This window comes from Capricornis sumatraensis, chromosome 18 (genome assembly GCF_032405125.1).
Source record: "Capricornis sumatraensis isolate serow.1 chromosome 18, serow.2, whole genome shotgun sequence".
Taxonomy (NCBI): Eukaryota; Metazoa; Chordata; class Mammalia; order Artiodactyla; family Bovidae; genus Capricornis; species Capricornis sumatraensis.
The window spans coordinates 44984121-45272478 of NC_091086.1; the positions used below are offsets into that span (position 1 = coordinate 44984121).

Sequence of the window (288358 nt, forward strand, 5' to 3'; positions counted from 1 at the left end):
GCGTGTGCTGAGTCAGGACCCAGGCTTCTAAGGGGGAGTCCCAGCACCGTGAAGTTTCATTTCCAGGAGCACAATATTTTCCTTGTTGTGGCTCTTCTTTCATTTCCCTTTCCTCCTTACCCCATGTCTTCAGCCTCATGCCTTGCTGTCATTTGTGTTCTTTCTGGGCAGAGATGACATACCAGAGCTGTTGTATCTTTACAAGATTTTAGTCTTTGTCTTTGGAAGCAACAAAAAGGAAATATTGGAGTGCCAGTTGGTCACCCTTTGCTAAAGATGTTTCTGTCAGAAGTAGTGTCTGATAGCAGGAGGTGCCCAAATTTCAATAAAAGTGCTAACAAGAGTGTTGAGCCTTTAGGAAAGTGGGACGCTGTCTGGCTATGGCTATAGGCTCCAGAGCTTCAGTGGGCAGCTGCCAAGTTGTGGGTCTACCTACAGCCTCTGGTCTCTCCCAGGCCCTTCCTGAGATGGTTCATGGCATGCTCCTACTCACAACTGTCAGGCACAGCAGCTCTGCTGTGTTTTGGAGAAAAATCTGGATTGACACTATCCTAGGCTGTGACTCGTGAACTTGCACAGATTTCTTTGCCTTGGGGTTAGCTCCTACCACCCCACAGAATACTTTTGGAAGGACTGTTGTGCTGATGGGCATACCTGCCTCTAGACTCAGGCAACCAGCAGAATTAGCAAGAGCCCTCAATTCTACATCCCATGCTCCACCTATTCTTTTAGATCCCAGCACCTCCAAGAACTGCCAGCAGAACAGGCAAAGTCCACATGAAAAGTGACCCTGACTGATACTATTCATGGAATTGCCACAGAGAGGCAAAACAGTTTCCACATGATATGACCCTGAGCCAAGTTTTTAAGGGGTATTCCTGGTGGCTTAATGGTAAAAAATCTTCCTACAATACAAGAGCTATAGGAGACCTGGGTTTGATCCTTGGGTTGGGAAGATTCCCTGGAGGAAGGCATGGCAACCCACTCCAGTACTCTTGTCTGGAGAATCCCATGGATAAAGGAGCCCGGTGGGCTATAGTCCATGGGGTCGCAAAGAATCAGACACAACTGAGTGGCTAACACACTTTTATCTTTAGCTTCAAGAGAAAAGGGAAAATGTAGCCTGCAAAGGGGTAACTATGTCCTCGAGTAAAACGAGATTATATTAGTAAAATGAAGAGGAAGAGAATGACTGTTGGGGAGAACAAGTAGCCTGTGCAAGAGCTATACACTTAGTAGTTTTGCAAAATTGTGCTCGAGGAAGAACACATGTAGTAGTATCTTTCTCCACTTGTGGGATATGGGGTAGGTATCCCATCTTGGGATGAAAGGATTCTAAATGCCTTATCAGATGAGTGGACTTAGATCTGGGCAGGGCAGAACTTGCACTTGGTCCTTAGGGAAATAAAACTTTTAAGGCTTATATCAGGGCCATTTTCTCTAATTTCCAATTTCTGATCCTGAGAGACTTCAAAGAGAATCAGAAGTCTAAAGCCAGGGTTCCAAATCTGCGTACTCCACGAATCTCCTAAAACTTGAAGTGGTCAAAGGTCGTTTCTTTTGTTAGAATCTCAGTGTGAGTGATTCAAAACTTTAAATTCCCCCACATTGACCCAGAAGGGAATTCCATACTGAAGCAGTTGACCTGTTATCACAGGGACCCTGGACTATGAGCAGCCATGTCTGAGACTCTTGATTTGGATTTCTGTGTACTGAGATCCTGCAGGATCCTGGCTGGTTCTTTCCCCTCCATCTTGGCAGGTGAGGAGAGTGCAAGGGACAAGAGTGCAACTCATGCATTGAGCGCATGTGCTGGTCCTACCTTCCCTGCTCAGGAGAAGATGGCAGAAGACAGCCCTTTCTTATTCCAGCCCCATGACTGGAGGGAGGCTGGCCTTGCTCCTGGGGAAGCTTCCCACCATTTCTCCTTTGTAAATGCTGCCTATGCCTTTTCCAAAGCAACTGTCTTCCTGCCGGAAGCAGAAGGGAGGAGATTCCTTTCTGTTAAATGTAAAATAATAAAGGATCAGGGGCAGACAGGGAACCAGTTTATATCAATGCACGTCTTGTACTTGCTTTTTCACTCAAAGGACTCTTAGCTTTGCCAGTTCCTTATGGGAATCTGAATTTTGCCTACACTGATCATTTTAGAGAGCCTCCCCCAAAAGAAAAGAATCTATTTTAAGTAACATGCCCGGTCATTGTGAGCAGTGTTTTGTGCCCACGTTTGCAGCATGTCCTTCATAAAGGACTTAGGAACCACAAGAGTTTGTGGGAGGGAAGGGGAGGAGGCTGAGCCAGTATGTTGTGGGTCTAGCTCCAGTCTGCTGGTGTTTTGTAACTATTAATTACTGTCCCTCCCTACCCCTACCTATGGGTTTTACTTCCTTTTTTTCTCATTGCATCCTCTATTTCTCGTGCAAGAGCCAGGCATTTTGAACACTTAACTTGAGGAAGAAAGATGCCAGTTGAAACCACTGATGAGAAAAATCTCTTTCAGGCATTTGAATTTCGAAAACCTGGAGACTTGGAGGTAATTAAAGAGAAGAGTGGCATAAGTAGGGTGACAAAAGAAAGGATTATTAACTCCTCTGCCCTCTAAAATACCATTCCATCCATCTCTCAGACTAGTAAAGGATTCATGTTGGAGAGAAGTGAATGGAGAGAGGATGGGAAAGAGGGCAGATTTCTAGGCCAAGAGGGAGAATCTAGAGGAGATCAGATGGCAAGTGATGGAACCCAGGGCTGCAAAGTGTCCACCTTTATCCAGGGCCTCCTTACCAGGAGCGCCAGACCTCCATCTCTCCACTCTGGTGTCTCTGCATACCTCATAACTCAGAGCTCTGCCATGTATTGTTCCCATGGGCCAATGAAGAGTTTACTTCAACACAGCAGGTGGTCTGATTTTTCTCCCAAAAATGTTTCAGGTAATTGCATAGTCCCAAGAAGAAGAAAAGTACAGCCTTGGATATTGAAAAGAGACTAGAAATAGGGAAAAGAGAATCCCCCTCTAGAAAAGGGAACCCTCTTACGGTATTGGCTGGAATATAAATGGATACAGCCACTATGGAGAACAGTATGAAGGTTCCATAAAAAACTAACAAGAGAGCAACCATATGATCCAGCAATTCTACTTCTGGGCATATAGCAGAGAAAACCATAATTCAATAAATACATGTACCCCAATGTTCATTGCAGCACTATTTACAATAGACAGGACATGGAAGCAACCTAAATGTCCATCAACAGAGGAATGGACAAAGAAGATAATGTATGTGTACAATGGAATATTACTGAGCCACAAAAAGGAATGAAATTGTGTCATTTGCAGAGATGTGGATGGACCTAGAGACTCTCATACAGAGTGAGGTAAGTCAGAAAGAGAAAACAAATATCATAAGTTAACACATTTATGTGGAATCTAGAAAACTGGTGTAGATGAACTTACTTTCAAAGCAAAAATAGAGACAGACATAGAGAACAAACGTATGGATACCAAGGAGGGAAGAAAGGTGGGATGAACTGGGAGACTAGGATTGATATATATACATTCAGTTCAGTTCAGTTTGGCTGCTCAGTCACGTCCGACTCTCTGAAATCCTATGAATCGCAGCACAGCAGGCCTCCCTGTCCATCGTCAACTCCTGGAGTTCACTCAGACTCATGTCCATCGAGTCGGTGATGTCATCCAGCCATCTCATCCTCTATGGTCCCTCTATATACACTACTATCTATAAAATAGATAACTAATGAGAACCTTGTGTATAGCATAGGAAACTCGATTCAATGCTCTGTGGTGACCTAAATGGGAAAGAAATTAAAAAAAAACAAACAAACAGTGAATGTATGTATCAGTTCAGTTCAGTTCAGTTCAGTTGCTCAGTTGTGTCTGACTCTTTGCAACCCCATGAATCACAGCACCCCAGGCCTCCCTGTCCATCACCAACTCCAGGAGTTCTCTCAGACTCATGTCCATCGAGTCCGTGATGCCATCCAGCCATCTCATCCTCTGTCGGCCCCTTCTCCTCCTGCCCCCAATCCCTCCCAGCATCAGAGTCTTTCCAATGAGTCAACTCTTCTCATGAGGTGGCCAAAGTACTGGAGTTTCAGCTTCAGCATCATTCCCTCCAAAGAAATCCCAGGGCTGATCTCCTTCAGAATGGACTGGTTGCATCTCCTTGCAGTCCAAGGAACTCTCAAGAGTCTTCTCCAACACCACAGTTCAAAAGCATCAATTCTTTGGCGCTCAGCCTTCTTCACAGTCCAACTCTCACATCCATACATGACCACTGGAAAAACCATTTATAGCTGATTCTCTTTGCTGTAAGCGGAAACAAACACAGCATTGTAATGTAACTATTCTACAATACAAGAAAAAAAGAAAGTCTCTCTCTTTTATCCTCACCATGAACCTATCTATACTTGAAGAATGGACAAAAACAATGTCAGAGTGCTCTGAGACAGAATGGTAACCTTCCTCTTGCACAAAAGACTGTTTCATAGTATAGTTCTCTGTGTAGGATATAAAGGAGCTCTACTGCTTAAAATTTAAAAATCTTTGAATTCTAGTAAATAGTGCATGTGCTTGGAATCATACTTGGTTTCTGATTCTGTCCCTGGCAGTCCTGTCCACCTGCACTTGCCTAACCTGCAAAATGGGACAATAGTATCTGATTCTGAGGGTTGCTCTCTTGTTGAAGTACATGGTTCCCTGCCTGTCACACAAGTATTCCATGCATGTAAGTTTTTTCCACCATTTGCTTTAGTCAAGAAGGTAACAAATGTGGCAAATGATACTGTAAAATGTTAAACCATGTGTCTTCCCCCATTCACTTTAAAAAGAAGCTTTTTAGTTTGTATTTGAGTATAAGTGATTAACAATGTTGTGATAGTTTCAGGTGGACAGCAAAGGGACTCAGTCATACATATACACGTATACATTCTCCCCCAGTCCAGGCTGCCACATGACCTTGAGCAGAGTTCCCTGTGCCATACAGTAGGACCTTTTTGGTTATCCATTTTAAATATATCAAAGTGTACATGTTGATCCCTAACTCCCTGACTGTCTCATCCCCCTATTCTTCCCCTGACAACCATAAAGTTGTTCTCTAAGCCTGTGAATCTGTTTCTGTTTTGCAGATAATTTCATTTGCGTCATTTTTTTTTTTTAGATTCTGTGTATAAGGGATGTCATACAATATTTCTTCCTCTCTGTCTGACTTTACTCAGTATGACAATCTCTAGGTCCACCCATGTTGCAGCAAATGGCGTCATTTCATTCTTTTTAATGTTTGATTAATATTCCATGGTACCACAAGTTCTTTATCCATTCATCTGTTGATGGATATTTAGGTTGCTTTCATGTCTTGGTTATTGTAAATAGTGCTGCAATGAACATTTTCCCCATTAACTTCTAGCCCTTCCTCCCACAGTTCTCCAAGTGGAAATTGTGATACTAGAAAACAGAGACTTTAAATTCTTGGTTTTCCATTTCATAAGCCACATTCCAAAGACAGGAAAGATTTGCAACAATTGTTAGGCAAGACACTTCTCCCTTCCCTCCCTCATCCTAAGCCAATCCACTTCTCTCTCTCAACTAAATAAAGGGAATCGAACTGGAAAGGGGGAGGAAAAAAGACTGGAATATAGAGAGTTGCATGCTGATGAACACTTTAGGAGAAAAAGCCTAGAATCCCAACACCTCCCTGCACTGGGCTATAAGTCCAAGGAGAAGGAGAAGCAGGCTTGGGGGATGTAAGAGTAGAGGGAAACTCTGCTCCAATTCTCACTTGCATGCTGGAATTTGGACCACCCCATAGGTTTCCCTAAACCATCAGGGTGTTGGGGAAGAGAGTAGAGATGGGTGCCAAGGGTGCCAATGCAGAGAGACTTGAGCTTGTCTCAGAGTCTCTGTGTGTCCCAAAGTCCCAGGAAAGAGCCTGAGATTTCTCTCAGCATTTCTGACAGCTATGTGGATATGCCACTCAGATGCTCTGGGGTGAGGGACTACTGTCAACAGATTTCATAAGCATGGAAATGTTGGGGGCCAGGTAGGATCTCAGACACCTCTGCAGATGCCACTGGGAGAGATAACCTGCATGATATCTGGGTAAAATAACACATTCTATAATATGCCAGAAAGGGGAAAGACACTTTTGGAGGACCATGGGCTCAAGGGCTACTCCTCTGATGACATGAAAATCCAAAACTATCAATGTCAACCCCCAGACAAAAATAAAAGTCAGCCATAGAAGAAGAGCAGGGAAAAGAGAAAATCCTAAGTGAATCATTGTAGCTGAATGGTAGAATTTCAAAACTGGAAGTGGGACACGATGTGTTTAGGAGACTATTTACATGGATCCTTTCTTTCTAGAGAGAAATAAAATAAAGGAGGTCTATTTTAAGTTTAAATTCTTGTCTAAAGAATTGGCTTCAGCAAATCAAGGGGCAGTTTTATAGGTGGAGCTCTTTTAACTGCTGCAAGAAGACGATTTTGGATGTTACCTAAAATTGTTTTGGTTCAGTGAGACCTTCTGGCAAGCAAGAGATTCCTGATGAGCTCCACTGAGCATTATATGCTGTGCTGATTCTACTGCAACTTGTCTTTGTTTCTGTCCATGTGGAGTCACAAAGAATGCCTTGATATTCATGAGACGTTTATTTTTGTAACTCAATTTTATTTTTTTTTCTTACTTTTCTTTGTAGTTTTCAGTTTAAAAGTCTCACACTCTTTCTTTGTTGTTGTTGTTCTTATTTTTATTCCAAAGTATTTTAATGTCTTTAATGATCTTGTACATCAAAGGCTTGTCTTCTTAATTTCCTTTTCATATTGTTAATTGCTTAATTGTAAAAATACAATTGCTTTCAGAATATTGATTGAATATCCTGCAATCCCTCCCTTTGAACTCATTAGCTATTATAGTTAATTTTTTCTTGTGGATTTCTAAAGATTTGATACCCACAAAATCATATCATTGATGAGTGAGTGAAGTCGCTCAGTTGTGTCCGACTCTTTGCGACCCCATGGACTGTAGCCTACCAGGCTCCTCTGTCCATGGGATTTTCCAGACATTAGTACTGGAGTGGATTGCCATTTCCTTCTCCAGGGTATCTTCCCGACCCAGGGATCGAACCCAGGTCTCCAGCATTGTAGACAGATGCTTTACCATCTGAGCCACCAGGGAAGTCCATATCATTGATATATAGATGATTTTACTTTTCTCTTTCTAGTCTGAAATACTTTTATTTCTTTTATTTTACTAATTGCCTCAATACTGAATAGAACTGAAGAGAGTGGACATGCTTGTTTCATTCCCAACTATAGACAGAAAAAGAAATAAAAGGAATCCAAATAGGAAAAGAAGAAGTAAAACTCTCACTCTTTGCAGATGACATGATCCTCTACATAGAAAACCCTAAAGACTCCACCAGAAAATTACTAGAGCTAATCAATGAATCTAGTAAAGTTGCAGAATGTAAAATCAACACACAGAAATCCCTTGTGTTCCTATACACTAATAATGGAAAGTAGAAAAAGAAATTAAGGAAACAATTCCATTCACCATTGCAATGAAAAGAATAAAATACTTAGGAATATATCTACCTAAAGAAACTAAAGACCTATATATAGAAAACTATAAAACACTGGTGAAAGATATCAAAGAGGACACTAATAGATGGAGAAATATACCATGTTCATGGATCATAAGAATCAATATAGTGAAAATGAGTATACTACCCAAAGTAATCTACAGATTCAATGCACTCCCTATCAAACTACCAGTGGTATTTTTCACAGAGCTAGAACAAATAATTTCACAATTTGTATGGAAATACAAAAAACCTCGAATAGCCAAAGCAACCTTGAGAAAGAAGAATGGAACTGGATGAATCAACCTGCCTGACTTCAGGCTCTATTACAAAGCTACAGTCATCAAGACAGTATGGTACTGGCGCAAAAACAGAAATATAGATCAATGGAACAAAATACAAAGCCCAGAGATAAATCCACACACCTATGGACACCTTATCTTTGACAAAGGAGGCAAGAATATACAATGGATTAAAGACAATCTCTTTAACAAGTGGCGCTGGGAAAACTGGTCAACCAATTGTAAAAGAATGAAACTAGATCACTTTCTAACACCATACACAAAAATAAACTCAAAACAGATTAAAGATCTAAACATAAGACCAGAAACTATAAAACTCCTAGAGGAGAACATAGGCAAAACACTCTCTGACATAAATCACAGCAGGATCCTCTATGACCCACCTCCCAGAATACTGGAAATAAAACTATCTATAGATAGAAAGCATTCAGTCTTACATCATTACATGACCTTAATTATGGCTTTTTTATAAATAATCTTTATCAGGTTGAGTAATTTTCTTCTGATTGCTACTTTGTTGAGTATTTTAATCATGAAAGCAAGTTGTGCTTTGTCAAATGCTTTTTTTTTTTTTTTACAAAAATTATTGAGGTGATTATGTGTATTTTGTCTTTTATTTTACTAACATAATATATTATTTTTATTAATTTTCAGATGTTAAACCAAACTTACATTCCTTGATCATGGCTTAATTATGGGGCTGGATTCAAGTTTGTAAGTATTTTGCTAAGAAATTTTGTGTACATATTCATACAAAACATTGCCTGTAGTTTTCTTGCAATGTATTTGTTTGGTTTTGGTGTAGGGTAATACTGGCATCATAGAATAAATTGAAAAATCTTCCATTCTCTTCTGTTTGGGGGGAGTAGTTTGTGAGGAGTTAGCATTAAATCTTTAAATATTTGGTGGGATTTATCAGTGAAGACTTAAATTTACTATTTAAGACTAGGCTTTTCATTGTGGGAAGTTACAAAATTACTAATTCAATCTCTTGTTTAGGGTTATTTAGATTTTCTATTTCTTCTTGAGTCAGTTTTGGTATTTTGCATCTTTTTAAGAATTTGTCCACCATCTACATTACCTAACTTATTGGCATACAGTTGTTTATAGCATTCCCCTTATGATTCTTTTCGTTGTTGTAAGATCAATAGTGATGTCTCTGATTTAATTCCTGATTTTAGTAATTTGAATTTTTCCTGGTCTATTTAAAAGTCTGTGTAAATTTTGTTGATCTTATCAAGTGTTTTTCTAATTTACCATATATATATATATTTTAAGAGAATAGTTGAGAGGAGAAAAGAGGAGAGGATATTCAGTAAATTTCCATTCTCATATTGACTAGGTAAAATATTACTAACAAGAAAGTCATAGTTTAATATTCTACTCTGATTAGCTAGAATCACAGCACAAATATAGGAAGAGATGAGTCATAGTTAAGATGATGTGATTTGAAGAATTATATATTGTTCATGGGACTCCAGTGAGATTGATTGAAAATCTCTCTTTCATATTAAGTGATAAAGCTCACAGAGGTTCATGGAGAATGGGGGTCTCTCTTTCAAACTGCACTTTATTTCATGGTGGCCACAGTGTGCTGGAAAGCATACTGGAATAATAGGCCCCTGATGTGTTCTCTTTGGGCCTGAGAAATTGGACAGGATTAGTGTGTGGCTGAGAGAATGGTGGCTTGCTCTCCAGGGGCTTGGTCACAGGCATGGTGATCCCATGTGGCTGAGAACCAGGTATTAGTATTGATGGACAGCTGAATTGCTCTGTTTTCCTTTAAAAAATAAATGGCTGCTGTGTGTATAGGAGAAAACATGGGCATGGATATGGAGAACTTATGTAGCTAGAGAAGAGAAGGGGATGAGTGATGGACAGACAGAGACACACTGAGCTGATGTGACAACCACCATATGGCAGAGACCTTTGGATTAATTGAGAGTCTTAGGCTATGCCGTGGCATTTTGTAGCATATAATAGCTCTGCTCCAAATTCCTAATAAATCTGCAGTAAAATTTATTTTTTCTATTCTTTTTCAAATTATTTTGCCATTTAGATTATTACAGAATATTGAGCAAAGTTTCCTGTGCTCTACAGTGGATCCTTGTTGGTTATCTATTTTAAATATAGCAATGTGTACATGTCAATCTCAAACTCCCAGTCTATCCCTCCCCACACCTTCCCCCACTGATAAACCATAAGTTCATTCTCGAAGTCTGTCTTTTTCTCTTTTGTAGATGAATTCATTTGCATCATGGATATTAAAAAAAAATATTCTGCATATAAATGATACCATATGACATCTTTCATATGATTTGTCTTTCTCTGTCTCACTTACTTCACTTTTACTGTGGTGTGTGAGTGTGTGTGTATGTAATACTGCTAGGTTTAGACTGGCCGGCAGGAACAAAGTTATGAAAGTATTTGATGGCTTTCACAGAGCTCTACGCCTCTGTGGAGATCCTCAGCAGACCTGGGAAGAGTGTAGCACCAGCACCACCTGCTTCCTCTATAATTAGTACAGGTCCCCTGTTAGTTTTTTGATACACTGGAACTCCTTTTACAATGTGAAGAGAAAATTTCACTCTTAAGAGCTTTTGACTGAAAACAAGGAAGTAGATGATCTCCAAAGTCATTGCCGTAGAGTTACAGAAAAAATGTGAACACATTAAAGAAAGAAATCAGAAGACATATCTGAGCTTTTGAGTTTTCTAGCACTTTTGTTATTAGCAATAGTAAGGGAGAAACAGAGGGGGGCAGTGAACACTCAAGAGAGACAATCTAAAGTCTTAAAGAGGTGAAATTTATTTCTGCAATTTATTTATCCTGTGACTCCATTCTTTGGACTCCTTTCTTGTCTAGTTGAAGCTTTGGCACTGCCTACATCTTTCCATCTGCCTTCCTTTGCATCTTGTTATTCAACATGAAACTCAGGAGGCACAGCAGTATCAATAATCTGATAAATTGATCCAAGAAGGTAAGACTAAGCTGTCTGCTCTTCTTTTGACTGGAGTGTTTAATACGTTCTGTCCTAGGCTGTGTGCAAAGAGAGGGAACTGACTGTAATAACCTTATATAACAGATGCTTCCCATAACTGACTTGAGATTAACCAATGGTCTTTGCACACACATACTGTAAATACATACACTCCTCTATAAACACATACTTGGGGCACACTGACCACTCCAGAAACTCTGCTTTGATCAGCAGAGCTGTTTATTTACTGAAGGTAAATTGTATTTGTCTGCCACCTTGTTTGTGTCAGATGTACTTGTTGTAATTACACAGATTGGTTAGAATGCTACATAAACTGATAAACTATTAATGTAATATACAAATAGTTATTTCTAGGAAGACACATTTGGATTATTTGAAAAAGAACTTTATTCATCCTTTGCATTGAAATATTTGGGTCAAATTAGGCGTGAGACAACTAATAATGACTGTAAGGAAAATTCATAAACATTTAATCATATTCTTCACTCAGTTTCACAAGTAACATTAGTGTATTAGTCCATTTAAAAGAAATATAAACTCTTAACTATTGGATGAAGCCTTGGGTGTGTATGTGGAAAACAACACTGAACTCCAATAGTGAAACTGCACAATTCAAATTGGGTCTTGAACCCACTGTCTTTTAATTGAAGTCACACACTGGTCTCAGGACTTAAGGAAGCTCAAGTTCCTTATGTCTCATCACAGAAAGAATTCAGTGAGAGATAAAGTGATAGAAGTGATTTATTTAGAGAGGTACACATTCCATAGACAGAATGTGGTCTGTCTCAAAAGGCAAGACAGTCTTGGAAGAAACACACTCTGTAGACAAAGTGTGGGCCAGCTCAGAAGGTGAGAGGCCCCCAAATATGGGTGATTACTTTTAATGGGCTGGATAATTTCATAGGCTAATGAGTGGGAGAATTATCCCAATTATTTTGGAGAAGAGGTAGGGATTTTCAGGAATTGGGCCACCACCCACTTCTTGGTCTTTCATAGTTAGCCTTGGAATTTTCATGGTGATGGGGTGTGTGTGTCATTTAGCATAGTATAGTATTACAATGAGTGTGTAACGCATCTCAGGGGTCCACTGGAAGTAGAATCTCCTGCAATCTTGAACCTGGTTGGTTCTAACCAGTTTATATTGTATCCTCAATGGGTGTGTCAAACTTTTAAAAGCTGTGCTCTGTCCTCTTCTTTCCTGTTTCAGTAAGAGGACATATACAAAACAACAACAAAAAAAGGCCTTAGTCTTATATCAAGATATTGGTAAATGGATACATATTACTTTAAGTAAAAAAAAAGTTTAGATTATGGGTTTTAAGTGATTCTACTCTCTATTATTTTTGAAACTGAACAGGACACTAGGGGTACCTCTTGGGTACAAATCCTTTCCTTGCCTCATTTCTTGTTTGTAGGAAATAGTCTCTTTAAGCCTCTGAGAATTTTGCTGAGTTCTAAAGGGCAGATTCAAACAGCTTCTAATTAGGATAGTGAGGGGGTGCAAAATGAAGGAGGAGCAGTCAAGGAAAAAAAAAGAGCAGAGTCCTGATTCCTTTTCAAGGAATATGTATAACACTATATCCTTGAATGTACCCAAAGTATATTTATAGGAACAGTATATCTTTGAATATGTCCAAAGTATATCTATAGGAACTAAGGTCTTTACCTGGGTGGAGGATAGTAATTACATGCTGAGACCCTAGACTGGTTGGAACCAGAAAGTTGATGATTGAGATTTTTGGAACACCTCCCTGTTATTTCACCACCAACCAATCAGAAGAAAGTCATGTCCCATGCAGCTCTCACCTCAAATTTTTCCTATACAAATTCTTCCCCTAAAACCATCAGAGTTCAGGTTTTTTGAACACAAGCCACCCATTCTCCTTGCTTGACCCTGCAATAAACCTTTGTCTGCTCTAACCCCTGACATTTAAGTTTGTTTAGCCTCTCTGTGTGTAACGTACACAAATTTGCCTTTGATAATAGATGCAACATTTGAGCATCGTCTCCTAGTGAACCTGACCCCACAATGTTGGAGGAGACGGGTAGCTGGGGAAGAAGGAACAAAGTTGCTCAGTGTCTGGAATGATTTTAGAAAGTCATCTTTGACAGAAGGAGGGTATCAATTAAGCAGTCTTCATGACGGTCTGCATTTATTTCAACACTTCATGGTAGACAAATATTTCCTACGTTTATCTTTTCTTCTTATATGAGTTTTTATTTGCCTCTTACTTGGCTAAATAAAGATATTTTTGAATTGTCATACTGTTGGTTTTTATGAATGTAAATAGAGTTTTTTCCCCTTTAGTGTTCCCATCAATTTTGGTTCACAGTTGCGCAGAACTGTTTTGGTCATTGAGGTGATAATTCATCACTGTGTTTCACATTCACAAATGAACAGAGAAATGGGATCCAGAAGTTTATTTCACTATACTCAAAGTTATAGTTATTTGGAAATTTTAAATTTCTTCACCTGGAAAATTTAATAAAAATTTAATTAGTGAAAAAGAATGTAGGAAGTATGTACTTAATGCTAGCCACCAACTCCATTCAACTTGAATAGTCTCATTTCTTCAAAAGTTTAGTCATAAGGCGTCACTTTCAGTCTTTCTCTGATTAACACTGAAAAAAGAAACTGGTGCCACTACTCCTTTCCCTCAACTTTCTAGGTAGATGTTTTGCAATTACAAGAAGTGTTTGTTTATGAAGTATTTAAGGGGTTGACTGTGATGCAAAGTAAGAATCCTTTATGAATGCTAGCAGACAGGAATCACTAAGACAATAATTGAGGGTGGAGAATCATGAGGGACTTTTATCAAAAGAAAAGTCTGAAAGTTCTGAAAAGTGAGTGGAAAGAACTCCAGGCAGGAGAGAGAAATATAGCTCATAGTAGGAAAACTACCAGTGAAAAAGCAATTCCCTGATCGGTGACATTGCAGTGAGGGAAGGGCAACTCTTAGCAGGCTTGCAAATAGCAATGAGAGCCAAATTAGCATGTGCCTATGCACCAGGCTCACTTTCCTATATCATCTTCATTGTCATCAGCATGATCATTGCTAGTATGTGCTAAGCACCTTACTTGATCTCATTTAATTTTTGCAGCCTTATTTAGCAGGGGACTGGAACTTTGAGATGTTAAATAACCTCCTAGGACCACACTGCTATTTTTAGGAGAATGCAAATCTGTATGATTTCAAACCCATTCTCTTCAGTGCTATACTAATATGTCCCAAAGTACACAATTTAGAGATACGGTATACCTTGGAATAAGCCAAACTCTAAAAGTTGGTATAGACCTAGGAAGATTCTGAAAACCATTCCAGTAAGAGAAAACTGAATTCTGTCTCAGAGAAATAGACTCATAAGCTTCTTTGACTCCAATGCTAGACAGTCCTTTTGTACTGGGCAGAAACACTCTTCAATTGTTCCTCTGTTGCATTCCCATTGCCTCCTAAATGCTCATGGTAATGGGGAGTAATGACCTGTTTATTGGTCAGTGTCCTTTAGTAAGTGGGAAGTTTCTGAAAAACAAAAAAACAAAAACAACTTGATGCCATGTCCATTTCCATAGCACCATCACAGTATCTGGTACACGACTGCTACTCAATAAATACTGACAAAACAAATGAATTGGTGAATATTTGTAGTTTTTGTTGTGGAGCAGGAGTTCCAGAATTGTATCCATATGGAACTTCATTAGAAATCTTCTAGTTTAATTTCTTATGAAAAGTTCCCTGAGTAACGAAAGCTCTTGAACGTTAAGCTCATTCCTTCATGCAGTAGTTTAGGCTCATTTTCTTTTGTTGAAGTCAGTAAACATCAAGAATTGCTACTCATTGCTTTTCAGAGGAGCCTTCACATATATGAAGAAAGGATGCACAAAGCTTAAATCCTTTGTATTTTTATTGCTGTGTCATCTGCATTAGGGCTTCCCTAGTGGCTTAGTGGTTAAAAAACCTACTGTCCAATGCAGGAGCCCCAGGAGACGCAGATTTGATCCCAGGGTCAGGAAGATCTCCTGGAGGAAGAAATGGCAATCCATCCCAGTACTCTTGTCTGGAGAATCCCATGGACAGAGGAGCCTGGCGGGCTACAGTCCGTGGGGTCGCAAACAGTCGGACACAAGTGAGCGACTGAGCAGGCATACATACACATCTCCATTTGCTCTCTCAATGGTTTTTTAATGTCTTTACAAATTCTTCTGCCTGGATTAAGATCACAGAATGGGATCTGGAATGTCAGCAAATGCCCATTAGCACTGAGTCTCTTGAAAGTCCTTCCATATTTGCTATAATCTGAAAAAATACTCCTGTACCTTTCATGAGGGCAAATGCATATGTTGATATTATTTCAATGAAATAAATAGAAAAGAACAATTTTTCAGTTTTTTTTTTTAGGGAAAAAGTGGTTTTTTTATATGAAGACTTTAACATTAAAATAAATGGATTGACTTTGAGTTTAAAAAGAAATTTGTTAAACAACCCAATTCAGTATGCCCTCTCATTAATTCAGTCAATAAAAACAAGTCATAATCTTAAACATGTTTTTCCTCCTCTTTCTCTTTGGTCCCTTTCCTGCTTTTTTTTTTTTTTCAGATAACACAAAATTGACTCATCTGATTGGCTGCAACTATTCCTGCCTTGTTATCTTGCTATGAGTTACTAAGTAAGTTGCTACATTAAAAAAGCAGAATCTCAACCATTGCTGGCAGCATCTTGATTTACCAACACGGTTGCTGAACAACAACAAAAGGTGCTCAGGTAGGAAGTTTTAGAGACTTTAGGTTTTCCTGTTTATGTAGTTTAGACAACAGTTCTATCCTGACACATCGGCTTTTATTTTTGTGATGTACCAGCAGTTGATTTGAAGTAGTGGCATGCTATGAGCCTGAGTTCAAAGATACGGATTTGATCTTGTTTACCAAGCAATGAAAACAGTAAAAATCCTGAGCCAATTTTGAGTTGAAATGAAAATGATTCTCCACACTTCACTTCTGCTTGGTTTTTGAAGCCCAGTTAATCCTAAACCGTTTATCTTGTAGACTCGTTACCTTTTCAGCTGTTAACCAGCATCTCTCTTAAGTCAGCAGCTTGGGCCCGAACCATGTTGATACCAAGTTTTGCTTACGGATACAAATTGTTCTTGAACAAACTGCGGGAACAAAGAGTTTGTTTAATCTGACACTCTGCTTGTGGTTTATAGGTGTTAGAAACATTTTCCCCAATAAGGGAACACCCAAAATAACATGTAAAATAACACTTTGGTAATTATATAATAAAAATGAATGGATGGATGATTTATCTGGGTAATTCTAGAATTTACAAACACTAGACCCTCCAAAAGCTTAATCTAGTACCATTTTGAGTTGTATTTCCATGTGGCCTAAGTAGAGAATATTTTATGTGCTGCAGTGTTCCGGATCAAAATCGTGATATTTAGGCAATATCTGACATGATACTGAAAAAAAAGAAACCCAGAAAACAAAAACACTGCCAGATAATTTGATCAACTCCTGTAAGCAGCTTTTTAATACTTGGATTAAATAAATTTGTTCTGCTATGAGTCATCCTTCCAGCAAGATGAATTAAACTGGTCAGTTAATAGGAGGTAAGAGCTGTCTATAGGAGCAATTTGGTCCCTAAGGCTACTTCTTAATGAATCATTAAGAATACACGAGGAGGAAAAAAAAGAACACAGAAAAGATGTTGACATCTGAATAGCCGAGTAGAAGAGGCTTTGATAGTAGCATTTTCTGTCATTTTGCTTCTGTCTGATTGAAGAGGCAATTCCATAATGATTTTAATCCACATGCCCCATAAGTGTTCTAGAGAAGCCTTATATAATTGGAAAGAGGTCAGCCAGTGATGATAAGTGAAACACACAGGTACAACCCACTCCACTCCCATCAAAGTAGTTCAGGCCAGTGTCCTGCTGAGCACAATGCTACTTGTATAAGCAGGAGCTCAGCTCTCACAACAAAAATCTATGTAATGTTTGAAAACAAGGAGGAATAAAATTAGAGTTATATAGCTCTTCTTCCACAGTGATGCAGCATGAGTTGTAATACAGTCAATGAATTTGGGTAGAATGACCTGGCCAGTAAGGCTTCAAGCCAAGATGGAAAGAGATGACCACAGTAACAGAAAAATTACCTTTAAAGGAAAATATCTTTAGTGTGGCACCAAATACTTCAGAATGTTGGTCAATTACGTAAGCTAGAAGGATGTTTAATGAGGTGCTATCAATAAATAAAATATTTCCTAGGTTAATATTAAAAAAAAATCCTGAGATGGTATAATTAAGAGAACTACTAATTTTACAAATATTTACAATTGCTTTAGAACCAAAAACATTCATATGTGAATTTGGAATTAATTATTGGAATTCACCAAATCTAGATGACATTATTTGGAAGGTTCATGCCAATTTCATAGATGTTAACTTGTGGGAAAAAAGTTAATCTTTTAAAAACTGTCCTTTGATTAGGAAGCAATTTTGTCCCCCCAGTTACTGTAAATGTTTGTCTTTAATATTTGTGAACTATAGAATGGTACTGCTTGGAGAATATCATATTTCTATTCTTGTCCTTAATTCAGAGAGGATGCCATATTAATTCATACAAATTACTATGTACCATGCCATGAAGTTGTAAGATAAGGGGCACTCAAGTTGTAAAAGCACATGACTCATATGCACCAAATGTTATGTCCTATCAGGAGTTGTCCCTCTCAATCCATGGATCACCCTATTGTCCCCTGAAATACTGTTGAGCTGCATTTCCAGGAACTAGCAACAGGTCTAGAACTCCGAATTCCCAATTGACTTTAATGTTCTAAAAGTGATGGGGAAGAGTCAGAGTGGGACTTTGTCTCCCTGGTGCCTTCCTAATCTATCAAGGCTAATGCTCTGTGAGAAGGGGTGGTCCCAGATACTTACCGCATGGGGGTAGTCCAGTATGTGGCTGGAAGGGAAAGTTACAATGAGTCAGAGACTATGGTTCTTCTAGCTGCCTTGCCGCTGGCCCCCATCATCTCATTCAGACAAGCACGGGGACTCTTTGTCTACATGACGTTTCCCATGGATGGAAGGAAGGCCCCAAAGGTATTTGCCAAGGAAGACTAAATGTTTACCGATGGTAGGTATCTGAAGCCCTCAGAACATCAACTTTCGAAGACTTGCCTTAACAATATGTAAGTAAACAGTATGCTACCCATCAGCACTACTGTGAGAACAGTTAATGCAGGTGACAAGAAAAATGAGACGAGGAAGACAATTTTTGTCCTAATCGTTTACTTCATGAAGGAAACTTCTCAGAAAATAAGAAAGCAGACAGCAGATGTTTTAGATGTCTGGATGTCTAGATGTCTTAGTACTTTTCAATTTGCTATAAGAATAAACATTTAGGGTGCTAATAACTGAGTGTATCAGATTACATATTTGTTTAGGTGTAGTGGTTTTTTGGAAATGGCAACCCACTCCAGTGTTCTTGCCTGGAGAATCCCAGGGGCAGCGGAGCTTGGTGGGCTGCCGACTATGGGGTCACACAGACTCGGACATGACTGAAGTGACTTAGCAGCAGCAGCAGCAGCAGTGGTTTTTCATTTAAAAAAAAGCTTTGTTTTATTTTGGCTGGATTGAATCTCTGCTGCAGCACAGTCTCAGTAGTTGCTGCACATGAGCTTAGTTGCCCCAGGGCATGAGTGATCTTAGTTCAGAGACCAGGGATGGAACCCATGTCTCTTGCATTAGAAGGTAGATTCTTAACCACTGGACCACCAGAGAAGTCCAGGTTTAATGGTTTTGCCACTGAAATTAAATTAAAATATGTTCTGCATTTTGGAAGGATGAAGGGACTAGTAATCTATATGTTGCTTCATTTCTGAAACAGTTAAAGCATTGCCCTGGATTCTAAAACCAGGACTGTGGCTTGGAGACAATCTTTGATATTATCTGAAAATCTTCATAACAAAATGCAAGTGTGGCCGTATTTTTTTTTTTTTTTTCTTTTTCTAGCTGATCTGCCATATGCTTGTTTTAGGTGTCTGTCTGATCGCACTCAGATGTGGGTAAGTGGTGGGGAGGAAAAAATAATGTTTCTTAGCTCTGAGGATAAAAAGACTTGAAATTAGATGCACTTCACACACTTTGGTAATCTGCCCCACATTCTGCGCCATGATGTGGGATATATACTGCTAATTCGGTGATTATTTCTTTGGGGGAAAACAAACTTTGCAAAAAAGCAGTTACAGATAAGTGACAACTTCTGTGCTCTATGAAGAGAACCTGATGATACTACTTGGTGAAGACTTCAAGGGGATTTAATCAGTTATGGAGCCTACCCTTCAGAGCTATTGATTTTGGGACTCCCAAATCACATCCTCTCTGGTCATTATTGACATATCAATCATCACTATGATGTTTTCTTTTTTTTTCTGCTGGAAGCAAACAAACTGGAAAGTACCATGTAAACATCAGCGAGCTAAGAAAAGCTTCTTGAACATTCATATGAAATTAATTTTGAAGTAATTAAGAAGGCCAAGTTCTAAGTATATCAGAGACTGCTGTTTTATAATTTATTCCTTCTTGGCTAGAGCCTCAGAATGGCATTGTTGGGTTGAAGACTTCTAATACTCCTAATTTTATTAACTGTTGTCAGATCACTTTACAGAAAGTAATTCATGTTTCTTACTAGGATATATTAGAGTCAATATAATGTTTTAAATACTTGCTATTCAATGTGTGATCAAGGACCAGCAGCCTTGGCATTACCTTAAAACTTGTTAGAAGTGCAGAATCTTAGCCCTATTCAAGTTTGGCTCAGTCAGAATCTGCATTTTACTAAGATCCCTGGGTGACTCATATATACTTGACCATTTGAAAATTTCTGTTTTTAATCAGTTGCAATCTGTGTTAAATTGACAGGGGTTGTATTGATGAAATATCTTCTCTGGAAGGAGAATTAAGAAACTGGTAATGGTAATTGACTCTTGGGTGGAACATTGTGGGACTGGCATAGAGAACTGAGATGGAAACTTGTTTATCACCATATAGTCTCATCAACTTTGAACTTTTCCATGTGCATGTATTATCTAAATGAAGAATATTTAAGAACACCTTCTTACAAATTTAACGACTACTTTCCACCCACAAATCTCCAGGGAGATGGTTGCCCAGTGGTTCCACGTTTATTCCTCACACACTCCTGCTGACTTTGTCATGTTAGTGGCCTTCAGTTTAACAGCATGATGGAAAAGAAAAACTTTCCAAGCCACACGACTTGCTTTTTGAGGATATGAAAATGTAATGATGTCAGTGGGGGTTTATCTGACAAGGGAAACCTCGACAGGGCAGACAGAGTGAGTCAGTGTCATGGGGGTACCTTTGAACTTTTTCTGTAACCTCCCCATAGTCTGAACTGTGATCATCATCCCAGTGTTCTTGTTGCGATAATATACAATTCCCCCACAAGAGAAAATTGCACTTAAAGCTTTGTGACTGATATAACTTCTTGAAATACAAGAATTCTTGGGTTTCTTGTAAATCAGAGAGCTGGCAAGCTGGTTTGGAACATCTCAGTTTCAGAGTTCACACTGGATCTGCTGACACCGGGATGGCTGCAGGTTTCAAGGAGAATGGGAGGCAGCTTCACCTTGGGAGGTTAGAAATGGACCATCCTCACTGCCCTCTTGGTGCTTGGAATCTTCTTGTGACAAGAATCCCCCTTTTCCTCAATGATCCATTATATACAGTGTAATGTGGTTTTGGGAAATGTTTTATACAGGCTACAGTGAAAATATATGGAAGTGTTAAACAGACTCTGAAGGTTAAAATAAATCAATCTTTTATTAGATTAGATTGATTTATTTTAACCTTCAGAGTCTGTTTACATATACACAATGGAGTATTACTCAGCCATTAAAAAGAATACATTTGAATCAGTTCTAATGAGGTGGATGAAACTGGAGCCAATTATACAGAGTTAAGTAAGCCAGAAAGAAAAACACCAATACCGTATACTAACGCATATATATGGAATTTAGAAAGATGGTAATGATAACCCTGTATGTGAGACAGCAAAAGAGACACAGATGTATAGAACAGTCTTTTGGACTCTGTGGGAGAGGGAGAGGGTGGGATGATTTGGGAGAATGGCATTGAAACATGTATAATATCATATAAAAAATGAATCACCAGTCTATGTTCGATACAGGATACAGGATGCTTAGGGCTGGTGTACTGGAATGACCCAGAGAGATCGTATGGGGAGGGAGGTGGGAGGAGGTTTCAGGATGGGGAACACGTGTACACCTGTGGCAGATTCATGTTGATGTATGGCAAAACCAATACAGTACTGTAAAGTAAAATAAAATAAAATAAAATAAAATCAATCAATCTTTTAAATCTAGTTTCTCCAGATGTCGCCACCTTGTGGGTCTAACTGGCTTTATAATAAGCATGGTAATCTAAAGTTCTCTGGCCCTTGAATACACCTACTCTCTTAGGACCACCAGCCTCCTGGAAAATGTTGCCCAGGTATTTTGGAGAACTTTTGGGAGGGTGGTGGTGGTTTTCACATATGCTCACAAGTAAACCAGGTGAGCCACCAAAAGTTTTCCATTTCTTAATTTTCACTGACTTTGGCCCCTTCCTCTGAGCATTACCACTCTTGTCAGGAATTTCTTCCTTTTATTTTTTTCTGCAGACAGTAAGTCCAGAAGGCTTCCCTCATGGCTCAGTTGGTACAGAATCTACCTGCAGTGCAGGAGACACCAATTTGATTGCTGGGTCAGGAAGATCCACTGGAGAAGGGATAGGCTACCTACTCTAGTATTCTGGCCTGGAGAATTCAACGGACTATAGCCCATGGGGTCACAAAGAGTTGGACACGACTGAGCGACTTTCACAGTGAGTCCCCTCCATATGCACAAATTCTGTTCTGAGAGTGCATTCGTAAGTTCAATTTGTTTGTAAGTTTGACAAAGGTAGCCTGGGTACCCAACTAACAGCTATATAATTCTGTACTGTAATAAGTTTATAATACTTTTCACACAAACAATACATACATGGAAAACAAACACAAAAAATAAAGCATATTTAATCTTGGAGTACAGTACCTTTAAAATTACAGTCATATAGTACAACAGCTGGCCTACAGGGGACTGGCACACATGTTCAAATCTTTGAGAAGTTTGCATCCTTGAAAGTTTGCAACTTGATGGTTCGTAGGTAGGGGACTTACTGTATCTCCTTTGTCCTAGGAGGCATCTGTCTCCAGATGTATCTGGGACACTGGAGCCCTGGCAAGTGTGGGGAGTGGAAGGGGTTGAGGCTGCGGGGTTTTCTTCTGGATGGGAGCAAAGAACTTAGTCTTCTTTTGGTGTTATTCTCCCTTGGAGGCCCTGTGTCCCAGGGTTCTTGTGAAACAGCCCTCTTAGCGTGCCCTTACATTTCCCTCTGTCTTGAATTCATGGCCATTTCACTGTTATTGAATCTAGTTTCTCTAGCTCTTTCTATGTTCCAGGTACATTTTTGCCTTAGGATTTTATCTTCTACCAATGGGTTTCTGCCTCCCAGAAACCCAAGTTTATGTTGGGGTTTCTGCTCTATCCTCAGTGGAAACTCTAGGTCCATGAGAAACAATAGTTTATTACCAGGACCTTTCTGGGATTTGGCATCTAAATAAGAGGTTTCCATGGCCAAACAGATGCCACCTACTCAATTCTCTAGGAGCTTCTGGGGTAGGGGGCCATCCAGCTGTTCAGTTATGGGCTCCATGGCAAGGCCAGTTCTTCCTACGCTTCAGCCACTTCTCTTGCCCTCTCTAGCATGGAAGTGGAGATGTTCCATCCTGTGTGGGAGAGAACTGCCTCACTGCCTCACAGAGAAGCTCAGGGAGAAGAGACTGTGCTCCGTCCTCCAGGCCCACGATGCTTCAGAGCTGCTGCTGTGTGTTCAGCTCAGCGGTGGGGATGTTTGGTGTTGGTGGGTGGATGTGTGGGTGCTGGGGTGGAGGTGAGGAACCAGAAGATGGGAGGAGAATAGGGGAGTACCTTTGCCCACAGCACCCCTAAAATTCATAATGAGGTTTTCAAAGGGTGCGTTTCATTTTTATACAGTATTATTTACTTTCCCCAAAGAGTGAAGGTGGTGACAATAAAAGGGGACAGGGTGACTCAGTGGGCATGGAGAATACATCTCCTGACCCTGCTTTTCTGTCTTTGGGAATTTCTGTGAAAAGAAGGGGGTGCCTTACAAAGAGAGTCTGCAGCCAGTTTCAAGAGAGACCCACAAGCTGTGGTTTCCGGAACAACAGTGTGATCACAATTGATACCTGCGTTGTAGTAATCACCACTTCAGTGGCCTTGTCTGTTCCTAGACATAGGGGGAGGGGTGGCGACAGGAAGCGGTGTTGGTTCTTCCATCTAGATTCAGTCTTGCAGGTGAAGTTGAGAGTTAGGTAAGAAGTACATGGCTAAACCACCCCCTAATCAAAGGAACTTGTGGGCAAATGCTGGGGAAGATGGCTGGAGGCTTTGCGTGCTTCTTCTCAGACCTGCCCTAGTTCACCACCTCCAGATCTCTTTAAGGCGCAGTCTCATCTATCTCATGCATGTTTCTCTTCCACCATTCCATGTTTAGCATGGATAGGAGATGCAGGCGACAAGAATATGGGCTGCAGAAAGGGTTGTACCTCTGATCTTGGTCTAGCCATGCATGCCTAGCTTCCCAAAGCGTCAAATGTCTGGTAGCCCAGGACTTGCAGAAGGACCAGCTGGAGAACCTTGGTCACTTACTGTCTTCCTCCTTCAGATTATTTTATCTTTTCATCCACATGGTTGGAGTGTCCACACAAGCTGGGTGGGACTGTGTCAAGGTGGCTGTGTATGGTTGGGCAGTTTGTACACTGTGAAAATGCAACCAGCTGAGAGAGAATGGGGCCTGGGCTCTATTAGCCCTGAACTAGGCCTGCCGTGAAGCTGTATCAGGCCACAGGAAAGAATGTCTCCTGCATAGTGCCTGGTGGAGAGTCAGATGAAGGTGCTGTCATGAGTTAGAGGTGGCCCTGGGTGCAGGGTTTAATGGAAACTCTGAAGCGTTGAATTTGGTAGCAATCTCCATGCTTGCTGCCACAACCAATCCTTTGATGTGCTTGGAGAGACTGCCTCTAGGAAACGTGATGGTGGAGAGCTGAGGCCACAGACCACACACATGGCCCATGAGGGTAATCATTCAGCTTATACAAAGTTGGCCCACATAATGTTTTAAACTATTTGAATTAACTGTCAATATTTACAATGCAAGAGATTTTGCACAAGGATCAGAACTCTTGCCTTCCCATGGCACAGCCAGGTGACATGTGGTTGCAGGCAGTTAGGGTGTGACAGTCCTCAACGTGCTCTGTGGACTCTCCAGCACTGAGGATGAGACTTCACTGATGCTTATCATAGTACTTGTGCTCTGTTTTCTTGTAGTAGAATTAAGAGACAAGTGAAATCCATCCTGGGCTGTCTTTGAAAAGCGGGAACATTAAAGGCAGACTAAGAAGCCACTTAAAAATAATTCTGTTGATGTATTTTTTTAAATATCTGCCAAGTCCTTCGGGCAGTTGTGATTACACCCTGCACTGTCATGTGAAATTATCTCATAAACACATAGTAGAAAAAATTGGAGAAGTTCCTCTAAAGCCCATGCTCCCTCACTGGGCTGTTATATTAAGCGGCTAGGCTGACAGAAGCAGCTTGGCTTATCATGATTCCTCTTCAGGGGAGTTCAGGTTGGGAGGTGTGTTTGGGGGATTTACCTGTCGCTCTGATGGCAGTTGGATAGCATCGCCAACTGCATGGACATGAGTTTGAGCAAGCTCTGGGAGTTGGTGATGGACAGGGAAGCTTGGCATGCTGCAGTCCATGAAGTTGCAAAGAGTCAGACACAACTGAGTGACTGAACTGAACTGACCTGTCCCTCTGCTCTCAGTGTTTGTCAGGATGGAGGGTTTTCGCCCTCTTGCTGAGCTTCAGGGCTAGCTGATGAGTGGAACACACAAGGCCAGGTCAAGTGTCAGATAGAAAGATACTGTGATCAGATATATTGAATCTAAATGGTGGGTTGGGGAAGGACAGAGAAAATTTGAACACAGGTAAGACAAGCCAGATGGCCACAAAAAAATCAGGTATCTAGGTCAATGGTGTCAGATTTCATAAGCCAAATCCCCTGATGGCCAAGTTCTGTTTGTAGGGAGGTGATGCTCAAAGGGCAGAGGGTTGAAGAGACCAGTCCTTAGCTGAGGGGACCACTGGGAATTTGACACCTGTGTTCATACCTTGTGTTGCCTCTACCTGACCCACACATGGCAGAGAAGTGGTGTGGTCCAAGGGTTAAGGGCAAAGACCCGGAAAACTGATTCCTTCCCTCCCAGGTAGGAATCCTAGCCTCTTAGCTATGTGAGTTCGGTGAGCTCCTTACCCTCTTTGCCCCTTATTTCTCCTGTTTTATAATGAGGATAGGTACATATCTATTTTATAAGGTTACCTATAGATGAGAATTGAGTTAATTCTTAGAAAGTGCTTAGAAGAGTGGCTGGCACATGTCAAATACCCAAGAAGCATTTATTACTACCAGCTTGCTGTCTTTCCACCTACCTTAGGAAAATGCAATATTCAGAAACATGGTTATCAGCTTGGAGGAAGTCACCCTCTGAAAGAAATGAGAGCAGCGTATATTTAGAGTCACTCCATTCAGAAAGGAGATGTGAAGTTCTGGAAAGTGAGAAGCTAGGAGATGGCTTCCTGTTCGGAGCACTCTTCCTGCAGACACTTGTGCAAGGAGCCTGGTGGCAAAGCCTCTCCTTGATTTACAGGAGCTTTACCATGAAAGGGGCTCAAACGGTGGTGACATGGGTGGGAGAAGACTCAGCCCTCGCCCGCGGGAGGGCATGGCTTGGTTTGCCCTATGCAGAGCACAAGGATGCTGTGGTTTCAGCCTGGTTTGTGGGGGCACAGCCAGGTGAAGCTGCATCAGACAGAGCTCAGTGTTGCTGTCTCCCTGCGGTTAGCATGAAGTGAGCAAAGACACAACTGCCTGTGCTTGGAGCTCAAGAGCTCGGGGTGCTGCTTTGAGCCCTGTGCGGCCCTTCTGGGGCTTTGAACTGTGGCCACAAGACGCTAGTGGCATCTTTTTCCAGATTTGTTTTGACGCTCACTCAAAAACAAGATTTCACTCTGTCCTTCTGAAGAGAATCTGACAAGGAGTGTGCTTGTAGATTTGTTTAGCCCTGGCGCAACAGACTCTCTGGTGATGCCTTGAGCAATGGAGGATGCTCTACGTCTGTGCGGAGAAAACTTTGGAGGCAGAAGGAGCTGTTACAACAGGCAATGTAAATTTGTTAGTAAGTCCAGTTTGCCAGCAAAGTAGAAGAGGAGACAGAATAAGGTGCAAAAGGTGTTGGAAGCAGATTTATGAAATCTTTTGTTTAGACAAAAAAAGGAGTAGGAATGGGGAGGGACCTGAAAGAGCCCAGATGGCGGGGGTTGCTGGGCTGATGTGCTTGGAGTTAGACTAGGCTCCCAGTGCTGAGAGGAGCTGATTATAATAGAAGTCCTGGTTCTCATTAGTTTGCAGAGTCATTAGGCCTCTAGCAGATGTACCTTGATGTCAGGCAGCCTCCTTTCTCCAGAGCTGCAGGGGGCCACTTGAAGAGGAAAGTGACCCTCCTTTCATACACACAAACACACACACAAATAATACTGACAAGATGAAATTGGTTCTCTCCACAGATCTAGAATATGGAACATATAAGATTATAGGAGGGCTTCCTAGGTGGTGCAATGGTCCAGAATCCACATGCCAATGCAGAAGGTCCAAGAGATGTGAATTCGATCCCTGGGTCCAGAAGATACCCTGGTGGAGGAAATGGCAACCTAGTCAAGTATTTTTGCGTGGAGAATCCAGTGGAGAGAGGAGCCTGGTGGGCTACTGTCCATGGGGTCGCCAAGAGTCAGACACGATGGAGCACGCATCCAAGCAAGATTATGGGAATATCTTTACTGTAAAAAGTTACTCTCCACTTGCTAGAATTTCTGCTAAAGGATACATTCCTCTTCATTCATTAATCCATTTCATATTTATTGAGTATTTAATATTTATTATCTCATATTAGTAAGTATGAGAAATCATGTTGAGGGAAGCTGTGTAAAATTGAGTAGAAAAAGATGCTAAGCATAGAGAGATAGAATCAGACTCTGAATAGCATCCTAAGAAATGTGGAATTTATTTGATAGTAAGGAGTCAGGGTGGAGAAGGTGATGGCACCCCACTCCAGTACGCTTGCCTGGAAAATCCCATTCATGGAGGAGCCTGGTGGGCTGCAGTCCGTGCGGTAGCTAAGAGTCAGACACGACTGAGCAACTTCACTTTCACTTTTCACTTTCATGCATTGGAGAAGGCAATGGCACCCCACTCCAGTACTCTTGCCTGGAGAATCCCAGGGATGGGGGAGCCTGGTGGGCTGCCGTCTATGGGGTTGCACAGAGTCGGACACGACTGAAGCGACTTAGCAAGCAAGCAAGGAGTCAGGGGAAGGTTTTAAAGCAAAAATGAGACATGCTTAAGTGAAGATTCAGAAAGATTATTTTGGGAATAATGTAGAGGCTGGGTTTGGATTGAACGATGGAGGCTTTGGGAGAAGATATGAAAATAGGGGGTCAAATGAGTGCTATTTCCAGAGTCTAGAAGAAGGATTCGGGGGGATTTTGAAATACGGTGGTGAGTGGACATTGAAAGGAAAGGAGAGATGTTTGTAAGAAGCGATAGGTAGGGGGAGGCGAATGAGAAGGGAAGGATGGAGCCCCAGTTCTGAGAATGGGAATCATCCTTCTGGGAGATGGAAGTTGGGGTAGTAGAGCTGAGGACCTGATTCAGTAGAAAGAGAACTGCAGTCAGGGTAGGTCAAAGGGGTCAAATTCTAAGTTCCTGTCATAGCCGCCAACTTCCCTGCTTCTTGGTACCCTTCATCTGTCAACACTTCTTGTAATACAGAGCTTGTAGTTTCTCATGGTCAGCTGAAGTCTGCCACTAGTATTGGTTCATCCTTGGGGACCACAGAAAAGCCACCTCAGCTGGACATCTTTTCAAATAGTTTGGAGATGGCTCCTTTATCCCTTACATTGGAAGCTTTTCTACTTTAGGCTAAAGCTATAGGGCTTTGAATTTCCTCCCTTCTGAGCATATGTATCAGTTCCTCTGCATAAATAAATGGTGAATATATTCAAGTGTGTGGCTACAAACTGCATACAGAATTGCAGGTGAGGTCTAACCAGCTCTGATCAGAGGAAAATCAGCATCTGCCTTCCTACCACTGATGCTCTGTGGACACCAGATTATTCGGGGGACTCATCACACAGCAAATTAGATTCAATTTACTTTGACTAAAAACCTTCTGCTTTTTATTTTTAAACACTGATAAGTCATACTTCCTCTATCTTGGGCTTGTGCAATTGGCTATTTGTACTCCAGTTGAGCAAACTAGGTAAGACAATGGCTTTGGGGGTTCATATTGGGTTTCTAATCTATGTCTATAATTTACAAGCTTGTGACTTTGGGAAAGTTATATGATCTCTCTAGCTGTCATTTTCATTATGTATAAATGTCCATCTTAAAAGAGTACTTACTTCACAGTTATGAGACTAAATGAGATAATGCCTGTAAAGCATTCATTACTGTGCCTGACTCACAGAAAATTTCAATAGTATTAGCTCTTATTATTTATTGTTACCATTATTGATCTTCTAACTTTGTTATTGGCTCCTCTTTTTCTTATTAAGCATGTGTGTATGTGGGTATGCTCAGTCACGTCCTACTCTTTGCAACTCTTTGGACTATAGCCTGCTGGGCTACTCTGTCCGTGGGATTTTTCAGGCAAGAATACCGGAGTGGGTTGCCATTTCCTTCTCCAGGGGAGTTTCCTGACCCAGGGATCAAACTCACATCTCCTGTATTTTAGGCAGATTCTTCACCCACTGAGCCATCAAGGAAGCTTATTAAGCATTATTTAACTCAAATTTCTTCAAACACTGTGTCAACCACAATTATAATTCATATGAATTCTCTCTCTCTTTGGATTTCTTTGTTGATGGTTTGTATCACAGAAGTGAGTAAGACAGACATGGTCAGTTTCTCCTATATCTAACTAGTCCTAGTCCACCGAGGGAGAGGGAAAATGAATAATTCATGTTATGAATTCTGTGTTCATTAAACTCACTCCACCATTGCACATTCACTTGTCATTCAGTCCTTATTTGTTTACCTTGTTCCCAAGGATATCACGAAGATGTCATGGATAACCCTGTAAAATGCCACAATGTTACGCAGAGGAGAGCAACCAGGATAAGATTCAGATTCCTCTCATAGAAGCAAGAGTTAGAGGACAGAGTATTATTTAGTGCCGAAAAAGAGGAGATAGTATAAATGTAGGTACCGAAGAGGGTGACAGTTTGGTGGGTGAGTTGGATGAGGATGGAGAGAAGGTGGGCCTGGGTGGCATGAACATCCAAGGAGGCCAGTCTTATGTTGGCAGGAAATGATCCTGGAAGTAGCTCTTCCAGGCAGCCCATGCCAATACCTCCTTGACCTACAGTTTGTGAGAAATGGTAGCCCCTTTCATGTTTTTCCCATTAATTAATCTAAAATACCAATTTTTGTAAAGAGAAGGAAATGGATCTTTGAAATAAGTGGACATGGACAGCTAGGCAAGAAAGAGGAAGCTATCCAGTCAGGGGAAGAAAGAGAAGAGAAACTATGGTTAAGTAGCGGACTTCCCCAGCTTCTGTCTGCCATCATTCATGTTAAATGTGTGGAAACCAATGGAAGTGGTGAAGGAGGCATTTTATGTTTTTACCATAGGTTAACAGTCATTCTGTTTCCTTTGCCATCTTTTGCCCAGCTGATCTCTTCACTGAGACATCACTAGTGCACTATTTATTTTAGAAGAGAACAGCATCAGCTTCCCTTCCTTTTCATAGGAAATGCTATAACATTATTTTTTTAGACAGTTTTAAAATGGGTGATCCCTGGATTTTGTCATCTAACTTACAGCAAAAGTGCAGTGATGTACATCAGAACCATTGCCTGGTAGAAAGATTGGCTCAGCTGTTCATCATGTGACAGATGGCTTCTTGAATGCTGGCATTTCAAGACTGGTGTTTAGGTTGAATGTCCAGAGTCCTGAAATGGATAGCCTCCTTTGGGAGATTTAAAATCAAATGAACTCTATAGTTTTGAATTAGATGAGGACTTGCAGGGGAGCACAGGTTCATCATGGGAGAGGGCAGACAAAAAACCATGAGTTTCCCAGGAGGGAGAGTGAAGAGCCTTTCTGCCTCAGGGTCCTGAGACCAGGACACGTTCTGTCACCTTTTAAGTGGACAATATCCTTGTACTATATGGTAGGATTACATTGGAAACTGTCTTCTAACACCTTGACAACAGAATACAAGAGCATATGTTAGAGATGAATTTAATAGGGTTATGTGAAAATACCTGTACTTTAGTTTTTGTTTCTGTTTTTTTTTCAATGTGGGCTCTGTTAAGATAGGTGAAAAGGTGGTTAAACTAAAGCACATGAAACGAGGACTTAGAAGTTTTCATTACTTGTAAATTTAATATAAGTCATCAGTTTCTTTTGGTCATCACAGACTCCTGGTGTGTGTGTGTGTGTGTGTGTGTGTGTGTGTGTGTGCACACATCCATACACAACGGCTTTGACCCTCTGGGGTGCATTAAGAGGGATGCCGTGGTGGTGTATCCAGAAGAGAGCAACCCAGATCAGAGACTTCAGAGACATTTCAGGAAAGCAATTCCTGGGGGACATGGTGATGTGGAAGGCAAAAGCGATACCGGCTGGTTTGAAGATGGCTGGGCATTCACTAGAATTATGAGACATGAAAGGCCCTTGGGGAGATGAACTCCTAGAACATTTTTTCTTTCTCTGGCAGAATCCCATGCAGCCTCTGGTTTGAGTGTGAAGTTCCGCCCTTGCCTGCTCTGGAACCTGCACAAGGCAAGAGCTCTGTTTACTTTCATCTCTGGGTCATCTTCCTCCCCCAGGTCTGCCCAATCCTGATGATGATCAGAGTCTCACCTGGTGGCAAATGCCAACCTGAGAGACCTTTGTGGGGGTTGCTCTCCCACTGTTTAGATGAGATAATGGGCCTCAGGAGGGGAATTCTGCCATTTCCTCCTTCACACTGGGCAAGAACACTATTACAGCAAGAAATTATAAGGAAATAAACAAGGAATTCCTACAGAGCCATTGTCTCCGCTTTTCATTTCTTTCCATTGCAATATAATGTTGCCTTGTCTAGTTCAATCTTTAATAAAAGTGGGTTAGTTGACTGCCTGCATCCTTATCACAATATGTTTTTTGTTTGAATCCTATTTGCAGATACTCTTCCATTTCCTTCTCTAGAATAACTGGAACTACATTTGAACCAACTAAATTGAAATTGTGAAATCTTAGCTGGGTTTCCTCTCCACCTCCCAAGCTTCTGTATCACCACCCCACCCCCATAATCCTGAAGGCAAAAGTTCTGGGAATGGAACTGACAAGAAGCAGATTTAGGCAACACATCACTCTCCAGAAATAGAATACCATTCCCACTGATAATTGAAATCATCTTTGGATCACTCATTGTTTTAGTGACCAATCAAGATGTGATCTGCCTACACATTTTGCAAAAGTGTATTCTAATGCAACTTAACGTTGGCTGTGCTTTTAGTCTTAGGTTTGGGAGCATAGCAATAAAGAAAATTCACAACATCCCTGATTTCATGGAACTTAAACCTAGTGGAGTGATAGACAAACGAGAGTAAATGTACAATTTATCAGTTGTTGATAAGTGCAAGGGAAAAAAAAATTAAAGTGGGCTTGAGATGTATGGGGATGGTAGGTTATTTCTATTTTGTATTATGTGTTGAGGGAAGGCCTTACTGACAAAGTGTCATTTGAATAAAGGCCTGAAGGAAACTGGGGACAGGCCATGATGATATTTGGGAGAAAATCACTCCAGGCAGAGAGAAAAGCAAGTGCAAAGGCCCTGAGGCAGGCATGTGTCCTCTGTTCCAAATAACGTATACTTGTTGCTTATGAAGAGTGAGCTGCAGGGAGAACAGTGGGAAATGAGATCAGAGAGGCAGCAAGGGGTAAGATCCAGGTGAGAACCTGGATGAACCTCTGCACAACATGGGACTCTAATAGAAGGCTAGAGCAATGGGGTGACTTGAAGGCTCCCTCTCCTTGGCTTGGATATGTTGAGTCTGTGATGATGATAAACCATCCAGGTGGTAATCAAGTCCACAGCAAGAGAGAAGTTTGGATTTCGGGGAAAGAAGATGGGAATAGAAATTTCAACTTTGGCCTCATAAAGTCTTGGAAAAGTATGAGTCTTCCAGGAATTGACTGTGGATAGAGAAGGCTGAGTGCTGGGCCCTTCAACTCTTAGGGGCTGAATAGAAGAGGTGTGTGTGAGGTCCAGCAAAGATTCTCAGAAGAAGTAGCCAGTGAGGGGACCCAGAAGGGTTTCAAAGAGGCAGAGCCACTGAAAAGAGCATTGTTGTTCACTTTGCAGAAATATGGATGGACCTAGAGTTTGTCATACTGAGTGAAGTAAGTCAGACAGAGGAGGAGAAATACTGTATGACACCCCTTATATGTGCAATCTAACATAAATTATACAAATGAACTTATTCATAAGACAGAAACAGACTCACCGACATAGAGAATGAACTTATGGTTGCCAGAGGGGAAGAGATAGGGAGTTTGGGATGGACATGTACACACTGCTATGCTTAATGGATAACCAACATGGTCCTACTGTATGGCACAGGGAACACTACTTGATGTGGCAGCCTGCATAGGAAGGGACTTTGAGAGATAATAGATACATGTGTGTGTATGGCTGAGTCCCTTTGCTGTCCATCTGAAACTGTCACAACATTGTTAATGGCTATATATTAATAAAATAAAAAGCTAAAAAATACAACAAAACAAAATCACTTTCTTGAGGTAAGTATCACTGAATTAGATTCACTAATTTACACAAGTAAAGAGCTATCATCGTACATCAATCTCGACAAGACACATATTCTATTAATAAAGGACTATGAATAGATAACAAGGTCATGACTATACCAGAAGCTGAGACAACAGCCTTCTCCTTTACTGGTGAGACACACCTTGGGATTTTACAGAGCAAGAACTATTAATACAAACTGTATGAAGCCATGCTGCCCTGATTTGAGCTTTGGGAGAAATTTTAATGTATCTGCCTAATGCAGATACTTCTCACAGGGACACATCATGATGTATGTGCTTGTTTATTTTTGAAAATATTGTTTTGGTGTCTTCTGTTTTCAGAATCACTTCAAAATGCATTCCTTCTTACTTTGGATTTTGGCTCAGAAATTTAAGGTTTATTACAGAATATTCTTTGAATTAAGGAAGGAAGACTCCCTTTACAGTGCCCCTCCTAGGCTGGTAGGGGCCATTTCTTCACTTACAGTGACAATGTATACAACAAACACCATGTTCACATGAGTTGTTTGGAAGATTCATTGCCACTCCCGTGCCTTCATTTCTTTTCCTCTGTAAGTCTTGAAGGAGACCTCTCTTCATCACTTCCTTGTACATGCTCACTCCTTTGGAGAATTATCTTAACATCCTAAGAGAAGAGATTCAAAGAGAAGTTACAACTCTTAATAAATGAATTAGAGTAATGATTATTAATAATATGGGCTTTCAATATGTGGCAGGATTAAACAGTGAGTTTTTATTTTTTCCTTTGAAAAAATTGTTCTCTATTTAGTGTGAATCCTGCCTTGCAACTTATTAATTTTGCCAATGGAAAGATATCAAAGATCTTAGAGACTTCATTTCCCCATATAGTAAGATCTAATAATAGAGCTGTCATATTAGAATAATTAGATAACATTAGTAAAAGCAATTACACAGTTCTTGTTTAGTTGCTAAGTCATGTCTGACTCCTTGTGACCAGGCTCTTCTGTCCATGGAATCCTCCAGGCAAAAATACTGGAATGGGTTGCCATTTCCTTCTCTGGCAATTACAGAGAGTTTGGCACAAAATGGGCAAGACAAAACATTATTTCCCTATTAATCAATAAAAAACAACATTCATCTTATATTAAAGGAAAATTCTAATGCTAAATTAATCATGTTTACAGATTTGTAGAATTTTAGAACAGCAGATTATTTTGAGGTGGGGAATTATCCCCTTTCTGTTTTCCTTTTTAATATTAGGGGTAGAATGATCTGTTTTTTATCCAATTAAAATATCCAACTATGCTGCATTTTAAATCACAGATGTTTATAAAATAAATTTAAGATATTATCACAATGTATTAATAGAAGGGGTTCAGTTCAGTTCCGTTCAGTCACTCAGTCATGTCCTACTCTTTGCAACCCCATGAACTGCAGCACGCCAGGCCTCTCCATCCATTACCAACCGCTGGAGTTCAGTCAAACTCATGTCCATCGAGTCGGTGATGCCATCCAGCCATCTCATCCTCTGTCGTCCCCTTCTCCTTCTGCCCCCAATCCCTCCCAGCATCAGGGTCTTTTCCAATGAGTCAAATCTTCGGATGAGGTGGCCAAAGTATTGGAGTTTCAGCTTTAGCATCATTCCTTCCAATGAACACCCAGGACTGATGGACTGGTTGGATCTCCTTGCAGTCCAAAGGACTCTCAAGAGTCTTCTCCAACATCACAGTTCAAAAGCATCAATTCTTTGGCGCTCAGCTTTCTTCACAGTCCAACTCTCACATCCATACATGACTACTGGAAAAACCATAGCCTTGACTAGATGGACCTTTGTTGCCAAAGCAATGTCTCTGCTTTTGAATATACTATCTAGGTTGGCCATAACTTCTCTTCCAAGGAGTAAGCGTCTTTTAATTTCATGGCTGCAGTCACCATCTGCAGTGATTTTGGAGCCCCCCCAAATAAAGTCTCACACTGTTTCCACTGTTTCCCCATCTATTTCCCATGAAGTGATGGGATCAGATGGCATGGTGTTAGTTTTCTGAATAGAAGCGGTACTAGCTAGCATAAGGGGAAAATGTAAAATTACATTTATTCAGTTTCCAGGTTTTTTTTTTTTTTTAGGGAACTATTTAAGAGTATAAGTTTCTTTACTTCAGAGCTGAGTTCCAAAAGTTTCTATTTAATTGTAGTCATTTTACTCATGAAAACATGAGTTAGTTCAACATCTGAACAGAGCCCTGCTGAGTGACACCCACATGGCTGTATCAGTCACTGCCAGGAAACATAGTGAATCATTTTCTTGAAGGAGCTTGTTCTTTGAAAATATAGATCTCCCACAGCTGAAGGGCAATTTTGGGCAAGTTAAGTGAAAAAGAACAGCTGCTTGCCATTGACCTTTCTGGTCCTACCCTCCACAGTACTTACTGACAGGTCTTTGCAGAGAATATTATTTTTAACAGCTATTGCTGACTAGTGACTATTTACTTGGGGATTAAGGAATGAGTTGACCTGTGATTATTTGACACTCCATAGCATGGGGGAAAATTATAAGCTCTAGATATTTCAATCAGTCTTGGCTAGATTTATGGCTGAAATCAAGGGCCATAATTTTAACTAACAGTAGTGGAGAAAAGGCTGAGAGAGTCTAGAAATGTTTGGCATGGGTGCCTTGAAAACACAAAGCACTGAAGCAGCCATTGTATTTTGTTATAAACATAATAGAGGCCGTTGGAGTGTATCTTAAAGTCAGATACCTTGAAGACTGTGTCCCTTCTAGGTACATTTATATTTATAGGTACTTTGGCCTCATGTAATCAGGTCCTGACTCATTTATTTCTAAGAAATTCTCCTGTGACATTCTGACTTTAATACTGAAAGATTTATTTTTATCTCCTAGTGAATGGAACCCTTAATATTAAGCCTATCTGCTGGATGTACAGGTTTTGTTAAAAGAGACTCATATTTATGCAGCATATGTGTGCATAACAAGAAGCTACATTTGGTGAGTTGGTGCAGAAAATCCAATGCCCACTTACACTTGTAAATCTACTTATTGGAGGAAATTGACTTTCTTCACTAATCACCCAGTGATGGTGTCATCAATGATCTTGTTATATTTAAGCAAAGGATTTTCTTAAGAATTTAGGAAACTTCTTTGAAAATAACCTCTCTATATAAACATCTATGAAAGAAGAAGTTAAATAAATGAGCTTGAATTGAATAACTATAAAATCCAAAACTAAACATGGATCTTCTGAGTTGGAATTGACCACATGTGGATTCCTGGGACTTTGGTTTGGACTCCCTGTCATCATGACACTCTCCAGTGGAAGTCTCCTTTCTTTCCAGAGAGCAGACACTGAATTTGGCAGATGAAATGCCAGCTTTTAGTTCATCTGTGTAAATTTTGCACTGTTCAGAAATATTTCTTATGCACTGCAACCACCCACAGGCCAGCAGTAATAATAATAGTAATAATAATTACTATGTAGTGTTAGTCACTCAGTTGTGTCTGATTCTTAGCGATCCCATGGGCTATAGCCTGCCAGGCTCCTCTGTCCATGGAATTCTCCAGGCAAGAATACTGGAGTGATCCAGGGGATCTTCCTGACCCAGGAATCAAACCAGGTCTCCTGCATTGCAGGCAGATTCTTTACCATCTGAGCCACCACGGAAGCCCCTACTATGTAGTGAGGGCTTTCTATCTGCCAAGCACGGAGCTAAGCACTTTGTATGGCTTAAGTCATTTAATCTGTACAAGGACCTTGAGAGGCATGTTTGAGAATTAACCCTATTTTATAGATGGGGAAACCAAGGCACCATGGGGTCACTTGCCCAAGGTCACACAGTTAGTAGCTATGAACCCAATCAACATGGCTCCTGAGTCTGCTCTCCTAACCACAAAGCCAGGCCACTTCTCCACAGGAGCAAAAAATAACACGTATCAAAATAATTACCCAAACTGGCCTTTTTCATATGTATTTTAAAATGTTTGCTAGTTCCAAACATGAATCTTGTAAACACAGAGCTGTTGGGTGACAACCTTTACTTCCCACTGTTTATAACAGCAAACAACATTTTAACCTGAAAAACCACACTCTAGTTTTTGCTCTACTTATCTTGAAAGATCTTCAAACAACATCACTGTGGTTAAAGTTCATTTTAAAAATGTGATCTATTTACTTGCACATGGATATCTGGAGCAAAAAAATTGATGACAGGATGAGAGTGTTAGTAATACACTCTTCAGAGATTTTTTTCTTTTCCTTTCTTCTTTTTCTTTATTTGCTTAGTAAAAATGAGAGTAGAGCATCTTACTGGAAAGGGAACCTCTTTCCTTTTCAAGCATCACATTTAGGTTTTTCAGGTCAAAGGCTCAACTCTCGTCGGAATGGTGCCCTGACTAGATTCTAGCAGGTGGTTCACTGTCCTCTTGTCAGATTCCAGGGTGAAGTGATGACAGGGAGGACAGATGAAGGACCAGGACAGGGGAGGATTGAAGAAGCTGACTTGGCAGAAGCACCCTGGCAATGAAGGAATGAACCATCGGACAGCTAGACAGACTGACAAGCTCTCTTTCTACTATTAGGGTGTCAGGTGACATTCATACTCTGAAGCTGGAGGTCAGAACAAGCTCCAGGTGTGGGGTGAGGGTGGGGGGAGGGGGGCAGGTGCTCTCAACCCGAGGGGTCTGTGCACCAAGCAGGATTTGGGGAGCATGAAGAGATCTTTTTGGTCATCAATGCATCAAGGTGCTCCCAGAATATAGTGGGCAGCAATTCAGAATGTCAGATGTTCTGCCATGCCAGAGTTGGTCCTGTGGTATTCAAAATGCCAGGAGTATTTCAGCTGGGGTGCTTGCTGATAAAACTCCTTCCTAAATAAAAGAAATGCACAAAGTAATAAGAAGCCTTCTGACACCAGCTTTCCCTGAGGATCAAAATCCATCTTCAGGGGATTGATCTTTGAAGGCAGTCAGCCATCTATTGATGGAGTTTTTTCTTCAGGAACATGCCAGATAGAATCATCTCTGCAAAAGTCAGTAATAGACATTCTGGTCAGAGTAAAAATGTTCCTAAATCATCCTGACTTTGCAGGGAGTTCTTCTCCCATAATAGGAGGAAGTGATGGTGGAATCATTTTAGGGTCCTAGTTGTTGTTGATAAGACAAGGTAAATCCTACTGCAGATTATTCTAGGGAACTGAAAATTATTTTGCTGGTTTAAAATAGGGGGGTTGTTCCCTGAAATGTGAAACAGAATGCGTAGGATGAAATGCACTCTAAAGAGATGGGCTTCTGGAACCCACCTCACACAGAATGATGGTTGCTCAGAGGACAGAAAAGGCAGGGAGATCCCACAAGTGGCAGACTGCCCCCCATCCTGCCTGTGACAACCATGCACCCACCCACCCACCTCTCTCCACCCCTTTGTCTAGTTCTGATGAGTGCTATTCCCACTAAATCCAGGGTGACACTAATTTATCCCATTCTCATCCTAAGTGGGGAAGAAAGCTGGTCTTTATGAGTGAAAGTAGGAGTGTAAGATGCTGAAAAGGGACCTGTGACATATGGGTTTCATTGTGAAGAGTCAATGTTTGTGGGATGTATGAGTACAATTACTTGGAATATTGCCAACCACATATCCAAGTATTCTGGGCCTGTTTAAATAAAGAGACCCAAATAATTTTACAAAGAGGATGGTTAGATGTAGAGATATAATGATGTGATATGGTTAGACGGCTTCCCTGGTGGCTCAGTGGTAAAGAAACCATCTGCCAATGCAGGAGACACACGGGTTCGATCTCTGGGTTGGGAAGATCCTCTGGGGGAACCCACTCCAGTATTCCTGTCTGGGAAATCCCATGGACAGAGGAGCCTGGTGGGCTACAGTCCATGGCGTCACAAAAGAGTAGGGCATGACTGAGCAACTAAGCAACAACAACAACAATGGTTAGAGATAAGGAAACACTTCATTTCAGTTCAGTTGCTCAGTCATGTCCAACTCTTTGTGACTCCATGGACTCCAGTACACCAGGCCTCCCTGTCCATCACCAACTCCCGGAGCTTGCTCAAACTCACGTCCATCAAGTTGGCAATGACATCCAACAATCTCATCGCCTGTCATCCCCTTCTCCTCCTGCCTTCAATTTTTCCCAGCATCAGGATCTTTTCTGATGAGTCAGCTCTTCACATCCGGTGGCCAAAATATCAGGGAATTCAGCTTTAGCATCAGTCCTTCCAATGAATATTCAGGACTGATTTCCTTTAGGATTGACTGGTTTGATCTCCTTGCAGTCCAAGGGACTCTCAAGAGTCTACTCCAATATCACAGTTCAAAAGCATCAATTCTTCAGTGCTCAGCTTTAGATCACTTGCATCTTATCAAAATGAAAGCACTTTTATCAAAAACTCAGCTAACTCTCTGTAGTCCAATAAACCATTAGGAGAAGCCAAATAGGGAGACTGCATGCTGTTAAGTGTGTGAGACTTGTGAGAAGGTTGTAGCAACCTGCCACATTCTGAAAGGTGGTCACCCCCAGCCTTCTGTAGCCCTTGCTGTCAGGGACCCGGCACTTGCCAGGTAGATGCACATTCAGCATGTGTGGTTGATGTGTGAGGTGATGGTGTGTGCTCTGAGCCCCAGCTCTTCCTCTCTTCCTTCCTTTATTCTGCTGACTTGGTCCAGCCTCTCTGGGTTTGGTCCTCAGTGTTCCCACCCTAAACAGTTTCTCTGATGGAACCCTTATCCCTTCTTTCAGAAGTGCGGTCACTGGATGAGTTACAGCAACAATGTGTATGTGATGAGAGTTTGGTGAATAAATCAGCACTTGGCTGGGGATCAGGGTCTCCTTTGTTCTCTTGGGCAGGGGGATTCTATTCCCCATGCTCTTCAATCATAGGCCAGGGTCATTCGATGGCTGGAATAATGCAGAACATGAATATAGCCACCCATCCAGCTTTTACTGCCATTTACCTCCAGCCTTTTGTGGTAGACTCAAGGCCTCAGAGTCCTGGTGGGGCAGCTCTATGGTATTATCCCTAGTATTGGCGGACCTATTGGTGGTACTAATCATATTACGCATATACTGGTAGTGCTAACTATCATGGTACCCGTGTACTGACAGTCACTTCTACTCTGCCTGAACTCACTGCCCTTGCGGTATTGAGGGCTGGCCTTTTGGCTGGATGCTGTTACCAGCTTCGCTTCCTGAGACCCTGGTCTAGCCTAGTCCAGCTTCTTCCCTCCTTCTCTTCCTCCACAATTGTTTTATCCCACCAAGCCCTGAACCTGAATTCAACCACGTTAAGACAATCAAGAAAAACAGTCCTGATGAACCTATTTACAGGGAAGATAGGGAGACACAGACATAGAGAATGGACTTGCAGGCACAGTGGGGGAAGGAGAGGGTGGGATAAATTGAGAGAGTGGCATTGACATATGCATGTGTAGATATGTATATCATGTGTAAAATAGATAGCCAGTGGGAAGCTATTATATAACAGACAGCCCAGCCTGGTGCTGTCTGATGACTTAGAGGGGTGGGATGCGATGGGAGAGGGAGGCTCACAAGGGAAGGGATATATATATATATATATATATATATATATATATATATATATATATATAAAACAATGCAACATTTATAAAGCAATTATTCTCCAATAAAAATAAAATAAAATTATAATGACAATTTTAAAAAAGACTGTATTAGGATCTTTGGGTAATACTCACAGGGATCTTATAGACTGGATAACTTGAAATCAGGTCTTGAATAAAAGGATGCTTCAGAAGAACAGCAACTTCAATTGGCTCGAGGTTCTTGGAACCTAGGTCCTGAAACACTTTTATGAAGTTCTTAAAAAGATACAAAAAATAAGTTAATTAAATCTATGATCCTGATGATATTAAAAATGATTTACTAAAGGAATCATCATGATTTCTATACGTTGAGACATTTCAGGAGAAATTCGATGACCATACACTCAAAATTGATGGAAATTTTCTTGGGTATAGGTTGTCTCTTTAATGAAAGAATCCAACCAACCTCTAAATAAATGTTCTCTATCTTTTGGTGGCTGGCAAATCTGTTAGCGTCCAGTACTTCATTTCCTCCTCGGAACACTTGGAGTAATGTTTGCATGGAAATCATTTCCGTATTCGCATTTTCAGGGATTTCTTCTTCCTTTTCCTCCCCATCCTCTTGTAATTCTCTTTCCTCACTCATAAAGTTGTCCTCGAGTTCAGGATATTCCTCAGTGGGACTCATATCAGTAAAGGAAGAGGTCTGTGCAATTAAATAAAGAGAAGATGAAGTCTTTCCAGTAATAGAGATATTTACTGCTGCTGCTACTGCTAAGTCACTTCAATCATGTCCGACTCTGTGCGATCCCATAGACGACAGCCCACCAGGCTCTGCCGTCCCTGGGATTCTCCAGGCAAGAACACTGGAGTGAGTTGCCATTTCCTTCTCCAATGCATGTAAATGAAAAGTGAAAGTGAGGTCGCTCAGTCGTGTCCAACTCTTCGCGACCCTGTGGACTGTAGCCTACCAGGCTTTTCCGTCCATGGGATTTTCCAGGCAAGAGTACTGTAGTGGGATGCCATTGCCTTCTCCGAATAGAGATATTTAGAAAACACCAATTTTGTCCCAAACTTTTTATGCCTCGCGATGGTAATGCCCACTGGTGTGCTGCAGTCCGTGAGGTTGCAGAGAGCTGAACATGACTTAGCGACTGAGCAACAACCACAGACTAGCTAAACAAAGTCTAAAGATAGAATATGCTAGACAATAAGACAAGTCTTTCTTCCTTCTCCAACTCAGAAACAACAGCAAGAAGAAGCAAAAGTGGTTACCAACTGGGAAGGGTGGGAGAGGGATAAATTAGGAGTTTGTAATTAACATATACACACGAATATATCTATAAAATAGATAACCAATGTCTTACTGCATACTCAATACTTTGTAATAACCTATGAGGGAAATGAATCTGAAATGAATCTGAAAAATATGTATGTATAGCTGAATCACTTTGCTGTACACCTGAAACTAACACAGCACTGTAGATCAATTATACTTCAATAAAAAATAATAAAGTAAAAAGAATAAAAAGAAAAGAAGTAGAATATGCTGGCTGCACTGGAAATCATGTCAAAATTCTAGACCAATTCTGCTGGTACTTGACAGAGGCCTTAGTGTGGGGTGAGTTTTATTTACTTTCACACATGCTTTTGCTTATCACTATTTCAAATATACTGTATGCACTTGTACTAAGTCCCGTCGGTCATGCTCCATTCTTGGTGACCCTATGGACTGCAGCCCACCAGGCTCCCCTGTCCATGGGATTCTCCAGGCAAGAATACTGGGGTGAGCTGCCATTTCCTTCTCTAGGCGATCTTCTCCATCCAGGGGTAGAAACCACCTCTCTCCTACAGGCAGGTTCTTTACCACTAGTGCCCCCTGGGAAGCCCCAGATACACTGTATTACTCAATAAAAAAGGACTGAAATGAATTGTGTGACTTCTGTCAAACTTTTACACATGAATCTAGATTTTTGACAGGATTTGCTTTGGAAACTGCCTGCAGTCTAGAGGTCGTGGCAGGTTAATTTCTCAAGTTTGATAGATTCTGAGAAACTTTGGGGCCTTTGTTTGGATACTGGATGTTAAACTCAATGAAGCACTCAGAAAGTAAAATAGAAAACAGATTGAATACAGACAGATTGGGATTCATATTGCTGCTCTTTGAAACTTGGCCAAGAGAAATGAATTTAGATGCTGTCATTCTGAGCATGGGAAAGAGTAAATTGTTTCTGATGTAGTTTCTTATGTATCAAAAGCCTGAAAAGTATCGCCTACCTTTTGACCCCGTAATTACTGATCTAGGAACTGATTCTAAAGAAATATTCATGTGCACCAAGACTTTTGTATGTGGATGTTCATTTTGTGTTACTTACCCCCAAATAGAAAACCTATGATTCCAACAACAGGGAATGGTGACATCAATGATAGTATCATTGGAATGATGGAATGCTGTGCTGCTGTGTGCATTTTAGCTTAGAATGATAGTGAAAATGACAGTGAAAAAACACTCATGGGATAAGCGCAAAAGGGAACAAAACACAAATAATAAATACTGCCGGGGTCCAGCCCCGGTGGATCCAGGGTAATTCAAAGTGGGGACGGCATGGTGAGGAAAAACATATTGATTTAGAAATATAAAAGAGAGATTAGGAAAGAATAGTGTAGTAGGAAAATTTAGTGGAGAAAAGAGGCTGAATAACTTGGTTTAGGGGAAAGCTAATAAAACCTCAGGATAAGAGATTTGCACCATCTACATTAGGCCACCAGTGCCCGTTTGAATAGAGGAGGGTGCCCCGCCTTGGGCTCCCTCTCTCATGGATCTTAGAAGCCAGGGCAAGTAAGTAGACATGGTGAGCCTCCACGCCCAAGATGGGAATTCAGACTGAAAACAGAGTAAAGAAGACACGGGGGAAACCAGTCCAGTGACTGGCCCATCCTCTATTGTCTGGAAAGGCCTTATATACTTTTGATTTTACATAGAGATCAATGGATAATACAAAATTATGCAGTGTCAACTGCCCTGACTCTTATCGAGACCAGGCTTTCTCTCTGCATACCTAGTTGTATACATAAGTCTTAGGTGATTTACGTCATCTTCTGGCCAGAAGGCCAATTAACATTTTACAGCCCTTTTCTGATAAGGGGAATAGTGTTGTTCTTCCCAAAGTCTGGTGCCACTCTCAGAAAGCACTAAATAAAGTTACATTCTTACATAGCAAGGATACAACAATTTATAACAAGGAAAAAGGAGTACAGTGATGTATAACAAAGAGAAAATTAATTAACTCAAAAGTCTAGTATCGCTAACATCAAAACTACTATATTCCTATTTCTGCATCCTGATTACATTGATTAATATCCTCCCAGGTGCCTAAAAGATAAAGGATATGGAGGCCTGGTGGCAAATATTAACTTAACGATGGAACCCTTCACCAAACTAATTCTTAGCTCTAAAAGGCTCTATATCTTCGAGATGTTTTGAGCTTCGTGCCTCTCACAGTTGGGGGCTGTAAACAATCCACAAGTTGTAAAGTCTGAGCAGACTGGTCAGATAAGTTAGAAAGCCATCAAAGTGGTTTAAACCGAGACATTCTTTTTATATGCAGGAGACTGCTAACTGGAGCCCTAAGTTAATTCCTTTTAGAGGCAGAAGAGTGGAAAGCACAGTACAATAAGGCAGGCAGACTCTGGTTTTTGGGGGTAGATGTTCAGGAAAACCCAGGGGGAACCCCTGAAGCCTGACTCGCCTTGCCCATCAGGCCTCTCCACATGACCTTGTCGGGTGGGATCTCCCGTGCTGGCTCCTAGCAAAATACACCAGGGTCCTCATTTCCTTATATATCTAAAACTTATTAATGAAAAAGAAGAGAAACTGATACATTAAAGAACTGACAGTAGTTACTACCTCTGATTGGTCAAACAGGTGATTTACTTTTTATTTTGTACTTTGCAAGTTCTCTACAGTAGATTTGTATTTATAATATTTACTGCAATAAATGTGTTGTGTGTTTCAGATGATGAGGTGATAGATATTCAATGATTTGCTGTTGGGGTCCAGCCCCAGTGGATCCAGGGAATTTGAAGCAGGGATGGAGTCGGTGAAGAAAGATTAATTAGAAATTTAAAGAGCGATTAGAAGAGAATAATGTAGTGAAAAAATAGAGGATAAAAGAGACTGATATTTCTTGGTTTACATGGAAAGCTAATAAAGTCTCAAGACAAGAAACTTGCACCATCTATGTTAGGCCACAGGCACCCACTTGAATAACGGAGGGTGTCGCGCCTTGGGCTCCCTCTCGTGTGGGTCTTAAAAAGCCCAGGCAAATAAGTAGACACAGTGAGCCTCTGTGTTCCAAGGGATCAGCCTGAAAAAGAGAGGGAGGGAGAGGGAGAAAGAGAGAGAGAGAGTCAATACGGGGGAGGCCAAGCTTGTGCAAAAACCCTGTAACTTTATTTTTAAAAGGTGCTTATATACCCTAAGTTTTACATAATGGAAGATACAGAGTCATGTAGAGGCAGCAGTCCTGACCCTTATCGATACCAGGCTTTCTTTCTGCATATCTTTCCGTATACAAAAGGTCTCAGGTGATTTACATTATCTTCTGGCCAAGAGGCCTGTTAACACTTTATGGCTCTCTTCCCTAATGAATGTTAATCTCATTTCCCCTGAAGTGTTTTTCTTTAATCTGTATCACCCTCAAAGCACTAAAGTTACATTCCTGTAGAACAAAGGTGCAGTGGGTTATAACAAAGAAGGTACTTAACTCAAAGATCTATGTTGCTACTTGTTTTTTTGTATATACCAACTATATCAACAAATAAAAGATATGAAAACTTGGCAGCAAGTATTGGCTCAACAATGAAACCCTTAATCAGTCCTATTCTAATGATTTTGACTCCTCGGAAGCCCCTACATTCCTAGGATGTTTTAAGCTTCCTGTGCCTCTCGCCATCGGGAGGCTGCAAACAATCACATGTGCAGCTGAAGGAGTCCAGACAAACCTGTCAGCCAGGCTAGAAAGCCATCAGAGGGGTTTTTGGATTGAAACACTCTTATTATGCCCAGGAGATTTATTATCTAAAATCTCCAAATTAACTTTTTCCAGAAAAAGGTGGTGGAGGGACAGCCCCCTGTTAATGTCAGAGGAGTTGGTGAAAGGCATAATATAGTAAGGAAGACAGCTTTTGGTTCTGGGGATAGATGCTTGAGAGAATCCAGGGGGGACCCCTGAGGCCTGATCCCACCTTTGCACTTTGTCAGGCCCCCTTCCTCATGACCTTTGCCATGGGTGGGATTCCCCATGCTGGCTCCTGGCATTTTGCCATGAAAAAATGAGTGTTTTCAGAATGTTGACTGGCCCGATGTCATAGAATACCTGAGGGCTGGTTCTCCTTTATTCTGAGGAAGGAAAAATGCTAATTTAGGTTTAAAATTAGAAGAGGGTGCCATTGCCTGCACAAACTCAATTCAGTAGAAGCATTACGTGCATAGATCATACAAGTTCTTTCCAAATAGCCACTGAAGTCCCATGTGTAAAAAGACTATACCAGGGCACAGAATTAAGCCTCTGGTCATCATAAGCCCCTCTGAAGGATGTGTAGAGGCACAGGGTGGTGCAATGGAGATAGGTTGCATTTGGCCTAGTTCTGTGTGGTCACCTTGCTTTAGTTGAGTTTCTGTATCCTTTGCTAAATTGGAAATATAATCTGATCTTGAAGTTCTTGGAACTGAGTATATCTATCTATTTAGTCTTCCTTGTTTATCTATCTGTCTACCTATCCAATTAGCTTCTTCTCCATTTTAAGCAACTGCAATATTGATTTACTTGGCAGAAATGTGAAACTGACTTTTTTGTCTCTACCTAGGAAGCTTTGGCAGAGAAGGCAATGGTACCCCACTCCAGCACTCTAGCCTGGAAAATTCCATAGATGGAGGAGCCTGGTGAGCTGCAGTCCATGGGGTCGCTAGGAGTCAGACACGACTGTGCGACTTGACTTTCACTTTTCACTTTCATGCACTGGAGAAGGAAATGGCAACCACTCCAGTATTCTTGCCTGGAGAATCCCAGGGACGGGGGAGCCTGGTGGGCTGCCGTTTAAGGGGTCACACAGAGTCGGGCACCACTGAAGCAACTTAGCGGTGGCAGCAGCAGCAGCAGGAAGCTTGGGAATCATCACACTGGCTTCCCATCAATAATCCCTTGAAGAGATGGAACATTGAGTGTGGTGAAAAGAATAGTATTGAGACATAGAATGTCTTGCTGCTAGTATGAAGAACGAGTGAATTTCTATTCAGACAGAAACTGTAGGTGAGCACATGATGAACTGGGATGGATGAGCAGGCGATACCAAAATTAAAGAGCCCAAAGTCTCAAAGGCTTGATATTGTCATCATGGGATAAATGGATTTTTAAAAATTTTAGCCCAAAGGTAACAAATTAAACATTTGAATGAACAACGTCTTTCAAATGGCATTATGTAATTAGGTCTTATTAGGTCAGAGGATACTTTATAAGCATTTGCTAGTTTTGCTCTTTAAGGGGTTGGACAGAATAGATTTAGTGGTTCAGTGGGAAGGAAGGGAGTGAAGGGCGGCCAAGATCAGAACCCAAGGAGCCAGCTCAGTCTCCTGGCAGGACTTCAGGGCGTGCACGGGAGGGGGTGCTCTCCAACAGACCACAATTGTGGATATGGATGTATGGACAAAACCAGGCATGCTGGTTTGGAGAAAAGCCAGGGCTTCTGAATGAGCAATTATTAGAGGCATCAAAACACCGTGTGAGTCACATTATCTTCTAATCAGCAGGCAGATTGTGGGCTGGCAAGCACTTTGTCACACTCTCAGAGGTAGCCCTTGAGGACTCCCAGCAACATGTTCTCAGAATGGTGCCTGAGTGTGAACTTCTACCATTCAATCTGTTTAGTTCCCCACATCTCAGAAGCAGAACAGAAGGTCAGTCCTCCGGACTAATGTGAACAAAGCATCAAAGAGCAGAATGGGAGGAACGTTTAAGTTATTTGAACCCCAAGGCCTCAACCCACCTGTCAAGATGCTTTAACAAGACTCTCAATACGTGGGCAGTTCAAGCTCATAATTTACTAAATTCCAATATCATAACCCCGAATCCCACAGGCCAGGATGAACAAACATCAACTTCTTTGATGTTTCACATTGACTAGTGCCTGGTCACGAGTGCTTGGCTCTGGAGCTTCTTTAAACTACCCAAAGAAGCTGTGGATATAAACAGGAGGTCTGTGCCACACTGACTAAACCAGCGTGTAAGGAAGAATACAGTGAGGAAGAATGAAACATCAGGCAGATTTCCAGTTGTTTATTTGGAAAGCAAAAACTGAGATCTGATTAAATGTCTTGGGAGTAAACACAGACCTGTTAACCTGTTAGAGGCTTTGTTTCTGAGCAGGCTCATTTTAACTTCCTGGGATCAGGTTGCCCAGGAAACCAGAACACAGTTGGAAAGGGCACCGAGAGGCAGCAGGATAATTGGAGGCAGGATGGTGAGAGCTAGGAGGAGGCAAGAATGGGGGAGGCGATGGGTCCTGTATGCCAAAGGCTCCTATGCTTCACTCCCAGCCAGGAGCATGCCTGTGTGTGTGGCATGTGACAGACCTGCCCCCACCCTGGTTTCTTTGCTGCTGTGCAGTGGTTGTGGGAGAATTCTTGCACAGTGTCCTTGGACTTTAAAAGAGTTCTTAAGAGAAGTAACCCAGGGAGCTGCTTCCTGGGCAAGCACTAGCTCCGGGGTCAAGGCCAGAAGGGATGCAGCCTCTTACAGTGCTGCTGGTAGCTGGCCTGGGTGCTACCCATCCAGACAGCTGTCTGTTGCTATGGCAACTCTTCTAGCATAGGCTGCCTTTTCCTGGTTTTTCTGGTGACTCAGTGCAGCCTCTGGGAGAAGGAAATGGCAACCCACTCCAGTATTCTTGCCTGGAGAATCCCAGAGATGGAGGAGCCTGGTGGGCTGCCGTCTATGGGGTTGCACAGAGTCGGACACAACTGAAGCGACTTAGCAGCAGCAGTGCAGCCTCCAAATCTGCTATTGCTTCTGCCTCTTGAATGTCTGCTCTCCTCCTCTCTGCTTCAGAGATGGGAGTCCACCCCTTCCTTCTCTCTTCTTCTCTTTCTTCCCTTTTACCAACACACATGGAGAACTTGTTATGTGCATTGCTGAGCACTTGCTACTTTAGAGGACACAAAGAGGGGTAACAAGTTGTCTCCAGTGCACAGTGGAAATAACAGGAATAGGAGTCAATAGATAAACCACCCCCTGCTTGCATTACTAGTCTTGCTTCCCTCCTGTGCTCCCTACAGTCTATTCTATATGGGCATCCACTTCAAATGAAATGACCCTGCTCCAGTGCCTTCTCATCTCATCTCTTGGCACAGCCAAAGCCAAGGTCCTTCCAGGGGCCCTCAGAGTCCTCTCCTCATCACTGTCCTTTCCTGCTGCTCTCCTCCAGCTCAGTGCTCTGCAAGTGCTGACTTGAGGTTCTTTGGGATGCACCAGGCAAGGCCCCACATGAGGTCTTTTGCATCCATTGCAGTCTTCATTTAAATGCTCTTCCTCCAGAGGTCTATCTGCAAGGCTCTCTCGCTCACCTCTCTGGGCCTTTGCCTATATGTCTTTGCACTGAGACACCTTCTGTGAAGACCCTATTTAACACTGCAACTCCTTCCCAGACTCGTGTATTTTTCCCTATCTTCTTTTTCATCTGTGGCATTCATCACCATTTGATTTAGCCTTCACTTTACTTGCCTTATCCCCAGGTCAAGGGTAGTTCCAAAGTCACCAAGGTGCTGGATAAGTAATTGAATAAATGCCTGGGTACGTGGGATGGTTCTCAGTCTTGCCGGAGAGGATCTGGATATAAATGGGGCCCAGGTGAGGGAGTGGTCAGTGTGTCAGGGGGAGCTTCATGAATGAGCTGGTGTAGGAAATAGGCCTTGAATACTGGAGAGGCCTTGAACCTTTTGAGATGAGCTGGCAGGTGCTCCAGGTGGAGGGAGCAGCAAGAGCAAAGACACAGAGGGGGCAAAAAAGAAGGCACAGACCTCTCTTTGGATCAGTAAGGCCTCATGCTAATCTGTCATTTATTCTGTGTTCCCTCCATGTTTGGGCCATCATTCCCTCTTCCTCCCATTCTTTCTTGTATGGTGAAAGTGAAAGTGTCAGTCACTCAGTTGTGTCCTCTGTCCATGAGATCTTCTAGGCAAGAAGAGTGGGTAGCCATTTCCTTCTCCAGGGGACCTTCCTGACCTAGGAATTGAACCTGGGTCTCCTGCATTGCAGGGAAATTCTTTACAGTCTGAGCCACCAGGGAAGCTCTGTATGGGTATGGGCAGCTGGATTTGTAACCCTTGTAGATCACAGGACTACACAAAGGGTATAATTTACAAAGCTAACAGTGAGTTAGCTGATTGTTCCACTCAATGAAATGTGTTTACTGAGCTCTATAGCAGTAATTCAGGTTCAGGAATGCAGGTTTGGGGATGCAGAACAAGACAGATGGCCCTTCCCTGACCACCGGGAGCCCAGAGCCCAGAATGGAAGCTGACCATGTAAAGCAGTTGTCTGTGAGGGTTACTGTGAGGGAAGAAGTGCAGGGAGCTATGGGAACACAGGCAGGGTGCTGCCACCACTGCAGGTCAGGGAAGGTCTCCTAGAGGACAGACATTTCATAGAGACCTCAAGGCAGGTCATGATCCATGCCAGAGATGGGTGAAGGAGGCCCAATCCATACAGAAATGCAGAGACATCCCTGTGTGTGTGCGTGCTAAGTCATTTCAGTCGTGTCCAACTCTTTGTGACCCCATGGACTGTAGCCTGCCAGACTCATCTGTCCATGGGATTTCGCAGACAAAAATACTGGAGTGGCTTGCCATTTCCTCCTCCACGGCATCAACCCAGGGATCAAACCTGCAGCATCTCTGTCTCTTATGTCTCCTACATTGGCAGGCAGGGTCTGTATCACTAGCGTCACCTGGGAAGCCCTGGGAAAGTGGCAAAAGGAGTCTCAAGTGAAGGCAGACTGCATCTGGCTTGTCATTTATTTGGGAAAATGTAAGTGGTCCTCCTATGGTCTAAGAAGACAGCATTCTCGAGTGGGAATAACAATAACTTGTTGCTGAACTTTGTGTTGTTGAGTCAGTGTTAATGCTGCATTGACAGAGCACTGGGGTGAAGAGCCCTGAGCTGTCAGCTTCCTAGACAATAGTCCAGCCTCAGCCTGGTTCTGATAGAAGGGGTAGGAATTCTTCCTGGCCATTTGCCCAGGGATGACATTTGGAGATGAGAGGGTCTATCTATGTCTTTTGGGATGTGAAAGGTATCACAGGAGCTTCACATTTTCACTCAGAGAACCCAGCATATTTTTTTCTATGAAAGGAAAAGAACTGTGGCTGGGATATCTGAGGAGTCTGGACACATAGTAGCCCTCTGTCCTCCGTGTCCACAAAGAAGAACAGAGGAAAGCATTCCACTATGAGGGCCACAGCTCACCTCACAAGGTCTGCTGCAGACTAAAAAGTCAGACCAGTGGGTACCTCATAAGTCAGTACTCTGTTCTGAGACTTTTCTATCTGCCCTGCCCCCCACCAAAGTCAGGGAATGTTAACCCTTGATAAATCTATGGTGGGATGTGAGGTTTTATTGTACATTAAGGTTTTCTGTCCCTGGAAGCAGGTGACACAAAGATTGCCCATGCATCTTAGGTGGCCAAGTTTGGGCCTGAAACTCTATCAAGTGTTACAAATCTGTGGTATATGTTCGAAGGTTGAACTTGTTTTACATAGAATTTCCACACAGTGTGACAAACAGCCTGGATTAATACCCAGTTCATTCTCATTTATCAGGATTAGCACTTCATGCAAAATAAAGACTGTCCCTGACAGAGCAATTTTGGTTCCACCAAGAAACTTTGAGCAAATTTTGGATTTTACTACCAAAGCATTTTTTTTTGAGAGTTGGCCCCAAGTTCTAATCCAACTGAGTACGGCCAAGTCTATCCAAGACCTAGTAAAGCATTGTGTGAGGAAAAGTTCAGAATCTTCTGGGATCCCCTCCAGACTCCAGCGCTAGTCCATTTCTGGAACACAGTTACCTTTGCTGCAACAGGATGAGACATTTCAATTGGCTGGAAGATGTGAGTCCCAATGGCTACGCTGAGGGCCCTGTAGACCCCTTCTGTACTGTCTGGATGGCAAGCAAAATAAAGCAGCATCTGTGTGTAGTCAAGCTGGGGTGGAACCTTCTCACAGTCAGCAAACAACCTAAAGAAAAACTGTCACACAAAAAAGAGTTTCAGCCAGAGGGAAAATGCAAACCATCGGGTAGACAGTGGATGCACAGACAATGAAGAATCTCTCCAGGAATTTTGGAATAAGGTCATTTTCTGAGGACTGAATTATTGAAACTAACATGTAATGAATGGTATTAACTTAAAAGTAAGCTAAATATTAAAAAAAAAAAAAGTAGGGCTCTAAAAATTCTGATGTTCTAATGAGGTGGGTGAACCTAGAGCCTATTAGACAGAATGAAGTAAGTCAGAAAGAGGAAGACAAATATTCGTGTGTGTGTGTGTGTGTGTGTGTATATATATATATATGTATATACAGGAGACACAAGAGATGAAGGTTTGATCCCTGGGTCAGGAAGATCCCCTGGAGTGGGAGATGGCAACCCACTCCACTAGTCTTGCCTGGAGAATCCCATGGATAGAGGAGCCCGGTGAGCTACAGTCCATGGGCTTGAAGAGACAGACAAGAGGCATGTGCTGATTAAAGTGGTGCATATTAGGTAGAAAAAGAAAGCAAGGACCCTTCTGTCCATCCTCAACTCCATCCTGACACACTGGCCCTGACTTCCAATCATGAAGCTTCTGGTACATCCCTCTCTGTGGGAAGTGGGAGAAGGGAGGGCACAATGCCCAGAGCCACTGGGACTCCAGCCATTAGCCTCCTTGTTTCAGCCACTTGACTCTGAACTCCCTAATCTGTTGATGCAATGCGACTCCTTCCAGTGAGGACTCTCACAGAGGAAGAGTGTGCTCATCACTGAATACCAGCTTTTTCAGCAAGTCTCTCCCATATCCTGAATGACTGAGCTTCTAGTCAGTTCTAGACGCATTGTCTCATGCATTTGACAGCAGAGTTGGTGCTTGGGGATCTAATATCATCCTCTGGGGCCCGGCAAAGCCCAGGCCAAACCCTGGGACGCACAGGCCACACTTAAATACCTAGGGACTTCTGTTCTGGGAGGCAGCTGGCTCTTCTCAAACATGTGTGCTTAGTAACCTTTTAAAAATGTAGACTCTAATTAAGTAGATGGTTCTGGATGTTTGTGGGAGACCCCCGTTCGATTCCTGGGTCGGGAAGATACCCTGGAGAAAGGATAGGCTACCTACTCCAGTATTCTTGGGCTTCCCTTGTGGCTCAGCTGGGAAAGAATCTGCCTGTAATGTGGGAGACCTGGGTTTGATCCCTGGGCTGGGAAGATCCCTTGGAGAAGGGAAATGCTACCCACTCCAGTATTCTGGGTCACAAAGAGTTGGACACAATTGAGCGACTTTCACATTTTCTTTCTTTCTTTCCTGGATGTTTAGTAGATGGCCTAAGTTTCTTTATGTTTAGCCAACTCCTAGGTGATTTCAAAACTGCTGGTTCTGACTTACACTTTGAGAAGCAAGTATCTAGATCTAGAGATAGCATGTCATTCTTAAAAAAATTTTTTTAATTGGAGTATAATTACTTTACAACCTTGTGTTGTTTCTTCTGTTCAACAATGTGAGTCAGCTGTATGCCCTCTCTCTTGGGCCTCCCTCCCACCCCTCCATCCCACTCCTCTAGGTCATCACAGAGCACCAAGCTGAGCTCCCTATACTACACAGCAGCTTCCCACTAGCTATCTGTTGTACACATCATGTCATTCTTTATTACTAGCAATCCTTACAACTATTAGCAAATTCAATTATACATCCATGATGAATTGGTAAAATAAATTCCTGATATTTGACAAATCTAATCCAAATTTAAATAAAAATAACTTTAATAGGAAAACACTGAAGTCTGAAGCATAGCACAAACTAAACTTCATAGCATAAACTAAAGTTATGCTATGAAGCAGAAAAGAATTTTTGAGGTCAATGGGCTCTGCAAGCTCAATCATTCAGTCCTATCTTAATCATAAGTTTACTGAGTATTTGCTGTAAGCAGGCACAGAGCCAGGCTCAGATGGTCAGGCAGCCTTAGATTTTTCAAGAGTCATGATCCAGCTTTTGGGTTCCTTCAGGAAGTTGTATTTATTTCCTCTTCCCACTTGTCATTGGAAGTCCTCAGGGATTTCCAGCAGGACATGGGGTAGAAGGGTGTTGACACTGATAGATAACCATGGCATTGTCCTTTCATGCTTACCTTCCATTTCTTTCATAAGAATTCTTGACCTTTAGTATTATTTCCACTGAAATGTTCTTGAAAATGCTATGTAGGTGCAACACATTATTTCTATTAACAAAGAGGCTGAATATGATATATTGAAGGAAGATGTGAAAAAATAAAGTGAACTGATATGTGAACTCCTTCTCTAACTACACAGGCTTGATTTTAAATCAGTGGATGAAACATGTAAAAAAGGTAAGGCCTGCTATATTCTTAAGATCATTTAAAATGTTTTTATGGGAAGAATTCTAAGAAGGCTTTGAAGTTTCCTGCCCCCTGGAGTACCCCCTTGAATAAATACCTTGTATAACCCCTTCCCCTTGAGTGTGAAGGATCTTAAATGTGATGAGAAAGTCATTCCCAGGAGTGAAGGCAAAGAGATTCTGCAGACAATTACGGTACTTAATCAGTGGGTTTTGAGTTAATCAAAAGAGACCCCAAACTTGGGTCCTGATTTAATCATGTGAGGTGTTTTTTAAAAAGCACTCTTTTTAAGGAAGGTCTTAAGGAAGAGATTAGAGATTTGAAGCCAGTGAGATGCTCTCCTGCTGGTGAAGAAGCAAATCTCACACTGTAAAAAGGCCATGTGGCAGGGAACAATAGGCAGCCTCTCGGAGCAGCAGTTCTCAGTCCTACAGGATAATTCTGCCAGCAGCCAGTCCTGGAACCAATCAACCCTGGGTTTTGATGGTAGAACTACCAAGGCTTCCTAAAGGATTGGATGTGAGAGTTTGAAAAGAAAAAAAGGAAAAGAACTGGGGATGACTCTAGGGTTTTGGCCTGACCAATAGAAACGTCAGAATGTCCACTGACCAAGAGGGAGAGGGCTCTGGGTGAGGGCAGGGCAGTAGGGTGGGGAGATGGGGGGTCAGGACTCAGACTCGGATGCAGTAAGTTTGAAATGTCTACTAGAACATCCACGTGGAGAGGTCCAATAAGCAGCTCTGTTTAGGAGTCTCATATTTGGGAGACAGGTTGGGGGTTGAAATAGACTCTTGGGATTTGTTAGCAAATGGGTAGTATTTCAAAACACAAGCTTGGGTTCAACAAATGGTAATAGTCCAAGTTCCACTGTAGGGGGAAATGGAAGACTACTTCAGTATTTCTGAACCCCATAAACAGTAGGAAAAGGCAAAAGAAATGACACCAGAAAATGAAACCAGCCCCTGCACCAGGTCAGTAGGTGTCCAATATGCTCCTGGGGAAGAGAGGAGAAATAGCTTCAGAAAGAATGAAGAGGCTGCACCAAAGTGGAAATGACGCCCAGTTATGGATGTGTTGGGTGGTGAAAAAAAGTGATGCTGTAAACTATGATATTGCATAGGAAACTGGAATGTTAAGTCAATTGTAAATTCCAAGGTAAACTGGAAGTGGTCAAACAGAAATGGCAAGAGTGAACATCAACATTTTAGGAGTCAGTGAACTAAAATGGATGGGAATGGATGAATTTAATTCAGAAGATCATTATATCTACTACTGTAGGTAAGAATCCCTTAGAAGAAATGGAGCTGCACTCATAATCAACAAAAGAGTCCCTAATGCAGTACTTGGGTGCAATCTCAAAAATGACAGAATGATCTCAGTTCATTTCCAAGGCAAACCATTCAACATCACAGTGATCCAAGTCTATGCCCCAATCACTGATGCTGAAGAAGCTGAAGTTAACTGGATTCTATGAAGACCTACAAGACCTTCTAGAACTAACATTTAAAAAAATGTCTTTTTCATCAGAGGGGATTGGAATACAAAAATATAAAGTCAAGAGATATTTGGAGCAACAGGTAAGTTTGGCCTTGGAGTACAAAATGAAGTAGGCCAAAGGCTAACAGAGTTTTGCCAAAAGAATGCACTGGTCATAGCAAACACCCTCTTTCAACAACTCAAGAGACAGCTCTACACATGGACATCATCCGATGTCCAAAAACAGATTGATTACATTCTTTGTAGCTGAAGATGGAGAAGGTGTATACAGTCAGCAAAAACAAGACCTAGAGCTCACTGTGGTGAGCCATCAGCTTCAGTGAGATCATCAGCTTCTCATGAAGGAAGATGTGGAGAAGAGATTATGACCAAAAAATGTGTGAATTCGAGTAGATGAATTAAATTGCCTTTTCTCAGGATATCCCTGTAGATTTGTTAAAACACTTGGTATTGTGTGGCCAGCTAGGGAGCCAGGACGTGGCTGAGCCTCATCAGTTATAAGGAAGTGCACTGTCACTGTCAGGAGACAAGGATGTGACTGCAACACAGACCTGCCTCAAGGATCCTTTCTCGGATGTAAAGAGACCTTTTCCCCAGTGCCTGGGACTCATCCGAACTCATTAACAGTGATAATGACCTATCTCCAGGAGCCCTGTCAGTCCTGGATCATAGAGAATACAGGTGACAAAGCAGGAGAGCTGGGTGTGGCCCTAGACTGTAGGCCAAGCCCTCTTCTTAAGCCCTCTTAAGAGGATGCAGAGGCCTTGGCAGGTGAAAGAACCTACAGTCCAAGGTCCTACAGTGATTCCTGGCAGAACTGGAACAGAGCCCAGGGATCCTGACCCTTAGAATTCCTCTTTATGGTGTTTTCCCCCAATTTGGTCTTTACTATTCTAATAATGGCCAAAAAGTAAACTTATTATTTTGTTTTATGTTTTCCCTTTGTGCAGCTTCTTTGGGATGTTAACCATTAAGCGTTGTTTCACCATGTAGGGTTAGCGTGGTTAGCTTCTGTTTAGTTGACACTTACTTAAGGCTTACTGTGTGCTGATCACTGTTCCGAAAGGACCACACATACGAACTCATGCTGAACAACAACCCCAGCAGTAAAGGATGAAAATAAAACCACGGCACAGAGAGGTTAGGTAACTCCATCAAGACCTCACAGCTTGTCAGCCATGGCATCTGTGCTTTTAGTCCTAGTTGAAGGGTGTTGAGATTTATGTAATGTTGAGCATCCAGTCTGTGGGACAGAGAGGCATGGAAAATTCCACTCCCTTCTGTCCTCTGGACACTACACACACACTCTCATACACATCTGTCAGCCATCCTTTGCCCCATTATTGTTCGGCTGCTAAGTCATGTCCGATTCTTTGTGACCGCATGGGCTACAGCATGCCAGGCTTCCCTGTCCTTCACCAAGTTTGCTCAGACTCACTCTCTATTGAGTAAGTGATGCTCTTTAACCATCTCATCCTCTTTGCCCCTTTTTCCTCCTGCCCACAATCTTTCCCAGCATCAGGGTCTTTTCCAGCGAATCTGCTCCATAGAGCACATCTTTTTCAGACTTTGTGGTCCTGCCTCTACCCTCCCCCACACACTTTGTTCCAGCAGTTTGGGTAGCAGCAGATGGGAGCCATACTCCTCCTTGGCACCCAGAGGCCTCTCTGGCTTCCCTGCCTTGCAGTCCTCGGGGCTGACCAGCATAGGCTGTCTCCTGCTTTCAGCAGCTCTGTGAGCAACTGAAAGGCTCTGCTGTGATGGACATTTCTAACAACTTCTCACAGAAAAGGAAAGTGCTTTGTACTTGACATCCTATTCAGACTACTGGCCTCTTCCCACAGAATGAAGAACCTATTTATATATAGATATGCTTTCCAAAGGTTTACAGGAGAATTGAACTCAGTCCTCGGGTTATAAAACAATCAACAACAACCAAAACAAAAAGCTGCCCCACAACTGCCAGCCTCATGTTTTGAACTTTTTTGGTAACTCCCTGACCCTTTCCTTTCACCTGCTCCCCTGCTAGCATCTAGCAGAGATGCTTGAAATATGCATCCAATGGAAGAGAATTGCTCACTTTCATGTTACAAGTCATGTTCAATTTTGCATTGCAATTTTACACTAATGGCTGGCTGAATTGATTAATCAATACACATAGCTTGCTGTCATGTCTAAACCTACCATTCAATGTTTCTCATATCTTATCGAACTTGATTGTGTTGGATATAGTTTCATATTTTTAACATTTATATTGAAGTCAAAATAGTTTTCAGATTTTAAGATCTTATATACTATTGTGGCCTCAGGTATAAAAGTTAATGATAGAAGTTAACGGCCAAAATGTTCGTTTAGGCTTTACCATAACATGATATGAAAAGCCCAAATGAATTTTTTGGCCAACTCAATAATGATGATGATATTTTTGATGATAATAATAATCTGGTGGGTATGCAAACTCTTGAAATGTTACATGAGTTAGTCAAAATCAAAGAGAAATGAACAAAGGCATATATTAGTAAAAGGCAGTTCTTATCCAAAGCTTTTACAATTGTAAGGACCTTTAGTGAAGAATATGCTCAATAACAGCTGATTTGCTAGATGAGAAAAGTGAAGCCCAGAGAGCTTAAGGATATTGTCCAAGATCACACGGGAGTTAACAGGAGGACTGTTTAAGATTTTGATCCCTGCCTCCTCCTCTCCAGACTCCTCTGTACTGCTGCCTTGGACTCAGTTGCTCGGTCTTGTTTGACTCTTTGTGACCCCATGGACTGTAGCCCACCAGGCTCCTCTGTCCATGGCATTTTCCAGTCAAGAATACTGGAGTGGGTTGGGCATTTCCTTCTACAGGGGATCTTCCCGACCCAGGGATTGAACCTGAGTCTCTTGTGTCTCCTGCATTGGCAGGCAGATTCTTAATCACTAGTACCATGTGGGTGAATATTAAACTCTGCACTTTGGGAATACATTAAAGAAACAGGGGGTGGGGATGGAGTCTAAGACTAATTACACAGTTGATCAATGTTACCGTGATATGGTGCCACATACACTTTTTTAAAAAGACCTCAGTAATTACCTCTATAAGATGCTCCTGCCTATTGAATGGCAGGGGTTCAAGAGGATTTTCTGGAATTTTGATATCTTCATCTCCTGTAAACCACAGGCCAGCCTACACAAAAAAACAAAAATAAGAATCATTAAAGTTATGCTGAGATGTAATTGCTGCCCTCAGAGCCACAGAGGTTGAATTGATCTTTGCAAGATGTCTAGAGCAGAGGTCCACAAAGTAAGCTGCAGAAGCCATGGGGGTGCTGAAGCAAATTCTAGAAATTCCATTCACATGTATGAGATCTCATTCTTTTGTAATAATTGTTTTAAATTGATAATGTATAGAATGCATTAGTGCAGTAGTACACATGAATGACTTGTTAATGAAAACCCACAGACCAGGGAGCCAGGTACACTATGACTATGCTGTAACTGTTGGAGTGTGCAATGAAGCCTGGAGGTCCTCACCCTGGATGTGGATTGCACAGCAATATCATGGCTCAGACAGTAGAGAATTAACCTGCAATGCAGGAGACCTGGGTTCGACCCCTGGGTGAGGAAGATCCCCTGGAGGAGGGCATGGCAACCCACTCCAGTATTCTTGCCTGGAGAATCCTATGAACCGAGGAGCCCGGCAAGCTACAGTCCATGGGGTTGCAAAGAGTTGGACACGACTGAGGGACTAAGCACACTCTGCTGGTGTCTGTGTCCTCCATCACATTGCACGTGTCCTGTCCGTGTTTATATATGTCTTGGAGCCTAGTGTCCTGCTGGGGCATGTTGTTGGTGTTGGAAATCTTGGCTGGAGTGAGTGACTCACTGACTCAAGAGCTCAAGGACCGATTTTGAAAAGACAGCACTTGTCCTCAGCCCATGTCTGACACTAATTACCAAACCCCTTGATTGCCATCTGGGGATGCCTTGCCCCTCTCCCCCTTTTCCCCACCCCACTGCTCCCATGCTGGTGTAGAGCCCTATTGCCTCCATCATGAGCTGCTCCAGCAGCCTTCGAGCTGTCTTCATTTCCAGTCTCCCTCTTGTTTGTTTCAACTCAGACCATTTGACCATATCAATTTTCCCTAAACTTGACTCTTGTCATGTCAGCCTCTACTCAGAACCATTTCCTTTTCTTGCTGTTTTGCTCACATCATTCCTCCTCCAGGTGATTACGTGTCCACCAATGTCAACCTGCTTATCTCTCCAGATCCAGCTTAAATTACACCTCCTCAGAGAGGTCCTCTCATCTTTGTTCTCTCCTCTAAACTCCAATTTGACTTGTTTGTATCACATATTTGGGCATTCAGTACATTTTGGGCTGCCTCATTCATATTTGCTATTAAACAGGTATTAATTTGCTATTAAACAGGTATTAATTCCTTGGGTTCAAAGGATGTGTCTTGCCAAGCTTCCATATGGCAAGTACTTCCTTTTGTTCCTAGGTCTTGCTCCCTTGCTGTCTTCCACACTGACAACCTACCCTTGGCATTGCCTACTGCCAAGAACCACTGGCAGGTCTAAGTTGATTCTGGCCTGTGCTCTGGACCTTCTTTCCTTCTGAGAATTACCTGTGCTGGGAGAGAAAGCTGGAGTGGCACTGGGTAGCTTATTAAGAGGATGCAGCCTCCAGAGGTGGAGACTGAGTTTTCATTTAGAACAGAGGAGTGCTGGGTGGGAGATTCTGGCCATGCATAAGCATGTGAGGGAGAAGATCCAGGAGAAGCGAGGGTCCAGCATGGGCTCAAGTTTTGAATATAAGTGCTTGGCTTTGTCCAGTGACTAAACTGTTGACAGTAAGTATCACTCCATGGGGGCTTCCCTGGTGGCTTGGATGGTAAAGGAACTGCCTGTAATGTGGGAGACCTGAGTTCAATCCCTGGGTCAGGAAGATCCCCTGGAGAAGAGCATGGCAACCCACTTCAGTATTCTTGCTTGGAGAATTCCATGGACAGAGGAGCCTGGTGGGTTACAGTCCATGGAGTCAAAAAGAGTCAGACATGACTGAGTAACTAACACTTTCACCTTCACTTCACCACTCCATGGAGAATAAAGAGATAGGAGCACAGTTAACATTCATGCTTTGGGACATGATGGAGTGACAAAGCTCAGAATTACCCCTCCTGCCTAAAAAAATAAGAAAAATGACATATATATATATATATATATATATACACATATATATATATACACATATATACATATATGTAACACAATTATTTCAGACATTGGACAACAGGCAACACAGGATGGTGATTCCTGCAATAAGGAGAACAATGAGGAGCCCAACTATGGTTCAGGCTACAGAGCCAGGGGCGGCATCTAAATCGAACTGGGATGTCCTGCTGGGCTGAGAAGATAGACTTGAATTTGAGGGAAGCGTAGCTTCACTGGTAGCTCAGTTGGTAAAGAAGCTGCCTGCAGTGTAGGAGACCCGGGTTCCATCCCTAGGTTGGGAAGATCCCCTGGAGAAGGAAATGGCAACTCACTCCAGTATTCTTGCCTGGAGAATCCTATGGACAGAGGAACCTGGTGCACTATAGTCCATGGGGACACAAGAGTCAGACACGATTTAGCAACTGCCACCAAACGACCGCCACCATCATGACTATTGGGCTTCTCTGGTGTCTCAGACAGTAAAGAATCTGCCTGCAATGCAAGAGACCTGGGATCAATTCCTGGGTTGGGAAGACCCCTGGGAAAGGCAATGGCAACCCACTCCAGCATTATTGCCTGGAGAATTCCATGGACAGAGTACCCTGGCAGGCTGCAGTCCATGGGGCTGCAGAGTTGGAGACGACTGAGCCACTGACAACACTAACCACTATGATGACTATTAATAGAATTTCCAGGGCAAAACACTAGAGGTGCAGAAAGAGAAGGTGAGCCCTAGAGTTGTGCAGAAAGATCTTCCAAGTCTCGGCTGAGAGCTGACTTGTGCAGATGTGTATGGAAAATACCAGAAGTGGGAGAAAGAATCACAGGGAGGGAGTAAGCTTAACAATTCCTAAAACTTACATAGGGCTGGGACTATATTACTACCAGGGAAAATGTGGCCACCAGGCAGGGAAGGACCTTCTGATGCACAAGGTATTGGGTAGTGTCCCTAGGAGATATTGCCTGAGTAGTGGGGCCAGAATGTTGTTATTTAGTGGTTCAGTTGTGTCTGACTCTTTTGCGACCCCATGGACTATATAGCCTGCCAGGCTCCTCTGTTGATGGGATTTTCCAGGCAAGAATACTGGAGTGAGTAGCCATATCATCCTCCAGGGGATCTTCCCAACCCAGGGATCAAACCTGTGTCTACTACATTGGCAGGCAGATTCTTTATCGCTGAGCCACCTGGGAAACCAGGGCCCAATTAGCCCTACGATAAAAGGCTGTTTTAGACCCACCCTTACCAATCTTAATGTAACTTTGAAAGGTTAAAACTGATTGGACATAACATTATTGCATGCCCAATAATATTTAAAGGCATATAAAATTGGGCGCTCAGCCATATAAAATTTGTAACATGTGGCATTCCATACAAAGGCATTCAAAAAAGCCAGAAAATATATCCCACAGTCAGAAGAAACATCAATCAATAGGAACAAACACAGCAATACATAGATAATAGAATGAACAGACAAGGATGTTCATTTAGCTCTTCTAAATAAATTTCATTTGTTCAAGGAGACAGAGGGGAAAAATGCATATGATGAAGAGAGAAATGAAGGATATAAGAAAGATCCAACTTAAACTTCAAGAAATAAAAACACACTGGATTGTATTAATCACAGATTTGGTGCTACAAAGGAAACGATCAGTGAATGGGAAAATTGGAGCAGTAGAAATGAATACAAAATAGAATCAGAGAGAAAAAAATTGAAAAAAAAAATGAAACCAGGATCAGCAACTTTGGGACACATGTGATTGGATTTTGAAAATGGTAGTGGGGGAGTATGAAGAAAAAAAAACTTCTGAAAAATTTCCAAATTTGACAAAAACTACAAACCCACAGATTCAAGAAGCTCAGTGAACCCCAAGCAAAACAAATGTGAAGAAAACCACACTGAGGGACACAATAATCAAACTGCTGAAAACCAGCAATAAAGAGGAAATGTTAAAAGAAGGATTCATTTTCATCCCCAATTTCTCTACTGTCAATTCCATATCCAGTTGTTTTAACACATAGGAATTTCCCCTGAGTCTTAAAACCAAGAATACATTCAGTCACGTGAAAAAATATAATAGATGTATTTTAAAAATTAGGAAGCTGTTTCAAAGCATTTCACACAACAAGAGTGCCACAGAAGAAAGAACTTAGAGAAACTTGTACTTTTTAAAAAGTTGTCCAAGAAAACTTTGCTATGTAAAATGGTACACGTGAACTTTAGGGTTGGGTTTAAATTGATCAAGCAGAGTTAAGTCAACCACATCCTGCCCCGCTGGATAATCAGGGGCTTTCTCCTTGAAATGAGGAAATGTCCCTTTGTACTCTCTTGATAAAATATGGCCAAGGAATTTGAGGTTTACTTTTCCTTAGAGAAAAAGTGCTGTGCTGTTTGGATCCTAGAACATCTGACTCATTAAGCCTATGATAACATGCATTTTCACTGACAGAAGGTGAGTCGAGAGAGTTCACCATCAAAGAATTCAGCGTGAGTGTGACTAGACACCCACACATGACAGAGGCCAGCATGTCACAGCTGCCTGAGGGCTGGGGGCAGAGGCAAGGCACTTTCACGCTCGGGTGGCTCAGCCCAGGTACACAGTCAGAGCCGCTTCACAAGCCCTGTGTCTTATTCCATTTTAGAAGCTGGGGAAGTCAACACATTCTCAAGTGGCGGTTGTGGTGAACGCGCAATTAGTCAAGAAAAGAAAAAAAAAAAAAAGCAGAGTAAAGAGCCTCTTCACCCCCCCCCCAACAGAGAACGTCATCTCAGCAATGCAATTGTACTATTTGTCTATTCTAAGGTGACATTTTCCACAAATCATAACATATTGCTGAAGGAGCTGTTTTGACATTCCCATAAAAGAACTCTGTGTGTGGTGTGATCTGGCAAGTGCTGGGAATACGTAAGTCGTGTGAAGTCAAGTAGGGCTCTCCAGTGGCTTCTTTGTCATGGGCTTTCTGAGGAGTGGGCACTGGGTGGGTGAGGGGAGAGGGAAGAGCTCAGAAATCAACTGCTCCCCAAACCCAGGTGGTGTTCTGATATGTATATTTGAGTTTCTGTTTCACGCAGCAGTCAACTTTCTCTAAGAAATTCACACCTTTGGTGAAGGAGCTTTCTGGTTTTGCTCAGTGCTTGCTGGTACAAATTACCAACACTTTATGTTCATCTCATGTTTGTGCAAAAAGATGTTTAACTGGATATCCTGTGTTCATTGGCACATACTGCAAAGAGTGAAGGTTGGTACTTTTGTGACTGCACACTTGTTAAAATCTTAAGCCAACAAGTTTTGCTCTGCTGTTTGTGTTTTTACACAAAATCATTTTTCGAGGTTGTAAGTCCAGGTCCAGGACAGTGAAAGAATTCACAAACTGCTTGGGAAGTAAGTCAGCCCAGTCAGTTACGTGTCTTTCTTCATCGGCCTTGAAGAGCCTCTTCAGTGTGTCAGTGCTGTTTCCTCTGGCTCAGCTGCCTGAGTGTGGGAATGTCAGGGTGGTCTATGAGCACGTCATCCATTAATTGAGGAAGAAAAGAGAAGCAGCAAGAGATGTGGTCTTTCAACGGTGAAATACACGGGGGATACAGGCACTGAGAGATTATCACCTGATTCAAAATCAGCACCTTATGAACCTTTCGTGTCTACCAGCTTTGTGAAGTGGTGGGCACTAAGATAAATTTCTTTGCTGTTGTTCAGTTGCTCAGCCGTGCCTGACTCTTTTGCAATCCCATGAACTGTAACCCACTAGGCTCCTCCATCCATGGGATTTCCAGGCAAGAATACTGGAGTGGGTTGCCATTTCCTTCTCCAGGGGATCTTCCTGATTCAGGGATTGAACCCCGTGTCTCCTGCATTGGTAGGCATATTCTTTGCCACTTTAGAGAAACCTTGAATTCCATTAGCAGACACAAACTAAGTCACTTACACCCTTCTTAGTTATGGTGTTTCATTCTAACTCACTCTCTTCTTACTCAAACTTCTCAAAAGATGAATCGACTGTCTTATCTTCACTTCCTAAAGAACAACTTATTCCATCAGTCCTCTGCAATCTAGATTCTGTGCTCTCTTCAAATTGTTCTGGCGAGGGTCACAGTTACATCCTATCTGCAAATCCATCGGCCAGGTACCATGTTACTGGATTACCCATCACTTTACACACTTCCCTCGGGTGATCTCATCCATTCATAACTTCAACATTTTCCTACATGATAGTGACTGACTTCTGCATCTGCCATATCAGATGGGACATTTCTGCCTGCATTTCCCACAGACATTTCAAAGTCAACTTGTCAAAAACCATCTCATCATTCAGCATGCTCATGATCAAAGGGAAAAAAAAACAAACCTGTCCTTTCCCTGTCTGTGTTTACTGTAACTGTTGTTGTGACTTGCAAAATATTGGGTATTGGGCATTGGGCTGATTAAAATCTCTGCAGGCGAGTCTGATAAAAAGCCAAGGTTAAGAACTTGGGAGGAGCACAATGATGTTTGCTGTGATTTCTTTAAGAGCCCTTAGCTCTGCAAGCAGTTTGGCCTTTTTCAGGCCCTCCTTTTCCCAGGGGGTGAAGTGGGGGTAGGTGGGAGCAGACTTCTGCCTAGGACCTGGGCAGTACCTGTGCTGCCTCTGGGAGCCTAAACATGGGCCATGAGACCTGGCATGGTGAGATCAGGGAGTAATACACTTCTTAGGTCATAAGTACTCTGATAGGATTAGTGCCACCAGGGGCTGGGAGTGACCTGCTTATACTGTTCATAAGTGACGGTGCCCAGCTGCTCCGCATCCAGGGCCTTGAACCTCTGCAGGGTCTCCAGAAGCTCCTCTTCCAGAGGGATGGGCCAAGGCAGCGCTACTACTAACAAGAATTTCCGCCAGTCCACGGACTCCGAGTTTGTTACCAACAAAGATGCTAACTCCTGCAACTAGAAGAAAACAGGAAATGCCATTGGGATATTTGTAGGATTCTCTTGTGACATTCCACCTGCTTGCATTTCATAGTGAGAGGTTCTGGCAAAGGAAGCAAAATTTTTAGCTTGGTTAATATAGTCAGAGCTGACTTGTTCCCTCAGGTTCTACCAAGCAATCCATGCCAGACAGAACCTAGAGAGTGTTTCCATTTTTGCTTCCTTGACATTTGTGAGTTTTGCTTACTGTTATACAAGGAATTGGATTTCCCAGGTGGCACTAGTGGTAAAGAAATCGCCTGCCAATGCAGGAGACACAAGAGATGTAGGTCTGATCCCTGAGTTGGGAAGAACCCTGGAGGAGGGCATGGCAACCCACTCCAGCATTCTTGCCTGGAGAATCCCATGGACAGAGGAGCCTCTCAGGCTGCAGTTCATCGGGTCACAAAGAGTCAGACACGATTGAAGTAACTTAGCACACACGCATGCACACAAGGAATTAACATTTGTGACCACAGAACACTTTGTACCTTTCCAACAGAGGAGGAATAAAGATGATATGAATGTGGGAGGGCTCGACAGCTTGTAGGGAAATATTCTTTAACCATCTTGTTTTCTTAAGGAGCAGAATATGATTAAAGCAAGCCTGAATCATCTACTGTTACTCTTTAGGATCACTCCATCTGGTAATAATAGGTACAAACTCATTGGCTGACCCTCACAGTCTCCGTAAGGTTTCACTGACTGTGAACATCATTACTTGTTTTCAAATACTGTGTATGAACATACTACATGTCTTAACTTGAAGTTCTTTCATTTGTTTATTTATCGGCTGCCTATGATGCAGGAGACCTGGGTTTCATTCCTGGATTGAGAAGATCCCCTGGAGAAGGCAATGGCAACCCACTCCAGTACTCTTGCCTGGAAAATCTCATGGACAGAGAAGCCTGGTAGGGTACAATCCATGGGGTCACAAAGACTTGGACACAACTGAGTGACTTCAGTTTCTGCTAAATGTCAGATGCTGTGAATAGACTGGTTATTTTAAAACTATTGACTTTTCAATCAAAGAAGATAATTCTCAAGGCTTGAAACCCAAACAAAATTGAAGCTTACTTCCGGTTGAGTGAGGTTCATCCAACTAGTAGGAAAGTTGTTTGTTCCAAGGTTCAGAGTTACCAAATCCAGCAGAATGTCAGCAAATGCTTTATTTCCTATTATACCTACAATACAAGGATAAATATTTTTTGGTGTTGTTATATGATCTGTTTATTTTGCTAAAAATGGAATAAATAATGAATATTTGTATAATCATTTTATTTAAAACTTCAACCTATAGAGAAACATTAGACATTTTGAAAATACAAAAATATTAATCAATTTCCTGATTCTCTTTCATGGTTATTTCTCATCTAAGTCAACATATCTTTTTTGGCTTAGTAATAACTCATTCCAGACTGGGTAAAATGCTGAGACTTTATATTTTGATTTGGAGTCTTCTTTGACCTTTTATTCAGAATAGATTGATTGAATTAAAAACAGTTCATTATTCCTATTATTATTTATATTATTAAAATGAATACTATTATTGTTTACAGTAATATTCCTGTTATTCAGTAGGGCACTAGAGTACAACATTTTGGCAAATATGGGATAAAGATGTTTCAAACGCATGCATATCACCACTGTGATCAAAATAACACATTTATCCTCATTTTGCTTTTTTTAGATCAGAATATATTTGTTTGGGTTAGATTTAGGGATATTTGAATTACTAAATTACTGGGTTGGAAGTGCTAATTTAAGTTATCTAATTGGCTCAAACACTCTGATATATTTTATAAAAGGTCACTTTGAAATTTTTGAAGGCTTTTGCTCTTAAACATGAATCTACTTTACTATACTTGTTTAGTCTGTTGCTTATTTCAAATTGCATGCACATGCACTGAAAAAGAAGTAGGAAAGCAAAAATAAGTGTATCTGCTTAAAATATGTCTAACTCCCATAGCAGAGGTAACTTCTAGAGCCAGGAGACACTCCTACATGTATTCAGGTGACTGTCAGGTCCAGAGTATACAGCTATTTTTCTTTGTTTAGGAATAAAAAGAGTGAAATAGGTATAGAGTCTCACATTTTTCTTCCTATATCTAAGTTTTTAGCATTTGTCAAGTCCAACATGAACTTTATTAATAATTTCCTCTAACCTTGGGAAAATGTAGTAATCATTTAAAAATTTCAATGTTTCAAATAAAACACACAAGGTTCAGATCTGGAAGGTAATTTTTTGTGTAGCAAGAGCAGAATATTTCTTTCTTTGATGTGACTGGCCATTCAGCAGGTTGTTTAGAAACAAATTCTCTATCCTTTTTGACCAAACCTGAATATCCAATTTTAAAGAAATGAGAATAACTTCCCCAGGTACTGGAATTTTTGGTAAAATGAGCTTTGTATGATACTACATTGGTTTCCAGATAAGTCAGAAATAAATCATTCATCTTCCTTAAAATGAAACCAGAAATAAACTCAATTGAAACCATGAAGAGGCTCAAAGTATTTAAAATTTCTGGTAGATTTGTGAAATAGTTCCACTGTCTCTAATACCAATGGCACAAGCAAAGTGTTCTAAGAAAATACTTTCAGTTCACATAAGGATTATTTATCTGGGGACTTTAGTGTGAAATGCAAAAACTATTTTGATCTTTGGCCTTGTTTCTTAAATGACCAAGGCATATAATAATGTGACTTTCACATATAATGCAGTAATGGAAATAGATAAGCTTACAAATTTTGTTTACAGATTAAAAAACCAATTGGCCCTAAGTTATTTATCTAATGCAGCCATCCATTATAATTATCCCGGAAAAACAGTTTATGGTAAGCCAGGCCTAAAGGCACTCTTGGTCATAATTATAGTACGGTTACCCTTAGCAATAACTCTCAGAAAGATGACATCAAGATAGTATCATTGCTTAGAAGTATACACTTCACCCAAAGAGTGTGAAAGAATGTGTGAATATAGAACTAGATTTAGAAGGTTATAGGAAAACCAATCTTTAGATTTTTGCTTTGTATGTCTGGATGATGCCAAATGCCTTTTGTGTTTGATGTGAAGACTGGTGACTTTTAAATTTCAGTGTTTTGAAAACAGTTCTTTTTGCTAGGATCAATGATGAGGTCGATATTTATCACATTACTCATCACTTTCACTAAGGCTTTCTGAGTTTGATGAGCAGTCTGAGTTAGGTCTTGTGTCCTCAGTTGAGGATGGTGTTCTTGTATTCCATAAATGAATGGCTTTCCTAGGGTCAAAGTTGTTAATGTCTGGAGAATTCAACTGAATTATCAGGAGATCCGTCATGTTGTCAGCCTTGACCTTGGCATGCATTTGGGACCTGATGCGCTTCATCTGACTAAAGCCACGTCCTGCCTCAGCTGAACTTGCAGGCAGGCTCAGCACGAGGTCAATGAGTGTCAGGATGTTTGGATACTTGTGTAAATAAACAGAATTCACAAAATCCCAGGTCAGTTTTCGAATGTTCTGAAATCTAGGAGAAAAAAAATGAAAAATGTGAAAGATGGAGACTCCTAAGTTTTACCCCAACATTTATAAATCAACTAGGTTACCTATGCTTACCTAGAGTAGATCTCCAATTTCAACATGCTCCATTCTGTGTCTACTTGGTCAGTTTTCACCTTGGCTGCCTCTAATACTGGTTCATAATGTGCAATCAGGATGGCCACCTCTTTTTCTCCAAATTCTGCAATCGATATGCCAAAGAAAAGGTCACATATCTGACAGACACGTGTACAGGCGATCAAAGAACAACAGAAGCAGAGCCAGTGCTCCTGGGTTACCTTGATTTATTTTTGCCGGCCACAGTTTAAAGCTTCCAATCGTGGTTGCCTTCACCACATCTTGGTTGGCATCTCTGAAACAGCCTCGCAGCCTCTTGATAAGATGTGTTAAAACAATGTTTCTCACGTCAGAAATGTTCCCCTTTCCTCCAAGGCAGTTACCATGAAAGTGTGTGACCGAATCCACCTCACGTTCTTTCGGCCCTGGTCTAGGAGGGGAAAAAAAAAATTGCCCCGAGAGACGATTACCTGTAAAAGCCTCTGGTAAATGGTTTCCCAAGTAGCTGTCTGGTTTTGATAGACTCTCAGATCAGCCCGGACTCCTCACCTTGTCTGATAAATTTGGAGCATTTCCAGTGTTGACTCTAAGGTGGCAAATACATCAGCAATTGAGGAATTTCTGTTCTGATTGACGTGGGACAGTATGCTAAGGACATTGACGACATCCACCAAGAAGTGGACAAATTTGACAATGTCTGCCTGGAGGAGAGACTCCAGGAGTTCTTCGGCTTTCTGATGACTGCTGTTGCTTCTGCTTTCTTCTGTCTGCAACACAGGTTGGGAATAAAATAGTGGTTTATCTTTCTCAAAATTATCTCAAATTGCTCAATAAAAGTATTTTTTTTTTAAATTCTGAAAATCTGAAATAGTACCATATTTCAAAATTACTTACTGACTGCAGCTGCTGGACAATTGCTGGATATCCCTTGAGAAAGTTCTGGAGGGCAGCCTGCAATCCCTGAAGCCACCTCCGGCCTCTGACTTGAGAGGGCATCACAGGTTGAAGGTGGAGGCCCTTGAAAGCAGTCACCAGAGCACTCCTGTGAGCAGGAGAATCGTGATAGAAGCGGTACATGCTATGAAGAAGGTCTTTCACACGGCTGTAGAGGGGAGTGCTCCGGAACACCGCCTGGTAAGACAGTTCAAGGTGATGGGCAAAGCAGTAAACAGGCAGCACACCTGGCTGGATTTCCTTTAAAAGCAGGGCCACTGCGCTGCCGTTTTCGCCCTCTGAACCCAGAGCTCCATCACTTCCGAAACCCACCAGTTTCTTTGCCCAGTCTTGGTTCGACAGTCGAAGTTGAAGATTTCTCTCCAGAGTTTTCTCGATGGCACGTTTTATCACCCGGGCCTCCTTCTTCTCCACGGTCTGTACCCCGACGATTTGGCAGTGCACTCTCCCTGCGCGTGCAAACTGCACATATACGAGTTCAGCTTCCTCAGCTGAACTGTCTGCAATCCCATCGCTGAGGACGGAGAAGAACTGACTTTTTTCTAACTTCTCTCTTAGAGTTCTCCGTTCCACTTCAGCAATAAAGTAGGTAAAAGTTCTGGCCGATTTACTGGTTCTGAACACCGGGCCGATATCAACTCCCTTCATATCGTCCAGCGAACACATCCAGAGGAAGTCTTTGAGGGGACGTCCGGTCTTGGCGATGGCGTGGCAGGACCGGAACAAGTTCTCCACCCTGCCGAGGGTCACCTTGCTCATGGTCCTCACCGTCAGCTCCGTGGTAGCTCTGCTCCCTGGAGAACCACTCGTGGCTTCCATGAGGGACGCCTTGGCGTGAGCCTCGCTCAGATGATGCGCGTTGAGAAATTCAGTCCTGAAGTTATCCGTGCCATAAAAAAAACTGACCTGATTTCCCTTTGATGTCACTCCATGTTTACGACACAGGCCGCAGAACATAAGATTTAGTATCTCATCGTACACAAGCCAAGGGTATTTTTTAAGCCAAATTTTCAAAAATTGATTGTTCCTCTTTGGGAGGTAATGGTCAAGCTTCCGAGGACTTTTCTGCTTCTTGGTGAATCCACTCACATTGTCTGGAGGATCTCTGCCTTTAAAATAACTCCATGTTGTTATTTTAAGTAATTTCTGATGCCTACTGGCAATTTTAATTCCCGTCCCCCACTCCGAACTTAATATTTCTAGAACAACCCCTTACTAGGCATTTTGGGAGTGCTCCAAGGACTTTGCATCATTTACTTGTCATCACCCAGTATCCCTGTTTTATATAGTTAAGAAAGTGGGTCAGTTACTAGTACTGATAGCCAGTTTGTGGATTAAAAGACCTAAGGCACTGAAAGGGTAATTAACTTGTCCAGGGTCACAGCGGCCATCCACGGTGGAGTTGGGGTTAGCTAGCAGGTGGTCTTACCTAGCCCCCCACTGTTACACACTTCATATTACAGGTTCCTCCTGTGGGCAAAGGGTGCTATGGTCTCCTTCTCCCTAAAACTGTTTCTCCAGGCAGGAGAGGGGCATGGTCTTTTGCTGTTAATTGCTTTCTCTGGGTGAAAACATAGGAATCACAGGACACGTAGGGCCTTGCCTCTGCAGGGTTTGCTTTGGACACCTCTCCCCTCCCACCTCAGCCCTGCCTTCTCTGGCATTGGTTGGTTGCTACAAATAGGGGGTCCTAGTGGGAAGCTCTTGTAGAGCACAGGGAGCCCAGTTCAGTGCTCTGTGATGACCTGGAGGAGGGTTGAGTGAAGGGAGGGTGGGTGTGGAAGGGAAGCTCAAGAGGGAGGGGATATGTGTATACTTATAGCTGATTCACCTTATTGTACAGCAGAAACCAACACAACACTGTAAAACTATTATCTTCCAATTAAAAATACAATTTAAACATTTACTGGTACTAAAAGAAGTTATATAGTTTAGATTCTACATTTAGATCTATACAAAAAGGGGGAGGGCATCCTTCCTAGATTATTTTGCAAAGGAGCTGTGCCTCATCTTTTTCCTTTCCCTTAAGGTCTAATATCTGACACTCATTTATCTGCCAGAGAGAGGAATATGTATTTATCTGGACAGAAAGACAAAATAATTAAAATCACACAAAACTCCTAAAATACGTTTCTTCCTAAAGGCAGAGAGCCTAGACCAACATCTCTCTCTCCTCCTACAACTTCTGTGAAACTCCTGGTCATGAGATTACATTGTCCTATTTCACAGCACAATGAAACCTGGAACATGTGCTTGTGTGACTTGATACTATAATGACTCATGTTGACACACACACTGAGTGTTTGCTTCAATTTCAGGGTTTAGGGTCCTAGGCTTTCCCTCCTCAACAGACAGAACCACCCTTCTTCTGTGCTTTGTCATGTGCCAGATGACTGCTGAGCACTAGGGAGATGTTTGAGAAAATAAATCTCCTTTCCTAATTGATCTTTTGGATCTCATGTCTCTTAACATCTTTAAATTGAAAACCTTTACACTCGTGTCAGTCTGCTTCTGCCTCTTACTTTATTGGCCTCTAATTTATATTTTGCCTTTTAACCAATCCTTTTGCAGTTGTTGTTGTTAAAACAAATCCTTATTTATTTATTTATTTTTAGATCCTAAATTTTCCTGTTTTCATTTAAACCTAGTCTGCTTATAGCTGGGACCCACTGCCTCCACTATCTTTCGTGCAGATTGGGTAACTTTCAAGCTTCCCACACTAGACCCTCAGCTCCATGCTGGCTGCCTGCTCTACACATGTGAGAGTTGGTGAATACATGAACAGCTGCATGAAAAAAGCAGACTCTGGTTGTTGAATGAAAAGACTTTAACTTTCACTACTAATTTAGCTAGTTTTTATATCTTTAGCTTGCTGGCCAGATTTTCCAGAAATTCTATCTTGAATTCTAAGCACACACTTTATCACTGGCCTCATGTAATTCTCTGGCTTCATGAGACTACATTCCCCATGAAGAGACACCTGGAACTGTGCCCACAGACTATTCTACCAGGTCCAAAGGCTTCTAGATTTACTACTGCATTTCTGTGATGTGACTCGAGCAAGTGGAAGGAGTTTCCAGGCTGAGAGAAACACAGGGCTCCTGAATGCCACACTCCTTCTTGCCCTAATCTCCAGGACTTGCCACCTGCTTAGATATTCCTGTTAATAACATCAATCCTTTTACCTTTTCTAAGAAGCGTGAAAGTGTTAGTCACTCAATTGTCTCTGATTCTTTTGACCCCATGGACTGAAGCCCACTAGGCTCCTCTGTCCGTGGAATTCTTCAGGCAAGAATACTGGAGTGGGTAGCCATTTCCTTCTCCACTTTTCTAAGAAAATTTTCTGTATTTCTTGATTTGAGTAAATGTCAGACTGATTTACTTTTCAGATCAAAATAGGAAGCTTATTTACTTGCAAAGTGTGGTGTCATAGTTCTAGCATTTTCTCAAAGACATTAAGCCTGGGAAAACCCACACAACTGTCTAGTTACTCCTTCCAGGGCATCACCAGGTGCCCTTACTCTTGCCTCTAGGTTAGCTGAGGCTTTCTAGGGAGACAGTAGTGTCTGCTGTTCTCAGACACAGTCTTATCCTCCCTCCAATCCAATCTCCACATCCTTTGGCTCTAAACATTTTTGATAATTCTCTCCATTGTGGCCTTTGGGGGCAGCCTGAGGCGTCACGTGGGCTTCCCAGGTGGTGCAGTGGTGAAAAATCCGCCTGCCAGTGCAGGAAATGAGGGTTGGGAAGATCCCCTGGAGGATAAAATGGCAATCCACTCCAGTATTCTTGCCTGGGAAATCCCTGGTGGGCTATGGCTCATGTGATTGCAAAGAGCCAGACACGCCTGAATGACTGATCACACAATCTTAAGATTTCACAGCTTGACCACAAGCTCTTTGTGGCCCTCATTTCCTGGCTGGTCTGTTGCCCATTCCCTAAATAGGTCATGCAACTTCAAAATCTCAGTGTTAATTCCATTTTCTCCTGTTCCTAGAAGACTCTGCTCCTGCTTCTCTTCCTGGAAGCTTCTGTCCAGAAGTTTCCCATGGACTACACCCTTTGCTGACCCACACAGGAGCAACAACTACTTCCTCCTTGGATTCTTGTAAAAACCACGGAGCTGGGTGATATAGCTTGGCCACTACAGCCTAAACTTCCTGAATTTGTGCCCCGTCTCTGAGTCCAATCATTGACTCCCAGGGTCTCCAAGAGGGTGTTGAGAGGGACACTTGTCATTTTTTAGAACAAAGTTGCAGGCCTTGAAAAACTAAGCACTGCCTCTCTTGAAGAAGGAGTTGAGGGTACAGAATTTGCTGAATAGTGTTTTCTCTGGGTAGCCTCTGAGCAAAAATAAGAATAACTATGAACCGAATCTCTATAAGATATTACATCGAGTACTGATGAGCTTACAAAGAAAAGGAGTCCTTATGGCTTAAGTGGGGACATTGGAACATTCTTAAAGTGTTCTAGCTTCAACAGACTCCAAATTGCTTGCATTGGAGAAAGACTCTCTTTCTGATATGCTTGGCACTTGATGTTTGGACAGGATGTAACTACCCAGAGCTTACTCGGTACATAGCTGAATGTTTTTGGTTTGGAGGCTTACAGTCCCCAGGGAGCTGCATACCTCATGGTTCAGTTCCACCCGGTGTTGTGAATTTTCTTTTTTTTTTTTTCTGGAATCGTTCTAAGATAACCCTGTGTTCCTATGTGTTCTGTCAATTAGTTGTGTCTGATTCTGTGACCCAATGGACTGTAGCCTGCCAGGCTCCTCTGTCCATGAGATTCTCCAGGCAAGAAATCTGGAGTGGGTTGCCATACCCTTCTCCAGGGGATCTGGGGAGTTGAACCTGCATCTCCTGTGTCTCTTGCATTGCATATGTATTCTTTACCCAGTGAACCACCAGGAAAGCTCTGCAGCTACCTCTTAGGGCATGTGCACCTTCAGGATACCGGAGCTCACATTTGCATAATAACAGAGTTTGTATCCATATTGCATAATGTTACATATTACATAAGAATATAACATTACTGCAATTATATAATTAAGAGATAATGGCTTATATCACATCTGAATTACACATTTAGTGTGCCAGACACTTTTAAAGCACTTTACAAACATTAATTACTTTAATGCTCATAACAGTGAAATATCCCATTTTTCAGATGAGGAAAGTATGACAAAAAGAGGTTAAATAATTTGCTCAAGATCATATTACAGTCATTTGACTAGAGGGGGAGTTGGAAAGAGCTGTCTGACTCTTCTTACCCATGGATGGGTCTTCTTCCTCATCCAGCCACGGGTAAGAAGTGAATTAATGTGGAGATGCTCGAGTAGGGGCTGACACATAGGGCTCGACACCATTCCAATATTGACTACTGTCATATTTCAGAAAATACCCACAAAATCCATTCTGTGCTGGGAGTATGCTCATGGGAATGATCCTTGGGACAGGCAGTGGAAAGAAGGTCCTGAAGATTCAGGCTCTCTTACTGACTTAAGCTGCTCCTAAAATTTTAAGTATAGATCTTTGTTGGATCTTTGTTGGGTGGGAATAAAAATACTAGCATGACAAGTCCTTTAATTATATTTTGCATAACTTTGTATGATTATCACATATAAGATCTTTTTTTTTCTGGCATATTTGTGACAATTAACAAATGGTATTTTATGTCTAATTACTGCCTTTATCAAAGTAGATTTAGAAATATGACACAGGCAGAATTTGATGAGGAAAGCAGGGCTGAATAAAAGCATGACAGTATATGACACACTTTCAATTTTCCGTTATCTTCAGTAAGCACTATCTTAATGACTTAATTTTCATGTGGATAACCAGTACTCAGTAAAAACTCTTTAAGCTTTGGTTCTTTCTATTAATATTTTGATACTAGTTATTCACAAGTATTTACTCAGTCACTTGTTTTAATGAAAGATTATCATTTCACTCAATAATTTTATTTATGTAGTATAATTAAAAGTAACAAAGTGTAACTTAATGACATTGATAGCCCTTGTAAATTTGCTAAAATACTCTTACTACGGGCCTAGTAACATAATGATTGTTACATGCAAATATGTATGTTTTTTTCCTAGAAAAAATTCATCTATTCATCATATTTTAATATATTTTAGTGAGATTGATGCATGCATCTTAGATATAATAGGTTGCATTGGACTATATGAGATAGTATAAGAAAATGCTCGCATTTCTTGGCTTAGATATAACAGCAATTTTCAAGTTGAAGCAGGAAGTTTTGTAGGAGTCCACATTTAGAAAGTGACTACTTTTAGCCAGTTGTTCTGTATTTTCAAAATGGTTATCACTTCAATTAAGATGGTCTTTTGAAACTGTAGATTTTTAGGGTAAGTACCATGAGAGGTATCCTAAAAGATTTTCTAATTCTTGAAAGGAATACAACAAAAACTTCACTTAAAAGACAGATCGATGTGTATCTATTAATAATCACAAGAATGAAGAAGAAAGACTTAAGTCAGAGGATGTTTTGGGGGTCAAAGGAACTGGGAGAAAGGGTGAGTGGTAATTAACTTCTAAGATGTCATCAGAGAACCTCTAATTCTGTGACTCTGGGATACAGGAAATAGAATGATTATTATTTTGTCTTACATTTTATACATGAGCTAAATGACAACAATGAATATTATTTCTGTTGTAGACCACCCGACTCTGCTAAGTGTTTCACATGAGCTTAAAAAGTGCCACATGTAACATATATTTTTTCAAATAGTATGACTCAGCTAATAACAAAGAAAGGGTTTAAACTTTTTGCTTATAGACCGTAACTCATTTTGAACCATTGAGATCTCCAAATCCCATGGTATTATATAGCTTTGTCAATTCTGCGTCAATTACAACTGTCATTCTTAAATCTGGATAATTCTCCAGCACAGGTGGTAGAGGTGGTTCCGCAGAAAGAGTTGGTCTCTGTATCTGTTTTCCTGCAGTTCACACAACTGGGGAAGGAGAAGCAGAGAAGTCCCTGACCTTTCCATGAGCATCTGTACTCAAGCCTCATAGCTCCATGGTTCCTGGTGACTGTTCCCCCAACTTTAAATATCCTCTGTATCCTTGCCATCTAGTCACTCTTTACTTCTTTCAGTTCCTCCCTCCAAGCTGTTTTTCTGCAGTTTCCCTGACCAACTTCTTTGCACATTGATTCTCCCTTGTTTGCATTCTTGAGCACTTTTTTTTGTTTTGTTTTGATCAAGTTCAGATTTTGTTTTGGAAAGAACCTAAATAGAAGTTTATATTTTCTTCTTCTTTGGATGCCTTTTCAAATTATGCTCTAAGTCCCTAGGGCAAGTGGTTTTCCTTTTACATCTACATATATATATATGTACATATTATATTGGAGAAGGAAATGGCAACCCACTCCAGTACTCTTGCCTGGAAAATCCCATGGACAGAGAAGCCTGGTAGACTACAGTCCATGGGATTGCAAAGAGCTGGACACAACTGAGCGACATCACTTTCATACATTATATATAACCATCTCCTTCCTCCTCTACCTCCCTTTCTTTCTTCTCCCTTCCTTCCTCTTCCTACCATACTTTGAGAACTGTTGTATCCTACCATACTCTGAAAATAGACAGTGAATCAGTTGATATCCTTTGGTCCAGTTTCTAGAGTTAATCTAAGACATACACAAGTCAAGTTATAACTGATATTTGTAATTTATTCATTTTTTTACTTTTTGGCCACTCCTTGCAGCAGGAGTGGACCAGGGATTGAACCAGTGCCCCCTGTAGTGAAAGTGCAGAGTCTGAGCCACTGGACCACTAGGGAAGTCCCCGTAATTTATTTTTAAACTTTCAGTTGAAATGCAAACTCTTGACTTTGAGGCTGGATGCAAGAATGTTTTATGGCTATCGTCATAAATGTAAAGTCTCTTCTGAAAGGGACTATGAGCGGTTGATAATTTTCCACCTACTCAAATGTCCCCCAAAACTTTAAATTTTGACCTGCTTCCAGTCACCCTCGTTTAGGATTAAAGCAAATTATATTTCATATTTGAATTTTTGTAGCTCTGTCTTATTTTATATATAAACAATTATCTGGATAAAATGAAAAGTGAAAGCAACTTGGAAGAAGGAAATATGTAATAAAAAGACATTGTAAGCCCACACAATGGCAAAGAGGCTGGAATCTGCCTGACTGAAGGACTGAAGGGATTTCATGTGCTGGCTCTATAAAATTGAGATTTTTTTTTTTTTTTCTGTAGCTGCTGATGGCCATATTTTGGGGCCTTCTGCTCCCTGCTCAAATGCTGCCAACCTGAGTTGCTGTCCTCTTATATCCTGGAGGTGTAGACCCACTCAAGCTGATTAGATGAGGTGACACTTCCCAGGGTAGGGGACTACCCAGGGATACAGTGGTTACATCTATTTCACCCACTGGGCTTAGCAAGAAAGTCTGTAGGCTTAAAGTAAAGCCTCTCTTGACTAATGAGATCTAATGTGGTTTTCTGGGGATACTGAAAAAAATAAGTGAAGTACAACCATTATGAAAGTAAAATTGTGTTAGTAATGGACAAAGGTCAGCTGACTATTCTCTAGGGAAAAGCAAATGACTTTCCAGTAAGTAGGAGACAGTAAGTTGGAAGACAAACCTCTTTATGTGAGGCAACTTGGTTCAGCGAGAAGGGACAAGACCTTTGAACCTGAAGTGTCCTTAGGGCTATGTGACCATAGGCAAGTTCTCAACTGCTCTGCCACTCAGTATCCTGACCCATAAAACAGAGATGATGATCCTCCATGTTCTGTCTGAATTACGTGTGCTGTCAGTTGACGGCACTCACTGCTGAATATCTATAAATAGAAACATCCAAAACTTTTTAAAAAAAAAAAGCCTATGTAGGTGTTACAGAGTCATAATAATAAAATGTGAAGGAAATCAAGAATTTGTGTGCAGAAAATAATGTGTCCACTTACATGTGAACAGATTAATTCATCAACTGATTAAGCAAGTATGTGTTCACAAAGGTTCTGCTCTTGGTCTACAGAACATGGAAGGAAAAGGCATGCATAAATGGGAAATTCTCTACTCCCTGGTCTCCCTCTCTAGACTAGTTGGGGAAGATAGAAACATAGCTCATAATCCCAGTAAATTCCCAATGAAACTTAAACTTGAAGGATGCATGAAGGCTGCCTCTCAACTGCCAGATGAAGTAATGCTCAAGTTTGCCAAATGGCTAGCCAGGGGCAGGGAGAGCAGGAGAGAATTACCAGGGATGAGAGTCGCCATACCGCCAAAGTGTTAGACACTGTTTTGCTCTGTTTAATTCAGATCTATGTTGTATGAAGCAAATACTAGATAAATTAGAATGAAGTAAGGGCTCATTTTAGCACCACACGACCCCAGAAGGCTGTTTTACTTGTGGACAGGTGATTGCCTTCCTGGTTAACCTCAAACTTTTTTTTTTTTTTTTGTCCTCTTTTCACAATAATCACTTTTCCTACCTTTGGGCGCTATAGCTAAGAACTGATCCCGGAGGTTGTCAAGCTGCTCGATGGTCAGGGTGCCATTTTCCTCCTTTTCCACAGGTGGAGGGCGTACCGGAGGAGGTGGATCTGGAAAGACTTTGATATCGCCATTAATGAAGAAGTCTTCTTGGTCTAAATAAAGTTCATTCTGAATTTTGGTTGATGTTTCAATGTGATAGCGAGCTACCCCAGTTAGTTTTTCCACACTGAAAATAGAAACATGAATAGGTTTATCCTCATTGAAAATGCTATCAGATTAATAGTGTTTTCTTCCTAGACATACACAAAGAGTTAACACATTAGAAAATATAGCTAAGTTAGAAAATTCAGTCTGCATGTTTAAAAATTCTAATTTATCCTCAAGTCCATTTGTACAAAGGTAGGATAAAAATAAATAAACATAGATTAGAAGTAAAATACATGCTCATTACAGGGCTAATAGTCTCACATTTTATTTTATTTTTTTAGTCCCACATTTTATACAAAACTGAACAAAAAGAGATTCCACTAAAATGATTTTATTAGTATTAGGCAAGATTATGTCAAGAGATATATTTCATTCTAAATATGGACCAGAATAAGGTTATATGACAGAAAAACCTGTAAAATATGACTATTAGTATAACACATTTATTTGAAATGAGGACAAGTTGTATGTAAAGTGAATTAAAGTTGATAATGGATTTCAAGAAAAATGGCTTTTTTCCAACTTTATATCAAGGAGTTTGGTGTTATCTAAGACCCATTTGACAGAATGGACTCTGACAAAGCCCGTTGAAATGGCTTTCCTATGTTTATGGAGAATAATGTTGTTGGTATTGTTTAGTTGTGTCTAACTCTTTTGTGACACAATGAACTGTAGCTCCTCTGTCCATGGGATTCTCCAGGCAAGAATACTGATGTGGGTTGCCACTACCTTCTCCAGGGAATCTTTCTGACCTAGGCACTGAACCCACATCTCCTGCATTGCAGGCGGATTCTTTACCACTGAGTCATCTGGGAAACCTGGTGAATAGTAATTCCCAGCTAAATCACATGGTATAAGCAGCCACAGTTTGGAGTGACTGTGGTGCAGTGGAAAGAACCCTGGAAGCTGAGCTCTCATTATACACCGTCTCCAGCCCTGGGTCCTTGAGTTAGTGACTTAAGCTCTCCAATTTCCTCATTTTTGCAAGGGAGCCCAAAACACATAACTCCATACCTTACGGTTATTAATGCGAAATCACATAGGGCATGGATTTAGGCTTTCTTAGGGATTGTAGTTCGGAGAAGGCAATGGCACCCCACACCAGTACTCTTGCCTGGAAAATCCCATGGATGGAGGAGCCTGGTAGGCTGCAGTCCATGGGGTTGCTAGGAGTCGGACACGACTGAGCGACTTCACTTTCACTTTTCACTTTTATGCATTGGAGAAGGAAATGGCAACCCACTCCAATGTTCTTGCCTGGAGAATCCCAGGGACAGGGAAGCCTAGTGGGCTGCTGTTGCACAGAGTCGGACACGACTGAAGCGACTTAGCAGCAGCAGGAGGGATTATAGTTATGGATCTAACTAAAGGCTACTTTAAAGGCCAGAGAAGTTTTATACAATAACTAAAATATCACTGTAATACAGAAAGAATCTTATATCTTGCAATAAAGATTGAAGATGGCAGAAAAGTGCATATTTAATCTGCTTGTATATAACTCAGGAACACCAAAATAAACAACAACAAAAAAATCATATTAGTCATTTTCTTTCAAAAGACAATATTGAATTTAATTCCAGTACACTGTATTAGTGAGGTATTTGTGAGTGCCCATATAGTAGGTATTATCTAGGTACTTTCTGCTTGATGGTGTTTGTAGGGTGGGGCAGAGAAGGGGCACTGGGTTAGGAGGGACGCCACATGCATGCAGAGACCTAGCCAGAACCAGGTTATCAAAATAAGTGTGCCATCTAGTGGAAGGTTATGAAGAGTACCCTCAAAAGGGTAGAGTGCAAAGAGTCGGACATGACTGAGCCACTGAACTGAATTGAACTGAACTGAAGGAGAAATGCCAGGAGAATGAAAGTGGGATTCGAAGTTGAAAGAGATCCGATAGGTCTCCCTATTCATTTTTTCTTGCCACTGGAGGATTTTTGCAAGAACCAAAACTAACAGCATAGCTGAACAGTACTAGGTTTTCATTTCTTGTGGCCATATTCAGGTATCAGAGAGAGACGCACACATACAACCCATCTGAGAAATATGCATCTGTCAAATAAAAGTCAGCATTTACACTTAGTGACCACAAGGATGGGCACTGTGAACCCTGAGAATGAATAAGTTATGCTTTCATTTGTAAGTGGCAGGCAGAGATCAGGACTGTACATCACTGTTCTATGAGTAACTGTCCAATTATTTTAAGCATTATGGCAATGAGGTGACCAGGCTGAGGGGTATGTGTGTGCATGTGTGTGTGTGTGAGAGAGAGAAACTTAGATACAAACAATGAAGCTGAGGATTTTACAACAGAACTTTCACAATGAGGCAAGAACTGGAGAAAACAAACCATAATAACCATCTTCTAGCTGGCCCATGTTGCTTCTAAGAACACTTGCCGTTTGTATTCTATGTATGCCGTGACTTACAACTTATCAGTAAATGTTTATTGAAAACTGTGGTGTGGCCCAGAATCTAGCAGAAACCTCTAGAAGAGTCTGGTTGAAGTGTTTTCTTTTACAGATGAGGCTTGTGGGGTTGGAAGTGATTAGGCGTGCTGTAATTTGTGGACAAGGAGAGAGTCCCCATCTCTTGGTCTCCTGACTGTTGACGGCATTTCTGCTCTGCTGAGTTGCTTTCTTACACCTTTCAGGGGAGAATTAAGAGAATGAGATGTTCTCTAAGGACCTGTACCTCCCCATAAAGAACAATGATCGGTCACAGGTCTGTTTCTGCTCTAGACTACAGTTCTCTTCTTCACTAGAAATGAGGATCTAAAAAGCCTTTAGAATCTAACAGAAAAGTAAACTGGCTGTCATGAGGGAATCAGCCCAACGGGGAAAGCATTCCTGTAAATGCCTTCTCCATCTCCCGCTCACTGGCCCTGACTAATAAGAAGCCTGGCATTAGAAAGATATGAAATTTTACATCATGTCTAAAGAATAATTTTAAATTGCTTATATGTTTACCTGGTACACTAAGGTCCTCATGGAGCAGTGGGAAAACCAAACTATCATAAATAATGTGCAGTAGTGCCCTTTGATACATGACTTAACTGTGGTTAAAAAGAAGCAACACAAGCGTATAGGTGATTTCCTGCTGCTGCTGCTGCTGCTAAGTCGCTTCAGTCGTGTCCGACTCTGTGCTACCCCGTAGATGGCAGCCCACCAGGCTCTGCTGTCCCTGGGAGGTCAAATTTCTATTTATAAATATAATTCACATTTGTAAACGTCTTAACATTTTTTTGGTCAATTTTGATCTTCAGGCATTAGCAAAGTAAATACTCAAAATACTTAAAATGTCTTGCAGTTCTTTACCTGGCCATTTCATTCAAGTACCTCTCACCGAGCCACTTTTCCATGAGTCTATATACGTCAACCGCCTTTATTACTAACTCTTCCAGGAAAGCCAATGCTTTTACCTTTATCAGTTCAAGTCGGAACTGTGTAGCTATCTCTATTTAAAAAAGAAATAAAAATGTTTTTAATGTATTATATGGCATGAACTTTCTGATGAACCAAATTCAATTTTGAACCAATTATGCTTTAGTTTGTGAAAATTTTGGCACATCTTTGATATACTAACATGGATAATTAATAACCTATCCACCTTGGAAACAAAACAGCATGTGGTAGAGTCCTTTGACAGTTTACTTATTATTATAAGTAAAAAATTATAATTCAATTTTACATATAATTGCACTTTATCATATACCATTTGATAAATTGGAATGGGAAAACAGAAATAGATAATTTCTGAATTTCAAAAAGGGGGAGGCTAAGTAAGTCTCTTGATCTCTCTTCTTAGAACCTTGGGAAGGCGACACCATGTTCTTCAGCACAGATGAGAGGAGGGTGAAGCCCATGGTCCCAGGGCCCGTTGATGTTCTGGCCACATGGTGAGGTCTGTGATTTCCCTCTAAAATATCTGTCCAATCCTTCTTCTTTACTTTTTCTATTGCCACGTTTTGACACTGATTTATGTCTCGCCTCCACTACAGCAACCACCTCCATCCTGCTTTCTCTAAGTTCCCTTTCCCACCTCAAACCCAAATCTACCCGCCCCAGAGTGACCCGTCTCACCTGTCTGCACACATGCTTCTGGGCACTTTCTGCCCAGAATTCTTTACTAGCTCCCAGTTGCCATAAGGGAAACGGAACTTTCTGGACAGGGCCTATGTGACCCTCCATCTCCCAGATCCCTCGTTTCCAGAATGTGCCTCAGACTCCCCAGCTACTCCCCATCGGTGGGTCACCTAGTTCCCCTCCCCAATCTGTGCCCTCATCGTCCCCTGCACACATTTCTCACATTCTTCTTGTTCAGCTCAAGCATGAATTCAACTGCTCGGAAGTCTTTCTTGACTTCCTGCTTTTGCCCTTTGTCCTGTCCACCGAGCTCCAGTATCACAATATATTGTAAGTGATCATTTGCAGTTCTGTTCCTCTCTATTTTTTTTTCCTTTGATGCTTTGTGTTTGTGTATATATGTGTATATTTTTTTCATCTACTGTAGGACTGGCATATAGTAGAAACTCAGAAAACCTTTACTGTGTAAATATGTGAATTCAGCCACACTAGGAACCACGTATGCAATGAACTGATGGATGACGTATACTTAGCTACTGAAAGCAGATGTGGGAACAGGCAATGTGACAGGCATGTGTCTTGACTTCCTGTGTTCAACATCCTTCAGATTTTACTCTTGGAAATAAGAAGACAGGGGGTAGGAGGATGAAGAGAGGGGAGAAAAGGAGAGAATCAAGGGATGGAAAGTATCTTTAGTGGCTAATCATCATTGAGTAGTTAATGGGTCCCAGCATATCCAATGCTGCATTTTTTATGGTTTTGACATCTAGTATATTGACCATGGCTTCTTTCCAATGAGGATACTTTGGTTCAATTTCTTGATCTTTTCAAATTCTGTTTTGAATTGTGTTATAAAACACCTGGAAGAGTCAGGAGGAGATTACGTCGTATAAAATTGTTGCTCTCCTTAGAGAAGGAGGCCCTTGAATGTTATTGATCCGTCACTAACTCTTCCATAGGGTCTACTCCCAAGAGCTCCCTTTCAGGACGGTTAACCTTTAGTCAGAGTTTACTTGCCTAATGAGATGCCTAAATTATTCTTATTATATTATAGAAGCATAACCTTAAGCCTTCTTTCAGCCTGTAAATTCACACCAACTCTAAATATTGCTTCTGTTTTTTGACTTTGAGATTTTAATTACTGCTGATTGCAGCCATGAAATTAAAAGATGCTTACTCCTTGGAAGGAAAGTTATGACCAACATAGATAGTATATTGAAAAGCAGAGATATTACTTTGGCAACAAAGGTCCATCTAGTCAAGGCTATGGTTTTTCCAGTGGTCATGTATGGATGTAAGTGCTGGACTGTGAAGAAAGCTGAGCACTGAAGAATTGATCCTTTTGAACTGTGGTGTTGAAGAAGACTCTTGAGAGTCCCTTGGACTGCAAGGAGATCCAACCAGTCCATTCTGAAGGAGATCAGCCCTGGGATTTCTTTGGAAGGAATGATGCTAAAGCTGAAACTCCAGTACTTTGGCCACCTCATGCGAAAAGTTGACTCATTGGAAAAGACCTTGATGCTGGGAGGGATTTGGGACAGGAGGAAAAGGGGATGACAGAGGATGAGATGGCTGGATGGCATCATCGACTCGATGGACATGAGTCTGAGTGAACTCTGGGAGTTGGTGATGGACAGGAAGGCCTGGCATGCTGTGATTCATGGGGTTGCAGAGAGTCGGACATGAGTGAGCGACTGAACTGAACTGAACTGATGCTCTCCTAACCGCTTCCCAAATTCCCTTTTTGAGATCCCAGCAGACAATCATACAACAGTCAGATCTAGTTTTCATATGGTCACGTGAAAACAGCCAACTGAGTGTTATGCCTTTCAGTCAGTTTGCTTGTGCCTCATAGACACAAAGCCAGCCAAGGGCTGCTTGCCTACTGGTCTATTTTCTACTCAAAATATCATCTTAGTTCTTTCCAATTGCTACCTTCAAATTGCAGGGCAGCAAGATGCTCTTCCTTTATTCTGAGCTTCAGTTCATTTTTTAATTCCACTTCCTCAGTCTCTTCTGCTGGCACTACTACAGGAGCAGCTTCTGCCATAGGTGGGGATTTACCTGAAAGGGTAATGAATCATGCTGAGTTATCTGCTAATGGGCAAGTATACACACAGGGTCTTGGATAAAATGCCTACAAAGTGGAGTGTGTAGAGATATACATGTCTAGTGATTTGGGAAGGAGAGACCCCAGGCCAGACAGTGTGAGTGATGAAGCATTAATAATCCTTCCTTGAGAATTCTCCATGTGGTATCTGGCTGGACACATATAAAAACGCCCCATTCATGTAGCATCACGGAAAGATGAGATATGCGGTTAGTGCAGACATGGTCACAGACTCCAAAGAGGGTTCCATTTAGAGTTTGGGAACAGAAATTAGCAAACCCCAAGATTGTGCTGGCCACCTGGAGAAACAACAGTCTTCAAAGGATACTTGCCCTGGCCAGTGTTCCCCAGGTTCTCATCAAGAAAGACCAGAGAACAGCCTCATGCAGATACAGTGGAAATGTAGCCTATGGTCAAGAATTCATAATTCACTTCATTAAAAAAATTTAATTATTTTAATTGGAAGCTAATTACTTTACAATATTATAGTGGTTTTTGCCATACATTGACATGAATCAGCCATGTACATGTGTACATGTGTTCCCATCCCGCACCCCCTTCCCACCTCCCTCCTCATCCCATCCCTCAGGGTCATCCCAGTGCACCAGCCCTGAGCACCCAGTCTCATGCATCAAACTTGGACTGGCGATCTGTTTCACATATGATAATATACATGTTTCAATGCTATTCTCTCAAATTATCCCACCCTTGCCTTCTCCCATAGAGTCCAAAAGATTGTACTTTACATCCGTGTCTCTTTTGCTGTCTCACATATAGGGTCATCTTTACCATCTTTCTAAATTCCATATATATGTGTTAATATGCTCTATTGGTGTTTTTCTTTCTGACTTACTTCACTCTGTATAGTAGGCTCCAGTTTCATTCACCTCATTGGAACTGATTCAAATGCCTTCTTTTTAATGGCTGAGTAATATTCCATTGTGTATATGTACCACAGCTTTCTTATCCATTCATCTGCTGATAGACTTCTAGGTTGCTTCCATGTCCCGGCTATTACAAACAGTTCTGAGATGAACATTGGGGTACATGTGTCTCTTTCAATTCTAGTTTCCTGGCTGTGCATGCCCAGCAGTAGGATTGCTGGGTCATATGGCATTTCTATTCCCAGTTTTTTAAGGAATCTCCACACTGTTCTCCATAGTGGCTGTACTAGTTTGCATTCCCACCAACAGTATAAGAGGGTTCCTTTTCCCCACACTCTCTCCAGCATTTATTGTTTGTAGACTTTTTGATAGCAGCCATTCTGACCAGCGTGAGATGGTACCTCATTGTGGTTTTGATTTGCATTTCTCTGATAATGAGTGATGTTGAGCATCTTTTCATATGTTTGTTAGCCATCTGTATGTCTTCTTTAGAGAAATGTCTGTTTAGTTCTTTGGCCCATTTTTTGATTGGGTCATTTATTTTTCTGGAATTGAGCTGCAGGAACTGCTTGTATATTTTTGAGGTTAATTCTTTGTCAGTTGCTTTGTTTGCAATTATTTTCTCCCATGCCGAAGGCTGTCTTTTCACCTTGCTTATAGTTTCCCTTGTTGTGCACAAGCTTTTAAGTTTAAATAGCTCCCATTTGTTTATTTTTGCTTTTATTTCCATTATTCTGGGAGGTGGGTCATAGAGGATCCTGCTGTGATTTATGTCAGAAAGTGTTTTTCCTATGTTTTCCTCTAGAGTTTTATAGTTTCTGGTCTTACATTTAGATCTTTAATCCATTTTGAGTTTATTTTTGTGTATGGTGTTAGAAAGTGTTCTAGTTTCATTCTTTTACAAGTGGTTAACCAGTTTTCCCAGCACCACTTGTTAAAGAGACTGTCTTTTCTCCATTGTATATTCTTGCCTCCTTTGTCAAAGATAAGGTGTCCATAGGTGTGTGGATTTATCTCTGGGCTTTCTATTTTGTTCCATTGATCTATATTTCTGTCTTTGTGCCAGTAGCATACTGTCTTGATGACTGTAGCTTTGTAGTATAGTCTGAAGTCAGGCAGGTTGATTCATCCAGTTCCATTCTTCTTTCTCAAGATTGCTTTGGCTATTCGAGGTTTTTTGTATTTCCATAAAAATTGTGACATTATGTGTTCTAGTTTTGTGGAAAATGTCATTGGTAGCTTGATAGGGATTGCATTGAATCTATAGATTGCTTTGGGTAGTATCATCATTTTCACTATATTCATTCTTCCAATCCATGAACATGGTATATTTCTCCATCTATTTGTATCATCTTTGATTTCTTTCATCAGTGTTTTATAGTTTTCTATATATAGGTCGTTTGTTTCTTTAGGTAGATTTATTCCTAAGTATTTTATTATTTTTGTTGCAATGCTGAATGGAATTGTTTCCTTAATTTCTTTCTGTTTTCTCATTGTTAGTGTATAGGAATGAAAGGGATTTCTGTGTGTTAATTTTATATCCTGAAACTTTACTATATTCATTGATTAGCTCTAGTAATTTTCTGGTGGAGTCTTTAGGGTTTTCTATGTAGAGGATCACGTCATCTGCAAACAGTGAGAGTTTTACTTCTTATTTTCCAATCTAGATTCCTTTTATTTCTTTTTCTGCTCTGATTGCTGTGGCTAAAACTTCCAAAACTGTGTTGAATAGTAGTGGTGAGAGTGGGCACCCTTGTCTTGTTCCTGACTTTAGGGGAAATGCTTTCAATTTTTCACCATTGAGGATAATGCTTGCTGTGGGTTTATTATATATGGCTTTTATTTTGTTGAGGTACGTTCCTTCTATTCCTGCTTCTGGAGGGTTTTTATCATAAATGGATGTTGAATTTTGTCAAAGGCTTTCTTTGCATGTATTGAGATAATCATATAGCTTTTATCTTTTAATTTGTTAATGTGGTGTATCACACTGATTGATTTGTGAGTACTGAAGAATCCTTGTATCCCTGGGATAAAGCCCACTTGGTCATGATGTATGATCTTTTTAATATGTTGTTGGATTCTTTTACTAGAAATTTGTTAAGGATTTTTGCATCTATGTTCATCAGTGATATTGGCCTGTAGTTTGCTTTTTGTGTGGCATCTTTGTCTGGGTTTGGTATTAGGGTGATGGTGGCCTCATAGAATGAGTTTGGAAGTTTACATTCCTGTGCAATTTTCTGGAAGAGTTTGAGTAGGATAGGTGTTAGCTCTTCTCTAAATTTTTGGAAGAATTCAGCAGTGAAGCCATCTGGTCCCAGGCTTTTGTTTTCTGGAAGATTTATGATTACAGTTTTGATTTCCATGTTTTGATTTTCTATTTTCTATTTCTTCCTGGTTCAGTTTTGGAAAGTTATACTTTTCTAAGAATTCATCCATTTCTCTAGGTTGTCTATTTTATTGGCATATAGTTGCTGATAGTAGTCTCTTATCATCCTTTGTATTTCTGTGTTGTCTGTTGTGATTTCTCCATTTTCATTTCTAATTTCATTGATTTGATTCTTTTCCCTTTTTTATTGATGAGTCTGGCTAATGGTTTGTCTATTTTATTTATCTTCTCAAAGAATCAGCTTTTAGCTTTGCTGATTTTTGCTATAGTCTCCTTTGTTTCTTTTTCATTTATTTCTGCTCTAATTGTTATATATTTTTTCCTTCTACTAACCCTGGGATTCTTCATTTCTTCTTTTTCTAGTTGTGTTAGGTGTAGGGTTAGGTTATTTATATGATTTTTCTCTTGTTTCTTGAGGTAAGCTTGTATTGCTATGAACCTTCCCCTTAGCACTGCTTTTACTGAATCCCATAGGTGTTGGGTTGTTGTGTTTTCATTTTCATTCATTTCTATGCATATTTTGATTTCCTTTTTTATTTCTTCTGTAATTTGTTGGTTATTCAGAAGCATGTTGTTTAGCCTCCATATGTTTGCATTTTTAATAGTCTTTTTTCCTGTAGTTGACATCTAATCTTACCACAATGTAATCAGAAAACATTCCTGGAATGATTTCAATTTTTTTGAACTTACCAAGGCCTGATTTATGGCCCAGGATGTGATCTATCCTGGAGAATGTTCGTGTGCACTTGAGAAAAAGGTTAAATTCATTGTTTTGTGGTGAAATGTCCTATAGATATCAATTAGGTCTAACTGGTTCATTGTATCATTTAAAGTTTTTGTTTTTGTGCTAATTTTCTGTTTAGTTGATCTATCCATAGGTGTGAGTGGGGTATTAAATTCTCCCACTATTACTGTGTTACTGTTAATTTCCACTTTCATACTTGTTAGCATTTGCCTTACATATTGTGGTGCTCATATATTGGGTGGATATATATTTGTAATTGTTATATCTTCTTTTTGGATTGATCCTTTGATCATTATGTAGTGTCCTTCTTTGTCTCTTTTCACAGCCTTTATTTCAAAATCTATTTTATCTGATATGAGTATTGCTACTTCTGCTTTATTTTTGTCTCCATTTGTGTGAAATATCTTTTTCCAGCCCTTCAGTCTGTACAGCCTTTCAGTCTGTATGTGTTCCTTGTCCTGAGGTAAGTCTCTTGCAGACAGCATATATAGGGGTCTTGTTTTTGTATTCATTCAGCCAGTCTTTGTCTTTTGGTTGGGGCATTCAACCCATTTACATTTAAGGTAATTATTGATAAGTATGATCCTATTGCCATTTACTTTGTTGTTTTGGGTTCGAGTTTATACACCTTTTCTGTCTTTCCTGTCTAGAGAAGATCCTTTAGCATTTGTTGAAGAGCTTGTTTATTGGTGCTGAATTCTCAGCTTTTGCTTGTCTGTAAAGCTTTTGATCTCTCCATCATATTTGAATGAGATCCTTTCTGGGTACAGTAATCTGGATTGTAGATTTTTCTTTCATCACTTTAAGTATGTCCTGCCATTCCCTTATGGCCTGAAGAGTTTCTTTTGAAAGATCAGCTGTTATTCTATGGGAATCCCCTTGTGTGTTATTTGTTGTTTTTCCCTTCCTGCTTTTAATATTTGTTCTTTGTGTTTGATCTTTGTTAATTTGATTAATATGTGTCTTGGGGTATTTCACCTTGGGTTTATCCTGTTTGGGACTCTCTGGGTTTCTTGGACTTGGGTGATTATTTCCTTCCCCATTTTAGGGAACTTTTCAACTATTATCTCTTCAAGTATTTTCTCATGGCTTTTCTTTTTGTCTTCTTCTGGGACTCCTATGATTCAAATGTTGGGGTGTTTGACATTGTCCCGGAGGTCTCTGAGGTTGTCCCCATTTCTTTTAATTCTTTTTTCCTCTATGCTTCATTTATTTCCCCCATTATATCTTCCACCTCACTTATCCTATCTTCTGCCTCAGTTATTCTACTGTTGGTTCCCTCCAGAATGTTTTTGATCTCAGTTATTGTGTTATTCATTATTTATTGACTCTTTTATTTCTTCTAGGTCCTTGTTAAACATTTCTTACATCTTCTCAATCCTTGACTCCAGACTATTTATCTGTAACTTCATTTTGTTTTCAAGATTTTGCATCATTTTTACTATCATTATTCTGAATTCTTTTCCAGGTAGACTCCCTATCTCCTCCTCTTTTGTTTGGTTTGGTGGGCATTCATCATGTTCCTTTACCTACTGAATATTTCTCTGCCTTTTCATCTTGTTTAGATTGCTGTGTTTGGGGTGGCCTTTCTGTATGTTGAAAGTTTAGGTCCTCTTCATTGAAGAGGTTCCTCCATGTGGGTGGGGTTGGACGAGTGGCTTGTCAAGGTTTCCTGGTTAGGGAAGCTTGCGTCGGTGTTCTGGTGGGTGGAGCTGGATCTCTTCTCTCTGGAGTATAATGAAGTGTCCAGTAGTGAGTTTTGAGGTGTCTGTGGGTTTGGTGTGACTTTTGGCCACCTGTATTTTAATGCTTAGGGTTATGTTCCTGCACTGTTGGAGAATTAGCTTGGTATGTCTTGCTCTGAACCTTGTTGGCTCTTGAGTGGAGCTTGGTTTCAGTGTAGGTATGGAGGCTTTTGGATGAGCTCTTGTCAATTAATGTTCCCTGGAGTCAGGAGTTTTCTGGTGTTCTCAAGTTTTGAATTTAAACCTCCTGCCTCTGGTTTTCAGTCTTATTCTTACAGTAGCCTCAAGACTTCTCCATCCATACCCCACTGATGATAAAACATCTCCTTTCAAAGACAATGGGCTGCCTTTCTGCATGGCTGGTATCCTCCACCACCGTTCAGAAGCTGTTTGGTGGAATTTGCTCAGCGTTCAAATGATCTTTCAGTGAATTTGTGGGGGAGAAAGTGGTCTCCCCATCCTATTCCTCCACCATCTTAGGAACACCCCCCACACACACACGTCATCGTTTTTTAACTAGTACTTAACTGCAAGTACTTCAGAGATAGTCTATGAGAATTAGAAAATAAGGATTTGTCAGTGTTTGCCTGAGAATGTACCCACCCATAAGAAATGGCAGTTTGATTCTAGCTGCAAGCCCAGCTTATACAGTTCTTCTTAGTTCAATAAATCTTTCCTGAATGTCTGATCTCAGGGGGTTCAAATTTTGGGAAGAAGACAAATATTAACAAAGAAATTGTAATTAGATGTGTTGCATCTTATTTGCAGTAGTGGATATAAGTATACAGATGAAAGAGCCCTAATCTCTCTGGGTTTCTATATTAGCATCTGTAAAATTAGGAAATTTGACCCAACTAACTATTCCATTAAAGTAAATTGAATCATTTCCTTCAAATACTGATTATTTCCTTTATGTTATTTAGCCCAGATGAAACCCTGGAGGGTTTGTCTCAAATTTACCATTTGAGACAAATGAGGGTCACAGGTTCTTAATTGTAGTGCTACTCTTTCCTCTGTTCCAGTGGCCATCACCTCACGCCTCCCCCACCCTCAGGGCTTTGTTATAACTCCCACTCTAGATACCTGGATGGACTCCACCCAGGAAGCACTTCTTATTTCCTCAGATGGAGTGAGGTGACTGTGCTCTCCAGGGACCTGTACAGTTCAGTCGCTCAGTCATGTCCGACTCTTTGCAACCCCATGGTGACCCCAGGGACCTGTACCTCCACATAAAGAATAATGGTTGGTCACATGTCTGTCTCTGCCTTAGACTACAGTTCTGTCAGGGCAGGGACCACGTTTCTGATTTTTTATGTAAGTTTGCCATTGGGTCCCTTGGACTCATCTTCATTGTGTTCTGCATGGTGGGGACTTAACAAACACAGGAGCAACTGATCAGTGGAGGGACTTCTGCTCATATGCTTCCCTCTCTTTCTCTCTGGTCTTAAGTCACTTCAGAAATGTACAAGCGGGAACATTCAGAGGGCAGAATATATCTGTGGTGGAGCTCATCCCCAAGGTTATTGGAGGTGTCTCCCAACTTAAGTTTTCTTTCCTCTTTTTACTCTATGTTAAAGAGTTTTAGGCAGGAGGAGGCCTCTAGGAGGTTAAGTTAAACCTGAGATCTGAATTAAACCTAAGGGCATGGCAACTCATTCCAGTATTCTTACTTGGAGAATCCCATGACAGAGGAGCCTGGCAGGCTACAGTCCATATGGTCGCAAAGAGTCAGGCACAACTTAGTGACTAACACTTTCTCACTTTCACTTCAAGCCTGAAATTTACACACACAGAATTAGCTTTTGGGCTTCCCTGGTGGTTCAGCAGGAAAGAATCGCCTGTAATACAGGAGATGCAAGAGATGCTGGTTCCATCCCTGGGTTGGGAAGATCCCCTGGAGAAGGAAGTGGCAATCCACTCCAATATTTTTGCCTGGAAAATCCCATGGACATAAGAGCCTGGAGGGCTACGATGGTCCATGGGGTCACAGAAAATTTGGACACGACTGAGTGACTAAACTACCACCTGTTGCTTGTAACCCTCTCTTGATTAAGGCAGCTACTGTCAGTCCCCTTGCACATACTTTTCAGATTGTACAGTGTCATCTTGGGGTTCTTTTCACATGTCTTTGAGATTTATTTCCCCCTAGATACACTTGGTTATGTGGATAAACAACTTAAAAGGGGCTGGCAAGGAGAATGTTTGCCAGCTAACATTCGAGCTTACAGATTCCTGAGTCTCTAAATAAAACCTAATGAACAGCATTCTAGTAGCTCAGAGGCTCATGTGCCTGGTTAAGTGCTTATTTTCCACCAAGGAGATGTTAAGCATCCATGGTTCTGGATGCTAAAGCTGTGAATACCTTTTCCTTTTTTGTCCTCTTTCTTTTTCTTGGCTGGTGGTGGCGGTGGCGGAGGCTCCTTTTTCACTTTTTTATTTGCAGCTGCCTGGGGAAGTTTTTCTTTTGTTTCTGCTGGCTGGTTTTCTTTTTCTTCTTCCATGAGCCTCTGATGAATTTCAGCAGCCACCTGGTTGTGTAAGAGGAACACTTCAGTTAGTGCAACATTTATGAAAAATGATAACTATTTGGATTGAGTCATCACCCAATGTCATCAAAACCGCCTTTTACTGAAACAACCATGCCATATACTGAGTCTTTACAGAAAACACTTTGATGTTTCACTTAAATGGAAACCTGTCTCTGTCCCAAAATGTGGCTTTCTGAGGCCATCTGTGTGGCAGCCACTCACTTTCTCAAGCCCTGCCTGCCATGTGTCTTTCTGTTTCTTCATTCCTGCCTCCAAACCTGGAAAGCTTCAGAGTCATGCAAGCATTTCTTTCTCAATTTCAGACCTATGGATTAAATGCTCACTATTCTTCCAAGTTATTTAACTTATATGCAGAGTACATTACATGGAATGCCAGGCTGGATGAAGTACAAGCTGGAATCAAGATTGCTGGGAGAAATATCAATAACCTCAGATAGGTAGATGACACCACCCTTATAGGAGAAAGCGAAGAAGAACTAAAGAGTCTCTTGATGAAAGTGAAAAAGTTGGCTTAAAACACAACATTCAGAAAAAGAAGATCATGGCACCGGTCCCATCACTTCATGGCAAATAGTTGGGAAACAATGGAAACAGTGAGAGACTTTATTTTTTGAGCTTCAAAATCACTCCAGATGGTGACTATAGCCATGAAATTAAATGACATTTGCTCCTTGGAAGAAAAGCTATGGCAAACCTAAACAGCATATTAAAAAGCAGAGACATTACTTTGCCAACAAAGGTCTATCTAGTCAAAGCTATGGTTTTTCCAGTAGTCATGTATGGATGTGAGAGCTGAGTGCTGAAAAATTGATGCTTCTGAACTGTGGTGTTGGAGAAGACTCTTGAGAGTCCCTTGGACTGGATCAAACCAGTCCATTCTAAAGGAAATCAATGCTGAAGCTGAAACTCCAATCCTCTGGCCACCTGATGTGAAGAACAGACTCACTGGAAAAGACCCTGATGCTGGGAAAGATTGAAGGTGGGAGGAGAAGGGGATGACAAAGGATGAGATGGTTGGATGGCATCACCGACTTGATAGATGTGAGTTTGAGCAAGCTCTGAGAGTTGGTGATGGACAAGGAAGCCTGGCGTCCTGCAGTACGTGAGATTACAAAGAGTTGGACATGACTGAGTGACTGAACTGAACTGAACTGATTCTTCCAAGTTCCTGTTATCTCTTGGCTTTCAATATGGGGCATTCCCCTAAATCAGTGTTTCTCAATCTTTTATTTGTTTGTTTTTTGTTGTTGATTGTTTTTATGTCCATTTCTCCTAATTACATTCCCCTCCATGAAATCTGAATACTGCAGAAGTGTACCTGCCTGTGTACTTTATGTATGTCTGTGCTTTGTACATAAAGTTAGTGAGAATCTGTCTTGTTCTTCAGTCAAGTTTTGGGAGTCCATGCCCTGTATTAACTGGGCTCACCGACACTTGAATCCTGGGTTCCCATTCTATTCTAACACTAGACATCACCCCAGGAATGTACGGTGTTCATGGGGGACGACTAACCACATTGCTGGTTCTTAAGTTCCTCTCTCTGGGAGACTTTGAGCTTCTCTCCATATCTGTATCCTCCTCCTTTCACTCTCACAGATTTCCTGGTGTAAGAGATTAACCATGTGGTCACAACACAACAGCTGATAAATGGGGTGGGGTGAGCTGCTGCTGGGACCCCTCCCTCTCCCTGCTCTGTGGGCCTCAGGAAAACCTTGTCTTGGGGCTTGTGCAGCTGTGGCTGTGCCTGCAGTTAGAAAGACCGCAACTTTCAAACCATGTTATTTTCCTGATATATGCCCAGGAGTGGGATTGAATTTGAAAAAGTATATGTGTTAGTAGTTCAGTTATGTCTGACTCTTTGTGACCCCATGAACTATAGGCCACCAGGCTCCTTTGACCATGGAATTCTTCAGGCAAGAATACTGGAGTGGGTGGTAGTGAAAGTCACTCAGTCGTGTCTGACTCTTGCGACCCCATGGACTGTAGCCTGCAAGGTTTCTCTGTCGATGGGATTCTCCAGGCAAGAATACTGGACTGGGTTGACATTTCCTTCTCCAGGGGATCTTCCCGATCCAGAAATCGAACCCAGGTCTCCTGCACTGCAGGCAGAGTCTTTACCGACTGAGCTAGGAGGGAAGCCTTACCATCCAAGCCACCAGGGAAACCACTGGAAAAGAAGAGAAATGTATATATGTATAACTTTCTGCACACCTGAAACTAACACAACATTGTTAATCAACTATGATCCAAGGTAAAATAAAAATTAAAAATAAAATAAATTATAAAAGAAAGACTAGACCTACTAAAATGTGTCCAATGGCTACTGGAGAGGTGAAGGGCGTTTATGGGTATCAAACTGAGAAACGAAAGCTGAGACAAGGTTTTCAAGGTTTTCTTTCTCCCTTTCACACACACACGGTGTGTGCCCCACACACCATGGGGGCGGTAGCAACAGATGGCTGAAAACTTAAAAATCTCAGTAAGGCAACTGGTGAGGAAATGGAGGTCCACGGAGTTTGTTTATAATGTTCTCACTGTGTCCATGACTGATGATATTTCTAGGGAGAATTGGGTTAGGGGCCTGGAGGAGAAAGGGGAAGTTGGATAGAGGTGAACAGAAACAGGAAAAAGGCACAATCTAATGTTTACCTTCAAAGAAGTTTGCTGTCTTGTGGGCAACATTGACTAGCCAATTCCTGTGCTCTGCAGATCCCTGCTGCAGAATCCCACCAAGCTTCACAACCGTGGCTCAGCATGTAACTGTCCTCAACTGTTCTGCGTGTTAGTCACTTAGTTGTGTCTGACTCTTTGCAACCCCAGAACTGTAGCCTGCCAGGCTTCTCTCTCCATGGGAATTTCCAGGCAAGAATACTGGAGTGGGTTGCCATTTACTTCTCCAGGGAATCTTCCCGACCCAGGGATCGAAACTGGGTCTTCCACATTGCAGGCAGACTCTTTACCATCTGAGCCTCCAAGGAAGACTTCAGCTGTTCTATGACTATTAATGCTCATCTCCAATCTTGAAATGGGCCGAGAGTTCCCAAAAGCTAAGCCAGCCCTGTGTCTTAGTTTTATCCATAGCTTTTAGCATCTGTGTTAATAATACTCATAGAAGATGCCCAGGAAAGGCTTACTGATTGACAGGATTTCTTTCTTTTTTTTTAGTTATGAGCTGCCTGCACCTTTTTTTTTTTTTTAATTTAAATTTATTTATTTTATTTGGAGGTTAATTACTTTACAATATTGTATTGGTTTTGCCATACATCAACATGAATCTGCTACAGGTATACACGTGTTCCCCATCCTGAACCCCCCTCTCTCCTCCCTCCCCGTACTGTCCCTTTGGGTCATAACCATATACTACAGAATATATCCACAGCTTCTGGCGCAGTGGTCAAGAATCCACCTGCTAATGCAGGAGCCGTAAGAGATGCGGGTTTGATCCCTGGGTCAGGAAGATCCCCTGGAATAGGAAAAGGCAACTCGCTCCAGCATTCTTGCCTGGAAAATTCCATAGACAGAGAAGCCTGGTGGGCTACAGTCCATGGGGTCATGAAGAGTTGGACACGACTGAGCGACTGAGCACACACATGCACCCACAGCTCTTTCGGTATTAGTGGAACCTCGGAGGGATGCAGAAAGGTTTCAAAGAGCAAGGCAGCTTTTTTGGTGTGCGTGCATGCTTTTTAATCAGATGCTTTTTTGATAAAAATGAATTTCATGATATATACTGTACTTTCAAATTCTTGGTAAAACTGTTAACATACTCACCTAAATTGCAAGCAATTTGTTTTTGAATCCGTTCTTGCAAGGCACAATAAGTTAGCAATTTCCTTTAAAATTGGATTTTTCTCCTCTGTAAACAGCCTTGTGATAATGGTGATGGTGATTATCATTACCTGCATTTTTCTAGTCCACTTCCCTCAAACACTTCTGGGTCTTTTTCAAAAATTAGCATAATTCACAGTACACCTAGTAATCTAGCTTGTAAGACTGAAGAAACTCTAGAAATAATGCTTTGACACAGTGGGCGTTAAACATGACTAGTTTCTTTGAAATCATTGCATACCTGCTAATTAGAAGAAAGTTCTGCTAAAAATTAACATAACATACTAAGTGGATAGCTCTTGGTAAAGCTGCTGTGTACAGAAAAAGCCCAGGCCAAAGTGCTGTCATTTCAATTGCCCTGATCTCAGCTGGTCCTGTTCTCCCTGCATCACTTCATTGAATCAAGGCTTTCTTATTTGAAACTCAAAGTTCACTTGTGTGTGTTAGTTGCTCAGTTGTGTCTGACTTGTTGTAACCCAATGGACTGTCGGGATCCAGACTCCTCCATCCATGGGATTCTCCAGGCAAGAATACTGGAGTGCATGGCCATTCCCTTCTCCAGGGGATCTTCCCAACCCAGGGATCGAGCCTAGGTCTTCTACATTGCAGGTGGGTTCTTTATTGTCTGAGCCAGCAGGGAAAGTTCTCTTAAGGTTATTTAATGTCAAAATTATTTGGAAGTCTACTAGGAATATAAAGGGCTTCCCTAATAACTCAGTTGGTAAAGAATCCACCTGCAATGCAGGAGACCCCAGTTCGATTCCTGGGTCAGGAAGGTCTGCTGGAGAAGGGATAGGCTACCCACTCCAGTATTCTTGGGCTTCCCTTGTAGCTCAGCTAGTAAAGAATCTGCCTGCAATGCGGGAGACCTGGGTTAAGTTATAAATCAGGATTCAAATGTAATTATTGGGAATATTAATTACTAAACAATCCTTCCTCCTATGCTTTCTGTATGGTTTTCAAAAGTCTGACAGCAAAGTGGTACAGTTTTAAACAAATTTCTTAACATAATGATCTATTATATTTAGTTTCCAAAAAACTTTCATATTCATTATTTCATTGGACCTTTTCAATCATTCAAGAAAGGCTAGGTACAATGTCTCTCATGTTACAGATAAGGAACTGAAGACTCAGAGAGGTTAAGTGATTTTCCTGAGATCACACAGCTTAACCAAGAGGTATGGCCAGGGCTTTTGGTGCTGTATGATACTCTCTGAGAATCTAATATTTTAAAACTTATTTTCCTAGGTAATTTTAGTGGGATGCATAAGACTTGTAAATTATGTTCATGTTCAGTTAAACGAAGAAAAATAATTAATCAACTTCTCTTTTTAGAACTTCTAGATCTGGCTTCCTACTCTCTGGTGCTTGGTAGTTGTGGTCTTTGCAGGCTACAGCTCATTGCCACTGCCATCATCATTTATACGAACATCAGTGTCACCAGCATAGCAGCAGAAGCATCTCAAGAACGTACTGAGGACTTAATATTGTGTTAGATGTGGGCATTATGCTAGGTGTAGCAGATACAGAAAGTTTTAGAATTGTTAAGGATTCAGGAAAACATTAATGAGATAAAAGTTATAAACAATAACCTAGACAATAAGAGTCAAGAGTAGGAGAGACAATTACTGCTACAAGGATTGGAAGAGCATATGATCACAGAAGGTTTGGGCTTTGGGAAACAGACAACCAATTGGTTGGTAATGACGGTAGTACTAAGACTTAAAGAAAGTGTAGGCTAAATTCCTGACTTTAAAAATCTGGCCCTATTGGGTCCCATTCTTAAATGGCAAAGTTGGCCTCTCTGTTTCTCTTATTTCTTTTAGAAAAAAAAAAAAAGAAACTTCTGAGAGATATAAATGTATATTGTGAACACTGTGTAAACTTTAAATTCATAGCATATTATCAATTTTGGAATTCAATGAATGGCTGTTATTAAAAGAAAATGTAATAACTGGCATGGCTTACCATGTGAGATATTGCCAAAGAAGACTGCTGCCACGTATCCATCACCATCTTCTCATTGGTCTCAAAGTTTAACTCTACACTTTCCAGCGTGTAATCAGTCTTGCCGTTCAGGATGCCTTTTGCTTTTGGTTTGGATAGAGCTGACTCTGGAGAAATGGATCTTCGAGGAACCAGGGGAATTCTTGGGAAAATCAACAAAAAAGAAATATAAAGACTCTAACAGAATTCTATTTTTGTGGCCATGCTATTCGGAAAATTTTGTTCTCTTGTTCTAAGAAGAACCCTGTAGATGGAGAAAAGACTATGAAAGGCTGTATTCAAATTTTTATGATCCAGAGACTCTTATTAGCAAGAGGAAACTAGAGACAAGTAATGTTAAAGCATAATCTTTAGGACTAATTCTTGGTAATTATGAGGAAGGCAATTTTATGAAGAAACTCAATTTTGGAATTTATCTGGGATATAAACTTCTGACAAGGAATAAATCAGTCATGAAAAAGAGAACCAAATAGATTTGAGCATCACTTCTTTAATATGACTAGCACTTGGCTTCTGGAAATGAACAGTTAAAAGTGGGATATATTATAATAGATGTGAGGTCTGCAAGGGGTATCTCACTGAGGTTTGAGAGTACCAGCATCCCTCCCCCAACTTTGAGAATGGATAATGAACTGTTTTGCAAAGTGCTGTGAGAACACAGAGTTAAGCTTTCCCCCTGCTCTCAACCATATTGGAGCTGCCCCCGGGAATGTCCAATCCCTGAAGGATCCCAGGATCTCAGAGGCCAACTGCAGGCAGTGATCCACAGATCAGAATGCTTACTGTGACTGGGATCCTGCTCAGTGATGGAACATAGGAAGGGCTTTCAGCTTGGGCAGAAAGGAGCTCCCAGGATGCCTTGGCTAAAACTTGAGAAGAGCAAGCATTTAGCTTGGCAGACTCAAGTTGCTGGGGAATGGAGCAGTGATGCAGAAAGCTGGCTGTGAATTTTTACAAATCACTGGCTTGGTCATGTTTTGAAGCATGAGATGAGGTTTTCTGAAGCTGGCTCTTTGATTATCACAATGTTTGGAATTTTGACAGTATGCAGTACCTATGGAGGCCATGTGTTTATGACTCAGTACCCACCTACCCACAAGGCCAGTTGACACTTTAATAATCAAGTAATGCTCAGTCTCAGTCACTGAGACATATTAGATTCATGTGCCTAATCTGTTAAGGTAAAGATTGTGTGATTATCTCTAGACATTTAAGATGGGGCAACAGGCAATTCTGAACACCTTGCTTTGGAGGACTGCAGTAGCAGCATACCATTTAAAAAAGGAATGTGGGTTTAGAATTCATCTACTGAGAAAAATTCTGGTCTAGCCAGTTCTCTCACTATCAGTAGATATTTCAGTAGATATTAACTGGGGCATGTCACTTGACTTTCTGAGGCTCCATTCCTCTTGGAAGAATACAAATATAATATTATTATTATTATACATTCTTTATTATTAGTTAATACCATTATTATTACTATTAGGTTGCTGGAGGAATAAAATAGACAAACTATGTGAAAATGCTTGATGCTGTGCTCATTTCCCTACACATGTTAAAGAGACTGGTTGACTGGTTGGTTGGGCAGTTGATACATCTATTGGCTGAGAGTTCCAGCAGTTACTTTCAGCAGTGACTTGAGGTTGAGATTGGTGCAGAGTACTTTTGTAGAAAATAAGAACTGGCTGTTCTTTTGCCCATCTCATTCTACTAACCAACATTAACAGCTTCCCCACTATGCCTGACTTGCTATTTTGTGCTAAGAACAGAATGCACTGCTACTGGGGACACTGAAACTCGGCCTCTTTTGATGACTTGATGGTTCATATCACTTTGGAAATTTTCTTATTGTTTTTAATTGCAATGTTCTCTTTCTGCACTGGCTGAGTTAAAACATTGATCTTGTATTTGAGTCAAAAAGAGGTACAGAGTTTCCTTTTTGTGTTTTCTTGCTTACGCGTGGTCCTGACAGGGACATGATGGGACTAGATGGAAGAGGTCTACAGAGAAATGGGCCTCAGATCACTGTGGAATCCTGTTGTGCTCAGGCCATTTCAAATTCTTGATGGCATAAGGGAGCATAAAACAAGAGATACTCACAATTAAAACAGTGCATGTGAGGAAGAATAGTTCGTTGTCATATTATGCAATAAAGATAATAGTTACCACTTATCGAGAGTCACTGGGACTAGGTCTCAAGTTTTCTGACTCTCAGGCATGGTGCTATATGTTCTGAGGATTTCATTTTCTGCAGTCTTCATAACCACCCTACTTCTACAGATAATGAAACCAAGGCTTAAGAGAGTTGGGGGTGACTTTTCCAAATAAGTTGTTTTAATTTACTTACATATAACTAGTAATTGGCTAAAAATGTAATCTTTATTCTACCCTTACCACCAAGTTTATTTTCATGCTGGTGGGAATCTGATGTTAGATCACTAAGAAGTTTCAGTCTCACAAAGACATAACCACATAAGTTTGAATCTTTACTGTTTCTCAGTTTCCTATACTGTAAAAGAAGATACATAATGCCTTGCAGTTTCATTTACATGATGTCACACACAGACACACCCATACACACAGAACAGCATGGGACCTTTCGTAAAAGTGGTAGAGGGTCATGATCCCTTACCAGAAAGTCTTTGGTCAAAAGTGTTTCAGAATTCAGAATTTGTATATACTATATATTCCCTATCATCCCCAGCAGTCTGGTAGAAGCACTCCGTTACAAAACACACTATATCTCTGCAGCAAAAATGAGTAATCAGTGAGTAGATAAGTAGAATAAATAATGCATATCAATAGTCTTTGTCAAAGTTAGAAAAGAAATTCAGTTTTCAGACCTTTTTTTTTTTTTTTTGATTTTGGATTAGCAGATATAGGAGTGTGGTTTTATAATGCTATTCAATTTAAAATCACAAAGCTTTATGCTCAGACTAATTACAGTGCAACATGACAGTCTACCTTACCTAAGCTGGCTTTCCAAAATATCTCTACTGTCCAGTCGGACCAGTGGGACTCGAGTGAATCTCTTAGTGTCATCCATCGGAATTTTACATTCCATGGCCCTGTAATAATCTTGCAGGAATCTCTTCGTATCTTGGAAACGGTTCAGTTCTGCCTTTAATAGCAAATATGAATGTTAATACCCAAGACAGAATAAGATAATCTGTACATATTTTCCATATAAGCTCTGTAAACACTATTTAAAAACAGTAGGTTGAAATCAGCTTTCTAGAAACTAAGAGAAGTGGTTTTAAGTGTTTATCTAAGATTTCATAAAAATTAAAGAAAGTTGGTAAGTTTGTATTCTCTGTACTTATTGATGATGAGTCCACTTAACAAGATGACGTTTCCATTCCTCTTAATAATGTTACAAAAGATAGTATGATGTCTGAAATAGCACATATTAGTCATTATTTTGACCTTAGGAATTCTTTGTGCCATATATTCAACCAAGCAACACATTAACAATACATTTGAATGTACATTTGAATGTGTTTCATCATACATAACACATTAGTTGACTTGGTAAATACTAAAAGTACACACAAAATACATAATATAAATACACATACTGCTATAAAAGAACTGAAACACAAAATAAGACTAGGTATTGGTCCTGTAGGACTATGAAATGTAGCTGTGGAGAACTAACAAATGGTGAGGTGAAGTGATAATGAATAGTCTTTTTTCTCACAGTTTCCATTCCTGCTCAACGTGAACAGAAGGGAGGTCACTCCTCCAAGGTCAAAACGAAATGCCTCTGCTAACTTTGCCAGCAGGCATCTTGAGGGACAGGAAATGGAGAAGCACAGAGGAGCATCAGTTATTCCTGAGTGACTCCCTCCCAGCAGGTTGTTTCCGTTTGTGGTAATTGTGGCATGTATGTGCAGTGAGATTCCACACACTGTCAATTCCACAAACAGACCATGAGTTTTCCAACCTACTCTCCTATCAGATGTCAGATCAGTTGGCATATCATAGGTGCTTCTCTCTGGTGGTGTAACCATGACCTTCATTCTTTGCTTTTATTAGTAGGGATACTTAAACCAGTTCAGTTCAGTTCAGTTGCTCAGTCAGGTCTGCCTACTTGTGACCCCGTAGACTGTAGCACGCCAGGCTTCCCTGACCATCACCAACTCCCAGAGCTTGCTCAAACTCATATCCATCAAGTCAGTGAGGCCATCCAACCATCTCATTCTATGTCATCCCCTTCTCCTCCTGCCTTCACTCTTTCTCAGCATCAGGGTCTTTTCCAATAAGTCAGTTCTTTGCATCAGGTGGCCAAAGTTTTGGAGCTTCAGCTTCAGCATCAGTCCTTCCAATGAATATTCAGGACTGATTTCCATTAGGATGGACTGGTTTGATCTCCTTGTAGTCAAGATGGAAGCTCTTATGCAGATGTATTCCACAACAGTTAGTTAATTATAGAAAGCATCTTTTCTAAAAAGAACAAAACTCACCTGGTGTTCAAAGCTCTTTGCTGAACCTAACTCAGAATATTTACAGGGGCTTCCCTGGTGGCTCAGATGTTAGAGTCTGCCTGCTATGTGGGAGATTCTGGATCGATCCTTGGGTGTGGAAGATCCCGTGGAGAAGGGAATGGCTACCCACTCCAGTATTTTTGCCTGGAGAGTCCCATGGAGAGGGTAGCATGGCAGAATATTTATAAAGGGGTCCCTATATTCAGCAAGCAAGTAATGTTGTCATTTATGTAAGAAAACATCAAGGAACAGTCTTGTACTGCCATACTGAATTTGGAAAAAATAAGTGTCTGCTTTGCATTGTAGTCTACAACAAAAGACAAGGATGGTTTCAATAGATTTGTTTTTGATACAGGAATGGAGGGGCCAAACTGATCTTAAAAAGCTGCTCTCTGCAGTATTTAACTTTTCTAGCTAAATAACTGAAATAGGAAGAAATTCCTTTGGTTAATTCTATACTGTAAATAAAATTACCATTTATATATTATCTTAAGATATGATAAGATATGAAGAAAAGCTATGACCAACCCAGAGAGCATATTAAAAAACAGAGACATTACTTTGCTGACAAAGGTTTGTCTAGTCAAAGCTATGGTTTTTCCAGAGGTCATGTATGGATGTGAGAGTTGGACTATAAAGAAAGCTGAGTGCCAAAGAATTGATGCTTTTAATGTGTGGTGTTGGAGAAGACTCTTGAGAGTCCCTTGGACAGCAAGATCAAACCAGTCCATCCTAAAGGAAATCAGTCCTGAATATTCATTGGAAGGACTGATGCTGAAGCTGAAACTCCAATACTTTGGCCGCTGACTCATTGGAAAAGACTTTGATGCTGGGAAAGATTGAAGGCAGGAGGAGAAGGGGATGACAGAGGATGAGATGGTTTGATGGCATCACTGACTCGATGGACATGAGTTTGAGCAAGCTCTGGGATTTGTTGATGGTCAGGGAAACCTGGTGTGCTGCAGTCCACAAGGTCACAAAGAGTTGGACATGACTGAGCAACTGAACTGAACTGAACTGATACTCAAGAGAATCTTCAGGATATCACATTTACAGTGTGTGGCATGCAAATGTATTAATAAACCCAATTTGTACAAATTGGATATTGACAAATAAATTTGGGGAACTGAAGTATTGTGAGGCTATAAAAATTGTTAAACTACAAGCATTATGGTTTAATAATACTTACCAAATTAGCATTATTTGTTAAATATATTTAGAAATCAGGAAATTATTCCCTCCTTAACATAGAGAACTGAACTCTTTAATTATGATTAAGATAAGTAGGTCCCATTTTATATAATTGGTATCTCAGACAGTGCTGGTATCCATGCCTCAGACTAACTCTGTTATATTATTTTATATAAAATATTAATTTATTTTTTTGGGACATAATTTGACTAATTATACAGCTAACTATGAATAAGATGCCATTGTACATCCACAATACCCATATAAGCAGAATTAAGATTCTTTTCACACTTGTGATAGCTAGTAAATCATGCATTCTCATTGTTTCTGTCTTCATAGAATCTCAGTTTTGAAAGCGATCTTAGAAATCACCTTGCATAGCATTTTCTAAAATTTGCTTTGTACAAACCATGTCTTCAATTCAGTTCAGTTGCTCAGTCATGTCCGACTCTTTGCAACCCTGTGTACTGCAGCACGCCAGGCTTCCCTGTCCATCACCAACTCCTGGAGCTTGCTCAAACTCATGTCCATCGACTTGGTGATGCCATTTAATGATCTCAGCTTCTGTCATCCCCTTCTCCTCCTGCCTTCAATCTTTCCCAGCATCAGGGTCTTTTCCAATGAGTCAGTTCTTCGAAACAAGTGGTCGAAGTATTGGAGTTTCCGTTTCAACATCAGTCCTTCCAGTGAATATTCAGGACTGATTTCCTTTAGGATGGACTGGTTGTATGTCCTTGCAGTCCAAGGGACTCTCAAGAGTCTTCTCCAACACCACAGTTCAAAAGCATCAATTCTTCAGTGCTCAGCTTTCTTTATAGTCCAACTCTCACATCCGTACATGACTACTGGAAAAACCATAGCTTTGACTAGACAGACCTTTGTCCACAAAGTAATGTCCCTGCTTTTTAATAGGTTGTCTAGTTTGGTCATAGATTTTCTTCAAAGCAGCAAGAGTCTTTTAATTTCATGGCCATAGTTACCATGTGCAGTGATTTTGGAGCCCCCCCCAAAAATAAAGTTTCTCACTGTTTCCATTGATTCCCCATCTATTTGCCATGTCAGTCTTGTCTTATAGACCGTTAATGAGCGCCACGTTGGGAATAAAACAAAGAAAAACTTTGCAACATCAGTTTCAGAAATCCTGGGTTAGCACACTCAAAGAGTTTCTATATTGCAGGGCATCTTGATAATAATAATATGTCAATATTTTTGTTAATGTCCCAGCAAGAAGGAAGGGTAGAGTACAGAGCCCTTCCCAAAGTCTTTTGAATCATCAAGTCCTTGTTTTGTAAAACATCTTGTAGGAGTAGTGTTTTACAGAATCCACCTTGGGAAACACTTACCTAGCCATAAACCCTTGACAACTTTCACAAAGATTTTTCTCCCCTTCACAAATATGCTGATGGGCTTCTGGACCAGCAGCTTAAGGGCCTGCAGTCTGTTATCTGATGGACAGTTCCAATCACTAGGCTCTTTTTTTACTTATTGAACTGAAATCTACTGCTCTCCTGTAGTTTACAACTTTGTTTTTTTCCTTTTTTATAGGATTCTGTCAATCCATGCAGAATAAGGCCTTTTCTGTTCTATTGGCTAGCCTTTAACTATGGAAACACTGATGACAAATCAGTGGTCAGAGGTACTGGTCCAGGAGTTAGACTCCCTGAGTCCAAATCCCAGTTCTCTCTCGATTGGTGTGTGGCATTGGTCAAATTACTTCATCTTTGTTTGCCTCGGTTTCCTCATCTGTGAAATGAGCATTAAGATAGAATGTACAGCCTAGGGTTCCTATGAAGGTTTAATGTATTGCACATGAAGAATCCTTAGAACTGTGTCTGGCACATACAGATTAAGAATTTAATACATATTAGCCTTTATTTGGAGAAGGCAATGGCAATCCACTCCAGTACTCTTGCCTGGAAAATCCCATGGATGGAGGAGCCTGGTAGGCTGCAGTCCATGGGGTCGCTTGGAGTTGGACACGACTGAACGACTTCACTTTCACTTTTCACTTTCATGCATTGGAGAAGGAAATGGCAACCCACTCCAGTGTTCTTGCCTGGAGAATTCCAGGGATGGGTGAGCCTGGTGGGCTGCCATCTATGGGGTCACACAGAGTCGGACATGACTGAAGCAACTTAGCAGCAGCCTTTATTTGCTGTCCTTTCCTTTACCCTCTTTCCCCCCGACCCCAGTTGGTTTTAGATGTAGATTCTGTATCTCAGGGAGAGTCTGAAAGGCAGGTATTGTGGGGTGTAAGAGTTATGCCATTTTCACAAGAGGTGCGTATTCCTTGGACTTCTTGGGATTTACAAAAATTCTCTAATCCCTTTCCCTTCACTATTGGATTTCTGTTATTTCTACCCTAAGCTTTTGACACACGTTTACCAACATTCAATATCCATTTACCCAAAGTGGTGCCCCAGGGGTGTCATCCCAGCGGGTTTAGGCTGCTGGGTGTCTCGCCTTCATACTCAGCACAACCCATGTCTTGTGGCTCTCTCCTGCATCCCAGAGCCAGCAATCAGGGAGGCAGCTCCTGTCTCTTAGGCTTCTGCTTCCAGTGGTCCACAATTGTCTCTTGGAATGCTGGAAGTCCTCGCCTTCAAAGTCACTTGTTGAACAAATATTTACTGAACACCTCCTGTGCACAGCTCTGGCCAGCCTCAGCTAACTATCCTCATCTCCGGCAATAACTTCTCCTATAGACTAACCAGTTCAAGGCCTTTTCCACTGCATCCTCACTGCTATTTTTTAGGAAAGAATACTCCTGTAGACACAAGATACCCTTCATTTTCCCTTCAGTGTGAAGAGATTATAGATAGGTTTCTCCCTAACTCCAGGCTCCTGATCTTCCTTGTCTGAGAGTATTTACTTTAGGAAATTTGTCTTTGTAAGCCCATTCTCTGTCACTTTGAGATGTAAATATCTTCAGATCTTTCATCAGGTTCTAGGAACCAGAACTGTCTCTGTCAAGGACCTGGGAACCACCTCTTTGAGATGGCAGCATATGAAATGAAAGAAGCAGCCCCAGGTCCCTGTCCTCTGGGAGGAGAGGAGCTGACTTAGGAAGACATCCTGCTCCAAGCTGTAAAACTACTTGCATCAAGAAGAGAGGAGAAAGTTTACTTTTCCTTTAGGTGAGGCCAGTTGAGAAACACAGGTTGTTCATGACACCCCACCCTGCTCCAGCTCTTAGAAACACTCCAGCCCTTCTTCTTGGGAGAGCTGGATCTCCAGACTTGGTCTGTGCTCTCTCCCCTATTGTTGACGAATTTCTTGGGATGAAATCAACGTCTGCCTCATTAGCTGGTCCAGCACGATTCATTCTTTCAATGGGCTGCAAAAGCAAGTTAATTAGGTTGTTCTTATGAATGGTCTGTGTTGCCAATCTGAACACAAATGTTTTTCGGGAATCAAGGGCCTGCTGAGACTTATCCTGCCCATGTTCTGTGGCAAGGCTTTGGGTATCTGCTGCAGGGGGCGAGGTAGGGACCCAGGACAGACACCATCTCTGCTGTCCCCTCCACAGCTCCAGGCCACCTGGAAACAACTGGTGAGATGTCGCTTGAGATGTTCCCAGTTCTGGTGTTTGCTTGAAATGGTTTATTTCAGCTGAATTCTTTGACAAGTTGGGGCTCAAGACTGGGTCGGGTGCTGTGAGTGAAACGAGCTCCAAATGGCCCTTTACATTCCCAGAGGGGTGGTTAACAGGAGGGCTGTGGCCATAGAGGGCAGAGTCTGTGTCATTCTGACCAGCCACTCTTACCTGCATCAGTGAGAAGAAATGGTTCATGGCAATTCCCATCGAGTCCTGCAACCAGCTCTCGTTAATGATGTCCAGACGCTCCTGCTCTGCTTCTTCCTTGCGGGCATCGCAAATGTCCCACAGGCGGTCCCGTAAATCCTGAACACAGAGAAGCAACGCTGTGAGGCTTCAGAATCGCAGCTTGGCTGACCTCCGTGTAATGAAACTAAAATCCTTTGCCTGTCTTAAAAATGTGCCTGAAGAAGATTTAGATCTAATGCATTCATGTATTTTATCCTTTTGCTCAACAAATCTTTATTTTGCTTCTACTCTGTCAGGTCCTCACTTTCTAAGACCCCCGTCAGCATACCCTGTACCCATGTTCAAACCCGCTGGAGTTCACTTTCTTCATGGGGGGGCTATGGTTTCTGTATTCTAATCCTTCCTCACAAGACTTGTTTGGTTGAAACAAGACCTCTCAGGGAATTTTTGAGGAAATGGTGTATTGTTGATGGAAGAAATCTGCAGCTCTGTGCAATCCAAGGGAATACATAGGCTTGTTAATGAATCATGGGTGGAACATGTCATTCATCATGAAATGGTGTTTGAACTTAATGGGGCTGTCTGAAGATAAGCTTTGTACTGCAGAGTTAGCAGTAAAATAAAATCTTTTAAAGATCCCATCTCTGCCATTTACTAGATCCTGAGCAATAGTGATGCTAATACCTTTCTGTGTGTGTCACTGCATCGGAATAAAAGTCAGTGAACTTATATTGACTCATTGAATGCCTCCCAACAAACTTAGGTACTCTTATTATCTTCCTTTTGCAGGTGAAGATCTGAGTCAGCCACAGAGAGGTTTTTTCCTAAAGTCACCCTATGAGCAAGTGGTGGAGTCAGGATATGAACCTGTGGGCTTGAGCAAGACGTACCACTAGATTAGGGCTCAGTTACTTGACCTGTGAAATGGGGATATTGTTTACCCTTTGGATGTGCTATAGTCAGCCTAAGCCTATAAAGCACTTTGATCCCTGGGTTGCGGAGATCCCTGGAGGAGGGTATGGCGACTCACTCCAGTATTCTTGCCTGGAGAATTCCATGGACAGAGGAGTCTGGAGGGCTACAGCCCATGGAGTTGCAAAGAGTTGGATACAACTGAAGTGACTTAGCTTGCACAAAGCACTTAGCACAGTATTCAGCACATAATAATTTCTCAATTATAAACACTATCATAGAAATTCATAGCAATACAATATCTGTTTAATAAAAATCCCATTAAGAAAAAATATATAGTCCAATAAAACTTGACAGCTTTCATAACCTTAATAATTTATTGAATATTAACTGTGCCTTGGGCATTGTGTTTAATGCCTGACATTGATTACCTCATTCATCCCCACAATAACCAAGAGAGAAGTTCCTGATGAGAAATTGGATGCCCAGAGTGGTTAAATCACTTGCCAATGGTTTCAACGTGGTGAAGTCAGGAATTCAAGAGCAAGTTTTATTCCAGTATCTACAGAGGGTTTTATTTCTGTGATTTTGTGTTTATGGAACACTTAGCATTTTGGTTTGTTATCTTGTGGGGGCTTCATGTGAAATGAAAAGATCACTGCCATTTTTATAGCTGTGTGCTAATGGCAGAAGAATACACTATTATTTAGAGCTGATCTGGGTGTCTCTGGGGTCTTTCCACAAATGCTATATCAGACATTCAGTGAGGACTGGCTTGTACTCCCCACACATTTATACATTTTAAAAAAGACAGCAGAGGAAACAGGGGACTTGTTTCTAGCTCTCATTCTGTTTCTGACTCACATGGAGGCCTTAGCAAGTACTGTTATCTCCATAGTTTGGTTTTCTAATGGTAAGGTAATGATAACACGATAGCAGAGCCTCATCATTAACTTCTTAGAATTGAAATGAAATAAGCCAAGAACAAGGACTGTTACTCCAAAAAAGAGGTTAACTACTGGCTAATAGGATTATGGATTTGTCATTTTAAAATTTTGTTTGTTTTAAGTATCGAATTTGTGTACAATAAACAAATGGTACTTCAGGAATTAGGGGGAAAATGCTCATAAGATATTTTGAGTCCTAAAACCTTCTCATTCTACTAGCAATCATCTGATTGATCTGGGGCAAGAGTTGATAAGAGGGTCGGCTTTGTGAATAGGTAGGAAACAGAAAAGGCAGATATGTTTTAGGATTAAGAACAGGCAAAATGCTTCACTACTAGGGCATTTGTTAGTTCCATACCTGCTTGATAGAACCTACCAGCACCCTGCTCATCCAGGTTACTGTCATGCCTTCACTTAACTTCAATGGCTCCCAGTTGGTTTCCCAACTGGGAAATGCCTCTTAAACACACCAAGCACCCTCCTCCTCTAGTGTCTTTGCTTTTCTCTCTGCCTAATACACTCTTCCTTCCCAGATCTGCCTGGCTCATTCACTCTCCTTTCCTGAGTTTGCTCAAATATCACCTTCTCAGAGTGGGCTGTTATACAACCACTGGATACTAAATAGTACATCAGCGTTTTTTCCTCCCTGCTCTTTGTCCTTCACCTGGGTTTTATCAGTGATATACTCACTGTATATTTATGTGTTTATTGCTTATTCTTTGCATTCTGGCCCCCAGAATATAAACATCCTGACGTCACAGGCTTTTTTCCCACTGTTCAATCCCTAGCCCCTGGAACAGTGCTGAGACCCTGGTAGACGTTCAATAAATATTAACAGAGCAGATGAATGGGTCATGGGGTAGAGCTTGGCAATTTGTTGTTGTTGTACAAACAAACATTGAGACTATAATCAGATCTGACCACTAGTAGCCTATAGTTAGGGCTTTCCTGGTGGCCCAGATGGTAAAGAATCTTCCTGCAATGCAGGAGACTCGGTTTGATTCCTGGGTTGGGAAGATCCTCTGGAGAACAGAATGGCAACCCACTTCAGTATTCTTGCCTGGGAAAGCCCATGGACAGAGGAGCCTGGCGGGCTTCAGTTGTGGCAAGGGAAAGAATTACCCAAACAGGAAAAGGTAAGAGACAGGAAATGGTAAGAAATCAAAATCAGGCTTCTTACACATCAGAGGATCTTTTCTAAAGCATCAGGGTAATATATATAAATATATACTTAAATGTATACTCTATTTATGAATTTATGAAAATCTGCCTGTTGACCAAGTACCAGGCACCGTGCTTGCTGGAGATACAAAAATGTATAAGATTTGGTAGCTTCCCTCAAGGGATCTATTCAATAGAGGCAACACTTCAGGCTTCCTGGAATGTTCCTTCATTCCCCTTCTCATTGACATCAACCAATGATTTAACTGCATCCAAGACAGGCACATACTTAAAACCAGAGTTAGACATGCTTACATGACCTGACAAAGTGGTTAACAGTGTACAAAATAAATAGAGGCTGGAATGGTCTTAGATCCCTGGCCTTGGCTCCTCCTTCCAGAAGCATGGACCATTGGATTCTCACTCTGAATTCAAAGTGCTGAAGAGCCATTGCTCTTGAAAGGCGGCAGGTTGGTGTTCGAACCATTTCCTGTCTCATCCTCACACCTCATGAAAGTAACGAGGGGGTAAATGAGGCTTTTGCAGTGGGAGGTTTGATAGTGTGGAGACCTGGGCCCCGTGGGTCAGATTCCCTTACATTCACCCTTTGGTGCAGCTCAGCCTTCGTTTCCTCATCATCCCACAGGTCGTCAGGAAGGGAGTTGAAATCCGCCTGCCACTGAGACACGAAGTCTTGCTTGTGGTCGGGACGCTTCAGAAACTGCTGGAAGCCTGTTCTGTAAGGCATTAGGGGAATGAGACAGAGCTTACACGTCCTCACTATAAACTACATGACTGGAGCTGTGGGAACTTTACTTACCTAATATCATATAAGTAAGCAAGTACACCATGCTGGCCTTCTCTCAACTCCCTGAGTACTGTTTTGATGGAATTTATATAGGAATTTTCTATCAATTTCCAGTATGGTACTAAAAATGATGGTATTTCCTGTTAAATGACAAAGCATAAAAATCATAATTTCAAAGGGTAAAATGCTTCTGCATAATCGAGTCAAAGGGCACTACTAAGTGGGAGATCAAGATGCAACTGCACTGGGACTTCCCTGGTGGTCCAGAGGCTATGACTCCACACTCTCAATGCAGGGGGCCTGGGTTCGATCCCTGGTCAGGGAACTAGGTTTCACATGCGGTAACTAAAAGATCCAGCATGCAGCAACTGAGAGCCAGGACAGCCAAATAAATAAATATTTTTTAAAAAGATGCAACTGTGGCTACTTAAATGATCTCTATGCAACTTCTAGCTCCTCCCCCAGCTAACTCCTACTTCAAACCATTCTTCATGTCTCAGCTCAGACATGTTTGTTTCCAGAAATCCTTTACTGAAACCACAAGTGTATAGGGTCATCCTTCATCCTCTGACGTTCGGATGTCCCACTTGAGCACCCTGTACTTCTCCCTTTAGAGCACTGATGGCATTAGTTGTAACTGCTTATGTTATTTGTCTATATTCACCTCTAAAACAGCAATCTCATAAAACCAGGAAGAATCGTTATCTTATTCACCACTGGACAGTTTTTCCTATAATTAGCACAGCATCTGGGGCATGTTAGGTGCTCAAGAAATATTTATCGAATGAATGGATTAAATGATCACAGACATCTTATCTTGCCTAAGTTGGAGAACATCTAAGGGCTCATGTCACAGTGATGGATGAGTTATTCCTCTGAATTCCCCCTTGAGGTTTCACATTTGCTGTAAACCATACCATGAAACTCAGAAAGTTTCTTTTATGTTATATTTAATGAGGCAAATCAACCATAAAAACCAAGAGATAATGAAAGAAGAAATAAAATTGAAGATATTTATTATATTTAGTACAAACTTTCTGTAGTGGTTATTCTCTTATTGGCTATGCATTTATTAGTCAGGGAACACACACATAGGGACCTTGGAGGTCATTTGGGCTAATTTCCTCTCCAACTGAGAAATGACAAGAGATCCAGGGATAGATTATCCAATCTTCCTGTGGACCTCATTGATTTCAAAGCAACTCCCCTCCAGCGTCACACAACTTGCATTAGTGGAAAGTTCTTCCTGTATTATTCGCCTTCCTGTAGTTTCTACTTATAAGCCCTAGCTGTGCCTTTCAGAGGACAGGCTACATTCATACTGTCTTCCCTGTGACAGCCTGTTAAATATTTGAAGATGTGAGAGGGGAGATGTAGGCTGTCATTCAGGATGAAACTTGCTTATTTTTGTATTCCTGGAATCTGATAGAGCATTTGCAAATAACAGGTACTTAACAAATGTTGATATTGGTGTAAGTAGACTCAATTAAACCCAATTTATCATCAGTTAAATTTTAAGGAGACTGGAGGGCTCAATCTAGTTCTATTTAATTTAATTTTATTAATATTTTATTGGGGCTTTCCTGGTGGCTCAGGCGGCAAAGAATCTGCATGTAATGCAGAACACCGGGGTTCAACTCCTTGGCCAGGAAGATCCCCTGGAGAAGGGAATGGCTACCACTCCAGGATTCTTGCCTGGAGAATCCCATGGGCAGAGAAGCTTGGAGGAGTACAGTCCATGGAATCGCAGAGTCAGACATGATTGAGTGACTAACACTTTCAGTATTTTATTGGAGTATAGTTGATTTACAATGTTGTGTTAGTTTCACATGTATAGCAAAGTGATTCAGTTATACATATATGTATCTTCATTCTTTTTTAGATTCTTTTTTCAAATAGGTTATCACAGAATATTGAGTAGAGTTCCCCGTGCTATACAGTAGGCCCTTTATGGTTATCTATCTTATATATAATAGTGTGTATGTGTTCAACTCAAACTTCTGATTTATCTCTCCTTCAAGGTATGATTCTATGTTCAACCATACTTTAGTATTTCATTTATCTAAATTAAACATTTACAGTTCTTTCAATGCTTCTCTCATATCATTTTAACACCTTTCTCCTACATCGATTCCCTTCTGGTTTCCAGTTTTTTAAAATAATCTCTCTTAAAAGATATGGTATCCAGAGTGGTGCTTAAGACCATTTTACATAAGTCCACTACTAAACCTCAGAATTCCCAGGTGACTCAGGGGTAAAGAATCCATCTACCAATACAGGAAATATGGGTTCTATCTCTTGGTCGGGAAGATCCCCTGGAGAAGAAATGGCATCCCACTCCAGTATTCTTGCCTGGAAAATCCCATGGACAGAGGAGCCTGGCAGGCTATAGTCCATAGGGTCACAAAAGAGTCGGACATGACTGAGCATGCACCCATGCATGCGCACACCAAAACTCCTTCCTAGTGACTTCAAGACATTAACACTCAGTACGTGGAGAGTTACCACCCTGGAATGGACCTCACTGAACTAATATCCTGCTCCCTGCTCTCATTTATCTACAAAAGCTTTATAAGAAATTGTCAAATACTATTTTGAATTCAAAATATACTATGTTTATGGTCCTTCCCTGACCCACCAACCCAACCTTGCTATCAGAGAAAAGGAAAGGGCCAGTTCAGCAGGACTCAGGCTTAATGAACCTATCTGAGGTTTGTGTCCTTATTTTGTCTTTTATAAGTGCTCAGAAGGCATGTGTTTAATAATTTTCTTTTACATTTTGTCAGGGATTAATCTCTGGATCACTGGTCTTGGGCTTTCCTTGTGGCTCAGACGATAAAGAATCTGCCTGCATTGTGGGAAGACATGCTATTAAATCTCATCCGCCTTTAATCAGATATTTAGGCCTTTGTCCATATCTGATCTTCCAGATTATACTGTATCTTCTGTGATTTCTGTGAGTTATTGATGTCTATCTGTAGTTTCTTTAATTCTCTGGGATGTGATTTTTCTGGGTCTAAGGACTTGAGGTTATGTGCCGCGACTAGATACTAAGACCTATCCTTTCCAATTAAATAGTCTTCTCTTCATTGACTGAAGCATAATGGGAAATTGGGTAGCCAAGGCAAGCATCCTCCAAGCCTGAGAAGCTAGAAAGCAAAGACCCCTCACTCCACTGCCTCCTTGGTTTTCTTGGCACCTTCCTTGTGGCTGGCAAAGGGGGAAGGACCCAGGTTCCCCTCGAACTTGGTTGCTGCCTCCACCTGCAAGAGCTAGATGTGAAAGCAATAACTCTCTGTCTCTGTGTCTTTCCACATGCCTGTTGAAGTACATCTGGGGTCCCTGGAAGGCCTGGAACTAGGTTTACCTGATAAAGTATAGGATGAACACACACACACACACACACACACACACACACATAAATCATTGATTATGCACATATGTATCTATTTCACTGATTATCTGAAACTCAAATTTTTTAACTGGGCATCTGTCTTTCCTCTCTGTTTGCAGGTAAGCTCTGCAGCTCACATGTGAGAAGCTTAGAGTGGAAAAGGAGTAGAGAAAGAGCATGTGGCCTGCTTTGTTTCCAGGTTCTAGGCTACTTCTGGTCGCAGCAAGAGTACTCTCCATGGTGTCACTTAGGTAACTAGAGGTCTGGGCTGTATATCCTTCTGTCGTCCCTACAGACTGACTCCCCATCCTCCACGCTTCACCCTGCTTGGTGCCCTGGGAGGCCGACTCACGTAAATTATTTCAGGAACCTCCCTTGCCTTCCTCCTCCCGGGCAGGGACTACGAAAACAGAAAGGGTATGAGGTCTGGTTAAGTGTTTCCCTGCTCCTCTCTGCTGGTCGCTGCAGGGGCTGCATCCTCTGGGAAGGCCACAGTCCCTGGCAGGTGGTTCTCTCTGTGCACAGGTCTTCTTGAGGTCTTCACCTGTGCTCCCTGTCCTCACCTTCTCAGGCCTAGGAGCAGTAATATCTCCCATTGGGGGTAACAATCTAACCCTTGTAGATTTCCATATTTATTGAATACACACACACACACACACACACACACACACACGTATGAGCTTCCCTGGTAGCTCAGTTGGTAAAGAATCCACCTGCAATACAGGAAACCCCAGTTCAATTCCTGGGTCAAGAAGATCCCCTGAAGAAGGGACAGGGTACCCACTCTAGAATTCTTGGGCTTCTCTGGTGGCTCAGCTGGTAAAGAATTCACCTGCAGTGTGGGATACCTGGGTTCGATCCTTGGGTTGGGAAGATCCCCTGGAGAAGGGAATGGCTACCCACTCCAGTATTCTGGCCTGCAGAGTTCCATGAACTGTATAGTCCATGGGGTTGCAAAGAGTCAGACATGACTTTCACTTTCACTTTTTCTTTCATACACACACACACACACACACACACACACACACACACACATACATACAAACATATATACGGGCTTTCCGATGGCTCAATGAGTAAAAAATCCACCTGTGATGCAGGCGATGAGGGTTCGATCCTTGGGTCAGAAAGATCCCCTGGAGTAGGGCAGGGCAAGCCACTCCAGTATTCTTGTTTGGAAAATTCCATGGACAGAGGAGCCTGGTGGGCAGCAACCCATAAGGTCACGAAAGAGTCAGATATAATTGAAGTGACATAGCACTTATGATTGAAGTGCATAGCACGACATAGCACTTATATATATATATATGTAAGTGCTATGTCGCTTCAATCATATCTGACTCTTTATATATATATATAAATCAGCCTTTGTTCAGTTGTCTTTAAATTATCATCTGCTTTCTGCCAGGATCTTGACTAGAAGATCTAATACAAGGGAAGCTTGCCTCTTATCTCAGTGTAAATGTTTATTTTGTACTCCTTTTAGTTCCCTCTTGTCCTCTATGAATTTATTTCTCTCAAGGGCATCAAGGTTTGGAGTTAAGGATTAGATTTCACTATTCTTGTTTCTCACTGTCCAACTCCCACCCAATAATATCATTTTAATTTTATCTCCTTTCCATCAACCACTTCTGTATACCACTTCTATGACAGTTTTTGAATATATTTAGTTTTCAAAGTAGCTACTATTTGGCTGAGTGATATTAATTATACACATCTATATTGATACCATATAAAGTTTTCATCTTCTAATATTTCCTGTTCTAATCTCCCCATCAATGCTAATTAATTAACTCTTCAGAGCTCCGTAAAGAATCTCTAACGCAGTTGTCACTGTGTTTGACTCTGTATAGAATGTAGTGAATTATTTCACATCCTTCTACCCTCCTCCAAAAGGTTTATTATTTAATTGGGGAGATAAAGAAGATGTTTCCCTAGGAATGCTCAATAATAACTGCAACTTATGACTGGGTCCCAAGTGTCTGGCACAGATTGTCAGGGCTGAGAGCTCATAAGAGTCGAATACCACGGAGGACTGAAATTAAGAAGACAGGGACTAAGTCTTTCAAAAAGTCTCAAAAGAAAGGCCATTCTGTGTGATTTTCCCAAGATGACTTATCTATTAAAGCAGCCCATCTGCTCAGTGTTCTGTGCTGACCTAAATGGGAAGGAAATCCCCAAAAGAGGGGATGTATGTAAACACATAGCTGATTCACTTTGCTATACAGCAGAAAATAATATAGCATTGCATAAAAACTATACTCCAGTAAAAATCAGTAGTAATCATTTAAAAAGCAGCCCAATTTGCCAAGGTGACCACTGGGCTTTGCAGCTGTCAGAGAATGAAGAACAAAATGAAGCTTCAGAGCTCAGATGGACATCCCCTTGCCGGACCCTAGGGTACCCATTTATTAAGGAGGTCAGGCCAGACAGCTCCCTATTCATTTATGAGTTGACTTAGCGTCAAAATTTTCCTTCTATTTCTGAAAACTCAGGGGTTAAACTTCACATGAAAGCATTATGATGTGGGCATGAGAGCTGGGTTGGAGGGCTGTAATTTGCTGGGTCTGTGTTCTGGGGAAGCTGTCCTTCCAGAAAATTCCATTTTTGCTCCTCCTTGGGGAGAAAATTGGTCCTCACAGAGACCATTTACTCTCCTGATTGCATCACTCACTAGCCGCTCAAAGCATGACTCAGAAACTCAAGGGTGCAGAGAAAAACATGGAATGTGGTTCACTGAGTATTCTCAATCATCTCTGCTTTTTTGATAAATACATATATTATCAGCCAAGAAAGGCCTTTTGGATGGTGCAATGTGAATCTTACTATAAAGAGGAGAAAGAAGAGATTCTACTAGTTTGAGTTTAAACTGTCATACCTCAGGAATTGGTTCATTTACATACACCCACTCTTCTGATCCGGGCTTCGATGGGGCTGGCACTACCGGGACCGGTGAAACATCTGTAGACTCGGTAGGTGATTTTTTGAGTGGAATCTTCCCTCCTACCGATTTTCCTCTAGGAGAACCTTCAACATGCATATTAAATCATGCCATTACAAGGATATGGATGGGGACAGATTCTGGTGGAGGATTAAATTTATGATTGCCATGAGCTTCATGCAATTCATTAACTGCTCTTTAAGCAACTTTGGGCAGCCTTATCAAATCAAAAATAAAAAATCTCATTCTCTAAAAAATCTCTCAGCCCCTAAATGTACCAATGATACCAACAGCAGGTTTTTTTTTTTTTTCAATACTGTACTTCTCTTGTCCAGTTAGCTGTGGAAAGCAACTTGATACTTCATTTTCATCTCTGTCCTTGCTTCCACAATGAGCACATTGTTTTTACAAAGTTTAGATTCCAGAGAAAAGTGCAATTTACTATTGCAAAAAACTGGCAAATTGAACTATCACCCTGAAAAAGAAAGAGCGTAGTCACAACAGGAGCAGTGCTCTTGTTTACTGAAACCCAGGAGAAATTGCCAGGAGAGAGGATGCTATTATGAGTCAGCTGGAGTCAGTGAGGGGTGGAGGGGAGAAGAGGTATTGTAGCTCTTGAATAGTTCCATATTCCCTGGATCAGACAGAGGGTTTCTAATCAGGGAAACTATATTTCTTACTATAGTCAGGTTGTATGGATGAAGGCAAACTCTGAGCCAAAAGCCTGGCTGAATTAAGGCATAAGGTGGTGGGGAGAGGGGAGGGAAGAAGAGGGGAGAGGAAGAGTGAGAAGGGAAAGAGAGGGGAAGGAAGACAAGGAGGAAGAAAAGGAGGTTGGAGGAGCAGAAAGAGAATTTCCGCTCAGAATCCAGAAAGGGCATGCGCTATCTGAGAACATCAAGGGGGAATTCAGGCCAGTGAAGTCGTACCCATGTGGTCTGAAAGATCTTATGACTGATGAAACTACCTTAACTCAGAAAGCATCTATATTTCCTTAAAGGATCAAAGTTATAATTTAGGAATTCATTCAGTTTAAATTTCACTTACTTTCAAATTCGTTGTTAAGATTTTAGACACAGTTTATAGATGCCTATAGAATTTGCAGCACTTTCTTTCCCCAAAATATATTTCTTTAGTGAATATTATTTAATGATATGCTGTTTAGGAAAGTAAATACATCTTCCATTTTTATACTAGTTAAAAATTATGGATTATAAGTAGAGGAGAAATTGTCAATTATGTACTGCAGACAGTTCAGTGATAAAAACAGCACTGCTATCTACAAGTTTAAAGTTGTATCCAGATTTTATTTTAAATTAGAAAAATTTAAGAACATCTTTATTCAGGTAGTAACCAAAAATGTTCATAATTTGAGAAATTTTTCTATATGATAATTTTTAAATTCTCTGACCTGAGTTTCTGGTAAAATATGTGATAACACTACTACTTTTAAGATGAATTTTTCTAAGGAGAATTTCTAAGGATAACTTTGTAATTATGAGATTGGAATGAGTTTCTTTTTCTTCTTTTCTTACATATCATGATCATTCAGTGAAAACTAAGAAAGCCAGGAAGTATTTTTGAACCACTGTGCTTTGATCTTATTTAAATTTTATCTAATTGTTTTAAACAATCAAAATGCTAAGAGGAAAAGATGTGAATGAATTAAAATGTATCTGTTGGCATAGACAGTGAAAATAGATATCACATTTGACCAAAATCATTCAACATCTCAAATTTACAAAAGGCAGTCCTTTTAAAGTATTACTTATGTGACCATGTGAAGGTTTCCATTTCTAAGATGTTTGCTTTCATTGGAGGTTGAATTATTGAGTCCTCAGGGCAGCCATTCTTCTTGCATGAGAAAACTGAAGGGTAATCTGTTCTTATAACAAAGTAAAGGTAGATTTTAGCAGTTTTTAGTCCAGGTATTAGCATCTAACTGTATCATGCAGAAGCCCATGGAGTGAGAACAAGTAGATAAAATGAGGTATAAAAGAAAGACAAAATTTTATAACGTGAACATGGGATTTATTTAATGATTTTATCTGTGAATAAATGGTCAAAGTTGAAACAGTAGAGCAACAGTTTTGAGCAACGATAATAACATACTAGGAGCTCAGGAAAGGTAAGAAAAAAACTTAATCAATTGAAGAAAGGAATTTAAGAAAACTGGAACACTTTCACATTAAGTTGGCACTATTCAATGAGTTAAGGAGGATAAGAACTCATTATTCAGTGAGTTCAAGGAGGATAAGATGTAAAAAGTCTGATTTTTTTTTTTTTAAAGAAAGGCATTTTTATTACCTTTCAGTCTTAAAACATGCCCTAGTAGAATCTGACTTAATTAAGAACCTCACTGGGTAGAAACTAGAAGACTGGTTAATAGCGACAGCTTCAGCAAGAAAACATTTCGTTGTTAACAGATAGTGCTAATAGATGCCTGGGCTGCAAACGTTGGCAACTGAAGTAGAGACTCAGTATGCCTTGGATAAATGAAAATTTTAGCTCTGAAGCAACGTGGCCAGGAAGAGAAGGGCATCAGTGTTAGGTAAGGAGCCAGATATGGATTATGAAGCAGCTTATTCTCTAAATCACTACTGAGAAGCTATTTTGGAAGAGTTTTCTCTCCTTGGTGTCCTAGAATTCATGTTGTTACTCTGTGTGGAGCTCAGTTCAGTTCAGTTTAGTCGCTCAGTCTTGTCTGACTCCGAGACCCCATGGACTGTATAGCACAGCAGGCTTCCCTGTCCATCATCAACTCCTGGAGCTTACTCAAACTCATGTCCATCGACTTGGTGATGCCATCTAACCATCTCATCCTCTGTCATCCCCTGCTCCTCCTGCCTTCAATCTTTCCCAGCATCAGGGTCTTTTCCAATAAGTTGGTTCTTCATATCAGGTGGCCAAAGGACTGGAGTTTCAGCTTCAGCATCAATCCTTCCAATGAATATTCAGGACTGATTTCCTTTAGGATGGACTGGTTGGATGTCCTTGCAGTCCAAGGGATTCTCAAGAGTCTTCTCTAACACCATGGTTCAAAAGCATCAATTCTTTGGAGTTTATCTTTCTTTATAGTCCAACTCTCACATCCACACATGACTACAGGAAAAACCATAGCCTTGACTAGATGGAGGTTTGTCAGCAAAGAAATGTCTCTGCTTTTTAATATGCTATCTAGGTTGGTTATAGCCTTTCTTTCAAGCAGCAAGCGCATCTTTTAATTTTATGGCCATAGTTACCATGTACAGTGATTTTGGAGCCCCCCGAAAAATAAAGTCTTTCACTGTTTCCACTGTTTCCCCATCTATTTCCCATGAAGTGATGGGACCAGATGCCATGACCTTAGTTTTCTGAATGTTGAGCTTTAAGCCAACATTTTCACTCTCTTCTTTCACTTTCTTCAAGAGGTTCTTTAGCTCTTCTTCACTTTCTGCCATAAGAGTGGTGTCATCCACATATCTGAGGTTATTGATAATTCTCCTGGAAATCTTGATTCCACTTTGTGATTCTTCTAGCCCAGCATTTCTCATGATGTACTCTGCATATAAGTTAAATAAGCAAGGTGTCAATATATAGCCTTGGCATACTCCTTTCCCGATTTGGAACCAGTCTCTTGTTCCATGTCCAGTTCTGACTGTTGCTTCCTGACCTGCGTACAGAGTCTCGAGAGGCAGGTCAGGTGGTCTGGTATTCCCATCTCTTTAAGAATTTTCCACAGCTTATTGTGATCCACATAGTCAAAGGCTTTGGCATAGTCAATAAAGCAGAAATAGATGTTTTTCTGGAACTCTCTTGCTTTTTCGATGATCCAGCGGATGTCGGCAATTTGATCTCTGGTTCCTCTGCCTTTCCTAAATCCAGCTTGAACATCTGGAAGTTCACGGTACACATACTGTCGAAGCCTGGCTTGGAGAATTTTGAGCATTATTTTGCTAGTGTGTGGGATAAGTGCAACTGTGTGGTAGTTAAAAAATTCTTTGGCATTGCCTTTCTTTGGGATTGTACTGAAAACTGACCACTGGTCCTGCGGCCACTGCTGAGTTTTCCAGATTTACTGGCATATTGTGTGGAGCTGGAGATGTGGAATGTAGACTACTATAAGGTAATGAGGACTGGTTATTTGGGGTCACTTCTAGGATCTGATTTCAGTATAATTATAATCAGTGAAAAACACTGAGAACTCCTTAAGTCAACTTTGCATAGGGTTCACATTTCTGCCAACAGTCTTTAATAACCTGATCTGGAATCAATAATTATATCCCAAGTTTATTTAGTCCCATGCACTCTGAGCTGGATCCTGTTTTTTTTTTTTTTGTATATTTACTGATTCCCTGCAATGGCCACAGGGAAGTACTTTTATGACCTCATTTTATACACGAGCGAACTGAGACAAGCCAAGGTCAAGTTGTCTGCCCTTAGTCACTTGGATGCCACTTAGATGGTAAACAGGCAGAGCTAGAATCTCAGTCCAGGCAGGCTGACTCCAGGGTCCATGCATTTGACTATCATATTTGATTGTCTTTAGTGTTTATTGATGTTCAGAAGTGTTCATTAGGCTGACATTTAGAAATCTGCAAGTTTTAAAGTTGTCCTTTTAACACTGTTTACTTGGCTCATAAATTGATTTTAATACTGTTCTATTTACACTGCATTATAATTATTACAATTTCATTTTTCTGCTTGTGGTGAAAAATCTATTAAAAGCTACAGTCTGATAAATCAATTCATTGAAAGGCTAGATAATAGAGTATAGATAATATTATTTAATTCATTTAAATTAGATGATGGTGTTAAGGAAAAATCCAAGGAAGTTCTGACACTGTGGAGAGTTAATATGGAGTGTAGATTGCATTTTCCAAAGTGTGAAGAGACTCTGACTTTCCCTTCTCTATATTACCTTATTTATTTTGACTCTCAATTTCCTCATCTTTGAAGGAAATGATCATTGCTACTTCACAGGTGGTTATGAAGATTTAGTGAGATTATACATAAAAATGATCTTGCACAGTGCCTGGCATATGGTAGGCATTCTACAAGAGGTAGTTTGTTATTATTATTATTATGAATTATATTGTAAAAGGAGAATGTTGAATTTTGCCATTTGAACCACGATTGTAAATTAATCATCAACTTTCTAATGTGTGGCATCAACTTTCAGATAAAACCTAACATGTTTTGCATTTATTCTAAAACCTATTAAGATCTTGTATGTAGTACCACATACTGTTCCCTGTTTAAGGTCCCAGGTGATTAAAAAAGAGTATTTTAGAAATTAATCCTAGAAAAGCTTAGGGCTTTTTACTTCTGTTTCAAAGTATTGTTAAACACATGCTGTTTTTTAAATTGTAATCCACCTTAAACATTTTGGGAACCAGGTCACATTATATATAATACATTAGAAATAACAGAAGGTGTCTGATATTCCAATGGCTAAAATAGAGCAGTAAGTCTTTGGCATCAACACGGTAGTTCTTCAACTTTAGTGAGCACCAGAATTCCCTAGAGGGCTTTTTAAAACACAAATTGCTTGGCCCCTCCAGGAGTTTCAGATTCAGTAGGTCTGGGGTGGGACCAAGTATCTGTTGTTCTAAAGAGTTCCCAGGTGATGCAGATGCTACTGATCTAGGACTGAACTTAAAGAACCACTGTGTTAATAGATGATCTAGGGATTTCAATTCCATTTCACTTTCATCTTTTTTTCCTCTGTTCTTCCATATCTTTACAATAAAGTGTCATTAATGTTTATAACATTGACAAAATATTTATGGCTAAGTGCCTGGTAGCACCTAAACGATGAGTTAAATCAGAAGGCTAGCACTGGAACAGTCCCAATATTAACACATGGGCAGGTTGACAGAACTAAAGAGGATGAGATTTCCAAGCATTTATTTATAGAACTCTAGTCCCAACGGAGGCTTCCCCAGTGGCTCAGATGGTAAAGAATCTGCCTGCAATACCAGAGACCCAGGTTCGATCCTTGGGTCGGGAAGATCCCCTGGAGAAGGAAATGGCAACCCATTCCAGTATTCTTGCTTGGAGAATCCTTTGGACAAAGGAGCTTGGTGGGCTACAGTCCATGGGGTCTCAAAGAGGCAGATATGACTGAGCAACAAACACTTTCACTTTTTAGTCCCAGTGGATACTCCTCCGAGAGAGTTCTGCAGTCACAATGTTTTGGGATATTATATAGTGTGCCTCCCACTGCCTTAGAGATAGATGATCACAGGACATACATATCTATATCAACATCTGTCTCTGTGGAGAGTAAAGTCCCTTGGACTGCAGAGAGATCCAACCAGTCCATTCTGAAGATCAGCCCTGGGATTTCTTTGGAAGGAATGATGCTAAAGCTGAAACTCCAGTACTCTGGCCACCTCATGCGAAGAGTTGACTCATTGGAAAAGACTTTGATGCTGGGAGGGATTGGGGGCAGGAGGAGAGGGGACGACCCAGGATGAGATGGCTGGATGGCATCACCAACTCGATGGACTTGAGTCTGAGTGAACTCCGGGAGTTGGTGATGGACAGGGAGGCCTGGCGTGCTGAGATTCATGGGGTCACAAAGAGTTGGACATGACTGAGTGACTGAACTGAACTGAACTGAACACAGTATTTTTCTGAAATTGGTTGATTAAGGAAAATTCTTCAATTAGCCCTATGTAATACCTCCTAGGTAAGGTCACAGAGTAGAAAAGTCCTTATTTTATGAAGGAATAAAATAGGGCCATGGCAAATGGCTGAAGTTAATAAATTCTTTAAGAATACCATAAATACAGAGAACATAGGCAAAACACTCTCCAACATAAATTACAGCAGGATCCTCTATGACCCACCTCCCAGAATACTGGAAATAAAAGTTAAAATAAACAAATAGGATCTAATTAAAATTAAAAGCTTCTGAACAACAAAGGAAACTGTAAGCAAGGTGAAAAGATAGCACTCAGAATGGGAGAAAATAATAGCAAATGAAACAACTGACAACTAATCTCAAAAATAAACAAGCAATTCATGCAGCTCAATTCCAGAAAAATAAATGACCCAATCAAAAAATGGGCCGAAGAACTAAACAGACATTTCTCCAAAGAAGACATACAGATGGCTAACAAACACATGAAAAGATGCTCAACATCACTCATTATCAGAGAAATGCAAATCAAGACCACAATGAGGTACCATTTCACACCAGTCAGAATGGTTGTGATCCAAAAGTCTATAAGCAATAAACGCTGGAGAGGGTGTGGAGAAAAGGGAACCCTCTTATACTGTTGGTGGGAATGTAAGCTAGTATAGCCACTATGGAGAACAGTGTGGATATTCCTTAAAAAACTGGAAAGAGAACTGCCTTATGACCCAGCAATCCCACTGCTGGGCATACACACCAAGAAAACCAGAATTGAAAGAGACACGTGTACCCCAATGTTCATCGCAGCACTGTTTATAATAGCCAGGACATGGAAGCAACCTAGATGTCCATCAGCAGATGAATGGATAAGAAAGCTGTAGTACATATACACAATAGAGTATTACTCAGCCATTAAAAAGAAAACATTTGAATCAGTTCTAATGAGGTGGATGAAACTGGAGCCTATTATACAGAGTGAAGTAAGCCAGAAAGAAAAACACCAATACAGTATACTAATGCATATATATGGAATTTAGAAAGATGGTAACAATAACCCTGTATGCAAGACAGCAAAAGAGACACAGATATATAGAACAGTCTTTTGGACTCTGTGGGAGAGGGAGAGGGTGGGATGATTTGGGAGAATGGCATTGAAACATGTATAATATCATATAAGAAACGAATCGCCAGTCTAGGTTCGATGCAGGATACAGGATGCTTGGGGCTGGTGCACTGGGATGACCCAGAGAGATGGCATGGGGAGGGAGGTGGGAGGGGGGTTCAGGACTGGGAACTCATGTACACCCGTGGCGGATTCATGTTGATGTATGGCAAAACCAATACAGTATTGTAAAGTAAAATAAAGTAAAAAAAAAAAAAGAATACCATAAATACAATTGCAAATGGCATTTCAGTGTCAAGATTAGCAGGGAGAAGGGCAGGGATTGATCTAATATGCAGAGAAAAATAAAGATAAGTCAAAGATGCCAACAATAGGAAACAAGGATAAGTTTGAAGGAAGGAAAAAGGAGGTGGCTCCTCAAGCCATGCTTTCCATATAATTAATTGGTATCAAATAGCTTGTGAAGTAAGCAGTTAACCAATTAATAGTATTTGCCTCCCTAAGGTATTAGTTCCAAATATAAAGAATTAAAATTACTAAGACTTGTTCTTAATGAAGTAAATTCTGTTATACATGCCAAAACAACAGTACTTCTACATAGAAGAAAGACTTCTAAATCTTGATCAAGAGTTCATCTATTTCAAATATTATTCAATACAGTAGAAACTATGTTTATGGAAATAGAAACAGACTAGTAAAATAAAAGAAAAAAAGAGTTCTTGAATTTACTTAAACTGAGCAAACTGCATGATTTAAATGAATATATATTTTGCTGGGTGAAGTTGTATTTGCTTATGGTTCTTTTGAGTCTACTTTTACCTAAAGATGCTCTCAAAGCATGTGCATTATTAGGTCTAACTTGATTTGGACAGGACTGGAAAAGGTAAGTTTTCATTTTAATTCCAAGGAAAAGCAATGTCAAAGAATTTTCAAGCTACCGTACAGTTGTGCTCATCTCACACACTAGCAAGGTAATGCTCAAGATCCTTCAAGCTAGGCTTCAGCAGTATGTGAACAGAGAACTTCCAGATGTACAAGCTGAGTTTAGAAAAGGCAGAGGAACCAGAAATCAATTGCCAACGTTTGTTAGATCATAGAGAAAACAAAGGAATTTCAGAAAAACATCTACTGCTTCATTGACTACACTAAAGCTTTTGACTGTGTGGATCACAACAAACTGTGGAAAATTCTTAAAGGGATGTGAAAACCAGAGCACCTTACCTGTCTCCAGAGAAACCTGTATACAGGTCAAGAAGCAACAGTTAGAACCAGACATGTAACAAAGGACTGATTCAAAATTGGGAAAGAAGTATGTCAAGGTTGTATAATGTCACCCTGCTTATTTAACTTATATGCGGAGTACATCATGCAAAATGCTGGGCTGGATGAATTACAAGCGAGAATCAAGATTCCCAGGAGAATTATCAACCTCAGATATGCAGATAATACCACTCTAATGGCAGAAAGTGAAGAGGAGCTAAAGAATCTTTTGATGAGGGAGATAGAGGAGAATGAAAAAGCTAGCTTAAAGCTCAACATTCAAAAAACTAGGATACTGGCATCTGGTCCTATCACTTTATAGCAAATAGAAGGAAAAATGTGGAAACAGTGACAGATTTTATTTTCTTGGGCTCCAACATGACTGTCGATGGTGGCTGCAGCCATAAAATTAAAAGATTCTTGTTCCTTGGAAGGAAAGTTATGACAAACCTAGACAGCATATTAAAGAGCAGAGACATTACTTCACCGACAGCTGACAAAAGTCTGTATAGTCAAAGCCATAGCTTTTCCAGTAGTCATGTATGGATGTGAGAGTTGGACCATCAGGAAGGCTGACGACCTAAAAATTTATGCTTTCAAATTGTGGTGCTGAAGAAGACTCTTGAGAGTCCCTTGGACTGAAAGGAGATCAAACCAGTCAATCCTAAAGGAAATTGACCCTGAATATTCATTGGAAGGACTGATGCTGAAGCTGAGGCTCCAATACTTTGGCCACTTGATGTGAAGAGCCCATTCATTGGAAAAGACCCTGATGCTGGCAAAGAATGAGGGCAGGAAGAGAAGGGGATGATAGAGGATAAGACGGTTGGATAGCATCACTGACTCAATGGACATGAGTTTGAGCAAACCCTGAGAGGTAGTGAAGGACAGGGAAGCCTGGTGTGCTGCAGTCCTTGGGATCACAAAAAGTTGGACATGACTGAGCGACTGAAAAACCACAACAATGCATAAGTATATTTGATTTCTATTTTTGATGATTCTGTACAGATCCTTCATTTGCTTTTGCTGATCACAATGAGAAAGTAAGGGATTCATAACGTAAATGTGAAAACTATTCTCCTATCTGTAAACAGGTGAGAGAAAGCATATCATAAATTATAGCCAGAATTCTAGCTAAATTTTTAATCTCACCAATGTTAACTCAACAATGACTAGTTACATAAACCTATCAGGTTATATAATCAGAAAAGGGTGAGATGCTTTGAGAATTATGGGTATGCATTTTTGAGTGCCAAAATAGAAATTCTTTTAAGCCCATCATTTTGTGAACATTGCACATTCTTGGGCTGCTATTGCACTGGCAATCTGTAATGAAAAATTAAGCAGTAGTACACCATGACAGCCCCCGAGCATGTACTCCGCAGAAGTCAACTGCATGTGTCCATAACTGCATTTCAACCTTTGATTTGTTGCTGTAGCAGCTCCAGGGCTTTCCTGGTGGCTCAGTGGTAAAGAATTCACCTGCCAATGCAGGAGATGTGGGTTCAATTCCTAGGCTGAGCAGGTTCGCTGAAGAAGAAAATGGTAACTCCCTCCAGTAGTCTTGCCTGAGAAATTCCATGGACAAAGAAGCCTGTAGGGTTACAGTCCATGGAGTTGCAAAGAGTCAGACACAACTTAAAGACTGAGCAGGCACGCATGTAGCAGCTTCAACACTATTGTTGTTTAGTCACTAAGTCATGATTGACTCTTTTGCAACCACATGGACTATAGTCCACCAGGCTTCTCTTAGGATTTCCCAGGCAAAAATACTGGAGCAGGTTTCCATTTTCTTTTCCACGGGATCTTCCCAACCCAGGGATCGAACCTGTGTCTCCTGTGTTGGCAGGAGGATTCTTTATCATTGAGCCACCTGGGAAGTCCGGTGGCTTCAACATACAATGTAACTAATATGCTTTTAAGAGCCTGGCGTTTCTTCTGCCAACTATCAGTTATTTACAAAATTTTATCCCCCTTATTTCACAGAAACAGTTAAGATAGAAAATAAATGAAACTAGATCAGGAAAAATACAAACTAAATTAGGAGGTCAAAGCAAAGAGAGGAATTAGAAAGCAGACTCCAGGATATAGGTCCTTGCTTAGACACTAAAATCTTAGATGCTAATTTGGTTTTTATTTCTAGACAGCCAGTATAGAAAAGGCAGTGCTATCATTTAGAGGTACTAATTATTTAGCCATGAAGAGGAAGAAAAATTTTCCAGTCCCTTTCTTCTGAATGAAATTTCCCACCTAGGATTTTACACAGAGGCCAGTGAATGATGTAATGGGCATACTATCCCTTCAGAAAATGAAATACCAGGTTTTTATTAGTATTATGAAAGTTTCATCTCCACTGCTGTTGTGTTGAGGACTTTATATCAGAGAACTTATCAGTGAAAGCAATTTCATGGAAGCTTTCCAAGAAAATATGGTTCAGCATGTAGTTTTCTGATGGCATAACTTAGCCCAAGGATAACCTTTATAATGTCTATGATGATTGAATATTTTGTATCTTAAATATCAGAGAAAGCAATGGCACCCCACTCCAGTACTCTTGCATATTTGCTAAATTATTCCTCACAAGCATCACTTTCCTCAGCAGGACCTTTGGTAAGAGCCAGGTTACAGAAAGACTGAGGTTTTCTTTGGCAAGGGTTTATGATTTACAAATGCCTGAAAGAATGTACATTACTACATAAATATCATTATTTTCACTGAGAGTTATAAAATACAGGATTATATTTAATCATATTTATCTTAATCTGTACCTTTTCTTTTGAGTGAAGTTTCACTTTTCTTCCCTTTTCCTTCCTGAAGAGGTTCTCGATTACCATGCAGGGGTTCTAAACAAAATTTAACACATAAATATCATTTATGATTTTTTCTGATAGCTAGGTTATGATTTGTAAGCAATCAAATGTGATTTCCTAAAACAGCTGTATTTGTGAACTGCCTAAAATGGCTCGGACCTTTACTGTGAGTTAGAATTAATCTGAAGTTAGACTATGGATTGAAAATTCTTGAATGACAACCCTGATAGGACTATTCTATTTTGTGACATTGAGAAGTTGAGTCCTAAGTTTAACATCAGCATTTGGTAGTGAATTTGGTTGTTGTTGTTCAGTTGCTAAGTCATGTCCGACTCTTTTTGACCCCATGGACTGCAGCACACCAGGCTTCCCCGTCCCTCATCATTTTCCAGAGTTTGTCCAAATTCATGTCCATTCTGTTGGTGATGTCATCCAACCATCTCATCCTCTTTCACCCTCTTCTCCTTCTGCCTTCAATCTCTCCCAGCATCAGGGTCTTTTCCAATGAATCAGCACTTCCGATCAGGTGCCCAAAGTATTGGAGATTCAACTTCAGCATCAATCCTTCCAGTAAGTATTCAGGGTTGATTTCTTTTAAGATTGACTGGTTTGATCTCCTTGCTGTTCAAGGGACTCTCAACAGTCTTGTCCAGCACCATAGTTCGAAAGCATCAGTTCTTCAGTGGTCTGCCTTCTTTATGGTCCAGCTCTCACAACAGTATGTGACCATTGGAAAGACTACAGATTTAACCATACAGACCTTTGTCAGCAAAGTGATGTCTTTGCTTTTTAACACACTGTCTAGGTTTGTCAGTGAGTCTGATTATAAACTCTTTAATGCAACATACATGCAGAGTTTTAAAAGTTAGTCACAAGTAAATTTGAGGCAGATGGCTCTATTAGTATTTGGAGATAGTTCACTGAAATGATTGTTATACAATAAGATGATTGGATCTATAATAAGAATGATGCCAAAACACTTTGAAGGAGAGTTAAATAAACACATTGTTTTGATATGGCACATTCTTGAAGTTCTCTTGACCCCATACTTGGTTGCCTTGTGACTTTTACATTCCATTGTGCCTTGACTGTAACTTGTAATACAAAGGATTGTTTGGGAATATATACATTGGATTCCCTGGAATCTAATTAAAAGACATGCTGGAAATGGGGAAATGGGAAACTGATGACCTGGAGGTTAATAAGATTTCCCAAATAATAATTTGGTCTTTGAAAAAAATCACTACATCCCACATAATTCACGAAACAAGTTCAGTCATCTTTCTCCATTTGTCCTAGGTTACAGTTTGTTCCCCCTTGTCATAAGGATGCACATATGGGGCAATTTAAATGTCTGTGATAGAGTTTGTCTGACCTATTCTTCGTATTTAGAAGTGACAGCTATAAGAATGTGTAAATGCATAACATATCACTTATGTTTAAATATATCAGCTCCAAAAAAAAAGATTCCATAAAATAAGACAACCTCTTTTGTTAATCTCTATAAAAGGACTTTTAAACATCCAAGAGTTAAATAGTTAAAAACCAAACTCATTCATAAATAAATAAATCCAAAGGTTTGAATTAGGTTTTTTTCTTTAGAGGTCAGGTTAATAAAAAAATCTAGATAACCTCTTCAGTTCAGTTCAGTTTAGTTCAGTCGCTCAGTCGTGTCCGACTCTTTGCGACCCCATGAATCGCAGCACACCAGGCCTCCTTGTCCATCACCATCTCCCAGAGTTCACTCAGACTCACGTCCATCGAGTCCGTGATGCCATCCAGCCATCTCATCCTCTGTCGTCCTCTTCTCCTCCTGCCCCCAATCCCTCCCAGCATCAGAGTCTTTTCCAACGAGTCAACTCTTGGCATGAGGTGGTCAAAGTACTGGAGTTTCAGTGTTAGCATCATTCCTTCCAAAGAAATCCCAGGGCTGATCTCCTTCAGAATGGACCAGTTGGATCTCCTTGCAGTTCAAAGGACTTTCAAGCGTCTTCTCCAACACCACAATTCAAAAGCATCAATTCTTCAGTGCTCAGCCTTCTTCACAGTCCAACTCTCACATCCATACATGACCACAGGAAAAACCATAGCCTTGACTTACGGACCTTTGTTGGCAAAGTAATGTCTCTGCTTTTGAATATGCTATCTAGGTTGGTCATAGCTTTTCTTCCAAGGAGTAAGCGTCTTTTAATCTCATGGCAGCAGTCACCATCTGCAGTGATTTTGGAGCCCCCCCAAAATAAAGTCTGACACTGTTTCCACTGTTTCCCCATCTATTTCCCATGAAGTGATGGGAATGGATGCCATGATCTTAGTTTTCTGAATGTTGAGCTTTAAGCCAACTTTTTCACTCTCCTCTTTCACTTTCATCAAGAGGCTTTTTAGTTCCTCTTCACTTTCTGCCATAAGGGTGGTATCATCTGCATATCTGAGGTTATGGATATTTCTCCCGGCAATCTTGATTCCAGCCTGTGTTTCTTCCAGTCCAGTGTTTCTCATGATGTACTCTGCATAGAAGTTAAATAAGCAGGGTGACAATATACAGCCTTGATGTACTCCTTTTCCTATTTGGAAGCAGTCTGTTGTTCCATGTCCAGTTCTAACTGTTGCTTCCTGACCTGCATACAGATTTCTCAAGAGGCAGGTCAGGTGGTCTGGTATTCCCATCTCTTTCATAATTTTCCACAGTTTATTGTGACCCACACAGTCAAAGCCTTTGGCATAGTCAATAAAGCAAAAATAGATATTTTCTTGGAACTTTCTTGCATTTTTGATGATCCATCAGATGTTGGCAATTTGAACTCTGGTTCCTCTGCCTTTTCTAAAACCAGCCTGAACATCAGGAAGTTCATGGTTCACATACTGTTGAAGCCTGGCTTGGATAATTTTGAGCATTACTTTACTAGCGTGTGAGATGAGTGCAGTTGTTTGGTAGTGTGAGCATTCTTTGGCATTGCCTTTCTTTGGAACTGGAATGAAAACTGACCTTTTCCAGTCCTGTGGCCACTACTGGCATATTGAGTGCAGCACTTTCACAGATTCATCTTTCAGGATTTGAAATAGCTCCACTGGAATTCCATCACCTCCACTAGCTTTGTTCATAGTGATGCTTTCTAAGGCCCACTTGACTTCCCATTCCAGGATGTCTGGCTCTAGATGAGTGATCACACCATTGGGATTATCCAGGTTGTGAAGTTCTTCTGTGTATTCTTGCCACCTCTTCTTAATATTTTCTGCTTCTGTTAGGTCCATACCATTTCTGACCTTTATTGAGCCCATCTTTGCATGAAATGTTCCCTTGGTATCTCTAATTTTCTTGAAGAGATCTCTAGCCTTTCCCATTCTGTTGTTTTCCTCTATTTCTTTGCATTGATCACTGAAGAAGGGTTTCTTATCTCTTCTTGCTATTCTTCGGAACTCTGCATTCAGATGCTTATATCTTTCCTTTTCTCCTTTGCTTTTCACATCTCTTCTTTTCACAGCTATTTGTAAGATAACCTCTTAGTACCTTTAATAACAATACTCTGGGTAACCAACATTTTAGCTCCAAACTTTAGCAGAAGGTAACAGAAAAGGGGGTGAAAATAGGGACACCTGAGATGCTGAACGTAGAAAATACTGTGAGCAAGTCTAATTTCTCCTGGGAGTAGCATGAATTCTGCCTATTTGAAAAAAATATTTCCAAAATGTATTATGAAATCTCCAAATATACTCAGCGGCATGGATTGCACTACCATGCTTTGTCACACTCAGAACTTTAGTTTTAAATTACATTCTGAAATTTGATAGTGGACTTGATAATAAACCCTTTAATGGAACAAAATTGTGAAGTTTTAAAAATTCAGAACTGTAAAAAATTAATAAACAGAAATCACAATTAAAAAAAAAAAGGAAATCACAATTAAACAGAGTTGAGAAACCAAAAGAGGGGGGAGACCTTTGGCCCTAAGAGGATAGTATTACCCAACAGGAGGAAGAATGATTCCTCTTCTTTCCTGATGGATTTAGCCAATGAAAAGCCATGGACTCTTGGGGCACTATGGACCTTCCAACTTCCTTTTCCCTCCATAGAAGCATTCTCCTTCCCTTGTCATATGAGGACTTACATAGGGCTTGCCATAGTTGCAGACCCTGCATTATCATTCCCTGCTAATTCTGAATAAACCCACTTTCACTGGAGAAATATTTGACACTCTATTCATTTCAGGTCAACAAACCCATACACAGTGTAGAACTGTCAGTTCAGTTCAGTTCAGTCGCTCAGTCATGTCCGACTCTTTGGGACCCCATAGACTGCAGTACGCCAGGCTTCCCTGTCCATCACCAACTCCTGGAACTTACTCAAACTCCTGTCCATTGAGTTGGTGATGCCATCCAACCATCTCATCCTCTATCATCCCCTTCTCCTCCTGCCTTCAGTCTTTCCCAGCATGAAGGTCTTTTCCAAAGAGTCAACGGCCAAAGTATTGGAGTTTCAGCTTCAGCATCAGTCCTTCCAGTGAATATTCAGGACTGATTTCCTTTAGGATGAACTGGTTCTATCTCTTTGCAGTCCAAAGGACTCTCAAGAATCTTCTCCAACCACAGCTCAAAAGCATCAGTTTTGGGGCACTCAGCTTTCTTTATAGTTCAACTCTCACATCCATACATGTCTACTCAAAAAACCATAGCTTTGACTAAACAGACCTTTGTTGGGAAAGTAATGTCTCTGCTTTTTAATATGCTGTCTAGGTTGGTCATAGCTTTTCTTCCAAGGAGCAAGTGTCTTTTAATTTTATGGCTGCTGTCACCATCTGCAGTGATTTTGGAGCCCCCCCCAAAATAGTCTCTCACTGTTTCCATTGTAGAACTGTATTTGAGCAAAATGATCTTTAGTACTCAGTGTACAATGCTTCCTTTTTTACCCCATTTCCACCTTGGCTTTTTTTTTTTTTTTTTTTTAGTAAATAATTTCTCTTTTCTTCTCAACTTTTAAAGAAAATTGTAATTGGATGTTTGCTTTGGGCTTGTTCAGAAGCCTCTGGCTTTCAGTTCTGAAAATGCATTCTTTTGAAAAACACTACATTTTTAAATATAAATATAAATAAACCTGCTGGGAACTTCCCTCCATAAAACTGCTTATCCCAGCTTTCCTGAGCTGTAGGGGCAATGTGGCCTACGCTGTGGCCCCATCCGCATTTACTAGCACTGAGATCTCACAGTGATGCCTTATCATTGGAAGGCAGTAATTAGGCCTCTGGAGGTGAACCCTTCTGTGCATTTTAAAAGCTCAGGCAGTACTCCTGCCCTTGCTGGAAGAAGCAGACAGATACAACCACTCTTTGAAGCAACAACAGCTTTATTATTCCTCCAAATGCACAGTATTCAACTATACAATTTTAAATTCACAAGCAAACTGAAGAAACTTAAAAGACTGCTAGAGACTGGTTTCAGGGAATGGCTCCAGTACATAGATACTCCTGGTCATGAGGCTGAGGTGAAGAAAGGGAGGGAAGGCCATGGTCTTGGGTTTGAGGCCTGGGTGGACAATGCCAGGCCCCCTTGAGCCTCTGTGGAAATTGTCTTTCCCAGTTAAATAGCATTTTTAAGGTTTCCATTAGTCCTCCAGACCTCTGCTTTGTTTTTTAAAGGGAAAAAGTAGGTATGTTTAATTAAATGCTTTGTGCTTTATTGTTCATATGATAAAAATATTTTTGTGTATTTTGTCTTTAGTTAAGTCCCATTTTGTGGAATATAAGGGTCTTTAGTAGACCATAATAAATGTTATTAAAGTTTTCAAATTTATTTGTTTACTATAAGTAGGCTTAATTTTGAAAAATCAGGCCTACCTCTGATCTCAATGAAGAAGAAAGATTATAGCCTTTAGAAATGCAATCATGACATGATAACAAGCAAACCTAGGTAGACTTGTATAACTGCACAATTTACCACTTACAAAGCCGAAACCAGAAACTAAAGTCACGTTTGTTTCATGTACACAGCACTAAGTTGATCCTGTCATGCTCCCAGTATCATACATTTCAACAGTTGAGCATTTCACTTCTGTCATTATATATTCTACCATTTCATGGTCCATAGTGGTTAAGGATACAGAAAGAACTTAAGCTAAAAAATATTCTCTATATAAACTATCCATGTATGCTATATGTTGTAAAGATACAAGTTTACTGAGATGTCGGGAGCTTGTTTCTAGCCTTTTATAATTGCAAAGCACAAAAGAATAACAGTTACATTTATATTCTAGTCTCTAATGGATGCTGTTGATTTGTTCCCTTATTCTGTGGGCAACTGGTTATGTTCTTATTTTGGTAAGGAGGTCTCAGTCTTCATAAACTCAGCTTTACCACTCCAACAAACAGAAGTCTATCCCCTTGATCTGCTCTACGCTCCTTATGGTTATTCTCTCTGTGCCTCCCCTTCTCTCATCTGTGGTCTTATTCTAATCAGTAGATCTGGGCATGAGGATGCCCACACGGAGAGATCCCACACGGTCAGGTACTTGCGCTTTGGGATAGCCGTGCTCTCAGCTACTGCTGCCTCTCCACTTCATCTGAGCAGACAGCATCCTTTCACATGACGGATGCTGTTCAAAGCCTGACTCTACTGATAGATAAGTGGACTGGTACTATCATTTACAATTCCTTTCTAAGTGAAATCGAGAAACTGGTAGACAGGGTTAGCAATCACTCTGTCAATCACCTGATGCTTGCTTTCCTTTCGCAGCAGGAGTTTTGGACCGCTCCTGTGGAAGGTGGACTTCCTTCTCTTTCTCTGGTTCCGGAGGGGGAGGAGGAGGAGGGGATATCTTCTCACTCAGGGAAACTTCTTCTTTTCTCTCAACTTCCTTTTCTTCTAATTTCTTTTTCACTTCAAACAGGATAAGAGTGGATCTTTATTAGCAGCTCCAGACACCTACTATTTCACATAAACTAAGATAAACCTAACTTAATATAAAATTGCTCTCACTGAATTAAGGCTAAATTCATGTTTTAAATTATCCAGTCCTTGAAGCTGACATCTGACATCATCTCTGTCTGGTTAGAAATACCATTTCCCTTGACTCTGATGGAGATGGTGATGACGTGTGTGTGTGTGTGTGTGTGTATCTGTAGCAGGTAGAAGACTTGTTGAGAGGGTGCTGACTTTAAAACTAACAATCTAGAATTAGCTAATATACTGGGATAGGAAAGTAAAATATTAAGTCAAATTTTCTAGTGGATAAATGAGGTGAAAAAAGCCTAAAGAGAAGGTGAAGGGCAATATGACAGAAGAGGTGCGGATCGGGAGGACATAGAAGGGAACAGAAATGCATGCAGCACCAACTTCTAGGGGTAAATACATATAAAGCGTTTAGAATGGTGCTCAGTACTCAAATAAGGCTTAACAAAATTCATCCATTCATGCACTAGCTAGTTATTCAATCTCAGTTGTGCCTTGAAGGAAAGGAAGCCTTATAACAATAAGATAAAACTATGCCAATACTGTGGGCTTCCCAGGTGGCACTGGTGGTAAAGAACCCATCTGCCAATGTAGGAGACATAGAAGACACAGGCTCAATCCCTGGGTAGGGAACCTCCCCTGGAGGTGGGCATGGAAACCCACTCAGTATTCTTGCCAGAAGAATCCCAGGGACAGAGGAGCCTGGTAAGCTATGGTCCATAGGTTCGTAAAGAGCTGGACACGGCTGAAGGGACTGAGCATGCACGCAAGCCAATACTGTCAACAGGTAAAACTATACCAACACTGTAAATAATAGTAATACAAACAATGCTAGGCACAGTTGTGGCTGCCAGAGATACAAAAGTGAAACAAAAGAGAAAGATCACTGTCTTGTGAAGCTTGCAAACCATAAACATGATGAATAAAGTAAGTCACATAAGAAGCTGGAAGGTGGTAAGTGCTTTAGGGAAAGTGCGTAGAGCAGAGGGCAGGGCATCAGCAGTGCTGTGGGGCAGCTTTTGCAGTCTGTTTAAATGGCTTGCTTTGCAGGGTAGACCCACTGAGGAGGTGGCAATTGAGCAAAGACTTGAAGAGATTGAAGGAGTGTGAGTTCCAGGCAGAGGAGACAGCTCTGGGGTCCTGAGGGGGTGTTTCTGGATTGTCTAGGCTTCTGTAATTGTCAGGGCCCTTTGCCCTTCTGGATTCAGGCTTACCTTACCCAGTGTGCCCTCCCCACCCTCCCTGACTTCCCAGTGCTCCACCCTGGAAATGGCCACAACTTTACCCCTGTACCAATGGAAGTGAACACCTAAACCCTTGTATGGCTATTTCTCCCATTGCCCTCAGATCATTCTTTTCAACTTGGCAAGATAAGGAGGATTTGTTTTATTGGATTTTTTTCAAACTGGAAATTCATATCTTTTCTGATTATGAAAGTAATCTATAATTACTGCCTTTAAAATCTCAACAATGTAGACAAATAAGCTGAAAGAGAAATTTCTTGTTAATTCTCTTTGTCCTCCTTCTTCCCTCCTCATCGAAGACTGTATTATTGTTAAAGAGAAAACCATAAGCCCAAAATGGCATCACTTGTGCCACATAAGTAAAGTCCATGATACCAAACCTATACTACCTGCCTCAGTTGCAGTTTCTGCCTTCCTCAGAAGTATAATTTTAATCAATCAGTTTGGAATTTTCTGGTTCGCACCAATGAGATGATCTGTCTTGGGGGCCCTCTCTATATCACCTCCCCTCTTTATCAAAGAAGAAGAGTCAATCTGCACAGCAAAGACCCCTGCAGTTCCCTTCCCCTAAAAGATGTCCTGGCCCAAAATAACCATTTTTACCCCCTTTTGCTAAAGACTTCCCTGTTTCACCCTCATGTCTATGAAAACTTCTACTTTTAACTTCCCTTCAGAGTGTCTTCTAGTTGTCAGATGGGACATTGTTTGGTCAGGAATAGCTGAATAAAGCCAGTTAGAGCTTCAGATTTATTGAGTTGAATTTCATTTTTTTATATATATACTGTGCTGTTGGAGAAGACTCTTGAGAGTCCCTTGGACTGCAAGGAGATCCAACCAGTCCATCCTAAAGGAGATCAGTCCTGGGTGTTCATTGGAAGGACTGATGGTGAAGCTGAAATTCCAATACTCTGGCCACCTCATGAGAAGAGTTGACTCATTGGAAAAGACTCTGATGCTGAGAGGGATTGGGGGCAGGAGGAGAAGGGGACGACAGAGGATGAGATGGCTGGATGGCGTCACCGACTTGATGGACATGAGTTTGAGTAGAGCTGGTGATGGACAGGGAGGCCTGGCATGCTGCGATTTATGGGGTCACAAAGAGTCAGACATGACTGAGCGACTGAACTGAACTGATACTGTCACTATTTTCTGTGCACATGCATTAAGTAATTGTTGCTGTTGTTTTAATCGCTTAGTCATGTCTGACTCTTTTGCGACCCCATGGACTGTAGCCCACCATGCTCCTCTGTCCATGGGATTTGCCAAGCAGGAATACTGGAGGGGGTTGCCTCCAGGGAATCTTCCCAACCCAGGGATAGAACTCACGTCTCCTGCAGACAGATTCTTTACCACTGATCCACCTGGCAAGCTCAAATTTAATAATAGATATACTTTTAAAAACAAAAAAGGGACAATTTAAATATAACCTGATTTTTCCCACTTAACAGTATATTATGATTATTTTAAAACAGCAGACTATTCATAGAAGTACCATATCCTTTTACTATTTGTTTTTAACTTAATCAGGATGTTAAGTACAGAGCACTGGAAAATATTTATTATTTTAATGACCAAAATATTTGTTAAAAATGATTAATGGATTGGAATGTAAATCTTAAATAAGTGGCAGTGGATTCTGTTCATGTAATAAGTGACTGGAATATAAAACTTTAGGAGAATGTTGAAGTGAGTCTGATAGCTGGTAAAAACACTGATTCAAATTTGTAGATGTTTGAAGCTACAGTTCAGTTCAGTTCAGTTGCTCAGTCATGTCTGTTTGCAACCCCATGGACTGTAGCACGCCAGGCCTCCCTGTCCATCACCAACTCCTGGAATCTACTCAAACTCATGTCAATTGAGTTGGTGATGCCATCCAACAATCTAATCCTCTGCTGTCCCCTTCTCCTCTCGCCTTCAATCTTTCCCAGCATCAGGGTCTTTTCCAATGAGTCAGTTCTTCACATAAGGTGGCCAAAGGATTGGAGTTTCAGCTTCAGCATCTGTCCTTCCAATGAATATTCAGGACTGATTTCCTTTAAGACAAATTGGTTCTATCTCCTTGATATCCAAGGGACTCTCAAGAGTCTTCTCCAACCACAGTTCAAAAGCATCAATTTTTTGGCACTCAGCTTTTTTTATAGTCCAACTGTCACATCCATACATGACTACTGGAAAAACCATAGCCTTGCCTAGATGGACCTTTGTTGGCAAAGTAATGTCTCTGCTTCTTAATATGCTGTCTAGGTTGGGCAAAACTTTTCTTCCAAGGAATAAGCGTCTTTTAATTTCATGGCTGCAGTCACCATCTGCAGTGATTTTGGAGCCCCCCTCCCAAAATAAAGTCTGTCCCCCTCCCAAAATAAAAACTGTTTCCCTATCTATTTGCCATGAAGTGATAGGACTAGATGCCATGATCTTAGTTTTCTGAATGTTGAGCTTTAAGCCAACTTTTTCACTCTCCTCTTTCACTTTCATCAAAAGGCCCTTTAGTTTTTCTTCCCTTTCTGCCATAGGGTGGTGTCACCTGCATATCTGAGGTTATGGATATTTCTCCAGGCAATCTTGATTCCCCTTTGTGTCTCATCCAGCCCAGCATTTTGCATGATGTACTCTGCATATAAGTTAAATAAGCAGGGTGACAATATACAGCCTTGACGTACTCCTTTCCTGATTTGCAACCAGTCTGTTGTTCCATTTCCAGTTCTAACTATTGCTTCCTGACTTGCATGCAGAGTTCTCAAGAGGCAGGTCAGGTGATCTGGTATTCCCATCTCTTTCAGAATTTTCCACAGTTTGTTGTGATCCACACAATCAAAGGCTTTGGCATAGTCAATAAAGCAGAAATAGATGTTTTTCTGAAACTCTCTTGCTTTTTTGATGATCCAGCGGATGTTGGCAATTTGATCTCTGGTTCCTCTGCCTTTTCTAAAACCAATTTGAATATCTGGAAGTTCATGGTTTACATACTGTTGAAGCCTGGCTTGGAGAATTTTGAGCATTACTTTACTAGCAAGTGAGATGAGTGCAAGGTAGTTTGAGCATTCCTTGGCATTGCCTTTCTTTGGGATTGGAATGATAACTGACCTTTTCTGGTCCCATGGCCACTGCTGAGTCTTCCATATTTGCTGGCATATTGAGTGCAGAACTTTAACAGCATCATCTTTTAAAATTTGAAATAGTTTATCTGGAATTCCATCCCCTCCACTAGCTTTGTTCATAGTGATGCTTTCTAAGGCCCACTTGACTTCACATTCCAGGATGTCTTGCTCTAGGTGAGTGATCACACCATCATGATTATCTGGGTCATGAAGATCTTTTTTGTATAGTTCTTCTGTGTATTCTTATCACCTGTTCTTAATATCTTCTGCTTCTGTTATGTCCATACCATTTCTGTCTTTTATTGAGCCCATCTTTGCATGAAATGTCCCCTTGGTATCTCTTATTTTCTTGAAGAGATCTCTATTCTTTCCCACTCTATTGTTTTCCTCTATTCCTTTGCACTGATCACTGAGGAAGTCTTTCTTATCTCTCCTTGCTATTCTTTGGAACTCTGCATTCAAATGGGTATATCTTTCCTTTTTTCCTTGGCTTTTCGCTTCTCTTCTTTTCACAGCTATTTGTAAGGCCTCCTCAGACAGCCATTTTGCTTCTTTGCATTTCTTTTTCTTGGGGATGGTGTTGATCCCTGTCTCCTGTACAATGTCACGAACCTCTGTCCATAGTTCATCAGGTACTCTGTCTATCAGATCTAATCCCTTGAATCTATTTCTCATTTCCACTCTATAATTGTAAGGGATTTGATTTAGGTCATACCTGAATGGCCTAGTCATTTTCCCTACTTTCTTCAATTTAAGTCTGAATTTGGCAATAAGGAGTTCATGATCTGAGCCACAGTCAGGTCCTGGTCTTGTTTTTGCTTACTGTATAGAGCTTCTCCATCTTTGGCTGCAAAGAATATAATCAATCTGATTTTGGCATTGACCATCTGGTGATGTCCACGTGTAGAGTCCTCTCTTGTGTTGTTGGAAGAGGGTGTTTGCTGTGACTAGTGTGTTCTCTTGGTAAAACTCTGTTAGCTTTTTCCCTGCTTCATTCTGTATGCCATGGCCAAAGTTGCCTGTTACTCCAGATGTTTCTTGAGTTCCTACTTTAGCATTCCAGTCCCCTATAATGAAAAGGACATCTTTTTGGGGTGTTAGTTCTAGAAGGTCTTGTAGGTCTTCATAGAATTGTTCAACTTCAGCTTCTTCAGCATTACTGGTCAGGGCATAGACTTGGATTACCGTGATATTAAATGGTTTGCCTTGGAAATGAACAGAGATCATTCTGTCATTTTTGAGATGGCATCCAAGTACTGTATTTTGGAATCTTTTGTTGACTATGACGGCTACTCCATTTCTTCTAAGGGATTCTTGCCACAGTAGTAGATATAATGGTAATCTGATTTAAATCCACCCATTCCAGTCCATTTTAGTTTGTTGATTCCTAAAATGTTGACATTCACTCTTGCCATCTCCTGTTTGACCACTTCCAGTTTCCCTTGATACATGCAGATAACAATCCCAGTTCCCATGCAATATTGCTCTTTACAGCATCAGACCTTGCTTCCATCACCAGTCACATCCTCAACTGGGTTTTGTTTTTGCTTTCACTCCGTCTCTTCATTCTTTTTGGAGTTATTTCTCCACTGATCTCCAGTAGCATATTGGGCATGTACTGACCTGGGGAGTTCATCTTTCAGTGTCCTATCTTTTTGCCTTTTCATACTGTTCATGAGGCTCTGAAGTGGTTTACCATTCCCTTCTCTGTGGACCACTTTTTGTCATAACTCTCCATCATGACCCGTTCATCTTGGGTGGCCCTTCACGGCATAGCTCATAGTTTCATTGAGTTAGACAAGACTGTAGTCCATGTGATAAATTGGTTAGTTTTCTGTTATTGTGGTTTTCAGTCTGTCTGCCCTTTGATGGAGAAGGATATGAGGCTTATGGAAGCTTCCTCATGGGAGAGATAAACTGAGGGGGAAACTGGGTCTTGTTTTGATGGGGGAGGCCATGCTCAGTAAATCATTAATCTAATTTTCTGTTGATGGGTGGAGCTGTGTTCCCTCCCTGCTATTTACCTGGGGCCAAACTATGGTGGAGGTAATGCAGATAATGGTGACCTCCTTCAAAAGATCCCATGCATGTACTGCTATACTCACTGCCCTCAACCCAGCAGCAGGCCACCACTGACCCATGCCTCTGCTGGAGACTCCTCGACACTCTCAGGCAAGTCTGGGTCAGACTTGTTGAAGCTATAGCCTAGATTCAATTTGTTTTTGCTTTTCAATCTCAACTCTAGTGGTTACCTTCCTCCTCTTAGCCTAGTTTCTGACTGTCAAAATAACATGTTAAGCCTTTTATATAAGTTTCACATGGATGTTTTGGGGGTGTGGACATTTAGATGTGGAAGCTTGTCTTTCTAAATTTGAACTCCTGGCTTCCCAAGGTGACTGCAGCTTACACTTATGCACTATTTCGGTGTCAGTTCACTGATAAATCGTAGTAGTTAGGTCACAAATCTGGGGATGGAAGAAAGCATTCTACCAAGGCAGTTTTAGAACCTTTGTGATATTGATAATTTTGACCACTTTTTATTATACCAAGAAATTACAGTTGTCAGTGATAACTGACTGATAAACAAAAGGGTAACATTTCATTTCTTCCTAAGCTCATCAAAACCACACATTACATTTTTGTTACATAAACTCAAAATGATAAAAGAATTGTAATTACCTTTATTTTCTTTTTTAATTATTTCAGTCATAATCATTTCCTTTACTTTTTGGAACAATGACTGTTTATCTACTTCAGCATTGATTTTTATCAAAATGTTTTCTGGCTCTGTAAACCACTGCTCCAACGAAGGCCAGTTGTCCAGGAAGCCTACAATTCTGCAAAACCCAAATATTATATGAATATAATATCATGAATTATATGAATATCACATACTGAATATATAATATATATCACATATCACATATGAATATCACATACTGATTGAAATGTTGGAGTAACATTAAACATGATTTATCTGATGTACATGATGAAAAAAACAGCTGCCAACATATATGAAAAAAGCAACTTTAAGAAGTCTACAGGCAATGAAATACATCCACTTTAAAGAAGACATCATTTTTAAGCAAACAGCAGCTTTACAAACAGTAATACTTCTTTCTACATATATTAAAGCAACAATGTGTTAGGATTGAACAGTTTTATGTTAGAGTTGAAAAAATGAATGTGGAGTTCACTAGTGTTTGCTTAAAAATAAACCTGTTATTTAAGTATTTTCTGTATGTTGTGCCAACAAGGTAGAACATTAACTTATCCGTTTACTTTATCTTTTTTTGATTTTTAAAAATTTTTCATGGAGTAATTTATTATCTTCCTCCTATCTTGTTCCTTCCAAACTTAACACACTTCCCAGAATCAGCCAAATTGTTTGCCTAATCTGAAATCTGAATCCTAATTAATGATAAAAATTTAAACTTTGTTGGCACATCACACTTTAAAAGGATTTGTATTATTTTCTAATTTAATTTCTAAATATACCACATGAATTTATAATTTAATGTCTTAATTGTAATGCTCTAATTAAAGGCTAGCAAAATTATTATGAATTATAACATGAAGGGATTTTCATCTTGTTCTTTTGCTGTATGAAGGATGATTGTTATATCACATTTTAGAGGGTAATAACAGCTTTTTTGCACTATGTAAATACTAGTAGAGATTCTTCTGTAACTAATAAAATGATTATTGAAATGTAAAAAAAATAAAAATAAAGAAGACATCATTTAATGCCAACTAGCCATATGTTTTGAGGTATAGGAAAGAGTAAGAGTAGATTTGGAAATTCTACCATTTCAGGAAATCTTTGATGTGGGTTTAGTTTTCTAAATGAAGTTCTAAGGAAACATCACCTGTACTCATAGCAGACTGAGTGCCCTTCTGCTGGCAGCTATAGCCTGAGCCACATAGGTTATCTACTTTTTCATAGTTAGAGAAGTTCAAGAAACCCTTGAGTAAGTGTCGATGGTGGTGGTGGTTTAGTCAGTCACTAAGTCATGCCTGGCTCTTGTGACCCCATGGACTGTAGCCTGCCAGACTCCTCTGTCCATGCAAATTTGCTTTACTCAAACATACTCGTGGAATGAGTTTTGTCCTCTGAGAGTAGACAGGCCTCATGAATCAAATTCCTCTTTGTTGCCTCAACTCATGTTTTCAGAGTTCTCAAGTTTTCAAAACATTGTTTAACTTTGTCTAATTTTTCTTTTCCAATGAGCAAACTGCATACAACCGAAAGAATGCTTATTATGCATTATTTCATTTTAGTTTTAGAACTATACTCTATACTCTGATGCCTAGATCTTTCGAATTCCAAGATCTTTATCGGCATTTGTTGAAAGAGGGGTGAATTAGGATTCCCTCTAATGAACCTGTAAGTTCATGTAGCCATAAAGGGAAATGTTGCTTGATTTAATTCTTTTTTTCTGTGACTTTGATGACTTATACTCTGAATATAAAAGCTAGCACATAAATATTTCACTCAATATCAAAACTACTTAGTTTTGTTTTACCTATAAAACAGTGAACGCTAGGAAACACATCTTCCCCCTAGATCTGATGATTCTAAATTGACTAGTTGCCAGTTTGTTCACAGGGCAAGAAACAAGAAGACAATGAGTTTTAAACTAACCTGTGCTGTATTTGATCTCTTAAATTCTGGTCCTCATCTGTATCTTTGTTTTTAGCAGCTACACGCTGATTGATATCTTCATGAGGGGCTTCACTTGAAAATGCTTCAGCTATGATATTGAAATTACTTAATTAGACAATCTGCTACACCAGTCAAAGTTGCAGTAGCACTGCCAAAATATACTGATACAAAAAAAGCCAAATGAATATGGTCCTCCTCTTTGGCTCAATATTAATTAAAATGTTTAACAAAATATTGAAAAAGTAAAGTATAGTTTTGGGGTCAGAATTCAAATTTCCCTTAGAAATTAGGAGAAGGAGGTAAAATACAACATTTAAGAGGAGCTCTAGTTTCAAGGTAGAACATCTTGGGATTGACCATGAAGAGAAGGTACTGAAAAATGATGGTTTGTCATAAATAACAAACAAGGAAGCAATTAGAAAATCAACACCATGATGTAAAAATTAAGAATGAAATAACAGGGTAGCCATAAAGTCAAATATGCAAGTTATTTGTCAATATTATATTAGAACACAATAATTTATTTTTCTAGACTTTATGATTTTTCCCTGTAGAAGAGACAGAAAGGAACATATCACAGGAGACTGAAGCCAAAACCAATTTCAGCTCCTCTGATTGAGTCCTAGCAAGGATTAAGAAACAATGTCCAGAATACTTATGAATTCAGTATAGATGGAAAATCATAAAGAGGGAAAGAAAGCCTTGAACCAGATTAAAAGGAACTAGATTACTCAGTTAATGCAAGAGAACATTGAAGAGCAAATTAATAGCACTCAAAAAGATGAAGGCCCCTCACAGGATACAGCAATCAATTGTCCTCCATCTATATTCATGATAGAAAAAGAGGAAATTAGTTCAGAAAACAGAATATGCTTTTAGGTTATTCAGAAAACCCAAAGATGCTGACAACAATGAGCGATGGAAAAAGACTATGGGAACTATCATGAACCATCCCATGGTCAATAGCTTATTTTGTCAAGGACTTCAGAATATGTATCAGCATTCTTCTCTTCCCCAATTGCACCCAGGCTTTGGCCCCTTCCTCTTCTCTCCACTTCACTAACATGGCCACATCTTGGATTTTCTGATCACCTTGAAGGGCTCCACCTCTGGAACGGCCCCATCTCTACAATATTAATGATCTATACCCTTATCATTTGTCTTGCCAGCACTCCTCTATAGTTGATGAATCTCTATGACCCATCCCCCTAAATTTGTACATCATTTTCCCCAAATTGACAAGCACTATCCTGACTTGATTTTATTATTTTAGCAAACCTGAGTTGCACGGTTGAACATTTCAACTTCTCTCCCTCATCTGACAACTTCAGTTTATATCTTTCTGCTGCATCAGCCTTAGATGATATCCATCTCTCTTTTTGACTTGTAACCTCACTGACTATCTGGCTCAAAAATCAGCTGAGCTCTTTCATATAAGTGTACCCTTTCCTAAAACAGGGTGTGAGGGGGAGAGAGACAGAGATGAGAAAGAGAGACAGAGGGAGAGAGAAAAGGAATACTAAAACAATAATGATAAAAATATCCTGTTTCCATAGTTCTTTCCTTTTGTCCAGAGACAAGTTTCTTGAGAGGTATCTTTACTCACACTCTCCACCTCCCCACCCCCATTCACATTCCGTTACATAGCAATCCATCCTTTCCTGTCCCCCACTCCATTGAAACAGCTCTCCTTCTGGTTATCAAAGACATCAACCCAATGGAAATGTTTCAGTCTTTGTCTTGCTTGATTTACAGGTAAAATTTAGCGCACAGTTCTTAAATGTTTTTATACATACAGTCAGCCCTCCATATCAGTGGAGTCAACCAACAACAGATTGAAAATATTTGGAATAATAATTCCAGAAAGGGTCCAAAAGCAAAACTATATTTTTCCAGGTGTGGCAACTATATAGCAGTCACATTGTATTAGGTATTATAAGTAATCTAGAGACGATTTAAAGTATACAGGAGGATGTGTATAGGTTATATGCAAGTCTCATATCATTTTATATAAGGGACTTGTGCATCCTTGGATTTTGGTCACTCAGTTGTGTCTGTTTGCAACCCCATGGACCATAGCCTGCCAGACTCCTCTGTCCATGGGAATTCTCCAGGCAGGAATACGGGAGTGGGTTGCCATGCCCTCCTCTTGGTATCCAAATGGGTTCTGGAATTAATCCCCTGTGAATATTAAGGGAAGACTGTAGTACATTATTTTATATCCACAACAAAACTTGTAAAGTAGGATTATGATTCTCAAATTGGCCCCAAATGGTATAGTTTATAAATAAAAGAAAAAGCATTTGATTCCAGTTATCTCACTCCAAGTTCTGAATTTCTTTTTGAATTTTCAAACTGCTTATTGAACTATACCTTCCTGAAAGCATGCATATGTGAATATACAGCTCAGTGGCTTCCCAAACTGAAAATAGGATAAATAGCACCAAGATCAAGAAATAAACATTCTCAGCCCTTATCATATCTTGAAAGCAAGTTGGATTGCTTTGAGTTGTAGGCTCTGTTCTGCCAATAAACAGCCATGGATTGGCAGTATTCTTCACCTATCCTCAGATATCCTTGAACAAGAATAGGAAGTTAGCTGAACAATCATCACTATCAGTACAGCCCCTACTTCTTTGTATGGAGAGAAGTAAATTCTCCCTTTTGGAATTCGATAGACAGCATTCAATATAAAGTACTGTGCTCAAGAGCTGAAGTAGTATCTAATGGTTTTGTCCTTTTATTTAAATTAACAGTGAAAGGAAGATCTCAAAATTTTACAAACTCAAAATAAGGAATAGTCAAGTGCTCATGCTTTAAATGTCCACCTATAAATATAGGAGGAAATGATTCCCTAAGTCTCTCTTAGCCACAAATGTCATTATATTAGTTGTAACAGCAAACATATTGTGCATATACAATGTACAATAACATCATCTAATTCTTTAATTAATGAGGGAATCAGCAAGATATTACAACTAGTTCAAATGAAAATTTGAATAAGAGACATATTCACAGACAGGAATGATAAAATAGATGGTAATAGATGAAAAAACTGGTTACTATGTATAGAACAATGTCATACTTGAAATTATCTTTTTCAGCATGTAGAAATTAACTATCTTAATTGAATAAAATTCATTTGTATGTCTATGGACAAGAATAATTTGAATTACCATCAATTTTCTACAATTTATGGTTCTAGAAGAGATGAGTTAAGCCTGTGAAAGGTACAGAATCCTATGAAACCAAATACTCCAAGGGGTCCCATAGACAATCCTCAGTCTTCTATTGAAAGAATATCCAATAATCTTTTGTTCATTTCAAAGTCTTCCACTGTTTTTCCTGATGTGTTTCCTGATGCCTTGCTACTATTGTTCCTGATGCATGTACCAGATTCTATACTAAGTGTTTAACATTTATCTCATTTAATATATGTGAGACAATAAGAAATGTATATTTGGATTTTGTCTCCTGACACAGAGCTTTGAAAACCCTTGTAATTTCCTATAGTGGTAAGAGGAGGGTTTTTATATTATTATTATTCATAATAAGCCTCTTTCAACCTTATCTGAGTTTATGCCAAAGAGGTGACTCTTGGGAGGGTGGAGCCCTTCTGCCTGCGCAACCAGCTGACCACACAGTAGAACTTTCAGTCCTATCCCCTGGTTTCTAGGGATGGGAAGAGGCTAGAGGCTGATCACCGATGCTCAATTATATAGTCAGTCATACCTACATAATGGAACTCCCATAAAAACTCTAAAGAAGGGGTTCAGAGAGCTTGTGGGTTGGTGAATGCATCCATGTGCCAGGCGTGTGTCACACACCAGGCTCCACGGGGGAAAGGCCTGAGCTTGGAATTCTTCCAGACTCTGCCCTGTGTACCCCTTCAACTGGCTGTTCATTTGTATCTTCTATGTCAGTCTTTACAACGAAGCAGTAATAGTAAGTAGAGTGCTTCCCTGAGTTCTGTGAGTCATTACAGACAATTATAGATAATCTATCAGACCTGAGGAGGGGTCATGGAAACCCCTAATTTATAGTCAAGTCAGACAGAAGCGTGGGTAACCTGGGGATTCACTGCATTGAGGCAGACATCTGAAGTGGGAAGAAGTCTTGTGGGACTGAGCCAACTGTGAAAATCTGTGACAACTCTGGGAAGTTACTGCTAGGATTGAATTAAATTCTAGGACACCCACTTGGTGTTTATTAAGAACTGAAGAACTGGGTGGTATGGAAAACCCATACACCTTTGGTATCAGAAGTGTTGTGAGTAATGAAACAGTTTTCCTTGAATTATCCAGTAATAATGCAATGAGCCATTCTATTATATATATTGTGAGATGGAGGTTTAGAAGAAAGAAAGAATTAGCTTTCCAAAGGTCAAGTGCCTAATAACTTGCAAAGCTAAGAATGTGTGCTTTTATTCGTAACTACTTAATTTATGGAATAAAGTGATATTTTCATCTCAACAATGGAAAGTAGTTAAACCATGAATCTTGGCAAGACTATTTGACCTCATGATGTAAGGACTTCAGTCAACTGATAACTGCTCCTCAGTTAATACACAATCCAAGGGAAGGATGTTAGCAATCCTTGCTTGTAGCCCCAATGTGGTTCACTAGAGTAACACACCAAAATATACTAAGTAGCCATGAGAAGCTCCTTCATTCATTCAAGTCTCAAAGAGGGCACCTCAGGGCCAGGGGAGCTGCCAAGTTGATGGAAGAGTTGAATGAGATGCTTGCGGTCACCATGGAATTCTCTACTAGCTTCAGGTTTGGGCTAGAGTGTTGAATTCAGACAGAGCAGGAGGCAAGTAAGCTGTGCTAGGTAATTCTTTGGAAGTCTGAAATGGATTCTTTATTATCCATTTACAATTGTAAACGGGAATACTCACCATTTCAGAGAAAAGTAAAGAACTCTGAATTACATAAAAAGACATTTTTAGAAAGGTGTCCAGCTTACCCATGATGTCATTCATGCGATTCAGTGAGGAATTATCTGAAATGTCTAATAACATGACAAAATCAAATGCAGAAGGGGGAAGAGGCACTTCTTTGGAAGCTGTAGGGTCAACAGCTAATGTGGATGTTTGTGATTTCTTTCCCTCCAGTTCTATGAGGTTTCTGTTGTAGCCTGTGAGTGCTTCCTCCAGAAGCTTTGCTTGGTTTAATGTCATTGGAAAGCCATCCAGGATCCAGCCTTTATACATAGGTATCTGACTAAATTAAAGAAAGGACAAATAATTAATAGTTTGATAGATACAAATCCCTTTAGAAACAATAACACAATGAATCTTGCCTTTGTCTTTCTTTCAACCCCATAGTAACCTCTTTCTGCATAAATTTTACTTCTTTACAGCCAAAACTGGGCTTGCTGGTGGTGCTGATGGTAAAGCATCTGCCTGCCAATGCAGGAGCCACAGGAGACTTGGGTTCCTTCGCTGGGTTGGGAAAGTTATCTGGAGGAGGGCATGGCAACCTACTCCAGTATTTGCCTGGAGGATCCCAGACAGAGGAGCCTGGTGGGCTACAGTCCATAGGGTTGCAAAGAGTTGGACATGACTGGAGCAACTTAGCATGCACACACAGACATTAGGCTTCCTATTGTACCACAAACACTACCTTGCTCAAAATCCCTCTGTGGATCCCTGCTGCCCTCCAAATCTATTCCAGAAGCCACAACATGGTGTTTAAAATGAACTAGCCACAACTTGCTCCCCTATAACTTCTCTCTCATAATTTTGAACCATTCGCTTTGAACACACCAATCTCCTCATTGTTCAGCTCAGTTCAGTTCAGTCACTCAGTCATGTCCGACTCTTTGAGACCCCATGAATCACAGCACGCCAGGCCTCCCTGTCCATCACCAACTCCTGGAGTTCACTCAGACTCACGTCCATTGAGTCGGTGATGCCATCCAGCCATCTCATCCTCAGTCGTCCCCTTCTTCTCCTGCTCCCAATCCCTCCCAGCATCAGAGTCTTTTCCAATGAGTCAACTCTTCGCATGAGGTGGCCAAAGTACTGGAGTTTCAGCTTTAGCATCATTCCTTCCAAAGAAATCCCAGGGCTGATCTCCTTCAGAATGGACTGGTTGGATCTCCTTGCAGTCCAAGGGACTCTCAAGAGTCTTCTCCAACTCCTCACTGTTACATGAATATAAATAGTACTTTCTAGCTGCGTTCATAGGGTGTTCCTCTTCAGAACATTAATTTCCTCTTTTATACAGCAGGATAACATAACATACCTCACAGGATGCTGGTGACGATGAACTGAAATAACACATTTTAAGAACTCAGCACAGAATTTAGCATATGGTGGGAACTCACATCGCCAACCTGGAAGGTTCTTCCTACCCCACCCAATCCAGCATGGCATCATAACAGCCTGCTTTGAACTCCTTTGGATTCTTGTTCACTTCCTCACACAATTGGTTAACTCTTATGTTTCTTGACTTAGAAAAATTCAAGTGAATCTTCTTTATCTCAATTAAATTCTAAGTTGCTGAAATGTAAGGATCACTTCTTCAGTTTTTGCATTCAGTGTCATATCCTTTAAAGAGAATGGGTGCTCCACAAATTGTTATTTTAGTTCTTTAAATTGGAACACAACTTCAAGTTTGCTCTTGCAAAATCCTTAAATTATGTAAAATTAAGACTTTGACTTTTGGGTGAAAAATTATAATTTCATTTCTTTCTCCATTATAACTCATTTAAACACTTAGAATTCCCTTTCTAAAGGTTTGGAAGTGTGTTTTGGTGCCAGTGTGTTTTGGTGACAGTGTGGCAAAGAAGGAATGGGAAAACTCAAGTTCAGAGAGCTTTAATTAATTACTTGTTCAAAGTCACAAAACTGCAAGTGACCCCAAATCGAGTGATCTTTCCACAGTATTAAGCTGCCTTCAGGTCACTGCTTCTATTACTCCTATTAGGCTATGAAGGGCAAGGAAAGCCTGCTTTTTGCTTTTATGGCTTTTTCAGAGCATGGTAAGCATCCTGCAGAGAATGGGATTGTTAATTCATTGGCCTCAGTCTGAGGATAAGAAACTTCTTGAGCATTTTACCAGATCTGAGGAACCTTCTCCCACCTCCTGTCTCAGGAGTTACTTCAAGGGGAGGAGGCGGCCAAGGCCATGCTTGTCAGGCCGTCGTATGAGGACACCAGATGACAGGGAATGAGGAGACTTCCGCTTTGGCTCTGCCACTAACCAAACATGTGACTGGACTGCCCAACTGAACTGCCATGCCTTCCTTTCCTCATCGAAGAAGGATGCACTCGGACTAAATGGAAGGCTCTCAGGCTAATGGCAGCTCTCTGAACGTGTCTCGGGGCAGAGGGGAGGGTGGTAATGAGAAGGTAGCAGAGTTGTGAGGGTGGGGTGTAGACAGTCCAACTCCATGGAAACCAAAGCTAAGATCCATTTTAGAGCTGATGCTCTTCATTCACAATTTTCTTTGAATGATGAATGCCATGGCTAAAACATGTTTTATTCCAGTTTTTGAAAAATGCTGCAACTGTTAGAATGAGATCCCTTCCAGCTTTGGGAATGGCCAACTGTGGCCAAGTTTCTTCAAAAAAGCAATCAGTCCAAGATATATCACCACTGAGAGGCAACTTAAACCCTGAATTAAGCCTCTTAAGGAAACTTGAAAGGGAGAGTCCATTGCAGATGCCCAGGAAAAATTCTCCAAAGCCTCCTGTCCTCATTCTCTTGGTCATAATGTTTCCCAAGCAGCACAGTCCCCAACCCCTCACCCACTTGATGCTCTGCAAAGGTCTTTCACAAGAGCCTTTTTTATTTCTTTCTCCATCTTGCTCTGCCTCATTTCTTTATTGCATGAATTAATTAACTGAGACCCTATGACTTTTTGAAATTTCTCTCTTTTCTCAATTGTAAAGGAGGACTGACGAGAATCCTTTTTTTCTTAGAAAGGAGGAATCATAAAATTATAGCCTATTTAAATTTTTTCTTTACCCTATCACACATCACCTCTGTGCTATGCATATGCTATTCCTTGCCTGTGCAACCTCTACTTTCTCCTTGCCTTCCTACCTTGTGCTGCCTGGCCTTTGGACCCCTGGGGTCACTCTCTCCTCCAGAAACACAAAATGAGGAAGCACTTTGGCCCAAAGCCATATAGTGAGGGTTTCTCCTCTCCCAAACCTGTCCTGTGGCTTTTCCAACTGTCTAATTTCTCCTTGAATTCCCCATACAGAATAGAACTTGGGACTTCCCTGATGGTCCAGTGGTTGAGAATCTGCCTCCCAATGCAGGACACATGGGTTCCATTCCTGTTCAGGGAACTAAGATCTCACATACCCTGGGGTAACTAAGACCAAGAATCACAAGGAAGACTCAGCACAGCCGAAAAAAAAGAGAATAGAACCTAACTTGAATTCCCATCTGGGTGAGTGAAATCAAGTTTGAAAAAGGGAGGAAAGTGAAATACAGACATGAAAATCACAAAATACATCTTTTTCTTTCTGTATGTATTCATTATATATTGAAAATTAAAATGACTTCTACATTATTCTTTATAAAGCTCTACCTGCTAATATATTAAATAGACATAAGAAAGAAATCGTGGTCCATAGATACATACTTAATGGCATTTACCATGATGCTGACTAGCAATATATCAGATATGCTCTTTCCTTTCTTCAGCAGCATTTCTGATTTTGCACCAAGCTGAGCACGCACAGTGAGCTGTGAAAATAAACAAGGAATGGTAGGGAAGAGCTCATTTAAAAGTCAGATTCTAAATATCTGGAGGGGAAAAAAAATTAAATGGTCATGTCCTCTGGTGAATACATTGATCCTTTAGTACAATTCTGGAATCCAGCAAGCAGTTAAGGAAAATGTACATACAGATTTGAGAGTTCCTCCTCTAGCTCCCTCCTTTACAAGATCTTCCTCTTTAGTTCTTAGCTGCTCTGGCGTCCCCAGATTTCATCCTCTAATATGTTAAATCAAGAAGATTGGGGCTTTTGGCTTGAGTTCTAGTCACTCATGCCACGAAGAGGGAACATGCCTCCTGGGGTGACCTGTGCAAGCCTGACTTTTGCCCACTGAAGTTCTCTTCTATCAATGGTCAAATCTGATATATTTCTGCCTTTTCCATTATAGTTTATTATAAGATGTTAAATATAGTTCTCTATTCTACACAGTAAATCTTTGTTGTTTACTTTATATACAGTAGCATACATCTGCTAATCCCACACTCCCACATTATCCCTCCCCTATCTTCCTCTCTGGCAACCATAAGTTTGTTTTCTAAGTCTGCAAGTTGTTTCTGTTTTATATGTAAATTCATTTGATAGAATATAATATTTTTCTTTCTCTGACTTACCTCACCTATTATGATAATCTCTAGGTCTTCCCATGTTGTTGCAAATGGCATTATTTCATTCTTTTCTATGGCTGAATAATACTGTTTGCTTTTTTGATACCTGATTTTGGCCCTCAGATAATTAGCTTTTCTATTTTTTTCCAGTATTTATATTGTTATATGAACAGAACATCCCAAGCGTCTATTCTGAACTCAGCCACTAGAGTGAGCATTTTATGAGTCAAATGATACTATGTGCTAGTGTGCTCAACTCTTTGCAACCGCATGGACTGTAGCCCACCAGGCTCCTCTGTCCATGGGATTTCCCAGGCAAGAATACTGGAATGGGTTGCTGTTTCCTATTCCAGTCCCTTTCCAATCTAGGGACTGAAACCATGTCTCTTGTGTCTCCTGCATTGCAGGCAGATTCTTTACCTGCTGAGCCATCGGGGAAGTCTCTATTTAAACCCTGCAAAGGCTCCCCTGTACTCTCAATGTCCTCATCATGGCCTCCATGACCCTGGCTGACCTGATTCCTCTCCCTTCCTGCTCATCTCTCTAACCTCCTCGCTTCTCTTCCCCTGCCTTGCTGCATAAGCACCTTTCTGCCTCAAGGCCATCATTCAGCTCTTCTGGCGACCTGAAACGGTTCCCCAGAGCCAGTGGTGATTCTGTCAATCTTCTTTCAATCTGTTTCAACCTCACTCTCTCAAAGCGATCTCCCTTACTCTACTTTTCCTTTTCTTTTCTGTTCATATAAATTCATTTACATATGAGTTTATGGTCCCTCTCTTTTAGACTGTTAATTCCTTAAAGCTTGGGAACTCTGTCACTTTTGTTCACTGATATACACTCCCCCCTCAGATTACAACAATACATGGAACAAAGTATGCCCTTAGAACTGAATTGAATATGGAATGCAGGAGATTTGTAACTCAATAAATGTAAATATAAAAGTATATTTAGCCTTTATGCTAATTTATATTTCAAAAATACAGAGAAAAAGTTATAAGCCCCTTTTGATCATTTTCTCCAAACTCATTTTTCTCCCTATATGTCATCATGTTTATAGCTTGGTGTATATTCTTCCAAAACTTTTTCTATCTTAAAGCAGTTTTGAAATCTAAAATATTATAAAATTGATTTCCTTGGGGGAGAAAACAATAAATTAAAAGATATACTTTTATTTATTTACTTTAATTATATTTAATAAAATCCCACTTGATTAATGTAACCATTCTATTTGACCATTATATTTCCATATACAGTAAAGCAATCCTATATATGGAAATGTTAGTTTTCATTAAAAGCAATAGTTGGCAAATTGTTGTAAACATTTTTTCAGGGATTAATGAAAAATTCTGCATGGTCACCAATAAGTCTAAGGGTAAATCCTGGAAAAAATTTAAAGATAAAGAGATTGTGAAAGAAATAAAAATAATAAATTAAGTGGTAAAGAAAAACACATCAATATAAATTTGGTATAAGTCTAAAATTTTTAAAAGCATGTGTTTACTTTCTTACCGGGCACAACTGAAAGCAATTTCCACTGCTTTAGATACAAACTATATTAAAGATATAAAAAATATCAAATAAACTCAGGTTTAGTATTTCATCATCAGGTTTAAGCCAAAGAGGAGCACATTGCTATTTCATATGAAGATGAAAATGCTACAGAAAGGCTATGAATCACAACACATTTCAATATGCTAGTAGCCAAAATTAGATTATAGTACTTACTTCAGAGAAACTATCACTCGCTACGACTTCTTCAGCTTTTGCTGCTTTTCTAGTATCGGTATCTAGGAATGGAAAAAGTGATGAGAACGTACTCCAGTACTGACAACTAACAGCCATGTTAGTATTTGACCATCTGTGGTTTTGGACCTGCGGGTTATTGGACTCAGCTGTGTCTGAGATACGCAGAGGAAGGAAGTGAAAGCAGCAGCCCAGCGTGGCATCTACCTTCATTTCACAACATTAAATCCTGGCCACTGTGTGGCTCCATGTTTTCTACTTGTTTTCTTCCAGTGTGGCTCACTCATAACAATGTCATTAGAAATACTTTAGTACAGTTTCTCTTCTTGGAAAACAAGCCAAAAATATAATTAGTTAACTGTATCTTTACTTTTCCTGTATTCTTCCCTGGAGAATCCCACAGACAGAGGAGCCTGGCAGGCTACAGTCCATGAGGTCGCAAAGAGCTGGACACGACTAAGTGATTTTCACGTTCACATTACTTTCCTGGGCTATCAAATTATAGGTAATAAACATGTCTGAAGGTGGAAAATTCTAGAATTCAGAAGAGTTTAGTCCAATTGTATGTAAAAAATTAGTTTTCAAAGTCTTTTTATAAGTTACTGGACTTTCATAATAGAATGCCATAAAATACTTAACGATAGTTTAAAAATCAATTAGAATTATCATGTAAGAAACAAATAACTGAAACAAGGGACAGCTTATATGTTTTTAAAAGACAGGAAACTTGGCCTCTCTGGCAGAACTGCCTGCTCATAATAAACGTGCATGTTGTCCAAGGTTGATGGCCATTAAAGTGATGGTACTATGCTTAGTCACTCAGTCGTGTCCAACTCTTTGCAACCCCATGGATTGTAGACAACCAGGCTCCTCTGTCCATGGGATTCTCCAGACAAGAATACTGGAGTGCGTTGCCATTTCCTTCTCCAGTGGTGATGGGACAGGAGGAACCAAATTTTATGCAATGATTAAATATGGTAAAGCCTTAACTAGCACAAATAGAAAACATAGTCAAGATTTAAAATTGTTTTTCTTCAATGGTTTTACCAAGGATCTGTAGGACTGAAGCCCAGATCCCAAGGAAGATAATGTTTTGTTGGGTTTGAAAAGCTTGGTTCTATTTGCTTTGCACAAGGCTGAGAATAAACGTTAACTTTTATAATATCTGAGGAACCACTGTTGAGGTGGGTGGATGAGACAGAGCCACAGCCTCCCTCACCACAGTGAACAAAAGCAGCTGCGTGCAGACAGCACAGTGGTACACGCCCACCTGCATAGGTGAGAAGAAACAGTAACTACTGTCTCCCTGCAAAGCCAGGAAGAGTGACGATGATTTAGCCTGGCTGTTTTCAAAACCACAACAAAACTGAGCAACTACTTGAAGGGATGTGAAAAGATTCCTTTGACATTGTCATCTCTTATTGCCAGTGGCAGACAGTGGTTAGGGACAGCTGTGTTGATCTTGTTCTCTCTGTCTTGTGACCACTTAGACAACTGTGTAACCCTCCCCATCTCTCCTCTCTTGTCCTGAAAGTTTGTTTGTGCTCACATCCATGTGCTCCTACTATTAGTCTCACTTATGTAAATGATGGATGATTTATTTTGCTATCTTACTTACCAAGTCTGGTTTTATCTTCTCTTTCTGGTAGTGCTTCATCTTGCATGTCCTTTGGGGAGGAAGTACATGCCTGCACACACGGAGAGATTTTAACATTGTTAGATTTTAATAACATTCTTGATTTTACTTCTATAAGTAAGGTTTACAACCATAGACTCATTAATCTAAAACATTAATGATATTAGGAAGAACTGAATGAGTTCTAGAAATGAACACAATCTGATGATAATTGTACTTAGAGAAACACATAGTAACCCGTGGTATAATCTGTCTTTCAGCTGGTCTTCAGTTTCTATGTAAAATATACAACTGCCATTTGGAAAGGATAATGGGAGCTGAGAAAGAGGCAGAGTTTGTGGAAAACCACCTTAGAAAGATCAGACCTAGAGGGGTCAGTCATAGCCATAATGGAAATAAAGAAAAAATATGTACATTATCTATTATCTCATCAGTTAGAATACAGAGTACCACAACACAGAAGAAGAGGCAGCCCACAATGAAGAAAAACCCTCCCAGTTATTTTCAGAATCATGGTTAAATGGTATTTTCCTTGCAGCTCATGCAAACGACCTGGATTAGAGTCTCTGTTAATTTATTCAGAGACAGCATAAGGTAGGGAAAAGAATAGTGGATTTAGAATCTGGGATTCCTCAAAGCCTAACCATCAACAAGCCTCTGATGCCAAATGAATCAATTCATGTTTAGAACTGCTACTGTTTCCCTTTAAAAGAGCAGATTAGACTATATCTGGTGCTGGAGAAGACTCTTGAGACTCCCTTGGACAGCAAGGAGTTCAAACCAGTTAATCCTAAAGGAAATCAAGTCTGAATATTCACTGAAAAGACTGATGCTGAAACTGAAGCTCCGATAGTTTGGCCACCTGATGGCAAAGAGCCAACTCATTGGAAAAGACCCTGATACTGGGAAAGATTGAAGGCAGGAGAAGGGGACAACAGAGGATGAGATGGCTGGATGGCATCATCAACTCAATGGATTTGAGTTTGAGCAAACGCTGGGAGATGGTTAAGGACAGGGAAGCCTGGCATGCTGCAGTCCATGGGGTCACGAAGAGTCAGACATGACTTAGCGAATGAACAATAACAAGATCACATCATAATTCTCAACATGGGGCCATACTCTCCAAGTTCCTGCCCTAGAATCTTTACATAATAAGCAAGACGCAACACTGATGGAAACAGTAACGCAAGTAAACCATAAGAGATCTTCCCCTACCAGCCACCCCCCAAACTGAGATATATTAGTCTAATCAGAGGTCTGCAAACTACGATCCCTGGGGCAAAATAGGCTGGTTGTTTATACACAGTCCATAAGCATCTCTCCAGGGGATAGCACTGCAAAGCATCCCCCTTGCCATCTGTCTGCTCCTCTCCAACACCTTCCTTGGCTGCTGCCCAGGACCGGCACTGGGCTGCATCTAGAAGATGGGGACTTGCTGCTGGTCACTGCCAAGCTTTCCGTAGTGGAATTCTACTCTGAGAGCTGATCACTTCATGAACTTTCCCCAAACGCCAACATCTCACCCCTCTCCAAGCCCTTACAGTTTAGCCTTCCACCCCCTTACCTTACAAATGGACATGAATTTGAGCAAACTCCAGGAAACAGCAGAGGACAGAGGAACCTGGCATGTTGTAGTCCACGGGGTTGCAAAGAGCTGGACACGACTTAGCGACTGAATGAACCCCTTTACCAGCCAGTGGCTCTTTCTTCAGGAGAATGCCTGAGCTCAAGTCTAGCCCACCATACTGGATGGCCCACCTAGGTAATGATATGTGTGTGTTTGTATGTATTAGGGCAGTAGGGATGGGGGTTGAAATTTTCTCTCTTGTTATGTAAGTACCCATGTAATATATCCTTGATGTTGCCTCTGGGCCCATAAAACTTAAAATATTTACCGTCTGAACTTTTACAGAAAACTCTGCCAATCTCTGGTCTAGAGGAGCTCTTAGATGCCAGCCAGTTGGAAATCTCTAATGTACGAAGTGCAGAGAAGAAAACTAAAGCCACACTTGCCTGGTTTTCTTTACCACTCTTTCGCCTAACTGGTAAAACCTTTTCTTCAGGTGCTTTCTGAAGTCCATGGGCCCCACTGATACTTTCATTGTCATGAAATGCTTGGATAGCTTCTTGAACAAGAGTGTCAATAGAAAGTACCTGAATAGGAAAGCCTAAAATACAAAAGATTATTTTATGAATAGCTTTTCATTTAGGAAATTGAATCATTGTTCTTCAGTGCTGGCTTCAAACTTAGAAGATTCTGTTTAGGGTCTCCTAGAAATGCTTTTTGGGTCAAGATTTCTTTTTTTAAATACTGTGATAAAATTCATACGGGGCTTCTCTGGTGGCTCAGTGGTAAAAGAGTCTGCCTGCCGATGCAGAAGACTCAGGAGGTGTGGGTTCGATTTCTGAGTCGGGAAGATCCCCTGGAGAAGGAAATGGCAACCCACTCCAGTAATTTTGCCTGGAAAATCCTATGGACAGAGAAAACTGGCAGGCTACAGTCCATGGGATCGCAAAAAAGTTGGACACAACTTGGCAACTACACAACAACAAAAATTCACATGATGTAAAATGACCCATTTTAACCATTCTAAAAGATACAATTTAATATTACAGTCATTTGCAATGTTGTTCAATCATTACTGATATCTTTTTTCCAGAAATTTTGATCACCCCAAAGGAAACCCTGCATCAATTAAGCAGTCACTTCTATCTCCCTACCCTTGCCCCCAAGAACAAACTGCTTTCTGTCTGGAGATTTGCCTATTCTAGACATTTTATATCCAAGGAATCAAACAATATATGGTCTTTTGTATCTGACTTCTTTCACTTACTATGATGTTTTCAAAGTCCATCTATGTTGTAGCACATAAGAGTACTTCACTCCTTTTATGACTGAGTAGTATTCCATAGTATGGATATACCACATTTTGTTAATGATTCATTGGTGATGAACATTTGGGTTGTTTCCACCTTTTCTCTATCATTAATAATGCCACTATGAATATTCCTGTACAAGGGATTTTTTTTTTGGACCACCTCTTTTCTGCTCTTTAGAGTATATACCAGTGGTGGGATCGCTGTGGTCATATAGCAATTATTTAACTTATCAAGGAATCACCAACTATTTTCCATAGTGGTTACAGCATTTTAATGTTCTCAAAAGCAATGTATGAGAGTTCCAACTTCTCTATATCCTCACCAACACATATTTTCCATTTCCTAAAAAAATTATACGCATCTTATTGGGTGTGGCGTGGTATCTCATTGAATTTTGTCAGGCTTTAAACAGGTCTATTTAACATCTCAATAATGACCTACCAGTCTTAATACAGGCTGATTTTAGTAAAATTTTTGAATTTTCTAGTAAAACAGTAATTGTTGTTCAGCTGCTCAGTCATGTCCGACTCTTTGCAACCCCATGCATGCAGCATGCCAGGCTTCCCTGTCCTTCACCATCTCCTGGAGCTTGCTCAAACTCATGTCCATTGAGTAGATGATGCCATCCAACCATCTCACCCTCTGTCTTTCTCTTCTTCTCCCGCCTTTAATCTTTCCCAGCATCAGGGTCTTTTCCAATGAGTCAGCTCTTTGCATCAGGTGGCCAAACTATTGGAGCTTCAGCTTCAGCATCAGTCCTTCCAATGAATATCTAGGACTGATTTCTATTAGGATTAACTGGTTTGATCTCCCTGCAGTCCAAGGGACTCTCAAGAGTCTCTTCCAACACCACAGTTCAAAAGCATCAGTTCTTCTGCGCTCAGTTTTCTTTATAGTCCACCTCTCATATCCATACATGAGTACTGGAAAAACCATAGCATTGACTATACAGACCTCTGTCAGCAAAGTGATATCTCTGCTTTTTAAATATGCTGTCTAGGTTTGTTATAACTTTTCTTTCAAGGAGCAAGTGTCTTTAAATTTTAAGGCTGCAGTCACCATCTGCAGTGATTTTGGAGCCCAAGAAAATAAAGTCTGTAACTGTTTCCATTGTTTCTCCATCTATTTGCCATGAAGTGATGGGACCAGATGCCATAATCTTAGTTTTTTGAGTGTTGAGCTTTAAGCTATGTTTTTCACTCTCCTCTTTTACTTTCATCAAGAGACTCTTTAGCTCCTCTTTGCTTTCTACCATAAGGGTGGTGTCATCTGCATATCTGAGGTGATTGATATTTCTCCCAGCAATCTTGATTCCAGCTTGTGCTTCATCCAGCCAGCATTTTGCATGATGTACTCTGCATATAAGTTAAATAAGCAGGGTGACAATATGCAGCCTTGAGATACTCCTTTCCCAATTTGGAACCAGTTCATTGTTCCATGTCTGATTCTAACTGTTGTTTCTGGACCTGCATACAGATTTCTCTGGAAGCAGATAAGGTGGTCTGGTATTCCCATCTCGAAGATTTTTCCACAGTTTGTTGTGATCCACACAGTCAAATGCTTTAGAATAGTCAGTGAAGCAGAAGTAAAGGTTTTTCTGGAATTCTCTTGCTTTTTCTATGATCCAACGGATATTGCCAATTTGATCTCTGGTTCATCTGCCTTTTCTAAATCTAGCTTGAATATCTGGAAGTTCTTGGTTCACGTACTGTTGAAGCCTAGCTTGGAAAATTTTGAGCATTACTTTGCTAACATGTGAAATAAGTGCAATTGTGAGGTAGTTTGAACATTCTTTGGCAGTGCCTTTCTTTGGGATTGGAATGAAAATTGATCTTTTCAAGTCCCGTGCCCATTGCTGAGTTTTCCAAATTTGTTGGCATATTCTATTTAATTCGCATTTCTTTGATAATACTCACTTATTAACAACAGTAATAGACAAGTATTATTGAAGAAAAATTATTAAATAGATGGAAATCTGTGATTTCACTTCTAATTGAAAGAACTTCTAGAGAAAAAGCCAAAAGTTCATGAAAGAGAAAGAACTCAATTGATGTGAAGGATGAAAACAGTTACAATTTTAAGTCTATATCTTTTCTATATGTGACAAGTTGTTATTTTCCTATTTCATCTATTGGAAAAGTAAGTAAACTCTATGATGAAAGGTTTAAGATATTATTTCCCTTTATACTATACATCATCATTATATAGCAAGCTCATAGATCCAGGTTTCCTTGGGGCAGTTCTGATTCATGACTCTATATTCTCAAAAGTGTCTGCTTTGGACAATAAGTTATGTGATCACTTTATTACAATATTCTTAATGCTAGAACTTCCAAATATATTAGCAGATTTTCATGTATGTTTTCTACAGACAGAGCAATTTGCAGCTATATTCACTATAAATAGAAGTCAATAAAGGGAAAAAAAAGAAAAGAAATTTTACTTTTCTCTAGAGCCTTTAGAGCAGTAGTTTTTCCACTAAAGGTTTTCCCCAACAAGCATCCTTTTATAGCAAATGAAGGTAACTCAGGTACTGTAGATTCAACTTGAGGAGGAAGAGAACTTTCAATTAGTCTGTGAATTACATGGCCCAATATGCAATTGTTGGAGGGTGGTAAGTTTTCAACCATTTCTTCTGGTAAGGCCCATTCTCCAACCATGTTCTGTAAAAATAATAATAAAACAAAACAGAAATATTCTTAAAAGTGGAATTTAAGCATGTAGGAAATTGAAAATAAATACAAATGATAACAAACAAAAGTGAATCAGTACTTTAAATAGTTATATTACATAGATGAATAATAACATAATACTTTCATATTAGTGAAAAATAAGCTTCCCATATAGAAATAAAAAAATAAATTCTAAAGTACTTAACACTTTATGAAAGTAGACATATTGAGTTGAGACAAATTGCAATGCGAGTTGAGTATTAACACACTTAAATTGATGCTATCAGTAGATAGATAAAAGACAGTAAGAGGTATTTGGCTACTGTATGCAAATACTAAATTATTTTTAAATATTTTGAAGATAGATAAAAGAGAATTTTCATGACCAATATGTTGTCCTCTAAGTTTCCTAGATTCGTCTTCCAGTTTCTTTAAGTTTCTGGCTTAAATGATCAAACAATTAGAGGAAAAGTAAAACAAAGGCAAAACAACAACTATACAGTTCACATTCTCTGACTTCTGTGCACTAAAACTAGAAATAAATTTTATTTTTAGTAAGTAAAGATTGGCTTTCTGAATGATTCTTAATGAAAAATTAAAACTGTAAACATTTGTAAATGACTGAGAAAAATATTAAAATGATAGATTTATTTTAAAATATGAGATGAAATCAAGCTGTAGTTAGAGGAAAACTCATAGTCATTTAGCTTAAAAAGCTTTGATCTAAAATAAAAAGAAGGAAAGTGAACTAAGGTTGAAAATAGGAAAAAAAATTTTTTTTATATAACCAGAAAAGAACATGGAGGAAGAAACTCATGATAATGGAGATTGATAAATTAGAGAGCAATACTATTAAGATATTTTTATTGATATAATTCTAGAACTTATTCATATTAATCATAATGAAATTGCAACCAGTTATGCACAAGGGTGAAGTATAGCAAGTATCAATTTTTTTTAACATAGGAAAGGCAGTAACAACAGATTTTAAGGAGACTTAAAAATCCTTAAGAAAATATTATATACAACTGTACTATGACAAATTTGAATTTATTAACAAATGGTAAAATGATATTTTAAGAAAGTACAAATAATTAAAATTAATTTAAAATGAATATCTGTAAATATGAAAGGCATGAAAGAAAGAAAAACATTATTGAAGAACTGTGTCTGGGAAACTTGATGATACTACTAACAGAAAAAGAAAAAGAAAATTTTTCATTTCTCAAACAGAAATTTAAATGTTATTTAAAGTCTTCTGAAATATGGAAGAAGATAGCTTTCCAGTTTGCTTGGCGAGACTAATGTAACACTGATACTAAAAAGGTGTCAAAGATCATTGACAAAAACAGCATCCAAAAAAGAAAATAACAAACCAATCTCATTTGGAAATATACTGCAAGAATCATGCATAAAATACTGACAACAATCAGCCTATATTAAGACAAAACAATTATATTAATTGACATTTACTACACATTCAGTATATACCATATACTGCTGTTTTCATGAATTATTTCTAATGATTCTCATACAACTCTTCAGTTCAGTTCAGTTCAGTTGCTCAGTCGTATCCGACTCTTTGCGACCCCATGAATCGCAGCATGCCAGGCCTCCCTGTCCATCACCAACTCCCGGAGTTCACTCAGACTCACGTCCATCGAGTCCGTGATGCCATCCAGCCATCTCATCCTCGGTCGTCCCCTTCTCCTCCTGCCCCTAATCCCTCCCAGCATCAAAATCTTTTCCAATAGGTCAACTCTTCGCATGAGGTGGCCAAAGTACTGGAGTTTCAGTTTTAGCATCATTCCTTCCAAAGAAATCCCAGGGCTGATCTCCTTCAGAATGGACTGGTGGGATCTCCTTGCAGTCCAAGGGACTCTCAAGAGTCTTCTCCAACACCACACTTCAAAAGCATCAATTCTTCAGCGCTCAGCCTTCTTCACAGTCCACCTCTCACATCCATACATGACTACTGGAAAAACCACAGCCTAGACGGACCTTAGTCGGCAAAGTAATGTCTCTGCTTTTGAATATGCTATCTAGGTTGGTCATAACTTTTCTTCCAAGGAGTAAGTGTCTTTTAATTTCATGGCTGCAATCAACATCTGCAGTGATTTTGGAGCCCAAAAAAATAAAGTCTGACACTATTTCCAGTTTCCCCATCTATTTCCCATGAAGTGATGGGACCAGATGCCATGAGCTTCATTTTCTGAATGTTGAACTTTAAGCCAACTTTTTCATTCTCCTCTTTCACTTTCATCAAGAGGCTTTTTAGTTCCTCTTCACTTTCTGCCATAAGGGTGGTGTCATCTGCATATCTGAGATGATTGATATTTCTCCCAGCAATCTTGATTCCAGCTTGTGTTTCTTCCAGCCCAGCATTTCTCATGATGTACTCTGCATATAAGTTAAATAAGCAGGGTGACAATATACAGCCTTGACGTACTCCTTTTCCTATTTGGAACCAGTCTGTTGTTCCATGTCCAGTTCTAACTGTTGCTTCCTGACCTGCATACAGATTTCTCAAGAGGCAGGTCAGATGGTCTGGTATTCCCATCTCTCTCAGAATCTTCCACAGTTTATTGTGATCCACACAGTCAAAGACTTTGGCATAGTCAATAAAGCAGAAATAGATGTTTTTCTGGAACTCTCTTGCTTTTTCCACATAAGTATAATTATCTTGCCAATTTTGCAGAAGAAAACCCTGAGAATTATAGAAACTAAGTTATATTTGTCTATGTGTGTGTGTGCTCATATACTCAGTCATGTCTGACTCTGTGACCCCATGGACTGTAGCCCACCAGGATCCTTGTCCATGAGATTTTTCTAGGCAAGAGTACTGCAGTGGGTTGCCATTCCCTTCTTTAGGGGATTTTCCTGACTCAGGGATCAAACCTGAGTCTCATGTCTCCTGCATTAGCACCTGGGAAGTGCTACCTGGGAAGTTCATAGTCACAATAAATGGTAATGGCAGAGCTTAGTAAGGACTCAGGCAGACAGACTGCAGAACATGTGCTCAAAACCTTTATATTACATGACTGAATATGAGTTCCTTCATGAATATAAGGAAGGTTAAAAACGAGAAAACCTATCATATATCACATTAATAGGTTAAAATACAAGCATACAATCATTTTGACCAAGAAGCATCTGATCAATTCAAAATTCATTTCTGATGAGAAAAAAAATTAAACAAATTTCTTAGTATGCTACAAACTGAGTATGATTGGCCTAACATTTTTTACATATCTTACCAATATGTAATGGTGAGCCAAAGTGAACAACACATTTTTCTTTCCTTTTTTTTTTTTTTTTTACTTTATTTTACTTTACAATTCTGGAAGTTCTAGCCAATGCAAATAAGATAAAGAAAGAAGTAGAAAATTTAACATATCTACAAAGCAGATTCACAGACACAGAGAACAGACTTGAGGTTGCCAAGGAGGAGGCAAGAGAGGGAAGGAAGGATTGGCAGTTTAGGGTTAGCAGATTTAGCAGATGTAAACGAGTATATACAGGATGGATAACTAATAAGGTCCTATTGTATAGCACAGGAAACTCTAATCAATAGCCTGTGATAAAGCATAATGGAAAAGAATATGAAAAGGAGTGCACATATATTTATAACTGACTCATTTTGCTGGACAGCAGAAGTTAATACACCATTGTAAACCAACAATTGTAAATCAATATTGTAAATCAAGCAAATTTTTTAAAAAAATAGAAAAAGTAGCAGCGCTCCTAGAATTAGCAGTTGAGTTCCTGGTGCAGAGGTAGCTGCTGCAACCTGAATTTCCAGTGCTCTGTGCTGGTGATAGTCTTCTCATCAGATCTGGCTGTGATGGTTCTGGTAATTTTCCTTGGAAGTTTAACCTTGAGCATGGTTCTTGAATTGAACCTACTGAGTCACTGAACTACCTAACATATTTTGGATATTTTTTCTGCTTACTTGGCATAAGTCAACTTTTTAAATTGCATTTAGAAACTTTGACAAAAATCATTGGAATTGATGAGAAAAATATAACCTAAGCATAGTCTTGCATTTCTACTGACGAGTGTAAGAAAAATGACTTGAATAAAGGGAAGTTCAAAAAAGTCCAAAATTATATGCCACTTAATTCTTCTCCAAAGTAATCTGATTTAATGTAATGAAACAAAAGTGTTAGTGCTATTTATTTATTTTTCCTTCAAGATATCACAAATGGTTCTAAAGTTGAAGCATAAACAGAACTGTACAGATAAAAATATGTACTTAAAAAGGAAAGACATACAGGTTTGTTGCCTAACCAGAGATATTAAAGCACTTGTTAATAACTTATGAGGACTTCCTAGGGGGTGCAGTGGTAAAGAATCCACTTGCTAATGCAAGAGATGAAAGAGATATGGTTCAATCCTTGGTTCGGGAAGATCCCCTGGAGGAGGCATGGCAACCCACTCCAGTATTCTTGCTTGGGAAACTCCATGGACAGAGAAGCCTCATGGGCTATAGTCCATGTGGTTATAAACAGCCGAACATGACTGAATGAGCACTCAGTGCTTTATACTCTTGTCAATTCCTTCATCTTTGTATAATAATGATATCTATTTCACAGGGTTGTTATAAAGGTTGAGTCAAAGGCTTGTGTGACCACTGACTTTGAATGCTTAACTATTAGTAGAAGTTCTCTTGTTGCTGCTGGAAGCACACATGGTAATACCCTTAAGGGAGACAGCAGCCATATTTTTGCCCAACAAGAAGTGCACTGTAATCAGAAAGGCATGCGTCCTCACAAAGGGGTCAGAATAAAGCCCTCTTCCTCACTGGTTAGTTGTAGAATGTGGTCAAACACAATGGGACAGAATGTTGACCACGAAGAGAACTGAAGGCTTAGGTCAGGCAGAGGACCAGTGGAGACGGACAGATTGAGTATTTGGTAGAACATATTTTACAGCATCACCTTAAAAATACAGTTGTGAAATTCCTAATAAGACTAAAGATAAAGGGTAAGTAAAGGGAGATGTGTCAGGTTGGAATAAGAACATGATGAGGGAAAAGGAAAACTGAAAAAGAGGGCAATTAGGCCGGAATAAAGATGACTAGTTTAAGGACAATGGCAATGAGCTAAAGAGACTTTGTTTCTGAAGGCTCTTTTTTTTCACTCCCAATTCCCAGAACCATACTGGAACCTAATAGGCATTCAATATTTATTGAATGAACGAGTGAATCAATCAAATATAGGCTCAATATATGTGAACTAAATAAATGAGTGAATACATGGACATTGCCTCTTATTAATTTTGATTAAGTACAAGGATGACTTAGTTCTCCAAATAAGATAGACACAAGCCAACCTAAAATCTAGGATAAGATCAGCAAGAATCACCCTCACAGATGGAAGTTAACAAGAATCCACAATGTATGAAACTAGCTAACCCTGGAAGCAGGTCTAGAAGTAACAGCTTGTAGTATGCTTTTCAAAGAGCTCTCTATTAAACCAAGGTATCTTTTTTCATGGCAGCAGGAAGCATCTCAGTTAAAATGTACTAAATTATAAAGAATTTATAAAATGGGACTTTGTAAGAAGTTCTGCCAGAGATTTTTACAGGGTGCTGAGGGGGTAAGGAGCAGCCTGATTGAATGAATAGGTAAGGTCTGCTCTATGCCAAGCTATTATGATCCAGTTAGTTTCATTTTCCTAACTGGATATTTGTCTTGGGTCTCACAGATTACACTGACCCAGGGTATTCCACATGACTGGCAGATATTCTAGTTCTGTTTGTGGCAATTAACTTCCAAGCCTTTCATCTGAGTCCTGGCCTGCCTAGCTACCAATCTGCTGGCTTCATCTCCATTCTCTAGTCTGGTTCTTACCCAGTCTCAGCTTTGATCATTGGCCTGCTCAAAGGACTTGGCTTGGTCCCACCTTTGTCTCTTCCTGTTTCTGACTACTTCAGGTAAATTATCTTGACCACCTTTGTTCCAGCTCTGAGAATTCAATGAGCCCTGGAGCTGTTTCTCATGGCTGACCTTCTGTTCAGGTCTGTCCTGTCTCCTACCAGAGGGAATCAAATGTCAGAGAAGCACATCTATTATTATGGCAACATGGAAAGTCTAGGAGTTGCATTCCGGTTACTATGCTTGGAGGATTTGGCACTCAGGAAGACACCAAATTCCACAGGGAAGTACTAAGGTACAAGCTCGTAGCTTTTTGGAGCCTCTGTCCTTTGCCTTGCTTTCCCAGACTTTCTCCTCCAACCACCCCAAAACCCTGAGGGAATCTGGAGGAACTGCTTATGTTTGTAATTCAGACTTTAAAGTTCCTTATAACCACCCCCGGTTCTCAGAAGAAGAAAGGGTGGTTGGGCATTCTGCCAGATGGGAAATTCAGCTTATGTAAACTGGCAACCCTATAGGGCTTGACCACTGTGTGGGACCTGTTTGAGAGGCAGGTTCTTATCAAAAATAGGAAAGATTGATGGAAAAATGGATGCTATGCTCTTTTGCCTCTAACAAGGAGGAAGGAAAGAGGTCCTGTTAGGTGATGGGCAGCTCAATCCTGACCTCTCTTCCAAGAGCTGTCATGGAACAGGCTCTGTATCAACACCCAGTTCCAAGAAGAACTCAGAACAACCTGAAAAGATGAGCTGGCTGAGTGAGACTGGAAGCCTTTCTAAGGTCACCTGACCTGCAGTCAGGTCAGAGTCTGGTCAGATGTCTGGCTACGCTTTCCTGCCTGACAGACTGGCCCTTGACTTCCAGATGAGGCAGGGGCATGGTGCTGGGCAGCTCTCACTGACTGACGTTGGCATGGTAGGTGCACCTCTGGGGAGAAGGTATGCCACCACATCCCTCTAAGCTAGATTGCTCAGTCTGGACCACATCTTATCTGTGGCCAGGAAGTGCAAGTGTCGCCCATGGTAACAAAGGAAAAGCAGATGTTATCACAGCTTCACCTGCTCTGCTCAGCTGAAGACTGTTCAGGCTAGAAGCAGCACTGTGAATAGCCAGTGCCTTTCTATCAGTTGATCTCATGGTTAATTCTGGCTCATTAAGATACATGAAGAACTGGTTCTGATCCTATAATGGCTTTCACTCAGAAGCCTGCTCACTTCTGTCCCAGAGGCAGTCTTCCCCAGTCTTTTCCGATATTATACTATGGAAACAGACATGTTTACTTCTAGCCTGTCACAAAAGAAGACCAGGACAACAACATCCATGTACCTTGTGGTTATTTTTGGAGGAAAATTCAGACAAGATCGAGCGCATTTAGGGTGATATGGCTATAGATGGGAGGGAAGAAGGAAAATTCAAATTGGCTATGGTTAGTCACCAACAAACTGACAAAGCCTACAAGCCCACATGACACCTCCCTATGCAATTCAATAACTTTACCTTCTGACAAGTTTAGAAATTCAGCAAGCTCAGCAGTTGTGAGTCACAGCAGGCTTCTTTTTCCAAAACTCTGAGCTACCAATTACTTGTAAGTCATGCAGCTGGAATCACTGGGCCGATACTTTGTCTTCAGATTTGATTACCAGGGGTAACTGAGATGAAGCCACTCTAAGAGATCCCCTGTTCCAAACACATTTCAGTTTTACTGAAACCCAAGGACAAATCAGATGCAAACAGCAGGCAGGAGATTCTGCTTAGCAGTCTGACTCCACGTACGCAAAGTGACCCACTGAGAGAACACCTTATTTGCCCCGAAATGACAGGCTCCCACTACTGGTTCATTCCGTGTCCTGGCAAGCCATATGGCCCTCCAAGGCATTGAATGTGACACCCTGGGAGTTGCAGCAGCTGTGTAGCTAGCCTAGCACTTTTCAAAGCTCAGTTGCCTGAGTCTAAAACAAAATAAGAATAAAGTTACTTCATTTCTCCTGAAGTCCAAGCGCCCTTGGGGCAGCATCACAATGGACTTTATATCAGATCTCTCCTTGTGCCACAAACAATTCTGGTGGTGGTGACTATCCTCATGAAAACAATAATCTTCATTCCTTAGATGCTCAAACTATGCTCTGTTCATCATCAGGGAGGTGGCAGTCTCCCTCCAGATCGCTATTTTACTAATATCTATGGTCTTGCAGACCATAGAAAGAACTTTTCCAGAGGCCTCTACATTGGAATTCACCCATCTGTTGCCATTGACCAGCCAGGGACAGTCAGACAGGCTTGGTTAGAATTTCTCAAATGTCACAAGCATGGAGACACTATGACTTGCTCTAATCTTGTCACTGCAAAATTCACACGGTTTTTCCAAACAGCATACCTTCTCTCATAATAATGCCCACAGTCACTCTGTTTTCTTGTTTCACTACTAAACGCTGATATCTCAAAGAGGTGTGAAAGTGAAAGTGCTAGTCGCTTAGGTGTGTCTGACTATTTGCGACTCCATGGACTGTAGCCTGCCAGGCTCTTCTGTCCATGGGATTTCCCAGGCATGAATACTAGAGTGGGTTGCCGTTCCCTTCTCCAGGGAATCTTCCTGACCCAGATCAAACTCAGGTCTTCTGCACTGTAAGCAGATTCTTTACCATCTGAGACACCAAAGAGGTATACAATGCTCCAAAATAGCTTAGGAATGGCATTGACAAATGTATGAAAGACTACTGTAGGGTCAGTGTACTCAATGATATGGCTGACAGACTCTGGTACTGGATAGGAGTGGTAGAGTAGGGCATCATTTGGATGGAAGTTTCTCTATTCCTCAGCCCAACACATCTGCCCAACACCAAAAGTCAAAGACTTTCTTGGATCCATTAAAGTTTTTTGAGGTTACTAACCCCATGAAATTAAAAGACGCTTACTCCTTGGAAGAAAAGTTATGACCAACCTAGATAGCATATTCAAAAGCAGAGACATTACTTTGCCGACTAAGGTCCGTCTAGGCTATGGTTTTTCCAGTAGTCATGTATGGATGTGAGAGCTGGACTGTGAAGAAGGCTGAAGACCCAAGAATTGATGCTTTTGAACTATGGTGTTGGAGAAGACTCTTGAGAGTCCCTTGGACTGCAAGGAGATCCCACCAGTCCATTCTGAAGGAGATCAGCCCTGGGATTTCTTTGGAAGGAATGATGCTAAAACTGAAACTCCAGTACTTTGGCCACCTCATGCAAAGAGTTGACCTATTGGAAAATACTTTGATGTTGGGAGAGATTGGGGGCAGGAGGAGAAAGGGACAACCGAGGATGAGATGGCTGGATGGCATCACTGACTCGATGGATGTGAATCTGAGTGAACTCTGGGAGTTGGTGATGGACAGGGAGGCCTGGTGTGCTGCGATTCATGGGGTCACAAAGAGTCGGACATGACTGAGTGACTGAACTGAACTGAACTGAACCCCACTGTGTTCTTGCAAGATTTATCACCAGATCCCTAGAGCTATCTCTAAAATATTTGGTGGGAAGTCTGAGCAGTTGATTGAAGAGAAGTTGGACTTGTGGTACAGAAGCTGGATCCTATAGTTGTCAGAGTAACAAAGGATGAACAAGAAAATCAGGAAGCCTAGGGAAGATTTTCACCACCTTGTCTTGGCTGGTTCTAGATGAGAAGCCAGGGGCAGAATTAGATTCTCTCTATTCTATGTGATCCAGAGCAAATAACAATGAATGGTGAACTTCATATCAGTCACCCAGGGCTCTTCTTTCTGGTTATGTCCTTCTTACTCCTTTTTCCATTCTACTTCTATCTAGGTACCAATTCTTTAATTTTGCAAATCATTTCTCCATTCTGGTCTAATGTCTTGATCTTGTTACCTGAATTCAACTGCTCTTACCATGGTTTTCCAATGAACTTAGTTTGTTTTCAGTTCTAGTAATTTGAAGCTAAATACTCCACCAGTAGTAGCTAGATATTAAAGCATCTGCCTACAATGCAGGAGACCTGGGTTCGATCCCTGGGATGGGAAGATCCCCTGGAGAAGGAAATGGCAACCCACTCCAGTATTCTTGCCTGGAAAATCCCATGGACTGAGGAGCCTGGTAGGCTACAGTTCATGGGGTCGCAAAGAGTTGGACACGACTGAGCGACTTCACTTTCTTTTCACTCTACCAGTGACCCAAGCTTCCCTTCCATTACATAAGACACATACCCCACAGGCACAGTGCCAGACTTCTGGCCAAGCCTACTCCAGTCATCTGAAGTTCTTAGCCCACAATAGTCAGAAGGCATTCTTGGGGCTAAGCCATCAATAGGTATACCTTTGAAAACTAATAAAATGATGTTTTGCTTTGTGAGTTAGTATCAGTACACTTGATGGTCATTAATGAGTATTCTAGGGCATAATGGTGATTCTACCAGGACACAGCTACATGATGATGCCTAGCCTAGAAAGTCTTACCATTTGAGGAGAAATTTAGGGAGTTGGGCTTTCTTGATAGCTAAGTTGGTAAACAATGTTCCTGCAATGCAGGAGACCCAGGTTTGATTCCTGGGTCAGGAAGATCCACTGGAGAAGGGGAAGGCTACCCACTCCAGTATTCTGGCCTGGAGAATTCCACGGACTGTACAGTATATGTGGTTGCAAGGAGTCGGACATGACTGAGCAACTTACACTTCACTTAGGGAGTTGGAGGCAAAAATCTAAGCAAAGACAGAAGAACATTACAGCTATGAAATGCATACAGCAAACATGAGAACATTCTGTTCAGTACCAAGCTTCCTTCTTGGCTCCTATTTTAGAGGCTGATCATGATTCTGGTTATCTATTTTGGGAAATGTTTATATTTTAGCAGGTTCCTCTGATGCATCCATCCTTGTCTTCAGCACACATGATAATATGGGGCAACAGGTACAATGGCTGGCAGAATTGTTAAAGCGTAATGCCCCAGCAGAAAATCTCCACTCCCATCATATAAGCAACTACTTACTCTACCTACTTAACAGTCACATATATTCTTGCATGTTTGAAACTAAAAGATAAAACCATCATAAATTCATAGTCAGAAGGTAAGTCATTAAGTTAAGATTTCTTTCCCAGAAAGGCAAAGAAGAGGCCATGAAACAATTTCATTTGAAACCACGGATTCCTTACTTGACTAGTAAATCTGAGCTTTGAGACATTTTATAAGTGTCTTGAATAAACACATATGTAATGGACTGAATTCTGTCTCTCCAAAATTCATATGTTGTGTCTCTCCACTGTAATGGTATTTGGAGGTGGGGCCTTTGGGTGGCAGTTAGGTTTAGATGAGGTTAAAGAGGAGAGTGAAAAAGTTGGCTTAAAGCTCAACATTCAAAAAACTAAGATCATGGCATCTGATCCCATCACTTCATGGGAAATAGATGGGGAAACAGTGGAACAGTGTCAGACTTTATTTTTGGGGGCTCCAAAATCACTGCAGATGGTGATTGCAGCCATGAAATTAAAAGACACTTACTCCTTGGAAGGAAAGTTATGACCAACTAAGGGAGCATATTAAAAACCAGAGACATTACTCTGCCAACAAAGGTCCATCTAGTCAAGGCTATGGTTTTTCCCGTGGTCATGTACGGTTGTGAGAGTTGGACTGTAAAGAAAGCTGAGCGCTGAAAATTGATGCTTTTGAAGTGTGGTGTTGGAGAAGACTCTTGAGTGTTCCTTGGACTGCAAGAAGATCCAACCAGTCCATCCTAAAGGAGATCAGTCCTGGGTGTTCATTGAAAGGACTGATGCTGAAGCTGAAACTCCAATACTTTGGCCACCTCATGCAAAGAGTTGACTCATTGGAAAAGACCCTGATGCTGGGAGGGATTGGGGGCAGGAGGAGAAGGGGACGAGTATCAGAGTATGAGATGGCTGGATGGCATCACCGACTTGATGGACATGAGTTTGAGTGAACTCCGGGAGTTGGTGATGAACAGGAGTTGGCATGCTGCGATTCATGGGGTCGCAAAGAGTCGGACATGACTAAGTGACTGAACTGAACTGATAAGGGTGGAGGCTCTGTGACGGAATTAGGATCCTTTTAGAAGAAGAAGAAGAGGAAGAGAGATCAAAGTTCTCTTTCTGCCTCCTTTATGTGAGAACATGACAAGAAGATGGCTGTCAGAAATTCAGAAAAAGAGTTCTCACTGGGAAATCAAATCAGCTGGGACTTTGGTCTTGGATTTCCCAGAACTATGAGAAATAAATCCCTATTGTTGAATCCACCAAGCCTACAGTATTTTCTTTTGATAGCCTGAGCTAATACAATGGATATCTTTAAACACACACACTCAAACAACACAGCAACCACAATTAAAAAAAAAAAAGATCTCTTCACATGACCTTAAGACTCATCTACTAAAATCGATCGCTTTGCTTCAGTCAGTTATCCAGCAACACTTCCTGAGTAACACAGGCTTCAAACTGATATTCAGCCCACAGAGAACAAATTCACTCAGGCGGTTTCTACTCTTTATGACCCCATGGACTATACAGTTCATGGAATTCTCCAGGCCAGAATACTCGAGTGAGTAGCCTTTCCCTTCTCTAGGGGATCTTCCCAACCGAGGGATTGAATCCAGGTTTCCCACATTGCAGGTGGATTCTTTACCAGCTGAGCCACAGGGGAAGCCCAAGAGTACTGGAGTGGGTAGCCTATCCTTTTCCCAGTGGATCTTCCCAACCCAGGAATTGAACTGGGCTCTTATGTATTGCAGGAGGATTCTCTACCAACTGAGCTATCAGGGAAGCCTGATTAAATACTAAACCACAAAAATTTGGGTTGTTCACTGGGAAGTCAGAGAGCCACAGAAGAGCTAGGCTGGAGAGTCCACTGTCAAATGTCAAATCTAAAGAGCCACTGGATCAACAACAAAGGCTGGAGCTGGAGAGTAAGAAGTTAGTATTTGGATAGTGCCTTTGGGTCAAATAAGGCAGATGAGACTTATATAGGAAGATAGAGCCCCCCCATGGCTCATTTAGTCCCACAACCCTATTTCCATGTGGGAAAATAAATCCAGTGATAATAAGTTCTATTATATAAATAAATTTGGGGATACATCTGCAGTAGTGACAAAAACATGAATGTTAAACCCTAACATATACAGCTACATCTTAAAGTCTAGTTAATGTAAATCACGAGTCAAAGTGTTAAGATAAAAACATTCATCACAGCACACATTATAGGGTTAACCTAACAACTACAGCAAACTCAAGAGATCATTAAATAGCAATTTTCATTGAAAACAAAAATAACAGCAATGAAAAACTATGACCAGCATCAGACAACAGGGATGATGTGCTGGACACAAAATATCCTCCCTCCAAATTGTAGGAATTCCAATTACACCTTGCTCGTGGGCATGCACAGTAGAGCCCTCAAATTTCCAAGTGCTTTGTGGTAGGGACTTCTTAGAAATATCTGCATCAACAGGAAACCGTGGCCATGAGCTAAATTTAGTTTGAATACCCAGTTATAGTAACTCAAACTCATTCAGTAGCTAATTGCTAATAAGCAGCTTATGTTAAAATGAAATACTATGGACCTGTGAGTCGTTTGCCAGTAAGGAGCATGGAAGGGATTTGCATTTGGGGGAGCTTGGGGTTTGCCAACAGGAGTCCACTGAATAACTGAGAACTAGTGGCTGCTGTGTGGGAGCCATGCTGTCAATTGAACTGGGGCAGTTGGGCTCTTGGCTTAGCCTGTTGTTCATGGTCCATAGGATTTTGGACTCCTCCCCATTCTCCACTAAACAACTCTTATCCTGTAGTGGTTGCTTGGGAATCCCAGCAGGGTATGGCTCCATAAGGAGGCTTCTGCCTCCCTCTTAGGAGAGATAAATTATATTTTTGGCCACACCATTCCTGGTCCAGAGTTCTCTCACATGTAGCCATTCTAAGAAAAGAATATGATGATTGGGAAATAATGTGAGGAAAAAGGAGTCAAATTTTTGGTGGCTATATATGACATGGACATGAGCAAAAAATTGTTTTTATGTTAGTTTCTAGGTGCAATATTTAAATTTTTTAAAATTTCACATGCTAGCAAGGTAATGCTCAGAGTCCTTTAAGCTAGACTTCAACAGTACATGAACTGAGAACTTCCAGGTGGACAAGCTGGATTTAGAAAAGGCAGAAGAACCAGAGATCAAATCGACATCTTGTTGGATCATAGAAAAAGCAAGAGAATTCCAGAAAAACGTCTGCTTCATTGACTATGCTAAAGCCTTTGACTGTGGATCACAACAGACTGGAAAATTCTAATGAACTGGTTCAAAATTGGGAAAGGAATATGTCAAAGGCTGTATATTGTCACTCTGCTTATTTAATTTATATGCAGAGCACATCATACAAAATTCTGACCTGGATGAGATGGTTGAATGGCATCACCAACTTGGTGGACATGAGTTTGAGCAAGCTCCAGGAGTTGGTGATGGACAGGGAAGCCTGGCACACTGCAGTCCATCGGGTCGCAAAGAGTCGGACATGACTGAGTGACTGAACTGATACTGATACCGAAGGGAAAAGGTAGGATAGGATGGATTGGGAGACTGGGATTGACATATATGCAGTACAATGTATAAAATAGATAACCAATGAGAACCTACTATATAGCACAGGAAACTCTATTTGATGCTCTGTGGTGACCTAAATGGGAAGAAAATCCAAGGAAGAAGGGATATGTACATATGTGTGTGGCTGATTCACTTTATTGTACAACAGAAACTATCACAACATTGTAAAGCAATTATATTCTAATTAAAATAATTAAAAATTAAAAAGAAAACATGATTGCTTCCTCTAACCAAGTTTTAAAAGTATGATCTCAAAACCAGGAAGCATCAGTTCTATACAGATGGTAGATACTGCTGTTCAGTTGCTAGTTGTGTCTGATTCTTTGAAACATCATGGACTATAGCATGCCAGACTTCCCTGTCCTTCACAATATCCCAGAATTTGCTCAGACTCATGTCCATTGAGTTGGCGATGCCATCCAACCATCTCATCCTCTGTCACCTCCTTCTCCTCCTGCACTCCATCTTTCCCAGCCTCAGGATCTTTTCCAATAAGCTGGCTCTTCGAATTAGGTGCCAAGGTATTGGATGGATGGATGGTGGATATAGGCACTAATAAAATATGCTACGAATGTAAACTTTTTGAAGATCCATTTTTAAGCTATGTATTTGGCTGAAGGATTAAAAATTTTGAGCAAAGTTAGCATTTTGCTAAAACTGTTCCATGTTTATTAAGCCACATGTGTTGATCCCCTGTCTCTTGTGAAAGACTATTTAAGCCAGAGGATAAGATGGTTGGATGGCATCACTGACTTGATGGACATGAGTCTGAGCAAGCTCTGGGAGTTGGTGATGGATAAGGAAGCCTGGAGTGCTGTAGTCCATAGGGTCGCAAAGTGTTAGACGTGACCGAGCAGCTGAACTGAACTGAACTGAACTGAACTGATTTAAGCCAGATAATGCATTTTCAAAGTTAAGACATTTATTATTTACTTAAATGCAAAACATTTAACAAGTATCTGAAGAAATGAAAGTTCTAATAATAGGGAATAATAAAGGACTGTTTACAGTAAATCCGCTAACACCCGTATATGGTATAGTTTCTATCGCAAAGTCAAAAGGAACACAGCATATAACACGTATCAGATATCCTAAGGTAATATTCACTTCCAGGACAACAGCCAAATCCAGAAATAAAATACATAGCATTATCAGACGTTCACATACTCCTAGAAAATGTTTATAATTTGCTGCAAAAGAAACATACCAGCTACTTCAGGATGTGGCTAAGACAAGCATGTTCCTGTGGTAACAATTTCCCAAACAAGAAAAAAAGTTAAAAAGACAAGTCTTTGCTAAGCTGCAGACTACCAGGTCTCCTGATTTATGAAAGCAACAAGATAGATCTGGTTAAGAAATAATTCAGAAACAAGTATTTCATGAGTCAGCAAAATCTGTCAAATAAAATGACTTTGAATCTACAATGGAAAGAAATACCTTCACATAGGTTGACAATGTCAAAGAATTTTATTAGGCAGCATTGTACTTTAGGTTGACATACTAGATCTAGAATATTCTATGACCATGCAAATAAATATGAACATATATCCTATAAGGTTCTGATCAATCCTTAATAATTATTTTAGTGAGATGTATATATAGACTTATCCAATTAAAATATGATATACATTTAGTTTCTCATAATAACAACAAAATCTCTCTTATCTTTTTATAAAAAGCTTATCTTCTTTTTTAATATTTTCATATTATTGCTATTTTACACTTTGCCCTGTTTATTGTCACTCATTAATTTTATTTGTGCCTTCTTTCAATAAACATTGAGTATTTGCTAAGTATCAGAAAATGATTGGGTCAAATCATCTTTTTTTCATATTGTACTTACTACCCTTCTAAAACCCGTTCAATCATATTTTTAAGAATAAAAAGCCTCATTTGCCATTCCATTGCTGATGATCTACCCAGAACTTCTATCCCATAGCTATTCATTTCACATCTTTCCTGCTAAAGGTGAGATGAAGTAGGATAGGGAGGGCAGGGTGGTCAGGAAAGAAATTAGTACATATTATTTGCATCCAACATGTATTGCACTTGGCTAAGTGTTTAACACATATTGTCTTAAATAAGTTTCACAACAACACAATAAGGTAGTCATATTGTTATCCCCATTTCATATATCAGATATGAAATCAAGACTCTTAGCACTACAGGCCTCACAGTTAGCAGCTGGCAGTGCCAATAATAAGATCTCAGTTTGGTTTATCCCAGTGGTCTTTCAGGGGCTCTTTTAAGAAGCACAGCTGGCACCCATATTAAAAAAAACAACAACACTGAATCAAATTATTGAATAAAAATGCATCTGTATCACTCAAAACCTCAGATCTTCTCCCCTTTTATTTTCCTCTAAAAGCAATATGCTATGTAGATAAATTACTAGGAAAACACATTTGACCAGGGGTTTTGAAGCAAAGGTAGATAGCTCACTCAAAGAAAACTGCTAACAAATAAATTAAAAACTTCAAAATTCTGAAATCCACCTATTGTATTATGCTTAATTTTATTTCAGACCACTCTCCAATATTACTGGAAGTAACAGATAATGAATTATGAATAGGCTAGCCATTTAAGTTATTACTATAAATACAAATTAAACTAAGGCAAAATAGAACACAAAACACCCCATTTTATTTAATAGAGATGAAAAGAAATAATATCACAAAATTAATATAAAGCAATGGCATTTATTATGTTGCATGCTCTTTAATTATTCCACATTGATAGGTACCTTATATTCTTCATAATCATTGTTATCTAGCAAGTTCCTTTTCTCCAGTTCTACAAGGTGTTCTGCAGAGAGCTTAGTTGGTAAATGTCTAAGAGAGGCTTGCTCATATATGGGTTTTCCATGGAAAAACAGTTCCTTCCAATCATGCATCAACTTATATGGGATCAGGCTACAGCAACAAAGAAAGAAAAAAAAGGTTGAGATAAAGCAATGGTTAGTTAAACACACATCTTAAATCTTAGCCTTTCTATTACCATGTTCATTCCCCAGACTCTGCTATTTGAGGCCAGAAGTTCCACTTACTATGACATTCCTAACAGCCAGTAAAATGGCTGAAACTTAGTAGCATGAATGAATGAATGTTACCTAAAGTCAAACTTGCTTTGACTGTGCACTAAAAGCACACTATATCTAAAAATAATGACCACTAATCATAAAACTTAGTTTCTTTGATTTCCAGCTGTGATACTAAATGGCTGTGCAAGCTTTGAATATCATTTAACTGTGCCAATATCAGTGTCCTCTTATGCAGAATAGACAGAATATTTTCCGAGGCCCCTTTAATATGACAACTAGTTTGCATATTTGCAAGTAATTTGTAACAGAAAAATCTAATGTATGGTGGCTTTTATTGTCACTGAACATCTGGTAGCCTTTGCAATTATTTTTCAGTACTTTTTCTATTTAAGTTAGATGAATGACTTGGAGGCAGTCAGGACAGAGTAATCAAAAAACAGTTCCAAGAGGAACAAAATGTGCAAAGGAAGGAAAGAGCCTAACATAACTCAGATGCATTTCTCTAAAAATAGTGGAAATTGAAATTACAACCTAGCTTGAAATTACAACCTAAAGAGCTGTATTTCATTGTGAGACATGCTACAACATGCATAAACCTTGAAGACATCATACTAAAATGAAATAAGCCAGATACAAAAGGACAAATATGATTTTACTTATATGAGGTACCTAAAATAGACAGATTCATAGAAACAGAGAACAGAACAGAGGTTACAAGGGGCTGGAGGGAAGGGGAATGGGGACTTATTATGTAATGGGTACATCACTTCAGTTTGGGATGATGAAAAAGTTCTGGAGATGGATGGAGGGAATGGTTGCACAACAGTGTGACTGTACCCAATGCCAGTAAACTTTAAACGGTTTGAAAGTCACTTGAAAAAGGTTAAAACGGTAAATTTTATTTTATGTATTTTTCTCCACAAGGTAGTTTTTCATTAAATGCAAACTTCAAACATAATATATTTTGTTTTCCATTAATAAAATATTTATATTTATTAGATATTGCAGAGATATGAAGTTTATAACTAATATACTCAAGCATAGAAAAATTCTAACATGAATTTTTAAAATGGCATGGGCTCCTGTGTTGAAGTAAATGATTAACAACTTATATATTGTCAACAACTTAATGTGGCAATTACTGAATCAATATTCTCTTATCTGAATATTGATAATTTTGTTAAGAAGTCCTAACAAAAGTCAGTTGATGTAAGAAGGCTAATACCAAGAATATCCCTGTGTTCTTGGAAAAAAAAAATGTTGATAACATCTTCTTTAGCAAAGTACAGAGGGAATAACATTATCTTGACAGTCAATAGTAGAGAGTAAAAAGATCTTAACATATATGCGTAAACACTGTATTCACTTGCAAGTAAAAGACACTTAAAATTTCAAAGCAAACGACCCCTTCAACGTTTGATATTAATGCTCCTGGAATTTTAAAATTCTGTGTATTTTGCATTAAAATAAAAATGACTTCATATAATCAATGTTCTCTCAATATTAATTTTCACAAAGCAGGATTTAGAGAGTAACAGAAGTCAGACTAGTATATGACTCTATAAAATACTATGATAGTCAAAAACAATACACACAGGAAGTCCTCACCTTACTAGCTAAGTTTGTGCTCTGTAAGGGGATTTTTAGGTCACCTATTTGACACAGAAATAATCCTTCTATGGGTGAAAAGAAAACTCAACGTTGCCCCTAGGACAGGTGATTGACGTTTAGCTCCTTTCATGCTGGCCCCCAGCCAGCACGGCTGAGACTATCTCCACAGCCTCACCCAACAGAGGCGTTCATGGAGCAGACGTGTGAGAAACCCTTTTCTCACAGTCTCCTTTCCAGGCTCTACCAGGGGTGTCAGGGGACCTCTGGCATTCTCTGACTGGCAGCTGTGTGATTCTCCCCTGATGTGATCACAAGGTGTTCTCTCTATGTGCATCTTTTCTGTTTCTTATAAGGACACCAGGCATCTTTAATAAGGGCCCCACCTTCCATGGGTGTGACCTGATCTTAAATAATCAGTGAAGACTATTTCCAAACAATGTTACACTCTGGGGTATGGGGCGGGTAGAACTTTTAATATAGCTTTCTGGGGCAGGAGAACAATTGAACCCGTATATAAGCATTTCTATATTGCCTTTTTTAGACACAAAATTTCAAAGTAAAAGCCCCTTAAAAACGTATGCTATTAATACCTCTGGAAACTTCATTCTATATATTTCGTTTTTACATTCAGTTTGAGCTCTCCCTGGCGTTTGGTATGATGCATGGCTTTTCTTTTTCCTGAAGTCTGCACATTTTTGGATTATGCTGTGACACCCAGGATCATATATAAACCTTCTGTTCTAGTCGATTTTATCTGACATTGCTTGAGGAAGGGAAGGAGAAGGGGCCATCATGTTACTGACAGGTGAGGACAGAGGTCCCCATGTGGACTTCCTCATCACCAGAGGGAAAGGCAACTTTGTTGCTGATGAAGGAGGTGGCAGTTCTGTCCCCTCACCAGGTCTCTACCACAGTGGGGGTGGCCTTGTGACCAGCGGGCAATGGTGAAGGTCCTGACCCTCCCTTGGCTCCTCTAACATGACCCTTATGGGGAGGGAGCAGTGGTCGGTCCTGCCTGGTGGGGGTGGAAGTCCATGCTTCCTACCTGTCCTCTGGGATGGTATCCTGGTGGGGTGATGGGGTCCCTTGTTACAGTCTTGTGAGGGTGGAAGACAGGCTCCCTCCTTGCCTTTGCTGGCTGAGGTGGAAGTGGGGCTACATTTTTCTTGCATGTGATAGTTGGAAAAGACTGGTTATCGTCTGAAAGTTTTTCATCTTGCTAGGCTGCTCCTTAACCGACTAGAGACAGCAGGTTCTTGTCAGGCTTATTTTTTGTCTACACCATTAGTATCTATACCATTAGTATCTCTGTTTCCAGAATATTCAGTTCCCATCTGGGATGTGTGAGGCAAAAAGAGAAAGAACTGAGGAAGCTCATCACAGAGTCCTGAGGTCATCAGCCAGTCCCACTTCTTCCTTCCATCTTCAGAGCCTTCTTATGCTTGTTTCATTCACAACGTCCAGGGTTTTTCACTGTACTTAGTGGACGAAATAGGGAAAGGAGCGTCCACTCCATTTTCCCACAGTAGAATAAGATTTCTGTTTATGTTTCAATTATGAGATTTTGAATTATGAGATTTTACTTAGGGAAATCAAGCTGTACTTCCCCCACTCCATATTATTTTTTTATGTTTTTATATTTATATCTACTATATTCTATTTTTTATTCTATTACTCTATTTTTTATCTTATTACTCTATTTTTTATCATTATAATGCATTGTATCACCTTTCCTTTTCAACCTTTTTGTAGATTACTTCTTCATCAGTTTATTCTAATTTCAAAATTTTGAATTTATATTAACAGGAAAAAGTATTTTTAAACATTTACTCCTTAATTCATTTCAATTTTTAGTCTTATTTTTCTTTTCTCAATCTTGTACCATTATAGTTTTATCTTCAAAATGTCCTCATCATCATGTTATTTCATTTAGTAGTTTTTATACAGTATTATGTCAGAAACATACTTTTGAACTGTGGTGTTAGAGAAGACTCTTGAGAGTCCCTTGGACTGCAGGGAGATTAAATCAGTCAATCCTAAAGAAATCGGTCCTGAATATTCATTGGAAGGACCAATGCTGATGCTCGAATACTTTGGCCACCTGCTGCGAAGAACTGACTCACTGGAAAAGACCCTGATGCTGGGAAAGATTGAAGGCAGGAGGAGAAGGGGACAACAGAGGATGAGATGGTTGGATGGCATCACCGACTCAGTGGACATGAGTTTGAGCAAGTTCCCAGAGTCGGTGATGGACTGGGAAGCCTGGCGTGCTGCAGTTCATGGCATCGCAGAGTCGGATAAGGAGCAACTGAGCTGAACTGATGTCAGAAACATGGCTGTCAGGGTGAAAGCAGTGGAGAAAGTTCCTGTCAAGTCCAGAGGTGATGGGATTATCTCCCCATCTTCTATTGACCCTGAATATCATGGGGCCTTCATTCTTTTCACTGTGGGTTTTCAAGAAGATCTCAGTCTGGATAACATCAAAAGTGTACAGACTTAAGTGGAGTGCCTTATCCTTTTGCTTTTGCTGAGAACTGCAATGTTATCACTCCCTTTCAGCTTCCAGCAAAGGACATCACAAGAAATTGGTCTCTGAAGCCAGATGTCATATTTGCTTAAAAGCTGTTGCTGAGATAATTCTCCACAGATACACTACACTACTTATTGTATCTTAGCTGGGGCCACAAGAGAAAACCATTATTCTAAACTGAGAACCAAGAAGAGTGATGTATTCTGTAAAGAGCTAGAAATGGAAATGAGACATCATATGACAAACCATGTTGCTCTTTTTGCTTTTTCCACCTGGAAGCACAGATAAAATCTGCAGCTCAATTGCAGGAATTGGCATATCTACTGACACCTCTATAACTATGTTTCAACGTATTCCTTGTTTTTAAGTTTCTACTTTATCTGGCATTGCTGAATGGCTTGCAGGATCTCAGTTTGCCAAGCAGGGATTTAATCCATACCATGCCAGTGAAAGCCCAGAATCCTAACCACTAGACAACTGAGAAGTCCTATCCTTTGTTCTGATTTTGGCAATGGTGTATTCTTAATATTTTCTGTACTGTTAAATGTTTCCTTACAAATAGATTGACTCCTTTTAGAAAGAATGTGCAATGAAAAGTGATTTTGATTAGTAAAACAAAAAAATTTAAGTAATTCCAGTCTTCTAGGAAGCTCCTAATATTTTAAATAAATTATTATAGTCATCTTTGTAAATTATAGAGAATTTAGATACAAGGTTTAAATGTTAAAAGACATAAATACAAATTAAATCAGGCTAGTAACTGGGTGAAATAAGTCTGTAATCAAGGTATTCTGGACCCCACTTCTAAGTCTTTCAAGAATAATCACTGTCTCTCTTTACTCATCAATTTAGTGCCACAATCTTACTCTTTTCTCACTTTCTTTGGTGTCTCTATTGTATTAACTATAAAAAAAAACAACACTTACTTATTTGTCAACAATCGATAGTCTGCCACCTTAGTGGACAGATCAAGTATCTGATCCAAAATTTCTGCACATATTGAATAATGCTTTTTGTAACGAGCTTGAGCTCTTTCTATGGCAATCTGCTCATGAATTTCCTTATCTCTGAGGGCTTGTTCTTCAAAATCAATCTTGGCTTGTCTGGCTAAAGCCTGAGAAGGAAAAGACATATATTTTAGAGATTTGATTTTGTACTGGGGTATAGCCAATAATGTTGTCACAGTGTTGTGACAGTTTCAGATGAACAGCAAAGGAACTCAGTCATACATGTATCCATTTTCCCCCAAACTCCTCTCCCATAAATCACCATAACTGGACAGTGATTCAGGTAAAAATAATGTCATCGTTTCAATAGCTAAAGAAAAAGAAAAATCTCTAAATAGAATGTAACCTCCTTTCATATCAGGAAAATGATAAATCATAAGACAGCACTTTCTCCTTAATACATTAAGTACTAAGTATTATGGTAAAGACAATATTAGAAATAGTTCACCCTTAGCTTATGTTATCAGCAAAACCTAGTGCAGAGAGAAGTGTGCTGCATGGATTAATGATAAATTAGATCTGAAGTATTCAAGAAGTCCTGAGTTCATGGGCTGCAAACAGAGTTGGGGGTCACAGAGCAACAGGCAAGTTGTGCAGGGCACCAAGCATAGCTGGCCCCTTTGTGCCCATCTCAGAAGACCAATTAATCTAACATATCTACTCTGGCTAATGCCCTATGTCTTTTACCAGGAGACTTCTGGAATACTGATTTATACTTAGAAAATATTTTGGAAATTCCCTGATTATTCTGGCTTGAGAATATCACACATTTGCCAACAAATGTTAAATGTAAACAATGAAGCCTTCTGCTGTTACAGCCTTAATAAATTGATAAATTCATAAAGACATGTATTTATATAGAAAGTAAGAAAATATTTAAATGGTTTGATATAACTCTCTGCTTGGTTTGCACTCTTATTTTGTTTAGGGAACACTTTCTTTACACCAAGTAAAAGGCCAAACTTGGCACAACCAAATGTTTTCAAATAGTTATACCAACTCCTTGAGAAATTCAATCACGTGCTGACATGCTCCAGAAACAAGACCTGCCTCCCAATGTAACCTACCTCCCAAGGTAACCCAATGAATGTACAATGGTGGTTAATGTGGGCCTAGAGGAGCTGTGGTTGAATTCAAGCCTCAGTTTGTACAGGACTCAAGTCCTAGCTGCAGGCATGGCATGTGTGCTCAGCTGCTGGATTGTAGCCTGCCAGGCTTCTCTGTCCATGGGATTTTCCAGGCCAGAATATTGGGGTGGGTTGTCATTTCCTATCCCAAGTGATCTTCTCAACCCAGGAGTCAAACCCATGCCTTCAGTATCTCCTGAATTGGCAGGCAGGTTCTTTACCACTGCACCACCTGGGAAGCCCCACTAGCTACGGGACCTGGGCCAGGCTGAAACCTCCTACATCTCCATCTGTTCACTGGGAGGCCGGGATGGTATAAAGACTTAGCATGCACAGAAATTAACTGTGAGAGCAAATATCTCAGTCACAAGGGGCAAAATACATGACAATGGGCTGCTACTGTCCACTGAATCAAAGGGAAGCTTCATTTGTTTTGTTATTGCTGCTTTATCTTGTTAGTTTGCTTTATCTTTGCTGGGAAAGGAGTTAGCGTAGGTGACCTCTAAGGTAGATTCTGAACATTTGGCAGGTCCAGGAATTACACTAGTACTTGCTATTGTTGCTGTATTGCTTTGTAGGCCCTGTTGTCATGGAGAAAGCACCTGGTTTAAGTGTAAGTATGCTTACGGCATGCTTCTCAAAGTGTGAAGGGAAGAGAAATCTGAGAGTCTAGGAGCACTCAGATGAGACTTTATGGAGAGAGCCAGTGAAATGGGTTGTGAGGTGGGATTATTGATACTACAAAGAGCCTGGAAGGCGTGCGGAATATTTAGGATGCTATGGAACTCAAACCTTGGGAGCCCAGGAATTCCTTCTGCAGGAACAAAGCAGCTTCCTCTCAGTTCTCCTCCCTCCCTTCCCCTCTCCTCACTCTCTCTTTCCTTCCAGGCCTTCCTTCCTTCTTTTTTAGCTTCAGAGTCTGCTATTTCTACCCCTTTCTCCTCCCCCATGCTAAACCCACCACAATTTCCGGTCCCATCACAGCAAAGTGGGTTGCAGCCCCAAATAAAGAAAGAAGGAAAAGGAGAAAGGAAATCTGTGGGAGGCAGTAAATCTCAGTGGTGATGAGCCTAGACTCTGAGAGCCACTGTGCTCTGGCTTCTCCACCAAGCTGTGCAACTTTGAGCTTTCTAAGTTTCATTTTCCTGACGTGTGATATGTAGACACGAGCAGTGTCCACTGCCAATGATGCTGTGAGAATGATAATGCATGAGATGAACACAACTCAGTGCTGGACTCAAAGTGAATACTCACAAGTGGTAAACATTATTGCAAAGAATTATTGATAATAATAGCAGGTGGCACTGAAATTTGAAACCAGGAACCGTTTTAATTAAAATAGAATTGATGCCCAGGTGCTTTCAAAAAAGAGATCAGCATATTTAACTTAAAAGCAAAACCAACCCCTGATGAGAAACATGAAGTTCTCTCTCTCTTTCTTCCTTTCCTCCCCACTCCCTACTTAGGCACCCGCCACTCCTACTGCAGAAGGTTATACATTCAAACTATGAAAACAAGTTATCTCAGAGGGAAGGGTGCTGTGGAGGCAGATACCTCAGCTTTGGGAAAAAGTAATCACGTAAGAGAAAGGAATGTGACTTCTTCTTTTTTTTTTTTTTTTTTCAGGAGATTCAGAGCTTCACAATTTTGACCACTGAGGCTCTGGGAGACCGAGTGTCTCAATCCTCTGAAGTGAGTTCAAGCCAGGTAAGGAGAGAACAGGTCATGCTGCTCACCACAGTGAGAGCAGTCCTGCTCCATGAGACTAGGGCTTTGCTATTCTGCACAGAATTAACTAGGCTTGTGAAAAAAATATATTTAGTAAATAGGCACTTATTTCTCATGTAAGCAAATGCCACAGAATCCATTCAAGTTTACTCTTGTCAAAGAGGAGAAAAGAAACAATCCTCCAGATAATTCACCCTTTGAAGACACTTGAGATTATGCAGATCTAATACAGGGGATATGGCTCCCTGCCCTCCTCCTAATGTTTCGGCTATATCTGTTCTACAAAGGCAAAAGCACTGGTCAGTTTCTTGACTCTGGGGAATATAGTACTTTCCAAATGGTATTTCTCAAAATTGCCTAATTTTGACACAAGCTACAATTCATTTTCATGAAATATCACAGTGGAAACCATGATCAGCATGGTTTATAAAGCATATTTATATTGATTTATACATAAAACATTACCTTCCTATTTTCTGTAAGGTTTTCTCTTCTGCACAGCCTGGTTTTATGAATAGTTTATGACAGTAAAGACAAGCTATCTAAAATGCTTCCCATGTGAGTTTTACACTTCTTCAATCAAATCTAGATTAATGGATTGTATACATTTGAAACAACCTCAAGAGGAAAAAGATAAGAAGTGATCCATATAAACACCTTGATAATATAAATATATTTTGGTTATTAAAACTAATACATATAAAAATAAGGAAGATGCTAATATATCAAATAACTAAAAGATTAGATACTTTGACTTTCAGAGCTATATAGGACCTCAACACAATGATATCATGTTGGCCAAGAGCATACCTGGCACCCATATCTTGGCTCTGTAACCATTCTCAACTACAATGAACCAGGGTTGCCTGTAAAAATGGCTTGTTCTAGTTCTGAGGAAAAAAGACTACAATATGGGCAAGGGAAATCTTGTTTTACCAGAAAGCAAGGTATTGCTTATTAAAGACTCATGGTATTTTATAAAAAGGAGACAGCTTGAAAATGCTCCCATTTCCTGAGAACAGTATTCACCTAGAATAATGAACACTAATAACATCCCAGTAAACTTAGTGGATTTTAAAGAAAAAGAAAGTCCTTTATGCATCTAAAAAACATGAAACTTAGATTATCTTTTTTTTTTTTTTTTTGGACAGCAACACTTTATACCTGAAGAAAATGGAATAAAGTGTTTAAGATAGTCAAGGGAAGAAAATATATATACGGGGCAAAACTGACTCGTATAAAAGGCACATATTGTTATCACTACACAAGCACTCAGGGAATAGTATTCCCATGAGCAATTCTTGAAGAATCTACTGGAGACCTTCAAACAACCAAAAAGATCAGAGAGACGTGGATACAAGGACTGGTGGTGAGTGTGAAATATTTGAAGAACCAAGACTGAAGGGAGAGAGTATAGTATGCGGATTTTATGTGCACCATTGGTGTAGCTGTACAAAAATAAAAACAGGGAGATAATAGAGAGATCATATAAAAAAACTGACTCATGAAATGATTGGCACCTAAATGGAGCCCTGTTTACCTTGATGCGGTAGAAAGGATCAAAAGAAACCTTAGGAGGATTGCTAAGGAAGGATTGTTTACCGCTTCTCGATCAAGAGCATCCTGGAAGTCTTTAAGCCGTCTTTCCTCATATTGTTTTTCTCTGAAAATTCTGTTTTGCCATAAAACTTCCTTTTCGTGTCTAACGTGCATGAGCTGCACAGCGATCCTGCGTTCCTGCTGGGACTGTCGCATCAGCCGGTTGATCAACTGCTCCTCCCGATAAGCCTCCTGGAAACACCATTGCAAGAGCCAGTCATTTGTCAAGGCCATGTCCACTTTTGCTCAGCCCACTGAGCTGAGCAGCTTACACATACATCATGTGTAAAAGGCATAGTATTCACCTGCATCAGTTTTTGCCATCTGATTTCAAGTCAAACATGGCAAAAAATTCAAGCTATAAAAATGAAAATTTCCACCAAAGGTTGTATAACCAGAAGCATATGGTCTTGCAACTCAGTCATCTTAAATGAATGATTACTTCCTTTAAAATCTGATCAAAAATAATTTAGGTAATTGTTTTCAAGATTTTATAAACAAAGGGTAACTCTCAAATTATAAGTATCTTTTCAGAAACTTGGAATTGTGCTGTATGCACTCAATATAAATACTAGATATTGTCTGGCTGAGAATGGCAGATCTGATAAGTTCCCGGCAGGGCCATCTCAATTTCTACGTGCTAGGATGGGGAGACTGGAGAAGAGGCTAAGAGGAAATGACCTACAGTTTACCTTAGAAAATTCGAGAGTGGTTGTAACCTGAGAGAGAAACTAGATGCACTCGTCCCTTGGCTATCTTAAGAGAAAGAAGGGGAACAAGCATTAACAGTGGAAGAAGCATTAAACTGGCAATCGGAGGCCCTGGCCATTGTAGCTCCACCTCTACCACTGATTGGCTGTGCGGCCTTGGGCAAGTAACTTGGATTTTCAGGGATTATTTCTTGACAGGTGAAATGAGGGGTTTGGGTAGAAGATGGTCTCCAAGGCACCTCTAAATTCTCTCAATCTGTCTAAACAGAGACACCGTGTGGAAGAAGGAGGTAATTAAACTTCCCCAGGGGGAAGACTTGGAAGAACATCTACATGTTGGAGTTGTCTATTTAACACTAGATGGTAAAGAATCTGCCTGTAAAGCAGAAGACCTGGGTTCAATCCCTGGGTTGGGAAGATTCCCCTGGAGAAGGGAATGGCAACCCACTCCAGTATTCTTGTCTGGAGAATTCCACGGACAGAGGAGCCTGGTGGGTGCAATCCATGGGATCACAAAGAGTCAGACACAACTGAGCCACTAACTCTTTCAATTTCAATCCAGTTGTTTAGGAATAAAATTGGGCATCACTAATAATACTATTTCAGATTAAGGGAGAAATACTCTATATATTTTCAGAATCAAGATACAAACAACAACACTCTATGGAAAGTAGCAAAACTTGAACTTGGGAACTATATAAAAATGTAGATTAAATAAAAGTTCAATTGAAAATAAACATAAAAATTTTTTTCTATTAGTAACATATCAAATAAAAAATAAAGTCATGAACAACTTTGAAACTGGTTTCATCTAGTTATAACATTCTAGAAGTTTTAACATTAATCATTTGTTGCCTATGTTGCCTGTGGTGAGGCAGAATGTAAAAATGACCATAGGTTCTTCAGCTTTCTTCATCCACAGCCGTGCAGTGGATGCAAGCGTTGCAGATATTCCCATCAAAAAGTAGAATCTATTTCTCCACTTCTTAAATGGGTAGGGGGTGGCCTCTGACTTGAACTGGCCAATGGGACATTAGTGAACACAAAATAAAATGAAGCAAAACACTTGGGGTCTGAATTAATTCTCCTGTGAGAATTGATTCTCCTCTGTTACTGTTAACACATTTTTTGGTTAGTTAGAAAATGAGAAACCATAGATGGAGAGATACCAACCTTCTCAGTTGGAACTGATGAAACTCTCCCAAGTCAGCCAGCCTCAGCCAGCCTCTGAGACAGGACAGGTAAGACCAGCAGAAGGCACACAGCTGATCCCTGCCCAAGATACCTACCACATCTGAGGGTGGTTTGTGATAGCACAGTCACAGCCATATTTATTAAAAGTATAGCCTTGATTTATTATTCCAAGTGAATTCTATACTTAATGTGGAATATATTTGGCTGTATTTATATGGCAAGGCAATTTGGTTGTTGAGATGAGAGCTGGTCATTCTGATCCTTATAAGAACTGAGCTGGTCAGATAGGTCTTGGCTATTGCTTAGATGACAACATATTGTGATTAAAAAATAAAGGAAAATTACTGTTTAATGGCTGAGTCAATGTTACATATATAAAGCTTCAGTATGAAGAACCATCAACTGTATTAGGACTTGGACTAAAAAATTGAGTGGAAAGGAAGATTTTTTTTGTTCCATTGTACAAGTAGTTAATGTTTTAGAAATAGACTTTTCCTCAAACTTTCATTAGAATGTGGGACACATTTTCTCACAGAAAGAATATATGTTATGCTTAGGTGTTCAGGGAAGCCTACAGAAGTCTGTTTAACCCATAATGTACATGAAATAGTCTATATCTGCAATGAATAAAACAGAAAATAATAGAAGTCACATTTCTCTTTTAACTATATATAATTATATTTGGGGAAGATTTATACAGATACACAATCCAAAACATGCTCAGTTTGATTGTCAAGACCCCTTCCCATGAGTTGGAGCTAGGAGCTAACTCTGGTGAATATCATTGCTTTAATTCTCTGAATATGTCCAAGTAGCTCTCTTGGAGCATAGTGGCTTCACCAAACACAGAGAAGAAGCAGCGCAGAGATGGAGTTCCTTTAGTGGAAATATTAGTCAGAGAACCAACTTTCTTCATTGTCCCTTAGGTTGCTAGATCCCTGAACAGATCTCTAGCTAGAGACTGAAAAAATCGAAGCTGTGAACATTCTAGTAGAAAGTGACGGAAGCCAGAAAGCATTTATTCACCCAGTTTTCTAAGTAACATCTCTAAGTAGCACCTTCTAAGTAAATGTCAGTCCTGAATTACAAGCAAAAAAGTAGAAAGAAAAAACCTAGCAGCCAACACACAGCTGTTTTATAATATAAATGAAAATGTGTTCAAAATCTCACTGCTCGTTAATGAAATGTGAAATAGGTAGTTATTTTAAAATCTACCTTTTAATCATCTGATTTTCATAACCTGTAATTCATCTAATGAAAAGAGTGACTATCAAGGTGGCTGAGTAAAAATATTAATAAATGTGAATTCAAAGTAAGAAATTACCTTTCAGCACAAAGAGATGGCAGAGTTATTCTTTGAATTTTTCACTAAGAAAGGAGTGACACTATCAGAGTGACTGATACTGGATAAGCAGTATTACTTCTTCATATGTATAGGAAGCCTGGATTTCTCTTAAGGTAACAGAATACCACTGAGTGGATCAGATGTAATTAGGTGAATAAAAGAAGTGCCTTCAAATGGTCTTTCATATTTCAGACCCACAGATTTGTCCTACTTACATTCACAATCTGAATCACCTTGCTCCTCGTCTGTTCTTCCTACCATCTTCTGTATCATAGCTAATGACTCCTCCACGCACTCGGCTGCCCACGCCAGACACCTGGCTTCTCATCCCGCTTTTCACTCCTCCATGTCTAATGAGTCAGTTATTCTCATCGATTTTACTTCTCAAATAACTCCTGAAGCCACTCCTGTCCCTCACTACTGCCACTACCCTACATGTAAACTGGAATAATTCCTTACCTGGATTACAGAAACAGCTATAACTTGGTCATCCCTCCTGCCATCTATTTTTCAAAGTGAAGCCAGACTGACCTTCCTAAACTTTACCTTCCACTATCTCCACCTCTGCTGGAAACTAACTCCTCACACTATACCCAGAACCACCACCACCTTCAACTGTCTAACTTCAACCCTCCCTCATGCTCCCGTGCTCTCCTACTCTAGAAAAAGTCTCTGAGGCAGGACAGAGCTGGACTTCCCTCTCCTCACTTTCATTGCACCTCCACACTCCAATGTAGTTGGTTGTTTACAGATCCCCCTCAAACAGCAAGCTCTGTGAGAGCAGGTTTCTTGTTATTCTTGTTCACTGTTGTATCCTAGCCCTAGGACAAGTTCCCAGAGCATAGAAGAGATCCAGTAAATATGTACTCAATGTAAAAGTTGATCAGTGATTCTCAATCCATAGCTGAATCAAATCACCTAGTTCAGTTCAGTTCAGTTCAGTCGCTCAGTCGTGTCCGACTCTTTGTGACCCCATGAATCACAGCATGCCAGGCCTCCCTGTCCATCGCCAACTCCCGGAGTTCACTCAAACTCATGTCCATAGAGTCAGTGATGCCATCCAGCCATCTCATCCTCAGTCGTCCCCTTCTCCTCCTGCCCCCAATCCCTCCCAGAATCAGAGTCTTTTCCAATGAGTCAACTCTTCACATGAGATAGACAAAGAACTGGAGTTTTAGCTTTAGCATCATTTCTTCCAAAGAAATCCCAGGGTTGATCTCCTTCAGAATGGACTGGTTGGATCTCCTTGCAGTCCAAGGGACTCTCAAGAGTCTTCTCCAACACCACAGTTCAAAGGCATCAATTCTTCGGCGCTCAGCCTTCTTCACAGTCCAACTCTCACATCCATGCATGACTACTGGAAAAACCATAGCCTTGACTAGATGGACCTTAGCCAGCAAAGTAATGTCTCTGCTTTTGAATATGCTATCTAGGTTGGTCGTAACCTTTATTCCAAGGAGTAAGCATCTTTTAATTTCATGGCTGCAGTCACCAACTGCAGTTATTTTGGAGCCCCAAAAAATAAAATCTGACACTGTTTCCACAGTTTCCCCATCTATTTCCCATGAAGTGATGGGACCAGATGCCATGATCTTCGTTTTCTGAATGTTGAGCTTTAAGCCAACTTTTTCACTCTCCTCTTTTACTTTCATCAAGAGGCTTTTTAGTTCCTCTTCACTTTCTGCCATAAGGGTGGTGTCATATGCATATCTGAGGTTATTGATATTTTTCCCGGCAATCTTGTTTCCAGCTTGTGCTTCTTCCAGCCTGACATTTTGCATGATGTAGTATGCATATAAGTTTCATAAGCAGGGTGACAATATACAGCCTTGACGCACTCCTTTTCCTATTTGGAACCAGTCTGTTGTTCCATGTCCAGTTCTAACTGTTGCTTCCTGAACTGCATATAGGTTTCTCAAGAGGCAGGTCAGGTGGTCTGGTATTCCCTTCTCTTGAAGAATTTTCCACAGTTTATTGTGATCCACACAGTCAAAGGCTTTGGCATAGTCAATAAAGCAGAAATATATATTTTTCTGGAACTCTCTTGCTTTTTCCATGATCCAGCAGATGTTGGCAATTTGATCTCTGGTTCGTCTGCCTCTTCTAAAACCAGCTTGAACATCTGGAAGTTCAAGGTTTAAGTATTGCTGAAGCCTGGCTTGGAGAATTTTGAACATTACTAGCATGTGAGATGAGTGCAATTGTGCGGTAGTTTGAGCATTCTTTGGCATTTCCTTTCTTTGGAATTGGAATGAAAACTGACCTTTTCCAGTCCTGTGGCCACTGCTGAGTTTTCCAAATTTGCTGGCATATTGAGTGCAGCACTTTCACAGCATCATCTTTCAGGATTTGAAATAGCTCAACTGGAATTCCATCACCTCCACTAGCTTTGTTTGTAGTGATGAAGAAGATATAAATAAATGAAAAAGTTGCTCATGGATTTGAAAAACTAATAATGTTGAAATGTTCATAATACCTAAAGTGATCTACAGATACAATGCAATTCCTAACCAAATTCCAATGGCATTTTTCACAGAAATACAAAAACAATCCTAACATTCATTTGGAGCCAGAAAAGGCTCCAAAGAGCCAAACCAGTTTTGAGTAAGAAGAATATCAAGCTTCCTGATTTCAAAATAAATTACAAAGCTTCAGTACTCCAAGGCTACACAATGGAGGAAGGATGTCTCTATAACACATGGTTCTGGGAAAACTGGATATCCACATGCACTAGAATGGTACTATACCCTCATTTCATATCATTTATAAAAATCAATTCAAATTGGTTTAGAGACTTACACATAAGATCAAAAACTATAAAACTAACAGAAGCATAATATAGGGAAAAACACATCCTGACATTGGTCTAGGCAATTAATTTTTTAATCTGACCCTAAAAGCACAGGCAATAAAAGTAAAAATAGATACATGGATTTGGATATTAAAAAAGAAAAAACTTTGCACAGCAAAGTAGACAATTAAAAGAGTGAAGAGGCAACCTACAAGATAGGGGAGATTACTATTTGCAAACCATACATGTTGGCTAATATCCAAAATATACGAGGAACTCAAACAACTCGCTATCCAAAAACCAAATGGCCGGATTTAAAAATGGTCAAAGGACCTGAAAAGACATTTCTTAAAAGAAGACAAACAAATGGCCAACAGGTATATGGAAAGGTGATCAACATTCCTAATCATCAGAAAATGCAAATCAAAACCATCTGTTAGAATAAGTTCAGTTTAGTTGCCAGGTCTTGTCTAACTCTATGTGACCCAAAGGACTGCAGAGCACCAGGCTTCCCTGTCCATCACCAATGCCTGGAGCTTGCTCAAATTCATGTCCATCGACTCAGTGATGCCATCCAACCATCTCATCCTCTGTCATCCCCCTCTCTTCTTGCCTTCAATCTTTCCCAGCATCAGGGTCTTTTACAAGGAGTCAGTTCTTCACATCAGATGGCCAAAGTACTGGAGTTTCAGCTTCGCATCAGTCCTTCCAATGACTATTTGGATCTCCTTGCAGTCCAAGGGACTCTCAAGCATCTTCTCCAAAACCACACTTCAAAAGCATCAATTCTTCCGTGCTCCACATTCTACATAGTCCAACTCTCACATCCATACACGACTACTGGAAAAACCACAGCTTTGACCAGACAGACCTCTGGGAGTAAAGTAATGTCTCTGCTTTTTCATATGCTATCCATATTTATCATAGCTTTTCTTCCAAGGAGCAAGGGTCTTTTAATTTCACGGCTGTAGTCACCATCTGCAGTGATCTTCAGTTCAGTTCAGTTCAGTTGTTCAGTCGTCCCTGAATCTTTGCGACCCCATGAATCACAGCACACCAGGCCTCCATGTCCATCACCAACTCCTGGAGTTCACTCAAACTCACGTCCATAGAGTTGGTGATGCCATCCAGCCATCTCATCCTCTGTCGTCCTCTTCTCTTCCTGCCCCCAATCCCTCCCAGCATCAGGGTCTTTTGCAATGAGTCAACTCTTTGCATGAGGTGGCCAAAGTATTGGAGTTTTAGCTTTAGCATCAGTCCTTCCAATGAACACCCAGGACTGGTCTCCTTTAGGATGCACTGGTTGGATTTCCTTGCACTCCAAGGGACTCTCAAGACTCTTATCCAACACCACAGTTCAAAAGCATCAATTTTTTGGCGCTCAGCTTTCTTCACAGTCCAACTCTCACATCCATACATGACCACTGGAAAAACCATAGCCTTGACTAGATGGACCTTTATTGGCAAAGTAATGTCTCTGCTTTTTAATATGCTCTCTAGGTTGGTCATAACTTTTCTTCCAAGGAGTAAGCATCTTTTAGTTTCATGGCTTCAATCACCATCTGCAGTGATTTTGGAGCCCAAAAATATAAAGTCTGACACTGTTTCCACTGTCTCCCCATCTATTTCCCATGAAGTGATAGGACCAGACGCCATGATCTTTGTTTTCTGAATGTTGAGCTTAAAGCCAACTCTTTCATTCTCCTCTTTTACTTTCATCAAGAGGCTTTTTAGTTCCTCTTCACTTTCTGCCATAAGGGTGGTGTCATATGCATATCTGAGGTTATTGATATTTCTCCCGGCAATCTTGTTTCCAGTTTGTGCTTTTTCCAGCCCAGCGTTTCTCCTGATGTACTCTGCATAGAAGTTAAATAAGCAGGGTGACAATATACAGCCTTGACGTACTCCTTTGCCTATTTGGAACCAGTCTGTTGTTCCATGTCCAGTTCTAACTGTTGCTTCCTGAACTGCATATAGGTTTCTCAAGAGGCAGGTCAGGTGGTCTGGTATTCCCATCTCTTTCAGAATTTTCCACAGTTTATTGTGATCCACACAGTCAAAGGCTTTGGCATAGTCAATAAAGCAGAAATAGATATTTTTCTGGAACTCTCTTGCTTTTTCCATGATCCAGCAGATGTTGGCAATTTGATCTCTGGTTCCTCTGCCTTTTCTAAAACCAGCTTGAACATCTGGAAGTTCAAGGTTCACGTATTGCTGAAGCCTGGCTTGGAGAATTTTGAGCATTAGTTTACTAGTGTGTCAGATGAGTGGAATTGTGCAGTAGTTTGAGCATTCTTTGGCATTGCCTTTCTTTGGGATTGGAATGAAAACTGACCTTTTCCAGTCCTGTGGCCACTGCTGAGTTTTCCAAACTTGCTGGCATATTGAGTGCAGCACTTTTACAGCATCATCTTTTAGGATTTGAAATAGCTCAACTGGAATGCCATCATTTCCACCAGCTTTGTTTGTAGTCATGTTTCCTAAGGCCCACTTGACTTCACATTCCAGAATGTCTGGATCTAGGTGAGTGATCACACCATAGTGGTTATCTGGGTCATGAAGGTATTTTTCATATAGTTCTTCTGTGTAATGTTGCCACCTCTTCCTTATATCTTCTGCTTTTGTTAGGTCCATACCATTTCTGTCCAATTTTACTGTGCCCATCTTTGCATGAAACGTTCCTTTGGTATCTCTAATTTTCTTGAAGGGATCTTTGGTCTTTCCCATTCTATTCTTTTCCTCTGTTTCTTTGCATTGATCACTTAGGAAGGCTTTCTTATGTTTCCTTTCTATTCTTTGGAACTCTGCATTCAAATGGATATATCTTTCCTTTCCTCCTTTGCCTTTAGCTTCTCTTCTTTTCTCAGCCTCCTCAGACAACTATTTTTCCTTTTTGCATTTCTTTTTCTTGGGGATGGTCTTGATCACTGCCTCCTGTACAATGTCATGAACCTCTGTCCATAGTTCTTTAGGCACTCTATAAGATCTAATCCCTTGAATCTATTTGCCACTTCCACTGTATAATCATAACGGATTTGATTTAGGTGATACTTGAATGACCTAGTGATTTTCTCTACTTTCTTCAAAATAAGTCTGTATTTGGCAATAAGGAGTTCATGATCTGAAGCACAGTCAGCTCCCGGCCTTGTTTTTGCTGACTGTATACAGCTTCTCCATTTTTGGCTTCAAAGAATATAATCAATCTGATTTCGGTATTGAACATAGGGTGATGTCCAAGTGTATAGTCTTCCCTTGTGTTGTTGGAAGAGGGTGTTTGCTATGATCAGTGCTTTCCCTTGGCAAAACTCTGTTAGCCTTTTCTCTGCTTCATTATGTACTCCAAGGCCAATTTTGCCTGTTACTCCAAATATCTCTTTTCCTACTTTGGCATTCCATTCCCCCATGATGAAAAGGACATCTTTTTTGGGTGTTAGTTCTAGAAGGTCTTGTAGCTCTTCATAGAACTGTTCAGCTTCTTCTGGTTGAGGTATAGACTTGCATTACTGTGATGTTGAATGGTTTGCCTTGGAAACGAACAGAGATCATGCTGTCTATTTTGAGTTTGCACCCAAGTACTGTATTTCGTACTCTTTTTTTGACTATGAGGGCTACTCCATTTCTTCTAAGGGATTCTTGCTCACAGTAGTAGATATAATGGTCATATGTATTAAATTCGCCCATTCCAGTATGTTTGAGTTCACTGATTCTTGAAATGTCGATGATCACTCTTGCCATCTCTTGCTTGAACACTTCTAATATGTCTTGATTTATGGACCTAACATTCCAGGTTCCTATGCAATATTGTTCCTTACAGCATCGGACTTTACTTTCATCACCAGTCATATCCACAATTGGGCACTGTTGCAAATTTCTGTTAGAATAGCTATTATCAAAAAACAAAAACAAAAATGAGATAACAAGTGTTGGCAAGGCAGTGATGAAAATGGAACCCTTGTAAACTGTTGGTGGGAATGTAAACTGGTACAGCCACTGTGGAAAATAATATAGTGCTTCCTTTAAAAATTAAAAATAGAATTATCATATGACCCTGAAATCCTACTTCTGGGTATATATCCAATGGAAATGAAAGGAGATGAAATTAGTATCTTAAAGAGATGTTTGCAACCCTATGTTCACTGCAGCACTATTCACAATGACCATGATACAGAAACAATCTAAGTGTCCATTGGTGGATGAATGGACACTTAAGTGAGTATAGATATGCATGTCACATTTTCTCTCTATATAAATATTATATACATATATATATACACACATAAATATATATATATGTATATATTTATATCTAGAATGAGCTTTCCAGGTGGCACTAGTGGTGAGAACCTGCCTGCCAATGAAGGAGGCATAAGAGATGTGGATTCAATCCCTAGGTTGGGAAGATCCCCTGGAGGAGGACATGACAACTCACTGTGGCTATGGTCCATAGGGTCACAAAGAGTCAGACACGAATGAAGCGACTTAGTACACATGCATGCATATATAGAATATGATCAATCTTAAAAAAGAAGAAAATCTTATCATCTGTGATAATATGTTTAAACCTGGAGAACATTATGCCAAGAAAAATAAGCCAGACATAGACAAATATTACATAATCTTACTAAATGTGGAATCTAAAAAAGTTGAACTTACAAAAGTAGATCTTAAGTATTTTCACCAAACACACACACACAAATGGTAACTTATTTTTTTGTTGTTGTTAAGGTGATGGGTGTGCTAATTAGTTTGATTATGGTAATCATTTCACAATGCATACATATATCAAAACACAATTATATACTTTAAATATATACAATTTTTATTTGTCAATTATACCTCAGTAAACCTGGGACAAAAAGTTCTCTTCTCCCTCTAGAAGTAACAACAGATATACATGGTTGCCATAACTTTTAGATTCCTATTTTGTCAGCATTTTTTTACTGTGGTAAAATATATGTAATATAAAATTTACCATTTCAACCATTTTCAAATGTACAATTCAGTGTACAATTAAATAAATTCACAATGTTGTATAAGCATCATCAGATTTTAGATTCTTTGGTAAGTGTTTGATGTAGTTTTTTTCCTGAGTGTATTTGCTGTCATGGTGTAAAGATGAAACGCTGATTCAGAGTAGCACATGATACATACAGAAGATATACATAAGAGTGTATAAAAGACTATATTTTGTAAAAATTTCCAGCACTTTTATTTAATCAATAATGAAACATCTTACCTCTTGGGCTTCATGAGCTATTAACTGATCCATTAAGAGTCTCCGCCGTCTTTTCTCCCTTTGCTCTCGTGCAAAAGCATCTTCTTCAAGGCGTTTTTGGATTTTTTTAATGTAGTCATCATCTGAATAAGTGTTTAACAAATCAGTGGTTGTCTGGTCTGCTGTATCTAGAGAAGTCTTGGATGCACTAAAGGACAATAGTTTTTATTTAGATTTGAAAATACAACTCAATCACACACCACTACTTGTGACTATAGAGGAAGACCTCAGAAGACGGCTCCCTTGGGTGCTCATTAATTAATACAAGCATTAAGGCAGATATTAGAACTTTGGCTTTCTATTTAAAATATAACCTATAATGTTATTCAAAAGACAGGGAAACATTATTATGGTATTCAGGGATTAAACAGTCATCAATTCTCATATTGACAGAAGTGTTTTTATGAAAGCATGGTTAATTCATGTTTAACAAAGTAATAATCACACATATTCTTTCCTAATCTGAGTATATACAGTTTTATTAAATCAAAGAGCAAACCCATTTACATAGTTGAATCAAAATTCTTAAATTATAATTAGTTCTACGTAATAATCACATATTTATGGCACAGATCATATTTTATTATAGTTCATTATTTTTATATTTGCTGCTTTCAGCTGAAGTCTGAGCACAGAAGAAAAGTATACTATTTTACTTTTGTATGTACCCATGCCTCACAGTACTGACACGTAGATGATGTTTGCTAAATTTCAAATCATATGCTAAGAAGCACTGCAAGTATAATACAGTTTAAAAAAATTACACATATTGTATTCTGTCAACTGAGAGTCATTCAGCAGAAATTGTGTAGCTAGCAAAGCCTCAGGAAGATCAAAGACAAGTTTTAACTTTATTTACTAAGATTTAGTAATAATTAATACTTATAAATATTAATTTATGAAATTAATATTAATTTATGAAAGTGTAGCATAACTTTTTTAGATCCTTCATCAAAATTATTATTATATTTTTACTTGAGTGTGGTGTTTAAAGGTCTGCCTTACACTGAGCATGGGTTAATAGGTCTCCCTTAACATTGTGTTTGGCTGCTACCAATATACTTAAGATATTGATTCTCCTTTGTTCATCAATCAGTCTATCCAACCATACATATATACACCCATCTTCTGTCTTATGCCAGTCAAGGCCTGAAGAAAGTTACATGATATTTTCTTGAATAAATATTCATTTTATGAGATGTGGGTTTCTTGAGGGCAATAATTATGTTTACTTTATATCTGTTTGCCAAGCCTCCATAGAGTTAGTAATTGTATCAGTGTGAATTATTAGTGATAGGAACCTTGGTCAAATTCATGTGTGTGTGTTAAAAAGCAGTTGTTAGAAGGAAACTAATGTAAATCTATGAATCCGAATGTCAAGTTACAGCAGCCAACAGCCTCAGAAAAGAAACAAAGGACAAAAGAGCAGGTGGCATTTACTATTTGTTTTAAAAAATAAAGAGTATATGTGGGGGAAAAGCAGCAACGGTCATTCTTGCATTGCTCTCACTGAGCATTCACTTCATCCTTTCACAAAAGAAACGACAGACTTTGAAGTGACATCCAGGAGAAAGTGTTTTGGGAGCAGGCTTTGAAAGGGGCAGCTGCAAAAATTGCTCCTTAGGTCACCCTAAAAGATGATTTTAGTGCTTTCTGCCATCAAGTAGTGTGAAATTTCTGAAAGAGTCCAGAACATGCTTGATTCTAAGCTAAGGATTCAGAATGAACTAAAGAAGCAGCGGTCAATAACAGGGATTAAGAAAGGCCATATTGTACCATAGCTTTTTTGTTTCTTTAAAAGTTTGCTCTAAGCCAGTGCCTCCCAGCATTTTTTTATCTGGGGGTCCATCAGAGGAAATGCCCTTTGTGAAGCGTACTGGAAGGGATTTGGAGTCACCGCTGGGGCTGCTCACAATCAGAGGTGACCGGTCCAGGGACTCCAGGGACCCCAGGCCCTATCCTTCTGCTTTGAGAAGTGAGTGTGTCCATATCTCAAGGGCCCTGGTGATAAATCTCTGGCAAGACCAAGTGGGGGTTTCTGCAGAGAAAGGACTTGAGACAGACACTGCTATTTCCCTCCCTTTTCTTTCAAAGCAGAGCCCGTTTTATTCAGGGAAACAACATACTCAGATGAAGACTACAGTTCCCAGTCTCCCATTCTGCTAGATTATGCCATGTAACTGAATTCTGGCCAATAAGGTATATGCAGAATTGTTACGTGGGCATTCTGGGAAGGCTGGTATAAAGAACTATTTTAGATTGGAGATACCCACTTTATGCCTGGGGCTTCCCAGGTGGTGTTAGTGGTAAAGAACCCACCCGCCAATGCAAGAAACATAATGAGATGTGGGTTCAATCCCTGGATCAGAAAGATCCCCTGGAGGAGGACATGGCCACCCAATCCAGTATTCTTGCCTGGAGAATCACATGGACAGAGCAGCCTGGTGGGGTGCAGTCCATGGGGCTGCAAAGAGTGGACATGACTGAAGCAAATTAGCATGCACTTTTTGCCTATCCTCCTTTCTGATACTGGAACATGGGTCAAATGGCCAGGGGCCTAGAAGCTATCTTACATTGTGAATGTGACTCTAAAGACAAAAGCCACATTTCAGGACAGTGTAACGAAAGGGAAGATTCAGTCCTTGATAACCTTGGGGCAACAACACATACCCTTGGCTGCTTACATTCTAATTTCTGTTACAAGAGAGAGAAGAATGCTGCTGCCGCTGCTGCTAAGTCCCTTCAGTCATGTCTGACTCTGTGCGACCCCATAGACGGCAGCCCACCAGGCTCCCCTGTCCCTGGGATTCTCCAGGCAAGAACACTGGAGTGGGTTGCCATTTCCTTCTCCAATGCATGAAAGTGAAAAGTGAAAGTGAAGTCGCTCCGTCATGTCTGACTCTTAGCGACCCCATGGACTGCAGCCCACCAGGCTCCTCCGTCCATGGGATTTTCCAGGCATGAGTACTGGAGTGGGGTGCCGTTGCCTTCTCCAGAGAGAAGAATACACCCATCTAATTCAACCCCTCTGGTTTCCAGGTTTCAAAGCTACCTTAGAGGTCTAAATTCAGAACAGGCTGGGAAAGCAGTGAAGATCAGAGTGAAAGTTTGTGTGGGTATGATCTTTCAAATATTTAATCACTGACATGGTGATGACATTAGTTAATCCAAATAGATGCTGATGTAGGGAGTGGAAGATGTTGGCATGCTTGGTGTTAATCCTGGTTGTTAACTGTGTGGAAATCAAGGGGTCCCAAGAAAGGAGTGGAAGGTAGAGCTACAGAGAATGCCATTCACTGAAAGTTTTTCAATATTTTAAGACGGTCATTTTGGTAGACACCATCCGTTCGTCACTCCAGAGCATGAGACTGGAGAGATGAGTGAAAGAGTTGAAAGAAATGGAATGATTTCATGGGCCAAGATCAGGGAGGGTGTACTGGGGTTCAGATGGTAGCTGCAGGGGAGAGTGGGCTTGGGCTGTGGTTATTTTAGGAGTCAGGGAAGCACAGATAAACATGAGCAGGGCTTAGTGTAGGGCATCAGGAGTTTCTGCAGAAGGAAGGAGGAAAGACAGTTAGCACATACATTCTTCATTCTGCTTCATTTTCATTCACACCTGACTTCCTCACCATGTCTTCTTTCAGCTTAATCTTATTCCACTTCATTTGACTCTATTCCTTTTCTTCAGAAATATTAATATGGAACTGAAATATATAATTTGTGTCTATTTTTCTTCCTTAATAGAGATTTATTTCCTATTCTATAAAATGTAAATGAGTAGACTTTGGATAGTTTCCATGAAAAAATGCAGAAGCATTCAAGTTGCTTCTATATGTGCAGTCCCTCATTAGCTGTTTTCTGTGAGTCAGTGACCCCTGATAGGATACAAAAGGGGAGAAGATCTTTATCTTTAGGCAAAAGAAGCCCATTAACCAGGAGCTTTCTGTAAAGAACCCACTGAAACTCTTAGTGATATTTTGTCAGCACTCATTCAGCAGTTCTTTATTGCTGGTCCCTGTGCTAAATGCTGAGGATGCAAGGTGAGAGCAACTAGAGTCTAATAAAGGCAGTACAGTAAAAAATGTAAATGAATAATAACTTGATAGCCACTTGCCTTCTTGATATTTACAAAACTGTTAATGAACAACTAATCTGAATTTTATCTCATTTATCTTCCTTAATATACTCTCTCAATGAAGACTCTACAAAGTGAAAACATCCTTGGAATAGCTACTTCAGGTAAACTGTTTCTAAATATTCAAAAGTTAAAGTAAAATGAACTTTTTTAAAGAAAATCAAATTTTTGATTATTAAAATAATTTTATCTCACCTTTCTTTTGCCTGGAGATCCTTTTTTATTAATGCTTCAAACTTCTTAATTTCATTGGCCACATCCTTTAAAGAAAATTCATTAATTTTTTACCTCTAAATATATTGAATCTTTTTCATTTATCACTTTCATTCAAATTTATAAAAGTTATATGTACTAATAATTCAAGCTAGTTAGGATTTCTAAATATTCTAGAATATTATTCTATTCTAACTTGTTACTTTTAGTGTAGGCTAAAGGTACCTAAAAGAAGGTGAAAATTGCCTAATCTGAATTATTCAGTTCACGATTCTAGCTCTGACAGTACATCAAAAGGCATTTAATAAGAAAAAAGATTATCAAAAAGTTAGGATGTGCATTTTTAATTACAATTATTTTAAATGAGAATAATTCCAGGAGTTGGTGATGGACAGGAAGGCCTGGCATGCTGTGGTCATGAGGTTGCAAAGAGTCGGATACAACTGAGCGACTGAACTGAACTGAAGCATTTTTTGGATATAAATATTTCTTCAAAAATTATCTTGGGTGTTTTAAACACTTCTTGTGTACTCCTATATGCACTATGAATTTGCTGTTGGAAAATTAATTTTAGCTGATCTGCCTACTGCAAATCCTTTTTCGTAAACTTTAATCAAGTCAAGGAAACATAAGAAATATTTTTATTAAAATGGGGTCAGAAACCAGAAACTATAAAACTCCTAGAGGAGAACAAAGGCAAAACACTCTCAGACAGAAATCACAGCAGGATCCTCTATGATCCACCTCCCAGAATTCTGGAAATAAAAGCAAAAATAAACAAATGGGATCTAATTAAAATTAAAAGCTTCTGCACAACAAAGGAAAATATAAGCAAGGTGAAAAGACAGCCTTCTGAATGGGAGAAAATAATAGAAAATGAAGCAACTGACAAACAACTAATCTCAAAAATATACAAGCAACTTATGCAGCTCAATTCCAGAAAAATAAACGACCCAATCAAAAAATGGGCCAAAGAACTAAATAGACATTTCTCCAAGGAAGACATACGGATGGCTAACAAACACATGAAAAGATGCTCAACATCACTCATTATCAGAGAAATGCAAATCAAAACCACAATGAGGTACCACTTCACACCAGTCAGAATGGCTGCGATCCAAAAATCTGCAAGCAATAAATGCTGGAGAGGGTGTGGAGAAAAGGGAACCCTCCTACACTGTTGGTGGGAATGCAAACTAGTACAGCCACTATGGAGAACAGTGTGGAGATTCCTTAAAAAATTGCAAACAGAACTACCTTATGACCCAGCAATCCCACTACTGGGCATACACACCGAGGAAACCAGAACTGAAAGAGACACATGTACCCCAATGTTCATCGCAGCACTGTTTATAATAGCCAGGACATGGAAACAACCTAGATGTCCATCAGCAGATGAATGGATAAGAAAGCTGTGGTACATATACACAATGGAGTATTACTCAGCCGTTAAAAAGAATTCATTTGAATCAGTTCTGATGAGATGGATGAAACTGGAGCCGATTATACAGAGCGAAGTAAGCCAGAAAGAAAAACACCAATAAAGTATACTAACACATATATATGGAATTTAGAAAGATGGCAATGACGACCCTGTATGCAAGACAGGAAAAAAGACACAGCTGTGTATAACGGACTTTTGGACTCAGAGGGAGAGGGAGAGGGTGGGATGATTTGGGAGAATGGCATTCTATCATGTATACTATCATGTAAGAATTGAATCGCCAGTCTATGTCTGACGCAGGATACAGCATGCTTGGGGCTGGTGCCTGGGGATGACCCACAGAGATGTTATGGGGAGGGAGGTGGGAGGGGGGTTCATGTTTGGGAACACATGTAAGAATTAAAGATTTTAAAATTAAAAAATAAAATAAAATAAAATAAAATATGTAAAAAAAATAATAAAATGGGGTCAGAAAAAAGCCTCTGTGGGTAATATTTTTAGACTCTAACTATAGGATTTTAATATTAAAAAATAAATGCGTTAAAATCAAATGCAATGGATTTAGACATCAGAGTGACCTGCCAATCTTTGCTTTATCAGCATTGTGAACTGGGGTAAAACATGCCAGTTTTCTGAGCCTCAGTTTCCTTATCCAAAAAATGGGGAAAGCAATACCATACTTAGAGAGTTGTTTACAAATTCAAGACAATGTGAAGTGCCTAGCCCACACCCTGACATATAGCAGATGATGAATAAATGGTAGCTATTTTCTTAAGTTAAAGGGGAGAATATCAATAACAATCATTATAGCAGCATGAAGTATAGATTCCAGGAATTAGTATCAAAATGTACAGATAGTACTGCTCCCCTATGAAATACAATGAGATTGTATCCTGTATGGATGACTGATAATTGTAAGTAATAAAATATTTATCAATAATATATATTAAATCTAAATATAATGAGAGCAAGCAAATTGCTTAACATTTCTAGGACTCATAGAAAGACAGTGCAACATGGGAAGGAAGTATCCGAGAAAAGCAAATAGTAGTAATGGCACCTACCTGGTATTCTGGGTACCTAGACTGGCCCCTGTTGTATGCATGGGTATCATGACCCATCACAACAGCACCCACTCTGGCACAGTTTGTTAGTGATCACAGAATCCACCACACAAGAGTCCACACAGGTAATTTCATTTAACAGCAGTTTGTCACCCATATCCTAAAGCTATATTCTCTGTTTCTAAACAGTTTAAATAATGGAATAAGATGGATTGGACATGCATGCAGTGCAGGTGTTTTAAATGAGTAGGGACAATGCCAGACGTAATTTGAAAAGGAAGTAGGAAGTTCAGGGAAGTTTCTCTCTTAGGGAAAGATCATCCTTTCATTAAGATAAACAGAACACAATGTTAAAGGATTATCACTTACCTCTGCCTCTTTTTTCTTTTTCATTAATTTTTGGGCGTCAAATGTTTTCAGAGTACGATTTGATGTGGGTTTAGGAATCTGTATGATAGCTGCTTGGATTTTGGCCATGATTTCATTTTGTCGTCTTTTGCTCAAGCGTTGCTAAATATTCCATATATATAAGTTTAGTTATTCAGTTTATCAGAATAATATGCAATGTAATACACTCACAGGTACACAGATATGTAAATTTTCCATTCAAATTATCTAAACTCAGCATTAACTGATGGACTAGGTAATATTAGGAAAGAAGTATCAAAATAACTAATTCTGAAAAGTATGATACTGAAACACCGTTTGGGAGTCCCTAAATTATGCAGATAGAATTTATCTATTTTCATTATGGGTGGTGATACTAAAAGGCTAATAAAGGTGTCCCCAATATGAAAAATGAATGTAATTCTTTCCCAATTCCACCTTCATGACCTGCCTAATCATGGGAAGAAAAAATTTAATCCAGGACACGGTGTCTAGGACGGCTCTCAACATCACTAATTATTAGAGAAATGCAAATCAAAACTACAATGAAGTTTATCACCTCACAACAGTCAGAAGGGCCATAACCAGAAAGTCTCAAAACAATAAATGCTGGAGAGGAAACTTTCTTACACTGTTGGTGGGAATGTAAATTGGTACAGCCACTATGGAGAAAAATATGGAGGTTCCTTAAAACACTAAAATAGGACTACCATATGATGCAGCAATCCTACTGCTGGGCATGACCCAGAGAAAGGCACGCACTCCACTGTTCACGGCAGCACTATTTACAACAGCTAGTTCATGGAAGCAACCAAAATGTCCTTCAACAAAGGAATGGATAAAGAAGATGTGTTATGTATCCATATATACAATGAAATATTACTCAGTCATAAAAAAGAACAAAATTGTGTCATCTGCAGAGACTTAAATGGGTCTGGAGACTGTCATACATAGTAAAGTAAGTCAGAAAGAGAAAAAATGTTAATGCATATATGTGGAGTCTTGAAAAATGGTAAAGATGATCTTATTTGCAAAGCAGAAATAGACACATGGACGTTCAGAACAAACATACGAATGAATTGAGAGACTGCAGTTGACATATATACACCACTATGAACCTACTGTATAGCACACAGAATTCTACTTGGTGCTTTGTGGTGACCTAAATGGGAGGGAAATCCAAAAAAGAGGGGATATATTTAAACGTACGGCTGATTCACTTAGTTGTACAGCAGAAACTGACACAGCAGTGTAAAGCAACTATACTTCAATTAAAAATAATAATCAAAGGACATTTAATGAGTATTTTCAATGTTCAAAGCATTGTACCAGGCAAATTTTTTGAATGGGAGTAACTAAAAATCTTGTGAGGTCATATGACAGGTAAATAATGAAAGTCAATAATATCAGCAAGAGGTGGTTAACACCAAAGAATGAGACTTATCTGTGTCCTAGGAGTTCCCCAGAAAGAGTTTATGTGCACTGGGAAGGTTGCAGAGTAGATGGAGGGAAGTTTAGGGGAAGAGGAGAGAGGAGAACGAGGAGAGTGAGCTTGGGTAGGAGAGAGGGAAGAGCAGAAATAAATAAGTCCTATTCAATGACAGGCTGCCAGTGTAATAACAGAAGAAAGACAATGCTGAGGGTTACGAAAAGATACAGAAAGACAGGTTGAGACTGTTTAGTGAAAAAATTTGAATGCTAGTCAAATCAAGGGGCAAGATATTTGTAGAATAGCTTCCCGGGTGGCTCAGATGGTAAAGAATCTGCCTGCAATGCAGGAGATCTAGGTTCAATCCCCGGGTCAAGAGGCTCCTCTGGAGAAGGAAATGGCAACACACTCCAGTATTCTTGCCTGGAGAATTCTATGGATAGAAGAGCTTGGCAGGCTACAGTCCATGGGGGTTGCAAAGAGTTGGACACAGCTGAGCAACTAACAAAACACAACATATTTGTTAAATAGCAGGTTTCTGAGAAGCAGCAGCCAACAAAAGTGGAATTGAGGTAGATTCTCCTAGCAGTTGATTAAACTCTAGGAAACAAGCCTGAAGATCAGAGATTCATTCATAGGTTGCAGCAGGAGATCTGAGTGGATACGACAGGTGTATAGAAGAAAAAGAGCAGGCCTAAGAAGCACAAGGAATTAGGAACAAACAGAATTTGATAAGTTACTGGCGATTAGTGGATAGGATGGAGGGAGGCATCAAAAATGAATAAATGGAAAGAAAATATAAAACCTGAATAGGGCCAATAACATAATCAGGGACATACATGCTCTAAGGGGCTTCTTTGAAAATGCAACATCTTTGCCATGTCTCTTCAGCAAGCTTTATATTCTGATATATTTATAATTTTTCTTCATATACTTACATCTCGGAAAGCCTCGCTTTTCATGTTTTGAACTTTTGTGCTCATCAGGGGCTGTACAGTTGGCATTTCCACTCTAGTCTGAACACCTTTCTTTTTCCTCTGGAGAGCAATGTACAACTGATATAAGAGTTTCGTGGCAGCCCCAGGCTTCTCTGTGATGATATTGTGGGCCACATTCTGATCAAATTGCACACCCAAAAGGTGAAGTGTGGGCTCCAAGCGAGAAAAATTGTTAAGTTTGGCACTGGAAATCCTAGGCATTAAAATATTTCACATAATAAGACATTGAGTTAAAAGCAAACAACAAATATCAGAGGATTTTGATAACCAAATACCATGTTCTTTTAAATGTATCAGTCCTTGCAAAAACCACTTAATCCTCTAGACAGGTTGAGATTTTGTCTATTGCCCTAGCTCCATGCATTTATTTCTCCTGAATGGTTAAAGTAAAACTCATTAATTTCATATACTCTTCTACTCAAATAGATACTAGAATTTCTACAGGAAGTCAGTACAAAAGCATACCTAAATGCCTTCTTTGAAATGGAAAAACTTAGCTATAGTTTGGAAAAATATTTTACTCAGAAGACAAAACTGCACTTTAAATATCCATTTCTTTAATTCATATCACCTGAAGATAACCTTATTTTCAGTGATGACTGAAAGTGATGACTCTCACCATTATCCTCTCAGGTATTGTCAGAAATAGTTAAACAATATTAGCCATACAACTAGATGAGTCATGAGATCATCACTGTATAGTGTATATCACTTCTTCAAAAATCACTAAAGACTTTCTAAAATATTTTTTTTTTGTTGAATCATCTATTATAAAAGGAGGCTCACATTTTAGAAGAACTCACTAATTCATTATTAATTTACTCTCTCAACTATACCAATAACTTATTGAATTTAATAAATGTTTATAAAATTATTAAGGTCTTACAAAGATGAATAAGACACCCTGTCCTTCAGCAGTTCATAGCAGGAAAACAAGCGTAATAAGTAGTGATAAACTAATGCAACTGTTAATAAAGGTCTCAAATGACTAAGGGCCATCAATAAGCCTATGAATATGGCAGTAGAATAAAAGCAAAAGGATGTTAGATGCATTTTCAACTTTTGTGCCTCTCTTATGTTCAAACTGGATGCAAATGTCAATTTTATTCACTGGCCCATTTTCTCTTTACTTTAACTTTCAAACATCAGTGACATTCTTTGATGGAAAAAAAAATATACTGAGTATACGTCAAAGTCCCATCTTCTCCCTGACAAAAGAGGATACCTTAGAACAGAGGGAGTTGGCAGAATTTCTAACATTATAGGGTTACTCACTCAATAACTTCATTTTAGACTATAAAACTATTTGGGGAAGATACAATGACCTCTGTTGAATTTTCAGAAGCTGAAAGAGATCACTTAGCACTTAAACTTTTTAAATTTTATTTTATTTTTAATTGGAGGATAATAACTTTACAATATTGTGATGGTATCTGCCATACATCAACAAGAAACAGCCATAGGTATACATATGTCCTTTCCCTCTAAAACCCCCCTCCCACCTCCCTCTGCATCCCAGCCCTCTAGGTTGTCACAAAGCATCGGCTTTGGGTTCCCTGTGTCACACAGCAAATTCTTACTGGCTATCTACTTCACATATGGTAATGTATATACTTCAATGCTACTCTTTCAGATTATCCCACCTTCTCTCTCCCCCACTCTGTCCAAAAGTCTGTTCTCTATGTCTGCATCTCCGTTGCTGCTCTGTAGATAGGTTCATCAGTATCTTTCTAGATTCTGTACATGCGCACATGTGTGTGTGTGTGTGTGTGTGTGTCTGTCTGTCTGTTAGTTGCTCAGTTATGTTCAACTCTTTGAGACCTCATGGACTATAGGCCATCAGGCTTCTCTGTCCATGGAACTCTCCAGGCAAGAATACTGGAGTAGGTTTCCACTCCCTTCTCCAGGTCTAGATTCCATATATATGCATTAATATATGATATTTGCCTTTTTATTTCTGCCTTACTTCACTTTGTATCCCTGGTGAAGGAACTAGCAATCCACTCCAGTATTCTTGCTTAGAGAATACCACGGACAGAAGAGCCTGGAGGGCTACAGTCCAGGGGATCCCAAGAGTCGGACACAACTTAGCAACTAACCCACCATTTTGTATAACAGGCTCTAGGTTCATCCACCTCATTAGAATCGACTCAAATGCATGCTTTTCTATAGCTGAGTGATATTCCATTATATATATATATATATATATATATGTATCATAACTTATTTATTCATTCATCTGTCAACAGACATCTAAGTTGCTTGCATGTCCTAGCTATTGTAAATAGCACTTAGCACAAACTTTATATACTGTCATACTGTTTCTAGTATATTATTTCTCAAGAGATAGTTCTCAAGCAGTGATTCTAAACATTTTTTTTCAATCACATATAATATCCTTTGGAAATATGATGAGAACTATGAAACCTTTTCCCCAGAAAAGAAAACACACATCCATGCATATACACAAAATGTGTATGCAATTTGGGGGCATTTGTCAATCTTCTAAAAATCTAGCCTAAAAGTGCCTACTAACTGCAAAGGAGGTGGGGTTGGGAAAATAAAGGAATGATTTATAAATATAAATAAAGAAGCCAGTGCCATAGGAAGGCCAAAGCAACAAGTGCATTGACAGAAGACACTGAATCCCTTTTCCAGTCATGTGGTGTAACTCAGTGTCCCATTTCTTCTATTTGGTCAAGTATATTTAGCATGGCATGCCACATTGGCCAAACTTTGAATAAAGTATTTTAAATCGATAAAAGATAAACAGATTTTAGAAGGAATGAGAAGAGATAAGGAATGCTAAAAGGCAATCTTATCAACAACAAAAGTAAAACACTTTTTTAGGTCTTCACATGTCATGTCCAGTGTTGCAATTTGTTTTCCCACAAATGACCTACAGTTTGAGATAACAAGCATTGGCTTAAAATGATTAGGGTACTATATAGACCATGTTTTGAAGAGTGCGATTCTGAAAGAGGATGGTCAGGTCAATGACTTGTGTTCACATTGCTTGGATGGGCACCTGACACCCACTTTTGATCTTTCACCACAGTTCATCTTTTCATGTCCTTCTTATCTTTGGAGTTTGTATGTTTTCTCCACTACATTTATTTGCAAAGATATGGCCCAAGGGACACCTTTTCAAGGTTTTGCCTGTGACATAAGCTTAGGCTTCAGAGATCAGAGGCACCATAATTTGGGAAGGAAAATCCAAAAGCAAACACCATTCATTTCCAAATTTTACCAAAATTTAGCCATGTGCCCAATGAAAGTAAAGCACACTACCCTTCCTCTTACTTGTTTTACAAAACCTCCAGAATGCAGTGTAGCCTGCTAATACTACAGGGTTCAGTGACACAGTGGGCTTCAAAATGGCTTTTATGGTCTGGCCGAAGTGTCCAGGTGTAATAGTACTTCTTTCTGGAAGTTTTTAATAATATATATTCTAAATATCCAACCAAAATTTTGGGAATATAACTGGTATGCAAATGGACGGAAGTCCACTCTTGTTATAATGTATGCTCAATCAGTATACCATGATAATCAACAGTTGTTTTTAAACCTGGAGAAACCACTGGGACATTTTTGCTCCGGAGACAGAGCATATGATGTAAATGATTACCCTTGAGGGGATAAGGTATGTGTTTTGGGAAATGCCTTCTCCCTCTCTAGCTGCAGTCCTTATCTGCCAAGGGATTACCTGTCTCTTCTCCTCCTTGACACCTTGTGAGGGAATACAACTCAAAAGGTCATTAGAATAGGGATATCCATGCTCCTTTACTTTTTATTTTTTTAACTAATCTGCTCATTTCTCACCCTCTGAGTTGGACTACAGATATCCTAAAATAGAATTCTTTCAGAGTTAGATGAGTTGTTCTTAGGATGAAGTAATTTGCAAAGCAAGTTAACTTCAAGTTATGCACAATGCAGATTTAGATTTAGTTTACTGTTTACATTTTAAACTAAAGAAACTAAAAGTATTACACAAAAATCCCCAAATCATAAGCTCTGGCACTAGACAGCTGTTTAAAAACTAGGCTTTACAAAGAAGGGTCCTTTTCCCCACTGAATACGCTAATACAAAGCTCAGATGTATGGATTTACTGATTCTTGTCTTTAGAATATCATGTGCCCTAAAAACACAGTGGGTTGTCCTAGGAGCTAAAGCTTGATAGTACTTTGTCATTAAGACAAATAGATCCATCTCCCCATGTTAAGAAATATGATCCTTTGCAGTGAGTGAAGGGCAGGGCTGCAACACAGGATGATACTCAGGGCACATACCTATGAAGAGGCAGGAGAGGTGTGAAATCTACCCTGGGCTCAGCTTGCTAAGTCCAGGACCTTGGCATGAGGCAGCTTCATCCAAAATGGGGCTTTCTGTTCTTTACACACAGACTTTCCTATTTACTAAGACCTTTTTGCACAAGGGCTTTCCTATTCACTAAGACCTGTGTCTTTATGATTACCTCCATCCATATGGGTCCCTACTTCTATTTCATGCTAAGACCTTCCATGGTCTTGCTAACACGAGCCAACTCAGTACACATGAAATACTGCACGCATGATCTGATTAGTATGGTTCTTTTAAGTTTTCCATACCTAATTCAGAACCAGATACACTTTCTGAAGTCAGTTATTTTTATTCAAATAGAGAAACATGATGGTGTGCCTGCAGTGGGTCAGGGACAATGCCTGGAGCATAAAGAAGAAATGTACTCTGCAACTTTGACCATCTTTGCAAAGTAGTTAAGACATAAACATTCATATATTCACTCATCATATATGGTTTGAGCTCCTTCAGGTGGTAGTAACTCTGATACGAACTGACATATAAATAAAAAATATAACTTAAAGTAATAAAAAAGGCATGTCTGAAGTGTTGTTGAGACAAACAGAAAAAAAAAAAAAACAAAGAAGAAAAGGAAATTAAATCTGCTGGGGAGAAAACAAAGAATTTAGAACAGGGTGGATTTTTAGCTGGATCTTAAGGATGAGTAAGTTTCTCAATGTCAAAGTGAACAAAAAATGATATACAAATGTTCAAGGCATAACAAAGGCACATGACATATTTGTGGACCAAAGTAGCTTATGTCAGAGCTACAAACTGGTGGAAAATATGACTGGAAAGGGTGGATGAGGGTCACAAGGGAAGCATTTTGTAAGAGAAGCCTTGGAAACAGAAACTGGAATACCTAAAGCTTTTTAAGCTGATGGGGGAAACCACACCTAACGATGTGGGTGTAGAGTCCTATCTGCGTATGGAGAAGTTCAAACAAGGGGCTTAATGTAGGACTTATCAGAATATACAGCCATTCATTAATTCAAAAAACATTTACTGAAAGCTAAACGTGTGCCAGGCCCATGATAGCCCTGGGGATGCAAAGAAAAATAATTCATACTACAACTACAAAATCCCCTGAAGGTACAATGTGCAACTGAAAGAGATACAAACAAAGAAACTGATAACAAAGTGACCGATATTATACCAAGTAACTGTACAAGAAAAGTTTATAACTTTCATGAAGGGATAATAAGCAATGGCACCAAAAATGGATTGGAAACCTGGTTACACGGAGATCATCACAAATCAATCTGTGCATATGAGAACTTGTGAGAAAGCAAAAAAGAGAAAAGAAAGGAATGTACACTGACTTACCTACCCTGGAAATCATATACCTTAGAGGCTGATCCTGGCTTCTACTGGAAGGGAGGAGATTTAGGTAGAAGCAGAGTGGGCACAAGGCTAGAAGATCAAGCACAGGAGGCAGCTTGGGCTAAGCAGTGAAGGACAGTGTATACCTTGCTCTTGAGGAGGAGATGTGAGACGTAAGAGTAGGATATGCACTAGAGTGTTACCTAGTACCCTAGAAGCTTAAGAAATTGTCAGGGATTAGCAAAAGAGGCTAACTTGGTATAAAAATATATTTACAATCCATGGCTTCTCTTGAATTACACTATTATTACCTGCACAACTAGCATAATCTGGCTTGTGAAAGAATGACTCACCTCTAGAATGGAGGTACTAGACTTCTTTCCCTTAAACTCTTGCAATGTAGGTAATGCTCAATGGAGGTCTACCATCCCAAGGAGCCAAAAACTAAGAAATACTCGAGTGAGAAGTATCAGGTTAAAACACTATGGATATGGAGCAGGATGTCATGAATGGCAGAGTAAGGACCTCCAAAAATCTATTCCTCCAAAAGACAATAATAAAACTGACAAAATTAACTTCTTCGTAACTCTAGCAATTAGCCAAAGGCATGTAACAGTATAAAGAAAATTTATTCAAGAAAAAAACCTTAATCTCAGTAAGAACACAGAGCTTTTAGTCATTTTAACTTGCCCTATTCCCATTTCCTTCTTCCCAGCTCTTGAAAATCAGTAGCCTTGCAGTGAAAACCAGCAGCCTAACAGCCATCTGAGAAGGCAGACAGGTTTGAAACTCCTCAAGAAATCCTATCCTCAGAACACTGTCATTATTTAACATAATTTAGAGCTCAATCACTGCATTAGGTAGCTGTGATCTTAAACAATTGCCACTGATTGCTTTCTACTAATACCCTGGGAATAAGGTTTTCCAAATGGCAACCCACTCCAGTATTCTTGCCTGGAGAATCACATGGACAGAGGAGCCTGGCAGGCTACAATACATGGGCTCACAAAGAGTCAGACACAACTTAGTGACTGAACCACCACCACCACCTAAGGCAGTAATACCACTGCTGCAAACAAGAGCTGCCCAAAAATTTAAAAGGAAGATATAAGAATGAAATATCCACTGGGAACTTTGAAAAGCTCTGATACATTCCTGGGGATCAAGAGGACCATATGCATGTGTAGGAATGTTTGGATACCCAGGGAAGATAGGAGGAGGTCCAAATCTCTCACTTTTGGCTGACCTTAAGCTCCTGTACAAGCAGGAAGTAAAGGCTAAGGCAGAGTTGTAAACTGTGAAAGCACTGAAGATATACCTCAACAAACTCAGCATCTCAGCCAGGGAAGATTTATCAATTCAAGATATTTTAAAATATCTCCATTTATTTGCTGAGCTCTGTTCACTAAGCTAACCAAGCAGAGTCTTCAGGTGCTATACACAACAGGGAATACAGATTTTTGAAAATTAGTCCAAGAGAGTCATTAAACAAAAAGTAGTAGCAGAGCAACAACAACAAACCCTGGGAAGACGGAATAATCTGTGTTACCTCACTGCATTATTTTAGATGTCTGTTTTCAACAATTATGAGACATATAGAGAAATAGGAAACACTGTCCATACCTAGGGGGAAAAGGTCAGTAGAAACTCTCTGAGGAAGCCCAGATGTTTAATTTGTTAGACAAAGACCTTAAGTCGGCTATTATAAGTGTTAAAAACTAAAATAATTCACTTTTTAAAAATTATAAAAGAAAGTATGAGAACAACATCTCAACCAAAAATAGAGTATCAATAAGGAAATAGAAATTATAAAAATGAGAACCAAGTGGAATTCTTCAATTAAAAAGTATAATAACTGAGATGTAAAAAGTCACTGGAATAGCTCGACAGGACATTTGAGTTGGCAGAAGAAAGAAGCAGTAAACTCAAAGATAGATCAATTGAAACTATTCACAGGGGCAACAAAAAGGAAAAAGAATGAAGAAAAATGAACAGAATCCCAAAACACACAAACACATTCTAATCATGAGAGAAAATTTCAGACTAATTCCAACTGAGGAACAATATCAAAATACTTGACCAGTTTTTAATTTTTCAAAACTGTAAAGATTATCAAAAACAAGGAAAGTCTGAGAAAATGATATCCTGATAAGATATTAGAACCAAAAAGACATTAGATAAGAATTATAACAAATCTTTGGTACAAAATGTACCATACCCATATAAGATGACAACAGTCGGGAAAACTGGGTGTGAACAACATGGGAACTCTCTGTACTATCTTTGCAACTTTTCTGTAAACCTAAAATTGTTCTAAAATAAAAAGTTTAGTTTTTAAAAATCAACAAAGCTCCCAAGACCTGTGTGATACTGTCAAGTATACCAACATACACATAATAGGAGTCCCAAAAAGAGAAGAGAGATGAAAAGAAATGGGGAGAAAGAACTTTTGGAGAAATGAGGAGCAAACGTTTCACAAATCTGATTAAACACAGGAGTGCAGGATTATGGAAGACATTAAAATGGGGCCCATCTAGAGATGAGGTCTTGTAACAACCTGTAACTTTTTCTCCTTTGTAGTCCTGGGAAAATGACGTATGTATATGTGAGGAAGCGGCAATTTTCATACCGATGGTGTGCTTGCCTGGTTTAGGTCTGGAAGGAATCTTGTGATAAATGATTCCTTAATGTTAACTTTGGAGGCTAAATCCATCCAAATGCCAAAGGAATTAACCTTTTTTAAAAATAAAGAATAATCTCACTAACCTGCTTTCTGAAAAGTCTGCAAAATCATCCTGAAGTGCAAACTTGTGCAAAACTTCTCCAATTAGATAGCCACTGGAAAATGCCTTTGCAAATGACTTGGGACCTGATTTTTAAAACACAGAGATAAAAAAATAAATATAATGCTTTACACAGAGCTTATATATTTTCAGTATGTACATACAGAGTAAAATCCCATAATTTAACTTGAACTCAGAATGCCATCAAAATAGTTCTAAAAATATCTTTTAATAATCAGATGAAAATATTGAATTTTAACAGTAGATATCTTATAAAGGTCCCTGAATAAATGTGGATCAGTACTTGATAACATATGATATTTTGAAAGACAAGACAACTTCTGATCAAACCAAACAAAACACAACCAACAAAATAAATAATCTTCGATCTAAAAACAAATCTTCAGTATATTTTATAAAATTATACTCTAATACTTCCATTATCAATACAACCTGTGGATGATTTCATATTCTTGACCAAGTGAGGTACAATCCAACTTCTTTAAACCTCAAAACTTAATTTTAACCTTTATGCAATGGAAATTTTAGAAAAATCATCTGCACCTTCTTAAATAAAGCCTACTGAACATAATCAAGGTTTTCCTTGGGCTTCCCTGCTGCCTCAGTGGTAAAGAATGCACCAGCCGATGCAGGAGACATGGATTCGATCCCTGATCCAGGAAGCCCACATATCTCGGAGCAACTAAGCCCATGCACCACAGCTACTGAGCTCGTGCTCCAGAGCCTGGGAGCTGCAACTACTGAGCCCATGGGCCTCAACTACTGAAGCCTGTGTGTCCTAGAGCCTGTATTATGCAATAAGAGAAGCCACTTCAATGAGATGCCTGCACACCACAACTAGAGTAGCCCAAGCTCACCACAACTACAGAAAAGCCTGTGGAGCAACGAAGATCCAGTACAGCCCAAATGGGGTCGCACAGAGTAGGACACGACTGACGCGACTTAGCAGCAGCAGCAGCATATTATAAAAAAAGATTTACATTGGTGGTTCTGTGGTTTACTCCAATGTAGCTGGTGTCCTGTACAATGATGGAGATGGCCCAGAGGAAGACAGGTTTTGGAGCTAGAGATACCTATGCTGAAATCTTGTCTCTGCCTTATACTAGCTGTGCAACCTCTGACAAGCTGCTTAACCTTCCTGAATTTCTGTCCCATCCTATCTATATCTATCTTGGTGAGCTATTTTAAAGATTAGAGGCAATATATGAGAATTTCTTGGTACCCTGCCCTGCCACAAAGTATGCACATAATGATGAGTGCAGGAAAAAAAATTAAGTATAAAACAGAATTTGCTTTCTTTAAAAATGTCCTTAGTTTGGGGTAACTTATATTTTTCTTTTGAAGGGTATAGGGTTACTTGGTATTCGAGAATGATATTTGAAGTTGATACATAATATATTATCATAAGACAAAGTCATCAGCTCTCAAAGGATTTCAAAATCCTCCAAAAATCTTCAGTGTGTTTCTATCAGAGTCCTTTAGGCAACTGCAATATTAAATATCTATAAAATGTTATACATTATCACAGTATCACAAACTCATTCATACGGAATTATCCTCTTTTATCTATTTGACTATCAACAAGGTGGCTAACTGCAAAAGAAGTTAGAATGATTTCACGATTCGTCGAGCTGGTGCTTGGTGTGTGATTGCAGGGAGCTGAGGGGAGAGACCTTACTCAGAAGACTTTACATCATCATAAGGCTCCTGCATATCTGACACTAGCTCACAATTTTGCCCGAAGCTTCCCTATTATCTGCTCTCAAAGTATTTTATAATTTAATACCCCAGTTCTTAGGTTAAATCAATATAAAGTAGCTTAAACAGATGTCAACAGTTCTCATTGATTCTGTTTACTCAGGATGAGCTCCTAAACTATCTAGCAGTAGAATCTATTGACTCTGCCTTCCAGCATCATGGGGCTTCCCTAGTAGCTCAGTTGATAAAGACTCTGCCTGTAATGCAGGAGACTGGGGTTCAATCCCTGGGTCAGGAAGATCCCCTGGAGAAGGGAATGGCAACCCACTCCAGTACTCTTGCCTGGAGAATTCCATGGACAGAGGACCTGGCTAGACCGTGAGACTAATATTCCTTTCCTTTTCCAGCATCGTACACCAGTAGTCTTTGCAGCAACTGAAATCCAAAGAGCTCCTTCTGCCCCTAAAGGCAGAGGTGTGCCTTGTCCTCCTGCTGAGTCACTGTTGCTTTCCCCTTTCCTCAGGACCTGCCACTGCTGACCTCCAAAGCTGTTCCCTGCTTTTCGGTTTCCACCACTGTCCTTGCTGTGTTATCTGGGCTGCTCTGGCTGTGCCTTGCACCTCTTCTGTCTGTTGTTTTCTCTGTTCGGCTTCTTTCCCTTTTTTCTCTGTCTGCTGCTGCTGCTGCTGCTGCTAAGTGGCTTCAGTCGTGTCCGACTCTGTGCGACCCCATAGACGGCAGCCCACCAGGCTCCCCGTCCCTGGGATTCTCCAGGCAAGAACACTGGAGTGGGTTGCCATTTCCTTCTCCAATGCATGAAAGTGAAAAGTGAAAGTGAAGTCGCTCAGTCATGTCTGACTCGTAGTGACCCCATGGACTGCCGCCCACCAGTATTCTTAGTTTTCTGAAGTGCCATTGGACATATAGTCATTGTCAGACTATAGAATCCTATTAAAAATCTAAAGACTACTACCTTGCATTCAGGAGCTGCTGCTATATCTGGTGATCTCGTTCTCCCACTCTCTCTGGATTTTGCATTTTTGCCTGTTGCTCCTGTTGATAAAAGACCTGAAATCTAACCTGTGAGTAACTGGGGAATAACTGTATCCTAATCCATCACACTCATCAGGCAAATGGTCTGTAGCAAACTCATAGCTACAAAAAGGTCAGGAGAAAAATAAAATCATAATCTACTTCCTTTGAAATGGCAGGACTTCTTAACAAGACTATTCTGATATAGATAAAATAGAGGCATTTTGGCTATAAAGGTCAAAGAAGAATAGCAAACACATTATTTCATTGTCAAGTAGGTTACTATAAATAAGTTTGAAAATGTGTTTGGAGCTCTGTGTGCATTAGACACTTTCAGTTTTTCTTTTTTCTTTTTTTCCTGTGCTACAGGAACACAGAAGAAAACAATCAGAGAAAAGGTATAGGAAGCAGCAAAAACAACAGAGGGAAAACACATAGAAAAAAAATGGAGAGAAAAAGGGATTCGTGCAAGAAATTAGATGAAGAAAAAGCAGATAATCCAGGAATATGTAGATTAAAAGGTATGAGAAGGAAGATAAGAAGCCAGAGAGAGAAAGAGAAATGGAGAGAGGTGAGGGGAGAAAAACAGTAAGGAAAAAAGAAAACACAAGGGAAAGATTTTTTTCTGTTTGGTTTATCAAATTTTCCTTCCCAGTAAATGTTCCGGAATACCACAACTAATGATGGCCATCTCTACAAGTTAATTTGCACTCATGACTGGAATTACCTAAGGGAAAGAAAAGGTAGATTGACTCCAGGATAAGGAACAATGAAGAATGTGGGAAAGAAATGAACCATAGGAGCTCAGTAACAATTTTCTCCCTGAGCTCTGAAATGATATACAACTGGAAAAATGTTGTTCAGTAACAACTCAGCCACACCTCCAGTCTTCCAAGCCACAGGTCTGATCCCATTCACTAAAGCTTTCAGTTGCAGAAATCTTTGATGTGAGCTTTTGTGAATTTTCTGGGATGGAGGGCAAAGAGTCTGTGCTTTTCACCTGAGCCAGCTGGAGAAAAGACAAAAGAAGATAAGCCTTCTACATTCCAGATGGTAATGCAGTCAGCACAGGCTCTGGAGAGAGAAATATTCTCTGGTTTGACTCTTGCACCATTTATAAGACCCTGGACTTTGGATGGTTACACAGCCTCAGTTTCTTCTCTTTAAAAGAGGGAGAGTGATGGGTTCTACCTCCTGACAGTTGGTTTAATTAAATGAGATAATTGATTAAATGAGATAATGTAAAGTGCTTAGCATAATTCCTGGCCTATAATAAGTGCTCAGTGATCACTTTTATTATTATTGAAAGTGTTAGCTGCTCAGTCACATCCAATTCTTTGCGATCCAATGGACTGTAGCCTGCTCAGCTCCTCTGTTCATGGGATTCTCCAGGCAAGAATACTGGAGTGGGTAGCCATTCCCTTCTCTAAAGGATCAAACCTGGGTCTGTAGTGGAGGCAGATTCTTTACCATCTGAGCCACCAGGTACTGCTTCCTAATTTAAGATAACATGTTATATCAATTACACAATTCATAAGCTCAGTAATAGATCCTCAATGACAATAGTACAGGGCTTCCCACGTGGTGTTAGTGGTAAAGAACCTGCCTGCCAATAAAGGAGATGCCAGAGCCAAAGCTTTAAAGCCTGGGTCAGAAAGATCCCCTGAAGGAGGACATGGCAACCCAATCCAGTATTCTTGCCTGGAGAATCGCATGGACAGAGGAGACTGGTGGCCTACGGTCCATAGGATAACAAAGAGTTGGACATGACTGAAGTGACTTAGCACGCATGCATGCACTCACACATGCAATGACTATAGTACAAAGATCCTTATTTAAAAATAACTTAAAATTTAGATAGCAAATATTTGACCCTGTCCTTAAAGTCAGATACAGACCTACTCTTGGGTCCAGATAAGCGATAACACTCTCCCCAGTCTGGAGAAGCACATATAATCAAATGTAGTTGATTTTTACAGCAAACCATTTGAGGGAAAGAAATAATGACTGAACATAGCCTCACAGCATTTGTGGTCAACTTTTGCTACCAAATAACTAAAGAGATTTGGGAATGTGGGGATCGTAGATGAGGGCCTATAGACCTACACATTCTATGCAAGTGAACTTTGTTCCTCTTTTACTAGAAGAGCAAAGACCTAGCTCAGGTTATCAACAACATTTAAAAAAACAAACAAATTTACTTTCATTTGAGAGATAGAAAAGCTGCTGGTGGTGGCCGGGCACTGGCCTGACCCCATTAAGTGCTGGTGTTCCTAGAAGCTGGTCCAGCTCTCACGGTTAGACTTTGGCCTTCTCCTGCTGGCCATAATCAATTTCACAGCACACCAAGATCAGACAAGGTTACTCAGTGACCCTGATGGACTAAGACAAAAACAAAATCCCTCTATAAACATGTCTGAACTCGGAGTGAAATAGTATTGCCCCAAACACAAAAAATGACCAAATGTCACCCCCCTATTCTGACCGATGTGAGTGGTTGCTACTGTTTTTCCCTCCTTGCTTTGTTATCCCCACTTCCATTACCAGAATAGGTTATTCTGGTGTCCATTTCTGCAAGAAGAATTGGTACTGTGGCTTATAAAATCATCAGAATGTACTGTCTGTTAGCATGTCACAATTCCTAAGAAGTTGCTTAAAGTAATAAGGCAGAGTGTCTGCAATCACAGAAGTGAGGATCAAAGTACCTAGGATGACCTTCCTGAGATGAACAAATCCATCAAGTTCGGCTAAAAACAATACTTTACCTTACTTTTGCCTCACTCATGCATCCTCATATAATAAAATATTTACTAGGTGCCTATTATGTGGCAGGCATCATAATAGGTATTCTTCTAAAGTGAGAGATACAAAAGTTGTTGAAATAATATTATCTAGACCTAGATAGATGATAGGCACTGTGGTAGATATTTTCCACTTGCAATATCATTTGATACCTCCCAAATATACAGTAATTATTATTATTACCTCTCAGGGTATAAAATTGTGACTAAAGATTACTGTTTCTAGTTCAGATATTAGAAAATCAGGACTTTAGAGATAACTAAATTTTTCAACTCAGTTTTCTATTTATTGATTCTTTGTTACTTGTGATAACGATGTCTGAGACTATTGAAACAAAAATACCTATAATAAGGTATCTACAATTTTCAGTATGACCCCACCCAGAATCCAAAAGAATATGGACTGCTTGAATATCAATTTTTACAAAGAATCTGATGTATACAGTACATGGAATTTGAATGCTCTACATTTGTGGAGAATGTTTAATTATGACATTCTGATGCCAACTTCCTCTTACAGTGAATTTATAACCATTTTGTAAAACAGAGGCAATGGTTAGGCTTGAAAATAACTGAGAGTCTGTAAAGACTTTTACAGCAAATCTCTTAGTAACATTATTCTGTATTGCTTATTTTTTATTACAAAAATAATTGCTTGAATTATTTTCTATTGAACAACTTTTAGTATTTTAAGACATTTCATTAACATACATCTAAGCATTATTTTCCAGGACAAATGGTCTAGTTAAACTTAACTCACTGGAGATCCTTAGCTTTAGTAACACAGAGCTGAATCTTCATATGTTGAGACTAATCAAACCTCTGGTGACTCCCAGAAACCTCATTAAGTAGAAGGAGACTGTTCTTAACTGAGGATCATTGGAATTCATTTTCTTTACTGCTGATATTCAGGGTAGTCCAGGCAACACAAAATTCAATATGAGATGCTTTATCCAAATTGATTTCTACTTTTCAAAATAATCCAGAAATCAATCAGCTTTACCTGCCTCTCTAATGACTAAACCATTATTGAGTCTCACTGAGGCAGCAATGCATTCACTTGGCATTCTCATTCTGTTTGCTTTGTCTCAGGAAGCAACATGTGGACTGAACTACTTCTAAATAAATACTAATAACTCCACCATTGCCATTTAACCATCTGGCTGAATTTCTGTACTTCTTGCGACTTCAACTGAACAATAATCCTCCTTAAAAGGAGCTCAAATGAATATCTTTGGGAGGGTTAATTTTTAAATAGTAAATTCCCTAAGCATAAAATCAAATGTATAATATATCCTAAGAGCACTTGTCAAAGATCTAGCTCCAAATTCTAGTTCTAGGACTTACTAGATAGGTGACTTAGAACAAATCACCAAGCTTTCTCAGCCTCTTTCATACATCTGTTCAATGGAGACAATGCCTCTTAGTACTTTTTAAAATCTCAAATATGAAAACTTATGTAAAAGGCTTAGCACAGGGTCTGGCATAAGAATCTAAGTGCTCAACAAAGAGTACCTTTTATTATTATTATTATTCCATGTATAAACTTCATTTGAGAAAATAACTCTTATGTACTCCCCTGTCCCAGCAATACTTCAAGATGCTTACTATATTTCAATTAGTGTTAAGCCTCTTTTTCTCCTACATTGTCATGTGACATTTGATCTTCTTTTTTTGATTTTGCATTTCTAAGGCTATACCAAATTCTACTTTCAAATTATGAAGGCAATACAAGCAAAACATCAAATAATACAGATGTATAAAGAAAAGCTAGCAATCATCTCCTTTCCCAGGGTAAGCAATACCAATACACTGGCTTATATGCTTCCACACCTCTCTCTATGCTTACACAAAGATTAAGAGTCATGTATATGTCAACAGTCCAGTATATGCCTCTCCACACTTTTCTCTCACACATCCTTATGGAAAATGGTATTATATTGGTTCCAGTAAGTTTTAATTTTGTTTTTCACTTGACAAAATTACATGAGCTCATTTTAGGTCAGAAGTTAGAGTAACTAACTCATTTGTTCTAACAACTGCATGATAATCCATAGCATAAATACAGGATCATTTACCCAAGTATTCTATATTTGAAGTAAATTCATATTGTCTGTATTTTTTTTTTCTTTTTGCCCCTACAATCCATGTGGCAATAAACATCCTTGTTCAAATGTCCTTACACATTGGTGATTTTATTTTTGTATGATAGTTTCTAAAAAGTAAGATTTAGCATTTACTGTGTGTCAGGGACTGTTTTAAATGTTTTGCATTTATTATCTCATTTAATCGTAACACTATTTGATGAAGTATTATTATTACCCCTATTTTGAATATTATAAAATTTAGGTAAATAAAATGCTCACAAACAGTAGCTAGTAAGTGTGCATAAGTGCTTTTAACCTAAACAGTCTGGCCTCCAAATCCTTGCTCTTAACAGGACACTTATCCAGAAATTGCCCAATTATTTTCCCCAGAAGTTGCATCTACTTATGGTTCTTCCAAGAGAGTTCCTATAAACTGTTTTAAGTCTTCCATTTTACACCACAGAATGGCTTATCTAATGACAGAAATCAACTGGCAGTATGCTTCTTAGACACACAGATCCTATCTTGTCTGTTTCCAAACACAGTTGAGTGTGTTCCCTATAGTCTGAAAAGCCTTTACAACATGGATTTAGGTAATCTCAAGAATTGTGTCTCTCTCCTTGGACTCCTCTTAGCAGCTGGGATCAAGAAATGAATATGTATTACTAGTGAATGGGATGCAGAATATATTAGCTGTCTCTGCCAACAGCTTCCAGCTTTATACTTGGGGAAAGCAGACATCAGAAATTTTCCATTTATAGTTTATGTTATTTAAATTCTTTAAAACTCTTCAGTCTTGGGACTTCCCTGGTGGTCCAGTGGTAAAAACTCAGCACCTCTACTGCAGAGAGTAGGGGTTCAATCCCTGGTCAAAAAACTCAGTTTCTGCATGCCTCTAGGCGGGGCCAGAAAATAAATAAAATCTCCAGTCTTTTAACCCTCAGGGAATGAAGTAATTCTTCCTCCTCCTTTCAAAACCCAAACTCCCCAAACTGATTACAATTATAATGGCATATTACTGTTTTTAGATTTCCTGTAAATTTTATTTACTTTTCTCAAAAGTGTTTGAATATGCAACAGAGTCTTGTGGACTTGAGCAAAGAATATGGCTTTTATTAATCAAGTAAATGAACCAATGTAAACTCAGCAATCTGTAACTGCTTTTCTTAATAAGAGTATACCTTAAGGCCATGATACTACATTTTGGCTCCTATGGTGAGAAAGAAATAAGAAAAGAAAAGTGCTAACACCATCCTGAGATAAGCATCATATTTTCGATAAGGAACAGTCAGAGACACCTGGGATGATCATGGAATCCTGGGAAAAAACTTACTGTGTGTGGGTGGCAGTTTGGCAAAGAAAAAGTCTGGGTTTATGCCTCAAGAAAGGCAACTGGCAAAACCAATACAATATTGTAAAGTAATTAACCTCCAATTAAAATAAATAAATTTATATTTAAAAAATAATAAAAAATAAAAAAATAAGATTTTAGGATATTAAAAAAAAAAAAAAGAAAGGCAACTGGAGTGAATGATAGTCACTCAGTTTGTGTTCAACTTTGCGACTCCCTGGACTATAGCCTGCCAGGCTCCTCTGTCCGTGGAATTCTCCAGGCAAGAATATTGAGTGGGTTGCCATTTCCTTCTCCAAAGGCGACTGCAAATGCTCCAAATTTAAAGATCCTAACACTGGTAACAAATACTTCGCAGCTGCAGAAACAACTACTGGTTGAGCAAATACTGTGAATGACTTAAGATTGAGTTGGCATTACTGCCCCTCTGGAAGCAAGTTGACATTATGCAAGAATGCTTCTGGGAAAAACAGATTGAAATGATTTGGCCTGAAAACCTCTTGCTTTGAGCAAAATCATGCCAGTTGGTAAATGAACTCTTGTTTAAGAAACAACAAAAAGAAGTTGAATGGGGTATAGTGCTATTCTGGAATTACTTGGTTGTCACAAAAGTTGTCAGCATGTAAAACTGTGTCTGTGGTTGTGGGATTTAGGAAATTTGGATGACAACTTTATGGCTGGGATAAAGTCAGGTTGGTGAAGAAGTCAGCTTTGGGAAGAGTGAAAAGTGGTCAGAAGTAGCGAATGTGCACATACTGAGTTAGAACTGCTGAAATTTGTAAATGTTAATATATTCTGCATTAACTCAATTTCACACACAGCCCTTTATACCGGAGGGAACACAGTGGGAGAAGGAGAAGGTATTGTAACTTGTCCTGGGGCACACAACTAGTAGTGAGGTAGGTGGCTTTCAGGATTCACATTTCGCTGGTTTGCCAGCACACCACGCTCACACCACGCTTCTGAGAGTGTGAAAGGAGCAATGTCAGGGCTAGATTAGAGTCCAGAAAGTTCTTCTTTCCATTGGAGCAAGGGCGCCCTCCCTAAAGCCTCAGAACCGTGGTAGGTCAGAACCCGCGCGCGGGGCTGGGACCACCGTGATGATGGGTAACTCAGAGCCGAGCGTTGGAGTGGAGAAGCCAGGCTCCACGGTGGCTGAGGTGAGGCAGAGGCGGCAGCTAGCCTGCCCCGCCAGACTCCATCAGCTCGCCGCGCCCCAGGCTCCGCGCCCCGTTCGCCCCCGGCCCGCTCCCCCCAGGCTGTGTCACTCACTCACGGTCTGGGACACCTTCAATTCCTGGTTGAGCCACTGGCACAGGATTTCCGACATGGTTTGGCCTGTATGTCCCACCGCAGGCAGGTGCCAGGGACGCGCGGGAAACCTAGCCCGCCTGCCTGTCCGCGTCCTCCTGTTGCCAAGGGCGACCCGTTGCTAAGGAAGCGTCTTCAGGCCGGAGCTAGGGGAAAGGCTGGGAGAAGAGGGGTGCCAGAGCTCAGCCCAGCAGGACAGAAAATCGTGGCTTGCCCCCTGCTGGTAGGTAAGACCGAGATGTGCGCAGGCCCGGTGGGCTTGGGAGGGCTGGGGGAAGGCGGTGGAGCGCTATTAACAGAACAGCCAGGAGATGGTAGCGGGGTTGGTGTGTGGAGGAGGAGAGGCAAGGGAGCCTCTCAAAAGGAAAAATCTTGATGAAGGGGAATTTTCTTCTTCCTGTTTGCCTCCTAAAGAAACGTATGGAAGACCCTGCTCCAGTGACCTCAGTTTTGTCTTTAACTTACAAATTGCCAGTTTTAATTGCTGTATTATATGCAGCCATGAAATTAAAAGATGCTTACTCCTTGGAAGGAAAGTTATGACCAACCTAGACAGCATATTCAAAAGCGGAGATATTACTTTGCCAACAAAGGTCCTTCTAGTCAAGGCTGTGGTTTTTCCAGTGGTCATGTATGGATGTGAGAGTTGGACTGTGAAGAAAGCTGAGCGCTGAAGAATTGATGCTTTTGAAGTGTGGTGTTGGAGAAGACTCTTGAGAGTCCCTTGGACTGCAAGGAGATCCAACCAGTCCATTCTAAAGGAGATCAGTCCTGGATGTTCATTGTAAGGACTGAGGCTAAAGCTGAAACTCCAATTCTTTGGCCACCTCATGCAAAGAGGTGACTCATTGGAAAAGACTGGGGGCAGGAGGAGAAGGGGACGACGGAAGATGAGATGGCTGGATGGTATCACTGACTCAATTGGCATGAGTTTGAGTGAACTCCGGGAGTTGGTGATGGACAGGGAGGCCTGGCATACTGCGATTCATGGGTTCACAAAGAGTCGGACATGACTGAGCGACTGAACTGAACTGAACTGAAATGATGGGCTACCCAGACAGGGACTGAATAGGTCTTATACAACTTTTAGTTCCAGAACTGGTAGAGGTCCTGACCTGTAGCAAGCTTTCTATAATTTTTATTGGTGGTGATGACAGAACTGACATTTAGGGTAATTCATACCTTTATATTGTTTTGAGAGGTGAGTATTTAATGAACTTCTTTTCTGGTCAGTTTTTTTTTTTTTTTTTTCCCTTCCAGGTATTATTTTAAATTGTATTTTGGGAAAGACTCTCACCTTGACCAAATCTGAGTCAGACTCCTTTAAGCCCTCTTCTCCCTGAGGTCCTACCTTGAACTTTGTCCTTGGCTCCTTTGTCAAGTTTTGGCAAAAATTCTGCTGGATGAGTTTAGTGCAAACCCTCCACCCTCCATATCTGATCTAGTTCCCTGTCCCTCACCCTTAATACCTGATCATTCTGGACTGTTTTCAGCAAATATCCTGTCTAGTCAGTTTAGTCTTTAACTCTGATGTTTCCTTGTAGTAGTTTTCCATCCAAAGACCTCAAATGCACTCCTTGGCTGTAAATCCCCCCTTTTCCTTATTATATTCTGAATTGAGCCCTATCTCTATCTACTATTGCAAAACCCCATTGCAGTAGTCCCCTCAATAAAGTCTTTCTTATGGTCTTTAACAACAGAAAAAAACATTCTCCTTTAATAATTTCTAAAAGTTTAGATGGAATAATGGAAAAATTATTTACATATATAATGTGCTTAGTCACTCAGTTGAGTCTGACTCTTTGTGACCCCCATGGACTGTAGCCCACCAAGCTCCTCTGTCCATGGGGATTCTCCACGCAAGAATAATGGCGTGGGTTGCAATGCCCTCCTCCAGGGGATCTTGCCAGTCCAGGGATTGAACCCAGGTCTCCTGCATTGCAGGTGGATTGTTTACTGTCTGAGTCACCAGGGAAGCCAACATATATAATAGTATACATATGTGTGTACCTATGTGTGTGTGGGTGTGTCACAAACATAAGTAATTTCTGCCCCCCCCAAAGCTTGAATTCATCAAATTACTTTAAACTGTAAGAATGATGACAGTAATGTCCTAAGAGGTGAAATTCTCTTAAAATTAATCTGAAATTGATCTGTGTGTCCTGATTGGATAAATGTTTAGTACCATTTCACTGTTGGCTTTACTTAACATTGAAATCTCTCATCTGATGAGTTTCTCACACCCAACACAGCAGGCATAACTACAATGGGAATTCTGAGGGAGATTTATTGCCAACAGAATTGGAGCCTGATACACTTGATATGCATCATATTAGAGTCATCCAAATTTAAAAGGTTATATTCTAAATAGCCTGTTTAGCTTGGGGGATGTATCTAATAAACCCTTAAACATTAGAAATATGTCATCCCTGAAAATTCTTCTAAAAGATGAATATCTGCCTAGAAATGACCTCCAAGACTAGTCATCTTGGATGACTGTGGCTAGTCATCCCAGTTGTACATTTAAATTGAAGACTAGTGTTACTCATTTATTAAGAAGTTCCAAGCTTTAATTTCAGTCTGTAGAGCCTGGGGGATAGAAACTATTGTTTTCTAGATTGCTGAGAAAATTGCCTGTGGGGAAGGATGTAGATGAAGGCACATCAAATTCCACAGCTGCACCAGAATAAAATGTCTGAGCTCATAAAGCATCCATCAGTTCAGTTCAGTTCATTTCAATTGCTCAGTCGTGTCCGACTCTTTGCGACCCCATGAATCGCAGCACACCAGGCCTCCCTGTCCATCACCAACTCCCAGAGTTCACTCATATTCATGTCCATTGAGTCGGTGATGCCATCCAACCACCTCATCCTCTGTCGTCCCCTTCTCCTCCTGCCCTCAATCCCTCCCAGCATCAGAATCTTTTCCAATGAGTCAACTCATCACATGAGGTGGCCAAAGTATTGGAGTTTCAGCTTCAGCATCATTCCTTCCAAACAAATCCCAGGGTTGATCACCTTCAGAATGGACTGGTTGGATCCCCTTGGAGTCCAAGGGACTCTCAAGAGTCTTCTCCAACACCACACTTCAAAAGCATCAATTCTTCAGGGCTCAGCTTTCTTCACAATCCAACTCTCACATCTCTATGTGACCACTGGAGAAACCATAGCCTTGGCTAGTTGGACTTTTGTTGGCAAAGTAATATCTCTGCTTTTGAATATGTTATCTAAGTTGGCCATAACTTTCCTTCCAAAGAGTAAGCATCTTTTAATTTCATGGCTGCAATCACCATCTGCAGTGATTCTGGAGCCCCAAAAAATAAAGTCTGACACTGTTTCCACTGTTTCCCCATCTATTTCCCATGAAGTGATGGGACCAGATGCCATGATCTTCGTTTTCTGAATGGTGAGCTTTAAGCCAACTTTTTCACTCTCCTCTTTCACTTTCATCAAGAGGCTTTTTAGTTCCTCTTCACTTTCTGCCATAAGGGTGGTGTCATCTGCATATCCAAAATCTTGAATAGTTTGGACTTGTTTATAGCATTTCAAGAAGTTTTTGAGACATTTGTTTCCTAAATCTGCTTTGGTTTTATTAATGACTAATTCAATGTTTATATATACATAAGTCCATACATACTGAAGGATTTTTAGAAAATCTTACGTGGTGTTCTATGTGTGTGTTGCATGCGTTTCTTCATTTCTCTCTCATCACCTTAAGATCATTCTCTCATTCCTTCTCCTCAGCCAGTTTTGCAATGTCCTTGCTCACTTTATATTTCTTGCTCACTTTATATTACTCCCAGCAATCTTGATTCCAGCTTATGCTTCTTCCAGCCCAGCGTTTCTCATGATGTACGCTGCATATAAGTTAAATAAGCAGGGTGACAATATACAGCCTTGATGTACTCCTTTTCCTATTTGGAACCAGTCTGCTGTTTCATGTCCAGTGCGAACTGTTGCTTCCTGACCTGCATACAGTTTTCTCAGATATATGCTATTATTCCCACATCAGAGCAAAATATTTCTGTGCCATCTATAGGAGCTGTTTGGTTGTTGCTTATTGTTTTGTTTCAGTGATTTGTAGTGTTTGTCTTTGGAACCCAGCTCCAAACAACAATCTGCCAATTCAATATTTTGGAAAAGAAGTTTGTATACAGAATTTAGATAAATGAGGAAGAGATACAAAATTAAGGCAAAGTTTTTTTCTTTTCACCAAAAAAAGCATGTTTCAGTTCCTAAAGTATCCACTTGAAAATGATCTGACATTAAAATATTAATGAAAAAAATTTGAGCTATTATTGAAACACATGCCTTTTACTGTGTGTTTTTTCTTGAAATTGCTAGCTTAGTTAGTATTCCAATTTTACCATTCAATCAATTAAATTTCCATTGAAATCCTAGCTCTGGATAAGGTGTGTAACACTGCTTATGTTGTTATTTTTCATTAATATGATTTGTGAGTTGGTTTCTGCATGTGCAATCAGTTGAGAGGAGATGATTTTTAAAAAATGGACAGTTTCCCATCTGTTCCTGAGATGGCACCCTGATTGTTTTTTAATTGAAAATTTTAGGGTATCTGTAGCTTGCATTTAATTGCAACTATTACAGCCAGTTTAAAACTTAATTGAAAATTTATTTTTTAAAACATTCTTTATAAATCCTTATTTCTCCTTTGTAAATAGTGAAGTATGGATTATAAAGAGTTATTTTGACACCCCAAGTTGGGTTGAAAAGTGCTGCTGTGTACTGAAATGAAATACACCTTTTCTTTTTTTTAAAAAAAAGAAGTGTAGCATTTTTTCAGAATATAATTTTACACTATCAATAAAGCCCAAGCTTTGAAACCAGATACATCTGGCCCCAGTGAAGAGCTGACTCATTGAAAAAGATCCTGATGCTGGGAAAGATTGAAGACAGGAGGAGAAGGGGACGACAGAGGATGAGATGGTTGAAAGGCATCACTGACTCGATGGACATGAGTTTGAGCAAACTCCAGGAGATGGTGAAGGACAGGGAAGCCTGGTGTTGTGCTGCAATCCATGGGGTTGCAAAGAGTCGGACATGACTGAGCAACTGAACAACAACAACACCTGGCCCCAGATAACTGCTCATGATCTGATGGGCTCTTTGACTTTGGAATAACTACTTAACCCCTGAGGCTCAGTTCCTTATCGGTAGAACAAGGACGTCAATATTTGTTTGACAGACTTGTGAGAATTAAATGAGAAATTGCACATATTAATGTCTGGCTTACAGTAGACACTAAGCATTTCTTTCCTTTTCTCCTAAAGCTATATAGATTTTTCCATTACATGGCTAGTTGACTTGGTTTTGAATAGCTTGGACTTGTTTATAGCATTTCAAGAAGTTTTTGAGACATTTGTTTCCTAAATCTGCTTTGGTTTTATTAATGACTAATTCAATGTTTATATATACATAAGTCCATACATACTGAAGGATTTTTAGAAAATCTTACGTGGTCTTCTATGTGTGTGTTGCATGCGTTTCTTCATTTCTCTCTCATCATCTTAAGATCATTCTCTCATTCCTTCTCCTCAGCCAGTTTTGCAATGTCCTTGCTCACTTTATATAAATTAACTCAACAAATATTTCCCCAGCGTCCACAATAAGCAGCCAAGCTAGAAATCCCTGTCCCTTCCCCTCTAGTCACTCTCTGCAACCAGTCACATTCATATTCCTTCCCTGTTTTTCAACTCAGACACTTCCATTAATTTAACTAGAGCAGCATTTACAGACTGTGCATTTTAACTTCTTAGGAAAGAAAGAAAGTGAAGTCCCTCAGTCGTGCCCAACTCTTTGCGACCCCATAGATAGTAGCCTGCACCAAGCTCCTCGCTCCGTGGGATTTTCAAGGCAAGAGAACTGGAGTGGGTTGCCATTTCCTTCTTCAGGGAATCTTCCAAACCCAGGGATCGAACCAGGTCTCTCACATTGTAGACAGATGCTTTACCATCTGAGCCATCAGGGAAGTCCTTATTCCCTTGACTTCTTAAAAGAATATGTAATTTCTATGATGGATCATGCTAGAATTGTTTATAAATTAAACAGTGAAGAATAAAACAGAATAGAAAATATCAGAGGGCATTTCATGAAGGAGGGTTAATGTGAAATGAGGGTGGCAACATTTTTGGAGTCACTGTCCTGGAGGATAAAGACCCCACTGGAGGCTATTTACAATGTGGCCTGAATGCAAACTTAACTATGAGCCACAAATTCCCTTTGCACAGCTTGCATACATTTCTTCACTATATCCCACTTTTCTCATCTCTGCATCTTCTTTTGGCAAAAAAAAAAAAAAAAAAAAGGACAACTGTCTATCTCAGCCAATCTTTAATTGAGGACTCAGCTCATCAGTTACCACCTTCACAAAACCTGCTATTCTCTCCATCTCCCTAATTCCTTCTCTCTTTTGAAAGCTCAAAATAAGTGCTTTCCTTTCAACTTCCATCCGAGACACCTACCTCTTTCCAACTACCCACAGCTTGGCCAACAACTCAGTTTGGCAATCTTCTACGTCTTTCTCAACACATTTTCAAACAAATATTGATTTAGGTTCATATTATTTGTGTCAAATAGCAGTAATGCTGTTAAAGTTTAATTCTGTTTCAAAATTCTTGAAGTCTTTTCTATTGAAGCAGATATAACCTTTTCTTTAATGTGTCATATTTTCCAGGCCCATATGATTTGTCTTATATATTGATTGGCTTTCTTAAGCAAACATTTAGAATCGCCAGTCTATGTCTGACGCAGGATACAGCATGATTGGGGCTGGTGCATGGGGATCACCCACAGAGATGTTATGGGGAGGGAGGTGGGAGGGGGTTTCATGTTTGGGAACACATGTAAGAATTAAAGATTTTAAAATTTAATAAAAAAAAAATAAATAAAATAAAATAAAATTTCAATCTTAGAGAGCAATCAGATTTGAAACAAAATCAAATTACAAAGAAAACAAAGTGAGACAAAAAACTAGGTACCTTATGAGAAAAAGTGAGTCATATGTTCTAAGATTGAGATAAACCGAAGTTCATTTATCAGAATTCTTGTTTTAATTTCTTACATATTGAAGTTTTCAGAGAAGCCAAACCACCCTTTAGTATCTTAAATTTAGGGTTGTGAATTCCTGTTTTACTTTTTCCTTACTCAGAAAAAAGTAAAATATTACTAGTAAACCTTTTTAGTTTTGCTAAATGTGATCAAATAAATATTCATTTCTCCAAGGAAGACATAGAGATGGCCAAAAAGCACATGAAAACATAGTCAACATCATTAAATATTAGAGAAATGTAAATCAAAACTACAATGAGATATTACCCCACACCAGTCAGAACGGCCATCATTATAACATCTACAAATAATAAATGCCGGAGAGGGTGTGGAGAAAAGGCAACCCTCCTATGCTGTTAGTAGAAATGTAAATTGGTACAATGATTATGGAGAACAGTATGGAGGGTCCTTGAAAAACTAGATATAGATCTAGCATGTAACCAGCTATCCCATTCCAGGCATGTATACAGAGAAAGCCATAATTTGAAAATATAGGCATCCTGTTGTTCATTGCAGTATTATTTACAATAGCCAAAACATGGAAGCAACCTAAATATACATCAACAGAGGAGTGGATATTGATGTGATACATAGATACAATGGAATATTACTCAGCCATAAAAAGAATGAAGTAATGCCATTTGCAGCAACATGGATGGACTTAGGGATTGTCACATTGAGTGAAGTAAGTTGGACAAAGCCAAATGTCATATGATATCGTTTGTATGTAGGATCTTAAAAAAATGGTACAAATGAACTAATTTACAAAACAGAGGCAGAGTCAAAGACGTAGAAAACAAGCTTATAGCTAACAGTGGGGAAAGGGGGAAGAATAATTTGAAGATTGGGATTGACATATATACACTGCTGCTGCTGCTGCTGCTAAGTCACTTCAGTCATGTCCAACTCTGTGTGACCCCATAGATGGCAGCCCACCAGGTTCCCCCATCCCTGGGATTCTCCAGGCAAGAACACTGGAGGGGGTTGCCATTTCCTTCTCCAGTGCATGAAAGTGAAGTGTCAAAGTGAAGTTGCTCAGTCGTGTCCAACTCTTAGCGACTCCATGGACTGCAGCCTACCAGGCTTCTCCGCCAGTGGGATTTTCCAGGCAAGGGTACTGGAGTGGGTTGCCATTGCCTTCTCTGATATATATGCACTACTATATATAAAATAGATAACTAATAAGGACCTACTGTGGGTTTCCCTGGTGGCTCAGTGGTAAAGAGTCTGCTTGCCAAAGCAGGAGACACAGATTTCATCCCTGGGTAGGGAACATCCCTGGAGGAGGAAATGGCAACCCACTGTATTCTTACCTGGGAGATACCATGGACAGAGGAGCCTGGTGGGCTACAGTCCATGGACCCGTGAAGAGTCAGACACGACTTAGTGACTAAACCAACCACAACACAAAGGACCTACTGTATAGCACAGGGGACTTAACTCTATATTCTGTAATAAGCTATATGGGACATGAATCAAAAAAATGTAGCTATATGTATAATTCACTTTGCTGTACACCTGAAAGTAACACAACATTGTAAATCAACTATACTCCAATAAAATTATATGTATACAAATATATTTAATCTTATTTGTCATACCCGGTAATAATAAAAGCAAAAACTGGCAGAATTAAAGGAAAATCAAAATTACATAAAATTAAAATGAAAAAATGTATACAATTATAGTTGAGACTTTAAAACTTTACCCTTAACAATTGATGAAATAGAAAACATTTTCTTTAAGGATATAAAAAACTTGAAAAACACCATAGCAATCAAATTAATATAACTGATATTTATAAAACGATTTGAAAGGAAGCATTCATTGAAAGCTGATTACACAGTAATACAACTAGAAATAGGGGTGGTATACATTAGGTTGACTCTGATGACTTCAAAAATCACATGGAAAAAATTACTTTTAATTTTTCTTCCCACTGTGAATCTATCTTGTCATCATGATGCATTAGGTTCTCCACAATTGAACTTTCATTGTTTTTTCAAACTTCATCTAATCACATTTTTTATTGGTACCTTTTCAAATATGTTACCAAAAATTTCATAATCATTTTCCTAGATTACTAGAGAAAAGTTTATTGAATTATGTAATATTTTTATATCAAAGGACATAACAATGCCAAATATGGGATTTCCTATAGAATATAGAAGGAAAGAAATATGATAGCAGAATTTCAGTCATATGTGCACTTCATGAAATAAAATATAACAATATTATTGTTACTTCCCTCTTGATAACTTATTTTTATCTTGTTTGCTTTTGTTTTTGTGAAAGGAACTTATCTGAATTGACAGAGAAATAACATAAAACTAATTTCTTTGTAATGGTTTATAAAACCAGAATGACAATTCCCTTTTATTTAGCAAGAATGAAGGAAGGATGTGTACTCTATGCTCCAAGTGTGATTGCAATTTCCAGACTCTTGGATTTTACCAACTGGTAAAATTTCAAAAGCAAATTTGGAAAACAATGTAATGTTGCCAATTTTCTTTTTTGTTTTGGATTTTTTTTTTCAAGTAAGAACATAAAAACAAATACCATATCTTTTCTGACCATTATTTCACATGAGAAAGAATATTTTACAAAGAAAGAAATAGAAATCAGAAAATTTGAGAATGAAGAACCATACATTAAACTGAATAGACTTTATGAAAAGCCCACAGTATGTCATCAGAGACTTGTGAATGTCTTTATAGATTGTTCCTACTGTTACCAAAACTCTGTTCCAGAACCTGACACTTAGGTACCTCTTGAACATGGATCCTTAATCTCCATGATGTTTGCAACCTTTCCACGTTGAACTGTTCAAGACCTGTGAGATGGGGTGTGTGTGTGTGTGTATGTGTGTGTGTGTGTGTGTGTGTGTGTGTGTGTGTACACGTTAATGGAAAATTATCTGTGGATACTTTTTTCAGCCTTAGTCAGTTTCTTTTTGTTTTTCTTTTTGGAGTATTAAGTATCTTTCTATGTCTTCCAAAAGAATAAATACAGGGTTAAATGTTGGGTGGGGATATTTTTAAGGCTACCTGAAGACTACAAGCTCTCATAGAATTTGAAGGTCTTCTATAGAGTTTAAAGACACCACAGCCACAAACTCTACTGAGAATTCCTCATTGTAGGAGACAATTGCCTATAGCAAGTCAAACCCCTAAGAAGAAAAAAAATGGCTTTCAGATTATGCACTCCTTGGGAGACAACTGAATTCTTATAGTACTAAACTGGAGGCTTTAAATCATGCTATTTTGAATTGCACCAGGAAGTCCAGTCCTAAGAAAGACCTGTACTTGCTATGGCTACTAGCAATTTCCATGCCATATTCTTACATATGTGTTCTAAGCATGTGATTAAATTGTCAAATCCTCCAAAAGTCTGAGAACACTTGCAAGAGTCAGACCAAAGAATTCCAGACATTTAAATGAAGCATGAAATTAACTTCAATTTTCTTACTTAGCTATCATCTACGGTATTTCACCAAGTTAATAGCAGGTCTTCAAAAACTTTATTTATTCCAAACCACTCAAACGTGAGGAAGTCAACAGTGATGAAATTATAATGAAAATGCATCCATATTTGTTAAGAAATTGATTTTTTATGCCTACTATGCCAGCAAATTTGGAAAACTCAGCAGTGGCCACAGGACTGGAAAAGATCAGTTTTCATTCCAATCCCAAAGAAAGGCAATGCCAAAGACGGCTCAAACTACCACACAGTTGCACTCATCTCACACGCTAGTAAAGTAATGCTCAAAATTATCCAAGCCAGACTTCAGCAATTCGTGAACCGTGAACTCCCTGATGTTCAAGCTAGTTTTAGAAAAGGCAGAGGAACCAGAGATCAAATTGCCAACATCCTCTGGATCATGGAAAAAGCAAGAGAGTTCCAGAAAAACATCAATTTCTGCTTTATTGACTATGCCAAAGCCTTTGACTGTGTGGATCACAATAAACTGTGGACAATTCTGAAAGAGATGGGAATACCAGACCACCTGACCTGCCTCTTGAGAAATCTGTATGCAGGCCAGGAAGCAGCAGTTAGAACTGGACATGGAACAACAGACTGGTTCCAAATAGGAAAACGACTATGTCAAGACTGAATATTGTCACCCTGCTCATTTAACTTATATGCAGAGTACATCATGAGAAACGCTGGACTGGAAGAAACACAAGCTGGAATCAAGATTGCCGGGAGAAATATCAGTAACCTCAGATATGCAGATGACACCACCCTTATGGCAGAAAGTGAAGAGGAACTAAAAAGCCTCTTGATGAAAGTGAAAGAGGAGAGTGAAAAAGTTGGCTTAAAGCTCAACATTCAGAAAACGAAGATCATGGCATCTGGTCCCATCACTTCATGGGAAATAGATGGGGAAACAGTGGAAACAGTGTCAGACTTTATTTTGGGGGGCTCCAAAATCACTACAGATAGTGATTGCAGCCATGAAATTAAAAGACGTTTACTCCTTGGAAGAAAAGCTATGACCAACCTAGATAGCATATTCAAAAGCAGAGACATTACTTTGCCGACTAAGGTCCATTTAGTCAAGGCTATGGTTTTTCCTGTGGTCACGTATGGATGTGAGAGTGGGCCTGTGAAGAAGGCTGAGCGCCAAAGAATTGATGCTTTTGAAGTGTGGTGTTGGAGAAGACTCTTGAGAGTCCCTTGGACTGCAAGGAGATCCAACCAGTCCATTCTGAAGGAGATATGCCCTGGGATTTCTTTGGAAGGGATGATGCTAAAGCTGAAACTCCAGTACTTTGGGCACCTCACGCGAAGAGTTGACTCATTGGAAATGATTCTGATGCTGGAAGGGATTGGGAGCAGGAGGAAAAGGGGATGACAGAGGATGAGATGGCTGGATGGCATCACTGACTTGATGGACGTGAGTCTGAGTGAACTCCGGGAGATGGTGATGGACAGGGAGACCTGGTGTGCTGTGATTCATGGGGTCACAAAGAGTCGGACACAACTGAGTGACTGAATTGAACTGAACTGAATTAGTTTTTGAAAATGGGAACTCAGTGTTCAAGTACTTAATTTGATATATCTACCAGATGGATCTCTTTTATATTAAATTCCTACTGGTTTACCAAATAATAACTATTAAAGTTACTTAGGGTGTCTCCAAAGACAAAGCAGGATTTTAAGAGCATCAGGAAATTAATGATTATGCTAGAATTGTGATGAAATGGTGACCAATAATTATATTAAGTTCCACTGCTTTGAAAATAGCATTATTTCATTAGTCAAGGTTCAATTTTTATTCTGACACAAGATTCATGAAGACAAGTCTAGTGCATATGAATTTAAATAATTTGGCAGTCAAAACTGGAAATATTCTGTATCAGGATGTCACATGCAAAGAATGGATTCTATCCTTGCTTCTTTATGCTAGCTCCTAGTAATTTCCATGTTATATTCTTGGATGTGTTTACATACATATATATATATTTATATATGTGTGTGTATAAAACCTTGCATAAAAAGTGGAAAGGTAAGAAAACACTCTGCTTATTTCTAGTACATGTGGAAAATACATGAGTATCTGGAAGCAAAGAATAGACTGAGATTATGTAAAAAGCTTGTTAAAATATAAGTCCAATGTTCCATCATATAACTCTAAAAACTGCTTTTCTTTGAGTATTTGAAATTTTTAGAAATCAGGAGCCCTCTTTTAATCCAAAGGCCATTGGAAACTTGAGGGATCACACCTTATATCTTATTCCACTTACACTGTAGTTTTATGTGAATGTCTTGAAAGAGATTAGCAGAAAACAAGATGCAGGAAGTTGTTGATGAGCTGAATATAATGAAAGGGGTAGTAAACCTGGAAATGGAAGGGGGGACTGATGAAAGAAAGAAGGAAAAGTACAGACAAACTTTTATCCCTTGCAAGATTTACATAAAAGTCTGGGGTCAAGAGATGCTATATAAGGGAAAAATCAAACAAGTTCTCAATAAAATATAACATTGTGCTTAGTTGCTCAGTTGTGTCCAACTCCCTGTGGCCCCATGGACTGTAACCCACCAGGCTCCTCTGTCTATGGAATTTTCTAGCCAAGAATACTGGAGCTGTTTGCCATTTCCTCCTCCAGGGGGTCGTTCCAACCCAAGAGATGCAAGAACCTGCATCTCTTGCATCTCCTGCATTGGCAGGTGGATTCTTTACCACTAGCACAATCTAGGAAGCCCAAAATATATTAGGACTCCCAGAATTGATATCCACTTTGAACAATCATGAATGACTGCATGATGTGTGGGGAAGGTAAGAAGCCAAAAGAACCTTCTGTCAGGGAATAGGCAGAAAAATTCAAAGATGAATGATGTAATATATGTCTTCCTCATTATAGACAAGTGTGCAACACGTGGCAAGAGAGGGAAAAGTCAAGAACCGAATGGAGAAAAAGCTGTATTTTTAAAATTAACCCAATTACAATTTGATGTTGACTTGGTATTTTTCTTAGATGCCTTACTCATGTTATGGAAATAGCTAATGAGGGAGAAGGCCAAAGATAGAAAATCTGATATGGCAATTTTCTTTTGCTAAAAACATCAATCATGTAATTATTATCACCAAAAAATGCTAAGGAATTGAATTTTTTATGTAATATGAATCCTTGCAACTCCTCACTGTTTCTTTGTGGATGTACCAACTGACCATGCATTCCTCTCCAAACTTACAAACTTACTGGCAACATAGAACCCAGAGATAAGTTAGTTTAACCAAATTTAGCGTTCTAAAACTTCTGCAAAATGGAAGAACAGAATCTGAATCCTTGACATAAATTCAGTCACCTCAAAGTACTCCCTCATGGCTAAAAGATTTCACCTACCACCTCAGAGAAATGCTGAGAAAACTAACTTGATTTTTGCATATTTTTCATCTTTCAGAGATTTGGTGATATGGGCAAAGTCATCCAAAAACAAACAAACCAACAACCAAAAAACTCCCAAGCTTTAGAACAATTGTATGTATCAGACTTTCATTTATACAACCTGTGTGGTGCTAGAACTGAAATAAAAAAATAACATAAAACCAAATGAAAGGCACTAAAACATAATATGATCCAACTATAGGACATTTTGGAATAGGTAAAACTATGGAGAAAGTATAAAGATGAGTGGATGCCAGGGTTTGAGGGGAGGGAAAGATGAATAAGTGGAGCACAGAGGATTTTGGAGGCAGTGAAAATACTGATATTATGATGGTGGATACACAACATTATGCATTTATCAAAACTCCTTCCCACGTGGCGCTAGGGTAAAGAACCCACCTGCCCATGCAGGAGACTACAGAGATTCAGTTTTGATCCCTGGTTGGCGAAGATCCCCTGGAAGAGGAAATGGAACTCCACTCCAGTATTCTTGCATGGAAAGTTCCATGGGCAGAGGAGCTTGGTGGGTTACAGTCCATGGGGCCTCAAAGAGTCAGACATGACTGAGAGATTGAACAGATGTGAGAACAGAGACAATACAACACAAAAAGTGAACCCTAATGTAAACTATGAACTTTGGGTGATTAAAAACAAACAAAACCACAAATAAAGTAAACTCTTTTCCCACAAAATACGTACTTGGAAAGTAACCAGTCCATGTCCATGTGCTTTGTTGCTCAGTCATGTCCGACTCTTTGTGACCCCATGTACTGTAGCCTGCCAGACTCCTCTGTCCATGGGGATTCTCCAGGCAAAAATACTGGAATGGGTTGCCATGCCCTCCTCCAGGGGATCTTCCCAATCAAGGGACTGAATCCAGGTCTCCTGCACTGAAGATGGAGTCTTTACCATCTGAGCCAATCAATGCATCAGAAACAAAATCACAACACAAATTACAAAATATTTGAAACTGAGCAGCACTTAAAGAACTACATATAAAAACTGTGGGATGTAACTAAAATAATATTTACCAGAAAGTTTGTTGCCTAAAATAAATATCTTAGGAAATAAAAGGTTTGGAAATCAATGAGTCTAAGCCTTTCTCAAGAAATTGGAGATTAGAAATAAGTTATTTTTTAAAAAAGAACAAACTAATGTGCTAGGATAAAAATTATTTTTAAAAATAGATCTGATCAAATTTGAAGTGTGCATATCTATAAAAAGGTCTCTGTGACTGTGAATTATTATAGTTGTTTAAGTGTAAGGAGGTAATGGAAACGTATTTTATCTACTTAAGGTTTAGAGGTCTATCTTCTAGTTCTTTTCATAGAAAAGACTAGATATTGTTTTACTTGTGGTTCACTTTGCTCTTCTGGACCTTAATTATTTATTTAATGTGAAATGAAGAATTTGGAGAAAAAGTCACACCTAGCTCTTCTGGGATTCTGCTTTTCCAGGGCCTTTGTGAAGGCAACACTTTGCCTAAAAAATAGCATATATAGTGTTGTTATCATGTGAACCACTAGTGTCTGCCCGGGAGCCTGGAAACTGAAACAGTGAGTTATGTTACATGGGACACAACATTATTATTATGGCCAGTAGTAGCAGTGGTGGTGGTGGTAATGGTAGCAGTGAAAAATTTGTAGTAAAGATGACTCACTTGCCACTATTGTTTCCTTTGTGTGGTCACAGTTAGTTCATAACTAAATTCTCAGCATTAAAATCCAAACTCTCCCCTCTTTACAACATTTTCAGTAAAATACATAACTCTCTTCCAAGGCACATTACATTAATAGAAGTTCCAAGTTGCTCTTAAGTGCTCCGAGGGCAAAGCGAATGACAATTGTCTTGTTAAATCAGTGTCATGTTCACTTACTTAAGGAGATTCTGGTCTGAAAAAATAGTAAGGCAGGCTGTTTTATTTTTCATACAAGAAGAATAAAATAAAATTATTTTTCAAAGTTAGAGAAAATTTCACAGTGCATTTTTGCTCACAATGGAGAGAAATCTTCCTTCACTATTTCTTGCTCCTTCCCTTTTGCCATGCTGTAAAAAAGATGAATTGACAGTTGGGAACAGGACACGAGGGAACCTACTTTTTCTCCCCTCTGTTCTCTTGTAAACCAATATCTGTTCTCTGTAAACCAATGGTTCTCAAAGTGTTGTCAGAGACCCTTCCAGGGGCATCAAAATGATTTTCCTAGTAGTTCTAAGTAAGACGTTACTTTCCTCTTTCTCACTTGTTCTCTCGTGAGTGTACAGTGGAGTTTTCCATAGCTATATGACATGTAATGGGGCGTCCCAGGTGGTGCAGTGGTAAAGAATCCACCTGCCAGGGATTGAGCCCACCAGGAGAGGTGGGCTCAGTCCCTGGGTCTGGAAGATCCCCTGGATTAGGACATGACAAACTGCCCCACTATTCTTGCCTGGCAAATTCCTTAGTCAGAGGAGCCTGGCAAGCTACAATCCATGGGGCCGCAAAGACTCAGACACGTCTGAGCGACTGAGCACATAATAAATGATGCCACAACAGTTGGAATATGGAAGCAGACAGGAGAATCTTGCTGTCTTCTATCAAACCAGAGGTTAAAAACATTTACATTAATACAAAATAATGCCACTCTTCGTACAAAATATTTCTGGCTTTGATCACATATTTTTCATAAACACATTATTTTTGTTAATATGTCAAGGGTTTGTTATTATATATTAATGTATGTATTATACATAATTTTAATGTATTTATTTACATACTTATATAAGCATGCTTCAATTAAACTAATATAATTTATGTATATATTTATTATATATAATGTATGTAATATATTTTGATGCATGTTCATAACTAATGTATATTATGTACTACTTTAAATTTGCATTTTAATTTCAAAGGTAGTAAATATTGATAGATACTAATCCACATGAGCAAAAATTCTTTACAAAGTTTAAGAGCTCTTGAAATCAAAAATTTGACAACTACTGCAGTAAGTATTTCCTTTGGTAGCAAAGAGGAAAATTAGAAAACAAATGAATCTAAAATCTAGAGAAAAGGACAAGAGGCACTTAAATGCTGAACTAACCCCAAAGAAGAGGATAAAGCACTTGGAAAATCTCTCTCAACCTCCATAATTGTTTAGACTCAATGTAAGTGACAAATAAACTCTTTAATTCAAAATCATGTATGAGGGACTTCCTTGGTGGTCCAGTTGTTAAGACTCCACACTTCCACTGCAGGGGGCACGGGTTTGGGGAACTAGGATCCTACATGCCTAGTGGGTGAAACAACACTGAATATTCATTAGGACGACTGATACTGAAACTCCAATACTTTGGCCACCTGAGGTGAAGAGTCAACTCATTTGAAAGGACCCTGATGCTGGGAAAGATAGAGGGCAGGAAGAGAAGGGGACAACAGAGGACAAGGTGGTTGGATGGCATCACCAACTCAGTGGACATGAGTTTGAGCAAACTCTGGGAGATAGTAAAGGACGTGGAAACCTGTTGTGCTGCAGTCCATGGGGTTGCAAAGAGTCAGACATGACTGAGCGAGTGAACAACAACAGTAACATAGCCAGGGATGAATAAAATGAAGGGAGAGTTAAGTAAGGATAAATGGGAAAGTGATCAAGCTAGATTCTAGATTTTCAATGCTGAATAACGTATTCTTGCTGCTGCTGCTGCTGCTGCTGCTGCTGCTAAGTCACTTCAGTCTTGTCCGACTCTGTGCGACCCCCTAGATGGCAGCCCACCAGGCTCCCCCATCCCTGGGATTCTCCAGGCAAGAACATTGGAGTGGGTTGCCATTTCCTTCTGCAGTGCATTCTTACTGCTTATCTTAAAAGATGATATTTGCTTAATGCCCCACGCATCTGTGTATCTTAAATGTCTGGGTTGTCATATATGTGGCATCTGTGTATATGGTTTAAGATTACTGTTCAGAACATGTTGCCCTGTCGTTCAGTCCTTGATGGAATAGTAGTATAGGTTCAAAGCAGACATCTGGAATCAGGCTTTGGAGGTTGAATCCTAGTCTATCAAGTTACTTAATTTCTTTGTCTATAATATGGGGTTAATAACAATAGCAGCTCTACCTTGGGGTTGCTATCATGATGATAATATTTGTGACTACTTGATAAATGTTTAGCAGTGTCTGGACCACAGTGGGTTCCCTATAATTATTGGGTTAGCAAATAAGTGAAACCAGAGCTGACCAGGTTAAACACCAGGAAAAAGCAAGGGCCTAGTCTATGAAGCAAATATAACATGACTGAGGGGGTGGGAGGTGGCTCCACAGATCAGAATGAATTGCTAAGTAGGGAAAACAGACAGCAGCCTCTGGGATTAGAATGATTGGATATGGACAGACCCAACAGCGAATCATCAAAGCCCAAGGAACCAAAGAGGCTTTACATGATAGAGATGTACTCAGTTGTTTCAGTCACGTCTGTTTCTTTGTGACTCTACAGACTGTAGCCTGTCAGACTCCTTTGTCCATGGGATTCTCCAGGCAAGAATACTGGAGTGAGTTGCCATGCTATCCTCCAGGGGATCTTCCTGACCCAGGGATCTAACCCAAGTCTCCTATGTCTCCAGCCTTGCAGATGGATTCTTTGCCACTGAGCCACTGGAGAAGCCCAAATGAGAGGGGAGGGGCTGGGGGAAAAACGTGTTGCTCCCAATATACTCTCATGAGAAATGTTTCACAGAGATTGACCTTGGTGTGAAGGACTGCAGGGGAAGAGACACAACCCTCTGAACCCAAACATCACTCTTCCAGTTATAAAAAATTGCCACCACGGCTTGATGGCAGCATGTTCAAATCATGCACATCACAGCATTTTCTGTTACTATATCATTTCCAAATTCTGTCCCAATGTGCTGAAAAATGTATTTGAAATATTCTGAAGTCCAAAGAAGAGACTTTTTAAAAAGCCATGCCACATTTCTTTTCCAGGGGAATTTAATTAGATTTAAAAAAAGGAAACTTTGATTTACTCTGGTATTTATATTAATCTGTTCTAATTTAATTAAGTAATCCAAATGCTTTCGAAAACACCCTTATTATTTTATACAATAGTTAAATTTTAATTAAGTGTGCTATTTATTTAATTACTCTTGTTCAAAAATAGGGTCTTGTTAAATGTATAATTCTCAGTTTGGCACATATAGTTATTTACATATCATTTCAAACAAAGACTTGTAACCACTGTGTATTCCGAAGTAAATAATGGAATTCATATTTTAACATCAGACACAATTTAGTTTCCTATAATTAAAAATGTCACAATAGCAAAACTCCAGATTTGCAATGGATATTCTTTTGTTTCTTTGAAGATTTAGATAGTTAAGGTAGGAGGAATTATTCTCCAAGCAAAAGTGCCTATTGCTTTTCCACTCAAGTTCAAGATCAAGTCACCATGTTGTAGCCAAGCATTCTGGGAAACAAACTCACTCAGAAGGACAATGCAGATAGCGGAATGCAGTTTATTACACTGGCGGGCCCAAGGCAGAGTCTCCTCTTAGCCAAGGACCTGGACCAGTTTTTGTGAAAACCTTATACACACTAAGTGTGCATGCCCAAATCCACCTACCCAAATTCTCTGAAACTAGTCTGAACAAAGGAAAAGAAAGATACAATCAAAGTTAACCCATGATTCGTATGCCTTAAACCCGTGATTCGTATGCCTTAAGCATAGGTAGTTAACAGTGGACAATTATCAATAGGCCTGTGGTCGTATCCCAATAAGCATAATAGAATTCATGATTCTATTCAGTTACACAGATGATTAGGATATTCTTTTAGGCGACAGGAGAGCCGAGGTACGAGCCCTGGGACTTTTCCATCTGGGGAGTCTGGTTTTCCAGCTGGTATGTCATTTCCATAGATATTGGGCATATCACTCAAAGTCTACAGTCTGGCGCAAGATAGAGTCCTGATTTCAAGATGGAGCCTGTTCTGTCTGTTTCCTCCTGCAAACATCTTTAAGCTTATCATGTAACTCCAGAATAGCAGGGGTAAACTTTTAGAGAAAGATTAACTTTCTAGTACACACACTTCCAGTAGTAAGGATCCAGATACCTGTAAATGTCCCATTAACAGGCAATGATTATAATGGGCACTCTTCTTCTAGGAACAAAGTGGAGGAGCACAGTCTTTCGGAAGTTTCAAGACAAGTTCTTCTCAGTGGTATTACATGAAGAAATGCTGAGGCTTTGTATGCAATAGTACGAAGTGGCTTGTCTTTCTTCTATTCCTCTCTAAGAACAATGTGAAATAAATATCCTATATTAACACATATACGTGGAATCTGAAAATACTTAGTATAGATGATCTTATTTACAATAGGAAATAGAAACACAAATGTAGAGAACAAACGTATGGATACCACAAGAAGAAGGGTGGGGTCGGATGAATTGGGAGATGAGGACTGACAAATATTCACTATTAATACTATGTATAAAAGATAACTAATAAACTACTGTTTGGGTAGGGAACTCTACTCAGTGCTCTGTGGTGACCTAAATGGGAAGGAAATTCAGGAGAAAGGGGGTGTATACATAGAGCCAATTCACTTTGCTGTACAGTAGAAATGAACACAATATTGTAAAGCAACTAAACTCCAATGAAAATTAAATAATTAAAACAATTGTGTTCTTGTTCAGGAATTCTGCGCTTGACCTACTTTGCAAAAACCCCAAACTCTCTTTGTCCAACAATTAAATACTGTCAATTAAATTTTGAAAGTAGAATATAAAGAACAGTAGGAAAAGTTAAATATGTATATTTGCTTTTGTTGGGAGATTCACTTGAATTGAATACTTGTACTTTTAAGGTGACATTTCTGCTGAGAATTTGTGAAGTATTTTGTATGTGTAAATTTTTCAGCAACCTCTGGATTGAAACATAAGAAATGCAAGGATTATGTAGGTTATGGGCATGCCCCTGATTCTTTTATGAGAAAACTTTTCTAGAGAGTTCAATAATGAATTTGTAACATCTAAGGATAGTTAGTTTCTGTTTTTAGAAGAATCTTTGAAAAAGATTTCTGGGGTGAATAAGTTTTTTCCATTTCCTTCTATTCATTGGTTGTTCTTTTACTTGTCTCCTTGCCTTTCCTGAGGGGTATTCATTCATTTATTCAACAAACATTTTATTGGGTGCCTAATCTATGGCTCTGTTTTGGAACTGGTTGACAGTGTTGAACTTTACGTAGGCCTGGAAAATAGGATTCCCCGAGACAACCATGAGGATAATTGAGAAGATTTGCATGTATGCAGTGAGACCTAAAGAGTCAAATTCTTGTCTTCAGGTTCAGTAGCAGTGAAACCATCCTCATAAAATTGAGTTCCTCTGCTGAGTTTATGATTAGCTTCTCCATCCAAAACATTATTTCCTTTCTTGTTTCATTCCTATTCCCCTCAGGATTGACAAATATCAAAGAAAAGAGGGGATAGAAATTGAGAAGGGCCCCATGGAGACTTCCTAGTATACAATATCTTTGTGTCTTACATTTCGTGTTTGTAGAAAGAAGTATTAGTCTCCTAGGCCTTACCTGACTTCCAAAGATCAGACTTAGGGAATTACTAATTAGGGAAATGAGAAAATGCAGAAAGAATGGACAAGTAGTCAAGCCAGGAAAGGAATGATTGATTAAACAACAGTTCAGCAGTAAATCTTCCCTAATGGCTCAGATGGTAAAAAGTCTGCCTGCAATGCCAGAGACCTGGGTTTGATACCTGGGTTGGGAAGATCCCCTGGAGAAGGGAATGGAAATGCACTCCAGTATTCTTGCCTGGAGAATCCCATGGATAGAGGAACCTGGAAGGCTACAATCCATGGGGGTCACAAAGAGTCAGACACAACTGAGCATTAACACACAGCAATAAAACAGAATCCTAATTCCTCAAGTTGTGTACAAAAGATGTCTGACCCACATCTTTGAGTTGTTCTGCAGAAACTAAGATCCTCCCCCACCACTACCCAGGTGGAGGATGACTACATGTTGACCATAAGTATGTAGACTCCAGATTGGAACCAGAAGCTTGATGATTAGGGTTACTGAAATATCACCCTGTTACCTCTTAACCTCACCACCAGCCAATCAGAAGAAAGTCCACCAACTGCAACCCTCATCCAAAATGTTGCCTGTAAAAACCCTTTATTAAAAGTCACTGGGGAGTTCAGGTGTTTGAGCTTGACCTTCCCATTCCTCCTTGCTTGATGTCTTGAAATAAACACTGTAACTTCCTTCGTCACAACCATGTCAATAGACTGGCTTTTCTGAGCGGGGGGCAAGCAGACCCAAGTTTGGTTCAGTAATAGTAGTTCAAAGCCAAGGTTTTTGACATGCAAGGGTCTACTATATATATATATATACATACACATTCCTATGTATATACACATTCCTATATACACATATATGCATATGTATACAGATGTAATTCAGTTCAGTTTAGTCACACAGTCATGTCCAACTCTTTGCAACCCCATGGACTGCAGCATGTGTCTTCCCTATCACCAACTCCCAGAACTTGCTCAAACTCATGTCTGTTGAGTCGTTGATGCCATCCAACCATCTCATCCTCTGTTGTTCCCTTCTCCTTCTGTCTTCAATCTTTCCCAGCTTCAAGGTCTTTTTCAATGGGTCAGTTTTTCACATCAGGTGGCCAAATTATTGGAGCTTCAGCTTCAGTATCAGTCCTTCCAATGAATATTTAGGATTGATTTCCTTTAGGATTGACTGGTTTGATCTCCTTGAAGTCCAATGGACTCTCAAGAATCTTCTCCAACACCACAGTTCAAAAACATCAATTCTTCAGTGCTCAGCTTTCTTTATGGTCCAATACATATGCAATGCAGAGTTCCAAAGAATAGCAAGAAGAGATAAGAAAGCCTTCTTCAGCGATCAATGCAAAGAAATAGAGGAAAACAACAGAATGGAAAAGACTAGAGATCTCTTCAAGAAAATTAGAGATACCAAGGGAACATTTCATGCAAAGATGGGCTCGATCAAGGACAGAAATGGTATGGACCTAACAGAAGCAGAAGATATTAAAAAGAGGTGGCAAGAATACACAGAAGAACTGTACAAAAAGATCTTCATGACCCAGATAATCACGATGGTGTGATCACTCATCTAGAGCCAGACATCCTGGAATGGGAAGTCAGGTGGGCCTTAGAAAGCATCACTATGAACAAAGCTAGTGGAGGTGATGGAATTCCAGTTGAGCTGTTTCAAATCCTGAAAGATGATGCTGTAAAAGTGCTGCACTCAATATGCCAGCAAGTTTGGAAAACTCAGCAGTGGCCACAGGACTGGAAAAGGTCAGTTTTCATTCCAATCCCAAAGAAAGGCAATGCCAAAGAATGCTCAAACTACCGCACAATTGCACTCATCTCACATGCTAGTAAAGTAATGCTCAAAATTCTCCAAGCCAGGCTTCAGCAATACGTGAACTGTGAACTTCCTAATGTTCAAGCTGGTTTTAGAAAAGGCAGAGGAACCAGAGATCAAATTGCCAACATCCTCTGGATCATGGAAAAAGCAAGAGAGTTCCAGAAAAACATCTATTTCTGCTTTATTGACTATGCCAAAGCCTTTGACTTTGTGGATCACAATAAATTGGAAAATTCTGAAAGAGATGGGAATATCAGACCACCTGACCTGCCTCTTGAGAAATCTGTATGCAGTTCAGGAAGCAGCAGTTAGAACTGGACATGGAACAACAGACTGGTTCCAAATAGGAAAAGGAGTATGTCAAGGCTGTATATTGTCAGCCTGCTTATTTAACTTATATGCAGAGCACATCATGAGAAATGCTGGACTGGAAGAAACACAAGCTGGAATCAAGATTGCCGGGAGAAATATCAGGAACCTCAGATATGCAGATGACACCACCCTTATGGCAGAAAGTGAAGAGGAACTAAAATGCCTCTTGATGAAAGTGAAAGAGGAGAGTGAAAAAGTTGGCTTAAAGCTCACCATTCAGAAAACGAAGATCATGGCATCTGGTCCCATCACTTCATGGGAAATAGATGGGGAGACAGTGGAAACAGTGTCAGACTTTATTTTTTGGGGGCTCCAAAATCACTGCAGATGGTGATTGCAGCCATGAAATTAAAAGATGCTTACTCCCTGGAAGAAAATTATGACCAACCTAGATAGCATATTCAAAAGCAGAGACCTTTCCCGACTAAGGTCCATCTAGTCAAGGCTATGTGTGGATGTGAGAGTTGGACTGTGAAGAAGGCTGAGGGCCAAAGAATTGATGCTTTTGAACTGTGGTGTTGGAGAAGACACTTGAGAGTCCCTTGAACTGCAAGGAGATCCAACCAGTCCACTCTGAAGGAGATCTGCCCTGGGATTTCTTTGGAAGGGATGATGCTAAAGCTGAAACTCCAGTACTTTGTCCACCTCATGCGAATAGTTGACTCACTGGAAAAGACTCTGATGCTGGGAGGGATTAGGGGCAGGAGGAGAAGGGGATGACAGAGGATGCGATGGCTGGATGACATCATTGACTCGATGGACGTGAGGCTGAGTGAACTCTGGGAGTTGGTGATGGACCGGGAGGCCTGGCGTGCTGCGATTCATGGGATCACAGAGAGTCGGACACGACTGAGCAACTGAACTGAAACGAACTGTACTGAACATATGCAATATATGAGTATATATGTGTATATGCATATATATACATGTGCACATATGTGTGTATATGGCTTTCCTGGTGGCTCAGATGGTAAAGAATCAACCTGCTATGCAGGAAATCTGGGTTCAATCCCTGGGTTGGGAAGACCTCCTGGAAAAGGGACTGGCTATCCACTCCAGTTTTCTTGCCTGGAAAATTCCATGGATAAAGGAGCCTGGTGAGCTACAGTCCATGGAGTCACAAAGAGTTGAACACAACTGAGCAAATAACACACACACATATGTGTATATATACACTTATGCATATATATGTATAATGTGTATATGTGTGTGTGTGTGTGTGTGTGTGTGTGTGTGTGTTTGTGTAGCTTCCCTAGTGGCTCAGACAGTAAACAATCCACCTGCCATGCAGGAGACCCCAGTTTGATTTCTGGGTTGGGAAGGTCCCCTGGAGGAGGGCATAGCAACCCACTCCAGTATTCTTGCGTGGAGAGTCCCTGTGGACAACGGAGCCTGGCAAACTATAATCCATGGGGTCATAAAGAGTTGGACATGACAGAGCAACTAAGCACAGAACACATATATGTGTATGTGCGTGAGTATATATCTGTGTGTGTGTATTTATATCTCAGATCCTTGCAAGTCAGAAGTCTTGACTTTGAACTACATATAGATATATGTGGAGTATTTGTACCTTGGCCACGGGTAGTAGATTGGAAAGAAGATAGATGAGATGCCAGATAATCTTTCCACCATAGACCAGAAGGAGGCCTTCCTAGCTTGGTGACTTAAAGGGGATGAATAAGGGAACACAAGCAGGATAGTCCCTGTATCCTGCCCCTCTTTCTCTTGCCTGGTATTGAATCACTGTGTGTGAGAAAGGTAAATGATAAAATTGTTGCATGGGTTTGGGAATCTGTGATCTGAAAGTATCTCACTTCTTTTGTGAGGCCCACAAAAATTCCAAACTTCTCGGAGTTAGCCTCCTTCCACTCCAATCTGTTCCCTCACATCCAAGCATGCTGCAGCAGCCATAGAAGAAAAATGGAAGCATAAAATGTACAGGAAGAGAGTGTTTAGACCCTACCCACAATATGCACAGCCCAAAAAAGAGCAGAAAAATGAACAAAATTTCCTCCCGACTTCTGTGACTTGGAAGGAGGTGGCTGAGAGTGGGCTGCAGTGGGGATTGGTCTCCCGAAGTTGAGGAAAACACAGTTCTTCACAGACTGGTTCCTGGAGAGCAGAGAGGGAAAGAGCTGTTACAGCATATGTACTGAGACTCACTGGAGGAGACCAGCTGAGACAGATGCTGATGACCTTGCACCAGAAACCTCTCTCCCAGTGATAGCAGGAAAGCACATGCACGACAGCAGAAGAGTCTTCCAGGGAGAAGAGGGCCAAAGGGGACTAAAGGAGGCAGACCTGACTTCACTGAGTTTATACCTGAAATAATGGATGCAAAATCTACTTGAATTGACCAGACTAGATTTTCTATGATCAGATTAAATACAGTCTTAGAGGTCAAGCTGAATATGAGGTCTGAAATATCACACTAGTTCCATTATTCTATAGGATTAATTACTCTTAGTATTAATAAGTAGTGAAACCACTCAGCAGTAGAGCACTATTACTTTGATTCTGTATTTCGTTTCCCAGAATCTGGCAGAACACCACTGGTACTAATGTTCATCTCTTTAATTTGGGGGCATTCAATAAACATCTTCTCTGGCTGTTAGTCTTTTTGTGTCTTTATCATCAACATTCCCTTTGAGTATCCTTTCATGTTAGCCAGAAGTTGACCTATGTTCACTAGTCATAGAGAATAAAAAGTTCAATCATTGCACCAGTATTTCACTCTACAGCTCCAAGGGGAGACACTTACATTGATTTTATGTAAATGGCACTTTCTTGTGTTGTGCAATGTGAATTTCATCATTCACAGGGGGCCACTCGTTAATGATCTGATTATACTCCCTTCTACCAAGTATGTTTCTATGCGTACTTCAAACTTTTTGTAAACACATTTTAAATCTTCGCTTAATAATTGTAGTACATATGCCATAATAGCTCCAGAAACAATGAAGCAGCTGGCCTGAAGCAAAAATAATCCTCAGTTGTGGAGATATTGGTGGTGATGCTGTAAACAACAATATTGTATAGGAACCTAGAATGTTAGGTCCATGAATCAAAGTAAATTGGAAGTGGTCAAACAGGAGATGGCAAGAGTGAACATCAACATTTTAGGAATCAGTGAACTAAAATGGACGGGAATAGGCAAATTTAATTCAGATGGCCATTATATCTACTACTCTGGGCAAAAATCCCTTGGAAGAAATGGAGTAGCCCTCGTTGTTAAGAAAAGAGCATGAAATGCAGTACTTGGGTACAATCTCATAAATGACAGAATGATCTTGGTTCATTTCTAAGGCAAAACAATTCAACACCAAGCAATCCAAGTTTATGTCCCAACCACAGATGCCAAAAAAGCTGAAATTGAATGGTTCTGTGAAGACTTACAAGACCTAGAACCAACACCAAAAAAAGATGCCCTTTTCATCACAGGGAATTGGAATGCAAAAGTAGGAAATCAAGAGATGCTTGGAGTAACAGGCAAGTTTGGCCTTGGAGTACAAAATGAAGCAGGACAAAGGCTAACAGAGCTTTGCCAAGAGAACACACAAATCATAGAAAACACTCTCTTTCAACTACTCAAGAGACAGCTCTATACATGGACATCACCAGATGGTCAATACTGAAATCAGATTGAGTCTATTCTTTGCAACCAAAGATGGAGAAGCTCTATATAGTTGGAAAAAACAACATCTGGAGCTGACTGTGGCTCAGATCATGAGCTTCTTATTGCAAAATTTGGGCTTAAATTGAGGAAAGTAGGCCATTAAGGTATGAACTAAATCAAATCCCTTATGATTATACAGTGGAAGTGATGAATAGATTCAAGGGATTAGATCTAAAAGAGTGCCTGAAGAACTATGGATAGAAGTTCATAACATTGTACAGGAGTCATTGACCAAAATGACTAAAACCTCTAAAATGCCTTTTGATGAAAGTGAAAGAGGAGAGTGAAAAAGTTGGCTTAAACCTCAACATTCAGAAAACAAAGATCATGGCATCTGGTCCCATCACTTCATGGGAAATAGATGGGGAAACAGTGGAAACAGTCACAGACTTTATTTCGGGGGGCTCCAAAATCACTGCAGATGGTGACTGCACCCATGAAATTAAAAGATGCTTACTCCTTGGAAGGAAAGTTATGACCAACCTAGATAGCATATTCAAAAGCAGAGACATTACTTTGCCAACTAAGTTCCGTCTAGTCAAGGCTATGGTTTTTCCAGTAGTCATGTATGGAAGTGAGAGTTGGACTGTGAAGAAAGCTGAGTGCTGAAGAATTGATGTGTTTGAACTGTGGTGTTGGAGAAAACTCTTGAGAGTCCCTTGGACTGCAAGGAGATCCAACCAGTCCATTCTAAAGGAGATCAGCCCTGGGTGTTCTTTGGAAGGAATGATGCTAAAGTTGAAACTCCAATACTTTGGCCACCTCATGTGAAGAGTTGACTCACTGGAAAAGACTCTGGTGCTGGGAGGGATTGGGGGCAGGAGGAGAAGGGGACGACAGAGGATGAGATGGCTTGATGGCATCACTGACTTGATGAACATGAGTCTGAGTGAACTCCGGGAGATGGTGATGGACAGGGAGGCCTGGCATGCTGCAATTCATGGGGTCACAAAGAGTCAGACATGACTGAGCGATTGAACTGAACTGAACTGAGGAAAGAAGAGAAGTTGAAAGGCAAGGGAGAAAGGGAAAGATACCTCACCGAATGCAGAATTATACAGAATAGCAAAGAGAGATAAGGAAGGTCTTCTTTAATGAATAATGCAAAGAAATAGAGGAAACAATAGAATGGGAAAAACTAGAGATCTCTTCAAGGAAATTGGAGGTACCAAGAGAATATTTCATGCAAGGATGTGCATGATAAAGCACAGAAATGTTAAGGACCTAAAAGAAGCAGAAAAGATTAATAAAAGGGGGCAAGAATACACAGAACAACTATACAAAAAGGAACTTAATGACCCAATAATTATGGTGGTGTGGTCACTCACCTATATCCAGACATCCTGGAGTGTGAAGTAAAATGGGCCAGAGAAAATATTACCATATACAAAACTAGTGGGGATGATGGAATTCCAGCTGTGGTATTTAAAATTCTAAAAGATGATGATAAAGTGCTGCACTCAATATGTCAGCAAATTTGGAAAACTCAGCAGTGGCCAGCCACATGACTAGAAAATATCAGTTTTAGGGGGGCGGTCCTAAGATGGCAGAGGAATAGGATGGGGAGACCACTTTCTCCCCCACAAATTCATCAAAATAAACATTTGAACCCTGAGTAAATTCCATGAAACATCTTCTAAATGCCAGCAGAGGACATCAGGCACCCAGCAAAGCAGCCCATTGTCTTCGAAAGGAGGTAGGAAAAAATATAAAAGATAAAAAGAGAGACAAAAGACGTAGGGACAGAGATCCATCCCAAGAAGGGAATCTTATAAAAGAGAGGTTTCCAAACACCAGGAAACACTCTCACTGGCGAGTCTGTGGTGAGCCTTGGAATCACAAAGGGCAACATAACCAGGAGGAAAAATAAATAAATAATTTAAACCCTCAGATTACGTGCCCAGCGGTAACTCCCAGCAGCAGCGCAGATGCTAGCATCCATGACTAGCAAGCGGGGGCTGGGCAGGGAGGTGCGGGCTGCATTGCTTAGAGTAAGGACTGGGCCTGAATGCCCCAAGGGCAATCTGAGGGAACTAACTTGAGATAGCAAACCAGTGGGTGGGATAGCTACCCCGGGAAAAGCCCTAACATAAGACACCGCCAGGCCCGCTCATAGAACAAAGGACCGACTAGAGCTAGCCAGGTGCAGGCCGGCCCATCCCCCGCCAAAGGCAGGCAGGTGAGGGCAGCCAGAGCCGGAAGGGGACATTCACGGCCCCAGAGAGGCATCATCTACCAAACTGCAAGCAGGCTTCATTGCTAACCAAGACTTCTTGGGATTCTGGATGGTCAACATCTACCTGAGAAGCTGCACCGGTTGTACACCCAGAAAACTGAGGGGCAGGGATGGGGGAGGCAATAAGTCGCAGCAACCACACTCGCCAAACACCTAGTCACCTGACCTGCTTAGACCTGGGAAGGGCACAAAACGCAGGCCCAACCGAGTCTGCACCTCTGAGGACTACCCGAGTACCTGAACCTGAGCGGCTTAGACCTGGAAAGTGCATACAACCCAGGGCTGGCCTCAGACAGTTCCCAGCAGAGCAACCTAGATCCTGAGCAGTGTAGACTGGGAAAGCACACATGCCATGGGGGTGGGGTTAGGGCAAACCCAGTGTGGCTGACACACTGCGAGCACACACCAGTGTTAATTGTTTGCAGCATTCCTCCCTCCCCACAGCGCGACTGAGAAAGTGAGCCTAAAAAAGTGTCCAACATCACCCCCTTGTGTCAGGGCAGACACTATAGAGACCAGGAAATGGAACAAGCTAAAACAGAGGGAACCACCTTGGAAGTGACAGATGGAGAAGTCTTGAGGTTACTGTAAGAATAAGACTGAAAACCAGAGGCAGGAGGCTTAAGTCTAAATCCTGAGAACACCAGAGAACTCCTGACTCCAGGGAACATTAATCCATAGCAGCTCATCAAACGCCTCCATACCTACACTGAAACCAAGCTCCACCCAAGGGCCAATAAGTTCCAGAGCAAGACATACCATACAAATTCTCCAGCAACACAGGAACATAGCCCTGAGCTTCAATATTCAGGCTACCCAAAGTCACTCAAAACCCATTGATATCTCATAACTCATTACTGGACACTTCATTGCGCTCAGAGATGAAATCCAGCTCCACCCACCAGAATACCAACACAAGCTTCCCTAATCAGAAAACCTTAACAAGCCACCTGTCCAACCCCACCCACAGTGAGGAAACTCCACAATAAAGAGAATTCCACAAACTGCCAGAATACAGAAAGGCCACCCCAAACACAGCAATATAAACAAGATGAAGAGGCAGAGAAATACCCAGCAGGTAAAGGAACAGGATAAATGCCCACCAAACCAAACAAAAGAGGAAGAGATAGGGAATCTACCTGATAAAGAATTCTGAATAATGATAGTGAAAATGATCCAAAGTCTTGAAAACAAAATGAAATTACAGATAAATAGCCTGGAGACAAGGATTGAGAAGATGCAAGAAAGGTTTAACAAGGACCCAGAAGAAATAAAAATAGTTGATATATAATGAATAATGCAATAAATAAGATCAAAAACACTCTGGAGGCAACAAATAGTAGAACAATGGAGGCAGAAGATAAGATTAGTGAAGTAGAAGATAGAATGGTAGAAATAAATGAACCAGAGAGGAAAAAAGAAAGACAAATTAAAAGAAATGAGGACAATCTCACAGACCTCTGGGACAATGTTAAACTCCCCAACATTTGAATCATAGGAGTCCCAGAAGAAGAAGACGAAAAAAAAAACCATGAGAAAATACTTGAGGAGATAATAGTTGAAAACTTCCCTAAAATGGGGAAGGAAATAATCACCCAAGTCCAAGAAACCCAGAGAGTCCCAAACAGGATAAACTCAAGGCGAAACACCTCAAGACACATATTAATCAAATTAACAAAGATCAAACACAAAGAACAAATATTAAAAGCAGGAAGGGAAAAACAACAAATAACACACAAGGGGATTTCCATAAGGGTAACAGCTGATTTTTCAATAGAAACTCTTCAGGCCAGAAGGGAATGGCAGGACATACTTAAAGTGATGAAAGAAAATAACCTACAGCCCAGATTACTGTACCCAGCAAGGATCTCATTCAAATGTGAAGGAGAAATCAAAAGCTTTACAGGCAAGCAAAAGCAGAGAGAATTCAACACCACCAAACCAGCTCTCCAACAAATTCTAAAGGATCTTCTCTAGACAAGAAACACAGAAAGGGTGTATAAACTCGAACCCAAAACAATAAAGTAAATGGCAATGGGATCATACTTATCAATAATTACCTTAAATGTAAATGGGTTGAATGGCCCAACCAAAAGACAAAGACTGGCTGAATGGATACAAAAACAAGACTCCTATATATTTTGGCTGTAAGAGACACACCTCAAAACAAGGGACACATACAGACTGAAAGTGAAGGGCTGGAAAAACATATTCCACTTAAATAGAGACCAAAAGAAAGCAGGAATAGCAATACTCATATCAGATAAAATAGACTTTAAAACAAAGGCTGTGAAAGAGGCAAAGAAGGACACTACATAATGATCAAAGGTTCAGTCCAAGAAGAAGATATAAAAATTATAAATATATATGCACCCAACAGAGGAGCACCACAATATGTAAGACAAATGCTAACAAGTATGAAAGGGGAAATTAACAATAACACAATAATAGTGGGAGACTTTAATACTCCACTCACACTTATGGATAAATCAACTAAACAGAAAATGAACAAGGAAACACAAACTTTAAATGATACAATAGACCAGTTAGACCTAATTGATATCTATAGGACATTTCATCCCAAAACAATGAATTTCACTTTTTCTCAAGTGCACATGGAACCTTCTCCAGGACAGATCACATCCTGGGCCATAAATCTAGCTTTGGTAAATTCAAAAAAATTGAAGTCATTCCAAGCATGTTTTCTGACCACAATGCAGTAAGATTAGATCTCAGTTTCAGGAGAAAAACTATTAAAAATTCCAACATATGGAGGCTGAACACGCTGCTGAATAACCAAAAAAATCACAGAAGAAATCAAAAAAGAAATCAAAATGTGCATAGAAACGAATGAAAATGAAAACACAACAACTCGAAACCTGTAGGACACTGTAAAAGCAATGCTAAGGGGAAGGTTCATAGCAATACAGGCATACCTCAAGAAACAAGAAAAAAGTCAAATAAATAACCTAACCCTACACCTAAAGCAACTAGAAAAGAAAGAAATGAAAAACCCCAGTGTTAGTAGATGGAAAGAAATCTTAAAAATTAGGGCAGAAATAAATGCAAAAGAAACAAAAGAGACCATAGCAAAATTCAAAGCCAAAAGCTGGTTCTTTGAGAGGATAGATAAAATTGACAAACCATTAGCTAGACTCATCAAGAAACAAAGGGAGAAAAATCAAATCAATAAAACTAGAAATGAAAATAGAGAGATCACAACAGAAAACACAGAAATACAAAGGATCATAAGAGACTACTATCAGCAATTATATGCCAATAAAATGGACAACGTGGAAGAAATGGACAAAGTCTTAGAAAAGTACAACTTTCCAAAACTGAACCAGGAAGAAATAGAAAATCTTAACAGACCCATCACAAACAAACAAAAGAACAAACAAAACAAACAAACAAACAAAAGACCAGATCCAGATGGCTTCACAGCTGAATTCTACTGAAAATTTAGAGAAGAGCTAACACCTATCCTACTCAAACTCTTCCAGAAAATTGCAGAGAAAGGTAAACTTCCAAACTCATTCTATGAGGCCACCATCACCCTAATACCAAAACCTGACAAAGATGCCACAAAAAAAAGAAAACTACAGGCCGATATCACTGATGAACATAGATGCAAAAGTCCTTAACAAAATTCTAGCAATCAGAATCCAACAACACATTAAAAAGATCATACCCCATGACCAAGTGGGCTTTATCCCAGGGATGCAAGGATTCTTCAATATCCACAAATCAATCAATGTAATACATCACATTAACAAATTGAAAAATAAAAGCCATATGATTGTCTCAATAGGTGCAGAGAAAGCCTTTGACAAAATTAAGCATCCATTTATGATAAAAACCCTCCAGAAGGTAGGAATAGAAGGAACATACCTCGACATAATAAAAGCTATATATGACAAACCCACAGCAAACATAATCCTAAATGGTGAAAAATTGAAAGCCTTTCCCCTAAAGTCAGGAACAAGACAAGGGTGCCCACTCTCACCACTCAGCAATCAGAGCAGAAAAAGAAATAAAAGGAATCCAAATTGGAAAAGAAGTAAAACTCTCACTGTTTGCAGATGACATGATCCTCTACATAGAAAACCCTAAAGACGCCACCAGAAAATTACTAGAGCTAATCAATGAATATAGTAAAGTTGAAGGATATAAAATCAACACACAGAAATCCCTTGTATTCCTATACACTGATAATGAGAAAATAGAAAGAGAAATTAAGGAAACAATTCCATTCACCATTGCAATGAAAAGAATAAAATATAGGAATATATCTACCTGAAGAAACAAAAGACTTTTATATAGAAAACTATAAAACACTGGTGAAAGAAATCAAAGAGGACACTGATAGATGGAGAAATATACCGTGTTCATGGATCAGAAGAATCAATATAGTGAAAATGAGTATACTACCCAAAGCAATCTATAGATTCAATGCAATTCCTATCAAGCTACCAACGATATTTTTCACAGAGCTAGAACAAATAATTTCACAATTTGTATGGAAATACAAAAAACTTCGAATAGCCAAAGTGATCTTGAGAAAGAAGAATGGAACTGGAGTAATCAACCTGCCTGACTTCAGGCTCTACTACAAAGCCACAATCATCAAGACAGAATGGTACTGGCACAAAGACAGAAATATAGATCCATGGAACAAAATAGAAAGCCCAGAGATGAATCCACGCACCTATGGACAGGCTTCCCTGGTGGCTCAGATGGTAAAGCGTCTGCCTACCATGTGGGAGACCTGGGTTCGATCCCTGGGTTGGGAAGATCCTCTGGAGAATGAAATGGCAACCCACTCCTGGAAAATCCCATGGATGGAGGAGCCTGGTAGGCTACAGTCTATGGGGTCACAAAGAGTCAGACATGACTGAGCGACTTCACCTCATGGACACCTTATCTTTGAGAAAGGAGGCAAGAATATACAATGGAGAAAAGACAATCTCTTTGACAAGTGGTGCTGGGAAAACCGGTCAACCACTTGTAAAAGAATGAAACTAGAACACTTTTTAACACCATACAAAAAATAAACTCAAAATGGATTAAATATCTAAACATAAGACCAGAAACTATAAGACTCCTAGAGGAGAACATAGGCAAAACACTCTCCGACATAAATCACAGCAGGATCCTCTATGACCCACCTCCCAGAATACTGGAAATAAAACCAAAAATAAACCAATGGGACCTAATTAAAATTAAAAGCTTCTGCACAACAAAGGAAAATATAAGCAAGGTGAAAAGACAGCCTTCAGAATGGGAGAAAATAATAGAAAATGAAGCAACTGACAAACAACTAATCTCAAAAATATACAAGCAACTCATGCAGCTCAATTCCAGAAAAATAAACGACCCAATCTAAAAATGGGCAAAGAACTAAATAGACATTTCTCAAAAGAAGACATACAGATGGCTGACAAACACATGAAAAGATGCTCAACGTCACACCTTATCAGAGAAATGCAAATCAAAACCACAATGAGGTACCATTTCATGCCAGTCAGAATGGTTGCTATCCAAAAGACTATAAACAATAAATGCTGGAGAAGGTGTGGAGAAAAGGGAACCCTCTTACACTGTTGGTGGGAATGCAAACTAGTACAGCCACTATGAAGAACAGTGTGGAGATTCTTTAAAAAACTGGAAATAGAACTGCCATAGGACCCAGCAATCCCACTTCTGGGCATACACACAAAGGAAACCAGAATTAAGAGACACGTGTACCCCAGTGTTCATCACAGCACTGTTTATAATAGCCAGGACATGGAAGCAACCTAGATGTCCATCAGCAGATGAATGGATAAGAAAGCTGTGGTACATATATACAATGGGGTATTACTCAGCCATTAAAAAGAATGCATTTGAATCAGTTTTAATGAGGTGGATGAAACTGGAGCCTATTATACAGAGTGAAGTAAGCCAGAAAGAAAAACACCAATACAGTATAATGATGCATAATTATGGAATTTAGAAAGATGGTAGCAATAACCCTATATGTGAGACAGCAAAAGAGACACAGATGTATAGAACAGTCTTTTGGACTGTGGGAGAGGGCGAGGGTGGGATGATTTGGGAGAATGGCATTGAAACATGTATATTATCGTCAGTTCAGTTCAGTCTATCAGTCGTGTCTGACTCTTTGGGACCCATGAACTGCAGCACGCCAGGCCTCCCTGTCCACCACCTGAAGTTCACTCAAACTCACATCCATTGAGTTGGTGATGCCATCCAGCCATCTCATCCTCTGTCATCCCCTTCTCCTCCTGCCCCCAATCCCCTCCAGCATCAGAATCTTTTCCAATGAGTCAACTCTTTGCGTGAGTTAGCCAAAGTACTGGAGTTTCAACTTTAGCATCATTCATTCCAAAGAAAACCCAGGACTGATCTCCTTTAGAATGGACTGGTTGGATCTCCTTGCAGTCCAAGGGACTCTCAAGAGTTCTTCTCCAACACCACAGTTCAAAAGCATCAGTTCTTTGGTGCTCAGCTTTCTTCACAGTCCAACTCTCACATCCATACATGACCACTGGAAAAACCATAGCCTTGACTAGTTGGACCTTTATTGGCAAAGTAATGTCTCTGCTTTTCAATATGCTATCTAGGTTGGTCATAACTTTCCTTCCAAGGAGTAAGCATCTTTAATTTCATAGCTGCAATCACCATCTGCAGTGATTTTGGAGCCCAAAAAGATTAAGTCCATGACTGTTTCCACTGTTTCCCCATCTATTTCCCATGAAGTGATGGGACCAGATGCCATGATTTTTGTTTTCTAAATGTTGAGCTTTAAAGCCAGCTTTTTCGCTCTTCTCTTTCACTTTCATCAAGAGGCTTTGTAGTTCCTTTTCCCTTTCTGCCATAAGGGTGGTTGCCGGGGTCCTGCCCCAGTGGATCCAGGGTAATTCGAAGCGGGGACGGCGTGGCGAGGAAAAACTTATTTATTTAGAAATATAAAAGAGATTAGGAAGAAATAATATAGTAGGAAAATTAGTAGAGAAAAGAGGCTGAATAACTTGGTTTACGTGGAAAACCAATAAAGTTCCAAGACAAGGAACTTGCACCATGTACGTTAGGCCACTGACGTCCTCTTGAATAGAAGGGGGTGCCCCACTGTGGGCTCCCTCTCGTGTAGATCTTAAAAGCCAGGGCAAGTAAGTATACATGGCAAGCCTCCACACCCCAGATGGGAATTCAGCCAGAAAATAGAGTAAGAAAAGACATGGGGGAAACCAGTCCAGTGACTTGCCCATCCTCTATTGTGTGGCAGGCTTTTTATACTTTTTGGTTGTACATAGAGATCAATGGGTAATACAAAATTATGCAGCATCAGCAGCCCTGACTCTTATCGAGACCAGGCTTTCTTTCTGCATACTTAGTCGTATACACAAGTCTTATGTGATTTACATCATCTTCTGGCCAGAAGGCCAATTAACATTTACGACCCTTTTCTGATAAGGGTTTGTCAACCAGAAGACTTATTTGTCTTAAAAGTGTTGTTCTTCGCAAAGTCTGGTGCCATTCTCAGAAAGCACTAAATAAAGTTACATTCTTACATAGCAAGGACACAGCAATTTATAACAATGAAAGAAGTACAGTGATTTATAACAAAGAGAAAAGTAATTAACTCAAAAGTCTAGTGTTGCTAACATCAAAACTACTATATTCCTTTTCCTATATCCCAATTACATTGATTAATATCCTCCATGTGCCTAAAAGATAAAGAATATGGAGGCCTGGCAGCAATCATTGACTCAACAGTGAAACCCATCATCAATATAATTTTTAGCTCTTTAGAAAAGGCTCTGTATCTTTAAGATGCTTTAAGCTTTGTGCCTCTGGTGGCTGGGGGGCTGTAAACAATTCACAAGTTGTAAAAAGTCTGGGCAGACCGGTTAGGTAAGTTAGAAAGCCATCAAAAGGGTTTAAACCAAGACCTACTTTTTATATGCAGGAGACTGTTAACTGAAGCTTTGAGTTAACTTTTTCTAGAGAAAGTCAGGAGAGTGGAAAGCACAGTACAATAAAGCAGGCAGACTCTGGTTTTGGGGGGTAGATGTTCAGGAAAACCCAGAGGGAATCCCTGAAGCCAGATCACGCCTTTGCGTTTTGTCGGGCTTTCTTCCTCATGACCTTTGGCACGGGTGGGATTCCTCACGCTGGGTCCTGGCATCTCTCCCTTTTTTTATTTCTTAAAACAGCCAGAGGCAGCTCAGTTGCGAGCCTCTGAATGCTCTGCTGAAGATTCCTGACAATACAAGGTAGATGATTATGAGGAGCAAGATTAGCGCACCCACAGCAGTATAGCTAAGAATAGTAGACAGAATAGTCTTTCCAGAAATGAAGTTAGAGAATGTATGGAAAAAGTCATTGGCTTCTCCTGCAGCAGTAAAATCTAATCGGGAGTGTTCCATGGTCTATATCTGATTATGAAGTTTCCCTAAGTCTAAACTAATATCTGAGCTATTCCAAATGCCTAACATATGATTTTTCAACATATTGGGCATTTGCACGTGTTGAGTCAATGATATTGTTTCCACAGTAACAATAACAGTAACAGTAACAGTTGTTGTTATTAAAGCTGCATTCCCTAAGATTAGTAAGCCCACAAATCGTCCTGATAGCATTAAATCTTGTAGTTGTTTTATCACAGCAAGACCATAATTATCATACCAATAAGTAGTTACAGTTACAGGCACCATAAGATAGGGTGGACATTTTAACACCACAAAAGAACAAACATTATATTGAGGAGTTAAGCAAGATGAAAGCATACATTGTTCACAAGATTTTACATTAGGTCCATTTGTAGATTAAGTTTTCCAGAATCATTGGTGAAAAGAAAAACATAAGGAGAGGATAAACAAGCCAAAATAGAGTAAATAGAGTCATTTTCTGGTCGGAGTTTGCGCTGCAGCAGCTGTCAGTCCTGCTGGGACGTTCATCTTGCCTCTCCTGCTGGCGCACGTGGTGGCCCTCGCCCCACCCTCTGCTGAACTGCGTTGGGTCTAGCGGCGGCCAAGCGAGACAAAAAATTGAGCAAATAGTATACAGTTCCCATATATCTCCTCTCTCCATCAACCCTCTATCCCATAGTTTTGCAGATGGAGGCTGGAGCTGCTACCGGCTGTGAGCGCGGCACACTCAGTCAGTCAGGCTGGCCCCACCCACGGCTCCTGGCACGCGGCTGTTTCCTGCGGAGGCGGCAGCAGAGGAATTCCCTTTTCGTTTTATGTGGTCGCGGCAGTGAAGGAACCAGGTGCCTGGGGGACTGCAGCATGACGAATCAGCCTGTCTGTGATCCAAATTGATGAATCTGCTTTCTGTGGAAAAAATATAAGCACCTCCTCGACCACTAGTTAATGAGTCGGGACCTTTCCATTGTCCAAAGAGGAGGTCCTTCCACTTTACCAACAGCTTTGCATTTTGTTGCTCTGAACACCAATGACGAAACGTTGCAGTTGTCAATTTAATTGTTTAAATTTTTAAAATTTGTGTTTTAACAACATGATTTAAGGAATATGTTAATTTAGGTCTAATGTTTAGTTTAGGTCTCTGTATAAATTTAAATAATAAATGTATAACCTCTTTATCTCATTTAGGTATACAGATATACCTAAATAATGTATTTATATGTGTATTTATGTATGGCAACAAGTATAAACTCATTGACATATAATATATATAAATCAATATACTTGAATTAATCTTTATAATTAACATATTAATTAATATATATTGCACCAATACAACATGCACACAACTAATACCAACCAACATAAACCAACGCACTGTAATAACGTATGTCACACACACAATATAATTATACAGTATATATAACATATATCACCACAGCACACCAATCTCTACCAATCAATATTAGCCACATACATATTATATTACTGCAATACATATATTATATATATAATATAATTATACAGTATATATCTAATATGCATATATAGTATACATATTAATTTATATACCAATTAATTGAGTATAGATTTATAAACAAAATTAGGTATATTCTTTATTATATTTTATTTATACCCATACCCAATTAGGCAAACTGTAATCAGGCAAGTATATTTATATTATGTATTTATAACAATATATGAAGTATTGTTAATTGTACTGCCTATTGACAACTAAGAAATTGAGAAAACCCTTCTCTGAGCAACTCCTATTTGAGACAGCACGTCCCTCCCCCATAGGGTAAAGGGGAGCGAAGGAACTACATAGAGTTAGGAAAGTTTCACAGGTATCCTCAAACTGCCAATCTAACATTTTTGAACTTTTAACTACTGTGGGGGCTTGAGGGCAAATGAAACAAAAGTTGACCCCTGAAATCTATCAGGGCAACTTGCCAATCATCACTATTTTGTAAAAGACTTGCAATTGATCCTTATTGGATGGAATTAATATATTTGTTACTTTTTTTCTAAAAAGTTCCACACTTCTTTTTCTTCCTTTTATAATTAATTGTGCCACCAAGTTGGGATAAGATAAAACTATTTTTCTTGGGGTCACTGGTAGATGGAACCAATGGGCCTTCTTGTCATAAGCATCCTGTTTTGTGGGAAGAATAATTTAATCTCATCTTTTGGTAATATTAATCCTAATTAACTGATCATTAAAGCCTCATCTATTTTAACAAAAGCCAACTCTGTCTCACTAGTCAACTTTTTCTTAGAACTGGGATTAGGATCGCTTTTTAAGCAATCAAACAAAAGCTTTAAATCTGCATTAGTCAGTTTTAAATGTGGGTGTATCCAGTTAATACCCCCTAATAATTTCTGGAAATCATTTAAAGTTAGTAAACAATCTCTCCACAGTTTCAAAGGGGCATTATCAGTTTTAAAACTTTTGGCAGACCTAAATATAAGAAGCAAGTAACAAGGTGTTGCACAACATCTTTATAAGCTTTTCCAATTATCCTTTTGTAACCTAAATCTGGTCTATATCTTTTTAGGTGACAAGTAACCATCTAATCTTTGCTTGAATACCTCCAGCAACGGGGAACTCACTACTCACCAAGGTTTTAAACTCTCTCTCACCTTTTCCTCTACAGCATTCCCATCCTGCATACCACTTTCTCTAATCCCACCAACTCATTTTCAGTAGTATGTGTTGGCCAGGAGCTGGGCCAGTCTTTCCCAGCAATGCAAGAAACATCTGTTCTATTGTCTAACAACCCTGATATTTTATTTCCTTGAATTAAAAAATCTTTTAAAGGCCTAGAAGCTGTAATTTTCTGCACCCAAAAAGCTAGATCACTAGATTTAAATCCTCTGGGGCCCCTAGCTTAATAAGTCAAGGTTTTTTTTTTTGTCTGATAATAAAGTAAAAGCAAAAGCTGTGTTATTCCTTAACCTTTATTCATTTGCAGTTTTAGCAGGTGGCAAGATCAAAACTTTAATTTCCTCAGTATAATCAGCATCTACTACACCAGACACCAGCAAAATTTTTTGAAAAGAAAGCGAGCTATGCCCTAGCACAAGTCTTACAATGTCCTCAAGCAGGAGTAACCAGCACATCAGGGGTTAATATTGTTGCCGTGAAGCTGAGGTCTAGTCCTGAGCTCCTGGGGTTAACTGGCATGGCTTGTTGTCTCTGTTTAACAGGACATTGCCGACAAAAGTGTTCCATTTGGCCACAAGAGAAACATTTTGTATTTGTAAAATCCTTTTTATTACGATTATTTTTCTTTCTTTTTCTCTTTTCTGTTTTCCTTTTTCTCTCTCTCTCCTTTTTTTTTTTTTTTTTTTTTTTGTTTGTTTTGTTTTGTTTGGGTGAAGCCCTCCTGAGGAGATTTTTTGTAAGGAGCAGGCTCTGTTTTAAAAGCTGTTTTTTTTGTTTGTTTGTTTGTTTTTTTTTTTAATTCTGCCTATCTTTCAACCTTAGGCAATGTTCTGGGAGGCTTTGAATGTAAAGCGGGGAGTTCTTAAGCCCTGGGGAGGCGCAAGCGGAGGTGGCGGTTGGTCGTCTTAAATCAGAAAATGTTGGATAAATTTTTAAAGGTTTGCGTAGAGGGGGAGGGCGCTCGGCTGCAGCGTCCTGTAAGCACTCTCTTTCCTCAGGAGGAAGTCTCACTCCTTTTCTTTGTCAATGGCAGAAAATATGATCTGCGTAGAAGGTGGAGACCCACTACCATCTACCGCTATAGCCTCTCCCATAGTCTATCTAACAGCCTCATGACGGGGGGTCCAGTACATTTCTAATCATATTCCACAGAGAAAAAGCATTTACAGGAACTTTTTCTGGCTCATACAAAGTATAATAAGTTTTTAGCTGTTTTCCTCGCTTCACCCAAATATCTAAATAACAGTGTCCTTTTCTGGAAACCAAGGACATTGCTCTTATACAAATTTTTAAAGAAATTGAACACTAGCGTTTTTATCTTTAATTTATCTTTTGTTTAACAGTTGCAAAATTACTTCTATAAAGAGTCGTCATTCTTTTGACTCATTGTTACCTGTGTCAGAAAATTAAGATTTATAGAAAAGTCTGCCTTGTCAAGGTTTTTACCTTAGCCAAGGTGGGTTTTCTTTTCAACACGTAGAAAGTCTGCTTTGTCAAGGTTTTTGCCCTTGCCAAGGGGGGTTTCTTTCAACCCATTGGTTTCTTTCAACACTTCAATTGGGTTTCTTTCAACCCAAAACTTCCCACCCCTCTTTCCCACATATCTTATGCAGGGGGGTCCGCAACACCCTGAGTGGGGTCCTAGCCATCCCGAAAACTGCACACTGGGGGAGACCTACCTTCGAATAGCCTGTTCCGGGCACCAGTTGCTGGGGTCCTGCCCCAGTGGATCCAGGGTAATTCGAAGTGGGGATGGCGTGGCGAGGAAAAACTTATTTATTTAGAAATATAAAAGAAATTAGGAAGAAATAATATAGTAGGAAAATTAGTAGAGAAAAGAGGCTGAATAACTTGGTTTATGTGGAAAACCAATAAAGTTCCAAGACAAGGAACTTGCACCATGTACGTTAGGCCACTGGTGTCCTCTTGAATAGCAGGGGGTGCCCCACCTTGGGCTCCCTCTCACGTGGATCTTAAAAGCCAGGGCAAGTAAGTAGACATGGCGAGCCTCCACACCCCAGATGGGAATTCAGCCAGAAAACAGAGTAAGAAAAGATACGGGGGGAAACCAGTCCAGTGACTGGCCCATCCTCTATTGTGTGGCAGGCTCCACTTTCACTTTCATCAAGAGGCTTTTTGGTTCCTCTTCACTTTCTGCCATAAGGGTGGTGTCATCTGCATATCTGAGGTTATTGCTATTTCTCCCAGCAATCTGGATCATATGTGAAATGAATTGCCAGTTCAGGTTTGATGCATCGTACAGGATGCTCTGGCCTGGTGCACTGGGATGACCCAGAGGGATTGGATGGAGAGGGAGGTGGGAGGGTGGTTCAGGATGGGGAACACATGTACACCTGTGCTGGATTCATGTCAGTGTATGACAAAACCAATACAATATTGTAAAGTAATTAGCATCCAATTAAATAAATTTATATTTTAAAATTTTATTAAAAAATAAAAAAAATAAAAAATCAGTTGGACCTAAAAAAGAAAAGAAAACTTCAGTTTTCATTCCAATCCCAAAGAATGGCAATTCCAAAGAATGTTCAAACTACCATAAAATTGTACTCATTTCTCATGCTATTAAGTAAAGTTATGCTCAAAATCCTTCAAGCAAGGGTTTAACAGTACATGAACTGAGAAGTTCCAGATGTACAAGCTGGATTTAGCAAAGACAGAGGAACCAGAGATCAAATTGCCAACATCTACTGGATCATGGATAAAGCAAAGGACTTCCAGAAAAACATCTATTCTTTTTCATGCCAAAGCTTTTGACTGTGTAGATCACAGCAAACTCTGGAAAATTCTTACAGAGATGGAAATACTAAACCCTAAACCACCTTACTTGTCTCCTGAGAAACCTGTATGAGGGCCAAGAAGCAGCAATTAGAACTGTACATAGAACAATAGACTGACTCCACTGGCAAAGGAGTATGACAGGGCAGTATATTGTCACCTACTAATTTAACTTCTATGCAGAGAAGATCATGTGAAATGCTGAGCTGGTTGAATCACAATCTGGAATCAAGATTGCCCTGAAAAATATCAACAACTTCAAATATGAAGATGATATCATTCTAATGGCAAAAAGTGAAGAGGAACTAAAGAGCCTTTTGACGAAGGTGAAAGAGGAGAGTGAAAAAGCTGGCTTAAAACTTAACATTCAAAAAGCGAAGATCATGGCATCTTGTCCCATCACTTCATGGCAAATAGAAGGGGAAAAATTGGAAGCAGTGACAGATTTTATTTCCTCAGGCTCCAAAACCACTGCAGATGGTGACTGCAGCCATGAAATTAAAAGACACTTGCTCCTTGGAAGGAAAGTTATGACCAACATAGACAGCATATTAAAAAGCAGAGACATTACTTTTGCCAACAAAGGTCCACATAATCAAAACTATGATTTTTCTCCAGTAGTCATGAATGGATGTGAGAGTTGTTCCATAAAGAAGGCTGAGTGCCAAAGAACTGAGCTTTCAAATTGGGGTGCTGGAGAAGACTCTTGAGAATCCCTTGAACTGCAAGATCAGGCCAGTCAGTCCTAAAGGAATCAGTTCTGAATATTCATTGGAAGGACTGATGCTGAACCTGAAGCTCCAGTATTTTGGCAACCTAATGCAAAGAGCTGACTTCTTGGAAAAGCCACTGATGCTGGAAAAAATTGAAGGTAAAAGAAGCGGGGTGGTAGAGAGTGAGATGTTTAGAAAACATCACGGACTCAGTGGACATGAACTGAACAAATTCCAGGGGATATTGGAGGACAGAGCTTCAGTCCAAGGGGTTTGCAAAGAGTCAGACATGATTTAGTGACTGAACAACAACTGCAATACCATAATTTACATAATTTCTTTATTTTTAAGAGAAGTATTATGTTTACAAAATATTGCTATTAAAAAAATAAACAGGTAAACATTCTCATGTACAATTATTTCTTCATACTTGAGTTGTTGCTTTAGGATAAATTCTCAGAAATAGGTCAAAGAGTATGGGCATTCTCAAGGCCCTTAATACTCAGTTAAAAATTGTTTTCCAGGAATATTGTTTTGATTTACTCTTCCATTAACTGTGTATGAGAATGGCTTTTTCACAGTAACTTTGCCAGCATGAGAAGTCTCATTTATCAAATGACAAATTGGCAGAGGTTAACATAGTGAGTGAACTGGTGGTTTAGACACCAAGTCATGTCTGACTCTTGTGACCCCATGGACTGTAGCCTGCCAGGTTTCTCTATCCATTGGATTCTCCAGGCCAGAATACTGGAGTTGGTTGCCATTTCCTTCTTCAGGGGAGTGAACTGGTGGGAGTAAAATTTTGTACATTTCAGGAGAGCAATTTGTCATTGTCTTTCTGAAATGATGCATTCAAGGACACTAGAAAAATTCACAACATTTTAATTAGTTATACCAATCACAAAAGTTTTTCCTAAGAAAAAATAGATGGCATGTGTAAAATGAACATTTAAAACGTTAATTGTGGTGTTGCAAAATAGTAGGGTAAAGGCAACTTACATAGGAATTATTGAAGAAATTGTGAAATAACTGCTAAAGATTAAACTACATATAAAACTACTAAACATGTAGAAAAACGTTAATGGTGATGAGATACTAAGCAAAATAATCATGTATCAGTAAAATAAAATTTTTGAATTTTTAAAAACCATATGTTGATTTTATTTTTAAGTATGGAAAGAGATACCAAAATGTTAATAATGTGTTTGAGGTTTTTTTTGTTTGCTTTGTTTCTCTTATTATGCTCTTTTTTATATCTTTCTAGAATGATGCTTTACCTGATGCTGGGTAGGACTGAAGGTAAAAGGAGAAGGGGGAGGCAGAGGATGAGATGGTTAGATAGCACCACTAACTCAATGAATATGAATCTGAATAAATTCCCAGAGATAGCAGAGGACAGATAAGCCTAGTGTATTGCAGTCCTTGGGTTCGCAAAGAGTTGGACATGACTTAGCAACTGAACAACAATAACGACATCTTGGTAGAATATATATTTTAAAGAAAGTATGTATAAAGATAAAATCCTTATTTCTAAGTCGATAAAATTATAATCATTGATTCAAAAACTTGCCAAAATTTATTATAGTTAATATAGCATTTAAATGCCCTTATTTTCAATATCAATCAAAGCCATTGTTATCAGCTTTGTTTTTATTCTCAGGAAAATGGATTTTCTTTCTTAATTCTACTAATATGTTGAATTATTTGGTATCATGCCTTTAACTGCAATTATGAGTGAATGTAATACTTTATATGTCACCTAATTAGTTTCATGAAAACTTACAAAACCACACAATATTCCCATATGTGAATATTTCCATATGTTTTATCATTAATAAACATTAATTGACTTTTTAAAATTGAAAACTTTAAGATTTTAAAATACATTAAACTGTGTTGCTCTTGGCAGTCCATCTAATTAGGGAATGAGTCTCTGGCAACTCTATTTCCGAATATTTCCTTCCCAGTCAAATCAAATTCTTGCTAAGTCAATCTACCCCTCGGATGTTCCAAATGTGGTCTGTTAACCAGTGACATGGTCATCTCCAGGAAGCTTTTGCAAATGCAAAATATTCAGCCCCATTCAAGACCTATTCAAGTTTTCCAAATAATCTATATGCATGTTAATATTTGAGAAGCACTGGGCCAGAAATGATGGAGAATAAATTTTTTCAATCTTCCCCCACTTTTTTTGTTGTTTTTTGTTTGTGAATGTTATTTAAACCTAACATTGATGGTAAAAACAACTATTATAGTACTTTTCTGCCTAGCTTGAAACAATTTTTGTTTTTTTGACTGACTGGGGTAAAGTGTGGCTACATAATTTCAAACCAAACAAATCAAGACAAAGCTGAAGTTTTCCTGGAAAATAAAAATGTGGGGAAAAAAATCACAGACAATTGCTTAAGTATGCCTGTCAAGACTAGATATATTTTCAAGTGAAAAGATTTCTTCTTTCTTTATCAGACCAAAACATAGATTCTGGTTCATAAGAGATGACTACATCACAATTTATGGATGACATTTTCTGCTTCTAGGACTTCTTTCTGGGGAAAATGGGTTCTATCAAAGCTATGCTGTTAAAAGACATGAATATTTAAACTAAATATTTCAACTAAAAACAAAGCTAAAACAGAAAAATAACATGACACTATTTGACCACTTATACTAAACACATCTAGTGGAAAATAATATCCCTGGTTCAAAGGACCAGATGGAAAAAATTTCTCCTGGAAATCAATGTTAATAAAGCAATCTTTTCAATCTTTCCAAGAACTTCACTACCTTGTATACCTGTAAACAGAGTAGCAGGGAGAAAAATGATTATATTCTTCCAATGAGCCCAGTGGAAATAATTACTCAATCTATGAGGAGTATATAGCTAAAAAAATCTCTAAAACAAATGCTTCCATGATTGTTGTATCTTTTCTGAGAGAGGTTCTTGTGAACATTCTAGAAAGTGGGTTTTAGATTGCTGATTGATTGCTGGGAGAAATATCAATAACCTCAGATATGCTGATGACACCACCCTTATGGCAGAAAGTGAAGAGGAACTAAAGAGCTTCTTGATGAAGGTGAAAGAGGAGACTGAAAAAGCTGGCTTAAAACCCAACATTCAAAAAAACAAAGATTAGGGCATCTGGTCCCATCACTTCATGGCAAATGGATTAGGAAACAATGGAAACAGTGATAGACTTTATTTTTGTGGGCTCCAAAATCACTGCAGGTGGTGACTGCAGCCATGAAATTAAAAGCCCCTTGATTCTGGAAGAAAAACTATGATGAACCTAGGCAGCATATTATAGCATGCTTGGGGCTGGTGCATGGGGATGACCCACAGAGATGTTATGGGGAGGGAGGTGGGAGGGGGGTTCATGTTTGGGAACGCATGTAAGAATTAAAGATTTTAAAATTAATAAATAAATAAATAAAATAAAAAATAAAATTAATTAAAAAAATAAAAAATGAAATAAAAAGCAGAGAAATTACTTTGCTGACAAACGTCCGTCTAGTAAAGGCTATGATTTTTCCAGAAGTCTTGTATGGATGTGAGAGTTGGACCATAAACAAAGCTGAGCGCCAAAGAATTGATGCTTTTCAATTGTGTTAAAGAAGACTCTTGAGAGTCCTTTGGGCAGCAAGGAGATCAAACCAGTGAATCCTAAAGTAAATCAGTCCTGAATATTCATTGGAAGGACTGATGCTGAAGCTGAAACTTCAACACTTTGGCCACCTGATGTGAAGAACTGACTCTTTAGAAAAGACCCTGATGCTAGGAAAGATTGAAGGCAGGAGGAGAAGGGACTGACAGAGAATGAGATGGTTGGGTGGCATCAATGGATATGAGTTTGAGAAAGCTATGAGAGTTAGTGATCAACAGGAAAGCCAGGTGTGCTGCAATCCAAGGGGTTGCAATGAGTTGGACAGGACTGAGTGACTGAACTGAACCCCTTGACCAATATTTGGCAAATTAAGATGTCATAAATTATTTGATATTTCTCTTTTCAAAAGGTAAGATCTAATGCACCTCTCTTTGCAGCTGGCATGACCTTGCAACCAACAAAATTCAGGGAAGTGACACATCAAGATTCACTGAAGTCCAGGACTAGATCAGAAAAAACCATGCAACTTCTGCCTTGCCTCTGGGAACCCAGGCTATCCAGATGCTTCCAAATGGGTCTCTCCTCTTGAAAGTCACCTTCTACACAGCAAGAAGCCCAGGTTACTGCTCTTGGTGACAGTCCCAGGTGGAAATCTTGTGGATGAGTCATTTTGACATTGGTTGCCATTAAGCATTCAGAAGGATAGATGCTGAAGCTGAAACTCCAATACTTTGGACACCTGATATGAAGAACTGACTCATTTGAAAAGATCCTGATGCTGGGAAAGATGGAAGGCAGGAGGAGAAGGAGAGGAGAAGGACGTTGTTGCTGTTGCTAAGACTAGACTGTAGAAGGAAGGTAACAACTTTGGGCACCTGGACCAATGAAAAAGCTAGGTACAGACTCTAAAGAAGATTACCTAAAAGGTAAGCAAAGACTGACGAATGAGAGAATAAAAGTACTGTTGCCTACTGTGCAGAAGACTTTTTAAAATATGATATTGTTCTGTAGTCTGTTCCGAGGAATGTGTTTTCCAAGAACATTAACATTTATTTTTGTGCAAACAAGCCAACTCTTTTCAACTACTAAATTACATTGGCTTCTAATGCATAGAAAAAGGAATTTCTAATTTGAAATTAAATTTTGTTGCTTAAGTGACAGGATAGTTTTAGGTTACAGCTTAGTCTTCTTGAATTAAACTGTAACTGAATGAAATGTTAAAGACTCCAATCATTTCATACATATTTTTAACCAGTCTCATAAATTTGACTAATGTCTTTGATTTCTTTCAAAATTCTTTTTCCTGTTTTATATATAAAACACAAAGTAAGCTTCTTGGTTACCCCATGTCTGAGTCTCTCCTCATCAAGATGAAAAGAAAAAGCTTATCACTGCAAAATATTTATTGAAGATGTATTGTAATATTTTAAATAGCCCCTCTGAGGCAGTGTCAGGATGCTGAAAAGATGGATAGTTTGTCTTGGAACCTAAGCTGTTAGCAAGGTTATGCAAACAAGAGTATACTGCTCTCAAAATTCCACCCAGGGAAACATAAGACAGAATTTCTTCCTTGTTATATAGTTTAATGCAGTTTTCTTATGGGGAAGCATGGTTATGATATTTTACAATCAGCATGCATTTACTTTATTTACCCACTTACTGATTTCCGTCTGTTTAATTATTTGCCCATTCTACATTTAAGAAGAATTTAAAGTCATTTACAGTAAAAAAACAAACGAAAAAACACAATAGGAGAATCCATACAGTGGTAAGAAGCTTCGTATTTAGTTAAAAGTTGAAGAAATTACATGGACATTGGGTGAAACTGAATTACTGCTGATAGAATCAATGAAGCTCTCCGAATATTTACAGTCTGGTCCATATTGTAATAGTAGATGACCTCGCTCTTTCATCTCACTGAGAAAACGGAAACAATAGGAAGATAACTTCCGGTTCCTCCCCAGACCATGAATTATATCTGAACCTGTTTTCTGCTTTCCTTTGTGTTTCCATGGGCGACCATTCCCTCTCATCTCAGGGCAATCGCTTTTCTAGGGTCCTGGATGCCATGTATTCCTTTCATCTAGTGAAGGGCTTGGTCCTGCAATTATCACCCTCTCCTGCATCTTCTATTATTTGTTCCTTACTATAGGATCACCCTATTACATACAAATACACTGTTGTAACTCTCATTAAAAAAAGGAAAAAAAAAAACCTCTTGATCCCACATTTCTCTTCCTTCCACTGCCATATGGCTTTGCTGCCTATACAGCAAAAGTTATTGAGATGCTGTCTTTACAGGAATTTGAGGCAACTATTAAATAATACCTTGTTTCCTGTTCCAGTTGAGGTCCAAATTGAGAGAGAAACAAGATTTAGAGAAATTGAGATTGATGACAAAATGAATATGGGAGAACACAGTTTAGGTCCTCTAGTTATAGGCTGATATTTCTCTACCTCACTAGGCTGACACCCAGTCACTGGATGGGACAAGTGTATGCCTCTCTGGCAAGGCGGCCCCCTTTACCTAAAGAGGACAGAGAAGAACCAGTATGTTCTGCAGGTCAGAAGCTGCAGAGAGGGGGAAAGGAATATGGCACCTCATCTGTGTTCTTTCCATAGTTCAGCATCAGATCAACTCCTCATTTTCTGGGAAGGAGTGATGAGGCAGAGAGGCCAGGAATGTGATTCTAGAGGAGACCTCTTTCTAGTCAAGAAGCTAAGGAAAGGAGGTTCCTTCCTAAATGCACTATGACCTCTTCTTTCAATGTTTCTTGAGTCTAAGACAGTTGGCTTTCACTCCACTGGCCCACAACACTCGTATTATCCAGTCCCCAGTGAGTGCCAACTTGTCAGTAACAGCCAGGTACAGGCGAGGCACAGCTGCTGTGATGTCATAGATATGTGTTGTGTTGAGGCTTGGGAGGACCTGCAGCAGCCTCCACCTGCTTCCCCTTAGTTCCAGTAAGGTGTGGAACAGATTCAGAAAGTTCTCCTGTGGGACCTCTCTGGGGCAGGGAGAAAGAGGGAAGAAAGGATGTAGAAAGTGATTCAGAATTAAATCAGGGTGGTTGGAACGGCACGAGGTGAGGAGGGGAAGCTCAGGGATGGTCAGGGGAGTTAGAGAAGTATAGAGAGATAGTAAGGCTAGGGAGTAGAGAGGCCAAAGTCTAGTGCAGCTGAATATCTGAAGTTCAAGGGAGGAAGATGGGAAGCCCAGGCAGTAGGGAGCGATGGTTTAGCTTCCCAGAAGCAATAGTCATCACAATTCTATCTTGGGCTGAGAGCAGAATATGAGCCAAAGAGACTTGAGCAGCATCTCTAGCAGGGACAGAGGCCAGAGCCCAAGGACCAGCTAGAGACAGCAGAGAAGAGACACTTTCTCTGGAGCAGACAATTGACGGTTCTCTCTGTACCTAGACTCCATCTCATGAAAAGGCAGAATGGTCTCTTCTTGAGAGAGGCAACAATAGTCTTCATAATGAGTCTAAACTTTGAATAAGCTTCACAAGGACTTTAAATATTCATTTAAAAAATGACTTTAGCAGAGACTGAATCACCTCAAATTATCAGATTAAAGTTTATTCAACTATTATGGAATAATAGGTACCAAACTTCCCAGGTGGCACAGTGGTAAAAATCCACCTGCCAATGTAGGAGGGGCAAGAGACATGGGTTCCATCCCTGGGTTGGGAACATCCCTTGGAAGAGAAATTGGCAACCTGCTCCAGTATTATTTCCTGGAAAATTCCATAAATAGAGGAGCCTGGTGGGCTGCAGTCCACAGGGTTGTAAAGAGTTGGACAGGACTGAGCATTCACTCACACAAGAGTAAGTCAGCTCATTTATAAGATGTAAAGCAACTCTTCTGTACACTTTGTAGAAATATATTCTGAGTCTTCTGTAACTGTATCTACCTCCTAAGTGAACAATGAGCTTAAATTATGCTTCTTTTTGTCAAGTTTTGTTTAAGAAAATAATAATGTCACTTGATAACCATGCTGCTTCATTTTAATATTGTCAGCTGAGAAGTTGTAGCAGCTCAAACATAAACACAGGTTTAATTAATGATGAAAAGCAAAGGAAATACAACTTTTAGCAGAAAATGACTCATGCCTGAAAGTGTGGGACCCTGAAAGTGTTCCATCAGTGGCAGTTTAGTCTCATGACATAAGCTCTTTATTTAGGAATCTCACAACAGAAGAGAAGGATTTTGACATGAATTTAGACACATCTTTGTTATGATTGAGAGGATCAGACATCTCTAATTAAGAAGAACCTTATTTCTGAACCTCTTCTTGAACCTGGACAGATATTCTGGATTTATACTACATGGGAACGACTAATAAGCACTTAGAATATCCCTGCTGTTTGAGGAGGAGTATTGATTTCCTCATGAACAATCCTGCTGCATTGCCCAGGAGAGGCCCTGGGAAAAATTGAACTGTGTCACCACAGGGGATGGGTTACAAACAAAGGCATTGCCCTGTGGGACCTTGAACTAGTTAGAAGGCAAAGGAACTCCCAGAAGCATAACTTATAACAAGGTGGCATGATTGTTAACTACTGGCAATTGCAGCACAAAAAAAGTGGGGAAAAGATTTACACAATTAAGACACCATTTTTATATCAGTGAGTCAGAGCTAGAGTTACAGAATGAACTCAAAGTATAGGCGGCAGGGTACTGAACATGCGAAAATAAAGAAGATTTCCATTTACAGTTATCTTAAATTTAGATGCTAACTCACTTGTTTTTGAATATGACTACCCATAAAACAAATTTTTTTAAATGCAGGTAATGATGTAGTAGAATGCAAAAACAATTCAATTCATAAATTCATGCTGTTCCCTGATATTTACAATACAAATGATAATCTCTAAAAATATTTTGCCTATGTGTCTCCAACTCAGAGTTCTTTGGTATTTGATGAAACACATACCATGTTGTTATGTTAACTGCTACAAGTGAGCAAATACTAGTTAAGTCATACTGTGGGGAAACATATTTTTCTTTCTCTTTTAAGGAAACAACTGTATTTGCCCAGCTTTGATTACTCATAGTCCCACCTCTGCTTGTAGGATTAAACTATCCATTTGATCTTTCAACTTTCTAACTCTTCCTTGAAAACCTTTTTTTGTGCTTTGGTTTTTCAATGTGCACTCATCAAATCACTTTATTCTTCAACATGTCTATGACTTGATTCTGCTCACAGCATGTTCAAAGAAGGAACATCTTTACCTGGAAGAGGGGGCATTTGTCTTCAGTAATCATATCATTCACATTTGTCAATAGGGCTGCCTCTCATGTGAGTGAAGTGGTTGAGTGGCATCTTGATTCACAGAAAGTGTGCCCTAGAGGGTGATTTGAATACCTCTCTTGGATTCCTATCACAAATTAGAGGTGGATGCATCATGCTTGCTGATGTTTGCATAGAAAATTTGAGGGAAAGGGGAATATGGGCAATGATATTACCTGTGTTTTGTTTGTTTGGTTTTTGGTGAAGCATCACAATTTTTTATTAAAAAATTTTCCAGTATTTGGCATGCTGTATTTAATTTTTCTGTAGATGATTCTTACAATGTTTGTAATGTTGTGTTATTCTCTGCTATACAATGAAATGAATCAGCTATATGTATACATATATACCCACCCTATTTTTTCTAATGCAGAGTGAGGGGCTGAGATGGGAGAAAGCCAAGAGTCTAAGAAGATGGGGCAAATGAAATTCAGCTTGTCTGCATTTCTGGTGCATAGGACTTCTCAGCATGTACCTTGGAATTGATTTAGACTTTCTGTAACAAATTTTAAATTGGAAACAAGACACACTAGGACTTGGGGAATGAATTTCAGAAAATATTAGAATGTATGTTTTTAGAGCCAGGTTTAAATCCTGACTCTGCCATTAACTGGCTCTGACTATGGGCAAAGCTATTATTTGGTTTTAAGAAATAACTCTATAAAGAATGAAGAGATTGAGCCAAAGCAAAAACAATGCCCAGCTGTGGATATGACTGGTGACGGAAGCAAAGTCTGATGCTGTAAATAACATTATTGCATAGGAACCTGGAATGTTAGGTCCATGAATCAAGGCAAATTGGAAGTGGTCAAACAGGAGATGGCAAGAGATAACATTGACATTTTAGGAATCAGTGAACTAAAATGGACCAGAATGGGTGATTTTAATTCAGATGTCTGTTGTATCTACTACTGTGAAAGAACCCCTTAGAAGAAATGGAGTAGCCCTCAAATTCAATGAAAGAGTCTGAAATGCAGTTCTTGGGTGCAGGCTCAAAAATGACATAATGGTCTCTGTTCGTTTCCATGGAAAACCATTCAATATCACAGTAATCCAAGTCTATGCCCCAAGCACTAATGCCAAAGAAGCTGAAGTTGAATGGTTCTATGAGGACTTATAAGACCTTCTAGAATTAACCAAAAAAGATGTCCTTTTTATCATAGGGGACTGGAATGCAAAAGTAGGAAGTCAAGAGATATCTGGAGTAACAGGCAAATTTGGCCTTGGAGTATATAATGAAGCAGGGCAAAGGATAAAAGAGTTTTGCCAAGAAAATACACTGGTTGCAGCAAACACCCTCTTCCAACAAGCAAGAGATTACTCTACACATGGAAATCACCAGATGGTCAATACTAAAATCAGATTGATTATATTCTTTGCAGCCAAAGATGGAAAAGCTCTATACAGTCAGCAAAAGCAAGACTGGGAGCTGACTGTGGCTCAAGATAAAAAATTTCTTATTGCCAAATTCAGACTTAAATTGAAGACAGTAGGGAAAACCGCTAGACCATTCAGGTATGACCTAAATCAAATCCTTTATGATTATGCAGTGGAAATGACAAATAAACTCAAGGGATTAGATCTGATACGGTGCCTGAAGAGCTCTGGACGTAGGTTTGTGACATTGTACGGGGTCAGTGATCAAAAGCATCCCCAAGAAAATAAATGCAAAAATGCAAGTGGTTTTCTGAGGAGGCCTTATAAATAGCTGACAAAAGAAGAGAAGCAAAAGACAAAGGAGAAAAGGGTTAGGGTTGGATATACCCATCTGAGTGCAGAGTTCCAAAGAATAGCAAGGAGAGATAGGAAAGACTTCCTCAGTGATCAATGCCAAAAAATAGATGAATACAATAGAATGCCAAAGACTAGAGATCTCTTCAAGAAAATTAGAGATCCCAAGGGAACATTTCATGCAAAGATGGGCACAATAAAGGGCAGAAATGGTATGGACTTGACAGAAGTGGAAGACTTTAAAGAGGTGGCAAAAATACACAGAAGAACTTAATGACCCAAACAACCACAATGGTGTGATCACTCACCTAGCACCAGATATCCAGGAGTGTGAAGTCAAGTGGGCCTTAGGAGGCAACATTATGAACAAAGTTAGTGGAGGTGAGCTATTCTAGTTGAGTTATTTCAAATCCTAAAAGATGATGCTGTGAAAGTGCTGCACTCAATATGTCAACAAATTTGGAAAACTCAGCAGTGGCCACAGGACTGGAAAAGGTCAGTTTTCATTCTAATCCCAAAAAGGCAATGCCAAAGAATGTTCAAACTATCACACAGTTGTACTCATCTCACATG

At 39.9% G+C, this 288358-nt stretch overlaps 1 protein-coding gene across 1 annotated transcript; it reads right to left on the reverse strand.

The window, feature by feature from the left end:
• Positions 1-33515: 33515 nt before the first annotated feature.
• Positions 33516-232920, reverse strand: SPEF2 (sperm flagellar 2). Its single transcript, XM_068990522.1, has 36 exons — positions 232863-232920; positions 222584-222686; positions 214096-214348; positions 211711-211851; positions 208816-208880; positions 204447-204633; positions 193174-193362; positions 188636-188823; positions 183272-183440; positions 165839-166058; positions 162529-162683; positions 160498-160567; positions 158862-158923; positions 156396-156499; positions 152757-153013; positions 147768-147876; positions 145802-145959; positions 138541-138708; positions 131800-131874; positions 119961-120109; positions 113701-113828; positions 113479-113617; positions 109840-109977; positions 103365-103516; positions 100357-100537; positions 94374-94539; positions 86077-86205; positions 83374-83512; positions 79849-80078; positions 66893-66999; positions 65612-65794; positions 58755-58847; positions 51646-51825; positions 40991-41230; positions 40678-40800; positions 33516-33605 (listed from the first exon to the last, which is right to left on the reverse strand). Exons 1-36 carry the CDS (start codon positions 232918-232920, stop codon positions 33516-33518), a joined length of 5298 nt encoding a protein of 1765 aa, XP_068846623.1.
• Between the last annotated feature and the right edge of the window lie 55438 nt (positions 232921-288358).

Bases quoted from the DNA above. Each gene is read 5' to 3' on its own strand.
- SPEF2 (XM_068990522.1), bottom strand. From the start codon at position 232,920: ATGTCGGAAATCCTGTGCCAGTGGCTCAACCAGGAATTGAAGGTGTCC. The intron at 166,059-183,271 runs GTACCTATCAAT...TTATTTTTACAG, and splicing joins ATGATTATGAAGAATATAAG to AACATGGTTGGAGAATGGGC. The intron at 145,960-147,767 runs GTTAGTTTAAAA...TGGGTTTTGCAG, and splicing joins AGAGATCAAATACAGCACAG to AATTGTAGGCTTCCTGGACA.